Source organism: Triticum aestivum, chromosome 7A (assembly GCF_018294505.1).
Source record: "Triticum aestivum cultivar Chinese Spring chromosome 7A, IWGSC CS RefSeq v2.1, whole genome shotgun sequence".
Taxonomy (NCBI): domain Eukaryota; kingdom Viridiplantae; phylum Streptophyta; class Magnoliopsida; order Poales; family Poaceae; genus Triticum; species Triticum aestivum.
Genome location: NC_057812.1, coordinates 249,819,711 through 250,108,068, shown reverse-complemented (window position 1 = coordinate 250,108,068; position 288,358 = coordinate 249,819,711). Strand labels below are relative to the sequence as shown.

The following is a 288,358-nucleotide window of genomic DNA, read 5'->3' as shown; positions in this document are numbered from 1 at the left end:
CCAGCCTTAGAGGGGCGCCGGGAGCGCCTTCCTATGGGAGAAGGGAAGGCACCCCGTTAGTGGACACTGGTCATGAAGCATGGCCGTCGGAGGCCCCATCCTCCTGAGGTCCTGGCCTCCTAGGTGTAGCAGCTACTTCTTCTTCTTGGGTACGGCCTCAGGAGGGTAGACAGCGCCCTCGTCTTCTGGGTTCTCGACCGCCGCAGCCTGATAGGCACGCTCGAGGGAGCACACCGCGTCCTTTTCGTCGCAGGCGACCGTGATGGTGCCTCTGCTCCCCGGCATCTTGACGACATTGTAGCCATGATGTGTCACGACCATGAACTTGGCCAGGGCCGGATACCCAAGGATGGCGTTGTATGGGAGGCGAATGTGGGCAACGTCAAAGTCGATGAGCTCAGTGCGGTAGTTGTCGCGCTTGCCAAAGGTGAAAGGGAGGCGGACCTGCCCCATCGGGGTGTGGAGCCGTCAGTCACTCCTGAGAAAGGCTTGGTGGGAAGAAGCTGGTCGTACGGCACTTGGAGCCTGTCGAACGTCTCGACGGAGAGAACATTGAGCCCCGCGCCGCCATCGATGAGTGTCTTGGTGACAAGGATGTTGCTAATGGTAGGCGAGCAGCGCATCGGGAGGACTCCGGCAGTGGCCGCGCACTTGAGCTGGTCAGTAGAGTCGAAGGTGATTGCGTACTTGGACCATGTGAGAAGACGCGTCGCCTCAAGCTTGGGGAGGGCCGCGTTCACCCCGCGAGCGAACTGCTTGAAGATGTGATGGGAGGCAGGGGCCTGAGCGCCGCCCAGGATGCAAGCGATGACACGAGGCTCTTGAAAGTCCCCAGCCCCATCATCTTGGTGGTGGTCTTCATTCCTCCTCGGTGGCGGTGGCAGTAGAGGAAGGCCAGTGTTTCCCTGAGGTCGGTCCTCATGAGACTGCTCCCTCCAGGTGCCCTCGCGAGGCTGGCCCTGCCAGCGGTCCTCACGAGGCTGATCACGCCAGTCCTGGTGGGGGTCGCGGTTGTCCTAGCGTCCTCTGCATCGGCCTCCTCCATTGCCATAGCTTCTGTCATTGCGCTCGGGGCGACGACCAGGAGCCCGTCATGGATGGCCCTGAGCTATTGGCAGTCATTGGTGTTGTGGCTGTGCACGTTGTGGAAGACGCAGAATGGCTGCCTGCCCTTGGATGACTCGGGGTGGTCATAGCCGCGCTTCATCTCGGGTTCGGCCGTGAGCACAACTGGACCCTTGCACTTCACTTCCTTGGCCTTGGCCTTCTTGTCTTCTAGGTCGATCTCCGGGAGCTCGAGGAGGGAGAGGCGTCCTTCCTCAGCTCTTGCGCACTTGGTTGCCATGTTGAACATCTCCAGAGACGAGCACAGGTCTTCGTGTATGGCGAGCTCTTCCTTCATGTAGACATCCCGAATGCCATTAGTGAACACTAAAATGATGGCTTCATCCGACACCTTGGGAATCTTGAGGCGAACGTTGGTGAAGCGCTGGATGTATTTATGCAAGGTCTCCCCTGGCTGCTGCTTGATGCACCGCAGGTCACCGACGGCGGGTGTGCGGTCGCGAGTACTGATACGTCTCCAACGTATCTATAATTTTTTATTGTTCCATGCTATTATATTATCTGTTTTAGATGTTTTATATGCATTAATATAATATTTTATATGATTTTTGTGATTAACCTATTAACCTAGAGCCCAATGCCAGTTTTTGTTTTTTCCTAGTTTTAGAGTTTCGTAGAAAAGGAATACCAACGGAGTCCAAACGGAATAAAACTTTCACGATGATTTTTCTTGGACCAAAAGACACCCAGAAGACTTGGAGTGCAAGTCAGAAGAGCCATGAGGCGGCCACAAGGGTGGAGGGTGCGCCCCCCGACCTTGTGGGCCCCTCGGTGACCCCCTGACCTAGATCTTCCTCCTATATAATCTCAAATACCCCGAAAACTTCCAGGGGAGCCACAAAACCACTTTTTCACCGCCGCAACCTTCTGTACCCGTGAGATCCCATCTAGGGGCCTTTTCTGGCATCTTGACGGAGGGGGATTCGATCAAGGAGGGCTTCTACATCAACACCAATGCCTCTTCGATGAAGCATGAGTAGTTTACCACAGAGCTACGGGGCCATAGCTAGTAGCTAGATGGCTTCTTCTCTCTCTTTGATTCTCAATACCATGTAATCCTCAATGTTCTTGGAGATCTATTCAATGTAATATTCTTTTGCGGTGTGTTTGTCGAGATCCGATGAATTGTGGATTTATGATCAGCTTATCTATGAATATTATTTGAATCTCCTCTGAATTCTTATATGCATGATTTGATATCTTTGCAAGTCTCTTCGAACTATCGATTTGGTTTGGCCAACTAGATTGGTTTTTCTTGCAATGGGAGAAGTGCTTAGCTTTGGGTTCAATCTTATGGTGTTTGATCCTAGTGATAGTAGGGGAACCGACACATATTGTATTGTTGCCATCGAGGATAATAAGTTGGGGTTTTCATCATATTGCTTGAGTTAATTCCGCTACATAATGTCATCTTACTTAAGGAGTTACTCTGTTCTTATGAACTTAATACTCTAGAGGCATGCTGGATAGCGGTCGATGTGTGGAGTAATAGTAGTAGATGCAGAATCGTTTCGGTCTACTTGACACGGACATGATGCCTATATTCATGATCATTGCCTTAGATATCGTCATAACTTTGCGCTTTTCTATCAATTGCTCGGCAGTAATTTGTTCACCCACCGTAATAATTTCCATCTTGAGAGAAGCCTCTAGTGAAACCTGTGGCCCCAGGTCTATTTTCCATCATATAAGTTTCTGATCTATAATTTTAGTTTCCGATTTACTTTCTTTGCAATCTTTTACTTTCCGTTCCATAAATCAAAATTACGAAAAATATTACTTTACCCTTTATCCATCTCTATCAGATCTCACTTTGCAAATAACTATGAAGGGATTGACAACCCCTTTATCGCATTGGGTGCAACTTGGTGTTTGTTTGTGCAGGTATTCGGTGCCTTGTCGCGTTGTCTCCTACTGGATTGATACCTTGGTTCTCAAAACTGGGGAAAATACTTACTCTACTTTGCTGAATCACCCTTTCCTCTTCAAGGGAAAAACCAATGCAAGCTCAAGAGGTAGCAAGTACCCTAGAAGTTGGAGATGAAGTGCTCTCGCATTTTATCCCAGGAGGAGATTGATCCCGCGGGGAGGTTCAGGAGCCATGAGCACGCGCCATCCTTGAGGACCATGGGAAACCAGTTTGCCATGACCTTCTCGTCGCCGTTGGCCGCCTCGATGCTCAGCTCATAGAGCTACAGGAACTCGGCAGGTTCAGGGGTGCCGTCATAGCGTGGAGGCAGGTATGGCTTGAACTTCCCTGGCCAAACGACGCGGCGCAGCTCCGGGGTGAACGCGCGTCTGCCTGCCGCACTCACCGGAGCTGTTGTGGAGGCGGGACTTGATCTTGGCGCTCGCGCACCACCACCTCGGGCGGCGCGCGGTCTTGACGTGGTGGTGTTGGGAGTGCACACGCTTCTCCTTGGGGCCGCTGCACCACCTGATAGATTTCTTCGTCGCGCTCGCGCCCTGCGCGGCGGCTCACGCCAAGGAGCCTCATGCCTTGGCTTGAGGAAGGTGTCTTGCCTGGGAGGTAGAGGAGGCGAACCGTGGGACACGTCACACGCAAGAGGCGGCGGGGGAGGCAACGAGCGGGATGGCACAGGGGCCTCTCCCGCGGCGATGACGACCTCGGCGATGCGGTCCAGCCAGTCCTCGTAGAGGTCATTGGTCGGGCAATAGCGCAAGAGCTCGCGTGCCATGAGCAACGCAGCATGCGCGTTCGCTGGTCCGCGACGAGTATGAGAAGACGAAGCCATCTCCGGAGTCAGCGACGGAGTGGCGGTGCGTCCATCGCGCCCCACAGAAGGCTGCAGCGACGAGGCCTGCTGCTCGTGGGCCACGGGGCCGGTGGAGGCGTTGGCCGCAGGCGATGGGGAACAACAGGGAGCACCGTCGCCTGCAGGCGCTGTCTGGGCGACGTGGGCGTCGAGGGTGGCCCGACGCTCAGCACGAACTCGAAGAGCATCGGCCATGGGAATGGCCGAACGGTGGTGAATCGACGGGAGGAAGAGAAGCTCCGACGCACCCCTACCTGGCGCGCCAAATGTCGGATTCTGGGCTCCGCAGACCCTTGATTGATTCGAACTCTAGGGTGCGTGCAAAGAACTCAACCTCTCTAGTTTGCCAACTCGTCGATCTCATGGCCTAGCTCATTGAACTGGAAGGAAATGGGACACAACAATTTTCCCAGGTTCGGGCCACCTTGCGGTGTAAAACCTTACTCCTGCTTTGTGGTGGATTAGCCTCGAGGTGGGTTGGGGATGAACTAGTACAGTGGAAGAACAACCTCGGGAGGTGTGTTCTTGGGCTGGTGTGAGCCGGTGAGGGTGCGGATGGTCTGAATGATCCGTCCTCCGTCTAAGGTGGTGGCTAGACTATACTTATAGTCGCCCCAGTCCTCTTTCCCCAAAATGAAGGCTGGAAGGGATCCCACAAGGGAAAACTTTGTTTTTGCCACTCTAGTTTTTGCCAACTTTGCTTATGCCACTCTAGAATTTGACATTTCACTTTTGCCACTCTTAGCTTTTGACAATATATCACTCTTGCCATTCCGTGGCAAAAGCAAAATTTTTAGAGTGGCAATTGTTATACATGTCAAAAGCTAAGAGTGGCAAAAGTGAAATGAAAAATTATTGTTTTTGCCACGGAATGGCATTTGTGATGTATTGTCAAAAGCTAAGAGTGGCAAAAGTGAGATGTCAAATTCTAGAGTGGCATAAGCAAAGTTGGAAAGAACTAGAGTGGCAAAAACAAAGTTTTCCCATCCCACAATGGCCAAATTCGAAGGGAGACAACTAGTACATCTTATCCTGACAAAAGGTGGTATGTGCCTACAAAGCTTCTGGTCGTGACGCCGTGGTGAGCTCGGCAATGACCTCCATCCTGCCGTCCTGGAGGTCTTGGTCTTGTCACATGGAAATGTAAACCTTTGGTTGATTCCTCGGGACTCCACGCCTGTGTTTGCCTCTTTAGCGCCAGAGAGGAAACCGGCTGTATTGCGCCCGCTGGCGCCCGCCTAGCCTTGGTCGTCATTACTTGTGTCATCCGAACCTCACAAGGTGAAGGCTCGCATGGAAATCTCCGCTCCTCAGGAGCCAGCCTAAGGAGGCCGCTCCTTTTGGAGGTCTTGGCGTCATCCGCCTCACGAGGGTCTTGTGTTGTTGGTGCTAAAGGTGGGTTGTACCAGGCCGTCGTTAGAGCCATGTCGTGGGCCGCATGTAGGCAAGTCTGGGTACCCCGGTTCCCAAAACGCCGACAAATATGATTGTGTTAAAGCTTTTATGAATACCGATGCTTTTCAAAAGTTTAGCACTAAATATGGACTTGACTCTGAGATAGTAGCCTCCTTTTGTGAGTCATCATTTGCTACTCATGTTGATCTCACTAAAGAGAAGTGGTTTAAATATCACCCACCTATTAAAGAAGAAATTAAAGAACCGGTAATAGCTAAAGATGAAACTATTATTTATAATGTTGATCCAGTTGTTCCTACTGCTTATATTGAAAAACCACCTTTCCCTATTAAGATAAAGGAACATGTTAAGGTCTCAACCGTGGTCAATAAAAGTAATATTAGAGCACCTAAACCTGCTGAACAAATCAAAGTAGAACCTAGTGTTGCTATGGTTAAAGATCTCCTGGTTGAAAATTTAGACGGGCATGTTATTTACTTCTATGATGAAGCTGCTAGAATTGCTAAACCCGATGAAAACATAAACGTAGACCTGTTGTTGGCATGCCTATTGTCTCAGTTAAAATAGGATATCACCATTAGCATGGTTTATGTGACATAGGTGCTAGCGTGAGTGCTATTCTCTTTACCTTATATCAAGAAATTATGAACGACATAGCACCCGCTGAAATAAGACATAGATGTTCACTACTGCAGGATGCTACTAACGCGACACTACGATCAGAGACCCTTCAAGAAACTGTGTGCAATGCCATAATCGCAAACGGTGCTGTATGAAAACCATCAAAAAAGGTAAAAACGTTTGCGATGGAGGATGCATCAAACACGGTTCATATTTTAGTTGTGTGTGCGATCCAGGGCATACGGTTCAGTCCAATGAACTTTTTGCCATGAGGCGGAACAAAAGAAACGGGCAGCCTGATGAAGGCGTGGGCGATATAGAGCATACGGTTCACTCGGATGAACTGTTTGTGATTAGGCAACACAAAAGAAACTAGTAGCCAGATGAAGGTGTGTGCGATATACAACATATGGTTCACTCGGATGAACTGTTTGTGATTAGGCAACACAAAAGAAACGGTCAGCCAGATCAAGGTGTGTGTGTTTAGGGTATACGCTTCAGAAGGATTAACTGTTTGCGATTAGGCAACAGAACAGAAATGGGTAAGCCAGATCAAAGTGTCTGCGATTAATGGCATACACTTCACATGGATGAACTGTTTGCGATTAGCCACAACAAACTGAAACAGTTAGATAGATCAATGTGTGTGTGCTAGACAGGCACACCCATTCTAATTAAAAGAGTGTGCTGACATTGCCTATTGCGGTGCACCCTATGGTGCAAACGCCACATACGCGGCCGAGAAGGCGTACGTGCCCATGTTACGCCTTCCGGGAATAGTGCCGCACTTATAACCGTCAGTAAATTTTGAGCATGTGTCGCGTCACATTCCAAATTGCAAACCTATTCACACCGATCAAAACCTAAATGGTTTCCCACTTAGGAGTGTATTACTACGCGGTTATAAATACTACTACTCCAAGATGACTGCACATTCCTCCTCAACTCCTCATCCACAAAAAGTTAAAAACAAACAAGTCATTCATCATCGTTCCCTTGCGTCTGCCATGGCCAGCGTGAGTTCTGGGTTGAGAGATTGTGACTAGGGAGAGGTGAGCCTGGAAGCGGGAGCACGAGAGATGTCCCACCTCTCTGCGATAGCAGCCAACATGTCCCGCTGCACGGCCGTAGCAGCACAGAGGTCCCGCCGCACCGCCGAAGCAGCACGGAGGACCTGCCGCACCGTCGATGCAGCAGACTGGTCCGACCGCGCCATGGAAGCAGAAGAGATGTCCCACCGCGCTGCGAATGCAGCAGAGTTGTCCTCCCTTGCCGCGGCGACCTGGGAAAATGCCTCGCAGGCAGGAGAGGATTCTTACAGGCGCATGCGTGCCCTCGTCCATAGGCAGATGGATCAGATCTCCAGGTGGGCGAGGTTGAAGGATGACCTGCAAGCCTCGTTTGAATAGTCTACCGACGTAATCCGGCAACTAAATGAGAGCAATGTGAAGCTTCGGGCCGAGCGCGACCTGCTGAGGGCAAAGATTGTCGGAAGTGCAGAGCAGCAGGAGCAGACCACTTCCTTGTTGAAGAGGACCGGCATCATCGTCGAGAAACTTATGGACGAGAATAACAAGTTGCGCATCGAGCGCAGAAGGCTGGTGGAGGAATCCGTGGATGCTCTCAAGCAGGATCTTGAGGACAAGAAAGAGCTCATCGCCGCTCGCCGTGGAGACTAGTCCCCACGGCCTGCAGCAACGCATCAAGAAAGTAGAGATCAGCGAGCCAGATCGTTGTCTTCCTTCTTCTTTTGCCCTTCTGTATTTCGGGCGTTGCTGCATGTGGATTTTTTAATTATGTTTCTAAATATAGGTCATGCTTGCTATAAGTCACAGTCATCGTCCTTATATTCATAAGAAAAATATTATCCACTATCATCGTCCTTATATTCATCATGCTTGCTATAAGTCACAGTCGATGCTATATAGGTCCGTCGGATGTTACATCAAGATCCGTGCGAAACTTTCTTTCTAGATTTTCATTTTTCTCTCCTAAATCTCAGGCCAGTGAGACATATAGCCACGCCGTAGAACAGGTGCTCGGGCGCCATTAATGGAGACGTTGGGAGGGAGGTGTGCGGCGGGTAGCGGTCAAAGGGCTCTCCTCCCGATGAGCATGCGCAGGGGTCTGATCGCACTCCTCCCGTACTCAAATAGCTACCCCGTACGTCACCTCCTAGACAATAAAAAAAGGGGACGCGTGGCCGCACGTAATTGGTAAGTCGAACGCCCATGGTTTCAATAAAATTACCGCAGCATGTTGTGCCATGTCATGAGACCATGCCAAGTTTCATGATTTTCAGGCGTATTTTGGAATTAAAGGAATTAAAAAACCAAGTTTCTCAATCTTTCCGGCCGAGCCACGATGCCCAGATGTTTGAATTTCACTCCCATCTCTTGCATGGGACCTAGAAATTCACCCAAGGACACACATGTGATTTTTCAAACAACTATGGTGCACTGGAGCACGTGCTTGTAGTTCAAATTTGAATCATGCATTTTAAATGCCCATAAACTCAATTAATGTTTAAAAAGGCCAAATGAACACGGAGTAATTCCAAAATTTAGCACGATACTTCTATTTGGTCTAATCTGCCTATGTAAAAAAAAATTAAGGCTGTGTTTGACAACAAATTACTACAGAAACTATAGTATTGAAAACCGCAGTATTTTTGTCGACGGGAACTAAAAACCACAATTTTGACATATCAAAGTATTTTGTAGTATCGGGAATATTGTGATAGTGTTTGGTTGGTGCATGTTTACAACAACATAAATTAGCTAGCTAGCCCTTTCATAGCAGTTTGCTAACATGCACGATCTTAGCTGACCAGTGACTGCAAACTGAACGGCCATGCATAAACAGACCTGGCTGCATGCTATCCATCAGCTGCAGAGGAAGCACGTCGGTGCGGCACGGAAGTGCGCTGCATCGCTCTGGCTTGGCTGCGGCTTGACCGACAGTGACGAGCGCGGCGCGCTGAGGCATGGGGCGACGTTCTGGAGCAAGGCACGCGCAACAAGCAGCGGCGAGCGCGATGCGCTGAGACACGGGGCTTCTTTCTGGAGCGAGGTATGCACAACAAGCAGAGCAAGGCCGCGACATGGCAGCACGACACACATACGGTGTGGCTATGATCACACACAAAGGACTGCACAGACTCATCCAGCGTTGGGAGTTAGCGTTGCAGCCAACAGCATACACGACCATGGCATGAGCAATCTGGGCATGAGGTGGCCAGGTGCCGACATGATGCACAGTGTGTACGAGAAGAGGAGAAGTGCAAGTGGGACTAGGAAGGACGCCATTTTTGTTTCCATTGCCTTCTCTTGGCTTTGTCTCATGGCCGAAGATCTTCAGGGCGGCGGCGACAACTTGTGAGCGAGGAAAGCGATAAAGAACTGTCGTGTTTTCTTTGTATGCTCTGTTTAAAAAAAGAGGTCTGGTGTTCTTTTCTTAATGTAGAGAAAATACCACGGTTTTGACAATACCACAGTATGAATACTACAGTTTTTTGTGGTTACCAAACAGCTCATGGTAAATTAAACCACAGTATCTTTAAAAACTGCAGTATTTTTATAATACTAAGAAAAACCTGAGCTATCAAACGGGGCCTAAGGTGGGAGAAGGCAGTGTACGCATGTTGTTTCGCACACGGAGGTAACACGTTCCCTCTCGGAACCAGGAGCCTTCTTGAGGGAAGCTCCGGTTTGCAAGAAGCTTACACCAAAGCTTGTCCCAATTCGGCCAAAAAAATTACTGCAGCATGTTGGTGCCATGTCATGACACCATGCCAAGTTTCATGATTTTCAGTCATGTTTTGGATTTACAGGAATTAAAACACCAAGTTTCTCAATCATTACGGCTGAGCCACGACATTCAGATGTTTGAATTTTATTCCCATTTCTTGCATGGGATCTATAAATTCACCAAAAGACATACATGTGATTTTTCAGCAAGCTTTGGTGCATTGGAGCATGTACTTGTAGTTCAAATTTGAATTATGCACATTAAATGCCCAGAAACTCAATTAATGCATAAAAATGCCAAACGAACCCGGAATAATTCCAAATTTAAACACGACACTCATGTACTAGTTGCATGTTCACTGTACGTAAATGTTCTAGCAATTCAAACACCATCCTTACCCTCCGTAACACCATTTTGTCTTTCAAAACATAATGAAAAAATCAGGTGTACCACGAACAGATTACTAGAAAGAATCGCGTGGGATGCGATATAAAATATCTTGGTGCACCGTCTTGTGTGGCTTACGCAGGAAGCTTCGTCGTCTACAGTCCACCGCCCCCGCTTGAACCACACTTGCCCGCCAGTTTCTCGCGGCACCGAGCAAAAAAATTTGCCACCGCGGAAATATCTATCTCCCCGCCCCTCCCTCCTACCAAAAGCCACATTTCCATTGTTCCTCCTTGCTTTCCAAGTTCAAACCTTCACTGCTGCTTACTGGCAGCTCAGCCTCCTTGTCGGCGACCCTTCTTCTTGTAGCGCCTCCTCCTCGCTAGCTACCCTTCTTGTTGTAGCGCCGCCTCCTCGCCGGCGACCCTTATTCTTGCAGCGCCGCCTCCTCGCCGGTGACCCTTCTTCTTGCTGCGTCGCCTCCTCGTCGCCGACCCTTCTTCTTGTTGCGCGGCCTCGTCGATATGGTCAGGTAACCCACACCCCACCCACACCATCCTCCTCCTTTCCCGTCCCACATGCCCCGACTGACGGATCGACACCTTCCATCGAAATCACTGCCCCACTCCTCCAATTAAGCGTCACCCACAGCCATTTTACACGCAGTATAATGTGGAGCTGAGTAGCATGTGGCCGCATGCGCGAACAAGGTCGCTATGGCTGACATGCGTGTCGACCGCCAGATCTTGGAGGAGCACCTCGTCTTCGATGCCACCGCCGACACCGCCGCGCGGTTGTCTACTTTAAAATACAGTTCATGATGTTTTCTCAAGGCCACCGCCAGTGCCTTCTAGTGATTTGTTCTCTGTAATGTTAATATGCAATCTGATGTTCAGTTAACAGTTTAGCCCTCTGAAATGTAATGTTCAGTTAACACTTTGGTCCAACAATTGCTACATTTCGTAGTACTATTCTCAAGCATTCTTTGTTTTGTTAACTATCTTATCTTCTAGTACATGTTTCTATTATGCAATGTCGTGCTTAGTTAACTTTGGTTCATTTGGTCTGCTGTCCATTTAACTGTTTGGTTCAGTTCTGCAATTTGATTTTCATTTGCTGTGGGTACAATTTTGTATTGTAATGCATGTCACACCAATCAAATTTGGCTATACTCAATACATATTCTACTGATAGTATGGCAACTCTCAGTTAACCTGATCAAGATCTTCCTTATGTGTGTTGTAGGGAAACAATGGGAGACACTGCGGTTTACCATCGAGGTTTGTTCAAGCAGGGTCCTTTGGCTAATAGCACATTATTGTGCAGTTGCAGGAATCATTCTAATATTTAGGTTTCTTACAATTTTGTCTTGCACATGTAGGTCCTGCTGTCAGAGGCTTAGACCCATTGTTCGACCCATTTTGCATATGGGGAAATGAGATGTCCATGAATATCAGTCAAGTCAAGAAACTCAGAAAGATTATTAGGATGAAGAAACTTGCGAAGAATAACAACATGATCTTTGTTTGCACAATGAAGAAGACATCAGTCAACTATAGGATGGTACCAACTCTTTTACCTTCTTTTTACCCCTTGCGCCATTTCAAAATTTACAATAGCGATTTATGCATAGCTTTGTTTTCAGTACTTTTCAAAGCAGTTCACCGATGATTACCTCTCAAACCACCAGCATGTTCAAGAGGCGAGAAAGGTATTCATTCAACACCCACGGTACAATATTGAAGTCTTGTTGAAGAGGACAAAGGATGGGCGGGCAATTATCCATAGCCACTGGCCTAAAGTTGCAAGGACATTCAACATCACTGAAGGCTCAATATTTTCCTTCCGCTTCTGTAGTTTCCCAGATGAGATTCATCTGTCTATTTACCATGTATGATGCTACTTTACAAAGGTTTTTAATGCTGCATGTGAAACTTGGTGCTGTTATGTAATGGCTTAACTGAGTGCCAAAGCTATCTGATATAATTCGATTATGAAATCCTGGTTGCTTTTATACGGATATGAAATATCTTGCGTGTTTTATAAGAAATGTCAGTTTGATTAGTACATGGGTTATCAATAATATGCTAATTACCCTGCTTATTGGGGTTTTCTATTGCAAATGGTTACTCAGACAGCACCGTGGGCGATGAACTCGAACAACCCGCACGGTTTCTAGAAAGTAGGTGTGTTCGATCAACTAACAATCACACACGGCTTCTGGCAGCAAACTGTTTGTGTTAGGCCATCTTGCACACACGTTTCCACACAAAGAACTGTGTGGGATGTACATACCTACGAAAATGATTTTCTAGGATTCACCGTGTGGGATGTACATACCTACGGAAATGATTTCTGGGATTCACCGTTTGGGATGAACATACCTACGGAAATGATTTCTGGGATTCATCGTGTGGGATGTACATACCTACGGAAATGATTTCTGGGATTCACCGTGTGGGATGTACATACCTACGGAAATGATTTCTGGGATTCACCATCTGGGATGTACATACCTATGGAAATGATTGGGTTTCCATGCCTCGCCCGATCGCACATGGCCCCAGCCTAGGTTCCACGAGGGCCTATCCCCGACCATTTCTGGGTCGTGTGGGAAGGACCCCCCTATCGCCCACTGTGGGTGTCAAAACCGACGGATCTCGGGTAGGGGGTCCCGAACTGTGCGTCTAGGCCGGATGGTAACAGGAGGCAAGGGACGCGGAGTTTTACCCAGGTTCGGGCCCTCTTGTTGGAGGTAAAACCCTACGTCCTACTTGATTAATATTGATGGTATAGGTGTTACAAGAGTAGATCTACCACGAGATCAGAGAGGCTAAACCCAAGAATCTAGCCTATGGTATGATTGTACGTTGTGATTGTTGTCCAATGGACTAAAGCCCTCCGGTTTATATAGACACCGGAGAGGGTTAGGGTTACACAAGGTCGGTTACAAAGGAGGAGATATCCATATATGTATTGCCTAGCTTGCCTTCCACGCCAAGTAGAGTCCCATCCGGACACGAGACGAACTCTTCAATCTTGTATCTTCATAGTCTAATAGTCCGGCCAATGGAGATAGTCCGGCTGTCCGGAGACCCCCTAATACAGGACTCACTCAGTAGCCCCTGAACCAGGCTTCAATGACGATGAGTCCGGCACGCAGTTGTCTTCTGCATTGCAAGGCGGGTTCCTTCTCCGAATACATTACAGAAGAAGTTGAATACGAGGATAGTGTCCGACCCTGCAAAATAAGTTGCACATTTCACCGCAGAGAGAACAATTTTTCCGCAGATCTAATTTGCTGGCTTGTTTCGACAGCATGACGTCATGTCATGGCCCGGTGATTATTCGAACCGTTTCTTTTAACCAGCCCCGCACATAACGCGAGGCAATTTTTCGACACATCTTGTCAAAGCAGAGATCGTGTCCCCTTATTGCGGGATTATCATCAATACGGGCGTGGGTAACCCAACCACGCCATCAATTGCGGTGCTTGGGGGATAAGCGAGTTTTACCAGGCAAGTGGGGACGTTTAATTTTGTCCGCCCATATAAAGGGATAAGGATTCACCTTTCTATCCACGCTTTCTTCCTCCTCTGCTCATCCGCTCCCGCACACTCGAGCTCTAGCGCCCAAGTCCTCACTTCCATCTCAACCTTCTCCAACCATGTCCGGAGCGGGAGGCAAGTGGATGGTCTCCTCCGTGACGGAGGGAGACGTCAAGAAACTGAGGAGAGCCGGATACCTACCCGACGATATCGCGCACCGGCTCCCAGATGAGGGACAACTCATCCCCACCCCCGAGCCCCATGAGAGGGTGGTATTGCTCACCCATTTCCTCCGCGGACTGGGATTCCCCCTCCATCCCTTCGTCCGAGGGCTCATGTTTTATTACGTCCTAGATTTCCATGATCTGGCCCCGAATTTCATCCTCAACATCTCGGCGTTCATCATCGTGTGCGAGGCCTTCCTCCGCATCAAGCCCCACTTCGGCTTATGGCTGAAGACCTTCAATGTCAAGCCGAAGGTAGTGAGCGGCCGCCAGGCGAAGTGCGAAGGCTCCATGGTGGGCAAGATGCCCAACATCACATGGCTCGAGGGCACCTTTGGGGACACCATAAAGGGGTGGCAATCGGGGTGGTTCTATATCACCGAGCCGCGCGAACCCGCATGGGTAGTGCCCCCCAAGTTCTAATCTGGCATCCCCATGCGTCTCACCTCCTGGAAAGAGAAGGGCCTGTCCTGGGGTAATTCAAAAGAGCTGACCGGACTCCAGTCATGCATTCAGAACATGGTGGATAAGAAGCTCAAGCTTGTCAACATAGTCCAGGTTATGCTCGTCCGCCGGATACTCCCGTGCCAACAACGGAAGTTTACCTTGCGGGAGTTCAATCCGGCGCAACACCGAAACCTGAACAGGCTCTTCGACACGACTCATCAAGATGCCTGGAGGGTGCTGTTCAAGGGCGCCATGGTCCCTCCCCCCATTACTGAGGATCGCAGATTTAGCGCAAAGCGTCACACCAGTGTGGTAAGTTGTTTTACGTTTCACAGGATACTTGTTTTCTATATAGATTGATTCTATGCGGGATCTAAACTCCCGTGCCATTAACAGGACTTGCAGAAGATGGCTGGACAAATCGATTTTCCGGCTCCCTTGCCTGAAGACCCTGCAGACGCCCTCCTGGCGAAGATGTTGACTCCGGCCCCTTATAAGGTGCCGGAGAAGACCCAGAAGGCCAAGGGAGCTCGAAAGAGTTCCCGATGCCAGGCGTCGTCGGACTCACCGTCCGATGAGTCTGCGGCGCACTCTTCCCCCGAAGACGAGGAAGAGATAGAAGAGGCTCCCCCACCAACTGGGGGAGACAAGAAAAGGAAGGCCACCCCAACCGGAAAGGCTGGAGGGTCCAAGAAGGGAAGGACGCTCCTTCCGGACAGCTCTACCGCCGTCGACGAAAGTGAAGACGAGTGGTTGCCCAGGGCCAAGCCCCAGGGGAGATCGTAAGTATTCGGATACCAAAGTAACCCATAGGATTCCTTTGTTGCATTGCTTTCCCTAACGCCGAACTCAATTGTGCAGGCCGCCCCGAGCCAATATCGAGGTATCCTCGGACGGCTCCCTGGGCTCGTCGGACATGGATAGCGATCCAGTCCCGACCGCCACCTCCCCTCATCCAGCCGACGACGCCGAGGTGCTGTCTCAAGAGGCACCAGATCGAGGGGGGACAGTCCCGGAGGCACCTCAAGGCGACCTTCCGGACTTCGGGAGCCGAGGGGACGGGGTCCCCGAGAGCTCCGAGTTCGGCCCTCAGCCGAACACCGCGCCGGACCCTCCAACGGCTCCGAGCTCGGGCAGGCGGTCCCCTTCTAAGGGGGGTGAGACGCCTGTGCCGGTGACCTCTGTCCATCCAGAGGCGCCGGACACTATGTTGGAAGCGCTTCGCAGCACTTCCATCGAGGAGGAGCACCGCACTATCATGAGTGCGGTGATCCAGAAGGTTATTTCTGCCAAGAGCGGACTGACTGAAGCCTGTACTAGCCTTCTAACAGGCTTCGAGGTAAGTGTTTTAAAATGTAGTAGAAATATTACTACATAGATAGTAGCCCCTGATGCTTTGTTCGGTGTCCATAAAGAAAAGCCGAACAGAGGATCAAATAATATCACAGGGGTCTAATATAAGTATGTCAATATGCATATGCAGGCTTCGCTGCTGGCGTCCGCCGCACTAACTGCGGAGGTCGCCGTACTGAAGGAGGCCCTCGAGGGGTCCCAGAAAGAGCTCGGCCGTAAGTAATACCCCGTCTATATATGAGAAAAAAAGACGCGATTGCTAAATGACAGGATCATTGTGTGTTTGCCAGGAGCCACGACCGAGGTGGCAACCCTGAAGTAAGCGTTGTCCCAGGCCGAAGAGAAGGCGGCCCAGGAGCGCACCGAGCGAGAGAGGCACGAGGCTCGGGTGGGCGAGGTGCAGCAAGAGCTCCAGGCTCTCGTGACGAAGCATGAGGCGTTGGAGCTTGACTTGAAGACGCGAGAGTCTGAGCTTGCCGCGGCCCGTGAGAGCGCGAAGAGTGCCAAGGCCGAGGCCCAGAAGGCCCTTCAGGAGATCGACGCGATAAAGAAGATAGCGGCGAGTAAGGCTTTCTATATGCAAAGCAAGCATGTAAAAGTAAATTATCGATTACTTACCCGGATTCGGAGCTCTTCAGGAGCATTCGCGGATTTGCCCCGCAGTGTGTCCGATGCCGCACAATTTTACCAGGCCAAGGACGGTAGCTCGACGAAGAAGCTGTTCTGGTCTCAGTATGCTGAGGCCGAACATCCGGTGCCGATGAGTGACCAGCTGAAGCAGATGGCCGAGCTACATAAGGCGGCCGATCAGGCCATGAAGGGCTTCATAGTCCGGTTGTGGCCTGGCGATGCCCTTCCGAACAGCTTCTTTGGCTTGGTGAGGCGGCTTGTGGATGCCTGCCCATGGCTGGAGGTCGTCAAGCGATCCGTTTGCATTGAAGGTGCACACCGGGCCTTCGCCCGTGTAAAAACACAGTGGGTCAAGCTAGACGTCGTGAAGCTGATCAAGGAAGGGCTGCCGGAGGGCAAGGAGCACCGCCACCCCGAGATGTACTACGAGGGTGTTCTGCCAGGCGCCCGTCTTATCGCCGATGAGTGTTGGCAAAATGTAATATTTGAATGAGACTTGCTCGTTTTTTTATCCTGTGTGATGAAAACTTGTTTCATATGCGCTATGCAATGCTTGTGTGAATTTAAAATATTACCTTCTGTTTGGCTGTTTATCCAATCTGAGAGATGGCTAGTCCTCGGCTTCTGCCCCCATACCACGAGTGCTGGGGTGTTCAGGATAAACCTGAGCACTCTTGTTCCCATGTTTGGGTCCTTCGAGGGAGGTGCTCAGCACAATGAACAAGGCAACCGGACTAATAATGCTTTATCACTCTCACTTAGCCATAGAATTCTATAATTTTAAATTTCAGTGAAGCCCCTGGTATTCGGAAGGCCGAATTCGGGGCGCGATACATGCCTGTAAGCCGGACGGAGCCGTCCCCTCGCCCTAAGCGGCATAAGTCTTTAGGGACTCGAAAAACCTCGCCGAACAGCGACCAGTCTCTCGCCTTATCATGACAGTCAGTTTTAGCTTTCTCTACTGAGGTGCTCGGCCCGGCAGAACCAGGGGCACAATCGCAGTAGTTCTCCTAGCGCTACCTTAGCCGATAGAGCGGAACGTAAGGTACCAAAACATAGGAGCCAGGAAAACCCAACATTTGACCAAAGACATGATTCGGAGTTGATGCATATAATGCTATAAGTTTGGGGTGCCGCACTTGTGAAAGTGTTCGGACTTTTCACACCATATTGTGGGTACGTAAGCCCCTGGTGCATTGGCCGTACCAGAGTGTACGGTTGCTAGGCGTCATTAATGAACACATAGATATGTATACATATAACAAAAATGCGATAATAGTCGTAATGTCATGCATTGTATATTAAAAAATTGCATTAAAGCAGAGTGATACAGATAGTGTAATAGGCAAAAGAGTAGGACTATGTCCCTTCCAAGGGCGAGCTGAGGAATTATATGAAATCTGTAATCCACCTGGGAATTCCGTAGTTGTCGGCCTCCTTGGTTGCTGTATCATGTGTTTGGCAATAGAGCTACCGGACAGTGTTTCCAGAGATTGAAGTCCTGAAAGAAAAAGAAAAATAACCAAACAGGAAGCCCCTCGTGCGGTTTAGGCCGCGTTTTGGGGCGTGCCGTAGTTGTGCCCCCCTCCCCACCTGTGCCCATGGTATTTTTAATGCGTAATTATGTACGCGCGACACGAACAATGCCGTTGGACTGGGATTGGGGTGGCCGCCGTATTGCTACGAGAGCTCAGATCACGCCAGGCGGTTTGTTTGCCGATTCCCCGAGTGCGCTTGAAGGTGTTCGGGCTTTGAAACGCCGAACTGGTAGATTGCCTTGAGAGGCTGCTTTGCGCTTCTGCTGCGAGGGCCGCGGTGTGCTCCTCTGTTCGGAGAGAGCGCTCTGTGTTTCCGTTGACTATAATAACTCCGCGAGGTCCTGGCATCTTGAGCTTGAGGTATGCATAATGTGGCACCGCATTGAATCTAGCGAATGCAGTTCGTCCGATCAGCGCGTGATAACCATTGCGGAACGGGACTATATCAAAGATTAAATCTTCGCTTCGGAAGTTATTCGGGGATCTGAAGACCACTTCTAGTGTAATTGAGCCTGTGCAGTGGGCCTCTACGCCTGGAATGACGCCTTTAAAGGTCGTCTTTGTGGGTTTGATCCTTGAGGGGTCTATACCCATTTTACGCACTGTGTCCTGATAAACAGGTTCACGCTGCTGCCACCGTCCATAAGGACTCGAGTGAGGTGAAGTCCATCGATGGTTGGGTCTAGGACCAGTGCGGCGAATCCGCCGTGACGGATACTAGTGGGGTGGTCCCTGCGATCGAAGGTGATCGGACAGGAGGACCAAGGGTTGAACTTTGGGGCGACTGGCTCCAATGCATATACGTCTCTTAGGGATGTGGGTTGCGTATATCATGTTCACCGTCCGCACTTGCGGGGGAAACCTCTTCTGTCCTCCAGTGTGCGGCTGTCGGGGTTCTTCCTTGTCATCGCTATGCGGCCCCTTGTCCTTGTTTTCGGCGATTAACTTGCCGGCCTGCTTGAACACCCAACAATCCCTGTTGGTGTGATTGGCTGGCTTGTCTAGGGTGCCGTGTATTTGACACGAGCGATCGAGTATATGGTCCAAGCTGGACGGACCCGGCGTAGTTTGTTTAAATGGCTTCTTCCGCTGACCGGGTTTAGAGCCTTTGAATCCGGCATTGACTGCCGTATCCTCAGTACTTTCACCGTTAATGCGGCGCTTATGCTTGTTGCAATGTGACCTGCTGTTGCCATCCTTGGTATCTATGGTACCATGGTTCTTTGATATGTTGTTACTGCGAGCCAACCAGCTGTCTTCTCCCGCACAAAAGCTGGTCATGAGTGTCGTGAGGGCTGCCATAGATTTCGGCTTTTCCTGACCAATTTGCCGGGCTAGCCACTCATCTCGGATGTTGTGCTTGAAAGCCGCTAAGGCCTCCACATATGGACATTCGACGATTTGATTTTCCTTTGTAAGGAACCGAGTCCAGAATTGCCTGGCCGACTCTTCTAGCTGCTGAATTATGTGGCTCAAGTCATCGACGTCTGGTGGTCGGACATAAGTGCCCTGAAAGTTGTCGAGGAATGCAGCTTCTAGATCTTCCCAACAGCTAATGGAGTCCGCTGGCAAGCTATTAAGCCAATGCCGCGCTGGTCCTTTGAGTTTTAGTGGGAGGTATTTGATGGCATGTAAGTCATCACCGCGAGCCATGTGGATGTGGAGGAGGAAGTCCTCAATCCATACTGCGGGATCTGTTGTGCCGTCGTATGATTCAATGTTTACAGGTTTAACTTAATTCTGGGAATTGATGTTCCATTACTTCATCTGTGAAGCATAAGGGGTGTGCGACGCCTCTGTATTGGGCTATATCGCGACGCAGCTCGTATGGGTCTTGCCCGCTGTGTTCGGCCCGGTCGGATTTGCTTTTACTGTATCCGGCGTGACGTTTACCGTATCATAGAGTGGTGCGCCCTCGTGATCCGTAGATCGATCTTGAATGCTTTGCTTTGTCCTCCAATATATCTCGCAGGTCTGGTGTATCTCCCCGTGCCTTGTTATTTGGATGGCGTTGGGGTGGAGGCTGAGCTTTTGGCTGGAATGCCTCTCTATCGCGGCCACGAGGTGGCCGATCAGCCGTATCGTACGCTTCTTCCTCTAGTCGGGGTAATAACCTGCGCCTTGGGTAACTCTTGGAGGGACAATCGAGTTTATATTCCTCGGCCGCGAGGACTTCAGTCCATTTGTCAGCTAGCAGGTCTTGATCAGCTTGAAGTTGCTGCTGCTTTTTCTTTAGGCTATTTGCCATGGCCATAAGCCTGCGCTTGAAGCGCCCTTTCTTCGACGGGATCCTCTGGTATGGCGAATTCATCGTCGCCGAGGCTTGCCTCGTCTTCGGAGGGGGGCATGTAATTGTCATCCTCCTCCTCTCCGCCAGCCGCTCTCTCAGGAGAGCTGGCTCCTTCATCCTCCTGATCTAACTCTTGCTGGAGGGGATTTTTGTTGTCTTCGGCGCTATCCGGAGTGTTATTATCTCCTGTGCCGGTATCACCACTTTTGCTTTGGCGGGACTTAGAGCAGCGCCACTGACGTCGGCGCTTGGGTTGCTTCTTGGAGGGGTCATCCTCCGCTATCTCGTCGCCGTTGCCTTCATTGGGTGTATCCACCATGTATATGTCATATGACGAGGTGGCTTTCCAGTACCCTATAGGTGCTGGTTCATGTTCGTCTCCTACATCGTCGTCCATACCATCCATGTCTTCGGAGTCGAAGTCGAGCATGTCGGTTAAATCATCGACAGTGGCTACAAAGTGGGTGGTGGGTGGGCGTCGAATTTCTTCGTCGTCCGCATCCCAGTCCTGTTAGCCAGAATCCGGCCAGGGATCTCCCGACAAAGAGAGAGACCTTAGTGAATTCAGAATGTCGCCGAAGGGCGAGTGCTGAAAGATATCCGCAGCGGTGAATTCCATGATCGGTGCCCAATCGGATTCAATTGGCAGGGGTGCGGATGGTTCGGGGTCCGGAGGAGAGTCCGGCACCTTGGAGTCACGGGCTGCGCAGAGGATTATGCTGGTGTATGGCTTAATCGCCGTCGAAACTGCAGCCCCTGAGGCGGTGTCTAGCCACCCGTCCTCGATTGGTGCAGCTGGCTCCGAGCTAAGGGTCAGAGCTGATGCGGGCGCGGCCTCTGGGGTACCGTCCAATGGCAGAGCTAGGTCATACCCATCGCAACAGTGCGGCGTGCCCGGCTGTGGCTCGAATCCGTCAAATATCAAGTCCCCGCGGATGTTGGCCGTGTAATTCAGACTTCCAAATCTGACCTGATGGCCAGGGGCGTAGCTTTTAATCTGCTCCACATGGCCAAGCAAATTATCCCGCAGTGCAAAGCCGCCGAATACGAAGATCTGTCTGGGGAGAAAAGTCTCACTCTGGACCGCATCGCTATCGATGATAGTAGGAGCCATCAAGCCTAACGGCGACGACATAGAGGAACTCTCAATGAAAGCACCAATGTCGGTGTCATAACCGGCGGATCTCGGGTAGGGGGTCCCGAACTGTGCGTCTAGGCCGGATGGTAATAGGAGGCAAGGGACACGAAGTTTTACCCAGGTTCGGGCCCTCTTGATGGAGGTAAAACCCTACGTCCTGCTTGATTAATATTGATGGTATGGGTGTTACAAGAGTAGATCTAGCACGAGATCAGAGAGGCTAAACCCTAGAAGCTATCCTATGGTATGATTGTATGTTGTGATTGTTGTCCTACGGACTAAAGCCCTCCGGTTTATATAGACACCGGAGAGGGTTAGGGTTACACAAGGTCGGTTACAAAGGAGGAGATATCCATATACGTATTGCCTAGCTTGCCTTCCACGCCAAGTAGAGTCCCATCCGGACACGAGACGAAGTCTTTAATCTTGTATCTTCATAGTCTAACAGTCCGGCCAATGGAGATAGTCCGGCTGTTCGGAGACCCCCTAATCTAGGACTCCCTCACCCACACTCATTTGGCGATGGTTCCAAATGTCGTCGCGGAAAGGGGGTTTTAAAACATTTGTTTAGGACGTCATTGTACCAGTGGTTACTATTAAGCTTGCTAACAGAGACACCATCACACCACTTGGGATTGTAAGAGATGATGAAGTCTTGTGTGGGAAAATAAAATACCCTACTAATTGTTTAGTTCTTGGCTCTCCACAAGATGACCTTTGTCCCATTATCTTTGGAAGACATTTCTTGAACACCGTTAATGCTAAATAGATTGTGAGAAGCAAACTGTCAGTGTTAGTTTTGGTGATGAGTCTCACGAGTTTAATTTTTCTAACTTTAGTAGAAACTATCATAAGAAAGAATTTTCTAGTAAGGATGAAATGATTGGTCTTGCTTCTATTGTCGTGCCTCCTACTGATCCACTAGAACAATATTTGCTAGACCATGAAAATGATATGCATATGCGTGAAAGAAATGAGATAGATAAAATTTTCTTTGAATAAAGACCTCTGCTTAAACACAATTTGCCTATTGAAACTCTAGGAGGTCCTCCTCCACCTAAGGGTGATCCTATGTTTGAATTAAAACAATTGCCAAACACTTTGAAATATGCTTATCTTGATGAGAAAAATATATATCCTGTTATTATTAGTGCTAACCTTTCAGAACATGAAGAAGAAAGATTATTGAACGTTCTGAAGAAGCACTGAGCTGCTATTGGATATACTCTTGATGATTTAAAGGGCATTAGTCCCACTCTTTGTCGACACAAGATTAATATGGAACCTGATGCTAAACCCGTTGTTGATCACTAATGATGTTTGAATCATAAAATGAAAGGAGTGGTAAGAACTAAAATATTGAAGCTTCTGGAAGCAGGTATAATCTATCCTATAGCTGATAGTAGATGGGTAAGTCTCGTTCATTGTCTCCCTAAGGAAGGAGGTATTACTATTCTTCCTAATGATAAAAATGAACTCATTCCACAAAGAATTGTCACTGATTATAGAATGGTAATTGATTTTAGAAAATTAAATAAAGCTACTAGAAAAGATCATTACCCACTACCTTTTGTTGATCAAATGCTAGAAAGATTATCTAAGCGCACACACTTTTGTTTCCTTGATGGATATTCTGGTTTTTCTCAAATACCTGTTTCACAACCTGATCAAGAGAAAACCACCTTTACCTGTTCCTTTGGAACTTATGCTTATAGACGTATGCCTTTTGGTTTATGTAATGCACCTGCTACCTTTCAAAGATGTATGACTGCTACATTCTCTATTTTTTGTGAAAAGATTGTTGAGGTTCTCATTGATGATTTTTTCATTTATGGGATTTCTTTTAATGACTGCTTAAGCAACCTTGATCGAGTTTTGCAGAGATGCGAGCAAACTAATGTTCTCTTGAATTGGGAGAAGTGCCACTTTATGGTTAATGAAGGTATTGTTTTGAGGCATAAAATTTCTGAACAAGGTATTGAGGTGGATAAAGCTAAAGTTGATGCAATTGAGAAAATTCCATGTCCTAAAGATATCAAAGGTATTCGTAGCTTCCTCGGTCATGATGGTTTCTATAGGAGATTTATTAAAGACGTCTCTAAAATTTCTAGGCCTCTTACAAATCTTTCACAAAAGGATATTCCATTTGTCTTTGATGATGATTGTGTAGAAGATGAACGAACATTTCTGATATTTTGTATTTGATTCGGATCTCTATTCAATGTGTTTTCAATACCCTAACCTCCAAGGGATGAGACACCCACGATACCCAATAGTGCCAGCCAAACCAAGCTATTACACCATCCAACCAGAATCTTTGAAACACTTAAGAAAACCTTAATTGATGTGCCTATTGTTCAACCACCTGATTGAAACTTGCCTTTTGAAATTATGTGTGATGCTAGTGATTATGCTATTGGTGCTATTCTAGGATAAAGAATTGATAAGAAATTAAATGTTATTCATTATGCTAGTAAACCTCTAGACAGTGCCCAACGCAATTATGGTACTACTGAGAAAGAAGTTTTAGCATTGGTGTTTTCTTGTGATAAATTTAGATCCTACATTGTTGATTCTAAGGTGATTGCTCACACCAATCATGCTGCTATAAAATGTCTGATGGAAAAAGAAAGATGCTAAACCTAGACTCATTAGGTGGGTTCCTATGCTACAAGAATTTGAGTTACATATCACAGATAGAAAAGGAGTTGAGAACCCCGTTGCTGATAACATGTCTAGGTTAGAAAATATTCTTAATGACCCACAACCTATTAATGATAGTTTTCTGATGAAAACTAGCTGCAATAAATGATTCCCATAACAATCCTTGGTATGCTGACTATGCTAATTACATTGTTGCTAAATACATACCACCTAGTTTCACATACCAACAAAAGAAAAAAAATTCTTCTATGATTTAAGAAATTACTTTTGGGATGACCCACATCTTTATAAAGAAGAAGTAGATGCTATTATTAGACCTTGTGTACCTGAGCATAAACAGGGACAAATCCTACGGAAATGTCATTGCGAAGCTTATGGAGGGCATCATGCGGGAGATAGAGCTGCTCATAAGGTATTGCAATCTGGTTTTTATTGCCCTACTATATTCAAGGATGCCCGTAAGTTTGTTTTATCTTGTGACGAATGTCAAAGAATTGGAAATATTGGTAAGTGTCAAGAAATGCCAATGAATTATTCACTTGCTGTTGAACCATTTGATGTTTGGGGATTTGATTACATGGGGCCTTTTCCTTCCTCTAATGGGTGTACACACATTTTGGTTGCTGTTGATTATGTTACTAAGTGGGTAGAAGCTATTCCAACTAGTAGTGTTGATCACAACACCTCTATTAAAATTCTTAAGGAAGTTATTTTCCCAAGGTTTGGAGTCCCTAGATATTTAATGACTGATGGTGGTCCACACTTTATTCATGGTGATTTCCGTAAAATGCTTGCTAAGTATAATGTTAACCATAGAATAGCATCACCTTATCACCCTCAGTCTAGTGGTCAAGTTGAACTTAGCAATAGAGAAATAAAATTAATTTTACAGAAAATTGTCAATAGGTCCCGAAATAATAGGTCTAAGAAATTAGATGATGCACTTTGGGCTTATAGACCAACATATAAAAATCCTATGGTATGTCTCCTTATAAAATGGTTTATGGAAAAGCTTGTCATTTGCCTCTTGAGTTAGAACATAAAGCATATCGGGCAATTAAAGAACTCAACTACGATTTCAAACTTGCCGGTGAAAAGAGGTTATTTGATATTAGCTCACTAGATGAATGGAGAATCGAAGCTTATGAAAATGCCAAGTTATTTAAACAAAAAGTTAAAAGATGGCATGATAAAAAGAATCCAAAAGCGTGAGTTCAGGGTTGGAGAGTATGTTCTTTTGTACAACTCTCATTTCAGATTCTTTGCAAGAAAACTCCTCTCCAAATGGGAAGGACCTTATGTTATCGAAGAACTTTATCGATCTGGAGCAATAAAAATAAATAATGTCGAAAGAACTATGACACCGGAAGAACACATAAAAGAAACCTTCCGGAACACTCCAGAATCGTGAAAAAAGAGGAGGTACATGATATGGTAAGTAAACGGACTCCAAAAAATCCGCAAAAATATTTTTGTCAGTTTTGGAATATATTAAAAATTAGGAAAATAAGAAACTACCAGGAAGGCACCCCTGGTGGGCACAAGACACCGCGCCCAAGTGGGTTGTGCCCACCTCGGGTACTTTCTGGACTCCATTTTTCTTCTGTTTACTTATTTCCCAAGATATAAAATCTTTATATACCCCCCGAACCTATTGACCACTATATCGCGGAGAAATCTTCTGTTCCTCTTGCTTGTTGTTTTCTGGCAGATCCAAAAATATGTCATCCCAAGACTCGGAGGGTGAGAGCTATGTTGCTGACTTTATGACAAACCCCACGGCTTATGGGGATGTGGAGCACTATAGCTAGACCTCAAAGGAGGAAGAAGACTACGATCCTAAAGAGGAGGAGGAGACAAGCTCAGACGAGGATGAACTTCTGTTGCCTCAACCTGGGGACATGCACGTGGAATTCAAGAAGTCAAGCCTCCCCAACAAAGCAAAGAAACCTAATATACATTTTATCCCCTTTTGTCTTTTGCAGGAAAACAAGCAAGAGTTATGCAATTATATATTAGAGCACGAGCAGTAGGTCAATGTAACATCCCAAAATTCTAAATTTTGGAAATGTTATAATAAATAGATAGATTTGATTGACTGTTTGATTGATTGACTGAAAGTGAGTGAATTCGAATTTTTTTGAAAGTTAAATGAGAGGGAATAAAAGGACTTTCCCAAACTTTCATTTTGCATTCGTGATCTCCGTGAATTCAAATTATTTTCAGCACAAAACCCTAGAGAGAAGATGACATGACTTCTTCCATTTATTTAAATGACAAGGGGTGTTGAAAATATTTGAATTTCATTTGGAACTATTTTCAAATTCTGAAGCTTTATGCAACTCAATGATTTTCACGAGAGAAGATAAAATGACTTCTTCAAATTATATGAAATATGAGTTGGAAGTTTCAAAGAATTAAATTCAGAGTTCTTTTGAATTTATTTTCAATTTGGAGTTATTTGAGCTTTTATTCAAATTATTTTCTCCAAAAATAAAATATATGGAAAATAGGGTAATATGATTCCCTACATCAGAAAATTGGAGATAAATAAGTTTGAAATCATTTTGGTATTTTTAAAATGATTTTATTGGATTTTAATAGGGCGGTAGAACTGTTTGAATTATTTGTATTTGTGTGGATCTTATTTAATGCTAGGAAAATGTTCAGATTGTAGGAAATCTTTTTCTGAAAATTTTGATATATTATATGCCTATATAAATTTTTTATTTATTTTGTTTTATTTATTTCTATTGTCTAGAAAATCTTTTAAAAAAATCTCCGCCGACTAGGCCGGCCCAGCTCCTCAGCCAGGCCCAGCCCAGCGCACCGCCTCCCTCCCGTTCCCGACCGGGACTCCTCCCGAGTCCGCCGCCGCGCCGACATGGCCGTCATGCTGCCTCCGGCCTCTTCTGCCCCCTTCCCCACGCCACCGCCTCGCCCCTCCTCATAAAAAGGCGCCGCCCCGACTCCTCTCTCTCTCCTCGCCTCGCCTCGCCCAATCCACCACTGCCACCATCGGTTTCCGCCCTCACCGCGCTGCTCGCTGCTCCTCGCCGCCGCGCTGCCCTCACGCCTCACCGTCGCCTCAGCCGCCCCGCGTAGCCACCGCCCGCGCCGCTAGGTGCTGCTGCCGTCGCCGTCGAGCGCCGCCGCCACTGCCGCATCTCGTCGCTGGAGCCGCCGCCCCGATCCAAGCTGCCGCCACCGCCGTCGAACCGCTAGTTCATCCGGACCGGTAATAAACCGTCCCCGGTTCGTCGGTTCTCTCTTTAGGGTTTCGGTTTTTAGATTTAAACCCGATTTTTCTTTTAAATGCGGTTTTTTTAAACCCTAGACTATATTTGTTTTTTAGGTTTTATTAAACAGCAAACGTCCACTGTTTAGATCTTATAAACGAACGTTCATTATTTAGTCTTCTCTTTCTGTTAGTTTTAGTCAGGGACCTATCCGTAATTAGTTTCTTTACCATTTAGCCCCTGCTTTTCAAACCTTCGTAACTTTTCACTCGTTTGTCCAAATCCAACGAAACCAATGCCCCTCGTTACGATCTCCTCTATCCAGTAATCCAACTCAAACATGTTTTTGAAATTTTAAAATTTGAATTAGACTAGATTTGAATTCAAACTTCGTTTGTTCGTAACTTGAGTTCCGTAACTCCGTTTGAGTTGATTCTTTTTGCAAATTAAAGCTCTTGGCCTAAACTTTCTGATAAGGCCAAATACACATAATTTTGGTACTGTTAGAAATTGTTTTATGTTGCAAGAGTTATTCGCTTGGTTTTTATGTTTTCCGAATTGTTCTTCGTTCTTTCCGACCTTTTTAGTGATTGCTTATGTGTGGTTACTATTGCTTGCCTACGATGGATTGACCGGAGTGTGACGAATAGATCTATCAAGAGTTTTGAGTGTGAATCATCTTCATCAACATTGCAGGCAAGTTCACACTTTGATCATATTCCTTTCATACCCAGTTTTTATGCATTAGTTTCACCCTCAAACATTGCATGAGAAGGATTGATAACATGTGGGTATTGGGAAGTAGTTGATGAGGTAGGAACCTATTGCCCTGCATTCAAACCTTGGGAGTTACTATTACGTTATGCTTATATTCCCATGCTATGCTCGTAGACGTGGATTGGGTTTGAGAGTATTCATGACAGATGTGAGATTGTTAATTAATGGTTTACTTAAGGTGGCAACTTTAACACACATCTGGGTGGATTGAGGCACCTGGGTATTCCAGCGATTGCCTGTTTAGGCACCTGGGTATTCCAACAATTGCCTGTTTTTCTTTATGGACCGCCACCCAGGCTCAAAGGGATCATGAGATTATTCATACTAGAAACTTCTGTCTGCAACCACAAGCTACTATGGGCTCTAGCATATTTGACTAAGTCATGCGAACTCTTATAGTGGTAGACTAGCAGATGTAGGGGAAAGTAGGTGTAACGGTCTACCCGATCGTAAGGTGCTAGCGCTTCTGAAAGACTATGTCTCGGTCATCCGTTTCTCAAACACCATGTGGTGCGAGAATCCCAACAGAGGAGATAGAGTCTTGTGGGGAAAAGTGCGCAAACCTCTGCAGAGTGTATAAAGTAATCATGATTAGCCGTATCCCCGGTTATGGATGTTTTGAGTATCTAGTAATTGGATTATCATGTGAATCTCATCATGTGACTTTAATTAATTTTGTTGGGTTTTAATGATGATGCTTAATTGGGATTGAGAGGGTGTCTACACTCTCAATGTTTAACAACCACCATGATAGTTAAGTAAAAATTTATTCTTTGCAGTAGGGAAAAATTGGTTTTTCCCAAAAACCATATAACCATAGAGCTTTCCACCAGCCATATATGCATGTAGTGATAGCCATTATTCATCATTGCTCTACAGTCTGAATTTGCCAATACATTCAATGTACTGACCCTTTGTGGCTGCAACGTCTCATGTTGCAGGATTTCTTACGACGATTACGTGATACGTTAGGGTTACGATTTCTACACTCAACTTTGATGTTGGTGTTGATGGGAATCCACAACCATGTTACTTCCGCTATTTGGATTGAGGTAATAGTATTTACGTTACTTTATACATGTGATTTACCTCTGTTATAATCCTCGAGTACTTTGTGTGTCAGCATACCGATCCAGGGATGGCACTTAAGCACAGAGACTTGACTGTCTGAGGTCGGGTCACTACAAGATGGTATCAAAGCACATGTTGATTGTAGGACGTGACCCTAGAAACTGGCTAGCCCATAGTAAAGATTTTCCCTAAAACTTTCTTTTCAAAAGGATCTTTTACCTCCCTTCTGTTCTGAGCTTATTCAAATATTCCCTTTTAGTGAGACTATACCCCCTTTTCCCTTTTGACCACACAAAGATTTGACTAATGAGACCAATCCAAGAAGTACAAGATATCGGACAACCGAGACCATTCGGAATGAAGAGGATTTTACCATACATTATGATAATGGAAACTACAACTGTTGAAGACTCTGAAGACTAGGATAATTCGAGGCTCCGAAGAATTTCCAGATTTGTGTGACCTAGGAAGGCTACCCTTATGGAACTTGGCAGACTATGGAAGTTGTCAATACCCGAGATCAAGGTGTATCGGAGAAAGACCAAAGCATGGAGAGTTGAAAACTCAAAGTTCTGTCAAGGAAAACCCTAAGGCAGGAGAAATCAACTATGGAATGATAGCTCATGGGAATGACAAGAGCAAAACACGGTTATCCGTGATGTCATCGCCCGCTGATGCTATTGTCATGGTGCTGAGTTAAGGATGCATTTCTTCAGAATGGATTGGATGGAAGAAGGCTAATGGAGCACCTATCAGCAAGAGCGATGAAGTTTTAACCTTAGCTAGTGTATCACCAGGATCTGGAGTAGTACATCAAGAATTTTAAGATGGAGCTCCAGGAAGCCGTATTAGACAAGGAAGCATTTCATGAAGAACTCAGGAACCAGAAGCTGAAAGTAGCCAAGCTGGAGGAGCTACAACCTCGAGATACCGGAGATTTGTCAGGAACTGAAGGACAGTGGGACCATGGCTCATGCCAAGGATGTTGAAATCTAGAAGTTTGGAACGCAACTCCAGAATATTAAAGGACGTTACGAGAGACTTCACGGCAACAGAAATGATCTGGCAAAAGAACTTGAGAAGGACAAGCATGATCAGAAGAAGCCATCGGAGACATGAATAAGACTTGAGGAGTTTAATGACTTTGAAGATTTATTGACCTTTAGAAGACCAAACCCCCGTTATATGCCTACGTTAGATGCGACGTTTGTAAGGTGTCATTTGTTTGATGTTTTTCCGACAGCCACAAAAAATCTGTCTTTTCAAAACCATTGTTTGTATTGTGTGTATCCCTCTCTATCTCTATCTCACCCCAAACCCATGGACCCAATAGAGGATGAATGAAGATGAGCTTGTATTTTCTAGACCGATGAGTCAATTGGTGACGGACTGATGGATTCAGAACATGGAGAATCACATGAAGAATGACCCTATAGGTGAAAATGATATAACCCAGCATGCTCTTCAGTGCTTTGAAAGAGGTGCTGCTACTTGATGGAGGATGTACCAAACCATCAATGGATGGCAAGGAGTAACCACTTGGAAAGAATTTAAGTTGACTCTGCCAAAGTCTCGGCTTGTGTCCCAGAAGTTGAAGCCTTATGGAAAGGATATGAAGAAACCTTGTGCATGCAAGATTTATGGAGAAATAGGACACACCCATAAAGAACACAAGGATGAATGCCCTAATTGTGAAGGAAGTCACCCAGTTGAAGAATGCCCAACTAGGCAGATTACTTGTTTCTTGTGTGAAGGGACTACCCACTATCCTGCTCAATGTCACATTTACCCCATGGTACAACAAACCATCTAGCAGAAGAAAGAAGTAATGAAAGGAGACCTCATGGAAATTTTAGAAGAAGCTGTGATGAAGGAAGAGGTGGAGGACACACCTAAAGAAGACCCGAGTAAACCCTGCACTAAGTCATGCTATTCATGTGGAGAAGAAGGACACATCTCCCAGAATTGTATGAATGGGGATCTAGTAGACTTCCCGATGGAGGAAGTAGAATATGACCCACAAGAAATAGAAGCCATGATTGGCATGGAAAGGTCCAGGAAGAGAAGTAGATTGAATTCCAGGAAGGATCTGAGTCATATCACCTGTTATAGGTGCAAGGAGTCAGAGCACTACCTCAACAATTTCCCAAAAAGGAAACCTCGAGAATTGTCAGAAGTAATATGTTTCCGTTGTAATGAAGCAGGGCATTTTGCCAGAGAATGCCCCAAGGAGAAGGAGACTAGTGATAATTAGTGGTGTCTGTGAGAAGTATAGTAGTAGTAGTGAGAACATTTTCTTTTATATTGAGGTGTTGAGTTGAGACATGTAATGGAAAAGCGAGAGATTGTAATCAATTGAGAGTGAATAAAGTTAGCATCGTTAGTACTGATATGGATTTTATGAGTTGTTACTCTATGAAGAAGGATTTTGACCATTTTTGAGGATATGAGAAATATGGTCTATGGAAGATTTGTGCATTTTAAGGGTGGTAGTACCCTGTAAGAACCCTTGACCCCTGGAAAAGATAAGGATACTCCACTGAGCGGATTTCGGACAAAATGCATACGAGTTTTGTCTCGATATGTGTGATACCCCAAGAGTATGAGGGATGAAGTTGGAGACCGTCAGTTGTTTGGACCAAATATGATCAAGGAGTCATAAGAAGAATGTTAAGTTGATTCGAGATAGACTGAAGGAAGCTCAGTCTAGGTAGAAGGGTTATGCAGACTCAAAAAGAAAACGCAAGGAGGTAGTCTATGAAATTGGAGACAGAACATGTCTTCGTGTGTCCCCTTTGCGAGGAGTTAAATGAATTGGAGTTAAGGTAAAGTTAGCCCCGACATTTGTAGGACCATACCGAGTTTTGGAGCTTATGGGAGAAGTGGCCAACAAGTTGGAGTCACCGGAAGGACTGTCAGGAGTTCATGATGTGTTTCATGTTTCCCAGTGGAAGAAGTGCCATGCAGAGATGGCCAATATTACCCTGTGAGAACGCTTGACCCTAGAAAGGATAATGATGTTCCATGAAGTTGAATATGGACTTCATAATAATAAGTTTTTATCTCAGTATGTGGGATATCCCACAACGATGAAGGGATAAATTACTATTGGATATAAAGGAGGTATGATGTCGGAAATATGGATCAATGGAAATTCCATGATGAGTCTGAGTAATCATGTCCTAGTTTGGTGCCAATAGAAGGAAGGAAGACAGTACAATTGGATGGATTTAAGAATACTAGGAAGTTGGAAGTTGGAATAATGATCAGTTGCCCGATGATAAGTTCAAGGACTACAAGTGGTGGGCCATAACCCACAGGCCCCAGGACCTGCCAAGAAGCAAGCACATTCTTGCTGAAGGAAAAACCCTGGAAGAAGTTCCGGCTTTATCGACCGACGATTTTATAGGAGTTTACGCAAAACCTGAGGGTTGTGAAGGAACGATAGATGTTTGTTTGGCTTGCAGAATTAATGGATTTATCCGAACTTGGTTCGTCGACAAGAGAAATTCTGCAATGCTTGTGAGCATGACCAAGTGTTAGAATGCGAGATTCACTAAACCGTATACAGGGTAATGATTTGGGTGCGGGATGGATTGATCACCATACCGACTTACTCTTATTATTCGCCTTGCTATATGGGATGGTAAATCTGAGTGACTTGCCTATAGTAGAGCGACGATGATATTAAACCTTGTTTGAACCTTAGAATGGTCTAGCAATTTTCCCTTGTACAAGGCAGCGGTTGGCAATCGTAGGTTATACAGTGAGAATGAAGCCTAGACCCATTTCCTGCAGGAGAAACCATAAATCGTTGACCACCATGAGATATCGATAGCTGTTTAGTATTGGCGTCAGACCCGTCAGCTAAGAAGACCCAGTCTCGGAAAAACTATACCCAGATGAAAGGACATAAGTATTGTGGTAAAGGTTATGCCACTACCGGAAGAGCCCAGAGAAGGAATTATCCTGAAGATTTGAGAAGACCGGCACTGTCAAGAATGAGGATGGAGTATATGAGTTTTGATGGGACCGTAACCATGTTTTTAAGGGTGGTAGCACCCCAGACCCCCTGTGATGATCGATGGATTTTGAGAAGACCCAAAACCTAACCTATTTCTTTCTAGCCTCTCCGAATCTCGAGGAAGAGATTCATTTTAAGGGTGGTAGGTTTGTAACATCCCAAAATTCTAAATTTTGGAAATGTTATAATAAATAGATAGATTTGATTGACTGTTTGATTGATTGACTGAGAGTGAGTGAATTCGAATTTTTTTGAAAGTTAAATGAGAGGGAATAAAAGGACTTTTCCAAACTTTCATTTTGCATTCGTGATCTCCGTGAATTCAAATTCTTTTCACCACAAAACCCTGGAGAGAAGATGACATGACTTCTTCCATTTAATTAAATGACAAGGGGTGTTGAAAATATTTGAATTTCATTTGGAACTATTTTCAAATTCTGAAGCTTTATGCAACTCAATGATTTTCACGAGAGAAGATAAAATGACTTCTTCAAATTATATGAAATATGAGTTGGAAGTTTCAAAGAATTAAATTCAAAGTTCTTTTGAATTTATTTTCAATTTGGAGTTATTTGAGCTTTTATTCAAATTATTTTCTCCAAAAATAAAATATATGGAAAATAGGGTAACATGATTCCCCACATCATAAAATTGGAGATAAATAAGTTTGAAATCATTTTGGTATTTTTAAAATGATTTTATTGGATTTTAATAGGGCAGTAGCACTGTTTGAATTATTTGTATTTGTGTGGATTTTATTTAATGCTAGGAAAATGTTCAGATTGTAGGAAATCTTTTTCTAAAATTTTTGATATACTGTATGCCTATATAAATTATTTATTTATTTTGTTTTATTTATTTCTGTTATCTGGAAAATCTTTTAAAAAAATCTCCGCCGACTGGGCCGACCCAGCTCCTCATCCAAGCCGAGCCCAGCGCGCCGCCTCCCTCCCGTTCCCGACCGGGACACGTCCCGAGTCCGCCGCCGCGCCGACATGGCCGTCGTGCCGCCTCCGGCCTCTTCTGCCCCCTTCCCCACGCCTCCTCCTCGCCCCTCCTCATAAAAAGGCGCCGCCCCGACTCCCCTCTCTCTTTCCTCGCCTCGCTTTGCCCAATCCACCACCGCTGCCGTAGATTACCGCCCTCGCTGCTCCTCGCCGCCGCGCTGCCCTCGCGCCTCGCCGCCGCCTCCGCCGCCCCGCGTAGCCACCGCCCGCGCCGCTAGCTGCTGCTGCCGTCGCCGTCGAGCGCCACCGCCGCTGCCGCATCTCGTCGCCGGAGTCGCCGCCCCAATCCAAGCCGCCGCCGCCGCCGTCGAACCGCCAGTTCATCCGGACCGGTAATAAACCGTCCCCGGTTCGCCGGTTCTCTCTTTAGGGTTTCAGTTTTTAGATTCAAACCCGATTTTTCTTTTAAATGCGTTTTTTTAAACCCTAGACTAGATTTGTTTTTTAGGTTTTATTAAACAGCGAACGTCCACTGTTTACATCTTATAAACGAACGTTCATTATTTAGTCTTTTCTTTTTCTGTTAGTTTTAGTCAGGGACCTATCCATAATTAGTTTCTTTACTGTTTAGCCCCTGCTTTTCAAACCTTCGTAACTTTTCACTCGTTTGTCCAAATCCAACGAAACCAACACCCACTTCTTCGTTAGGATCTCCTCTATCCAGTAATCCAACTCAGACATATTTTTGAAATTTTAAAATTTGAATTAGACTAGATTTGAATTCAAACTTCGTTTGTTCGTAACTTGAGTTTCGTAACTCCGTTTGAGTTGATTCTTTTTGCAAATTAAAGCTCTTGACCTCAACTTTTTGATAAGGCCAAATACACATAATTTTTGTACCGTTAGAAATTGTTTTATGTTGCAAGAGTTATTCGCTTGGTTTTTATGTTTTCCGAATTGTTCTTCGTTCTTTCCGACCTTTTTAGTGATTGCTTATGTGTGGTTACTATTGCTTGCCTACGATAGATTGACCGGAGTGTGACGAGTAGATCTATCAAGAGTTTTGAGTGCGAATCATCTTCATCAACATTGCAGGCAAGTTCACACTTTGATCATATTCCTTTCATACCCAGTTTTTATGCATTAGTTTCACCCTCAAACATTGCATGAGTAGGATTGATAACATGTGGGTATTGGGAAGTAGTTGATGAGGTAGGAACCTATTGCCCTGCATTCAAACCCTTGGGAGTTACTATTATGTTATGATTATATTGCCATGCTATGCACGTAGACGTGGATTGGGTTTGAGAGTATTCATGACAGATGTGAGATTGTTAATTAATGGTTTACTTAAGGTGGCAACTTTAACACACATTTGGGTGGATTGAGGCACCTGGGTATTCCAGCGATTGTCTGTTTAGGCACCTGGGTATTCCAATGATTGCCTATTTTTCTTTATGGACCGCCAACCAGGCTCAAAGGGATCATGAGATTATTCATACTAGAAACTTCGGTGTGTAGCCACAAGCTACTATGGGCTCTAGCATAGTTGACTAAGTCGTGCGAACTCTTATAGTGGTAGACTAGCAGATGTAGGGGAAAGTAGGTGTAACGGTCTAACCGATCGTAAGGTGCTAGCGCTTCTGAAAGACTATGTCTCGGTCATCCGTTTCTCAAACACCATGTAGTGCGAGAATCCCAATAGAGGAGATAGAGTCTTCTGGGGAAAAGTGCGCAAACCTCTGCAGAGTGTATAAACTAATCATGATCAGTCGTGTCCCCGGTTATGGACGTCTTGAGTATCTAGTACTTGGATTATCATGTGAATCTCATCATGTGACTTTAATTAATTTTGTTGGGTTTTAATGATGAAGCTTAATTGGGATTGAGAGGGTGTCTACACTCTCAATGTTTAACAACCACCATGATAGTTAAGTAAAAATTTATTCTTTTGCAGTAGGGAAAAATTGGCTTTTCACAAAAACCATATAACCATAGAGCTTTCCACCAGCCATATATGCATGTAGTGATAGCCATTATTCATCATTGCTCTACAGTGTGAATTTGCCAGTACACTCAATGTACTGACCCTTTGTGGCTGCAATGTCTCATGTTGCAGGATTTCTTATGATGATTAAGTGATACGTTAGGGTTACGATTTCTACACTCAACTTTGCCATTGGTGTTGATGGGAATCCACAACCTTGTTACTTCCGCTATTTGGATTGAGGTAATAGTATTTACGTTACTTTATACATGTGATTTACCTTGTTATAAATCCTCGAGTACTGTGTGTGTCAGCATACCGATCCAGGGATGACACTTAAGCACAAAGACTTGACCATCTGAGGTCGGGTCGCTACAGTCAATGATTTAAAGGAGGAAAATTCTATCCTCAAGCGAAAGCCGAAAAAGAAGGACGAACCCACTACCTCCTTCTTCATCACCAAAGGAAAATTGAGTATTGGGTATGGGCACTCCCCTTGGCTTGTGCCAAGCTTGGGGGAGGTGCCCGGATATCGTATCATCTCCATTATCTTTTGCCTTTACTTATCTTAGTTCAATCCCTAGTTATCTTTTGCTTAGATGAACTAAAGTTTAGTTTGATCCTTTCTTTTCGAGTGTTTGCTTAGTGATCTATCCTTGTAATCGTGTGCGAGATATATAATAAAGTTTTGTTTGAAGTTTTGTTCTCTTTACTTTCATGTTCAATAAAAAGAAAGGAAATAGATAAAAAAAAGGATCATATGCTAATCTTATGGTAAGTAGTGACATCACATAAGGAAGAGTATAAATAGAAAAATTTATTGGAGATTTACAAACATACCATTGGTCAACGATGCAATTCATGAAAGAATTAATAAGGGAAGAGAAGATTCACATGCAAATACACTATCCTAGACATCTTTGTGATTGTGAGCCCCCATCAAAGTATTATATGCCAAAATTGTTGACATTGGTCAAGGAAGACAACGTAATGATTTATGCTTGTTCATATTCACATAGAAGTTATATTTTCATAGATCCTTAACATGTGGTGCTTGCCCCCCATCTTTGCTAGCCAAAAATTCCACACTAAGTAGAGATACTCCAAAAACCATTAAACCCAAATCTTATTTTGAGAGTCCACCATACCTACCAATGGATTGAGTAAGATCCTTCAAGTAAGTTGTCATCGATGCACTAAGGCAATAAAAATTGCTTCTAAAAGTGTTGGATCATTTAGTGTAAGAGAAAATTGAGTGTTGTACCAACTTGTGATGGCAAAGAATAAAAGCGAAAAACTCCATAATAAAAGTTGCTATGATAAGGGGCAATATAACGTGACGTTCTCCTGCACTAAGAGATTGAGCATACAAACAAAAGGCGCATGGCAACCTCTGCTTCCCTCTGCGAAGGGCCTATCTTTTACTTTTATGTATTTACTTTTATGCAAGAGTCAAAGTTTTCTCTCTATTCCTTTTTATTTTCTCTTTTGGCAAGCATCTTTTGGTGAGGAAAGACCTAGGCACATATATCTAGTTGGATATGGGTACCATGAATTATTATTGTTGACATCACCCTTGAGGTGAGTATGTTTGGTGGAGAAATCTATAAGCCCCTATCTTTCTATGTGTCTGGTTGAAACTTTTTGCTAATCTGTATGCGGTGAGTGTTAGCAATTGTAGAAGACTATATGATGGTTGAGTATGTGGACTTGCCAAGCTCCGATACCTGACCCTTCCTGAAAACATGATGAATTGTAGTGGCAAAGTTGGCTGAGAACATAGTTTGTTGGTTTCCAATAGAGTTTATGCTTTATACTTCAATATTGTGATGAATTGTTACTTATTCATGAGAAGCTTATGATAAAAGTTATGTGTGATAAAATTTCTATGATAAAGCTTGTTGCTGTTATAATAATATACATGATGCTTCCATGTCCGTATTTTGTTTTTATCGACACCTCTCTCTCTCTAAGCATGTGGACATGTTTTCGATTTTGGTTTTCACTTGAGGACAAGCGAGGTCTAAGCTTGGGGGAGTTGATACGTCCATTTTGCATCATGATTACTCCCTCCGTCCGGAAATACTTGTCATCAAAATGGATAAAAAGGGGTGTATCTAGAACTAAAATACATCTAGATACATCCCCTTTTATTCATCTTAATGACAAGTATTTCCGGATGGAGGGAGTACCTACTGTTATTTATAATGTTTTTATGCATAATAATGCTTTTTGGAGTAATTCTAATGCCTTTTATCTCATAATATGCAAGGTTCATACAAAGAGGGAGAATACCAGCAGCTGGAATTCTGGACCTGAAAAAGCTACTCAGGCTACCTATTCTGCACAACTCCAAATGAGATGAAACTTCACGGAGAATTTTCATGGAATATATAAGAATTATTGGAGAAAATAAGTACCAGAGGGGGCCCACCACGTGGGCACAACCCACCTGGGCACGCCAGGGAGCCCAGGCACGCCCTGGTGGGTTGTGCCCTCCTCGGCCCACCTCCTGTGCCCCTCTTCTGGTATATAAGTCATTTTGGACTAGAAAAAATAAGGAGAGGACTTTCAGGATGAAGGGCCACCGTCTCGAGGTGGAACTTGGGCATGAGCACATTTGCCCTCCGGTGGAGCGATTCCGCTGGGGGAACATCCCTCCCAAAGGGGGAAATCATCGTCATGGTCATCACCAACAACTCGCCCATCTTGGGGAGGGAAATCTCCATCAACATCTTCAACATCACCATCTCCTCTCAAACCCTAGTTCATCTCTTGTGTTCAATCTTTGTACCAGAACCTTAGATTAGTGCTTGTGGGTGACTAGTAGTGTTGATTACTGATACGTCTCCAACGTATCTATTATTTTTTATTGTTCCATGCTATTATATTATCATTCTTGGATGTTTTACAATCATTTTATAGCAACTTTATATCATTTTTTGGGACTAGCCTGTTGACATAGTGTCCAGTGCCTGTTGTTGTTTTTTGCTTGTTTTTTTACTTCGCATAAAATAAATACCAAACGGAGTCCAAACGCGTTGGGCTAGAAGACACGCGTTGGGCCAAAGAAGTAGCACAGGGGTGCCCCGAGGGGGCCACAACCCACCTGGGCGCACCTGGGGGTGAGTTGTGCCCACCTAGGTGGCCTCCCGCACCGCCTCTTTGCTCTATAAATACCCCAATATTCCAGAAACCCTAGGGGAGTCGACAAAAACCAATTCCAACCGCCGCAAGTTCCAAAAACCACAGATCCAATCTAGACACCATCATGGAGGGGTTCATGTGATGCCCTTGATTCAGTCGTACACTAATCATACACGCAAATGTGTACGATCAAGATCAGGGACTCACGGGAAGACATCACAACATAACTCTAGACACAAATAAAATAATACAAGCTTCATATTACAAGACAGGGGCCTCGAGGGCTCGAATACAAGCTCGATACGCAAGCGTTAGTGGAAGCAACAATATTTGAGTACAGACATAAGTTAAACAAGACTGCCTTAAGAAGGCTAGCACAAACATCAACGATTGAAGAGGCAAGGCCTCCTGCCTGGGACCTCCTGACTACTCCTGGTCGTGGGCGGTCTCCATGTAGTAGTATCCGTCGGCAGTGGCATCTGGCTCCAGGGATCCATCATCTAGTTGCAACAACCGGAAAGAAGAAAGAAGGGGGGAGGGGGTGCAAAGCAACCGTGAGTACTCATCCAAAGTACTCGCAAGCATCAGATCTATACTAAGTATGCATTGGTATCAAATGGAAGGGTTGTATCTGTGGACTGAACTGCAGAATGCCAGAATAGGGGGAAGGCCTAGCCTATCAAAGACTAGCATCTTCAAGCAGCTCCAAGCATCTTGCAGCATGTAGAAGAGTAAAGAATAGCATTTTAATTAACAAGCATGTTGTCGCCCAGAGATCCTTCCTCGACTCCCTGCGAGAAAGCAATCCCAGAGCCACATATACATCACATGTCTCAAGTAACCAGTTCTAGTTGTAATAGATCAGGATACAAGTCTGAATGTCCATTACCGTGGACACGGTATTCGAATATATATCTTCCCTGCAGGGGTGCACCAAGCTACTGTCACAGCCCTAGAATAATTGCCTGCAATAGTTGCATATGCATCCCTGCATCATGTTTAAATTTCATGGAATTTGAAATGGGGATTGTTTTAAACCGTAGCATCAAAGGAATTGAAATAGGTTCAACAAAAATATTTTCAGTGAACCCAAAATGACTTCCAAAAATGTTCATCATTTGTGGAAATGCTGGAAACAGCAACCAGAGGTGATGCACAATTTTCCTAGCCATGTTGGATTTTGAATCAATTCATATGCTATTTTGAATTGGAGCAAATAAATGCTATAAATATTTTTATTGCTTCAATAATTCTGATATTCTGTGAGGGGCTCTAGAATAGTCCAAATAGTCCCTACAAAAAATATCAGAAGAAAATAAAATTATTTAGTGCCTAAAACAAAATCAAAACAAATGTCAGAAATAGAAAACAAAAACAGAAAAGGCAGAAACCTTACCTAGCCACTTACCTGTAGCAGCAGCCCAGTAGCCAGGCCCAGCCCACTCGCTACTACCAGTCATCCCCAACCTCCCGCCGGGAGGACTGGGGCGCGTGCTCTCCGCGCGTGGCACATGCAGGGCCACGTCCTGCTTGCCGCCTTCTCCCCGACGCGCCCAGATGGTGCCACGCACCTCCCTGCCTCTCTCTCACTCTCCCTCGCTCTCACCCCCTTCCCTGGATCTCTCTCTCTCTCTTGCTCGCTCGACCGCTGCCGTCACCACTGCTCGCTGCCTATGCAGCCCAGCCGTCCCCTCGCCCCTCGGTCGTGCCCCCGAGCTCTGCATCCTCGTGCACCTTCTCCAAGATGAAGGAACCAAGCCTAGACGGCCGCCATCACCGTCGCCATCGCCATCTTCGACCTTGCCCCCCCCAGATAGCCGTCAACGCCCCGTCGCCGCCCGTCCTTCCTTGAGCCCACCGAGCATGCCCTCCGACCCGCCGTGAGCTATCCTCCATTTCCCCTTCTTCCTCGTGCTCATTTTCGCATCGCAGCACTGCCCGTGCTCACGACCGAGCTCCGGCCACCGCGGCCGAGCTACCCGCCGTTGCCTCCGGCCATCACACCCCGACCACCGACACAGTTTGACGCACGCTAGCGAGGGCTCTCAAATGAGCCCAAGCACGCCGCGAACCGAGCCCTGTGGGCGATTCCCGAGCAGCTCCGCCGCGTCTGTCGTCGCCGGCGTCAAGCCGCCGGCAAGTTGACCTCATTTGACCTGGGGTTTGACTCCCCTGGGTCAATAATAGGTGGGCCCAGAGCCTTGCTAATCTTAGCTTAGTGCTAACTAAAACTTAGTTAACTCACTAAGTCATTGACATGTGGGCCCAGGCCCTACTTAAATTAGGTTAGTATTTAACTTAGCACTAATTTACTCTGTTAATTAGTTGTGACACTGACATGCAGGCCCCACTAGTCAGTTTGACCTGGTCAGTGTCTGTTGACTTACTGACGTCAGGCTCACACAGTAAATCATTTTCTGGATTATAAGTTATTCAGGAAATTCCAAAAAATGACTTCAACTTCAAAAATTCATAGAAATTCAACCGTAACTCCAAATGAAATAACTTATATATGAAAAATTATCAAAAAATCCAATCTATCCATCTGTACCTTTCTCATGCATGTCTGAACAACCTAAGGTTGCTGTATATGACAATTTTCATATTTGGCATTTAAATAATCACATATGGAGTTTGAATTTGAACCTTTGGTTCAAACCATCTTCATTTAAACTGGTTGCTAGTTGCATTAGCTCAATCAACATCATATTGCCATGTCACATTCATGCAACATATTGTTGCATTGCATTGATTGTGTTCCCTCTTGTTTATCGGTGTTTGCCCCCTCTTAGTAGATGTTGTTCCGACGATGAGTTCGATGACACCGATGAAGAGTTATTACTATCTTCGAAAGTGCCAGGCAAGCAAACCCCCATTGAACATTCCGACACATACCCACTCTCTCGCTCTTGCTCTCTTTTACTGCATTAGGACAACAATGATTCAACTGTTACATGTTCCGGTAGCTGAACCCCTTTCCTCTGCATAACCTGTCTTTGCCACAGTAAATAGTTAAAACCCAGTAGCATGAGTAGGGTTTGTTTGAGCCATGTTGTGCCTACTCATTCATGCTTGTTTGCCATGCCTGCTATTGCTTAGAGTTGTGTCAGGTCTGATTCATCGGGGATGAATTGTAATATTGTGAACATGTCCTACTGTTGAGAGCTAAGTGTGTGAACATGATTTGGTAAAGGTAGCGGTGAGAGGCCATGTTGCATGGTGGGTTGTCTCATTGAAACCATCCTCGGGAACTGAGTTTTGTGTCTATGATCCAAGACAGTTGCTACCACACATTGGGTTCCGGTAACTCGACCCCTCTCGACTTATTAATCGCCTCGATCTCTGTCCATGAGTTGCAACTAGTTTCTGGTGTTTGTAGGTTGTGTTAGTAGTCTACCAAGTGGCACCCGGTACAGGTGGGCTTGGGATAGACTAGGCACCATGGCCGAGTGTACCAAACGTCGCACGTTTGGTGGGCTTGGGAACCCTGTACACATCGTTTGGGGTCATGAGCGACACCCCGGCTGGATTTCCTTGCGGATGGAACCCGAATAGGCGATAAACCTGGACTAGAGACTTGTGTGGTTAGTCAGGTCGTGGCCGACTCCCTCGCCAGGCTTCCGCTTCAAGGTTGCCGAGATACATGACGTGTACATGGTGGTAAGTGGCGAGAGCGTGTGTGAAGAAGTACACCCCTGCAGGGTTAACTTGATCTATTCGAATAGCCACATCTGCGGTAAAGGACTATAGGGTTGCTTATACAGTTCATAGACAAGTGAAAGTGGATACTCTAAAATGCGCAAGATAAGCGTGAGTGCTATGGATGGCCTTCTCGTGGGGAGACGGGAGCGGATCAACAGTGGTGTATTGATATGGTGAATATGTGGACTCGTGTGCGCCACCTCGAAAGAGTTACCAGCAGTCGTAGTTCAGGATAGCCACTGAGTCAAAGCTGGCTTGCTGCAGTTAAACTCCACCACCCCCTTTGTTGATACTGATGCATGTGTACCTAGTTCTAATGTAAGTCTTGCTGGTACATTTGTACTCACGTTTGCTTAATTTATGTTTTTGCAGAGAGATTTCAGTCTTGCTAGTAGTTCTGGTGGACTTCGATGTTTTGCTTGTTACCTCAGCTACGATCTTGAACCCTTGGGAGGGTCATGTAGATAATCAGGATCTAAAGCCTTCTTCTTTTTCAGATGTCTGTACCCAGACATGTTTATGTTTCCATTGCTTGTATGCTCTGTATGTTGGGTCATGCGACCCATGATTGTAATTCATACTATGTATGACTCTTTGGAGCCTTATGAATAAATACTTTGAGTCGTAGAGTTTTGTTGTGATGCCATGATGTATTTGCACATATCGAGCATATTGTGTGTATGATTTTGAAATGCTTGGTACGTGTGGGATCTGACAATCTTGTTGTTTATTCTTGGTAGCCTCTCTTATGGGGAAATGTCTCCTAGTGCTTCCACTAAGCCATGGTAGCTTGCTACTACTCCGGAACACTTAGGCTGGCCGGCATGTGTCCTTCTTCGTTCCTGTGTCTGTCCCTTCAGGGAAATGTCACGCGTTGTTCCTTTAAGTTCTTGTAGCTTGCTACGACTTGGGTTCATACATTGATGACTGACACGTTCGTTGCTGGGTCATGTATGCATGTCCCTGTAAATTAATGCCACTTTGGATTCACGACTAGTCATGTCGGCCTGGGTTCGCTGTCATATGGATGCTAGCGACACTATCATATATATATATACGTGAGCCAAAAGGCACAAACGGTCCCGGGCCAGGTAAGGTGGCACCCGTGGGAATACCGTGCGTGAGGCCGCAAAGTGATATGATGTGTTACATGCTAGATCGGTGTGACTTAGGATCGGGGTCCTGACAGCTTTGGTATTAGAGCCTAACTGACTGTAGGATTACCAAGCCAAACTGGTCGAAGTCGAGTCTAGAAATGCTTTAGTTATATAAGGGAATTGATTGTGGAAGGGAACGTAAGGCTCTTTTTACTCCTTTACCTTATGTCTTCTGATCCGAGTCAACCTCTTCTCTTCTACGGGGATTAAGAACTAGGCTTCTCATCTTTCTATCAGGTTCACGTGTTACTTACCTGTAGACTTATAGGATTGATGGATTCAAGCCAAAGTTCAGTCTCTAATACTTTCGTAGGTTCATAGCTGGCCTCAGAACCTTGATATTGTGATGTTGAGTGGTCATGCCACTATTTTGCAGGATGTCCCAAATATTTTTGAGCATTTACAACCGTTATGTTGTCCGAGTCATCCCAGGTTTCTAAATAGTCTTGATTCATTTGCAACTCCCTTCTTTCTGTTCACGATGTTCCTTTGGGTCAGATTAAGCACACTAATCGGTGTGTTGAGGTACTGCATTGCCTCGACATAAGTGTTGAAGCTATTATTATGACACTATGGTATCCCAGAGAACCACTTAGTATTCTAGCCATGCTTTGTATTGTCGGTGTGATAATTCTGGCCATCATCCTCGAAAGCATCTTGTGATGCCATTTAGTTAGTAGGTATCCCATCTTTGGGTTCTTGAATCCAAGATTCACCCTACTTACTTCATGTTGATAGTGTTTGCTCATTCCTTTAGGATATTAGTAACCTTTGCAATAGTCCTCGAGGTCCGTGGTATTTCCTTCTTCCAAATACCTTGAACTGCTTATGGCAGAAGTTCTTTTGAACAAAAATACCACAACCAGAGTGCTCTTGATGAGTTCTCCATTCCACATTGTGAATCTGCTAGTTCTACTTTTCTGCATGGGTTATTCGAAAGTAATATGTTGAACTCGTTCAACATGCTAATCTATGCATCCACAATTCAGAAAATCATATGTTCCTTTGAGTTGTCCCTCTTGATTGTTTTCTGACCTTCGTCTGTCAATTGATAGTAAAGAGTTTGTGTGCATTTGCGTTCATCGATGCCTATTATTCTTGTGATCCGTTAAGCCATTCCATGCAGGAATGACTAGGAGAAACAAACTCCACTGCCTCATCCATTTCTTGTACTGGTCAAAGTAGTTGTATTCCACAGATCAAAATGCCAATCGAGCTTCTGTTCTATTCTACCTTGCAGTATTACCCCTTTATGTCAGGATTGTCATGAGAATTGCACCACCTCTTATGAATTCTTGACACAGTGATACTTCTCACCATCATTATTCATTCCTCGCTCATGTGTTGTTGTAACCGGAAAGCCGACAAGTGAACTATGATGTGTGAAATCAATACTCCTAGCAACCTCGTTGCTTGGTAGTTAATGGACAATACTCTCACTCTTAGCGTGCTGGTTATTGAATCATCATCCTAAGATTGATCGTGCTACCTAGTCCTTATTTCCGGTGCACTCTTCGATCAATGAGTTAGGATTTTGTCAATCCCTCGCTCTTTTGATCATAGCGTCTTGCCCTGAGAAGCAAGATTGTTCCCGAGCTTAATAACATATTGATGGTTTGTGATTTTCTGAATATGCTCTCGGAATTATCACTAGGTTGTTCCCTGGCCATTATGTTGAGCTCGCGATCAAGTTGGTTTTTTATAAACCACCTCTTCTCCAAGAATCTGTCTTGAATACCCCTGAGCTAGTTGGATAAGCTAAACAACAAATTGGAGAGTTGGAAGATAAAGCTTTATCCAACTTAGTTCATCTCTAAAGGATATATTTTGTGTGCGTGTTGAACAAAGATGATATATTCATCGATTGGTCCTCTTGATCAGTTATTGGATCTATTGTCTTGTCCAAACTTTGATTTGAGTGTGGGCTATCCTCAAATCAAATCAGAACCAATGATGTTCGTAATGTTGTCTTACTCGTGGTTGATCCCTCGAGCATACACCATTACATCCTTTGGTCTGACCAATGCTATCACCGTGTTCACTTAATTGTGGAATTCCATCTATATGGAAGCCTAGATGGTTTGTTGTTGAGCCCATTGACAACATTTTCATCTTGTCCATGATTCATGTTGAACATCTAAGTTAGTGTTGGAAACTTTTGAAAGCATTTCCTTCGTGCTAGCTCATGAAGTTTATGTTTTGATGTAAGAAGTGACTTCCTCTAATTCACGTGCATAGGATGGAAGTTGCCGCCGTGAATTTGAGAAAGCTTGTTTCGCTTCCTCTAGAATCATCCCTAGTCAGTTATGCATATGTGCGAAGTATTCTGTGGTCTGGAGACTTGCAACCTTCATTCTATATGAATCCCCACCACACCAAGCCACTGATTGATTTGTTCCAGGAAAACAAGTTAACTGCTAATCCATGGTAATGCACAAGACTTTGATATCCTCAATGATGGTTTCTACCCGAACTTGGTAGTGCTTTCTATAAGACTACTATGTGGTCATGCTTGTCTTGGACAGCATGTTCACAGGCATGTAGCAGGACCAACTCATGTTTTGGAGCTTGCTATCGTAGTTCATTTTCTGAGAATCTCGCAACGTCATCTCGTAAATTTGTGTTGCTACCTATCTTTTCCAGACATGCTGTCTGAAATATCCTGTTACCAAGCAGATCTGAATCTCAGGCAGATATGATGGTTGGAACATACCCCAACATTTGCATTGTGTTCCCAGCTTGCACCCGCCATTGTGCCATATTACTATGGTGTGCCTTTTCAGTAATTGTTATTCAAGATCATCTTCAAAAGTGCACTTACCCTGGGCCCTATCTGTTCTCGATGATAAGCAGAAATCATCCATCGCATTGTCTTCAACAAGGTAGTCCACATCATTCATTCCAGCCCTAATATGTCGTTCCCTCGAACTCCCAAATGATCGTTTGGGAATTGCCTTAGGCTGGTATAGAGAATTTCAATGATCTCTGAATCAAAAGTAATTCTTTTGCCACTCAAGGGAATATCTCTACAAGTCACCATCCCTAAGGTGCCCCGCTTTGGTGTTAAGGTCAAGTTAACTCCTCGCTACTTTGAAATGATCCACCATTCCATTAAGCATGGAGTTGTTGCCTACCAAATTGAATCTTCGTCATGTGCCTTCCATCACCTCTGATATGTGTTTTATGTCTCAGTTTGAGAGATATTATCATGTCTCACTCCATGAGTTGATCTTGAGTGCTCGAACTTCGAGGAGATCGATTCCTGTAGAATTTCCTTTCCCTTTTGTCATCGTGTTGGATGAAGATCTCGAAAGAAAAGACGTCAAGATCAATTTGAAGCAATGAATCAACATCTTCGAGAAGTACAATTGGATCATGAAGTTCGTGTTAGCTTGTGTCCCCTTTGTCTTCTTACCTCACATCTTGAATCTCGGGACGAGATTCTTGTTTAGTGGGGGTGAGTTTTCACAACCCTAGACTAATTGCCTGCAATAGTTGCATATGCATCCCTGCATCATGTTTAAATTTCATGGAATTTGAAATGGGGATTGTTTCAAACCCTAGCATCAATGGAATTCAAATAGGTTCAACTAAAAAATATTCTGTGAACCCAAAATGGCTTTCAAAAATGTTCATCATTTGTGGAAATGCTGGAAACAATAACCGGAGATGATGCACAATTTTCCTAGCCATGTTGGATATTGAATCAATTCATATGTTATTCTGAATTGGAGCAAATAAATGCTAGAAATATTTTCATTGCTTCAATAATTCTAATATGAGGGGCTCTAAAATAATCTAAATAGTCCCTACAAAAAATATCAGAAGAAAATAAAATGATTTAGTGCCTAAAACTAAATCAAAACAAATGTCAGAAATAGAAAACAAAAACAGAAAAGACAGAAACCTTACCTAGCCACTTACCTGTAGCAGCAGCCCAGCAGCCAGACCCAGCACACTAGCTACTGTCAGTCATCCCCAACCTCCCGTTGGGAGGACTTGGGCGCATGCTCGTCGTGCGCTGGCACACGCAGGGCCATGTCGTGCTTGCCGCCTTCTCCCCGACGCGCCCAGATGGCGCCACGCACCTCCCGGCCTCTATCTCCCACTCTCCCTCTCCCTCGCTCTCACCCCCTTCCCTGGATCTCTCTCTCGCACACCAGACTGCTGTTGTCACCGCCGCTCGCTGCCCGCGCAGCCACAGCCGTCCCCTCGCCTCTCCGCCGTGCCCACGAGCTCTGCATCCTCGTGCAGCTTCTCTAAGCCGAAGGAACCAAGCCCGAACGACCGGCATTGCCGTCGCCATCGCCATCTTCGACCTTGGCCGCCCGAGATCGCCGTCAACGCCCCGTCTTCATTCGTCCTTCGGCGAGCCCGCCGAGCACGCCCGCCGACATGCCGTGAGCTATCCTCCATTTCCCCTCCTTCCTCGTGTTCATTTTCGCATCGTGGCACAGCCCATGCTCACGCCCAAGCTCCGGCCGCCGTGGTTGAGCTACCCACCGTCGCCTCCGGCCACCACATGCCCGACCATCGCCACCGTTCGATGCGCGCAAGCGAGGGCTCTCCAACGAGCCCAAGCACGCCTCGAACAGAACCCTGTGGGCGAGTCCCGAGCACCTCCGCCGCGTCTGTCGTCGCCACGTCGAGTCGCCGGCAAGTTGACCTCGTTTGACCTAGGGTTTGACTCCCCTGGGTCAATAATAGGTGGGCCCAGAGCCCTGCTAATCTTAGCTTAGTGCTAACTAAAACTTAGTAAACCCACTAAGTCATTGACATGTGGGCCCAGGCCCTAATTAACTTAGGTTAGTATTTAACTTAGCACTAATTAACTCTGTTAATTAGTTGTGACACTGTCATGCAGGCCCCACTAGTCAATTTGACTTGGTCAGCATCTGTTGACTTGCTAACGTCAGGCTGATGTAGTAAATCATTTTCTGGGTTAGAAGTAATTCAGGAAATTTGAGAAAATGACTTAAACTTCAAAAATTCATAGAAATTCAACCGTAACTCCAAATGAAATAATTTATATATGAAAAATTATCAGAAAAATCCAATCTATCCATTTGTACGTTTTTGATGCATGTTTGAACAACCTAAGGTTGTTGTATATGACAATTTGCATATTTGGCATTTAAATAATCACATATGGAGTGTGAATTTGAACCTTTGGTTCAAGCCATCTTCAATTAATATGGTTGCTAGTTGCATTAGCTCAATAAACATCATATTGCCATGTCACATTCATGCATCATATTGTTGCATTGCATTGATTGTGTTCCCTCTTGTTTGCCCGTGTTTGCCCCATCTCAGTAGACGTTGTTCCGACGATGAGTTTGATAACACCGATGAAGAGCTATTACTATCTTCAGAAGTGTTAAGCAAGCAAACCCTCATTGAACATTCTTGCTCTCTTTTACTGCATTAGGACAACAACGATTCAACTGTTACATGTTGCGGTAGATGAACCCCTTTCCTGTGCATGACCTGTCTTTGCCCACCGTAAATAGTTAAAACCCACTAGGATGAGTAGGAGTTGTTTGAGCCATGTTGTGCCTACTCATTCATGCTTGTTTGACATGTCTGCTATTTCTTAGAGTTCTGTCAGGTCTGATTCATCGGGGATGAATTGGAATGTTGTGAACATGTCCTACTATTGAGAGCTAAGTGTGTGAACACGATTTGGTAAAGGTAGTGGTGAGAGGCCATGTAGGAGTACACGGTGGGTTGTCTCATTGAAGTCGTCCTCAGGAACTAAATTCTGTGTCTGTGATCCTAGACAGTTGCTACCACACATTGGGTTCCGGTAACTCGACCCCTCTCGACTTATTAATCGCTTCGATCTCTGTCCAGGAGTTGCATCTAGTTTCTGGTGTTTGTAGGTTGTGTTAGTAGTCTACCAAGTGGCACCTGGTACAGGTGGGCTTGGGACACACTAGGCACCGTGGTCGGGTATACCAAACGTCGCCCGTTTGGTGGGCTCGGGAACCCTGTACACATCATTTAGGGTCGTGAGTGACACCCTGGCTGGATCTCCTTGCGGATTGTCACGGCCCTGGAATTTGCTTGTCATTAGTTGCATTAAGGCATTCATGTCATCATGTTTAAATTTCTCAGAAAGTTGAAATGGGGATGACAAACCCTAGCACCAAAAATTAAATCATATAGGGTCAGCCATAAGCCTTTTCAATAAACCCAAAATGCCTTTAAAAATGTTCATCATTTTTAGAAAAGGTTGAAAACCTCTGACAAAAATGATGCACATGTTTCAAGGTCATTCATGGATTTTTGAATTAAATCATATCGTATTTGAATTTGGGCATTTAAACACTATAAATAATTTAAATGCTCAAATCATGCTGAAATTAAATGTGTGCCACTGGAATAATCCATAGAGTGCCCACAAATTATTGCAGCATTTTACGAAATGCTTTAGCATTTTTGCTAATGCCAAAACAGCAACAGAAAAATAGAAAACAGAAACAAAATTAGAAAGGAGAGAGAGAGAGAGAAAACCCACCTGGGCTTACCTCCTGTACAGCCACCTGGCCCAGCACTGTAGCTGGCCCAGCCCAGCCGCCGCACCGTCTTCAACCTCCCGCCGGTAGGCAGGAGGGCGTGTGCTCGCCACGCGCGCGCGCCACCTCCACCCTGCCTGGCTTCCCCTCGTTGCCCTGGACGCCTCTCGCGACGCCACGCACACCCCTGACCCCTCTCACTCTCTCTCGTTCTTTCCCCCTCCTCTGTCTCGCTCTCTCTCCCGAAGCCGAGCGGAGCCGCCGATGCCGCTCGCTGCCGCCGCAGCCACCGACCACCCCTCGCCCTACCGATGAGTCCAGAAGCTCCACCGCGACGCCCTCGCCCTCCCCACCGAGCCACGCTTCGCCGGAGGCCCTGCATCGCCGCCATTGGGTCGTCTTCAACCTCGGTACCCGCCGGACGCCGTTCATCGATTCGCCTCGCTCCGGTCGCCCTCGAGCCCACTGATCTGCTCATCGACCTCCCTGTGAGCTCTGTCAATTTTCCCCTCTTCTTTCCCGCGTGTTTGCACCCTCTAGGCCATAGTTCCAACATGGCCGAAGCTCGCCTCTGCTCGAGCTTGTCGCCGGCGTCGCTCCGGCGACCATTTGGTCATCCCGTGCTATCCTACATGCTTGCCGCATCACGTAGTGCCTCGCTAGCGCCTTAGTTTCCGTGTTTTCACGCCGCAGCCCCAACCCCGCACATGGCCAAACTCCGGCCGCCGCCTTGGAACTCGTCATCATTGGCTCCGGCCACGATAGACCCGGCCTCCACCACCACTAGATGCGCGCCTGCAGGAGCTCTCCAACGAGCCCAAGAACAGCCTCGCCAGTGCCCTGTGGGCGTTTTCTGAGCCGCGCCACCGTCTCGAGCCTCGTCGGCGTCGAGTCGCCGGTGGGTTTGACCCCGCTGATCGTTGACCATGTGGGCCCAGTTTGACCCCCTGGGTCACTGACATGTGGGTCCCAGGCCACTAACTAAACTAGGATTAGTATTAGTTTAACACTAACTAACTTTAGTTAGTTAACTAACTACTGACCAGTGGGTCCCACTAGTCAGGTTTGACCTGGACCGCGTCTGTTCACCAGATGACGTCAGCATGATACAAGGCTAGCGCAGTAAATGCTTTTCTGTATTTTAAATAAATCTAAATGATTTATTTATTTTTAGAAAACCCCCTAAACTTCCAAAAATCATAGAAAATAATCTATAACTCAGAATGAAATAAATTATATATGAAAAATTATCAGAAAAATTCAAGGAATATGTTTATGGCATTTGCATGCATGTTTGAACAACCTAGGGTTGCTATACAGGGAAATTTGCATAATTGACATTTAAATAAGCACATATGGAGTTTGAATTTTAACCCTTGGTTCAAACCAACTTCATTTAATATGATTGCTAGTTGTGTTAGCTCAATCAATAGCATATTGCCATGACATTATCATGCATCATAATTGTTGCATTGCATTGATTGTGTTCCTCTTTGTTTGCCGGTATTTGTCCCCTCTCGATAGACGTGGTTCCAATGATGAGTTCAATGACACCGATGAAGAACTATACTATCTTCAGAAGTGCCAGGCAAGCAAAACCCCCTTGTTCATTCCGATACAATCCCACTCTCTCGCTCCTGCTCTCTTTTACTGCATTAGGACAACAATGATTCAACCGTTACATGCTGCGGTAGTTGAACCCCTTTCCTCTGCATGACCTGTCATTGCCACAGTAAATAGATGAAACCCACTAGCATGAGTAGGAGTTGTTTGAGCCCTGATGTGCCTACTCATTCATGCTTGTTTGTCATGCCTGCTATTGCATAGAGTTGTGTCGGGTCTGATTCATCCGGAATGAATTGGAATGGTGATGAACATGTCCTACTGTGTGTGAGCTAAGTGTGTGAACACGATTTGGTAAAGGTAGCGGTGAGAGGCCATGTAGGAGTACATAGTAGGTTGTCTCATTGAAACCGTTCTTCGGAACTGAGTTCTGTGTCTGTGATCCATGAACAGCTACTACCACTCATTGGGATCCTTAATTGACCCTCTCGTCTTCTTAATCACCCTAGTAATCTGTCCAGGAGTTGCAACTAGTTTTTGGTGTTTGTAGGTTATGTGTTGGCGGCCGTGCATAGCGCTGACCCTAGGGGTGGGCTATGATGCGGTAGATACACTGTGGCACGGTGTACCGGGCGCCCGTTTGGTGTCTCGGGAACCCTGTTCACATCGTTCGGGGCCGTATGTGGAAACCTCGGCCAGACTCCCTGCGGATGGAACCTGGATAGGCGATAAACCTAGACTAGAGACTTGAGTGTTTAGGTAGGCTATGGCCGACACCCTCGTTGGGCTTCCGCTGGAAGGTTGCCGAGTACATGTCATGTAAACGACGGTAAGTGATGGGAGTGTGTGTGAATAAGTACACCCCTGTGGGGTTTTCATTATCTATTCGAATAGCCGGATTCCTCGGATATGGAAACTTGGACCCCTTGCATAGTTCATACATAACTTGAAGTGGATACTCTAAAACTCGCAAGATAAGTGTGAGTGCTATGGATGGCCTTCTCGTAGGGAGACGGAAGGAGATCCATAGTGGTGTATTGAATGGTGAATATGTGGACTCGTGTGCGCCACCTCAAAAGAGTTGCTTGCAGTCGTAGTTCAGGTTAGCCACTGAGTCAAAGCTGGCTTACTGCAGTTAAACTCCACCACCCCCCTTGTTGATACCGATGCATATGTAGTTAGTTCTGATGTAAGTCTTGCTGAGTACATTTGTACTCACGTTTGCTTAATTTATGTTTTTGCAGAGAGACTTCAGTCTCGCTAGTAGATCCACGTGGACTTCGACGTTTAGCTTGTTACCTCAGCTACGACCTTGTGCCCTCGACAGGATCTAGTAGATAGTCAGGCTTCTTAGCCTTTTTCATTTATAGATGTCCATACTCAGACATGTTAAGCTTCCACATGTGCTTTGATTTGTATGCTATGATTGTTGGGTCATGAGTCCCATGTTTGTAATATCTTGCTCCTCGGAGCCTAATGAATAAATACTTGAGTCGTAGAGTTATGTTGTGATGCCATGTTGTATTTACACATATCGAGCATATTGTGTGTATGATTGAAATGCTTGGTATGTGTGGGATCCGACAATCTAGTTGTTTATCCTTGGCAGCCTCTCTTATGGGGAAATGTAGTCTAGTGCTTCCATGAGCCATAGTAGTCCTCTACAGCCCGGTTCACCGGAGTCCTGTTAGCCCAGCACTACTGCTCAGGACACCTGACTGGCCGGCATGTGTTTCACTTCGTTCCTGTGTCTGTCCCTTCGAGGAAATGTCACGTGGTGACATCCGGAGTCCTGCCTAGCCTGCTACAGCCCGGGTTCCCGGAGTCTTGTTAGCCTAGTGCTACAGCCCAAATTCACACGCTGCTGACCGACATGCTCGATGTGATTCATGTATGCCTGTCCCCATAGGTTAGTACCGCTTTGGGTTCATGACTAGGCATGTCGGCCCGGGTTCTCTGTCATATGGATGCTAGCGACACTATCATATACGTGAGCCAAAAGGCGCAAACGGTCCCGGCCATGGTAAGGCGTCACCCGTGGGAATACCGTGCGTGAGGCCGCAAAGTGATATGAGGTGTTACCAGCTAGATCGATGTGACTTGGAATCGGGGTCCTGACAGCTTTGGTATCAGAGTCTGACTGCCTGTAGGATTGCTAAGCCAAACTGGTCGAAGTTGTATCTAGAAATGCTTTAGTTATGTAGGGGAATTGATTGTGGAAGGGAACGTAAGGCTCTTTTTACTTCTTATACCCTATGCCCTTCTGATCTGAGTCACCCTCTTCTTTTCTGCGGGGATTAAGAACTAGGCCTTCTCATCTATCTATCAGGATGACGTGTTACTAATCCGTAGACTCGTAGGATTGTTGGTCTCAAGCCTCAGTTCAGTTTCTACTACTCCAGTGTGTTGTTAAATGACCTCAGAATGTCTCAAATATTTTTGCAGGATGTCTCAAATATTTTGGAGCATTTACAGCCGTTGTGTTGTCCGAGTCATCCCAGGTCTCTACATAGTCTGATGCATTTGCATATCCACTCTTTCCGTTCCCGATGTCCCTTTGGGCCAGTTGAACCACACTAATCGATGAGTTGAGGTACTCTATTGCCTCGACATATATGTTGGAGCTATTATTATGACCCTATGTGTTTTAGGGAGTCACCTAGTGATCTAGCCATGTTTTGTATCCCAAGTGTGTGATTATGGCCATTATTCTCGAAAGCATCCCGTGATGCCATTAGTTAGTAGGCATTCTATTCCTGGGTTTTTGAACCCGAGATTCACCCTACTTACTTCATGTTGATAGTGTTTGCTCGTTCCTTTAGGTTATTAGTAACCTTTGCATCAGTCCTCGAGGTCCTGGTATTTCTTTCTTCCAAATACTATGAACCACTTATGGCAGAAGTTTGTTGGATCAAAAGATCACAACCAGGGTTCTCTTGAGGAGTACTCCATTCATATTGTGACTCTGCTAATCCTACCTTTCTGCATGGGTTATCCGAAAGAAACATGTTGAGTTTATTCAACATGCTCACCGATGCATCTACAACTTAGAGAAAGTTATATGTTCCCTGAGTTGTTCTCTTTAGTTGTATTCTGACCCCCTTCTATCATTTGATAGTCAAGAGTATGCATGCATTCGCTGTTGATGCCTATTATTCTTATGGTCTGTCAAGCCATTCTACTCCGGAATGACTAGGAGAAACGAACTCTGGTACTTCATCCATTTCTTGGACTGGTCAAAGTATTTGTATTCCACAGATCAAAATGCCAATCCAGCTTTTGTTTTGTTCTACCTTGGAGTGTCACCCTCTTTCACATCAAGAATGACGTGAGAATTACACAATCTCTCATAAATTCTTCATGCAGTGATACTTCTTGCCATCATTTTTCATTCCTCGGCCCGTGTTGTCGCAGCCGGAATGCCGAGAAGTGAGTCGTGATGTGTGAAATCAATACACCTAGCAACTCTGTTGCTTGGTAGTTAATGGACAATATTCTCATTCTTAGCGTGTTGGTTATTAAATCATCATCCTAAGATGGATCGTGCTATCTAGTCCTTATTTCTAGTGCACTCCTCGATCAATGAGTTAGGATTATGTTAATCCCTCATGCTTTTGATCATATCGTCTTGCCCTGAAAAGCAAGATTGTTCTCGATCTTAGTAACATATGGTGGTCCATGATTTTCTGAAGATCTTCTCGGAAGTATTACCTGGTTGCCACCTGACCGATATGTTGAGTTCGTGATTAAATGGGTTTTCTTATAAATCACCCCTTCTCCAAGAATCCATGTTGGATATCCTCGAGCTAGTTGGTTGAGCTAAACAACAACTTGGATAGTTGGAAGATAAAGCTTGTCTGACTTAGTTCATGTTAAGGGATATATTGTGTGTGTGTGTGTGTGTGTTTGTGTGTTGAAGAAAGATGATATCTCCATCGATTGGTCCTCGTGATCAGTTGTTGGATCTATTGCCTTGTCAAAACCTTGACTTGAGTATGGGCTATCGTCAAGTCAAATCAGAACCAACGATGTTCGTAATGGTGTCTTACTCGTGGTTGATCCCTCGAGCATACACCATTACATCTTTCGGTCTGACCAATGCTATCACCGTGTTCACATGATGGTGGAAGTCCAGTGATATGGAAATTACGATGAGTTGTTGTTGAGTCCATCAGCAGCATTTTGTCTCCTCCATGATTCGTGTTGAACATCCAGCTAGCATTGGAATGTAAGCATTTTTCTTCATGCCCCGTTCATGAAGTATCTGTCTGGATGAAAGAAGTGACTTCCTCTGGTTCACGTGCATTCGATGCAAGTTGTCGTCGTGAATTCGAGAAAGTTTATTTTTGCCTCCTCTAGAATCATCCCAAGTTAGTCATGCACGTGCGAAGTGCCCTATGGTTTGATAGGTTGGCCGCCTCCATTCTATATGTGTTCCTAGCACACCAAGCCACTGATTGACTTGCTCAAGGATAAGAAGTTCATCGATAAGTGCACAAGGACTTCGATATCCTCGATGATGGTTCCCCACCTGCGCTCAGTAGTGTTTTATTATAAGACTACCACGTGGTCATGCTTGTCTTGGATAGCGTGTTCACAGGTTTGTAGTAGAACCAGCTCATGTTTTGGAGCTTGCTATCGTAGCTCATTTCCCGGGAATCTCGCAACGTCATCTCGTCGAATTGCGTTGCAGACTTCCATTTTTCTTTCTAGACTTGATGAGTCTGGAATATCCTGTCACCAACCAGATCTGAATCTCAGGCAGATATGATGGTTGGAACGTACTCCAAGAACTATAATGTTGGTCTCTCTGTAACCGGTAACATGGATGTTGTGGCCAACACACCTAGCCGGAAGGCCTATTATTGTAGTATCTTGTTTGAACAAGTTGGTCACCTCCCCATAAGGATCTCGCAGGATCTGCCTCCGTAGTTATTCCTTATGGATTCTTGAGCTTCCGAAGTCCGACCTTTTACTTGATGTTCTAGATATCAAACCATATCTATGAATGGATTACGCTAGCACATCGAGGAGAACATTAGAAGCGGAGTGCTAAATGTCTCTCGATCGATCGTCCAGATTCTGTTCCCTTAGCCTCGCTAAGGGAAGGTCTGAGAAGGTGTTATCTTCCTTTGTATCCGTATCATCCATCACTAGTAGTCATGGTAGTATGTCGTGTTACCAGGATCCTTGCCACGGATGTTGGTAGAACCTTGATGAATATGGAAATGCTCAAGTTCTTGAGAGCACACGCAAGCAAAATCATCCCTTGCATTGTCTTCAACAAGGTAGTCCACATCATCCATCCTAGTCCGAGTATGCCATTTCTTCGAGCTATTTCAAACGATCAATTGTAAATTGCCTTAAGCTGGTATGAAGAGTTTCAATCATTTATGGATCAAAAGCAATTCTTTTTGCCACTTAAGGGAACAGTTCAACGAGTCACCTTCTCCAAGGTGCCCCGTTACGGGATCATGGCAATTATTTCCTCGCCACCTTGACATCATCCACCATCTTTCTAAGCGTGGAATTATTGCCCACCAAATCAAACCCCGTCATTTGTTCTTTCATCCCTCTCGATGTGTTTTGTGTCTCAACTCGAGATGTTTCAACATCTCATTCCGCGAGTTGAGATTGTATAGTTCGATCTTTGAGAAGATCAATCCTAGTAGAGTTTCTTTCCGTCGTCATCGCGTGGATGAAGATCTCAAAAGCGAGGATGTCAAGATCAACGTATGCAACGGATCAACGTTCTTATGAGGTGCAACTTGGATCGTGAAGATTGAGTTAGCTTTGCGTCCCCTGATCCTCTTACCCTACGCTTGAATCTCGGGACGAGAATCTAGGATTAGTATTAGTTTAACACTAACTAACTTTAGTTAGTTAACTAACTACTGACTCCGTCGTTGGCTCCCACTGGTCAGGTTTGACCTGGACCGCGTCTGTTGACCAGATGACGTCAGCATGATACAAGGCTGGCGCAGAAAATGCTTTTCTGTATTTTAAATAAATCTAAATGATTTATTTATTTTCAGAAAACCCCCTAAACTTCCAAAAATCATACAAAATAATCTATAACTCAGAATGAAATAAATTATATATGAAAAATTATCAGAAAAATTCAAGGAATCTGTTTATGGCATTTGCATGCATGTTTGAACAACCTAGGGTTGCTATACAGGGAAATTTGCATAATTTACATTTAAATAAGCACATATGGAGTTTGAATTTTAACCCTTGGTTCAAACCAACTTCATTTAATATGATTGCTAGTTGCGTTAGCTCAATCAATAGCATATTGGCATGACATTATCATGCATCATAATTGTTGCATTGCATTGATTGTGTTCCTCTTTGTTTGCCGGTATTTGTCCCCTCTCGATAGACGTGGTTCCAATGATGAGTTCGATGACACCGATGAAGAACTATACTATCTTCAGAAGTGCCAGGCAAGCAAAACCCCCTTGTTCATTCCGATACAATCCCACTCTCTCGCTCCTGCTCTCTTTTACTGCATTAGGACAACAATGATTCAACCGTTACATGCTGCGGTAGTTGAACCCCTTTCCTCTGCATGACCTGTCATTGCCACAGTAAATAGATGAAACCCACTAGCATGAGTAGGAGTTGTTTGAGCCCTGATGTGCCTACTCATTCATGCTTGTTTGTCATGCCTGCTATTGCATAGAGTTGTGTCGGGTCTGATTCATCGGGAATGAATTGGAATGGTGATGAACATGTCCTACTGTGTGTGAGCTAAGTGTGTGAACACGATTTGGTAAAGGTAGCGGTGAGAGGCCATGTAGGAGTACATAGTGGGTTGTCTCATTGAAACCGTTCTTCGGAACTGAGTTCTGTGTCTGTGATCCATGAACAGCTACTACCACTCATTGGGATCCTTAATTGACCCTCTCGTCTTCTTAATCACCCTAGTAATCTGTCCAGGAGTTGCAACTAGTTTCTGGTGTTTGTAGGTTATGTGTTGGCGGCCGTGCATAGCGCTGACCCTAGGGGTGGGCTATGATGCGGTAGATACACTGTGGCACGGTGTACCGGGCGCCCGTTTGGTGTCTCGGGAACCCTGTTCACATCGTTCGGGGCCGTATGTGGAAACCTCGGCCGGACTCCCTGCGGATGGAACCTGGATAGGCGATAAACCTGGACTAGAGACTTGAGTGTTTAGGTAGGCTATGGCCGACACCCTCGTTGGGCTTCCGCTTGAAGGTTGCCGAGTACATGTCATGTAAACGACGGTAAGTGATGGGAGTGTGTGTGAATAAGTACACCCTTGTGGGGTTTTCATTATCTATTCGAATAGCCGGATTCCTCGGATATGGAAACTTGGACCCCTTGCACAGTTCATACATAACTTGAAGTGGATACTCTAAAACTCGCAAGATAAGTGTGAGTGCTATGGATGGCCTTCTCGTAGGGAGACGGAAGGAGATCCATAGTGGTGTATTGAATGGTGAATATGTGGACTCGTGTGCGCCACCTCAAAAGAGTTGCTTGCAGTCGTAGTTCAGGTTAGCCACTGAGTCAAAGCTGGCTTACTGCAGTTAAACTCCACCACCCCCCTTGTTGATACCGATGCATATGTAGTTAGTTCTGATGTAAGTCTTGCTGAGTACATTTGTACTCACGTTTGCTTAATTTATGTTTTTGCAGAGAGACTTCAGTCTCGCTAGTAGATCCACGTGGACTTCGACGTTTAGCTTGTTACCTCAGCTACGACCTTGTGCCCTCGACAGGATCTGGTAGATAGTCAGGCTTCTTAGCCTTTTTCATTTATAGATGTCCATACTCAGACATGTTAAGCTTCCACATGTGCTTTGATTTGTATGCTATGATTGTTGGGTCATGAGTCCCATGTTTGTAATATCTTGCTCCTCGGAGCCTAATGAATAAATACTTGAGTCGTAGAGTTATGCTGTGATGCCATGTTGTATTTACACATATCGAGCATATTGTGTGTATGATTGAAATGCTTGGTATGTGTGGGATCCGACAATCTAGTTGTTTATCCTTGGCAGCCTCTCTTATGGGGAAATGTAGTCTAGTGCTTCCATGAGCCATAGTAGTCCGCTACAGCCCAGTTCACCGGAGTCCTGTTAGCCCAGCACTACTGCTCAGGACACCTGACTGGCCGGCATGTGTTTCACTTCGTTCCTGTGCCTGTCCCTTCGGGGAAATGTCACGCGGTGACATCTGGAGTCCTGCCTAGCCTACTACAGCCCGGCTTCCCGGAGTCCTGTTAGCCCAGTGCTACAGCCCAGATTCACACGCTGCTGACCGACATGCTCGATGTGATTCATGTATGCCTGTCCCCATAGGTTAGTGCCGCTTTGGGTTCATGACTAGCCATGTCGGCCCGGGTTCTCTGTCATATGGATGCTAGCGACACTATCATATACGTGAGCCAAAAGGCGCAAACGGTCCCGGCCATGGTAAGGCGACACCCATGGGAATACCGTGCGTGAGGCCGCAAAATGATATGAGGTGTTACCGGCTAGATCGATGTGACTTGGAATTGGGGTCCTAACACGGATGGAACCGAAATAGGCGATAAACCTAGACTAGAGACTTGTGTGGTTAGTCAGGTCGTGGCCGACTCCCTCGCCAGGCTTCCGCTTGAAGGTTGCCGAGATACACGACATGTACATGGTGGTAAGTGGCGAGAGCGTGTGTGAAGAAGTACACCCCTGCAGGGTTAACACGATCTATTTGAATAGCCGCGTCCGCGGTAAAGGACTACTGGGTTGCTTATACAGTTCATAGAAAAGTGAAAGTGGATACTATAAAATGCGCAAGATAAGCGTGAGTGTTATGGATGGCCTTCTCGTGGGGAGACGGGAGCGGATCCATAGTGGTGTATTGATATGGTGAATATGTGTACTCGTGTGCGCCACCTCAAAAGAGTTACCAGCAGTCGTAGTTCAGGATAGCCATTGAGTCAAAGTTGGCTTTCTGTAGTTAAAATCCACCACCCCCTTTGTTGATACTGATGCATGTGTAGCTAGTTCTGATGTAAGTCTTGCTGGGTACATTTGTACTCACATTTGCTTAATTTATGTTTTTGTAGAGAGATTTCAATTTCGCTAGTAGTTCTGCGTGGACTTCGATGTTTAGCTTGTTACCTCGGCTACGATCTTGAACCCTTGGGAGGGTCATGTAGATAATCAGGCTCTAAAGCCTTCTTCTTTTTTAGATGTTTGTACCCAGACATGTTTATGTTTCCATTGCTTGTATGCTCTGTATGTTGGGTCATGTGACCCATGATTGTAATTCATACTATGTATGACTCTTTGGAGCCTTATGAATAAATACTTTGAGTCGTAGAGTTTTGTTGTGATACCATGTTGTATTTGCACATATCGAGCATATTGTGTGTATGATTTTGAAATGTTTGGTATGTGTGGGATCCGACAATCTAGTTGTTTATTCTTGGTAGCCTCTTTTATGGGGAAATGTCTCCTAGTGCTTCCACTGAGCCATGGTAGCTTGCTACTGCTCTAGAACACTTTGGCTGCCGGCATGTGTCATTCTTCGTTCCTATGTCTGTCCCTTCGGGGAAATGTCACGCGTTGTTCCTTTAAGTCCTTGTAGCTTGCTACGACTTGGGTTCATACATTTATGACCGACACGTTCGTTGTTGGGTCATGTATGCCCGTCCCTGTAAGTTAGTGCCACTTTGGATTCACGACTAGTCATGTCGGCCTGGGTTCTTTGTCATATGGATGCTAGCGACACTATCATATACGTGAGCCAAAAGGCACAAATGGTCCCGGGCCAGGTAAGGTGGCACCCGTGGGAATACCGTGCGTGAGGCCACAAAGTGATATGATGTGTTACATGCTAGATCAGTGTGACTTAGGATCGGGGTCCTGATAGTTACCCAACACGCTCAATCACTCTGGCCGGACACACCATTATGGGGTTAATGCCCATCCTTGGAAGATCAACACGTCGTAGCCCTACCTAGGCTCAGCACAAAGGTCCCCTCCGGTCTACATCCTAAGCGCTCCAAGGTCTTGGGCCCATCACCCGTTGCACTCCGGGTCGTTGCGCGCAGGGTGAATACCAGCACCGCCTCGGATGGCCAGCACGATCCGACAGTGCTGCCATGCTGAACTGGACGTCTGACAAAGCTTCGGCTAATACTGCGATGTCGAGGCCCATAACTATTCTCGCGTGGTGGTTAGTGCATAAAGGACAAAGGCCAACTCGGAATAAATACCCAAACCTGTTAGTGCATTGGGGATCGTGGAGACGAGCAGAGACTCACGATAATGTGACCTCGTCGCCCCGTCTCATGGACTTATGGCAAGGGCCCAGAATGCCCGGGCGTGCCATGTAGAAAACTCACGGGTGCCCTACAGGCTCGCCCGACTTTCACATCAACATGCGGGTACCCCTCAGGGCCGACCCGACTTCAACAATGGTCTCAAGTAAAGTCCTAGTAACTGTGTGTCCAAACATCAAGGAGAAAACTTGAGGAATCACCCTTCATGGATTCCACTCGATGTAATCATCAAGGTGAACATATGAGGAACCACCCTCGAGGTTCATACTTGAGGTGTTGCACGACAGAGCCATACCGGGAATGGTGAAGGAGGAACCACCCTCGTTGACCATGACCGAATAGCTACACTGCAGAATTATCATCAGGAGTGCGTTATGAGGTATCATCCTCGGCACTCGATAGTAGCTCTGCATAGTCGAGCAACAAAAAGGGGTGTGATTTGATGTGAAGTGTCGGGATCTTGTCGTCGATCATGTTGATTGAGTCGTCGATGATGAAGCAGGGGCAACAAGGACAAGATGGGGGTCACTGATGGATCCATAACCAACCTATACTAAGTAGTTTAGGATAAGCAGGTAGGTAACAATAAGCAAGTTACAAAAGTAGGATATGCATCAAAATAGGAGCAATCAATAACAATAGCAAAATCTAATGCAAGCATGAGAGAATGCAATGGACAATATCGGGATGATAAAAGGGGGGGGCTTGCCTGGAAGCTCCGTTGAAAGGGAAGAAGAGTCGTCGACGACGTAGTCGATCACAGCGGCATCGACAGCGGTCTCATGGTCTACCGGAGAGAAGAGGGGGAAGAAATAGTAAATACATAGCAAGCAAGCGCATAATAGGACAACAGGCAGAGCTAGACGTGTTCTAACGCGGTGCTACATGATACCGACGAAGGGGGATAACATCCGGGAAAGTTTTCCCGAAGTTTGCATTTTCGGACAAGTGAACCAGAGGGGGAAGGTTGCATGTTCGCGATGCTAGGGATGTGTGGTGGACGAACGGGTTGCGTATTCAGATTCGTCTCGTCGTTCTGATTAACTTTCATGTATAAAACTTTTTCATCCGAGCTACGATTTATTTTCTACGAATTTTCAAAGTTTTAGCAATTCTCTGAAATCATTATAAAATCGGAATAAAAGGTAAAATTGCTATGTGCACCCGGCAGAGTGTATACAGCAGGGCCACTAGACGCTGACAGTGGGTCCAGGGGGTCCCAGTTGACGAACCAAAGTTTGACCTGTCAATAGGGGGTGGGGCCCCCTTGTCATTTTTAGCTAACTTAACTAACAGTTTTAAATCAGACTAATCAACTGTGAATTAAGCTAATTAAGCAAACTAATTTGTTAATTAATCATTTTAATTATTTTTAAATGTTTTCACAGGGGACAGGCCCCATCTGTCATCTGCCGAGGGGGGCAATCGGGTGGTCGGTAAACGGGCGTCGGGTGGTGATCCAACTCGGCTTCGGCCCAAGCCAACTGCGGCTGAGCTCATCCAGAGCGACCGCCAGTGAGCGAGCAATGTCGCAGGGCATCAATGTGGAGGGTGGTGCAGGGGCCAGTAGTGGCCGGTGGGTGGAGCGGGAGGACGGGGCGGCGAGCGGCGGCGAGAGGTAAGCGGGCGCGAGGTGCGGGCTGCGGGGTTGGCAGCGGCCGAGCGCGGCCACAGCGGCTAGCGTGCAGCGGCCGGCGGCTGCGAGGCCGGGCGGCTGTCGGCAGCTGCCAACACAGCAGCAAGGCGGGCGAGCAGCAGCAGTTCAGCAGGGGTGGAGCGAGGTGAGCGCAGGACGGGCAGCGGGGAGCACGAGCGCACGAGGGGGGGCGCGGGTGACCGCGGCGAGCGGCGGTAGCCGGGTCCGCAGGCGCGCACGGCGGTGATAGGAGGAAGGGCACGAGGGCGCTCACTTGCGAGTAGGGAAGGGGGCGACGAGGCGTGTTGGCGTCGGTGATAGAGAGGCGGTGGAGCGGCGCCGACGAGGCGTCGGAGCACGGCGACAACGGGGGTTGTGCCGGCTTTGGAGAGGTGGGGCGGAGCGGTCCGGCGACGGGGTCTGGGAGACGACGGTTGTTGGCGGCAAGCGTCGGGGCATCGCGGCATGGGGGGCTCCGTGGAGGAGGGAGACGGGCGGCGTCGAGCGACAGGGGCGCCGGCTCGGGCGGGGCTGGAGGCAAGGGGGATCTCTCCAACCAGACCGAGAGCGCGAGAGGGAGAGGTGGATCGGGGGGAGTGGGGTGTAGCGGGCTAGGGTTACTGGAGTGGGAGGGGATAAGGAGGAAACGGGGTGGTTCAACCTGTGGGGGTGGCCGACTGGGCCGGCGGGGTTGAGGCCCGGTGGGGAAAGGGGGGTTCCTTTTTTTTAATTTTATTTCTTTTATTTTCTATTAAAAGGATAGCTACTGTTTTGGATAGAAACAAGGCATCAAATGATTTTTGTTGAATGTGAAACTTAGCAAATAGTTCAGGCACAACATTGTGGTGTTGCCTAAAAAGTTTCAGGGCCAAAGGAATTGTTCAAGCATTTTTAGAAATTGAAAAGGTCATTTAATATGATGTTGGACCACTTTATAAATTCCCTAGGAATTATTAGTAAGTCAGTTGAAGTTGGTTTCAACATGACAATGATCAAAGGAATTTGTAGGATTATTCGAACATTTTAGTTTCCATGTTTGACCAAATTTGGATTTTGACTTTAAACTTGGTTTTAAATTTCAGTTTGAACTAAGATTTGGATCAAGCGAGGATTAGTAACAGTAATCGTGGTGACGTGGCATCATTAGCTGAGGATTATTGTAGCTTAATTATCCGGGCGTCACAATTCTCCTCCACTACAAGAAATCTCGTCCCGAGATTTAAGAGGTGGAGTAAGAGGAAAAGACTCGGGAAGGATGGAGCTCAATCACAATATAGGTACCTAGGGGCTATCTCAGTGAACGTGGCATAGAGACTTCTCTCGAGTTGAAATTCAAGAAAGTCATCGAGAGCAAGGTAAGAAGGTGCAATAAGATGTTTCAAGTGAGTAGGGAACCATTCGTTGCCTGAAACAGGGGGGTTCGGAGCAATGGGAATAAGTATTGCGTCTGATACCAGAATAGATCACTAGGAAGGTGGCTCGTGATTTGCATACGAAGCCAGGTGCGAGGAACAGTTTTGGAGAACAGGGATGTACATGAGAGTCAGGTTTCGATCCTATGGAACTGTGGGTTATGGGCCCACCATGTGAGTTAAAAGTAGAAAGGCGCTAACATTTTGCACGGCCATGATGGCAGGGTAGGTCAGAGGATGGCCTGTCAATTATGTTGGCAACAACGTTGGTACCAAGGGCGAGGGACGAAGAGAACCATTTTCCTGCTCGTTAAACGAGGCGGACCAATAGGCAAAGTTCTCGCCCATCGATGGTTACCGGAATATCACCCACAATAGTAATAGAGTCTTACTGACCGAGTTGAACACCGAGGCATTTACATAAGCAGGGAATTGTCAATGCTCAGATATGTTAGGTTACAAGAAGGGTTAAACAAATCAATGGAAAGGAAAGTGTAGATTCAAATCATGTATCGGTGTTCTCGAGTGTCTAACAACTCAAAACCTGCGGAAAATTTGAGTCGGCGAGAAATAATAGTTGATGAAGAACTCATAAGAAGTTATGTAGTTCTGTGATATCCTCGCGATACCAGAGGGTAATACTCGAGGGTAGAAAAGGATAGGGGTTAGACAGGAGAAAAGATCTACGGAAAACAAGTATTTTAACTTGTCCGAGAAATGGAATCAAAGGAGAACAATCATGGTCAGAACCACAGTTGCAAAGGACCGAACATATATACAAGATGAACTTGTCACAAGGGGACTATTATCATTACAAGAAGCTTCCATGATAAGTTCCACATCGGGTCCATGGGCATGAACACAAAGGTTCAAGGTCGACTCCCACTTCATCAATGCATAACCTTCCATTTACTTCTCGTCTTTGACGATGTTGAAGAGGTCAAAATTTATCCGAAGAAACGCTAGTAGATATAACTCTCATAATCTTTGGCTTCACACAGATTAGGGAAGGCGTAGGTTCAACCCACTGGGGCATCTTATGAACATATACCACAAACTTCACGAGTAAATAACTCAAGCTCGAAAGTAGAGCATGGTGGAGGAAGCAGAGGATACAATTTACCAAAGGCATTATGTATCCGAGGAAAGGCTCACAAGGTTACTAAATATGAAGGACGTTGTCGGATAAAATCCAACTAAGGACCTTGTGGTCCACAAGGGACCTGATGTGAGTATCGGTACTCACCCAGAAGAAGAAAGAATGCAAGGAGATCAGAGAATAGAAACAACTGACTAATTCAAAACTCAAATGTAACAGAATTACGAATTCCAAATCAGGGGATCAGAAGTAGAGGCTCTAATTAAAGACAAGTAAGTTGAATAGACATAGATCGACAATCAATCAAGGTTTGATTTTTCACACACCGGCTCATGTCCGGGGTGATGTATGAGCCGAAGGGAAGAACTCTAATTGTAATTGATGATTGCGAGCATTCACAAACATATCGAATCAAATGCTCAAAATTTCGATGACAAAGGATGCTAATGAACTTTGGTAGACATATGGAAGTAACCATAATGTAAGAAGGTAAGGATTAACAAGAGTAATAGGCTACTGAGGATTTTCGGATGATCGAATAGCATTCCAAAGAATTTGGTGAAACACATGAACTATGGATGAACGGATACTTGGCAAGCACGAGTAATTATCCATAGGGGTATTCATGCGGCAAGGAACTGCAAGGAAGTAAGGCTCAACGGATTCTCGGAAATCAAAGAGTATTTCAGGACATCTTGTAATAACAAGAGCAACTGGGGATGAAGGTATGAACAACAATGTAGGTAGTTACTCATAGGGATTTATTGTGGTAGGGATCGCAATGGCGAAGGGTAGAAGGGTCTCGGTAAAACATGAGAGAGTATCTATAGAATCTTCTGGTGCACCAAGCAATCATCTGGAGTGAGGGCCTCTCCGGGAGAAAGTATTTACGAGATCCCAAAGTTAGAGTTAACAAAATCATTTAACCCAAATAGAGGAGAGATTGAAGGAAATATGCCCTAGAGGCAATAATAAAGTTGTTATTTATATTTCCTTATATCATGATAAATGTTTATTATTCATGCTAGAATTGTATTAACTGGAAACTTAGTACATGTTTGAATACATAGACAAACAGAGTGTCACTAGTTTGCCTCTACTTGATTAGCTCGTTGAATCAATGATGGTTATGTTTCCTAACCATAGACATGAGTTGTCATTTGATTAACGGGATCACATCATTAGAGAATGATGTGATTGACTTGACCCATCTGTTAGCTTAGCACGATGATCGTTTAGTTTGTTGATGTTGCTTTCTCCATAACTATACATGTTCCTATGACTATGAGATCATGCAACTCCCGAATACCGGAGGAACACTTTGTGTGCTACCAAACGTCACAACGTAATTGGGTGATTACAAAGGTGCTCTACAGGTGTCTCCGATGGTGTTTGTTGAGTTGGCATGGATCAAGATTAAGATTTGTCACTCCGATTGTCAGAGAGGTATCTCGGGGCCCTCTCGGTAATGTACATCATTATAAGCCTTGCAAGCAATGTAGCTAATGAGTTAGTTACAGGATGTAACATTACGGAACGATTAAAGAGACTTGCCGGTAACGAGATTGAACTAGGTATTGGGATACCAACGATTGAATCTCGGGCAAGTAACACACCAATGACAAAGGGAACAACGTATATCGTTATGTGGTTTGACCGATAAAGATCTTCATAGAATATGTAGGAACCAATATGAGCATCCAGGTTCCGCTATTGGTTATTGACCGGAGACATGTCTCGATCATGTCTGCATAGTTCTCGAACCCGTAGGGTCCGCACGCTTAACGTTCGGTGACGATCGGTATTACGAATTTAAATGTTTTGATGTATCGAAGGTAGTTCGGAGTCCCAGATTTGATCACGGACATGACAAGGAGTCTCGAAATGGTCGAGACGTAAAGATTGATATATTGGAAGCCTATGTTTGGACATCGAAATGGTTTCGGGTGAAATCGGGAGTATACCGGAGTACCCGGAGGTTGCCAGAACCCCCCGGGGGGTATATGGGCCTTATTGGGCCTTAGTGGAAGAGAGGGGAAAGAAGCAAAGGAGGGGTCCCCCCTAGCCCAATCTGAATTGGGCGGGGGCCGGGCCCCCCTTTCTTTCCTTCTTCCCTCTACTTCCTTCTCTCCTAGAACCAACAAAGGGAAGGGGGGAATCCTACTCCTAGTGGGAGTAGGACTCCTTGGGGCGCGCATAGAGAGGCCGCCCCCCTCCTCCACTCCTTTATATACGGGGGAGGAGGCACCACATAGACGCACAAGTTGATCATTGAACTTTAGCCGTGTGTGGTGCCCCCATCCACCATAATCCACCTCGGTAATATTGTAGCGGTGCTTAGGCGAAGCCCTATTCCGATAGCAACATCATCACTGTCATCACGCTGTTGTGCTGACGAAGCTCTACCTCGAAGCTCTACTGGACCGTGAGTTCGAGGGACGTCACCGAGCCGAACGTGTGTTGATCACGGAGGTGCCGTACCTTCGGTGCTAGATCGGTCGATCGTGAAGATGTACGACTACATCAACCGCGTTGTCATAACGCTTCTGCTTATGGTCTACGAGGGTACATAGATGATACTCTCCCATCTCGTTGCTATGCATCACCATGATCTTGTGTGTGCATAGGAAAATTTTGAAATTACTGCGTTCCCCAACAGTGGCATCCGAGCCAGGTTTATGCGTAGATGTTATATGCACGAGTAGAACACAAAGGAGTTATGGGCGTGGGTATATACATATTGCTTGCCTTCACTAGTTGATTCTTTATTCAACGGCATTGTTGGATGAAGCGGCCCAGACCGACATTATGCGTACGCTTAGGCGAGACTTGTTCTACCGACGTGCCTCGCACACAGGTGGCTAGTGGGTGTCTGTTTCTCCAGCTTTAGTTGAATCGGATTCAATGAACAGGGTTCTTTCTGAAGATCAAAAAGCAATCACTATACCGCATTGTCGTTGTTGATGCGTAGGTAAGAACGGTTCTTGCTCAGCCCGTAGCAACCATGTAAAACTTGCAACAACAAAGTAGAGGATGTCTAACTTGTTTTTGCAGGGCATGTTGTGATGTGATATGGTCAAGACATGATGCTGAATTTTATTGTATGAGATGATCATGTCTTGTAACACAGTTATCGGCAACTGGCAGGAGCCATATGGTTGTCGCTTTATTGTATGAAATGCAATCGCCATGTAATTGCTTTACTTTATCACTAAGTGGTAGCGATAGTCATAGAAGCAATAGTTGGCGAGACGACAATGATGCTTCGATGGAGATCAAGGTGTCAAGCCGGTGACGATGGTGATCATGACGGTGCTTTGGAGATGGAGATCAAAGGCACTAGATGATGATGGCCATATCATGTCACTTATATTGATTGCATGTGATGTTTATCCTCTATGCATCTTATTTTGCTTAGTTCGACGGTAGCATTATAAGATGATCTCTCACTAAATTTCAAGGTATAAGTGTTCTCCCTGAGTATGCACCATTGCTATAGTTCGTCGTGCCGAGACACCACGTGATGATCGGGTGTGATAAGCTCTACGTTCACATACAATGGGTGCAAGCCAGTTTTGCAAACGCAGAATACTCGGGTTAAACTTGACGAGCATAGCATATGCAGATATGGCCTCGAAGCACTGAGACCGAAAGTTCGAGCATGAATCGTATAGTAGATATGATCAACATAGTGATGTTCACCATTGAAAACTACTCCATCTCACGTGATGATCGGACATGGTTTAGTTGATATGGATCACGTGATCACTTAGATTATTAGAGAGATGTCTATCTAAATGGGAGTTCTTAAGTAATTTGATCAATTGAACTTTAATTTATCATGAACTTAGTACCTGATAGTATTTTGCATGTCTATGTTGTTGTAAATAGATGGCCCGTGCTGTTGTTCCGTTGAATTTTAATGCGTTCCTAGAGAAAGCTAAGTTGAAAGATGATGGTAGCAACTACACGGACTGGGTCTGTAACTTGAGGATTATCCTCATTGCTGCACAGAAGAATTACGTCCTAGAAGCACCTCTAGGTGACAAACCGGCTGCAGGAGCAACGCCAGATGTTATGAACACCTGGCAGAGCAAAGTTGATGACTACTCGATAGTTCAGTGTGCCATGCTTTACGGCTTAGAACCGGCACTTCAACAACCTTTTGTACGTCATGGAGCATATGAGATGTTCTAGGAGTTGAAGTTAATATTTCAAGCAAATGCCCGGATTGAGAGATATGAAGTCTCCAATAAGTTCTGCAGCTGCAAGATGGAGGAGAATAGTTCTGTCAGTGAACATATACTCAGAATGCCTGGGTACCACAACCACTTGACTCAACTGGGAGTTAATCTTCCTGATGATAGTGTCATTGACAGAGTTCTTCAATCACTGCCACCAAGCTACAAGAGCTTCGTGATGAACTATAATATGCAAGGGATGGATAAGACGACTCCTAAGCTCTTCGCAATGCTAAAGGCTGCGGAGGTAGAAATCAAGAAGGAGCATCAAGTGTTGATGGTCAACAAGACCACCAGTTTCAAGAAAAAGGGTAAAGGGAAGAAGGGGAACTTCAAGAAGAATAGCAAGCCAGTTGCTGCTCAAGTGAAGAAACCCAAGTCTGGACCTAAGCCTAAGACTGAGTGCTTCTACTGCAAAGGAACTAGTCACTGGAAGCGGAACTGCCCAAGTATTTGGCAGAGAAGAAGGATGGCAAAGTGAAAGGTATATTTGATATACATGTTATTGATGTGTACCTTACTATTGCTCGCAGTAGTGCCTGGGTATTTGATACTGGTTCAGTTGCTAACATTTGCAACTCAAAATAGGGGCTACGGATTAAGCGAAGATTGGCTAAGGACGAGGAGACGATGCGCGCGGGAAACGGTTCCGAAGTCGATGTGATCGCCGTCGGCATGCTACCTATACATCTACCTTCGGGGTTAGTTTTAGACCTAAATAATTGTTATTTGGTGCCAGCGTTGAGCATGAACATTATACCTAAATCTTGTTTGATGCGAGACGGTTATTCATTTAAATCAGAGAATAATGGTTGTTCTATTTATATGAGTAATATATTTTATGGTCATGCAACCCTCATGAGTGGTCTATTTTTACTAAATCTTGATAGTAGTGATACACATGTTCATAGTATTGAAGCCAAAAGATGCAGAGTTGATAATGATAGTGCAACTTATTTGTGGCACTGCCGTTTAGGTCATATTGGTGTAAAGCGCATGAAGAAACTCCATGCTGATGGGCTTTTGGAATCACTTGATGCTTGCGAACCATGCCTCATGGGCAAGATGACTAAGACTCCGTTCTCTAGAACAATGGAGCGAGCAACTGACTTGTTGGAAATAATACATATTGATGTATGCAGTCCGATGAGTGTTGAGGCTCGCGGCGGGTATCGTTATTTTCTAACCTTCACAAATGATTTGAGCAGATATGGGTATATCTACTTAATGAAACATAAGTCTGAAACATTTGAAAAGTTCAAATAATTTCAGAGTGAAGTAGAAAATCATCGTAACAAGAAAATAAAGTTTCTACGATCTTATCATGGACGAGAATATTTAAGTTACGAGTTTGGTCTTCATTTGAAACAATGTGGAATAGTTTTGCAACTCACGCCACCTGGAACATCACAGCATAATGGTGTGTCCGAACATCATAACCGTACTTTATTAGATATGGTGCGATCTATGATGTCTCTTACCGATTTACCGCTATCATTTTGGGGTTATGCTTTAGAGACGGCTGCATTCACGTCAAATAGGGCACCATCTAAATCCGTTGAGACGACACCATATGAACCGTGGTTTGGCAAGAAACCTAAGTTATCGTTTCTTAAAGTTTGGGGCTGTGATTCTTATGTGAAAAAGCTTCAACCTGATAAGCTCGAACCCAAATCGGAGAAATGCATCTTCATAGGATACCCAAAGGAAACTGTTGGGTACACCTTCTATCACAGATCCGAAGGCAAGATATTCGTTTCTAGGAATGGATCCTTTCTAGAGAAGGAGTTTCTCTCGAAAGAAGTGAGTGGGAGGAAACTAGAAATTGATGAGGTAATTGTACCTTCTCTCAAATTGGAAAGTAGTTCATCACAGAAATCAGTTCTAGTGATTCCTACACCAATTAGTGAGGAAGTTAATGATGATGATCATGAAACTTCAGATCAAGTTACTACCGAACCTCGTAGGTCAACCAGAGTACGATCCGCACCAGAGTGGTACGGTAATCCTATTCTGGAGGTCATGTTAACTTGACCATGACGAACCTACAAACTATGAGGAAGCGATAATGAGACCAGATTCCACGAAATGGCTTGAGGCCATGAAATCTGAGATGGTATCCATGTATGAGAACAAAGTGTGGACTTTGGTTGACTTGCCCGATGATCGGCAAGCCATAGAGAATAGATGAATCTTCAAGAAGAAGACTGACGCTGACGGTAATGTTACTATCTACAAAGCTCGACTTGTTGCGAAAGGTTTTGGACAAGTTCAAGGGTATTTACTATGATGAGACCTTCTCACCCGTAGCAATGCTTAAGTCTGTCCGAATCATGTTAGCAATTGCCACATTTTATGATTATGAAATTTGGCAAATGGATGTCAAAACGGCATTCCTTAATGGATTTCTTAAAGTAGAGTTGTATATGATGCAACTAGAAGGTATTGTCGATCCTAAAGGTGCTAACAAAGTGTGCAAGCTCCAGCAATCCATTTATGGACTGGTGCAAGCCTCTCGGAGTTGGAATATACGCTTTGATAGTGTGATCAAAGCATATGGTTTTATATAGACTTTTGGAGAAACATGTATTTACAAGAAAGTGAGTGGGAGCTTTGTAGCATTTCTAATATTATATGTGGATGACATATTGTTGATTGGAAATAATACAAATTTTTTGGATAGCATAAAAGGATACTTGAATAAGAATTTTTCAATGAAATACCTCGGTGAAGGTGCTTATATATTGGGCATAAAGATCTATACAGATAGATCAAGAAGCTTAATTGGACTTTCACAAAGCACATACCATTATAAAGTTTTGAAGAAGTTCAAAATGGATCAGTCAAAGAAAGGGTTCTTGCTTGTGTTACAAGGTGTGAAATTGAGTCATACGCAATGCCCGACCACTGCAGATGATAGAGAGAAAATGAAATTCATTGCCTATGCCTCAGCCATAGGTTCTATCATGTATACAATGATGTGTACCAGACCTGATGTGTGCCTTGCTATAAGTTTAGCAGGGAGGTACCAAAGTAATCCAGGAGTGGATCACTGGACAACGGTCAAGAACATCCTGAAATACCTAAAAAGGACTAAGGATATGTTTCTCATTTATGGGGGTGACAAAGAGCTTGTCATAAACGGTTACGTCAATGCAAGCTTTCACACTGATCTGGATGACTCTCTGTCACAAACCGGTCAAGATCATCCCGATATTCTAACTACCCTTAAGGCAGTCTTGTTTAACTTATGTCTGTACTCAGATATTGTTGCTTCCGCTGACGCTTGTGTATCGAGCTTGTATATTGGGTGTATTATTGGCTTTCATCCCTATGCTTAATAAAGATAAGGGATTGGATTTCATACCTTTTATTTAGAGCTCCGTCGTTCCAACTGGAAAATGTAACCTTCCACCATACGTAAACCAAACCTCTTTGCTTTCTGGCTTTTCCTTCCAATAAACATCAGGGTGTGATGACCCACAAGTATAGGGGATCTATCGTAGTCCTTTCGATAAGTAAGAGTGTCGAACCCAACGAGGAGCAGAAGGAAATGATAAGCAGTTTCCGGCAAGGTATTCTCTACAAGTACTGAAATAAGTGGTAACAGATAGTTTCGTGATAGGATAATTTGTAACGAGCAACAAGTAACAAAAGTAAATGAAGTGCAGCAAGGTGGCCCAATCCTTTTTGTAGCAAGGGACAAGCCTGGACAAACTCTTATATAGAGAAAAGCGCTCCCGAGGACACATGGGAATATCATCAAGCTAGTTTTCATCACGTTCATATGATTCGCGTTCGGTACTTTGATAATTTGGTATGTGGGTGGACCGGTGCTTGGGTACTGTCCTTACTTGGACAACCATCCCACTTATGATTAACCTCTATTGCAAGAATCCACAACTACAACAAAAGTATTAAGGTAAACATAACCATAGCATGAAACATATGGATCCAAATCAGCCCCTTACGAAGCAACACATAAACTAGGGTTTAAGCTTTTGTCACTCTAGCAACCCATCATCTACTTATTATTTCACAATGCCTTCCTCTAGGCCCAAATAATGGTGAAGTGTCATGTAGTCGACGTTCACATAACATCACTAGAGGAGAGACAACATACATCTCATCAAAATATCGAACGAATACCAAATTCACATGACTACTAATAGCAAGACTTCTCCCATGTCCTCAGGAACAAACGTAACTACTCACAAAGCATATTCATGTTCATAATCAGAGGGGTATTAATATGCATATAGGATCTGAACATATGATCTTCCACCAAATAAACCAACTAGCATCAACTACAAGGAGTAATTAACACTACTAGCAACCTACTAGTACCAATCCAGGACTTGAAGACAAGAATTGGATACAAGAGATGAACTAGGGTTTTGAGAGGAGATGGTGCTGATGAAGATGTTGATGGAGATTTCCCTCCCCCAATGATAGGAGCATTGGTGATGACGATGGTGATGATTTCCCCCTCCCGGAGGGAAGTTTCCCCGGCAGAACAACTCCGCCAGAGCCCTAGATTGGTTCCGCCAAGGTCCGCCTCATGGCGGCGGAGTTTCGTCCCAGGAGATGGCTTATGATTTTTTCCTCATCGAAAGACTCCATATAGCAGAAGATGGCCATCGCAGGGCCATCAGGGGGCCCACGAGGTAGGGGGCGTGCCCAGGGGGTAGGGCGCGCCCCTCACCCTCGTGGGCAGGGTGTGGCCCCCCTGGTGAACTTCTTGCGCTTAGTATTTTTTATATATTATGAAAACGTCTTCCGTGAAGTTTCAGGACTTTTGGAGCTGTGCAGAATAGGTCTCTAATATTTTCTCCTTTTCCAGCCCAGAATCCCAGCTGCCGGCATTCTCCCTCTTTATGTAAACCTTGTAAAATAAGAGAGAATAGGCATAAGTATTGTGACATAATGTGTAATAACAGCCCATAATGCAATAAATATCGATATAAAAGCATGATGCAAAATGGACGTATCAACTCCCCCAAGCTTAGACCTCGCTTGTCCTCAAGCGAAAGCCGAAATGGAAAAATATGTCCACATGTTTGGAGATAGAGGTGTCGATAAAAGTAAAATACGGACATGAGGGCATCATGATCATTCTTAGAACAGCAACTTACATAATTCTTGTCATATGATTTCTTATGCTAGAGTAATAATTCAATCACAATTTCGAGTATGAATCATAAACTTCATTGAAAACTAACAAACTATAATCTCAGTCATTGGAGCAATTGCAATTTATCATAACATAGGAAAGAGTCAATATATAAGAGCTTTTCAGCAAGTCCACATACTCAACTATCATATAGTCTTTCACAATTGCTGACACTCACGCAATACTTATGGGCATGGAGTTTTAATCGGACACGGAGAAAGATAGGGGCTTATAGTTTTGCCTCCCAACGTTTTACCTCAAGGGTAATGTCAACAATAATAGTTCATGAAAACTCACATCCAATTAGCCATATATACCAGGATCTTTCCAACATGCTGTGCTTGCCAAAGGATAAAATGTAAAAAGGAAAGGTGAAGATCACCATGACTCTTATGCAAGGTAGGAGATAAAAGTAAAAGATAGGCCCTTCGCAGAGGGAAGCAGAGGCTGTCATGCACTTTTATGGTTGGATGCACAAAATCTTAATGCGAAAGAACGTCACTTTATATTGCCACTTGTCATATGGACCTTTATTATGTAGTCTGTCGCTTTTATTTCTTCCAGATCGCACGATCGTATAAAGCTTATTTTCTCCCACACTAATAAGTCATACATATTTAGAGAGCAATTTTTATTGCTTTCACCGATGAGAACATACTTGGAGGATCTTACTCAATCCATAGGTAGGTATGGTGGACTCTCATGGCAAAACTGGTTTTAAGGGTATTTGGAAGCACAAGTAGTATCTCTACTTGGTGCGATGAATTTTGCTAGCATGAGGGGGAAAGGCAAGCTCAACCATGTTGGATGATCCATGTCAATGTAATTTATCTCAGAAGTAAGAAAACATAACCCATTATGTTGTCTTCCTTGTCCAACGTCAACTCTTTAGCATGTCATATTTTAATGAGTGCTCACAATCATAAAAGATGTCCAAGATAGTATATTTATATGTGAAGACCTCTCTTTCTTTATTACTTCCTATTAATTGCAACGATGACCAAAACTATGTTTATCAACTCTCAACAACTTTTATTCATCATACTTTTTCTATGTGAGCTCATTACTCTCCGTAAGATCCATATGATCTCTTTGTTTCCTTTTTATTCTTTCTCTTTTATTTTATTCACTTAGGATCATGGAAAAATAATCAAGCCCTTGACTCAACACTAATCTTTATTATATATAGCTCACAGACTCGATTACATAGAAGGATCATAAAGCAAAACTCACAACTAGATCATACTAAAACTTTATTCTACTAGATCAAGATATTGTCAAAAGGATCGAACTAAGAAAAACAGTAAAGATAAAAGTGATGGTGATACGATACCAGGGCACTCCCCCAAGCTTGGTAGTTGCCAAGGGGAGTGCCCATACCAGATACTCAATTCATCTTTGTTGGTGAAGAAGGTGATGGTTTTGTTGATGGCGTAGGCTTCTTCCTTAATTTGCGCTTGAGGACAGAATTTTGGTCCCTTAGGTCCTCGACCTCCTGTTTCAGGATCAGTATCTTTTTGCATAGTTGCTGCTTGTTTTCCTGCAAGAGGCAAAAAGGGATAAACTCAATCTTAGGTTTCTTTACTCTATCCGGGAGGCTTGACTTTTTGAACTCCACATGCATGTCCCCAGGTTGAGGTAGTGGGACTTCATCTTCATCTAAGCTCGTCTCCTCCTTTCCCTTGGGTTCATAGTCCTCTTCTTCTTCCGTAGTCCAACCACAATACTCCACATCCCCATAGACCTTAGGATCTACAAGGTAATCAGCCACACAGCTTTCTCCTTCCGAATCCTGGGATGACATGTTGCTTTGTCTGCGGCAGGACAGCTCAAAACAAAGACAAGAGATATTTGCGTGATACAGGAATCAAAACCTCCGGGAGATTATATAATGAATTTTTACCGACCAAAATACGTGTCGTGTACGAAAACGGAGTCCGGAGAGCGCACGAGGTGCCCACGAGGTAGGGGGCGCCCAGTAGGGTAGGGCACGCCCTCCACCCTCGTGGAGGCCTCGTGTCCTTCCCGGACTTCTTCTTATTTTTCTATTTTTCTAAATATTCCAAAATGGAGAAATATTTCCTTAAAACTGTTTTGGAGTCGGTTTACTTACCGTACCACATACCTATTCCTTTTCGGAGTCCGAAACATTCCGGAAAGTGTCCCTTATGTATTCCTCCGGGGTTACGGTTTCAATAACATTGGTTTCAACATTTATGGGATTACCTGAGATATGATGTTTGATTCTTTGACCGTTCACCACCTTCGGATTTGTGCCTTCGAAGTTGTTGATTTTTATGGCACCGGAACGATAGACCTCCTCGATAACGTAAGGACCTTCACATTTAGAGAGAAGTTTTCCTGCAAAAATCTTAAAGGGGAGTTGTATAGCAATACATAATCACCTACATTAAACTCATGCTTTTGTATCCTTTTATCATGCCATCTTTTAACTTTTTCTTTAAACAACTTGGCATTTTCGTAGGCTTGGGTTCTCCATTCATAGAGTGAGCTAATATCAAATAACCTCTTCTCACCGGCAAGTTTAAAATCATAATTGAGCTCTTTAATAGCCCAATATGCCTTGTGTTCTAGTTCGAGAGGTAAGTGACATGGTTTTCCATAAACCGTTTTATACGGAGACATACCCATAGGATTTTTATATGCAGACCTATAGGCCCATAATGCATCATCAAGTTTCTTGGACCAATTCTTTCTAAACCTATTGACAGCCTTTTGCAAAATTAATTTAAGCTCTCTATTACTCAATTCTACTTGACCACTAGACTGAGGGTGATAAGGGGATGCAATTCTATGATTAACATCATACTTAGCAAGCATTTTATGGAAAGCACCATGAATAAAATGTGAACCACCATCAGTCATTAAATATCTAGGGACTCCAAATCTTGGAAAAATAACTTCTTTAAGCATTTTAATAGAAGTGTTATGATCAGCACTACTAGTTGGAATAGCTTCTACCCACTTAGTAACGTAATCAACAGCAACTAAAATATGTGTATATCCATTAGAGGCAGGAAAAGATCCCATATAGTCAAAGCCCCAAACATCAAATGGTTCAATAACGAGTGAATAGTTCATAGGCATTTCTTGACGTCTACTAATATTACCTATTCTTTGACATTCATCACATGATAAGACAAACTTACGGGCATCCTTGAAGAGAGTAGGCCAATAAAAACCAGATTGCAATACTTTATGTGCAGTCCTATCTCCAGCATGGTGTCCTCCATAAGCTTCGGAGTGACACTTGCGTAGGATCTGTTGCTGTTCATGCTTAGGTACACAACGTCTAATAACACCATCTACTCCTTCTTTATAAAGATGTGGGTCATCCCAAAAGTAATGCCTCAAATCATAGAAGAACTTCTTTTGCTGATATGTGAAACTAGGTGGTATGAATTTGGCAGCAATGTAATTAGCACAATCAGCATACCATGGAGCAGTATGAGAAGCATTTATGACATTTAATTGCTCATCAGGAAAGCTATCATCAATAGGTAGTGGGTCATCAAGCACATTTTCTAACCTAGACAAGTTGTCTGCAACGGGATTCTCAGCTCCCTTTCTATCAACAATATGTAAGTCAAATTCTTGTAGCAAGAGAACCCATCTAATAAGTCTAGGTTTAGCATCTTTCTTTTCCATAAGATATTTAATAGCAGCATGATCAGTGTGAATAGTTACTTTAGAGTCAACAATATAAGGTCTGAACTTATCACAAGCAAATACAACTGCTAAGAATTCTTTTTCAGTGGTACCATAATTTCTTTGAGCATTGTCTAGGGTTTTACTAGCATATTGAATAACGTTTAGTTTCTTATCAACTCTTTGCCCTAGAACATCACCTACAGCATAATCACTAGCATCACACATAATTTCAAAGGGTAAATTCCAATCAGGTGGCTGAACAATAGGTGCAGAGATCAATGCTTTCTTAAGTATTTCAAATGCTTCTACACAATCATCATCAAAGACAAATGGTATATCTTTTTGTAAAAAATTATTTAGAGGCCGAGAAATTTTTGAGAAGTCCTTAATGAACCTCCTATAAAATCCGGCGTGACCAATGAAACTTCTTATACCTTTGGTGTCCTTGGGGCATGGCATCTTTTCAATAGCATCAACCTTGGCTTTATCAACTTCAATACCTCTTTCAGAAACTTTATGCCCCAAGACAATACCTTCACTAACCATAAAGTGGTACTTTTCCCAATTCAAGACAAGATTAGTTTCTTCACATCTCTACAAAACTCGATCAAGGTTGCTCAAGCAATCATCAAAATAAGATCCATAGACGGAGAAATCGTCCATGAAAACCTCACAAATCTTTTCAGAGAAGTCAGAGAATATAGCCATCATGCATCTTTGAAAGGTAGCAGGTGCATTACATAAACCAAAAGGCATATGTCTATAAGCAAAAGTACCAAAAGGGAAAGTAAAAGTAGTCTTTGATTGATCCTTGGCTGACACAGGTATTTGAGAGAAACCAGAATAACCATCTAGAAAGCAAAAATGTGTATGTTTGGATAATCTTTCTGGCATTTGATCGATAAAAGGTAAGGGGTAATGATCCTTTTTAGTGGCCTTATTTAATTTGCGGAAATCAATTACCATCCTATAACCTGTAATAATTCTTTGAGGAATCAATTCATCTTTATCATTAGGAACGACAGTAATACCTCCCTTCTTAGGGACACAATGGACAGGACTTACCCACTAACTATCAGCAACGGGATAGATTATTCCTGCCTCGATGAGCTTTAGTATTTCTGTTCTTACCACTTCTTTCATTTTAGGATTCAGTCGTCGTTGATGATCATGAACTGGTTTAGCATCTTCTTCCAAATTTATTTTATGTTGACATAGAGTGGGACTAATGCCCTTAAGATCATCAAGAGTATACCCAATAGTAGCATGGTGCTTCTTCAGAGTTTTCAATAATCTCCCTCCCTCATGCTCTGAAAGGTTAGCACTAATATAACAGGATATATCTTTTTCTCATCAAGATAAGCATATTTAAGAGTATCAGGCAACGGTTTAAGCTCAAACACGGGATCACCCTTGGATGGAGGAGGATCCCCTAGGATTTCAACAGGCAAATTGTGTTTCAGAATAGGTTCCTGTTTAAAGAATACTTCATCTATTTCCCTTCTTTCATTCATAAACATATCATTTTCATGGTCTAGCAGATATTATTCTAAAGGATCACTAGGAGGTACGGCAATAGAAGCAAGACCAATAATTTCATCCTTACTAGGTAATTCTTCTTCACGGTGTTGTCTACTAAATTTAGAGAAATTAAATTCATGAGACATATCATCTAAACCGATAGTAACAACATCCTTTTTGCAATCTATCTTAGCATTAACAGTGTTCAAGCAGGGTCTACCAAATATAATGGGACAAAAGCTATCTTATGGGGAACCAAGAACAACAAAATCACCAGGATATTTAGTTTTCCCACACAAGACTTCAACATCTCTAACAATTCCCATTGGTGAAATAGTATCTCTATTGTCAAGTTTAATTGTGACATCAATATCTTCTATCTCAGCAGGTGCATTATCATGCATAATTTCTTTGTATAAGTTGTAAGGTATTGAACTAGCACTAGCACCCATATCACATAAGCCATGATAACAATGATCTCCTATTTTAACAAAAATAACAGGCATGCCTACCACAGGTCTGTTTTTATCTTTTGCACACAAGGTTTAGCAATTCTAGCAGTCTCATCAAGGAAATGAATAACATTCCCATCAATAATATCAGACAAGAGATCTTTAACAATAGCAATATCAGGTTCAACTTTGATTTGCTCAGGAGGTGTATAAGTTTAAATATTGCTTCTACGAACCACAGTTGAAGCTTTAGCATGATCCTTTATCCTGACAGGGAAAGGTGGTTTCTCAACATAAGAAGTGGGAACAATAGGATCATTAGAAGTGATAGTCTTTTCTTCAACTTTAATAGGTGTATCTACTTTTACTTCTATGGGAGGATGATATTTAAACCACTTCTCCTTGGGGAGATCAACATAAGTAGCAAAATATTCACAGAAAGAAGCTACTATCTCAGAGTCAAGTCCATATTTAGTGCTAAATTTACGGAAAACATCGGTATCCATAAAAGATTTAACACAATCAAACTTAGGTGTCATACCTGACTCCTTACCTTTGTCGAGGTCCCAATCTTCAGAGTTGCGTTTAATTCTTTCCAATAAATCCCATTTGAATTCAATAGTCTTCATCATAAAGGAGCCAGCACAAGAAGTAATAAGCATGGTGCGATTGCTATCAGAAAGCCAAGCATATAGATTTTGAATAATTATTTCTCTTGAGAGCTCATGATTGGGGCATGAATATAACATTGATTTAAGCCTCCCCCAAGATTGAGCGATACTTTCTCCTTCGTGAGGCCAAAAATTATATATATTATTGCGATCACGATGAACAAGATGCATAGGATAAAACTTCTGATGAAATTCCAATTTCAATCGTTTGTAGTTCCATAACCCCGTATCATCACATAGCCTATACCATGTCAATGCATCTTCCTTCAAAGATAAAGGGAAGACCTTCTTCTTAACAACATCTCCGGGTACACCTGCAAGCTTAAATAATCCACAAACTTCATCCACATATATTAGGTGCTCATCAGGATGCTTTGTTCCATCTCCTGCAAAAGGATTAGCTAGCAGGTTTTCTATCATACCCGAAGGAATTTCAAAGCAGACATTTTCATTTTGAGTAGGTTCAATAGGTTGAGGAGCAACTCTTTGCTCTACTGGTCAGGGTGAAGATACCCCGAACAAGCCCCTCAGAGGATTACTTTCCATAGTAACAAGTGTCAGTAAATTTCAGCACACTATATAAATTTTTCCGTACCAAATTCCACCTACCAAAGGCGCTTCACTCCCCGGCAACGGCGCCAGAAAAGAGTCTTGATGACCCACAAGGGATCTATCGTAGTCCTTTCGATAAGTAAGAGTGTCGAACCCAACGAGGAGCAGAAGGAAATGATAAGCAGTTTCCAGCAAGGTATTCTCTGCAAGTACTGAAATAAGTGGTAACAGATAGTTTTGTGATAGGATAATTTGTAACGAGCAACAAGTAAAAAAAGTAAATAAAGTGCAGCAAGGTGGACCAATCCTTTTTGTAGCAAGGAACAAGCCTGGACAAACTCTTATATAGAGAAAAGCACTCCTGAGGACACATGGGAATATCGTCAAGTTAGTTTTCATCACGTTCATATGATTCGCGTTTGGTACTTTGATAATTTGGTATGTGGGTGGACCGGTGCTTGGGTACTGTCCTTACTTGGACAAGAATCCCACTTATGGTTAACCTTTGTTGCAAGCATCCACAACTACAACAAAAGTATTAAGGTAAACCTAACCATGGCATAAAACATATGGATCCAAATCAGCCCCTTACGAAGCAACGCATAAACTAGGGATTAAGCTTCTGTCACTCTAGCAACCCATCATCTAATTATTAATTCCCAATGCCTTCCTCTAGGCCCAAATAATGGTGAAGTGTCATGTAGTCGACATTCACATAACACCACTAGAGGAGAGACAACATACATCTCATCAAAATATCGAACGAATACCAAATTCACATGAATACTAATAGCAAGACTTCTCCCATGTCCTCAGGAACAAATGTAACTACTCACAAAGAATATTCATGTTCATAATCAGAGGGGTATTAATATGCATATAGGATCTGAACATATGATCTTCCACCAAATAAACCAACTAGCATCAACTACAAGGAGTAATTAACACTACTAGCAACCTACTAGTACCAATCCCGGACTTGAAGACAAGAATTGGATACAAGAGATGAACTAGGGTTTTGAGAGGAGATGGTGCTGGTGAAGATGTTGATGGAGATTGCCCTCTCCCGATGAGAGGAGCATTGGTGATGATTTTCCCCTCCCGGAGGGAAGTTTCCCCGGCAGAACAGCTCCGCCAGAGCCCTAGATTGGTTCCGCCAAGGTTCCGCCTCGTGGCGGCGGAGTTTCGTCTAAGGAGATGGCTTATGATTTTTTCCTCATCGAAAGACTCCATATAGCAGAAGATGGCCATCGGAGGGCCACCAGGGGGCCCACGAGGTAGGGGCGCGCCCAAGGGGGTAGGGCGCGCCCCCCACCCTCGTGGGCAGGGTGTGGCCCCCTGGTGAACTTCTTGCGCTCAGTATTTTTTATATATTATGAAAATGTCTTCCGTGAAGTTTCGGGACTTTTGGAGCTGTGCAGAATAGGTCTCTAATATTTGCACCTTTTACAGCCCAGAATCCCAGCTGCCGGCATTCTTCCTTTTTATGTAAACCTTGTAAAATAAGAGAGAATAGGCATAAGTATTGTGACATAATGTGTAATAACAGCCCATAATGCAATAAATATCGATATAAAAGCATGATGCAAAATGGACGTATCAGGGTGTGAATCTAAGTAGTTCCTTGCTCAAGACCACGAAGCAAGAGCGAAGCAGAACCGGTTTTCAATTCATCGAAACTCTTGAAAAGTTCCTTTGCTTTTACAACGAAAGCACCTGCCAACAAATTGGAACCATAATCCCATCCATCTGCCTCACTCTCTATCTGGTAGTATATGCTCTGATCGAGGCCCTATTCTTATTACAATGATTTGGATATTGAATTGCCTTTGACCGATTCATCTTACCATTTTACTAGAGTTTTTTTTCTAGTAAGTTTAACATGAGAGGAATTGGTGTACTTGACTAGTAGTGAACTCTCAGTTGTGTTCGATAGTCAGTTATGAGTTCCCATATCTTACGCAACCTTACCTTTTCTTAATATGGGCCAAATTGCGGAGGAAAGTAGAATCACTATTTTTTGTAGAACTCACTTTTGCTACTAGAGAGTACCTTCCACTAGGTCAGATCCATGGATCCAAAGCCTACTAGTTAGCTTTGAAGGTTTAGGCTTGAGAGAAATCTTGAACAGAACACCGCACTCCCTCCTATCAACTTATTCAGATTTGCTTATTTCTTTCTCTTTCGTTTTTGTAGATTCTCTCAAGGCTCGAGTGAAGTGACAAGCACATATTACAGGAAGCTAGTGATCCCGCACGGCCAGCTCAGCATGCTTTAGAGCTCCTTGATTGGTATGAGGTAGTGATAGCAATAGGCAACTCTCAATTGTTGTAATATAGAGACCTCTTTCAATGATTATAGATCCAAAGGATCGTTATTGATAGGAAACTGCCAGTAGCCCTTGACTTTGACTTGAAGAATTGAATCCGCCTTCTTCTTCTTATTCTTCTGAAAGCCTCCCAGGCATGGTATCATCGGATCCACAAGGTCAATTTGTATCCATTTGTTCGGAAACCGGAAATGCCAACTACTCACTTCTTGCTGAGGATGAAGGTGCCATGGGTGATAGCGCCAGCCATTCCCTCATTGAAAAGAAAGCACCAACCCTGCTACTAAAGCTAAGGCCAACCGCAGCCCAGTGAAATGAAATGCGTATGAAAAATAACATAGATTAATCTTGATGCGATCGATGCAGACACACTTCTTTTCTTACAGGCTACAGTCAGAAACAACAACTTCGCAAATCACCCTAAGAGTGACATATGAAAAAACAAAAGCAACTGTGGGTATAGACCAATTTCCTGCCCCAGAAGAGGCTCAGCCTACCAAACCCTGCTCTTTGCCTGCTTACCGAGCTCTCCTCATACCGAGTATCTAGGCATTTCTTCTCACAGACCGGTTGGGAGAAAGTTGGCATTCTTTAATATGTCACTGGGGACCCGTACTTACTTGATGGAATGGATGGGATGATGTGTTTCAGTTCAGCCAGTAGTGGAGGTTTCCTCGGCCTAGTCGCGTAAGAGCCCCCTTCTTTTTCTAGTTAGTTGAAAGAAAAGCAATGGGGAAGGTTGGCTTACCAGTTAATTGGTCTGTATCATATCTTGCTATGGTGGGACATCCTCTTCAGTTTAGGTATCCGGGCTGGCTGTTAGCTTTAGTCGTTCGGCACTCTTCCTTCATTCTCATTCAACAAGGAGAAGTGTCTAATCAAAATCATTGGTTGAGCCTCGCGTATATTATATGATGTCGTCCTAGAATTGAACTAGCGTTTAAGGTCGATCAAGTTCAAACAATTCGGCTCTGCAAGATCAATCAGATATCAAGTAAGAGATAGGCGCTTCCTATTAGTTATAGACTGCTTCTGTGACAAGTGGATCCCTTTAGGTTTAGTTGTTAATTGTACTATTCTCTTCAATAATTAGGTCTTCCGTATTCCTATTGGGGTCAGTGGTCTTCACCACTCACTGAGTCTGGATTCGTTTCATGGGTATTATTTGATGAGTGATCATCAATCTCTTCCATTGCTCCTATGTGCTGCTATACATACAAGGTACATGGGCCATGGGGCCTAACACACACTATACAGCCCAGCCCAATACTCAACACTCCCCCGGCTAAAGATATCTAACATGCCTATCTTGTTACAAATTGCTAAACCCTCACAAGGACCTACTCGTTTAGTAAAACAATCAGCTACCTGTTCACTATACTTAATGTTACCCCCTTCTTCGACCGAACAATCTCAATCCGAAGGAAGTATCGAAGAGGTCCAAGATCCTTTACCTCAAATGCTTCTCCCAGTCTTGCCTTCAAACATTTGATTTCTTCAACATCGTCTCCAGTAATCACCATATCATCCACATACACCGCCAAAATGGTGATATGGATTCGTCTATGCCGGTACTGTATGATCTCCATTACACTGAGAGTAGCCCATACCACAAACAACTCTCCTGAACCTGTCCACGCCCGTGGCGACTGTTTCAAGCCATACAAAGATTTCTTGAGCCTACACACCTTCCCATCAGTTCTGTTTGTTCCAGAACCTGGAGGAATGTCCATATGGATCTCTTCTTGTAAATAACCACCATGAAGAAAAGCATTCTTCACCTCTAGCTGATGTAAAGGCCACCCAAAGTAAGTTGACTGCGCATGAGATTAAGGTTCTCACCGTGTCCATCTTCGCCACTGGTGCTTTGGTCTCATCATAGTCTATCTCCCGTCTTCCTATAACCTTTTGCAATTAGCCTTGCCTTCTATCTATCCACCTTACCCTCTAGAGTCTGTTTTACGGTGAACACCCATTTGCATCCAACTGCTCTTTTTCCTGCTGGGAGTGGAAGAAGATCTCATGTCTTGTTCTTTTGGAGTGCACCAAGCTCCTCCTTCATTGTGTCTTTCTTTCCACCAAGGATCCAGCTTTGCAGCCTTCCAATTCTTTGGAATAGACATTGATTGTAGAGATGCAATGACTGCTTCATGTGGGGGTGAGACATAAGAGTCTGAAACTCAATTTGCAATGTCATGCTCATAGCCATATCGGACCGGAGCTTGTATTCGAGACACAAATAGAATAATACAAGCTTCATATTACAAACCAGGGGCCTCGAGGGCTCGAATACAAGCTCGATACACATGCGTCAACGGAAGTAACGATATCTGAGTACAGACCTAAGTTAAACAATACTGCCCTTAAGGGTAGTTAGAATATCGGGATGACCTTGACCGGTTTGTGACTTAGAGTCATCCGGATCAGTGTCAAAGCTTGCATCAACGTAACCATTTACGATGAGCTCTTTGTCACCTCCATATACGAGAAACATATCCTTAGTCCTTTTTAGGTATTTCAGGATGTTCTTGATCGTTGTCCAGTGATCCACTCCTGGATTACGTTGGTACCTCCCTACTAAACTTATAGCAAGGCACACATCAGGTCTGGTACATAGCATTGCATACATGATAGAGCCTATGGCTGAGGCATAGGAAACACCTTTCATTTTGTATCTATCTTCTGCAGTGGTCGGGCATTGAGTCTGACTAAACTTCGCACCTTGTAACACATGCAAGAACCCTTTCTTTGCCTGATCCATTTTGAACTTCTTCAAAACTTTATCAAGGTATGTGCTTTGTGAAAGTCCAATCAAGCGTCTTGATTTATCTATATAGATCTTGATCTATCTCTATAGATCTTGATGCCCAATATATAAGCAGCTTCACCGAGGTCTTTCGTTGAAAAATTCTTATTCAAGTATCCTTTTATGCTATTCAGAAATTCAGTATCATTTCCGATCAACAATATGTCATCCACATATAATATCAAAAATGCTATGGAGCTCCCACTCACTTTCTTGTAAATACAGGCTTCTCCAAAAGTCTGTATAAAACCATATGCTTTGATCACACTATCAAAGCGTATATTCCAACTCCGAGAGGCTTGCACCAGTCCATAAATGGATCGTTGGAGCTTGCACACTTTGTTAGCACCTGTTGGATCGACAAAACCTTCTGGTTGCATCATATACAACTCTTCTTTAAGGTATCCATTAAGGAATGCAGTTTTGACATCCATTTGCCAATTTTCATAATCATAAAATGTAGCAATTGCTAACATGATTCGGACGGACTTAAGCATCACTACGGATGAGAAGGTCTCATTGTAGTCAACTCCTTGAACTTGTCGAAAACCTTTCGCAACAAGTTGAGCTTTGTAGACGGTAATATTACCGTCAGCGTCAGTCTTCTTCTTGAAGATCCATTTATTCTCTATGGCCTGTCGATCATCGGGCAAGTCAACCAAAGTCCACACTTTGTTCTCATGCATGGATCCCATCTCAGATTTCATGGCTTCAAGCCATTTTGCGGAATCTGGGCTCATCATTGCTTCCTCATACGTAGGTTCGTCATGGTCAAGTAACATGACTTCTAGAATAGGATTACCGAACCATTCTGCTGCGGATTTTACTCTAGTTGACCTACGAGGTTCGGTAGTAACTTGATCAGAAGTTTCATGATCATCATCATTAGCTTCCTCACTTACTGGTGTAGGAATCACTGGAACTAATTTCAGTGATGAACTACTTTCCAATAAGGGAGAAGGTACAATTACCTCCTCAAGTTCTACTTTCCTCCCACTCACTTCTTTCGAGAGAAACTCCTTCTCTAGAAAGGATCCATTCTTAGCAACGAATATCTTGCCTTGGGTCTGTGATAGAAGGTGTACCCAACAATTTCCTTTGGGTATCCTATGAAGATGCATTTCTCCGATTTGGGTTCGAGCTTATCAGGTTGAAGCTTTTTCACATAAGCATCGCAACCCCAAACTTTGAGAAACGACAACTTAGGTTTCTTGCCAAACCACAGTTCATAAGGTGTCGTCTCGACGGATTTAGATGGTGCCCTATTTAACGTGAATGGAGCTGTCTCTAAAGCGTAACCCCGAAATGATAGCGGTAAATCGGTGAGAGACATCATAGATCGCACCATATCTAGTAAAGTACGATTATGACATTTGGACACACCATTACGCTGTGGTGTTCCAGGTGGCGTGAGTTGCGAAACTATTCCGCGTTGTTTCAAATGAAGTCCAAACCCATAACTCAAATATTAGCCTCCACGATCAGATCGTAGAAACTTGATTTTCTTGTTACCATGATTTTCCACTTCACTCTAAAATTCTTTGAACTTTTCAAATGTTTCAGACTTATGCTTCATCAAGTAGATATACCCATATCTCCTCAAATCATCTGTGAAGGTATGAAAATATCGATATCCGCCGCGAGCTTCAATGTTCATTGGACCACATACATCAGTATGTATGATCTCCAATAACTCTGTTGATTGCTCCATTGTTCCAGAGAATGGAGTTTTACTCATCTTATCCATGAGGCATGGTTCGCAAGTACCAAGTGATTCATAATCAAGTGATTCCAGAAGTCCATCAGAATGGAGTTTCTTCATGCGCTTTACACCAATATGACCTAAACGGCAGTGCCACAAATAAGTTGCACTATCATTATCAACTCTGCATCTTTTGGCTTCAATACTATGAACATGTGTGTCACTACTATCAAGATTTAGTAAAAATAGACCACTCATCAGGGGTGCATGACCATAAAATATATTACTCATATAAATAGAACAGCCATTATTCTCTAATTTAAATGAATAACCATCTCACATCAAACAAGATCCAGATATAATGTTCATGCTCAACGCTGGCACCAAATAACAATTATTTAGGTCTAAAACTAATCCCGAAGGTAGATGTAGAGGTAGCGTGCCGACGGCGATCACATCGACTTGGGAACCATTTCGCACGCACATCGTCTCCTCGTCCTTAGCCAATCTTTGCTTAATCCGTAGCCCCTGTTTCGAGTTGCAAATGTTAGCAACCGAACCAGTATCAAATACCCAGGCACTACTGCGAGCAATAGTAAGGTACACATCAATAACATGTATATCAAATATACCTTTCACTTTTCCATCCTTCTTCTCCGCCAAATACTTGGGGCAGTTCCGCTTCTAGTGACCAGTTCCTTTGCAATAGAAGCACCCAGTCTCAGGCTTAGGTCCAGACTTGAGTTTCTTCACTTGAGCAACAACTGGATTGTTGTTCTTCTTGAAGTTCCCCTTCTTCCCTTTACCCTTTTTCTTGAAACTGGTGGTCTTGTTGACCATCAACACTTGATGCTCCTTCCTGATTTCTACCTCCGCAGCCTTTAGCATTGCGAAGAGCTCAGGAATCGTCTTATCCATCCCTTACATATTATAGTTCATCACGAAGCTCTTGTAGCTTGGTGGCAGTGATTGAAAAACTCTGTCAATGACACTATCATCAGGAAGATTAACTCCCGGTTGAGTCAAGTGGTTGTGGTACCCAGACATTCTGAGTATATGTTCACTGACAAAACTATTCTCCTCCAACTTGCAGCTGTAGAACTTATTGGAGACTTCATATCTCTCAATCCGGGCATTTGCTTGAAATATTAACTTCAACTCTTGGAACATCTCATATGCTCCATGACGTTTCAAAACATCGTTGAAGTCCTGGTTCTAAGCCGTAAAGCATGGCACACTGAACTATCGAGTAGTCATCAGCCTTGCTCTGCCAAGTGTTCATAACATCTGGCGTTGCTCCTGTAGCGGGTTTGTCACCTAGCGGTGCTTCCAGGACGTAATTCTTCTGTGCAGCAATGAGGATAATCCTCAAGTTACAGACCCAGTCCGTGTAGTTGCTACCATCATCTTTCAACTTAGCTTTCTCTAGGAACGCATTAAAATTCAACGGAACAACAACACGGGCCATCAATCTACAACAACATAGACATTCATAATACTATCAGGTACTAAGTTCATGATAAATTAAAGTTCAATTAATCAAATTACTTAAGAACTCCCACTTAGATAGACATCTCTCTAATAATCTAAGTGATCACGTGATCCATATCAACTAAACCATGTCCGATCATCACGTGAGATGGAGTAGTTTTCAATGGTGAACATCACTATGTTGATTATATCTACTATATGATTCACGCTCGACCTTTCGGTCTCAGTGTTTCGAGGCCATATCTGCATATGATAGGCTCGTCAAGTTTAGCCCGAGTATTCTGCGTGTGCAAAACTGGCTTGCACCCGTTGTATGTGAACGTAGAGCTTATCACACCTGATCATCACGTGGTGTCTCAGCACGACGAACTGTAGCAACGGTGCATACTCAGGGAGAACACTTATACCTTGAAATTTAGTGAGAGATCGTCTTATAATGCTACCGCCGAACTAAGCAAAATAAGATGCATAAAGGATAAACATCACATGCTATCAATATAACTGATATGATATGGCCATCATCATCTTGTGCCTTTGATCTCCTTCTCGAAAGCACCGTCATGATCACCATCGTCACCGGCTTGACACCTTGATCTCCATCGAAGCATCGTTGTCGTCTCGCCAACTATTGCTTCTACGACTATCGCTACCGCTTAGTGATAAAGTAAAGCAATTACATGGCGATTGCATTTCATACAATAAAGCGACAACCATATGGCTCCCGCCAGTTGCCGATAACTGTTACAAAACATGATCATCTCATACAACAATTTATATCTCATCGCATCTTGACCATATCACATCACAACATGCCCTGCAAAAACAAGTTAGACATCCTCTACTTTGTTGTTGCAAGTTTTACGTGGCTGCTATAGGCTTCTAGCAAGAACCGTTCTTACCTACGCATCAAAACCACAATGATTTTACGTCAAGTGTGTTGTTTTAACCTTCAACAAGGACAGGCCATAGTCAAACTCGATTCAACTAAAGTTGGAAAAACAGACACCCGCCAGCCACCTGTGTGCAAAGCACGTCAGTAGAACCAGTCTCATGAACGTGATCATGTAATGTCAGTCCGGGACGCTTCATCCAACAATACCGCTAAATCAAAGTAAGACGTTAGTGGTAAGCAGTATGACTATTATCGCCCATAACTCTTTGTGTTCTACTCGTGCATATCATCTACGCATAGATCTGGCTCTGATACCACTGTTGGGGAACGTAGCATGCAATTTCAAAAAAAAATCCTACAATCACACAAGATCTATCTAGGAGATGCATAGCAACGAGACGAGGAGAGTGTGTCCACGTACCCTCGTAGACCGAAAGCGGAAACGTTAGGTTAACGCGGTTGATATAGTCGAACGTCTTCACGATCCAACCGATCCAAGTGCCGAACGTACGGCACCTCCGTGTTCAGCACACGCTCAGCTCGATGACATCCCTTGAGCTCTTGATCCATTAGAAGGTCAAGGGAGAGTTCTGATAGCACGACGGCGTGGTGACGGTGATGGTGGTGTGATCCACGCAGGGCTTCGCCTAAGCACTACGACGCTATGACCGGAGGAGTAAACTGTGGAGGGGGGCACCGTACACGGCAAATAAACAACTGATGTGCCTTTGGGGTGGCCCCCGCCCACGTATATAAAGGAGGAGGGAGGAGGAGGCCGGCCCAATGGGGGCACGCCAAGAGGGGGGAGTCCTACTAGGACTCCGTTCCTAGTAGGATCTCCCCCCTTCCTTCCAACGGAGAGGGGGGAAAGGGGAAAGGAGGGAGAAGGAGAAGGAAAGAGGGGGGGGCGCACCCCCTCCCCTTGTCCAATTCGGATTGGGCAAGGAGGGCGCGCGCCTCCTCCCGTGGCCTGCCTCCTCTCCACCACTATGGCCTATTAGGCCCATTAACTTTCCCGGGGGGTTCCGGTAGCCTCCCGGTACTCCAAAAAATCCCCGAACCTTATCGGAACCATTACGATGTCCGTATATGACCTTCCAATATATCAATCTTTACATCTCGATCATTTCGAGACTCCTCGTCATGTCTGTGATCTCATCCGGGACTCCAAACAAACTTTGCTCACCAAAACACATAACTCATAATACAAATAGTCATCGAACGTTAAGCGTGCGGACCCTACGGGTTCGAGAACTATGTAGACATGACCGAGACACATCTCCGGTCAATAACAAATAGTGGAACCTGGATGCTCATATTGGTTCCTACATATTCTACGAAGATATTTATCGGTCAAACCGCATAACAACATACGTCATTCCCTTTGTCATCGGTATGTTACTTGCCCGAGATTCGATCGTGGTATCCTTATACCTAGTTCAATCTTGTTACTGGCAAGTCTATTTACTCGTTCCGTAATGCATAATCCCGCAACTAACTCATTAGTCACATTGCTTGCAAGGCTTATAGTGACGTGCATTACCGAGAGGGCCCAGAGATACCTCCCCGATACACGGAGTGTAAATCCTAATCTTGATCTATGCCGACTCAACAAACACCTTTGGAGACACCTATAGAGCATCTTTATAATCACCCAGTTACGTTGTGACGTTTTATAGCACACAAGGTGTTCCTCCAATATTCGGGAGTTGCATAATCTCATAGTCAGAGGAATATGTATAAGTCATGAAGAAAGCAATATCAATAAAACTAAATGATCATTATGCTAAGCTAACAGATGGGTCTTGTCCATCACATCATTTTCTAATGATGTGATCCCGTTCATCAAATGACAACACATGTCTATGGTCAAGAAACATAACCATCTTTGATTAACGAGTTAGTCAAGTAGAGGCATAATAGGGACACTCTATTTGTCTATGTATTCACACGTGCACTAAGTTTCCGGTTAATACAATTCTAGCATGAATAATAAACATTTATCATGATATAAAGAAATAAATAACAAGTTTATTATTGCCTCTAGGGCATATTTCCTTTACTCTGTCTATCTCTGACACACACAAATACACTTACGAAATCACTCACCCAAAAAAACACTCAGGAACGCACACACCATCTCTCTATGGGTTTGTATCTATCTCACACCCACCCACGTAGTTGGGGTACATGCACGACTCGCGTACTCATGTCTCGTTCACAATCACACCCGCGCGGGTACTTGGTGAAGCTCATTTCTATTAGAAAAAGGCAGCCCACATGACAATTTGACGCGTGTAGCAGTTCTTCACTTGATGGAGGGTCGTGTACGATGCGTGAACGAAACAAAGTGCGACTTGATGTGTTGGCGCGTTATTTTTAAATAAAGTTTCACTCCTCATTGGCACGTACAGAATATAAAACAATTGTTACCGAGAAAAACAAACCGCTCCAGTATACTAGTATATAAAATATAGGCATGAGCCTCAATGCTTGCTTGTTGGGGTTGGTCTCTCTTCACACTCTATCACATAAGGCGGCGGTGGCCTCTCCCTCTCACCGCTGGTCACTGATCCGGCCAGATCCCGTCCGTCGGTGAAAAGGAAGGATGTGCAGTGTTGCTCCGTTCGACGGCGTCGAGGCAAGAAACCCACAGCCGGCTCGCCTCGATCTGTGGTACCCGCCGTTCTCTCTGACCAAGCTCTGACGCGGTAGGGCCTTCTCCCCTTGCTCATTGCCGCAATATGGGCAGATCCTGTCTGCTGGCGCCCTCCTAGTTACATCCTGACGGTCCTCAGGTACAGCTTCCTCCGGCCTTTCCCCACTGCCCATCTTCCCACATCGCTCCATGGGGATCTTCTCTAGTTCTTTTTCTAAAACGTAGCTCGGCTGATGTACATTCCATCCTGCAATCTCGTCCTCACAACGTTTTAAATAAACCACCGTGTTGCTATCTTTTCCTTAGGACAAGGAATATGCTTCTTTTTTGTCGGTGTATGTGTCATTAACTGTTATTGGCGAGTAGTTATTTCCTTTCTACCTCTTTTTACCTGTGTGATTACACCAGTTTCATCAGGAATGAGCACATCAGTGTCAGATTTTGCAGGTTCAATAACAGTTATCACAACATTTAGTTCATCATCACTCTGTTTCATGATTTCATCCTTAAAGTCACTCCCACTGCTACTGTCATTATTATCTTCCTCTCCATGGTACTCCACATACACATCAACAACTCCTCCAACACAAATATAATCAGTCGTCTTCACACACCCACTATCATCATTAATGAACACCAAGCCATTGATAAGCTCTTTCCCACGAAGCATAATAGAACTTCATCGATTTCTTCAATTGAATATGATCTTTCATATAACCTTTCACTTCATGTAGAGACAATATATCCCTCTCAATCTCTGACATTGCTCCCCCCCCCCCCCCCCCAACATAGTCCAAATTTGGACCAATGCGGACGAACTCCCCTCTGATATGAAATTAAACGTTCAAAATCTCATTAGGGTCCATGATTTCACTGAAATAAACATAAAATGTGATCAAAATAAAGCATATGAAGCTATTCCTCTTCACAAAAAAGTCTAGCTTTTTGTGTCACCGAAATCATCCCCAAAGTTGCCGCTCAAAACCCTAACCCTAATGCTGCAACTACTCTAAACTATAAATAATATGGGAGGAGGGAGTCCAGAACATTACCTTCTTCTTCGACGCGTCGTCACGTCGTCACGATCGTCTCAACCCCGCTGATCAACCACCGTTCGCCATTGTCGTCGCGAGAGAAAGTGGAAGGCATGGGGTGTGGAGAGAACGAAGGAAGATGATGGACCGAACTGGGCCAGGCCACTCTTATCAACGCAGGCGCGCCGCGCGGAATGACCCATCCCGGCCATACCTTTGCCACGTCAACAATCCTTGTTTGGGAGCGGAATCTGGATTGGTTTAAACCGGAATTTGTTAGTTCGGGATGCAAACGACAAAGAGATGAACTTCAATATTTGATTCGCCGAACGTCTACAAGTTCAAAGTTTAAAATGAACCTTTTCCACCGTGGGCAAACCGGTGAAACGATCGGCACGAGATGGATCGATTCAACCCGTGCGCGACGCGGGATCAAGAGTCACGTGCACGCGCGGCGCCGCGGCACGGGCACTAGGCGGAGTACGCACCACTGTGCACACAGGGAGACCACTGTTCACGAGGACGCTGCCCGGTGCCGGTGCCGGTACGTGCACCCGTGGTGGATCGTTGCCAAGGCCTCCTTGGCCTACACGGAATTACTATGCACGCCTTGTCGATGTTCGGAGAGAAACGAGAGGCGTCCGTCAGGGCTGACAACGCGCTCTGGCTGGCTGGTCTTGGATCGTGCTACTAGCAGGAAGATTTCCAGCACAGGCTACGCGGCTAAATAATTCCATGCGTTTAGGGGCGGACCTAGAGACAGCAAGTCAGATAAGATTCAGAGCCCGACGCGCACAAAGTAAAACCACACGGGATGTTTGTCGCCTCGCCAGTCTCCTCGCGGCCGGGTTAATTAATCGCATTCGTACGCTGCGCCACGCTAGGTCGAGTTTAGACTAAAGCAAGATTTGCCTAGGACTTCTCGGTAGCTCTGGCATATGCCAAGATTGGCCCGTCATAGATTTGCCTAGTAAATATTTTCTTCAGTGTCGTCGTACTATGATATGATAACGCGTCGCCGGACTCTTCGTTTTCCGGATCTGCGTCCAGGTCCTCCAGTTATTTCTCTCTCTCCTGTTAGAATATTCAGTTTAATCTTATTGTAATCTAAACATGACTTATCTCTATTCCCTCCCGTATCTATTTTAGACTCCTTCTGTATCTCGGTCTCCTGATCGATAGCTGCATCTAAGCGATCGGCTGAAACCTGTACGCCACGGCAGGGGCTTTTCATGTCGCTAATCAATATATACCCAACGCGGCTCTCCTCCAGGAGAGTAGGAACCCTTCCAAAGTTTACATGGTATACAGAGCCTTCCTCTTCCCGATCTAGCTAGTCACGAGAAATCTTTCTTCCATCGCTATGTCTTCCACCTCGGCTACGGTCGTCCTCAACCTCGGTCCTCCTCCGTCCGAGAAGTTGACAAAGGGGAACTTCCTCTTGTGGAAAGCTCAGGTGATGCCCGGCCTGCGAGGAGCGCAGGTTACAGGGCTTCTCGATGGAAGCGAAGCCGCGCCCCCAACAACGGTGGAGCAGCAGCAGTCGGACAAGACAACAGCTGTAGTACCAAATCCACTGTACGGGCCATGGTTGTCGAAGGATCAACAGGTCCTAAGCTATCTGTTGAATTCACTATCCAAGGAGATCCTTGCTCACGTCATTGGTAAGGAAAACATATATGATCTATGGACTGCAATTACTACTATCTTTGCATCGCAGTCACAATCCAGAATTACGAATCTACGGATCGCCATTGCCAACACGAAGAAGGGCACCATGTCCGGCAGCACCTACATCGCCAAGATGAAGAACCTCGGGGATGAGCTTGCAGCAGCAGGTCGCCCGGTTAGTGACCCTGAGATGGTGGACTACGTTCTTGCGGGCCTTGACCGAGACTATGATCCGGTTGTAGCAGCAATTGGCGCTGTCAAATCTGCCATCACCGTGGATGATCTCTTCGCCCAGATTTCTGCTTTTGATCAGCGGGTAGAGATGCTTGGCGATGGCCCAGATGGGGGCTTCAACTCCTCAGCCAATGCGGTGTACAGGGGGTGTGGCCAGTTCAAGAACCGAGGCCGTGGACGCGGCCACAGAGGGCGTGGCCGAGGAAGGCGCCCCCCTTCTCCCTCTACAGGCAACGGTGGTAGAAGCTATCAAGGCCGTCCACAACAACAGCAACAGCAACGTCAACAACCACCTCGAGATTATCCTGAATGTCAGATATGTTACAAGTTTCATGCAGGAGGTGCCCGTGCTTGTTGGGATCGCTATGAGGAAGATGACTATGAAGAGAAGGAGGTAAATGTTCTCACCAACGGCTATGGCATCGACACCAACTGGTACGCGGACACCGGAGCAACAAACCATATCACGGGAGAGCTGGACAAGCTAACCATCAGGGACAAATACCATGGACAGGACCAAGTTCACACCGTAAGCGGTTCTGGTATGAAAATTACTCATGTTGGTCGTTCAGTTGTCAAAACCCCATGAAAAATTTGCATCTAAATAGGATTCTATATGTTCCTGAAACTTCAAAAAATCTTGTCTCAGTTCATAGGTTTACTCTTGATAATCGTGTTCTCATTGAATTTTATCCTTACTTCTTTTTGGTTAAGGACTTGGACACGAGGAGAATACTTCTTAGGGGCAAGTGCGTGGGTGGTCTTTACCCACTTATATCATCATCGTCATCGTCGTCTTCAAATAAGCAAGCTTTTGTCGCCATCAAGCCGTCTTCTGCAAAGTGGCATAGTAGATTAGGTCATCCTTCATCAGTTATAGTTGAACTTGTTCTTAGCAGAAATAAGCTTCCCCATGTTTTTGAGTCTAGCATTGAGTCAGTTTGTGATCCATGTCAGCAAGCTAAAAGTCATCAGCTACCATATCCTATCTCTACCAGTATTTCCACTGCACCCTTACAACTTGTATTCTCGGATGTTTTGGGGGCCAGCTCCTGTTTTAGTTGGTAGACACCTATATTGTGTAAGCTTTATTGATGACTATAGCAAATTTACTTGGATCTATCTTCTTAAGAAACGATCTGAAGTGTTTCAAGTTTTCAAGAATTTTCAAAATCTTGTTGAAAGAAAACTAAACACTAAGATCATTGACATGCAAACTGACTAGGGTGGTGAATACAAGAAACTCAATTCTTTCTTTCAGCAACTTGGCATCTCGCATCATGTTTCATGTCCACATGCCCACCAACAGAATGGCTCTGCAGAAAGAAAGCATCATCATGTTGTTGAGGTAGGGCTAGCCCTACTAGCAAATGCATCCATGCCACTAAATTTCTGGGATGAAGCATTTTTGACTGCCACATATCTCATAAACTTGCTCCCTAGTAAAGTCATCAAGTTTGAAACTCCTATCACACGACTCTATGGTACTACTCCTGATTATAAATCTCTTCGTGTGTTTGGTTGTGCATGCTGGCCCAACCTTAGACCCTACAATACACGCAAACTTGCCTTCCGTTCAAAAATGTGCTTTTCTTGGGTATAGCCCAATTCACAAAGGAGTCAAATGCCTAGATATTTCTACTGGCATGGTTTACATATCTCGTGATGTTGTTTTTGACGAGTCTGTTTTTCCCTTTGCATCACTTCATCCTAATGTCGGAGCCCTTCTTAGAAAAGAAATCCTTCTTCTTCCACCCACTCTCCGAGATTTTGATCATGGGGGCGACAATTGTACTGACCAAAATGATAATTCTACTAGTGCCGGTATTGTGTCTTTGCCTGTGCAGGGTCATGGAGAAAACGCAGAGGAAAACGGTGCACATAATGATCAAATTTTGGCTGAAAATGATGATATATTTCATGCATTGGAGGAAGAAGACGCTGGCGCTGGACACGAGGAGAATCCAGTGTCACCTAGAACTCCTGTGCGTCAGGAGCTCTCGGATCGCGCGCGGGGATCTGCCTAGGAGCATGTGCTGGCCAGAAGCCGGTCCATCCAACGAATGGGCGCCACGTCACCCGATGCAGCGCTGGTTCCGCGCCCCACGCGCGGGCATGCAGAAACGACAGGGACGGGCGCGACAGTGGCTGGCTCGAGGCCGCTGCGCCTCACGCGCTACATGCAGGTGCAGACAGAGGAGAATCCAGGATCTTCTATGGCCACCAGTTTTGAAGAAGCAACATCTTCGGCCACACCACATGCTACTAGCTTTGGGCCTGGATCCGTTGTGCAAAGCGGGTCAAATGCTCTGTCGGGATCTTTTGTGCCCAGATCTTCCGCATCATCTCCTGTGCAACAACCTACACGTCATGTTCAACCTCAACCAACTGTTGTCTCACGTGTTACAATCCGACTACGGAAAGGTATAAAAAATCCAAAAATTAGAACTGATGGTACCGTACCGTATGGCATGTTGTGTATCACAGGAGAGCCAACAAATTTAGAGGTTGCACTTGGAGATCCAAAGTGGAAAAATGCAATGGATGAAGAGTACTCCGCGCTTATGAGAAACAAGACTTGGCATCTTGTACCAGAACAGAGAGGTAAAAATATCATTGATTGTAAGTGGGTTTACAGAATCAAAAAAGGGCGGATGGCTCAATTGATAGGTATAAGGCAAGTCTAGTTGCAAAAGGTTTTAAACAACGTTATGGTTTAGACTATGAAGATACTTTCAGACCTGTTGTTAAAGCTGCAACTATCAGACTTGTACTAGCTATTGTTGTGTCCAGAGGATGGAGTTTAAGGCAGCTAGATGTTCAGAATGCGTTTTTGCATGGTGTTCTGGAAGAGGAGGTTTACATGAGACAACCACCTGGGTATGAAAATAAGAAAACACCTCACTATGTGTGCAAGCTTGACAAAGCTCTTTATGACCTGAAACAAGCACTAAGAGCATGGTACTCAAGGTTAAGCTCTCAGTTAAGGCATCTTGGTTTTGTTGCATCCAAGGCTGATACATCACTTTTCTTTTATAATAAGGCAACCACAGTTATATTTGTGCTGATTTACATTGATGATATTATAGTTGCAAGTTCTTCACAAAATGCCACTAATGCTCTTCTGCGTGATCTAAGTTCAGAATTTGCTCTTAAGGATCTTGGTGATCTACACTTCTTCCTGGGTATTGAAGTTAAGAAGATTCGAGATGGCATAGTATTGAATCAAGAAAAATATGCTACTGAACTTGTAACTCGGATGGGAATGAAGGACTGTAAGCCGTCACCTACACTGTTATCTTCTTCAGAGAAACTTTCAGCTTTTGAAGGTGAACCTCTTAAAGAAGAAGAAAGCACAAGATACAGGAGTACTGTTAGAGCTTTGCAACATTTGACATTGACAAGGCCAGATATATCATTTGCTGTTAATAAGGTTTGTTAGTATTTGCATGCACCTACTACTGCACACTGGACAACTGTTAAAAGGATTGTAAGATACATAAAGCATACTGCAAGTCTGGGTCTTCCGTTTAGACGCTCTAATTCAACTCTTGTTAGTGCTTTTTCTGATGCTGATTGGGCCGGCTGCAGTGATGATAGAAAATCAACAGGAGGCTTTGCAGTATTTTTTGGATCTAATCTTATTTCTTGGAGTGCCAGAAAGCAGGCAACTGTATCAAGGTCGAGTACAGAGGCTGAATACAAATCGTTGGCAAACGCAACTGTAGAGATCATTTGGGTGGAATCCTTACTTACAGAATTAGGGATTAAGCAACATCGTGTGTCTTGTTTATGGTGTGATAATTTAGGAGCAACTTATTTGTCTGCCAATCCTATCTTTCATGCTAGAACCAAACACATTGAGATTGATTTTCATTTTGTACGAGAAAGAGTAGCAGACAAGAAGTTGGAGATACGTTTCATTCCATCCAAGGATCAGTTGGCAGACGGATTTACTAAGGCTCTTCCATCCAGGCCATTTGAGGAGTTCAAAAGAAATTTAAATCTAAGATAGTTTAGATTAAGGGAGGGTGTTAGAATATTCAGTTTAATCTTATTGTAATCTAAACATGACTTATCTCTATTCCCTCCCTTATCTATCTTAGACTCCTTCTGTATCTCGGTCTCCTCATCGATAGCTGCATCCAAGCGATCGGCTGAAACTTGTACGCCACGGCAGGGGCTTTTCCCGTCACTAATCAATATATACCCAACACCGCTCTCCTCCAGGAGAGTAGGAACGCTTCCAAAGTTTACATCTCCGAACAGAGTTAAAGAGCTTGTCTTCTTGCCCGTAAAAAAGAACACTTCGTGTCCTGAAATGCTGCCAACCATGAGCACTGAGCCATTACTATGGTCTAGACTCTAGAGCGCACAAAAGCGCAACAGCGAGAACACTGAAGCTTCTTCTTCTTTCAAAAATCGCTATAAGAAAATGACCCGTTCGACATTGTTGGGTGCTGCTGCGCCCCGTGTCCACGCCGACCATACTTCCGTCATCACGCCGAGAGCAAATGAAGGTAATCCACGCCATACTTTGGCGCGCGCCCGAGGAATCGACTGATCTCACGCACAAACCTGAAGCATTCGGTGACGAGTGATGACAGGGGCGGTACGTCGTCAACCGGCGGCAGGTGGCCCCCGGGCCAGGCTCACATGACCGAGGCCCACAATACAGTGGGTAGCCCGGCCCGGGGAGTGGGCCTGACCGCCTGCGTACATGATGCATGGAAGGTTCTTGAGTGAGGCGCCATGATTCCCATGAACGAACCTTGAGGTTTCAGGCTCATGCGGTCATGATGATCGAAATCTCGATCTGCTTCCATTCAACACATGGTGGGTGTCCAAATCAAGGCAGGTCCAATCGAAGCCCATTTCGGCATCTGCTCCGGGCACGGGGCGCTCTCCTGATTGAAGATCCTTTTTTGGGGTGAAAAAGAGGAATACTGTCATGTGCTGGAGTATATTATGCTATTCCCCGCCCTTCCCCCCGGATAGCGATACTGAAAGAAAAAGAAGACCTAAAGGATTAAGTAAGGAGGAATAATAAATAAAGTAAGAAACACAGGCTAGTGGAGCTTCTCTGAAAGATGTTTCGTCAAAAGAAGCAATCCTTGCTGGTGCGAGAGCGATGACATGTTCGTCAACAGTTCGGGCGAATCTGATCGGCCAATGAAGGGTAAGGGTTCAGCCATTTTCTAAGGGTCAGAACCTCCCATCACTTCAGAGAATTGGGTTAGCCGGCTGTTGCGACATCAACATAGGGACAAGTCCAAAATTCCTCTTCGTTTTTCAGGAGATCTACCGTTTGATCCGAAACTTGCATGCTGGCTGTTTATGTGCATGGAATGGAGAAAGGACACTGATGCGTCATTGTCACCCAAGAAAATTATGCCAGACACAGAAAATGCAAAACCTACTATTGCACCACACTTCAGAAGGACATATGCAAATCCAAGAACCATGATCTCAAGTCAAGATCATCAAGCAGTATCTCTTAGAAGAAAACTAAGGTAGCGCCCCAGGTGGTGCATCGACCGATGCACACAACCGACCAGAGCATCACTCTCTATCTATAGTCACCGACCTGTTCCAGAATACAAGTCACACGCTATGAAGTTCATGAAATACTTGCAAAAGGCAGCGGCTCTAACTTCTTGATTGCGCACCATCCTAAGCTGTTTGCCGCCAAGATAGTACTGTATGAAAAAAATGGAGGACTTTAAGCTCAGACTTGATCAGCAGTTGCAGGGAGGTAAACTCGACGGTAGCTCTTCGGCCCTAGCCTCTTCCTACAAGTAGGGCATTTCTTCTGGGCCTTGATGGCCGCCTTGATGCACTTCTCACAGAAGACATGGCCACAGCTCGTAGCGGACGGCAGCTCCATCTTGTTCAGGCACACCGGGCAAGTGAACGTCGGTTCCTTTGGAGAAGCATTGGCAGTTGGTCTACTGACTCGCACCGTGCTGTTTTGCTGTGAAGGTTAGAAAGGGTGAGCCTACGACATAGCCCATGTACAGCACAAAAGAATCACAATTCAACCAGAAATAAGGATGCGGTGTTTCAAAACAAAATTGAAGGTACAGGTTCAACTTATCAATTGAGAGCATGTAATATTAGTAGTGCAGTGTTCAGAAGATGTTGGATATGGATCAAAGTTTCATGTCACTGGTTCCATTTCTGCTCAACAAATACATGGAAATATATATGTACACTCTAGTGCATTGCACAGTGCCCACCTGAATATTCTGAAAAGAGAGAAAGAGAGAGCAAAGCACGGCACAGATGTAGCATAATTATAGATGTTCCACTCTACCGGTTTGCTTAAGTTTAGTGGACAAAGATAGATGCCATATACCTTGAGAAAATAATACATACGCTTATTGTGGTAATCTGTAAAGCATAAAAACTTTAATTCACAAAACAAAAGAAGAAAATTAAAACCTGATTGCTGGATCTTTCTTCCCTGTCCGGAGAAAGGCATATAACAGGTGGAACCTTCCGCCTTTTGTTCCCACTGAGACAGCTAAATGTTCTTGCATCACCACAACCTTTAGTCGCAAGGAAAACATAATCTTTAGTCGCAAGGAAAACATAATCTTTAGTCGCAAGGAAAACATGGGATCAGATGCTGCCCAAATAAACGTCTTTATCAGTCTAATATTTATGACATCTTATTTATGCCTCCATTAGACTGAAGTTTGCTGTAACAATAAACTACAGAGCATGTGGAATAAAACACAGAGCATGTGGAATAAAAATCTGAAGTTCAGTTTCACACTTATCCCAAAGAAGAAATATGCGCCAATCGGAACATGAACATAAAAGGTAGAAGTAAATTGAACCAAGTACTCAATTTCTGCGGTAACTACTAACCCATGATTTGCAATTTAGCACTGGCAGTATTAAACTACTTGAGATCAGCAGTAAACTCACCTTCCTGATCAGCATCCGCCTCCAGATCCACAACAACCGCACGGCGCTTTATCTTAGCTCTCGACCTCCCCTATTAAAACAAAACATCATCTCAATGTCAAAATAAAATCATGGTGATTGAAACAAGGGGGCAGAGAGCAAACGCACCTCGTCGCCTAGCGCTTCGACGTCAATGGGCGAGGCCCGCGTGCCCGCCGTGTCCGGGGCCTCGTGCTGGCCGCCGCCGCCGCCATCACCGGCGATGGGAGATCGATCCAGGTCCACGACGGCTTCACCGGTAATGACGGAACCATCCTGTGCTCGCCTCCAAGCGCCAACCGTGCCCATCCCCTTTCGAAGCTGCTCACCAAATACCAATCGTAGTAAACCCTAATCCGTAGATGCGGATCTTGGTTTGCGGCGAGGTGGTCAGATGAGGCGATGCGTGGAGGGATAGTTTCTATGGGCGGGGGGATCGGGCTGGTCCGTGATTCCTGCTTGAAATCGGAGTGCGGCGGGCGGCCTGCGTAGATGGGGTTGCCGCCGCGCCTTCGCGGAGCGCCGCGCGACCTTTGTCGACTAATTAAGTTTCGCGTCCGAATTCGAGTAGTCGGATCGAGCGGGGGGACGGTTGCCATCTTCGTTCGGAACCGCGCGTGGTTTTTTCCGTTTCGCGCTTCCTTGTTCTGCTCGGCGGAGATTTTGTCCTGGGACCGCACGGCGGTGGGCTGAGATGGCGCAGTCAATCGGTTAGGCCCTGTTTGGTTTTAAATAAGTCATCAATTTATAAGTCGAAAAATGTAAAAAGTGACTTATTTTGTCAAACCGACTCAACTTATAAGTCACCTCAATTTATAAGTCATAAGTTGCTCTACCCCAACTTAAAACTTATAAGTCATCCCTTTTGCATGGGTCTCATCACCTTTACATAAAAAAACAAGGTAGAAAGGTATGCTCATGTGACTTATAAATCAGGTGATAACCAAGCAGGCGTGACTTATAAGTCACTGATTTTAAGTCACCTGACTTATAAGTCAGGTGACTTATTCGAACCAAACAGACCCTTATTAAGGGCGTGTTTGGTTCCTGGTACGTTCAGGGGGGCAACTAGTTAACGAGCGCTTCTTCGGCAGCCTCGCAACGATCAGCGCCACTTGGCACGCTCTCAGTCATTCGCCACGTGTCGCGCTCTGGACGCTCCCTTTGAATTTTTTTTCGCACGCGTTTTCGGCTTTTTAAACGATTTTTTTCCGGGTTTTTTTGACGTTTTGGTTTTCTCCCGGTCTTTCTTAGCTTCTCGATAAAAAAATTGAAATTTTTTTCGCGAAAAAACGTGTTTTTTTTTCGTGAAAGTCACGGTTTTTCTTCCGCGAGAGGCACGGTTGTGCTTTAGCGAGAGTCACGGCCGTGCCTCTCGGAACGTTTTTTTCTGTTTTTTTTTCTTTCGCGAGAGTCACGGTTTTGCTTTCGCGAGAGTCACGGCCGTGCCTCTCAGAAAAGGAAAAACAAAACGTGTTTTCTGTTGTTTTTGTTCGTGAGAGTCACGGTTTTGCTTCCGCGAGAAGCACGGTTATGCTTACGCGAAAGTCACGGCCGTGCCTCTCGGAAAGGGAAAAAATACGTGTTTTCTGTTTTTTTTCTTTCGCGAGAGTCACGGTTTTGCTTTCGCGAGAGGCACGGTTGTGCTCTCGCGAGTCACGGCCGTGCCTCTCGGAAACGGAAAAAACATGTTTTCTGTTTTTTTTCTTACATGAGAGTCATGGTTTTGCTTCCACGAGAGGTACGGTTGTGATTTTGCGAGAGGCACGAGCGTGCCTCTTTCGGAAAGGGAAAAAACCGTGCTCCTGGTTCGGTTTTTTCACCCGGTTTTTTCATGAAAAAAAAGTTCGTCAAAACCTATCAACATGGGATCTAGTTTTGAAGATCTCGACGCGAGGAATCCAATGGAGAAAACGGTTCGAGATTTGGATGCACGGTTTAAGAGATAAAACGTTTTGAATAAACGGATCTACGAAAAAAAGGAAAACTCCCAGGTTGCTACAAGTGGCGTGCTACATGTGCGCCACTTGTCGCGACCTGGAAAAGTGGAGTGTTCTTTGCAAGAGTACTCCTTAATTAGTGATTTCGTACGTTCAGACTGCATTGCACGGGGGATGCGGGCTGAGTGTGGCCTGGTTGAGCCGATGCAAGAATGAACCAAGATTGGTGTTTGGTGAAACTGTACCATATAGTTGTACGAGGTGCAGATTCTTCTAAATGTTACTGAAATCAGAGAGAAACGGGGATCATTCGACGGCTCCAGACGATGGGATCTCGCTTGCGGCGGCGCGAGGCAGCCTGACCCAGCGTGCGGTGGCAAGACCTGGTGTGGGGCGGCGCAAGATGACTGGATCCGGCGTGGACGACGAACGAGGACGGTGGCGGCGGCGCTTGACCAGGACGGTGGCGGCGGCGCTTGACCATGGACGGCGGCGACGACGCTTGATGGAGGCAAACGAGGCAACGGGGCTTGACGACGACGACGGGCGATGTGGAAGCGGAGCTCACCTCACCACGCGGCGCTTGATGGGGGGCCGGGCCGTCGCTTGACGAGATGCTCTGGCGGACGGCGGCGGCGCTTGGTCTGGACGCGAGACGGAGGGCATAGGAAGAAAAGCCAACCACCGAGCCTGCACGCGAGAAACGCAAGAAATCTGCGTTTCCGCTTAGCCTGGTTGCGAGGCCGTTTTTGCATCCATCGGGCCAGGCCCAGTTAAGCATGCAGGGTGCCAAACATCCAGTATTTGCATGGCGGGTGCGAACCAGATGCAATACGAGAAACCAAACACACCCTAAGAGCATCTCCACTCGTTGGCGCCCCATGATGTCTTTTTTTTGCCGCTTGAAATCGGGTCGGCGGAATTTTAGGTTTGGGGAGGCAAAATTTCCCAACCGTCTCATCACCCAAGACGCATTTCGAGGACGTCTGGCAGCACCCCGCAGCTCGACACCGTCGAGGACGCCCGTTCACCGGCCCCTCCGCCATCTTGTCCTGTTGGTCGACGAGCGGGCGTCCCTAGACGCGCAGACGCAGCCCAATGCCGCGGTGCCCATGGCGGCCATCGGCGCCGGGAGCACGCCGCTGCACTACGCGGCGTCCGGTGCTGCCAGGTGCTCGTGTCCCGCGGCGCCGACCGGATGGCCGCCAAGTGCAACGGTTGGCTCGCCGTGGACGTGGCCCGGATGTGGAAGTGCAACTGGCTGGAGCACGTGCTGGCACTCAAGTCGCAGCTCCCCGTCCCCAAGTTCCCGCCCTCCGCCTACCTCTCCCTCTCGCTCCCCTCCCTCCTCGCCGTCGCTAGGGACTACGCTGTCGTCGGTGTCCCCGTTTCTTCGGGAAGGCCGTCGTCGCAGCCACCGCGCCCCCGAGTACGACCACCTGAGCATGAGCGGCATCAGCCTCCCATGCGCGTGCGCGCGCTGCCAGGACCGGCACGGCAGCCCGGAGGATGACGAGGAGGAGAGTAGCACATGCCAGTCTTTCGGTCACCGAAGCTATGGGGGAGGCGGCTTGGACGGCCCGGAGGCCGCCATAGCTCCCATGTACTACGCCCCGTTCACCGGCCCCTCCGCCACTGTCCGTCGCACGCTCCTTGGCGCGGGCCTTATGGCTGCGCACCACCAGCCCTCCGTCCTCGTGCCCTCCATCCAGTTCCCTCCTCCACGCGAGCAGCTCTACGACGCGCCCGACCACCCAGACCGCGCGAGCGTGAGCCCTGCCCCAGCCATGTGCGCTCTCTACTCCATGTCAGGCTCGCGAGCCCCTCCCCGGCCATGTGTGCTCCGCTCCGGCTGCGCGAGCTCCCAGGTGAGGGAGGCGTCGGGGCTGCATCCTATACGAGAGACATGGGCGCCACGCCATGGGGAGCTCCGGGACGAGAGCCATGGCAGCTGTGTGCGGTAGGTGGTGGAATGAAAAAGAGAGGAGAGAGGAGAGAGAAAAGAGAGAAATGAGAGGAGAGAGAGGGGCTGGCAAGTGGGCATGTGCATGTAAAAATCAAATGACGGCGTCCCAGCTGCCCCCAAGGGGGCTGGGGCTGGGATGGGTGTGCCGGCAGTAAATATCGCCAAATCCGGCACAAAACGGGTTTCTGGGGGGGCGAGTGGGGCGTTTTTTGCCCGCCGGCGCCCAAAAAGTGGCTTGGGGAACTTTTTGGGAGCGCGACTGGAGATGCTCTAACCTTTCAGGCCCTTGCCTTATTTTGCATAGTCTCTCAGATTCTGTAAAGAAATATTTGAGAGTACGCAAAAATGTGTATCATAGCTTTGGAGCAACTCTAACGCGCCTGACCTAAACGAACGATGATTTTATTCGCTTTTTGTCCATTTGGGTCGGTCTGACGGACACTCATGTCCGCTTTCGCGTTTGGGTCGGCGCTTGCGCCCTATGCTGGTCCGACCCATTTTTAAGGTCGCATGAAAAAAACATCGCAAACATTTTGAAAAATAAAAACGTTAATTAAACATTAATGCCGGCCACAAAGGTCGCCGAGAGTCCATGAGTCCACTTATACATTAATTAAAACATTAAATAAAACTAAAAACTACGAGGAGGCGCGCTGCCCTAGGCATCCTTGTCGTTGTCGCCGGGGTCGGTGAGGTCAATAAGCGTCGGCATCGGGCCAGCCCAGGGGAACGTTGTCGCCCAGGCTGTAGCGATGTCATACGCCGCTGTTTGTACCCCCACCGGCTGGGCTGGGCCACTGCAGGCAAGGTGCTCCTCCTCCGCGCTCCAGCTGCTTAAGGTACTCACCCTCGCAGCGCTACTCGGCCAGCCTTTACTGACGCCATTGCTCGAGGTAGAGCTGCTCATGCGTCGGCGTCGCCCCAAACCAGATGGGTGGCACGCTGACCCACTTGCGCACCACCCCGTTCCATGAGTAGCTCTCCGGCTTGATGGGGGTCGGCGCCGGCTCAGCCTTGACGGAGGCCGGAGGCCAGAATGGTGGCATGACGCAATCACCGGCAGCAGAGAGCGCCATGGCCTCTGTCATGCACGCTTGGTATGCCGCCGCCTCCTCCTTCGCCTTGCGCCGCTCGTCCTCCTCGCTTTCCTGGATGGCAGCCGCCAGCGCCGCCTGGAAGGCGGCCTCCTCCTCCTGGTCCTCGTCACGCACGACGAGGAACAATGGCGGGGAGCCATGCCGTGCGTCGCGGACGCCGCGCCTCATGGACTCTTCATGCTCGAACATGAACCAGACCTCCCAAGCGGGAGAGTCAGTTACATAGGCGGGCTCGCGGCGATGCTCTGGCGTCAGCAGCTATCGTCAGCGTCGCACCTCCTCCGTGTCTGCCCGTGCCAACAGCGGCGTGCCGCTGGCACTGGGATCCTCTCCGGATCCAAGTGCCAGTTGTGTGGCAGCGTCACGCCGGGATATGGGAGGGAGATGCAGTGCTCCCAGTGCCACTTCGCCTGGTGCACTGGGATGCTGATGCGCTACCGAGGCCGGCGGGAAGATGTCGGCGGAGGCGAGGTAGGCGTGTGGGAAGGGCCGGCTATGGCCTTCCCCTTGTTCTTGCCGGAGAAGAAGCCCATGGTGGTGGCTAGGTTTTGTCGCCGACGGGGGAGCACAGGGGTGGCTAGATGGGGACAGGCGTTTGGATGAGGATGAGGATGTTGGAAATATGCTCTAGAGGCAATAATAAATTGGTTATTATCATATTTCCTTGTTCACGATAATCATTTATTATCCATGCTAGAATTGTATTGATCGGAAACTCAAATACATGCGTGGATACATAGACAACAAGATGTCCCTAGTCAGCCTCTACCGGACTAGCTCGTTGATCAAAGATGGCTATGGTTTCCTAGCCATGGACATGAGTTGTCATTTGATAATGAGGTCACATCATTAGGAGAATGATGTGATGGACAAGACCCAAACTATAAACATGGCATATGATTGTATCAAGTTTATTGCTATCGTTTTCTGCATGTCAAGTATATGTTCCTATAACCATGAGATCATGCAACTCACTGACACCGGAGGAGTACCTTGTGTGTACCAAACATCGCAACGTAATTGGATGACTATAAAGGTGCTCTATAGGTATATCCGAGGGTGTCTGTTGGGTTGGCATGGATCAAGACTGGGATTTGTCACTTCGTATGACGGAGAGGTATCTCAGGGCCTACTTGGTAATACAACATCACAATAAGCTTGCAAGCAATGTGTCTAATGGGTTAGCCACGAGATCTTGTATTACGGAATGAGTAAAGAGACTTGCCGGTAATGAGATTGAACTAGGTATGGAGATACCGACGATCGAATCTCGGGCAAGTAACATACTGATGGACAAATGGAACTACATACGGGATTAACTGAATCCTTGATGAAAGGACATGCAGTGCCCCCATGTGTGGTTTTGGTAATTAATGACATTCTCTAAGGACTAATGGTTGCATTGATTTATACTTGAAGGATTTGTCCATAGGCATTTCTTGAAGTCCATGTGTTGGTTTCAAGGAGTTTATGTGTTGACCAAGGTGCTATTAAGGAATTATCCAAAGATTGGTCATGTGAGAATTGAGCTTATTGCAAGCATGTCTTGAAGAAGAAGATTGTGTGATCATTCATGCTAAGCTTCAAGGCATCATCCAAATGAAGAGAGTTGGAAAGGTTCAAGGTTGATCAAGACTAAGTCAAGAGTGACTCAAGTTGATAATCACACAAAGTGTAGAAGATATAGTGAGTGGGGGATCAAGTGATCTCATTGTTTGGTAAGCATTGTCCATTGCACTTTGTGTACTAACCCATGGTCTTTGTGAGAGTTCTATGTGGGGTTAGGTTTTCTTCCATGGGCTTGCGTCAAGAGGAAGATCACGTACAGCCCATGGAGGATGACATCAAATCAAGTTTGCGGTGTGCAAGTTCAAGTGGAGCATCACGAAGAGATCATACTTGAAGCTTCCCTCCCATTGTGGTGTCAATGGACTTGTGAAGGTGTGCCGAAGAGTGACTCATCCATAGTGGAGTATGGGGGAGCAATCAACTAGCCTTCATTGAGCCAACACAATCATGAAAGGTGGTCCAACTTGAGGGAGTCAAGATCATCATCATCTAGCACAAGTGGACTTCGTGCAAGGCAAAGGTTTTCCCTTGATAGGTTCTCTATTTTACCGGTCTCATGATGATAGTTTGGAGACCGGGTTATAGGATCGATTGCCGTACTATCAAGGGGGGCTCTCAAGTGAGTAGCTTGATCGTATCGTCTGTAGAGAGCTCAAACCATTGCATGCTTGCATCATCTTTCTTGGTTCTTGTTTGGTTTTCTCCTCGTGATATTTGGAGCTTATCGTCATCTTCTTGACAAGCTCAAGTTCATCGAAAGCGGAGTTCACATGCTTCTTCTATTGCGTTTTTGGTGTTGCAGGTTTTACCGGTATTATTCGAGGAAGGGTTCTCACCATTTTATTATGGGCATTTTCTAATTTGCTTGTTATTGTTATTTATGTCAAGATTGTTTTATCCCTTGTCGTTAGCTTTTCAACAAACTTGGTTTTGTTGAATTCTGAGTCCGTTTGCAGAAGCTGTGTCAGTTTTAGTATCCTTAAAAAGGCTGCAGCGGTACTCCCGCTCATGGGAGCGGTACTACCGCCTGGAGGGGATGTAATTTTTTACTACCGCTCTTGGGAGGGTACTATCGCTTGGAGCGGTACTACCACAGCTACTTCCGTGGCTACTTCTTCTCCGGACCAAAAACTCGTCTTAAGTCAAGTGGTGGTAGGCACGGATGTATTTTTTTAGTACCGCTCGCAAGCAGTAGTACCGCTACCCTTAGCGGTAGTACCGCTACCCCTAGCGGTGGTACCGTAAGGACAAGCGGTAGTACCGCTCCGATAGTTCTATCGGCCCTTTGCCTCCTCTATGTTGTTTTTCAAAGGGTTTCCACTGCCCTAGCGGTAGTACCGCTCCCATGAGCGGTAGTACCGCTCTGTGCGGGCTGTGAGCATAACAGTTGGATTTTTCCCCACCTATCAAAGGGGGTCTTCTTCCCCAATGAACCTTATCCTTGGATCTTGTGTTCTTCCCCCATTGTTGACCTTCTTCTAGGTTGCTATCTCTCAATCCCTCCATGGTTTCTTGCTAGTTTTTGGGGGGAAAGAGAGAGGAGATCTAGATCCACATTTCCACCAATCACTTTCTCCTCTATGTGAGGGGAACCCCTTGGATCTAGATCTTGGAGTTCTTGGTGTTCTCCTTCTTGTTCTTCCTCTCATTTCCCTCCCTAGCATTAGTTGCTTTGGTGGGATTTGAGAGAGAAGGACTTGGGCACTCTATGTGCCCTTGCCATTGCATTTGGTGCATCGGTTTGAGTTCTCCACGGTGATACGTGGAAGTTACAAGTTGAGAAGCTTATTACTCTTGTGTGCTCGGTACCCTTGAGCTTGTTTCTATTGGGTGCTTGGGCGCCCTAGACGGTTGGTGGTGTTCGGAGCTCGATCATTGTGGTGTAAAGCTCTGGGCAAGCATCGGGGTCTCCAATTAGGTTGTGGAGATCACCCCGAGCAATTTGACGGGTTCCGGTGACCGCCCCCAAGGGTTGCCAAAGTGTACGGGTTCGGTGACCGCCCCAACGGTTTCCATTTGTACGGGTTCGGTGGCCGCCCTCAAAGGTCCCTTAGTGGAATCACGACATCTTGCATTGTGCGAGGGCGTGAGGAGATTACGGTGGCCCTAGTGGCTTCTTGGGGAGCATTGTGCCTCCACACCGCTCCAAACGGAGATTAGCATCCGCAAGGGCGGGAACCTCGGGATACATCGTCGTCTCCGCGTGCCTCGTTTATCTCTTACCCGAGCCCTTTACTTATGCACTTTACTTTGTGATAGCCATATTGTTTCTTGTCATATATCTTGCTATCACTTAGTTGTTTATTTTGCTTAGCATAAGTTGTTGGTGCACATAGGTGAGCCTAGTTGTTGTAGGTTTTGTGCTTGACAAATTAACTGCTAGGTTTATTCCGCATTTTTTCAAGCCTAAACCGTAATTATTTTAAAGCGCCTATTCACCCCCCTATAGGGGACATCCATGATCTTTCACTTGACATCGAGGTTTGACCGATAAAGATCTTCATAGAATATGTTGTTGGGAAATGTTTCATGGAAAACAAAAAAAATTCTAGGCACACGCAATGATCTATCCATGGAGATGCATAGCAACGAGGGGGAGTGTGTCTACGTACCCTCGTAGACCGTAAGCGGAAGCGTTTCACAAGGCGGTTGATGTAGTCGAACTTTCTTCGCGCTCCACCGATCAAATACCGAACGTAGGACACATCCGAGTTGTGCACACGTTCAGCTCGGTGACGTCCCTCGCCTTCTTGATCCAGCAAGGTGTCGAAGTAGTAGATGAGTTCCGTCAGCACGACGGCATGGTGACGGTGATGGTGAAGTGATCCTCGCAGGGCTTCGCCTAAGCACCGCGAAAATATGACCGGGGGTGTAAACTGTGGAGGGGGGCACCGCACACGGCTAAGAATAGATGTTGTGTGTTCTAGGAGCCCCCTTCCCCACATATATATAGGTGGGAGGGGAGGAGAGGCAGCCAGGGGGTGCCCCAAGTAGGATCCGAATCCTACTGGGGTTTCCCCAAGTGGCGCCCCCTTTCCTTTTTCCACCGGAGAAGAAAGGAAGGGGGAAGAAGAGAAGGAAGGAGGGGCTGAACCCCCTCTTCTCCTTCTCCTATTCGGCCACCAGCCATAGGGGGGCGTGCCACCCCTTGTGGGCTGGGGTTCTCCCCTCTCATGGCCCATATATTCCCCCTGGGGGTTCCAGTAACCCCCCGGTACTCCGATAAATACCTGATACATTCCAGAACACTTCTGGTGTCCGAATACTATTGCATATATATATATCAATATTTACCTCTCGACCATTTCGAGACTCCTCGTCATGTGTTATCTCATCCGGGACTCCAAACAACATTCGGTCACCAAATCACATAACTCACATAATACAATATCGTCATCGAATGTTAAGCGTGCGGACCCCACGGGTTCAAGAACTATGTAGACATGACCGAGACACCTCTTCGATCAATAACCAATAGCAGAACCTGGATGCTCATATTGGCTCCTACATATTCTACGACGATGTTTATCGGTTGAACCGTTATGACAACATACGTTATTCCCTTTGTCTATCGGTATGTTACTTGGCCGAGATTTGATCGTCGGTATCTTCATACCTAATTTAGTATCATTACCGAAAAGTCTCTTTACTCGTTCCATAATACATCACCTCGTGACCAACTCCGTAGTCGTTTGCTTGCTAGCTTATGATGTGTATTACCGAGAGGGCCCAGGGATACCTCTCCGAAACTCGGAGTGACAAATCCTAATCTCGATATATGACAACTCAACAAACACCTTTGGAGATACCTGTAGAGCATCTTTATAATCACCCAGTTACGTTGTGATGTTTGATAGCACACAAGGTATTCCTCCGGTATCCGGGAGTTGCATAATCTCATAGTCGAAGGAATATGTATTTGACATGGAGAAAGCAATAGCAATAAACTGAACGGTCATTATGCTAAGCTAACGGATGGGTCTTGTCCATCACATCATTCTCCTAATGATATGATCCCGTTATCAAATGACAACACATGTCCATGGTTAGGAAACCTTAGCCATCTTTGATCAACGAGCTAGTCTAGTAGAGGCTTACTAGGGACACATTATTTGTTTATGTATTCACACATGTATTTAGGTTTATGATCAATACAACTCTAGCATGAATAATAAACCTTTATCATGAATAAGTAAATATAAAATAACAACTTTATTATTTCCTCTAGGGCATATTTCCTTAAGTCTCCCACTTGCACTAGAGTCAATAATCTAGTTCACATCACCATGTGATTTAACACCCATAGTTCAAATCGCCATGTGACCAAAAACCAAAGAGTTTACAGGAGTCAATAATCTAGTTCACATCGCCATGTGATTAACACCCATAGAGTACTAAGGTGTGATCATGTTTTGCTTGTTAGAGAAGTTTAGTCAATGGGTCTGTCACATTCAGATCCGTATGTATATTTGCAAATTTCTATGTCAACAATACTCTGCATGGAGCTACTCTAGCTAATTGCTCCCACTTTCATTACTTATCCAGGTTGAGACTCAAAGTCATCTGAATTAATGTTAAAGCTTGCATCGACGTAACTCTTTATGACGAACTCTTTCCATAACCGAGAAATATTTCCTTGGTCCTTTTTAAGGTACCTAAGGATAATTTTGACCGTTGTCCAGTGGTCTACTCCTGGATCACCTTTGTACCCCCTTGCCAAACTCATGGCAAGGCACACGGTAGGTCTGGTACACAACATGGCATACTTTATAAAATCTATGCCTGAGGCAAAGGGAATTGTTGGGGAACGCAGTATTTCAAATTTTTTACCTACGATCACGCAAGATCTATCTAGGAGATGCATAGCAACGAGCGGGGAGAGTGTGTCCACGTACCATGGTAGACCGAAAGCGGAAGCGTTTAGTAACTGAATTGATGTAGTTGAACATCTTAGCGATCCAACCGATCCAAGCATCGAGCATACGACACCTCCGCGTTCAGCACGCGTTCAGCTCGATGACGTCCCTCGAACTGTTGATCCAGTTGAGGCCGAGGGAGAGTTCTGTCCGCACGACGGCGTGGTGATGGTGATGATGAAGTTACCGGAGCAGGGCTTCGCCTAAGCACTACGACGATATGACCGAGGTGTGTAACTGCGGAGGGGGGGCACCGCACACGACTAAGAGAAGACTTGGTGTACCTTTGGGGTGCCCCCTCCCACGTATATAAAGGGAGGAGGAGAGATGGCCAGCCCAAGGGGGCGCCATGGGGGAAGTCCTACTTGGACTCCCGGTCCAAGTAGGATTCGGCTCCCCCCTTTCCTATTCCCACTAGGAGAAGGAGGGAAGGAGGAGGAGGAGGAGAGAAGGAAAAGGGGGCCGCCCCCCAACCCTAGTCCAATTCGGTTTTGGCTTGGGGGGTGCACGCCACCACCTGGACACCGCCTCCTCTCTCCACTAGGGCCCATGAAGGCCCATTAACTCCCCCGGGGGGAGGGTCCGGTAACCCCCGGTACTCCAGAAAATGCCTGAACCTTTTCGAAACCATTCCGTTGTCCAAACATAACCTTCCAATATATCAATCTTTATGTCTCGACCATTTCGAGACTCCATGTCATGTCCATGATCTCATCCGGGACTCCGAACAAACTTCGGTTCATCAAATCACATAACTCATAATACAAATCGTCATCGAACGTTAAGCGTGCGGACCCTACGGGTTCGAGAACTATGTAGACATGACCGAGACACATCTCCGGTCAATAACCAATAGCGGAACTTGGATGCTCATATTTGGCTCCTACATATTCTACTAAGATCTTTATCGGTCAAACCGCATAACAACATACGTTGTTCCCTTTGTCATCGGTATGTTACTTGCCCGAGATTCGATCGTCGGTATCATCATACCTAGTTCAATCTCATTACCGGCAAGTCTCTTTACTCGTTCCGTAATGCATCATCCCGTGGCAAACTCATTAGACACATTGCTTGCAAGGCTCATATTGATGTGCATTATCGAGAAGGCCCAGAGATACCTCTCCGATACACGGAGTGACAAATCCTAATCTCGATCTATGCCAACTCAACAAACACCATCGTAGACACCTGTAGAGCATCTTTATAATCACCCAGTTATGTTGTGATGTTCGATAGCACACAAGGTGTTCCTACGGTATTCGGGAGTTGCATAATCTCATAGTCAGAGGAACATGTATAAGTCATGAAGAAAGCAATATCAATAAAACTAAACGATCATAATGCTATGCTAACAGATGGGTCTTGTCCATCACATCATTCTCTAATGATGTGATCCAATTTCATCAAATGACAACACATGTCTATGGCTAGGAAACATAACCATCTTTGATTAACGAGCTAGTCAAGTAGAGGCATACTAGGGACACTCTATTTGTCTATGTATTCACACATGCATTAAGTTTCCGGTTAATATAATTCTAGCATGAATAATAAACATTTATCATGATATAAGGAAATATAAAATAAAAACTTTATTATTGCCTCTAGGGCATATTTCCTTCGGTTTCCCACTTGCACTAGAGTCAATAATCTAGTTCACATCGTCATGTGATTTAAAACCAATAGTTCACATCTTTATGTGATTAGTTCACATCTCCATGTGACTAATACTCAAAGTGTTTACTAGAGTCAATAATCTAGTTCACATCGCTATGTGATTAACACCCAAAGAGTGATCATGTTTTGCTTTGTGAGAGAAGTTTAGTCAATGGGTCTGACATATTCAGAGCCGTATGTATTTTGCAAATTGTCTATGTCTACAATGCTCTGCATGGAGCTACTCTAGCTAATTGCTCCCACTTTTAATATGTATCCAGATTGGGACTTAGAGTCATCTGGATCAGTGTCAAAGCTTGCATCGACGTAACCCTTTACGACAAACTCTTTGTCACCTCCATAACCGAGAAACATATCCTTATTCCACTAAGGATAATTTTGACCGTTATCCAGTGATCCACTCCTGGATCACTATTGTACCCTCTTGCCAAACTCATGGTGAGGTACACAATAGGTCTGGTATACAACATAACATACTTTATAGAACCTATGACTGAGGCATAGGGAATGACTTTCATTCTCTTTTTTTCTATCGTGGTCGGGTTTTGAGTCTTACTCAACTTCACACCTTGCAATACAGTCAAGAAATCCTTCTTTGACTGTTCCATTCTGAACTACATCAAAATCTTGTCAAGGTATGTACTCATTGAAAAATCTTATCAAGCATCTTCATCTATCTCTATAGATCTTGATGCCCAATATGTAAGCAGCTTCACCGAGGTCTTTCATTGAAAAAATTCTTATTCAAGTACCCTTTTATGCTATCTAGAAAATTCTACATCATTTTTGATCAACAATATGCCATGAAGGGCTTTATAGTCCGGCTGTGGCCTGGCGACGCCCTTCCGAACAGTTTCTTCGGCCTGGTGAGGCGGCTTGTGGATGCCTGCCCGCGGCTGGAGGTCGTCAAGTGATCTGTCTGCATTGAAGGTGCACGCCGGTCTTTCGCTCGTGTGAAATTGTAGTGGGTCAAGCTAGACACCGTGAAGCTGATCAAGGAGGGGCCGCCGGAGGGCAAGGAGCACCGCCACGCCGAGATGTACTACGAGGGTGTTCTGCCTGGTGCCTGTCTCATAGCAGACGAGTGTTCAAAAGATGCAATATTTGAGTGAGACTTGCTCATTTTATCTTGTATTTATGAAAACTTGTTTCATATGCGCTATGCAACACTTGTTTGAATTTAAAATATTACCTTCTGTTTGGCTGTTTATCCAATCTGAGAGATGGCTAGTCCTCGGCTTCTGCTCCCATGCCACGAGTGCTGGGGTGTTCGGGATAAACCTAAGCACTCTTGTTCCCATGTTTGGGTCCTTCGAGGGAGGTGCTCAGCACAGCGAACAAGGCAACCGGACTAATAATGCTTTATCACTCTCACTTAGCCATAGAATTCTATAATTTTAAATTTCGGCGAAGCCCCTGGTATTCAGAAGGCCGAATTTGGGGCGCGATATACGCCTTTAAGCCGGACAGGGCCGGCCCCTCGCTCTAAGCGGCATAAGTCTTTAGGGACTCGAAAACCTCGCCGAACAGCGACCAGTCTCTCGCCTTATCATGACAGTCAGTTTTAGCTTTCTCTACTGAGGTGCTGAACCCAACAGAACTGGGGCACAATCAAAGTAGTTCTCCTAGAGCTACCTTAGCCGATAGAGCGGAACGTAAGGTACCAAAACATAGGAGTCGGGCAAACCCAACATTTGACCAAAGACATGATTCGGAGCTGATGCATATAATGCTATAAGTTCGGGGTGCCGCACTTGTGAAAGTGTTCGAACTTTTCACACCGTATTGTGGGGTACGTAAGCCCCTGGTGTATTGGCCGTACCAAAGTGTATGGTTGCAAGGCGTCATTAATGAACACACACATATATATATGTAGGGCTGGACTATTCTGTTACCGGTAATAGAATATTATTCTGTTACCCTCGCCCCCTATAAGGCGCGACGCGTCCACGACCGACCCAGCCCCAATCCGACTCGCTTCCTACCGCTGGAGGCAGCCGTCGCGGGTGAGCGAGCGACGGCGGCAGCCGGAGCGAGGGAGCCCGCGGCGCCGTGATTGGCTGGCAACGGATCCGCCGCCGCCTCCTCGTTCCTTCTGTCGCCGGATCCATCGTCGGGGTCGTCATCCCCGCCTCCTGCCTCCCTCCGTCGCCGGATCCATCGTTGGGGTCGTGATCCCCGCCTCCTGTCTCGCTTCGGTCCGCCGCAGGATCCATCGACAGGGCCGTGATCCCCGCCTCCTGCCTCCCTCCGTCGCCGGATCCATCGTTGGAGCCGTCATCCCCGCCTCCTGCCTCCCTCCGTCGCCGGGTCTCCTTCTCCGGGGTAGTTATCCCCGCAAGGTGCTTCCTCTACGAACCTCTTCGCCAAACGTCCACCACAAGCAGGTGCTGCGTCAATGGTGCCGCCTCGCAAGAACAAGCCAGTAAGACGCCCTCGAGAGGTAGAAGAAGAAGACAGTACACTGGAGGTAATGTCTGCTCCCCACATTTGTGTCACTCCATCAGTTTGTCAGTCCTGCTATGAAGAATAACCCGATGGTACATTGCAAATGCTAGCATTAGTTCATTGACACCCCTGCCACTTGATGCATGATTAGGATGTCGAGGTTACTGTCAGTGCATCTAATATGCTATCTTCAGTTCAAGTTAAAAAAAATAACACATATGCGTCAGTCCAGGTATAGTGACAAGGTTTAGCTACCGCTGAGAGTTGTATGTTGTTATTCCTAAGAGTACAAGTCATGTAATTGCGTCAGTTCGAACGAGTAACAAAACTGTTACCAAAAAAATATAAAATTGCTACACAATAAGTTCAGTGATACATAAGCTAGCAGTACTTGTAATGTATATGCATTGATGCACGATTAGGATGTCGAGGTTACTGTCAGTGCATCTAATATGCTATCTTTAGTTCAAGTTTAAAAAAATAGCACATATGCGTCAGTCCAGGTAGACAGTGACGAGAGAGTGCCACAGTTACACAGTAAGTTCAATGATACATAAACTAGGAGTACTTCTAGTGTAGTTGCATAAGTTACAGAAGAACAAAGGAGAAGTCATGCATGAGTTCAATGTCCAGTTTACAAAACAGTGCTAAAAAACAATACATCAGTACATCCTTGTTTGAACATGAACGTTCATCAGTTCGACTGAAAACGAAACCAGATTAATCCCAAAAATTTTTGAATGTTGTTTGCAGAAGCATGCAAGGCGGCGCACGCAGCAAGCATTTCATGAGCAAAACAGATATGGGGCACCACCTGGTTGGGTAACACCAGAAATACCGCCTGGATATTTCAACAGTACAGGCAGATTTGAAGATACACCGCAATCATCAGAAGCACGGACAGGTTCTTCTATACAACAAACAACAATGTCTGGGAATGCAAGCTTTGCCGCTGCTGGGTTGCAACTAGGCCAACAATATCACCAACAACAAATGTTTTCCTTCCCCAGCGCATGCAAAAAGCCAAGGACAAGAAGGCTTCCACCAGTCGCTCCGTCAACATCAATCATCCGTGCTGCAAAAGCAGTTGCGACGGGAAGACCACGGCAAAAAGACAGAAATTTTGGCCACTCTAGCAGGTTCAAAAGTACAAGATATGAGCCATATAGACAGGAGCAACATCACAATGAATCTGAGGAGAGACGTCCGTACAACGAGAGACGGAGATCTTCGTCATCGTTGCTCCCTCCAAGAGATGCATTGCTGCATGTGCCAAGGGTGACACCACCGGCTCCCATAAACTAGGGAGAACAACAAACACCAGAGGCAGCGCAGAGCTATACACATGTAAGTATCCATATAGAAAAAAATACAAGCACAGTCCATACCATGGTGCTGTGACCACCCCATCTAACATTTTTGTTTTGTCACTGTTGTGTGCAGCCACCTGACATTGAAGCTTATGTTCTGCCAAGGCTAGAGATGAGGTTTGAAACTTTCGAAGAAACTAAGAACTTCTACAACGTATATGCAAAGCACGCTGGTTTTGCTGTCAGGGAAGGCCCCAAGTTTAAGACCAGAGCCTACCTTTATTGCACGTGCCATGGAGTTTATGAATCAAAGGTGTCTGAAGCAAATAGACAGCGTAACAAGATGACAACCAGAACTAACTGCGGGGCTAAAATGAGGCTGAAGAAGGAAAAGGATGGAACATTTGTCGTAAAAGAGATAGTCTGGGAACACAACCACAGGCTACAGCTCACCGCAGAAATGCTTGTCTTCTTGCACTCCCACAAAAACTTTGACAAAACAATCTTGGAGTACGTCAAGTACCTGCAGTTCAAAGGCATTGAACACGCGCAAATCATGAGCATTCTGGGCGGTGATGACCCTGGTAGCTACTTCCTCGAAATGAATGCCAAAGACCTGATTAACCTGTAAGTACAAACTTGTTCTCCTCCCATAAACCGCCTACGTCTTTTTTCCTCTGTCAGTACAAACATATCAAGCAACGCATGACCTGACGCCAGTTCAACATGCATTTTTCAATGAACTTTTTATATGCAGGAAAGCAAAGAATTCAGGGATTGATGATGTGAATGATGTCCTAAAGAATGTCAACTTCTTTAGGGAGATGAAAGCTATAAACAGGGAATTCTTCTGTGACATGCAACTCGATGAGTCCGACAGAGTTAAGAACATATTCTGGGCGAACGCAAGCTGCCGAGGAGCATATCAGGACTTCGGGGACTGCGTAACGTTTGACACAACATACAAGACCAACAAGTACCATATGCCACTTGGGGTGTTTGTCGGAACTAACAACCACTTACAGACTACATTCTTTGGTTTTGCCCTGATAAGAGATGAGGATGCAGATTCATTCAAGTGGCTGTTCAGGACATTTTTAAGGTGCATGAGAAGGAAGGCTCCTACATGCATTCTCACAGGTACACCCGCTAAAACCACCCCCAACCACCACCCCCTACCAAAAAAGAAAAGGAAAATAACACAGTAAAAATGTTGTGTCAGTTGTATTGGTATATATGCACAACCATCTACTGACCACTCCGAGTCTATTTTCTCATTACCAGACCAGTGCCAGGCAATGGCTTTGGCGATCATAGATGTTTTCAAGAACACAGTACATAAGCTATGCCGCTGGCACATTATGAAGAAGTACAGGGAACACCTCGCGTACCTGTATTTCCTGCACGAGGACCTTAAGGATGAATTCACATCAATTCTCAACTGGCCCCTCATGCCAACTGAGTTTGAGGATGCCTGGAAAAGACTCATGGATAAGTACAACCTCCACGATGATGCCACAATGGTGGGCATGTGGAACGAGCATGAGAAATGGATATCAGCCTACTTCAAAGAAATTTTCTGTGCCAAAATGACATCCACACAGCAAAGTGAGAGCATGAACTATGTGCTCAAGAAGAACTACGTAAATGAGAGACATAACCTACACCGGTTTGTCAGCCAGGTAAACTCCTGCGTCAAAACCAGGAGGCAGACAGAGAACCAGGAGACAATGGGTAACCGGGTATAGCTCTATCACTTGTCGTAAGACAAAAAATTACATGCTTACTAAAGTAAAAACTTTATTAGAAGTTTTTCCTGCGAGAAAACTAACAATTTGGTCATCATTCTTGCATCTGCAGAAGGAACAAAACACGCTGACCTTCTATGGGTTTGACACCCAGATGGCAAAGCTGTACACGCGAGCTGTGTACAGCGAGATCAGAGATAGGCTAAAACTGAGCACTCTCTTCACGGCGACAGAGACGGAAGAGCCCACAAAGTACCTAGTGCGCTACAACCACCCGCAAAAACTGTCTGTGTGGGCTCAGCACGCGTTCCAGGTGGTTGCAGACCCCGTGGGAGAAACATATGAGTGCGAGTGCAGGCTATGGGACCACACAGGTGAGGACTACAAAAAAGATGTTACATACTATACTACTTTTTTTGCAAAGTTTTTGTTCGAATGAAATGACAAAAAACATGCACCTCTTCCAAAAACAAATACAGGTCTTTTCTGCGTGCATGTCCTGTGCATGATGTAGACAATTAAGGCTGAAAGCGTTCCAGAGAAATACATACTCAGGAGATACACCAAACGCCCAAACATCCAGCCAACATTTGACAGAAATGACTTGAGGACAGTAGCGTCAAACAAGGCATCCCAATACTGCATTGAAAGCTCACTACTGACGCTGAACATGAGGGTGCACAGAAAAAGCTTGAGAAGCCAAGAGCAAATGGCAAGGACGCGGGTCGTCATGGACAAACTTGAACAAGAACTCGACGCCATGCATTCTGCTGAAAATGGAGGTGTCGCGGACAATGAAGCCATTGAGCAGGATATTCCTACAATGTTGTCCGAGATGAACCATATGGGAGCTATTGACCCATTTGAGAATGAGGAAGAGGAGCAGCAGCAACCGGAGCTTGCCCGTGTGCACACTCAAGAGCACCGACAAACTCACATGCGAGATCATGAGCTTGATGGTGCTATAGGCGAACGACATGACAATAGCACATCCTACCAGCAGCAGCAGGAAAGGGTGATTAAACCCCCAATATTCTCAAACACAAAGGGGAGGAAGAGCAAGACGCAAGCAGCAGCCAAAAAGCCACCACGCCCCATCAAGCGCGTGGAATTTGGCCCGGACGGCAAACCCCTCGGGGTAAGGGCATGCGGATTCTGCAACGTCGTGAGCAACCATAACTACCGCACATGCCCACTCCGCACAGATGCCACTGTCAACAAGAACAAGCAGATTGGAGCCACCCAGCTTTCTACCAATGGAGACAACACACATAACAGCTACACTCGCCGCAAGTGTGGCGGAACTGACGGACATAATGCCCGCACGTGCAAAGTGGGCAAGGAGGTCAGTGGAGCTGAACATAAACAGGGCAAGGTACAGAGTTCCAAGCAATCAAATGAAGATGATGAAGAAGAAGAGTTTGATGAGAATGACGGCCAATCAGACGAAGACAATGAAGATGACAGTGTCGGGGGCGAGGAAACTGAAACTGACGATGAAGTTGCCAAGGCTCAACCTGGAAAGAGCGCCGGCAAGGCACAACATTCGGGGAAAGTTAGGAGAAGCTCAAGACTGAACAATACATAGTGGTTATCCTGCTGCGTCAACTAAAAAATAACCTTGTAGTCTCAGTTGAATCAGCACACAATGAGGAAGCATTTCACAAAACACTATCGTTTACCAAAACTTATTTAGCTTTATCGTCAATTTCTCGATCATAACTAAAGTTATTTTTAGTTTCTGATTTGTGCCCGCTGGAGCAGTGACATTATTATGTAAACCATTTGATAATCATTTTGAATGCAGTCACAAAATACGTTTGAAAAAACTTATCTGGATATATCCGACGCAAAAGGCTACTGTGAACCAGTAACTCAGGAAAAAAATATGTCAAGGAAAATTTTAAACTCTTGTAGCATATCAGTACTGATAACTCTCAGTCGTCAGTACAAGGCAGAGTACACATCAGTACTGATATAATTTCTGATTTGTGCCCGCTGAAGCAGTGACATTATTATTTAAACCATTTGATAATCCTTTTGAATGCAGTCAAAAATAAAATTGAAAAAACTTATCTTGATATATCTGACGCAAAACGCTACTGTCAACCAGTAACTCAGCAAAAAAAATGTCAAGGAAAAATTTAAACTCTTGTATTACATCAGTACTGATAACTCTCAGTCGGCAGTACAAAAGGCATAGTAATAACAAACACACCAGTGAACGACTGAAAAAAAATCGTTTTGAAAAAACAAAGCTATGCCTGCTCCTACCAGTCCCAATTCAGAAAGACCATCAGTACATAAAAATAATTACCTCAAGCAAAATGCGAATATAATACATCCTGTACTGGTGAAAATCTAATTTATCTGTAAAAAATACTCACAGGTTATCTTGATATAAACAATCCTTTAAAAAATACAAAAATTGTTTTAAAAAACATTAGCACCACACATAGTATCGCTGGTATTTGGTACGTTCAATTACACTTCAATCACCAGTCCGAGTACGACAGTAGAGGAGTTCAGACCTCCACCAACACCGACGCTGACACGTGCAAGTGGGATAAGCAGCTGATAAGTACAACTTGACTATATGATTCGGTGCCACAGTAAAATGCCATCATCACCACCGCAAAGACGTGCAAGTGGGGTTTTGCAGGTCATAAGTACAGCTTGAGAAGACTAGTCAGTTCAACAGTAAAAACCATTTAACTTGGATGGTTAGTTCTTCCACGCCACCACCCACGCCACCCACTGGGCGGTTGCCACGACGAAGTGCAAACGGCGACCCCCACGACCACTACACACACGCCCCCGACGAACCGCCTCCCACACACCACCGTCGGCGCACTGAAAAAATACCCCATTGTCTTCCATCTCTCCCTCGTTCCCACAAACCACCATTGCCGCTTTCATTTCCACTACACACAAACCTCTAGCGTCTCTCTCCAAAGCACACAGTCGTCGGAGGAAGGCCATGGCGGAGGAACCGTCCGCCAAGCGTCATCATGCCGAGACATCGGACAAGAGGAGCAACCTCGTCGACATTAACGTCCCCGGCGAGAAGCGCGACTACACCAGAACGCTCAAAGGGGTTGAGCTCCACGGCAAGGAGACGCTGGAGATCGTCTGCACCAGCAAACCAGACAAGGCCGACGAGGTGATCTCTAGGATCTGGAGGAAGCTTGGCGGCAGGATTCATAGGATCATCGGCGTTGGTGTGCACTACACCAACAAAGATGAACCTCCCCAGATGGCGGCAGTCCTGCAGTTGTGCGTCGACGAACTCTGCTTGGTGTACCACATCGCAGCGGCCACAAAATGGTGAGCAATCCTACTCATTTGCCCTGCATATGGTTTATCTATTTTATTAATATTGTATCCTGAAAATTTAATCACACTTGTTTCCCAACTAGATGTACTAGTGTGGTCTGTGAAAAGTGGATGCACTACTGCATTTTCTCAAGTAGATATACTATAAATGTATTTTTGAACCTGATACACTGGATTACTATTTGGAAAATCTTGCGGAAGATTAAATTCTGAAGTTGATCGACTAGTGTAGTTTCTGGAGTTGATACAATAGAGTAGTCTATGTACTCGATGTATTAAAAAAGATATTTCTGAACTTGATGTAGTGAAGTATTTTCTGAATTTGATGTAATGTTATTTTCGTAAGAAAATAAACTAAGGACTTGATGAAGCATTGGTTCAGTGTTATCCTATTTCAACAAAAGTAGACTAAACTAGTACCAATGCGGAACATACAACATTGACTGAAACTATGTATAATCCAAGAAGAAGAATAACATGATGTACTTAATTTAATTTCAGAACTTTCTTTACTAGTTTTTGAAGTACATTCATCCATTGTTTATCCTACATAAACAACTACTTCATGGATTCATCACTTGTAAAACAAAACAAAAATGGACAATTCAAACATCAAAGTAATGCTAATATTCAAAATGTCTCTGCCCTTGCAGGCCCAAGCGCCTGACCGACATGCTGCAGCATGACAAGTTGTTCACATTTGCCAGTTTCAGCATTGAAAGCGACAAAGAGAAGCTGAAGTTGTCCGGTATGGAGATCAACCCCAACAAGTTCATCGACATTCAGCGCAAGTGGAGAGTTCCATACACCGGAAAAGAGTACGACTCCTTGACTGATGTTGCAGCCAGCATCATCCACCCATTCTACAAAGGCATGAAGAACAAGATCAACACGCAGAAAGACTACAAACTGTGGGGGACAAGCGAGCTGCCAGACAACCTCATAGAGTACGCAGGAGTAGATGCGTACGCCGCGTATAAGTCATGGTTCATGATCGAATACATCACAGATGGTTCGGAATTTGCGAAAGAGCGGGAGGCTAACAACTTCTACGACCACCCCTATTGCCCGTTTACGGGATGAAGATACATCAGAGCCTGCCTTCGTTTTACTTCCGCTTGTGCTTGCCTTTTATCTTGTTGTTTCAAATTAGTAGTTTGCTCTTGTTGGGTTGAACCAGTATGATTATGTCGTGCTTGTCATGTTTGAACAAATTTAGTTATGTCATCAAGTACAATGTTTTGCTTATCTCATTATATAAGTATGTTGTTAATCCATCATTTCAAAATTGAAAAAGTAGCTTCTGAATGGAACGTTGTCGTTGCTCTAAAGTACTAGTTACGATGCAACTAATCACACAACGTTGTTCCACGTCAGTACAACTCAGTACACTTGATCGGACATTACATACTTACTACAATAAAAAGTACAAAGAAGCATCAGTCCGTAAGCGCTACTATGAATGCACTATCAGTACAACTCAGTCTACACGCAAGTACCATAGTTCTGAAAATGACACCAGAAGACACTTGAGAATAATCACAAAAACAAACACAAAAAAGAAGGCCAAAAACTCAAATGAAAAAGATTACACTCACACAAAACTGACAAGAACTAGAACAAAAAGTATGAGTCCAAGTTACTGGAGGAGTCAAGTACTAAATTCAAACAAAACAAAAAAATTGACCGCCCAAGGTCAGGAGCAGGCCCTGACAATGCTAGATACTTGAACTCGAGCCCGTGGGCGAATCCCTAGTAATCCGCACAACGCAGGACCCGTCGACCAGGGCCCACGGGTCAAGAGAGAGAGCGAGCGCCGTGTATAAGCACTCAGGTAAGTGTTTAGAGGAGTTCGACTGATGAGCGTCGGCTGCGCTTATAAACAGGTTCGGAGCCCCCTCGACTAGCGAGGTGGGACTAAACCCAGAGCGCACGCGCACGACGCACTGCACAGGCGCGCGGACGAGCTATCTAGGCCGGAAAACGGCCCAATAGCCTCTACATCATCAACAAAACACCCCACCAAATAAGCCCAGCTATACAAACCAGAGGGCGGGACAAAGAAATATAAACCACAAGAAAAATGTTTGTCAATTAACTGTCGTGGTTCTAAGCCTGACAGTAGAGTGGGGGGTAGGTATGGAGAGGCAAGGTCCTAGCTATGGAGAGGTTGTAAACACAAGGGATGTACGAGTTCAGGCCCTTCTCGGAGGAAGTAAAAGCCCTACGTCTCGGAGCCCAGAGGCGGTCGAGTGGATTATCTGTATATGAGTTACAAGGTGCCGAACCCCTCTACCTGTGGAGGGGGGTGGCTTATATAGAGTGCGCCAGGACCCCAGCCAGCCCATGTAGGAGAGGGTTTAAGGTGAGTTAAGTCCGGGGCGTTACTGGTAACGCCCCACATAAAGTGACTTTACTATAATAAAGTCTACTTAATTACAGGCCGTTGCAGTGCAGAGTGCCTCTTGACCTTCTGGTGGTCGAGTGAGTCTTCGTGGTCGAGTCCTTCAAGTCAGTCGAGTGTGTCCCTCGTTGGTCGACTGGAAGGTGACCTCTTCTAAGGGTATCCTTGGGCAAGGTACTTAGATCAGGTCCGTGACCCTACCCTAGGTACATGACCCCATCATTGGCCCCCGAATGGATTGAGGCTTCGAGTGAGGAAGGAGTTGATGTTGTTTCCGATTAACCTTTGCACACTGGTCGTGCGTTGTTCTGGACCAAAGAATCTCTTTGTCGATAGTGAGCAACTTGTCTTCAGTTGACTCGATCCATTCTCTTCTTTCGTCGAGTGATCTTTCGGGCTTCGACGATCTCCGAGCGACGGATCACGGGAAACCCCGCGTCTGACAGACCGATCTGCCGTTCGCGGATTCCGCGGGATGCAAAATTTGGGGACGCGCGCGAAGCGGAGCGGACCGCGGCGTTCGGATGGGACGGGACATAGACGCCTCGATCTCCGCGCCGCTTTCTTCGCCACGTATCCCGTCTGTATAACTGTTCCTGGATATGATTAGATTGACCGGGCCCACCTGTCATCCACTCGGAAGGGACCTTATAAATGCGCTCGGCGAGGATTTTTGTACTGTGCTTCAGCATTCTCTCTCTCTCTGCTCCCTTCGTCCCCGTCCAGCGCGCTCGCTCTCGCCCCCGCACAACTTCCCCTCGCGCGTCTCGCCGGCAACCATGGCCAAGGACAAGACGGCGGCGCTGGAACGTGCGAAGAAGGCGTCGACGTCGGAGAAGGCGAAGGGGAGATCTACCAGCCGTGGCGGGTCTTCGTCCAGACCCCGCCTGCCGAAGGGCTGGGTCGAAGGAGACTGGATCCAGTCGACCATCACAGAGAAAGATCTCCTCGACATGGCCAACGAGGGCTTGATCCCCCATGGAGCTGCGAGGCTTCCGGGGAAGGAGTGGCAGCCCCAGCCAGAAGAGGGTGAGTGCGTGCTCTTGGCCACCCATGTTGATCGTGGATTTTCTTTGCCGCCGAGTATTTTCTTCCGTGGCTTCTTGAACTTCTTTGGAGCGCAGCTCCACCACTTTACCCCAAATTCTATCGCCTATCTTGCCGCGTTCGTGTCCATGTGTGAGGGTTTCCTGGGCTGTCGACCGCACTGGGGCTTGTTCAAGCATATATTCACGTGTCGCTCTCAGACCGTGAAGAAGGCGAGCCCAGGCGACGAAAGAACCCGAGTCGTCCAAATGTGTGGGGGTCTGGGGATCCAGGTGAGGAATAAGAGCACCTTCCCGCCCATGACCTTTCCCGAGTCAGTCAGAGGCTGGCAGTCGACCTGGTTCTACTGCCAGGACCAGTCGACGCCGGGGCAGTCGAGTGGACTCCCTCAGTTTACCATGGACCGAGTGAACAAGCCCTCCTCTCTGAAGTTGATTCCGGAGGAGAAAGCTGACGTGAAGATGTTGATGGAGCGCGTGGTGCAGTTGGTTCGGGAGGGAGTGACGGGCATGGATCTCCTGGAGGTCTTCCTTAGGCGTCGTATCCAGCCCCTTCAGTTCCGGAGCCACTGCATGTGGTTGTACTGTGGGACTGAAGACGAGACTCGAGTCCATCCAGAAGCAGTCGACGATGTCACTCTGGAAAGATGGATGGCCGCCGTTACCGGAAACAAGGATAACCCACGCGGAGCCAGAAGGATTCCTCCACTCGACCACAACAGCGATCCAAACAAGGTATGTCTGCTCTGCTCTCCACTGTGTTCTTGTCACATTCGTTTCTGTTTATCCTGCCGACTGGTCGATTGATCCTTGTCTTGATATCTACCAGGCCCTCACCGAGCTGTACTCGATGCCCAATGGGGCACAAGCTCCGACTGAGGAGGGTGAGGCGAGTGGGGGCGAGAGCCAGGAGGAGGAGGAATGGGACTCGGACGTTGCTGAGGATGATGATGACGATGATGATGATGACGGTGATGAAGATGACGTTGAAGACGAGGAAGAAGAGGAGGAGGAGGTCGTACCACCGCGCTCAGAAAGGCGGTCGAAGCTTGTCCACGACCCTTCGACTGAACGTGGCAAGGGGGTTGCGACCGTTGCTCAGTCGACCAAGCGCCCTCGGACCACCTCTCCGGTGCCGACTGAAAAGGCGCCGAAGCAGCCCAGGGCGGCCCCGTCGAAGCCGATCAAGCTCCTGCCGAAGATGAAGGTGTCCATCCCCACCATATCAGGGTAATCGTGCTGCTTAAGTCTTCTTATTTTGTGTGAACTTTGTCTCTGGTTGACGCTGAAGTTAGTCGACTGATTCTTTGGAGTTGCAGTGCTGCTACTTCTGAGACCTCAGCCCGGGCTGATGACCATGAGATGGAGGACGCAGCAACTTCAAAACCAGGTACTATATTCTTAACGCCGTTTTTAGTCGACTGACTCGCGATCTCTGATCCTGATTCTTCTCCGTAGCTCCACCCAATGCTGTTATCAATCTCCCTGATGATGATGAGGATGAGGAACCGCTGAAGCGCAGAAGGAGTAGGAAAGCGTCCGCCAGCAAGGTGCCCCAGGATGTGACGGCGCCTGAGATTCTGATTGCGGAGGAAGAGAACACCACTCGACACACGGTGTCCTTCGCAGATCCACTGACGAGTGCTCAGCAGCCCTCCCTCTTCACGACGCACCACGTCCCAGAGGACCAAGCTGGCGCGGCGAAGGAGGCGATACGCCAGGCAGGAATCATGATGGAGCAGTTGAAGACCATCCGGGATGCGAGCCAGGCAGCTTATGACGCCAGTTCTGCCCTCCAAAGCAATGTTCAGGTCAGTCGACCACCGTTTGTTCTGTTAGGATATGCTACCAAAAACTTTTCCTTTCCAGAATTTATAGTAGTCACCCAGTGGGTGTGTCGATTAAACTCCGTGTTAGCGGGGGCACGCTGAGTGCACCCGCTGGGTGTAGTCCCCAAGGCTAAGGTCGACTGCTGGCAGTCGGCCTTAGGCTTTATAATTTCAGTCTTTCTGTCATTGGACCAAGTCGACTGGATTTCGCAAACCGGTCGACTGGTCGACTCTGTCTTTAATAGGATTAGTGGGGGCATGCTGAGTGCACCCACTGGGTGTAGTCTCCAAGGCTAGGGTCGACTGCTGGCAGTCGGCCTTAGGCTTTATGATGTCAATCTTTCTGTCAGTCGACTATGTCGACTGGATTTCACAAACCGGTGGGGGCACGCTGAGTGCACCCACTGGGTGTAGTCCCCGAGACTGTGGTCGACTGCTTGCAGTTGATTACAGTCTTAAAGAATACATCTCTTTTTTTTTGAGGTCGACTGTCGACTCTATCTTCAACAGGATTAGTGGGGGCACGCTGAGTGCACCCACTGGGTGTAGTCCCCGAGACTACGGTCGAATGCTTGTATTCGGCTGTAGTCTTAGAAACGTGTGATTTTTCCTTTTTCACTCGGAAGTGAATTATATTTGACATTTAGTCGATTGGTTCTTCGCAGAACTCCTGTGATCTTGTGGCTCGCTACTCTGAGCTGGAAAACAAGCACACTCAACTCGAGCTGAGCTTGAAGCTGGTTCAGGAGAAGCTGACGAAGGCAAAGGAGGAGACCGAAGGTATGTTTGGTGAGACCCTGACGACTGCTTTTCCCCTTGCTTGTTTCAAAATCTGATCTTGCTGTAACTTGCAGGTAAGGTAAGGGAGGCCCAACAGAAGAAAGACCTCGAACTAGCTGAGAAGATCAAGCTTGCTGACGAGAAGTTAGCTTCAGTCACCAAGCTTGAACAAGACAATACCAATCTGAAAGCTGCTCTTGGGATCGCCAACAAGGAGGTCAGTCGACTGAAAACTGATAAAGCTGCCCTGACCGACCAAGTCAGTAAGTTGACTGGGAAGAAAAATGATCTGGAGGCCTTCCTGAGTGGTCTTGCCAAGAAGCTGTTTCTTATGCTTGAAGGTAAACCTCTATGCTCGGCAAACATTTCCAATCGTGGTTTTTCCATTCGACCATCCCCTTGACTCAGTGATCATCCTTGCAGAATTTTGCCAAAACTTTGAAGAAGAAACTAGCCGGCTGGAGCCAAACCTCGACCCCGTCAATTCTCCGGTGAACGACGAAGTTGCCATGGATGTTTTCCGACTGGAGTCTCGTGTTGCAGCTGTCGTGGACTATCTCGCAAGGCTGAAGGCCGCCACATCTCGCATCGACTCGACGCTCTGGCCTGGGGAGACACTTCAGAATGACCTTGAGTCGCTGATGGCTCGCTTGAACACGATCCCTGGTCGAGTGCAGGAATGGAAGAAGTCCTCGGCTCGGTGCGGTGCAGATGTTGCTCTGTGTCTGGCCCGAGTCCACTGCAAAGATGCGCGAGAAGAGAAGTTGGCGGCCCTCCGGGTGGCCAACACCAAGAAACATGACTTCAGGTCCTTTATGGAAACTTTCCTTGCGGCTGCCACTCGGATCGCCGACGGAATTGACCTTGATAAGTTTGTTGCACCTTCCAGCCCTCCACAGGAGGGGTAAAAAACTTCTTCTAGCTCGACGCTTTAAATTTGCCTCGGTATGCCGAGTGGAATTGTAACCGATAAACCTTAACGGGCTTAACGCCTGAGCACTTTTGGTTCCTTTAGATATCAATTCAAACTTGAATTTGGTGCTTGAATACGATTGCTTTTGGCTCGAAATGTCTTTTGCAGGTTCAAAGCAAGGCGCCTTTACTGCAATCGACTTATTCTTTAGTCCACTTAGGCGAGCACAGGGCTGCAGCTAAGCCCCCGAGTGAGAGGTTTGCCCCTCACTCGGTAGGATTTTTTATAACTTAGGCGAGTGCTTGGACTGCAGCTAAGCCTCCGAGTGAGAGGTTTGCTCTTCACTCGGTAGGATTTTTTATAACTTAGGCGAGCACAGGGCTGCAGCTAAGCCCCCGAGTGAGAGGTTTGCTCTTCACTCGGTAGGATTTTTTATAACTTAAGCGAGTGCTTGGACTGCAGCTAAGCCTCCGAGTGAGAGGTTTGCTCTTCACTCGGCAGGATTTTTTATAACTTAGGCGAGCACAGGGCTGCAGCTAAGCCCCCGAGTGAGAGGTTTGCTCTTCACTCGGTAGGATTTTTTATAACTTAGGCGAGCACAGGGCTGCAGCTAAGCCCCCGAGTGAGAGGTTTTCTCTTCACTCGGTAGGATTTTTATATCTTAGGCGAGCACAGGGCTGCAGCTAAGCCCCCGAGTGAGAGGTTTGCTCTTCACTCGGTAGGATTTTTTATAACTTAGGCGAGTGCTTGGACTGCAGCTAAGCCTCCGAGTGAGAGGTTTGCTCTTCACTCGGTAGGATTTTTTGTAACTTAGGCGAGCACAGGGCTGCAGCTAAGCCCCCGAGTGAGAGGTTTGCTCTTCACTCGGTAGGATTTTTTACAAACTTAGGCGAGTGCTTGGACTGCAGCTAAGCCTCCGAGTGAGAGGTTTGCTCTTCACTCGGTAGGATTTTTTATAACTTAGGCGAGCACAGGGCTGCAGCTAAGCCCCCGAGTGAGAGGTTTGCTCTTCACTCGGTAGGATTTTTATATCTTAGGCGAGCACAGGGCTGCAGCTAAGCCCCCGAGTGAGAGGTTTGCTCTTCACTCGGTAGGATTTTTTATAACTTAGGCGAGTGCTTGGACTGCAGCTAAGCCTCCGAGTGAGAGGTTTGCTCTTCACTCGGTAGGATTTTTTATAACTTAGGCGAGCACAGGGCTGCAGCTAAGCCCCCGAGTGAGAGGTTTGCTCTTCACTCGGTAGGATTTTTATATCTTAGGCGAGCCCAGGGCTGCAGCTAAGCCCCCGAGTGAGAGGTTTGCTCTTCACTCGGTAGGATTTTTTATAACTTAGGCGAGTGCTTGGACTGCAGCTAAGCCTCCGAGTGAGAGGTTTGCTCTTCACTCGGTAGGATTTTTTATAACTTAGGCGAGCACAGGGCTGCAGCTAAGCCCCCGAGTGAGAGGTTTGCTCTTCACTCGGTAGGATTTTTTACAAACTTAGGCGAGTGCTTGGACTGCAGCTAAGCCTCCGAGTGAGAGGTTTGCTCTTCACTCGGTAGGATTTTTTATAACTTAGGCGAGCACAGGGCTGCAGCTAAGCCCCCGAGTGAGAGGTTTGCTCTTCACTCGGTAGGATTTTTTACAAACTTAGGCGAGCACAGGGCTGCAGCTAAGCCTCCAAGTGGAAGTCTGGCTTACCACTCGGTAGGATTTCGATAACTTAGGCGAAACGGATTCGTAGCTAAGCCTCCGAGTGGGAGTCTGGCTCACCACTCGGTAGGATTTTTACAAACTTAGGCGAAACGGATTCGCGGCTAAGTCACCCACTGAGGGGGAATTTTATTGGACAAAAATAAAAAGTGACAAAAATTATGGAGGAACTTATGACACTATTATTTTGAGGTCCATGAACTACAGAAGTACTTTATTGCAACTCATCCGAGTGATAAAACTTAAGTGTAAAATGGGCGGAGTAGTTCCGCGTTCCAAGCTCGGGGCTCGTCGATATTATGCTCGACGTTGTAAAGACGGTACGCCCCGTTGTGGAGGACCTTGGTGACGATGAAGGGACCTTCCCAAGAAGGAGCAAGCTAGTGTGGTTTGTGCTGATCCACTCGGAGAACCAAATCTCCTTCCTCGAAGGCTCGACCTCTCACATTTCTGGCGTGGAAACGACGCAAATCTTGTTGGTAGATGGTCGACCGGATCAGAGCCATCTCCCTTTCTTCCTCTAAAAGGTCGACTGCGTCCTGCCGCGCTTGTTCAGCTTCTGCTTCGTTGTAGATTTCAACTCGAGGAGCATTGTGGAGAAGATCACTCGGCAAGACTGCTTCAGCTCTGTAGACCAAGAAGAATGGAGTTCTTCCGGTCGACCGATTAGGTGTGGTCCGCAGCCCCCAAAGCACTGAGGGAAGTTCGTCGACCCAAGCTCCAGCTGCATGCTTGAGATCACGCATCAGTCGGGGTTTCAATCCCTTGAGAATCAGGCCATTAGCTCGCTCTGCTTGTCCATTCGACTGCGGATGGGCGACTGAAGCATAGTCGACCCGTGTTCCTTGAGAGTTACAGAAATCCCTGAATTCCTCCGAGTCAAAGTTCGACCCATTATCTGTAATGATGCTGTGCGGGACTCCATATCTGAATATTAGTTCCCTGATGAAGCTAACAACAGTACCGGCGTCAAGGTTCTTGATTGGTTTAGCCTCAATCCACTTGGTGAACTTGTCGACTGCCACCAGTACATGCGTGAAGCCACTTCGCCCTGTTCTCAAAGGACCGACCATGTCCAACCCCCATACCGCGAAAGGCCAGATGAGTGGGATGGTCTTCAGAGCTGATGCAGGCTTGTGCGACATATTCGAGTAGAACTGACATCCCTCGCACTTATCCACTATCTCCTTTGCCACCTCATTCGCCCTTGGCCAGTAAAATCCGGCTCGGTATGCTTTGGCCACGATGGTCCGAGAGGACGCGTGATGACCACAGGTCCCCGAGTGAATTTCATTAAGGATGATTCGACCTTCTTCCGGCGTTATGCACTTCTGACCGACTCCAGTCGCGCTTTCTCTGTATAACTGTCCTTTGATTACGGTAAAGACCTTAGATCGGCGGACGATCTGTCGAGCCTCTTCCTCATCCTCCGGGAGCTCTTTTCTCAGGATATACGCGATATATGGAACTGTCCAATTGGGAATGACCACCAAGACCTCCATGATCAAGTCGACCACTGCTGGGACTTCAACCTCAGTCGGATCTGTGGTACTCTTGGGTTGTGGAGCTTCTTCGGTGAAAGGATCTTCTTTGACTGACGGAGTGTGTATATGCTCCAAGAACACACCACTCGGAATGGCTTCTCTCTTGGATCCTATCTTTGCTAGATCATCAGCTGCTTGATTTTTCAGTCGGGGTATATGATGGAGCTCCAACCCCTCGAACTTCTTTTCCAGCTTCCTCACTGCACTGCAGTATCCAGTCATGGCTGGGCTTCTCACGTCCCACTCCTTCATCACTTGGTTGACCACTAAATCTGAATCGCCATAGACCATCAGGCGACGGACGCCGAGTGAGATGGCCATGCGCAATCCGTATAAGAGGGCCTCATACTCTGCCTCATTGTTGGAGGAATCAAAGTGAATCTGGAGCACATATCTGAGCTTATCTCCTCTGGGGGAAACCAGGACAACCCCAGCACCGGAACCATTCAACATCTTACAGCCATCAAAAAACATGGTCCAATGCTCCGAGTGAACTTCAGTCGGCTGCTGCTGTTCAATCCACTCGGCGAGGAAATCAGCTATTGCCTGGGACTTAATGGCTTTCTTTGCCTCAAACTTGATATCAAGGGGAAGAAGTTCAATCGCCCATTTAGCCACTCGACCAGTTGCATCTCTATTGTGCAAAATCTCTGATAGTGGAGCGTCGCTGACGATTGTGATGGAATGATCAGAGAAGTAATGAGCAACCTTCTTTGTGGTCATGTACATTCCATACACAAGCTTCTGATAATGAGGATGTCTCTGCTTGGATGGAGTCAAGACTTCAGACAAATAATACACTGGGCGCTGAACTTTGAGAGCTTTTCTTTCTTCTTCCCGCTCGACCGTAAGCACAATACCGACGACTTGTCCTGTGGCTGCGATATAGAGCAACAGAGGCTCTTTGCTGATTGGAGCAGCAAGCACCGGCTGGGTGGAGAGCAGAGCTTTTAGCTCGGCAAACGCTGCATCAGCTTCTGGAGTCCACTCGAACTTGTCTGCCTTCTTCATCAGTCGGTAAAGAGGCAATGCCTTTTCACCGAGTCGTGAGATGAATCGACTTAATGCGGCCAAGCATCCAGTAAGCTTCTGGACATCGTGCACTCGCACAGGGCGTTTCATTCGGAGAATAGTGCCGATCTTCTCTGGATTAGCGTCGATTCCCCGTTCGGAAACGAGAAAACCGAGTAACTTGCCACCAGGAACTCCAAATGTGCACTTTGATGGATTGAGCTTGATATCATACCTTCTGAGGTTGGCAAATGTTTCGGCGAGATCAGCGAGTAGGTCGGAACCTTTTCGTGACTTGACAACGATATCATCCATATATGCTTCCACATTCCGACTGATTTGAGTGAGTAGACACTTCTGAATCATTCGCATAAATGTGGCTCCGGCATTCTTGAGGCCGAACGGCATGGTGTATAGCAGAAGCACCCGAATGGAGTGATGAAAGCTGTTTTTACCTCGTCGGGTCCGTACAGACGGATCTGGTGGTACCCGGAATAGGCATCTAGAAAAGATAACCTCTCGCATCCCGCGGTCGAGTCAACAATTTGATCTATGCGAGGGAGAGGAAAATGATCTTTCGGGCAGGCCCGATTGATGTGCTTGAAATCAATGCACATTCGGAGCGACTTATCCTTCTTAGGAACCATGACGACATTAGCGAGCCACTCGGAGTGGTATATCTCTCAGATAAATCCTGCCGCCAACAGTCGAGCCACTTCCTCACCAATGGCTTTTCTCTTCTGGACGGCGGACCGCCGAAGATGCTCTTTGACTAGTTTTGCAGATGAGTCGACTCTTAGGCGATGCTCAGCCAGTCCCCTGGGAACACCTGGCATGTCAGCGGGCTTCCATGCAAAAATGCCCCAGTTCTCACGGAGGAACTGGATGAGCGCTTCTTCCTATTTTGGGTCGAGTGTTGTGGAGATGCGGGTCGGAGCTGCATCGGGGTCGGTCGGGTGAATGTGAACAGGCTTCGTCTCACCGGACGACTGAAATGCTAACTCTGTGGCGGGTTTCTTGGATCGCAGCAAATCACTCAGATCTGCATTTTGCTTGTATTCTTCGAATTCGACCGCTGTCACCTGGGAATCGGCAATCTTTGAGCCCTTCTGAAAGCACTCTTCTGCCTTTTTCGGATCACCGGTGACAGTGATCACTCCTTTGGGGCCGGGCATCTTCAATTTGAGGTACACGTAACATGGTCGAGCCATGAACCGTGTGTAAGCTGGTCTCCCCAAAATGGCATGATATGCACTCTGAAAATCCACGACCTCAAACATCAACTTTTCTTTGCGAAAATGTTTAGAATCACCAAACACCACGTCCAGAGCTATTTGGCCGAGTGACTCGGCTTTCTTCCCTAGTATAACTCCATGAAAGCTCATGTTACTGGTGCTCAGTCGGGACATCGGAATGCCCATTCCTTTCAATGTGTCGGCATACAACAAATTCAGCCCGCTTCCACCGTCCATCAGCACTTTTGTCAGTCGAGTGCCTTCGACAACTGGATCGACCACCAAAGCTTGCCTCCCAGGGGTGGCAATATGAGTCGGGTGATCAGATTGGTCGAATGTGATGGGTATTTGGGACCATTTCAGATAATTTGCTTTTGCTGGGGCAACCATGTTCACTTCTCGATTGATGACTTTCAATCGACTCTTGCTTTCCACATCTGCAAAGATCATCAGAGTGGAATTGATATGCGGATATCCTCCCTCACTGTCCTCCTTGTCTTCGGCCTTGTCCGACTCCTTCTCCTTGTCCTTAGACTGTTTTCCCTGAAACTGCTGGATCAGGAGTCGACATTGGCGAGTGGTGTGCTTCGGGTAGATGATATTCCCCTCTTCATATTTCTTCATGTGGATGTGACACGGCATATCCATCACGTCGTTCCCTTCTTTATCCTTCACCTTCTTAGGGTTCCAGGATCCTTTTGGTTTCCCTTTAAACTTTCCTTGAGTCACGGCCAGAGCCTCTCCAGGAGCTGCCGGTTCAGCCTTCCGCTTCTGTTTCCGACTGGTGTTTCCCTTTTCCGACTGGCTCGGCTTGTGCTTGCCGCTTCGGAGTCGGTCTTCTTCTTCGCCGTTGGCATACTTGGTAGCAATCTCCATCATCCGACTCAAGGTCATGTCACCGGTTCGACCAAATTTCAAACTTAATTCTCTGTTCTTGATACCATCCTTGAAGGCGCAGACTGCCTGATGATCAGACACATTCTCCACAGTATGGTGCAAAGTGATCCATCTCTGAATATACTCTGTGAGAGTTTCATTGGTCTTCTGCACGCAGACTTGCAACTCTGTCAGTCCAGCTGGTCGCTTGCAAGTTCCTTCAAACGTTCTGATGAACACTCGGGACAGATCTTCCCAAGTGTAAATGCTGCTAGGAGGTAATTGAGTCAACCATGCCCTGGCAGAACCTTCCAGCATGAGGGGCAAATGCTTCATGGCCACCTTGTCGTTCCCACCACCAATCTGAACTGCCACTCGGTAGTCCTCAAGCCAAGTTTCAGGCTTAGACTCACCAGTGAACTTGCTGACTCCTGTTGCCAACCTGAAATTGGGAGGGATAACTGCGGCTCTAATAGCTCTGCTGAAACATTCAGGACCAGAAACATGCACTCGACTGCTTGTGGGCGCATCTCTGTCGAGTCCACCTCGATGGGCTCTGTTCCGGTCGACCAAACCTTGCACGATAATGGATCGCGCATCGAAGCCTGGTTCTCTGGGGTCGACTGGAATCCTTCGCCCTGTACTGAACTGACGCCTGTCATCTTGCTGCCGAGGAGCGTAAGACCCACCCCTCGGAGGGGAATTGGGCACTCGACGCCTATCATCTCGGTCGAGTCGATCACCATATTGGTCTCGCCGATCCTCGCGCCCTTCGCGCTGCGGAGGCGATCTGGGGCTGTGAGCCGACTGAACCGTATTCGCAGCGACGGATCGACTGTGAATTCTGTTGCGCGACTGCGACACGGCTGAATTCTGATCTCCTGCTGCCCGGAGCAGATCCCTGATCTGCATCAAGCCTCTGCCAGCTTCCGACTGAGAAGGCTGGATAGACTCTGCTATACGGGTCGCAGCTGCTAAATTCTGGATTGGGGTTCGATATACCTGAGTCGGCGGGAAGAGTTGACGTCGATTGGTGTCGGGAACTCGTTGCCGCGCACGCTCGTCGAGTGCTCGCTGAAGATTCTCTAGTCGAGTGCGTTCGGCCAAGTTGGCCAAACGTGCCTCCTCCAAGGCGCGAGCCTCAGGGGTTTCTCCTGCGATGGGAGTACGCAGGGCATCCATGTTCCTGCGGCGAAGTTCCTCTCTTTGCAGAGAGTCGGGTGGCTCGGGCTGGTACTCTTCATGGTCTCGTGCGGGGTCGCCTCCGTCGCCTGCTCCACCATCACGGGCGAAGCCAGGGGGACTGCGGGGCCCGTCGACCATCAGGATTTCCGCCACAGGATCACTGCTACCACACTCGGATGCAGTCTCCACGGAGCCAGTCGACAGATCGAACAGGCCGTAGAGAGATTCGTCGGGCTCGATTGCCGCAACATGAGAGGTGGCCGTCTGGCGAGCCACCGCGTGCCTCATCCACCGCTGAAGCCTCGACCGGCCCGAGCGCTTGCGCTGGCGGGAGACCGGGAGGGTGAACGATGGAGGAGTCGACCGATACGGGGTCGACGGTTGCCGCAGCAGAACGCCGCGGACACATGCGCGAAAATGCGTCGCACCGCGGACGGGGAGCGCATCAACGTCGAGTGGAGCCTCCTGGAGCCAGGCGGAGTCGTCGGCGATGAAGGTGAGAGCACCGAGACGGATCTCTCGACCCTTGACCAAAACTCCAGCAGCCACCATCATGAAAGTACTCGGAAGAATCGCAACTTCTCCACAAAATTGCTAAAACACCTGCCCCATGGTGGGCGCCAACTGTCGTGGTTCTAAGCCTAACAGTAGAGTGGGGGGTAGGTATGGAGAGGCAAGGTCCTAGCTATGGAGAGGTTGTAAACACAAGGGATGTACGAGTTCAGGCCCTTCTCGGAGGAAGTAAAAGCCCTACGTCTCGGAGCCCAGAGGCGGTCGAGTGGATTATCTGTATATGAGTTACAAGGTGCCGAACCCCTCTACCTGTGGAGGGGGGTGGCTTATATAGAGTGCGCCAGGACCCCAGCCAGCCCACGTAGGAGAGGGTTTAAGGTGAGTTAAGTCCGGGGCGTTACTGGTAACGCCCCACATAAAGTGACTTTACTATAATAAAGTCTACTTAATTACAGGCCGTTGCAGTGCAGAGTGCCTCTTGACCTTCTGGTGGTCGAGTGAGTCTTCGTGGTCGAGTCCTTCAAGTCAGTCGAGTGTGTCCCTCGTTGGTCGACTGGAAGGCGACCTCTTCTAAGGGTGTCCTTGGGCAAGGTACTTAGATCAGGTCCGTGACCCTACCCTAGGTACATGACCCCATCATTAACCTCTACAAGAAAAAAGGAAAAAATATGATACAAAAACAATGAACCTCTAAAAAGAACAAAACTTAATAGCCTTTCTGTTAAATGTACATAATTTAAAAAACAGAATTAAATATTACTTTCAAGTTCAACTACTAAAACTAAAAAAGTTCAAAACATATAATGTTTGTCAATTATGCTAAAATTCTTATTTATATAAAAACTGACAAGTTCAACTACTAAAACTAAAAAAGTTCAAAACATATAATGTTTGTCAATTATGCTAAATTTCTTATTTATATAAAAACTGACAAGTTCAACTACTAAAATTCGAAAAGTTCAAATAGAATTTATTTGTCAATTCTGCTAAATTTATTATTTATATATAATTTGTCCACACCACAACGAACGATCTGCTCGTAAAATAATCTCAAACCCCCACCCCCAACCTAACTTATAAAAAAATCAGTTCAAATATACATACAACATCAATACTAAAACAGCAGGATCAGCCAGGCCACTCGCACCACTGTGACATCAAATTTCAAACCCATGCACTGTTTGAAATTACAATTCAGTTCACACAGTACTAAAACATAAGTGCAGTAAAAATGAGAATACAAAAACTATAAAGGCCTAACTTAGGTTTGTACAGATGAAAATAAAATAAGTACAAGTTTTGAGCAACAACTCCCAGGGCACTGAAAAAATGTTTTGACATACACTAGTGTATAAAGGCTTCAATAGAAAAACAATACTTAAACATCCACACGGAAAAACATCACAGATCCATACGTCACCTAAACAGTGCAAAATGCCATCATCACAACCATAGAGACGTGCAAGTGGGATTTAGCAGATCGTAAGTACAGCTTGACAAGACTAATCAGTGCACCAGTAAAAAACATTTGTCTTGGACGGTTAGTTCTTCCAGGCCACAACCCGCGCCACCCACTGGGCAGTTGCCACGATGAAGTGCAAACGACGACCCCCACAACCACTACACACACGCCCTCGACGAACCGCCTCCCACACACCACCGTCGGCGCACTGCAAAAAAACCCCATTGTCTTCCATCTCTCCCTCGTTCCCACATAGCACCATTGCCGCTTCCATTTCCACTGCACACAAACCTCCAGCGGCTCTCTCCAAAACCCACAGTCGCCAGAGGAAGGCCATGGTGGAGGAACCGTCCGCCAAGCGTCATCATGCCGAGACGTCGGACAAGAGGAGCAACCTCGTCGACATTAACGTCCCCAGTGAGAAGCGCGAGTACACCAGAACGCTCAAAGGGGTTGAGCTCCACGGCAAGGAGACGCTGGAGATAGTCTGCACCAGCGAACCAGACAAGGCCGACGAGATGATGAGCAGGCTCAGGATGAAGGGCGGCGACTTGTATCCGAGCTTCATCGGAGTTGATGTGGAGTACACCGACGAGGAAAAACCTCCACAGATGGCGGCAGTCCTGCAATTGTGCGTCAAGGAACTCTGCTTGGTATACCACATCGCAGCAGCCACAAAATGGTAACCCATACTACTGTTCATTCATCTGTTGTACCAGTACTAGTCACTAAAAACTTAATTAAAAATTGTTTCCTAACTAGATGAACTACTATAGTCTATGAAGTGGATACACGATTACATGTTTATCAAGTTAAATGCATTTCTGAAACTGTGAAGTGGATTGTTTCACCAGATTAGCATCTGAAAAAAAGTTTATAGCATTCTGAACTTTATGCACCAAATTAATTTCTGAACTTGATGAACTAGCATAGATTCTGATCTTGATGCACTAGTATAGTTTATAGAATTGATGTATTAAAAGATCTTTGGTGAAGTGGTATAGGTCCATATCTTGATGCACATGTTTCTCAAATTAATTTTTGAACTTGATATAGAATTAATGCACAAAGATGTATCAAGCACTGGTATAGGTCTTTTATTCAACAAAAAAGAAAACTAAACTTGAATCGAGCAGCGCATCTATCATTGACTCTGGTAAAATGATTCTCTAATTTGGTGAAGCATTTGGTCAAGCAAAGAAGATAGCAAAAAAGAAAAAATAACACGGTGTAGTTGAATTTAATTTCAGGACTTTGTGTACTAGTTTCTGAACTACATTCATGCATGACTCATAATATATAAGCATCTACCTCATGGATTATCACTTGTAAAACAAAAAAAAGCAGAAGAATTAAATCCTCAAAAAAGAAGACTAATCTATAAATGTGTGTCTCCCCCTTGCAGGCCCAAGCGCCTCAAAGACTTCCCGCGGGAGGAGAAATTGTACACATTTGTTGGTTTCAGCATTGGAGGTGACAAGCGAATGCTGCAGGAGTCTGGTTTGGAAATCAACCCCAACAACTTCATCGACATGTAGCGCAAGTAGAAAGATCCAAAGACCAGAAAATACTACGACTCCTTGGCCGATGTTGCAGGCGGCGTCATCCACCCATTCTATGAAGGCATGAAGAAGAAGATGAACAGGGCAGACCACAAACTGTGGGGGAACAGCCCGCTGCCAGACAACCTCATCACGTATGCAGGAATAGATGCATACGCAATGTACAAGTCATGGAAGACAATCGACAACATCGTGACAGGTTGGGATATTTCAAAAGAGCAGGAGGCTGACCCCTACTACCACTGCAACTTCGCGGATGAAGATGCATGAAAGTCTGCATTTGTTATGTTGAACCAGCTACCTTATGCTGTGTGTGTCCTTAGTATTGTTGTTTCAGATTTGTAGTTTGCTTTCGTTATGTTGAACCAGCTACCTTATGCTATGTGTGTTAGGGTTTGAACAAGTTTGCCTATGTCTATCAAGTACATTGTTGCTTATGTCGTCCAACAAGTTTGCTAGCTTCCTATTTTGTTCATCCATCATTTGAAGTTGACGTAGGTTGAAGTTGAAACTTGATGGCTGCCACGCAGCACTAGTCATGGAGAAAAAAATAACACATGAATATTTTCGCAAAAACAAAAAAAAATGGCAGACTAACTAAGGACAAAAGCAAATAGTAGCCTTCGACACTCAGTACAGCTTAGACATGAATGGTAGTACTATCACGCTAAAAAATCAGTTTTTAGTTTCAAACGAACACTAAAAGACTAAGTTTCAGCCGAGGACAACATTCAGTACTAAAAAGCATCATGGTAAAAAGTAGTTAGAAATTCACTAAGTACTGCATCAGGAAAAGCAAAGAAACACCAATATGTATTTCCTAGTCACTAGCATCCTAGGACTGAAAAGTTCTGGTACAGTTGAACACACGGTACGTTCATTGTACAAATATATAAAAAGGAACGAGAAGCTTCAGTTCGCATTCCTTAAAACAGTGGCATACTAAGAATTAACAGTGGCAATACAACTAAAATCTCAGTACAACTTAGTCTATACAGCAAGTGCTAGGATTATACCAAACATTGCCTGGAGAAGAACCACAGCCTAGAAAAAAAGAAGGCCAAAAACTAAATCAAAAAAATATAAGTTCGACAAAAGAGAAAAATCACAAGAAACACAACAAGAAGACATACTAGCATCAAACAACACAAACAATAAATAATTAATCAAAAGTACTAGCACAATTGGAATCTCAGTACAACTAAGTTTATTTGGTAAGTGCTATGATGATACCAATTAATGCATTGAGAAAGAAATAGTTTTGAACTTAATAGGAATATCTCTTAAACGTAGCTAATTTAAACCAGTACTTTAACTCTTACTATGAAGTTCAACTACTAAAGTTCAAGAAGTTCAAAAAGAAATTTGGCACTAAAATTTTGAAAGCTTTACACTGAATGAGACTTCAAATCAGTACTAACAGAACTATATCATAAGTACAAGAAAACGAGAGTACAGAAACTATAAAGGTCCAAGTTAGGATGGAATCACATAAAAATAAAATAAATCTCACTTTCTGAGCAACAACTCGAAAATACACTTGGAAAAAAATTGTTTTTAGTTCAACTACTATATAAGTCTTTAGTACAAAAAAAAAACTTAACCAAAACGAATTCCCGATGAAACATTGTGCCACACTTAAAACACAACACAAAATATACTAGTTATTACATAGTACTCGACAAGATATCAAACACTACAAAATAGAGCCTACAATGTTTTCAAGAGATATATCACACAACTATCCAATTCACTATGCAAATGATGACCATTTATCCTATGCATCAGGAGCCAAAGCCTGAACCTCCTTGGGAAGCTCCGTCACCATAAGATGGTTATTACGGTTGAACACAACTCTATACAGATCCTCAGCGTTCCAATCAACAATGCGTGGCTGCAAAACAATAAAACAAATTATCAAAAATCATGACACATAAAAAAAGGATGCACAATAAGCCAAAAACAGAAAGTGAAAAGCTCAACAAGAAACCCACGTCATTATCTCGAATGTTCTCAAGGATCTTTTCACCATCATAGCATCCCGCATATTTCAGAGTATAATGGCCACATTCATTCGGCCCTTGAAGTGGAACCTTGACAAACATTGGTTTCTTTGCAAACAGCTCCCAATTGGGCTGCTTGCTCGCATTGTACTGAGCATCACCATACACAACCTTCATTACTTTGACCAATCTAGAAATCTGTAAAAAAACAAAACAACCCACACAGTTTTAGGTCTCAGAAACAAAGATGCAGAAATATTAATCCAGTACAGATAATAAATGTCACTCACAATCTTCTCGCAGTCTTTGTGATAGGTGTTCTTCGAAGGACGGTGGTTCTTCGGATAAGGCAAAGAGTCAAGGATGTCAACGCTACTTCGGTACCGATTCATGACATATAAGGAATAGTGGCTCACTTTCCTATCCTTTGATAAAACCATAGGCTTGCATAGAGGCATCATGATCTAAAAACAAATGACCAAAAAAGAGATGTTAAATATTCAAAGTAAAAACCAGCATCACAACAAACAAATAAAAACCAAAAATCAGCTAGTAGATCTCACAAGGTCGGCACTGAGCAAGTCTTCATTAGCTTTAACATAGCTCTTGAAATCTCTCGCTGCACTCTCCACATTAAACACTTTATTTTCATCCTCGTAAAACGAACAGTCAAGCACAACCTGCAAAAAAGCCAAAATAGAAAATAGACAGCGGAACAAGAATCAACAAGCAAAGTATTATTAAAAATCGTAAAAACAATAGGCAGTCTTGTTCAACATAAAGAAACCAATCTGATTGATTACCGTGATGAAATATGGACTCAGCAATATCCTTTTCCCAGATGCGAAATCAGCATTTCTATCGGGATCTTGCTTCCAATCATCAACGAGGAAGTCAATTACATCACCCTCCATCATTTGCCCAGGTGAAAAAACTTCCTAGATGCGATTCCCAGTGAAGTTAGTTACGTTTCCATCAGGCTGAGGTATCATTGAGAATGTATTCCTGCAGCACACACAAGAACAAAAAGAAGGAGAAGTAAGATAAGGCATTCATAGCAGATCGAGTTGTATAAAAAGGAACAGTTCAGGCCATATTTATCTAGCAGTTACAAACAACAGAAGAAAAGGAAGAGGAAAAAATAATGAGAGATACTCACTCGCCATACTTCTTACGCCATTCATTACTAAGCAACAGATTATACAACCTGCGAGCCTTGTCCAGGTGAGGGAATTTATAAGGGTGAAGCTGCTGCACAGGGGAGCAAAACTTTATAGGAGCTCTAGGCGCACGCTTCGTGCTTACAACATTGCCAGAATCCAAAGCGGGATCTTTCCTAGCACCACCAGCTCTACGAGCCACTATTCCAGCAAGGGGAGATAAACCTTTGGCAGCAGCGCTCCTCGTGACTCTTCCAACGCCAGCAATCTTGTCAAACACATCATCATCACTGTCTATCAATTCCACAATGGGATTCTTGGGTGTAGTAGGGCTATCTACACAAGCAGCCGTAAAACCTCTCAGAGCTCCCAACCGCCCCTTCATAACACCAGATCTTCTCTTGTCGGGAGAACGCCCCTGGCTAAGATCAATAGCTACACGCTCGAGCTCCAAGAACTGGCTACCAAAGAACCTGTAGTTAGGCTCACCAAGATCCAGCCACTCACCTGAAAGAGAAGTACAAGCTGCAAAAAAATTACAAAAGTCCATGCACACGTACAGGGTTCGATGCCAAACAAACCCCGGAAGTCAACATCAAACACATCGCTAGTTGCGCAGGTATATCAAAGTCTTCCTAATGTCCAAAATGTCTTCATGGCTGTAATCGGCCATTTCAATTACACAATCCTCCTGGCAATAATAGGTCTTGCAGTTTTGTAGCATAAAGAATCCACAATCATGCCTGTAAACAAAGGAAAAATAAAAAAAATGGTACAACACAAAATCCAAAAAATACAGGAACAACATCCTCCAGCAACAAAAACAACCAGCAAAAATCATTAAAAACGGATACTCACGTGTTTTCCTGCTGAGGCACCCGCACAAACTCGCAAGAGAAACCATCAATATGCGCCAGTGAGAACGGTTTGGCCCTGTCTACACTAGACTCCCTCCAAAGCTTCTTTATATTATCTGTCATATTCCTTAAGAATCTAACTGCATCACCCCAGGTTTCATCACGGAGTGAATCAAGACACTCGAAACGACGGAACTTCAAATTCAGAACAACCAAGCACCAATGCCCAGATACTTCACTAGGCTTCATGGTAGCCACAAATGACGGCGGATCAAATGTAGGGAAAAGAAGCTGGAAAAAAAATCGCAGAGGAAAAATGAATTTACCAAGCAATAAAATAAAAGAGGGAAATTGAAATTCATAAGTACAAACAAAAAATCAAATAATCATAAAGAAATTATATCCACCGCCCAAAATTGAGGAACAATCATATCAGTTCAATTCCCTTGCAACAATAAGTACAGCTTTAATAAAAGAAGCACATATCAAGTTCATTCCCCACACCTCCCAAAACTGCAAAGAAAACATGACAGTTATAGTTAATGAGTACAAAAAGTCCAAGTTCACCTACTTGGTCAAAACCATCAGCACCTGATCTTGTGAACCAATTTAGCACATTGGAATCAATATTTCCATCACGGATCTTGGTCTGTTGTACAAAAAGAACAACAATAGTTAGAAAATTGGCAAAACAAGTTATCATCCTATTTACAAAAAAAGAAAAATATTGACCGTCACCCATGTGGGAACTATCAACTTGTCAGTGTCTCGGTACTTCTGACGTAGAGAATATAAAACAACATCAGCACTGTCTGAGTTGAGCATGCCAGTGGGGACAAACACTTTAGCAATAGAACCAACACTGGCATCACATTCTTTATTTTGAAACATCGGCTTGTGACTAGAAAAACACAAAAGATTATATGAATTAAAACTACTGCAACAACAACAATAATCAAACTAGAGAAAGAAAAAGAGACAAAAAATGGTACGGGCAAAATCCCAAACTAACCATTTCGTACGGTTCGTGCGCAACCTCATAACAGCGAAGAAAAACGTATCAACCTTAACAACATTACCACTTTCTGCTTGCAGAAAATGATGAAAATTAATAAGTTTAACAACTACAAGAGAACATGTCCAAAATGCCAAAATTGAGAAGTACACCCCATTTACAAGTCCTTACCTGGACTATCAGGGTTTGACGACGACGATAGTTCCTGTGATGAGATCATTATGCCTCCAGCTTCAGGGTTTGACGATGGGACATCTTGAGAGGACACCAATATTGATGCGCTTTCAGGGTCTGTAGAAAGAAAATCCTGGGACGACAAGAGCGCCTCCTGCGTCAAGGGGCCAGAAGAAATTGACAGAAGCAAATCATCATCCTCGGATGGCACCTCCTCCACGCTAGAAGCATATTGCAATGCATCACCGTAATCAAGACCTCCAGGCGGGAAATTCTCCGGCGGCAAATCTTCACAACCAGAAACATTTTCATTCCCAGCAATACCAACACCAGGCGATTTGGTATCAAGTGTGCTGGCAGCACCAGCATCCTCATCAGCAACTTTGGTACCAACATTGCACCCACTACTCAATGGAACATCATGAGCATCATCTCCACCACTAAGGACAACCTCACGCTCAACAATAGTAATCTGATGAAAATAAAATTCAGAAAAAAGTAAATAATATGAACAAAACTAACAATAAAAAATAAGCTACCAATAGGTGCACAAAAAAATAAACCTTGGAAGCATTCACAGCAACATCATCGAACTTGTTGCTGCTAACATTCAAAGCGACATCACCAACAGGCAAACAAGGCTCATCGCCAACAATAGGACCCTGATTCAAATGTAATGAGACAAAAAACAATGCTATTATGAGCAACAATAAACGGTGTGGGATAGAAAAATGAACAAGCAAGACACATCGGTGCGAATGAAATTTTAAGAAAATATTAATAAACACAATGAAAATAAAAATAACCTTGCACTTATCAGTGGATAGATCATTAACTCCACCGTCAACAGTAGCCTCAACATTATGACTGGTCTCCTGCATGAAAAGAAAAATTAATAAATAGATGTAGATCAGGAAGTTCAACTACAATATTGACAGCAGAACAACATAGTAAAAACATACAAACAATGAGGACTGACTCACATCAACAACAGGGTGCTGCGAGCCAACATCGTTCGCACGCTGATCAGAAACATTAGCCTCAGTACCATCATCAACCCTGCTGTCGGTGCCAGCAGCCTCATCGTGATCAATCTGCATGAAAGAAAATTATTAATAAATAGATGAACATGAGGAAGTTCAACTACAACACTGACATCAGGACAACAACATAAAAATTGCAAAACACCAAGGACTGACTCACATCAACATCAGGACGCTCAAAGCCAACATCATTCGTTTCGTGGTCAAAAACATTAGCCTCAGTACCATCACCAACCCTGCTGTCGGTAGCAGCAGCCTCATCCTGCTCAAACTGCTTGATAACAACATTTGCACTTTCTTCATATGGCTTGCAGCGAGAGTTTTGCATAGTTCTGAAACGCTTCATGCTGTTCAACAGGCAAACCGAGCTCTGAACTAGATTAGCGGCACCGTCGCGCATATCACCGATTAAAATTCTCTCCATCTCAATGTAGTCAACAGATTCCTCAGCGTTAAATTGATGACCTTCAGGAAGGATACCATTGATACAGCTCAAACGCTCAACTGTCGTTGGGACCTTTTGCAACTCAGAACACACATTACTTAAGATATGCTCAGCGCGCTCCAATGCTGAAACAGCAACATCAATACCAAAACCCTGCCTCTGTGAAGCACTAGCATTACTAGGGCCAGGGGGCATAACCAGCACCCTCAACACCACGGCCATCCCTCAACTCATCGGGTAGAGATGAAAACTTCGGAACCTGAGATGATGGCATCTCCAGGACTGGCCGTTTATACACTCGGAAAAAAACAACCTCCTCTTGAGTTTTCCACTACAAACAAAAGGGAAAAATAGTTAATCAATCAACGCAACACATAGGGAAAAATAAATCATGATATTAACAGATTTAAAATCAACACCACTAATAAAACTTTAACTGTCATTGCCAATTTGTTAGTATTTACCAACAGGCCAGTTGAACAAAGTTATTCAGTTCAACCATACACGAAACAACAGTACTAAAAATCCATACCTAAACCATACAAAATATAAACAGACAACTCTACAGTACACTTGTCCACTACAGCAAAAAATAGCTATACCTAAAAATAAAAAAAGGTCTGCAAGAGACAAAACAAACAAAACTCACCGGAAGCTTCCCAAACACCCAAGTCTTTGGATCTGCATTGCCTTTTTTTTTTATCAAATCTGCATCAACCAGATCAGAAAGCTTGGCAGGATCCATGTAACATATGCAGGGGACTCGCACGTCAGGCTCCGCAGTTTTGCCACGGATAAGGCAGTCAAGGTACATTAGTACAGGCCCTATGGCACAGCCTGTGATTGCCTTCCCCATGGTATGACCACTTTGGTACTTGGCAACAGCCCTTCTAAGCTCATCAACCATCATCTGGCAATAATCCATATTAGCCATGTCCTCAAAGACGAGACCGTCAAACATGGCTGCCTCTCTGGAAACACGCGGGGCAGATCCAGGCAACACAACCTTCATAAACACAATAATGAAGAACACTTTCAGAGCAAGGTCATCTTTGCTAGGATCCTTGACGAGCACCTTGAGCTTATTCCTCAAATCCTTTGTCTTGATATCTTTGTCCCTGCTAATGTCAAGCTCCGATCTTAACTTCATCAGAGCGTCATCATATCCGTCCTCTGACGGCCTTGGCGCAGAACGACCACCACAAGGGAAACCAAATAATTGTTGTATACCATTGCTAGTGATGTGAAGCTTCTTATTAGCCTCACCCATGTCAAGAGTCATTGTATCACAATCTATCCTCAGGTACAAAACTCCCATCAGAGGGCGGGAAATGTTAGACTTCACCCTCCACCTGAAGATAGAACCAAAACCAGATGCATGAACCCTAGCCACATGCCGACTCTCGAGCAATTTAGCACAATCTTCAACCTCTCTCAACGAACATCGCACAGTTAAGTTCAATTTCCGTTGGTCACCTTCATCCAAGGCAACTTTTCCGGCATTGCCTCCCACCGGCTTGACCGAACTCATGACGCTAACAGGCTGTAAATGAAAACAAAAAAGCCACACCTTAAAAAAATGAATATAGAAAACAACAAAAGCATATGAATGCAAGTAAAAAGAAAAAGAAAAGATTGCACAAGTTCAACTATTAAAACATCAGTACCACCCCTCAATTGATGCAAACAATGATCAGCCTAACCTGGCCGCAATACCGGCCGAAACACAATTAAATCATTGCAAGTACAACTAGTCAGTCACATGCAGTACAAAACACAAACCACTGCAAACAATGAATATAGAAAACAAAACAAGCATACGAATGTAAGTAAAAAAAAGATTGCACAAGTTCAACTATTAAAACAACATCAGTACCACCCTCAATTAATCAATACAATGACAAGCCTCACCTAGCCAGCATACCACCCCAAACACAAATTAAATCATTACAATTACAATTAGTAAGTCACATGCACAACAAAACACATACCACTGCAAACAATGAATATAGGAAACAAAACAAGCATATGAAGGCAAGTAAAACAAAGAAAAGTTTGCACAAGTTCAACTATTAAAACAACATAAGTACCACAATCAAAATAGATGCAAAACAATGACCAGCCTCACCTGGCCAACATACCAGCCCGAACACAATTAAATCATTGCAAGTACAACTAGCAAGACACATGCAGTACAAAACACATACCACTGCAAATTCATCTTCTGAATCAACTTCAATATCATCTTCTTCAGATGCAGAATCTTCAGCTTCAACACGAGCACGCTTCTTCACACCTTTGTTCACTTTTGTAGGATGAACTTTACGCTTCTTATTTTCTTTCAACAAAGTCCGCTCTTGAAGAGGAGACGAAGAAGGCTTCTTATTTGTCAAACCTCGTGGACTCCGATGAACAGAGGAGCCACCAAGTTTGCTTGGACCAATTTTCACAGCAAAACTATCCGCATCAGCTTTGCTATTACCAGGTTGGGAAACAGCTTTCACACGTGGACTACGCCTCTGTGTGCCATTAGGATTTCGATCTGACATCTTCCTCTTCAATACAGCTTTCTTCTCCTTAACTCCATCACGATCAAACACTTGCGTTAAACGAGTTTGCATCAAGTTTGTCTTCACAGGCATGTCACTTCCATGAGATCTGACATGAACAGTTGAAAAACCCGCGTCACCACCTTCATCGCCTACACATTTAGGAGCTTGAGCAACATCAACATCACTTTCTGGCACACATGCAGCCTTTTGATGCTGTTCCAATTCCTTTCTCGTTTGGAATTCATACTTCTTCTTTCTTATCCTTTCATCCTCGAGCTGTAACTGCATAGGAACATCCTCAACTTGGGTAACAGGCTCAGTGCCATCAACACTTTGAGACTGAGTAACAGACAACTGCAAGCTGCCATCACCATCATCAATGTTAAGTGAATACATTCCATCATTAATATCTTTAACAACATTAGCAATGTCCTCTGGAACACCATGGCTGTCATTAACTGCATAAACCAATAACATAACCACACACATAAAAAATTAAAACACAATTAACATTGCAGACACAAAAGATAAATAAAGCGCATTGCATCAGACACAAAACAAAACGGAACAACTGATGTAACTAAGCGTATATATGTATTAAAGGCTGATAAAAATAGAGCAAATATAAGGGAAACACCAGCAAAATTCGCAAGTTCTTCTAGAGGATTTGGATTCTCAAAAATAACATTCACAAGATCATCAAAGCATTCTGATTTGTCAGAATCAGGAGGCACCGACACTCCAACATCTGCAACAACATCATAATTAGCAAAAAAAGTATAAGAACAATCAATCAGTTCAACTATGTGAACACTACAAGTTCACCGAATAAAACAAATATGAACCCACCACTTGCAGAACAAACTTCAGAAAACACAACTCTTTCAACACCATACTAGTTCTTCATTGACTACTACAACCTATTCAAATGCCAGGACAGCAGTTCAAAATACACATGGTGATAAGTACTACATCCTGTCTGCACGTTGCATCAACTGCCAAAACCATACACGCCATACAATCCAGGACAAAATTAACACATATCAAAATACATACAACTTATAAAGTCGATAAGACAACAACTGTACAACATAAAAACCAGATCTATTAAAACATCATCCAAAATACAGGGAAAATCACCTGCATTCAATTTGTCCGGACTGGATGATGTACCCATTGAGATCTACAGTCCTAAAATCGACCGAACCAGATCTGCAAGACACATGAACAAAAATTATGGATTTGAACTATTTCAGAAACGAAGCACGCCATACAAAAGCAAAACTCTTACCAGCAAACACAAAATCCGCCACGCAATCCAGTATCACTGCCGCCAAGCGCTCGTTCAACAACAAAGGAACCCTAGCGAGTGCAGCCTGGGACAGCAAAGAGAGCAAGAGATTACAAATAGAGAGAAAATCTGAACATAAGAGGACGCAAGCAAAGTCAATGGCAGAGCAAAAAGAACAAAAAAGAGCACCCGGACCTCCACCCCTTGGGTTGAGCCCTCCGGCCGACGCTCCCGCGGCGAAACAGGAGTAACAACTCCCGCTCCGAGAAGAGAAGAAGAGGGGAACGAAGACGAAATCGATTTGGGGACGGGAGAGGAGCGGAACGGGGAAGATAGGAGGTTAAAAGGTGAGTGGGAGGGTTAAAAGATGACTGGGAGAAAACGGACGCCTAAAGCCCACAATCGTGGCGAAGCCCACTATCTCTAGCCAGTTACAAAAGATAATACCAAAAATCAAATACAAATAAAAAAAATCAATATAGATGGTGAAAAAAAACGGCTAAAGTACACATAATAACTCACAAAAGTACAAATTTTTTTATCAAAAAAGTACAAAAGAAAAAACAATTCATAATGGCGATGTTTTCCCCCTAAAAAATAAAGATAAGATAATGGGGCAAGTCATGTTACGGACTCGCCTCCGCGTGCTACGCCGCGGCACGCCGCGTCGTCGCCTGCTACGGCTCGTTCCTGGCTCGGCCTCGCCGGGATGGGGGAGGGGGGTTCCCGACCCCCTCCCCCCTGGCTCGGCCTCGCGCTAACGCGGCAGTGCGCTCGTTTGACAGGCGCAGTGCGGTTATTCTGTTTCCCCCACCCCACCCCACGCACCCACACCCCTAAGATAGATAATGGGGTAAAGTCCATACAAGGAAGATGTGTCAGTACAACTATGCCCCTCAGTACGATTCGGTGCGGGGGCAAGTCATGTTTCCCCCATGCACCCACACCCCTAAAGATAGAAAACGCGGTTATTCTGTCTTCCCACGCACCCACACCCCTAAGATAAGATAATGGGGCAAGTCATGTTACGAACTCGCCTCCGCATGCAACGCCGCGGCACGCTGCGTCGTCGCCTGCTATGGCTCGTTCCTGGCTCGGCCTCGCCGGGATGGGGGAGGGGGGGTCCCGACCCCCCCCCCCGGCTCGGCCTCGCGCTAATGCGGCAGTGCGCTCATTTCACAGGCGCAGTGCGGTTATTCTGTTTCCCCCCACCCCACGCCACGCACCCACACCCCTAAGATAGATAATGGGGCAAAGTCCATACAAGGAAGATGTGTCAGTACAACTATGCCCCTCGGTACGGTTCGGTGCGGGGGCAAGTCATGTTTCCCCCATGCACCCACACCCCTAAAGATAGAAAACGCGGTTATTCTGTTTCCCCACGCACCCACACCCCTAAGATAAGATAATGGGGCAAGTCATGTTACGGACTCGCCTCCGCATGCGACGCCGCGGCACGCCGCGTCGTCGCCTGCTACGGCTCGTTCCTGGCTCGGCCTCGCCGGGATGGGGGAGGGGGGTCCCGACCCCCCTCCCCCCGGCTCGGCCTCGCGCTAACGCGGCAGTGCGCTCGTTTGACAGGCGCAGTGCGGTTATTCTGTTTCCCCCCACCCCACCCCACGCACCCACACCCCTAAGATAGATAATGGGGCAAAGTCCATACAAGGAAGATGTGTCAGTACAACTATGCCCCTCGGTACGGTTCGGTGCGGGGGCAAGTCATGTTTCCCCCACGCACCCACACCCCTAAAGATAGAAAACGCGGTTATTCTGTTTCCCCACGCACCCACACCCCTAAGATAAGATAATGGGGCAAGTCATGTTACGGACTCGCCTCCGCATGCGACGCCGCGGCACGCCGCGTCATCTCCTGCTATGGCTCGTTCCTGGCTCGGCCTCGACGGGATGGGGGAGGGGGGTCCCGACCCCCTCCCCCCCGGCTCAGCCTCGCGCTAACGCGGTAGTGCGCTCGTTTGACAGGCGCAGTGCGGTTATTCTGTTTCCCCCACCCCACCCCACGCACCCACACCCCTAAGATAGATAATGGGGCAAAGTCCATACAAGGAAGATGTGTCAGTACAACTATGCCCCTCGGTGCGGGGGCAAGTCATGCCACAGTACTATATTCAAACAAACAAAAAAAAGAAAAAGAAAAAATTGACAGAACAAGGACAAAAAAGTACCAGTCCAAGTTACTGGTGTAGTCAAGTACTAGATCCAAAAAATAAAAAAAAATTGACCGCCCAAGGACAGGCGCAGGCCCTGACAATGCTAGATACTTGAACTCGAGCCCATGGGAGAATCCCTAGTAATCCGCATACCCGCAGGGCCTGCCGTCCAGGGCCCACAGGTCAAACGAGAGAGAGAGAGCGAGCATCGTGTATAAGCGCTCAGGTAAGTGTTCAGAGGAGTTTGACTGGTGAGCGTCGGCTGCGCTTATAAACAAGTCTAGAGCCCCCTCGACTAGCGAGGTGGGACTAAACACATAGATCACGCGCATGCCGTGCTGCACAGCCGCGCGAGAGAAGCTATCCGGGCCGAATACAACGACCTAGGCCGACGGCCCAACAAAGTACTTCGCCCCATTACAAAAATCCAGTAGATCACGCACGACAAAAAATAAAAAATGAAAATAATATAAAAAACTCACAAGAAAAATCAGTTAATAAAGAAAAATATTATGAAAAAGTTCAAACACATCTTAATGGTAAGAAGTAAAAAATATATATATATATAAGACTGTAAATAAAAATTTCAGAAACGAATTTACAAAAAAGTTCAACTACTACAATTCATAAGGTTCAAGTACAAAAATAAAAAGAAAGTACTGTGCAGCGAAGATTAATTTTTTTAAAAAATAGCAAAACTATCATTATTCATCTATAAAAAAGAAAAAAACATGCTCCAAAATTCATGTAAAAAAGTAAGAAAAAAATATTATACAACAAACAAATTTGATTGGTAATTGACACCCTAAAATAGAGCAGTACTATCATTAACAGAATGTAAGTTCAGCAAACTCAATAACAAAAAAGGGTTCTAAAAAAATCATCAGCGTATAGCACCGTCTCCGAGTTATGAACATGAAAAATATACCAGCCAAAACAAAGGATGCCCATCAGTTCAACTATAGAAAATGTTCCAGTACTAATATAAAGAATGTATAAATAAAACACTTATAATTGAGCAGAACAATAGGAAAAACATTACATAACTAGTTCCATACCATTCTGATAAAACCATACAATTCAACCATCTCACATGCAAATGTTTTAAAAGAAAAAATACTGCAACATAATCAACCATACACAAATCTCAAAGCCGGCGTCATTTGCCACATTTAAACCTACATCACATAAATTCTGAACGTCAGAGAGTCGTCTTCTCTCAAGAACATAACCATAACCACATCACCATCCTCAAATCCAGACTCAGCCGCAAACTCCTTCCACCCAGTACTTAGGTTGATGCAACCATCAAAGTCGATGTGGTAGGCAACATCCATCAACTGATACCCATTCTTGTCTGAAGTCTCCATCTTCAGAACACCGGAACTAGGAGCAACAATCCTGATCCTGGGTGACATTTTCTGCAAATGGACATGGGAGTACAAAACAAAATGAACACCTGACATAACTGAATTTTTACACAGATATAGGAACGATTTGCATAACAAACTAAAATGGAAAAAATCTGAACCAAAACAATAACACAAAACTAACTAGACATGTGAACTGACTAAACTGAAAAATATACATATCAATACACCTACAGTAAAAACATCTATTCATAAACAGATCAGGGATTATACAAAAAATGGTTTAAATACTGTTAAGTAATGAACAAATACACACAGAAATCCCTACTGTTAAAATCCAACAAAACCAAATTAAAAAAATATAGACAAGCTATTCATAAGACAAAACTGCAGATCCAGTCCATGGGTTTCGAACAGAAACCAACAAGAAAGTAGAAAACAAAACGAATAGAAACACATACCCATGATTCCTTCAAGTCACCATCCGTCAGGCGACAAACATAGGGTGTACGAAACCCATGGTTGCCGTACAGCAAACAAGAAAGTTGCCCACGCCGCTGAGTCTGAGTGAGCTCCAAACCAGACTCGTACACACAGCCGTCAGCTATGCGCGCCATCTTTACCAGGCATCCGCATGAACAATCCTCCATCGAACACACAGGAACAGAGAAAAAGGCAACGAAGAGAAGAGAGAGGAACCTAGATCTGATTCTGGAAGAATGAATAAAAGGGAGGGGGAAGACTTGGCCACACACCACACATAGATGGATAACGTTTATAGTCAGGGACACTCGCAGATTATAAAAATAATAAATAGGCAGATGGGCAGCCAGCTGGTAGGAAATAGTTATTACACAAGCCATCCAACATTTGACCGCAAATCAGTTCAACTTCAGAAAACCAAGCAGTTCAAAGGTGCACATGTCGAACATATGCAAACAAAACAACACATTCAGAGACAAAAAGAAAGTTGAATTCATTTAGTCATTCGAACATCTGCTCCCTCACAACAAAAATCTTAAAAACATAATATTCACTACTTCAGTCATAACAATCAAAGAAACGACGCCATTTTACCCTGGTGGATAGATGTGGAGCCGTGGCTGCTCTCGCCCTAGCCCAACTAATGATCTGAATATGGTTCCTTCCCCCGCCCTCTGGGAAAGGAAGCTCCAATTCATTGGAGTTGCAAGTATCCATCACCTCATGCGCAAGTTGTCTGTTGAACTCTGCCTCCAGTTCCTCCTCGGCAGCACGTCGCGCCATCTGCCTGCGCCTGCGCCTCCTCCTCCTCTGCTCCGCTACTACAGCCCTAACATCTATGGCGTCCCCCTCCTCCTCTGTAACCTCTCCCAGCTCAGGATCCATCTCCCTTTTCTTTGGTTGGAGCTCGTAGAATGAAACTGACAGAGGGCTCGGGCTTTATAATCAAAGTGCAGAGCCATCGGTGCGGCTCCCATGTCAACACACAGTAACAAAACTTTGACACGGCAGCAGTCCAACTACACATACGGGCATCAATTCAAAACAACACTGAAAAACACGCAACTTAATTACACAGTTTGACCAGATTACCCGAAATCGCAGCTTACAGTCAGCCGCCATACACAACCTCCGCCAACAACAAAACAACATGGGAATCCGGGGTAGAAACAACTCAAAAAAGCAAAATTGACAACACAAATCTTTTCATACAGTCCTTATATCTCTCCCTGCAACACCAATTCGAAAGTAAAATAACAGAAAAAGAAGAACAGATTTCCATGGCGGGCGTGGAAAACGACCAAGAACACAAAAACTTGTAATCATAAATTACAGATGAAAAAAATCTCAAAAAACTATAACATACCGATAATTCTCACATCAAAAACGACAAACACGACGTAAATTGAGGCTCACGAACACCACAGTGAACACTGACGCCCAAAATCACGTCCGCCGCCAAAATGCCCACGCCGTCACCTTCGGTGACTACAGATCGCAAAACTCATCCAGCTGAGCGCGCGGACGTGCGGAACCCCTTACATGTCTCCTCTAGCAACGAATGGCCCGCAGCATCGCGCCGGGGAACGACCGGAAGCTCCACGTTGCATCCCCTGTTTCCGTCCGTCGTGCACGCAGGAAGATCAGTTCTTGTTGAAAAACACGTCAGTCCAAACTGTGAACCATGTCAGTTCAAAAAGGGTAACAGAATAATATTCTGTTATGCGTAACAGAATAGCCCAGATGTATATATGTATATATATAACAAGAATGCAATAATAGTCGTAATGTCATGCATTGTTTATTCAAAAAATTGTGTTAAAGCAGAGTGATACAGATAGTGTGATAAGCAAAGAGTAGGACTATGTCCCTTCCAAGGGAAAGTTGAGGAATGATATTAAATCGAATATTTCGCTCGTTACTGTAATCCACCTGGGCATTCCGTGGTATGACGTAGCTGTCTGCCTCCTTGGTTGCTGCATCATGTGTTTGGCAATAGTGCTGCCGGACAGTGTTTCCAGAGATTAATGTCCTGAAAAAAGAAAAATAACCAAACGGGAAGCCCCTAGTGCGGTTTAAGCCGCGTCTTGGGGCGTGCCGCAGTTTTGCCCCCCTCCCCAGCTGTGCCCATGGTATTTTTAATGCGTAATTATGTACGCATGGCACGAGTTTCGCTGTTGGGCTGGGATTGGGGTGGCCGCCGTATTGCTACGCGAGCTTAGATCGCGCCAAGCGGTCTATTTGTCAATTGCTCCGAGTGCGCTTGAAGGTGTCCGGGCTTTGAAGCACCGAACTAGTTGATTGCCTTGAGAGGCTGCTTTGCGCTTCTGCTGAGAGGGCCGCGGTGTGCTCCTCTGTTCGGAGAGAGCGCTCTGTGTTTCCATTGACTGTAATAACTCCGCGAGGTCCTGGCATCTTGAGCTTGAGGTATGCATAGTGCGGTACCGCATTGAATCTAGCAAATGCGGTTCGCACGAGCAGCGCGTGATAACCACTGCGGAATAGGACTATATCAAAGATTAACTCTTTTCTTCGGAAGTTATCCGGGGATCCGAAGACCACTTCCAGTGTAATTGAGCCTGTGCAATGGGCCTCTACACCTGGAATGACGCCTTTAAAGGTCGTTTTTGTGGGTTTAATCCTTGAGGGGTCTATACCCATTTTGCGCACTGTGTCCTGATAAAGCAGGTTCAGGCTGCTGCCGCCATCCATAAGGACTCGAGTGAGGTGAAATCCGTTAATGATTGGGTCTAGGACAAGTGCGGAGAATCCGCCATGACGGATACTAGTGGGGTGGTCCCTACGATCGAAGGTGATCGGACAGGAGGACCAAGGGTTGAACTTTGGGGCGACTGGCTCCAACGCATATACGTCCCTGAGCGCACGCTTCCGCTCCCTCTTGGGGATGTGGGTTGCTTATATCATGTTCACCGTCCGCACTTGCGGGGGAAACCTCTTCTGTCCTCAGGTGTGCGGCTGCCGGGGTTCCTCCTTGTTATCACTATGCGGCCCCTTGTCCTTGTTTTCGACAATTAACTTGCCGGCCTGCTTGAACACCCAACAATCCCTGTTGGTGTGATTGGCTGGCTTGCATGGGGTGCCGTGTATTTGACACGAGCAATCGAGTATACGGTCCAATCTAGACGGACCCGGCGTACTTTGTTTGAATGCCTTTTTCCGCTGACCGGGTTTAGAGCCTTTGAATCCGGCATTGACTGCCGTATCCTCGGTATTTTCGCTGTTAATGCGGCGCTTATGTTTGTTGCGACGTGACCTACTATTGCCATCCTTGGTATCAGAGGTACCATGGTTCTTTGATATGTTATTACTGCGAGCCAGCCAGCTGTCTTCTCCCACACAAAAGCGGGTCATAAGCGTCGTGAGAGCTGCCATAGATTTCGGCTTTTGCTGAACAAGGTGCCGGGCTAGCCACTCGTCTAGGATGTTGTGTTTGAAAGCCGCTAAGGCCTCTGCATCCGGACAGTCGACGATTTGATTTTTCTTTGTAAGGAACCAAGTCCAGAATTGCCTGGACGACTCTTCTAGCTGCTGAATTATGTGGCTCAAGTCATCGGCGTCTGCTGGTCGCACATAAGTGCCCTGAAAGTTGTCAAGGAATGCGGCTTCCAGATCTTCCCAACAGCTAATGGAGTCCGCTAGCAAGCTGTTAAGCCAATGCCGCGCTGGTCCTTTGAGCTTTAGTGGGAGGTATTTGATGGCGTGTAAGTCATCACCGCGGGCCATGTGGATGTGGAGGAGGAAATCCTCGATCCATATTGCGGGATCTGTTGTGCTGTCGTATGATTCAATATTTACAGGTTTGAAACCTTCTAGGAATTGATGATCCATTACTTCGTCTGTGAAGCATAAGGGGTGTGCGGCGCCTCTGTATTGGGCTATATGGCGATGCAGCTCGAATGGGTCTTGCCCGCTGTGTTTGGCCCGGCCGGATTTGCTTTTACTATATCCGGCATGACGTTTATCGTCTCGCAGAGTTGTGCGCCCTCGTGATCCGTAGATCGATCTTGCATGCTTTGCTTTGTCCTCCAATATGTCTCGCAGGTCTGGCGTATCTCCCCATGCCTTTTTATTTGAATGGCGTTGGGGTGGAGGTTGATTTTTTGGCTGGAATGCCTCTCTATCGCGGCCACGAGGTGGCCGGTCAGCCATATCATACGCTTCTTCCTCCAGTCGGGGTAGTAACCTGCACTTTGGGTAATTCTTGGAGGGGCGCTCGAGTTTATATTCCTCGACCGCGAGGACTTCAGTCCATCTGTCAGCTAGCAGATCTTGATCAGCTTGAAGCTGCTGCTGCTTTTTCTTTAGGCTATTTGCCGTAGCCATAAGCCGGCGCTTGAAGCGCTCTTGTTCGACGGGATCCTCTGGTACGGCGAATTCATTGTCGCCGAGGCTTGCCTCGTCTTCGGAGGGGTGCATGTAATTGTCATCCTCCTCCTCTCTGTCTGTCGCTCTCTCAGGAGGGCTGGCTCCTCCATCCTCCTGCTCTAAATCTAGCTGGAGGGGATTGTTGTTGTCTTCGACACTATCCAGAGTGTTATTATCTCATGTGCCGGTATCACCACTTTTGCTTTGGCGGGACTTAGAGCGGCGCCGCTGACGTCAGCGCTTGGGTTGCTTCTTGGAGGGGCCATCCTCCGTTATCTCCTCGCCATTGCCTTCTTTGGGTGTATCCACCATGTATATGTCATATGACGAGGTGGCTTTCCAGTGCCCTATAGGCGTCGGTTCATGTTCGTCTCCTACATCGTCGTCCATACCGTCGATGTGTTCAGAGTCAAAGTCAAGCATGTCGGTTAAATCATCGAAAGTGGCTACGAAGTGGGTGGTGGGTGGGCGTCGAATTTCTTCGTCATCCGCATCCCAATCCTGTTGGCCATAGTTCGGCCAGGGCTCTCCTGACAAAGAGAGAGACTTTAGTGAATTCAGAATGTCGCCGAAGGGAGAGTGCTGAAAGATATCCGCGGTGGTGAATTCCATGATCGACGCCCAATCAGATTCGATTGGCAGGGGCGCGGACGGTTCGGAGTCCGGAAAAGAGTCCGACACCTTGGAGTCACGGGCTTCGCAGAGGATTAGGCTGGTGTTCGGCTCGATCGCCGTTGAGACTGCAGCCCCTGAGGCGGTGTCTAGCCACCCATCCTTGATTGGCGCAGTTGGCTCCGAGCTAAGGGTCGGAGCTGATGCGGGCGCGGCCTCTGGGGTACTGTTCGGGGGCAGAGCTAGGTCATACCCATCGTGACAGTGCAGCCCGCCCGCCTGTGGCTCGAATTCGTCGAAGATCAAGTCTCTACGGATGTCAGCCGTGTAGTTCAAACTTCCAAATCTGACCTGATGGCCAGGGGCGTAGCTTTCAATCTGCTCCAGATGGCCAAGCGAATTAGCCCGCAGTGCAAAGCTGCCGAACACGAAGATCTGTCCGAGGAGAAAGGTCTCACCCTGGACCGCATCGTTGTTGATGATCGGAGGAGCCATCGGGCCTAAAGGTGACGACACAGAGGAACTCTCAATGAAAGCACCAATGTCGATGTCAGAACCGGCAGATCTCGGGTAGGGGGTCCCGAACTGTGCGTCTGGGCCAGATGGTAATAGGAGGCAGGGGACACAATGTTTTACCCAGGTTCGGGCCCTCTTGATGGAGGTAAAACCCTACGTCCTGCTTGATTAATATTGATGATATGGGTAGTACAAGAGTAGATCTACCACGAGATCAGAGAGGCTAAACCCTAGAAGCTAGCCTATGGTATGATCGTATGTTGTCCTACAGACTAAAACCCTCTGGTTTATATAGACACCGGAGAGGGTTAGGGTTACACAAGGTCGGTTACAAAGGAGGAGATATCCATATCCGTATTGCCTAGCTTGCCTTCCACGCCAAGTAGAGTCCTATCCGGACACCGGAGAGGGTTAGGGTTACACAAGGTCAGTTACAAAGGAGGAGATATCCATATCCGTATTGCCTAGCTTTCCTTCCACGCCAAGTAGAGTCCTATTCGGACACGAGATGAAGTCTTCAATCTTGTATCTTCATAGTCTAACAGTCCGGCCAAAGGATATAATCCGGCTGTCCTGTCAGGACCCCGACTCAATGTCACATCGATCTAGCCGGTAACACCTCATATCACTTTGCGGCCTCACGCACGGTATCCCCACGGGTGTCGTCTTACCTTTTCCCGGGACCGTTTGCGCCTTTTGGCTCACGTATATGATAGTGTCGCTAGCATCCATATGATAAGGAGCCCGGGCTGACATGACTAGTCGTAAACCCAAAGTGGCACAGACTTACAGGGACAGGCATCCATGACCCAGCCTCGAACGTGTCGGTCATCAGCAAGTGGGTCCGGGCTGTAGCACTGGGCTAGCAGGACTCCGGTAAACCGGGCTCTAGCGGGCTAACAGGACTCCGGTACTCAAAGCGTGACATTTCCCCGAAGGGACGGACACAGGAACGAAGAAGGACACATGCCGGCCAGCCTAAGTGTTCCAGAGCAGTAGCAAGCTACCATGGCTCAGCGGTAACACTAGGAGACATTTCCCGGTAAGAGAGGCTACTAAAGATAAACAACTAGGTAGTCAGATCCCACACATACCAAGCATTTCAATCATACACACAATATGCTCGATATGTGCAATACAACGAAACATCACAACATGACTCTACGACACAAGTACTTTATTTAAGGCTCAGGGAGCCATACATAACATACACCAAGGTACGGGTCTCACGACCCAACATACAAGTCATACAGTCATACAAACCAGCAGCGGAAGTAACTTGTCTGAGTACAGACAACTAGTAAAATAAAAGAGACTTGGAAAGCCTAGCTATACTACGTGGTCCTTCACAAGCTCAGGGTCACCACCTGGGTCTTTAGCCTACTCGTTGATGTCAACGTCTACATAGAACCCATCAGAAGGGGTTGCAGCGTCTTCTGTAAAAATGTAGATTATAGCAACATGAGTACAAAGGTACTCAGCAAGACTTACATCAGATCCTACATACATGCATAGTATCAAGAAGGGTTGGTGGAGTTATTGCAGCAAGCCAGCTCTGACTCTTGGCTAGGCTATCCTACGATACTCCAACTTGAAATGGTTTTGCGCACACGAGTCCACTACTCACCACTTCAATACACTACCGAGGATCCACCTCCGTCTTCCTACGGAAGAGCCATCCTCGGCACTCACACTTATCTTGAGGCTTTTAGTGGTTTCCATTTACTTGTCTATGAACTGTATAGGCAACCAAGTAGTCCTTTACCGCGGACGCGGCTATTCGAATAGATCATGTTAACCCTGCAGGGGTGTACTTCTTCATACATGTTTCCACCACTTAGCGTCTGCACACGACATGTGCTCGGCAGACTTCAAGCGAAAGCCGACGTGGGTGTAGACCACGACCTACCTATACACTTAAGCCTCTAGTCCAGGTTTATCGCCTATTCAGGTTCCATCCGCAGGGAGTCCGGCCGAGGTTTCCCATACGGCCCCGAACGATGTGAACAGGGTTCCCGAGATACCTAACGGGTATTCGGTACACCGTGCCATGTACCTACCGCATCACAGCCCACCCCTACGGTCAGCGCTGTCCACGGCCTCCAGTAGGCTACAAACACCAGAAACTACTTGCAACTCCTGGACAGAGAGCTAGGGTGAATAAGAAGTCGAGCGGGGTCATATTTCAGGGCCCAATGCATGGTAGTAGCTATATCTTAAATCACATATACATATCTCAGTGCTTAAGGTCGGCTTCAATGAAACAACCCACCATGTACTCCTACATGGCCTCTCATCGATACCTTTACCAAATCGTGTTCACCACACCACTCCCATTACCGACATAATCATTTCACTCTAGCCCATCACCCAGATGAACCAGACCTGACACGACTCTAAGCATAGCAGGCATAGCAAGGTAGGAACAACACATACATATGGCTCAATCAACTCCTACACATGCTAGTGGGTTTCATCTAGTTACTGTGGCAATGACAGGTCATGCAGAGGAAATGGGTTCAACTACCGTAGCACACAGCAGTTTGAATCGCGTTGTCTTAGTGCAGTAAAAGAGAGCAGGAGCGAGAACATGGGATTGTATCGATATGATCAAATGGTTGGTTGCTTGCCTGATGGTTCGATGCACTGATACGGTTCTTCGTTAGGGTAATCACGGTACTCCTCGGAGGCAGAACCTGTCGCAAAGGACACCGATACACAACCATCACCAAACAATGTGCAACAATATGATGCATGCATGAAACATAGCAATATGAGTGTGTTGGGCTAATGCAACTAAAACCAGAGGGGTTTGAACAAATTTGAATCAAAGATTCAAATTTCAAACTCAAACATGGTCTCTTTAAGTGCTTTTCCTTGTTCTGCTTGAAACATCAATTTAACTTGTTTGATCATGCATGAAAATAGTACAGATGGATAGATTGGATTTTTCTGATCATTTTTCATATATAATTTGTCCAATTTGGAGTTACAGAATAAAAGTTATGAATTTTTGAAGTTTAAATAATATTCTGGAATTTCCTGATTTAAATTAAATCCAGAAATTATAATTATTGCGCCAGCATGACGTCAGCATGACGTCAGTGGTCAACTGCGGCTGGCTGAAGTCAAACCTGACGTGTGGGGCCCACACGTCAGTGACAGGGGGGTTAAACAGGGTTAATTTAATCCTAATTACTAATTAGTGGCGCTGGGGCCCACTAGTCAGTGTCAGGGGGTTAACTAACAGTGGTTAGCGCTAATCCTAATTAGCTACAGGGCTGGGCCCACCTGTCAGGGACTCAGGGGGTGTCCTGCCGTGGTCAAGGTGGGTCAAACCCACCGGCGACGTGACGCCGGCGAGGCCCGAGACGGCGGCGCGACGCGGAATCGCGCTATAGGGCACGGGAGAGGCCGTGCTTGGGCTCGTTGGAAAGCTCTTGCTCCCGCGCGTCGAACGGTGGCCGTGGCTGGGCCTGGGGTGGCCGGAGTCGACGGCGGCGAGCTCGGCTGCGGCCGCCGGAGTTCGGGTGCGGTCGGGATCGGTGTTGCAGGGGGTTTGGGGAGGCGTTAGTGCGTGCTGCGTACTCCTAGTGAGGTGTGGAGCACGATAGTGTGCTCGGTTGGGTGCTACGGTGACCGTGGCCACGACGGCGACATCGCCGGCGGCGTGGAGCTCTCGGCCAAGGTGGGGCTAGGGCCTAGAGGTCGGGAGAGACCAGGGGAGAAGGGGGAAACGATCCGGGGGCTCACCGCGGAGCTGCAGGGATGGTTAGCGGGCTCGGGGACGCGCTGGAGACGACGAATTCGACGGCGACGATGGTCGGAGCCCGAAGAGGGGAACGGCGACGTGGCGGCGATGCAGGGCTTCCGGGGAGCTGTGGAGCGGTGGGGAGGAAGAGGGGGTCGTGGCGGAGCTTCTGAGCTAGTCGGGGGAGCGAGGGGTGGCCGGAGATGGCTGCTATGGCGAACGGCGGCGACGGTGGTGTTCGGCCGTGTGAGAGAGAGAGCGAGGGAGAGGAAGGAAGAGCCGGGGGAGAGTGAGAGAGAGCAGGGGGGAGGCGTGGCGTCGTCCAGGGCATCGAGGCGAGGAGGGGAGGGCAGGCAGGCAGGGAGAGAGGTGGCGTGGCGCGGTGGCGCGCGCGCGCGCCGGCCACACTCCCCTCCCTCTGTCGGGACGAAGACGACAGAGGAGGGAGGTGGGCTGGGCCGGCTGCTGGCTGGGCCGGCCAGCTGGCTGGGCCGCACAGTGGAGGAGCCCAGGTAAGCTCCTCCTGTTATTTATTTCTGTTTTTCTAATTTCTGACATTTGTTTTGATTTAAATAATATATTAAATCATTTATTTAACTTATGCCAATTTTTGCAGGAGCTATATATATTATTCCAGAGCTCCTTTATAAATGGCATAATATTTGGACATATATTAATATATATAATAATATATTTCCAATGCAAATAATTATGCATTAATTCCAAATGCCCAAAATAAATACCTGTGAACTCTTAAAAATATTGGTTTGATTTTTATCTCTGTCCAATATTTTCAGAGAGCAACATGAGCATTTTCTTGGACCTTTTTGGAGAAATTTTTATTTGGATCATTTTCAAAAAGATTCTGAGGGTTTCACAGATCCCCATTTCAAGTTTCTGATGAAAGAGTAAACATGATGCAACACTCTAATGCATGGCTAACTAGGATGTGACAACTCACCCCCACTCAAAAGAATCTCGTCCCGAGATTTGGGTTCCTCCGGGAAGAAGGCGGGATACTCGAGTCGAAGACGATCCTCCCTTTCCCAAGTTGCTTCATCCTCAGAATGGTGCGACCATTGAACCTTGAGAAACTTGATATTATGACGTCGCGTGGTACGTTCGGCCTGATCGAGGATACGAATGGGGTACTCTCGATATGTAAGATTATCTTGGAGATCAAGCGTTTCGTGGTCCACTTCACGGATAGGGTCCGAGAAGCAACGCCTGAGTTGAGAAACGTGGAAGACATCGTGAACTCTGGAGAGGTGCGGAGGTAGTTCCAACTGGTAGGCAACTTCTCCTCGTTTGGCAAGAATGCGAAAAGGTCCAATGTAACGAGGAGCCAATTTGCCTTTGATACCGAAACGATGGGTTCCCTTCAGAGGGGTGACCCGAAGATAAGCCTTCTCGTCAACCTCGAAAGTCATAGCCTTATGTTTTCGGTCATATTGACTCTTTTGACGAGATTGGGCTGTTTTCAACTTTTCACGAACGATACGAACTTGTTCTTCTGCTTCCTGAATCATATCCGGGCCAAAGAATTGTCTTTCCCCGGTCTCTGACCAGTTAAGGGGTGTTCGACATCGTCGTCCATAGAGAACTTCAAAAGGGGCTTTACCCAAGCTAGATTGATAGCTGTTGTTGTAAGCGAATTCGGCAAATGGAAGGCACTTCTCCCAGTCCATTCCGAATGAGATAACAGAGGCTCGAAGCATGTCTTCTAGAATCTGATTGACGCGTTCCACTTGACCACTCGACTGAGGGTGGAAAGCGGTGCTAAAAGAGAGACGGGTTCCCATAGCATTTTGGAAACTTTCCCAAAATCGAGAGGTGAAAAGACTTCCTCGATCCGAGTTAATTTCCAAAGGAACACCATGGAGAGACACTATTCGGGAGATGTACAAATCTGCCAGCTGACTAGCGGTTATACTCTCACGAACAGGTAAGAAATGGGCTACTTTGGAAAGACGATCGACCACGACGAAAATAGCATTATTCCCTCTCTTGGTCCTGGGAAAACCGGTAATGAAATCCATACCAATTTTATCCCATTTCCATTCAGGAATAGCTAAGGGTTGAAGGGTGCCAGCAGGCCGTTGATGCTCTGCTTTTACACGACGACAGACGTCGCAATTTGCAATATACTGAGCAATTTCTCTCTTCATCCTAGTCCACCAGAACCTCTGGCGTAGGTCCTGATACATCTTAGTACTACCGGGATGAATGGTGAGAGGAGATTCATGAGCCTCCTTAAGGATCAACTGCCGTAGATGCTGGTTCTTGGGAACCACTAGACGGTTCTCAAAGTACACAACACCATGGTCATTTGTGGAGAAACAACTAGCACCTCCGCTAGCAATGTTCTCTTTGATTTTAGATATTCCCTTATCTCGCTTTTGGGCAGCGATGATTTGATCCGTAAGAGTAGGTTTTGCCACCAAGGTGGAAAGAAAACCTTGAGGAACAATGTGAAGGTTAAGCTTCCGAAATTCCTCATGGAGAAGCGGTTGACTTTGTTGTAACATCAGGTTGTTACAATAAGATTTACGACTTAGCGCATCAGCCATGACGTTGGCTTTCCCTGGGGTGTAGGTTATTCCTAAGTCGAAGTCTGTGATCAATTCAACCCAACGTCTCTGCCTGAGATTCAAATCCGGTTGGGTGAAAATGTACTTCAGACTTTGGTGATCAGTGAATATTTCGCAACGGTTACCGAGGAGGTAATGTCGCCAGGTCTTAAGTGCATAGACTACGGCTGCAAGCTCTAGATCATGAGTAGGATAATTCTCCTCATGTGGGTGCAATTGCCGTGAAGCGTAAGCAATTACGTGTCGATCTTGCATAAGAATGCAACCTAGTCCTTGTCGCGAGGCGTCGCAGTAGATAACAAAGTCCTTGGAGAAGTCTGGCGGTACCAGCACGGGAGCAGAGGTCAGGCGTCTTTTCAGTTCCTGAAAGCTGTGCTCACATTGTGGAGTCCATTCGAACTTTTTATCTTTCTTGAGGAGTTCGGTTAGAGGTTTAGCAACCTTGGAGAAGTTCTCGACAAAGCGACGGCAATAGCTCGCTAAGCCAGAAAACTCCGAACTTGCTTGACCGATTCAGGTGGAGTCCAATTAAGGACGGCTTGAACTCGCTCAGGGTTAACAGCAATACCTTTACCAGATATTACATGACCCAGATAGGTCACTTCTGACAACCAGAATTCACATTTAGAAAATTTGGCATAAAGGCGATGCTCTCGAAGTTTCTTCAACACTAGCCTTAAATGTTCGGCATGTTCTTCCTCGTTCTTGGAGTAGATGAGTATATCATCGAGATAAACTACGACGAATTTATCCAAATACTCCATGAAGATTGAGTTCATTAACCGAGAAAAGGTGGCTGGAGCGTTGGTTAAACCGAAGGACATGACGGTGTACTCGTATTGGCCATAACGAGTAACAAAGGCCGTTTTAGGAATGTCCCCGTTTCTGATTTTGATTTGATGGTAGCCCAACCTCAAATCCATCTTGGAGAAGACTGAGGATCCAGCGAGCTGATCGTACAGGTCGTTGATCCTGGGAAGTGGATATTTGTTCTTGATTGTGACCAAATTGACAGGTCGGTAATCTACAACCATCCGGTCCGTACCATCCTTCTTCTTAACGAATAGGACGGGGCAAGCCCACGGAGATGAGCTAGGTCGGATGAAACCCTTTTTCAAGGACTCATCGAGTTGTTTCTTAAGCTCGGCTAGTTCTAGGGGTGCCATCTTATAGGGTCTTCTAGCAATCGGAACGGTTCCTGGAATGAGATCTATTACGAACTCAACATCCCTGTCAGGTGGAACACCTGGCAATTCCTCTGGGAAGACATCCGGAAAGTCACAGACTACCGGCACGTCCTCAAGATCTGGCAAAGGGGCTGGCGTTAAGAGAATATAATTGTCGCTTGGCTATTCGGGTCAAGACATTGACTATCTTCCCCGAAGGATGGGTGAGTTGAACAGTCCTAGAGAAGCAATCAATTTTGGCTTGATGAGCTGACATCCAGTCCATACCCAAAATGATATTAATATCTGAAGATTTAAGGGCTATCAAAGATGCGAGAAAAACAAGTCTGTCGACTTGGATTTCATTTCCATGGCTTACTCTAGAGGTTTGCCATTTGGATCCCGGAGTTTGAATTACCATAGAGGTTGGCATATCACCGAATGCGACGTTATGCAAGCGAGCATAGTTTTCAGATATAAAAGAATGAGAGGCTCCTGTATCGAAAAGAACAGATGCCGGGTGGCAATTAACAAGAAGCGTACCGAGAACGACGTTGGGATCCTCTTGAGCTTCTTCGGCAGAGATACAGTTAACATGGCCACGTGAAGCGGTGACCGGCTTGGCGTGGAACACTTTCCCTGTCGGCTTGCCACGGCCAACAGCTTTAGCAGATTGATTGGGGTTAGTCTGGGGACACTCACGCATATAGTGGCCAGATTCCCCACACTTGAAACAAGTCACGGAACTGGTACGTGGAGGAGCATTGTTGGTTGGACCCCCATAGGGCTTGGTCGGTGCAGACTGTTGAACGGGGCGAGGCGCCTGGAAAGATGGCCTCGGTGTGAACCTGGGTGGCAGGGCGGTGTTGGGCACCCACACGCGGCGCTTCTGAGGACCAGCACCGGATGAGGAACCCATGTCACGGCCATGCTTGCGTGTTGCGTCATAGTCAGTCTGACCAGTTTCAGCACTGATGGCTTTGTTGACAAGTTTCTGAAAAGATGTGCACTCATGCAGACGGAGGTCGCGGCGAAGCTCAGGACTAAGGCCCTTACGGAACCTTGCTTGCTTCTTGGCGTCAGTAGACACTTCCTCAGTTGCATATCGGGCGAGATTACCAAACTCCCTGCTATAGGCATCCACAGAAAGTCGGCCTTGGGTGAAACTGCAAAATTCTTCACGTTTACGGTCCATGAGACCCTCCGGAATGTGATGTTCACGGAAAGCCTCGCTGAACTCAGCCCAAGTAGTGACATGGCCCGCTGGGCGCATAGCTCCATAATTCTCCCACCATAGACTGGCGGGGCCTTCAAGATGATATGCAGCAAAGGTGACCTTGTCAGCCTCCGCTACCAGCGCGGAACGCAGTTTGTGAGAGATACTGCGAAGCCAGTCATCAGCGTCGAGAGGCTCGACGGAGTGGTGGAACGTGGGTGGATGCAATTTGATAAAATCACTGAGTGACACCACGTTAGTCCTCTGATGGTGTGCTGTATTCTGTTCAATACGCTCCAACAAACGGTTGGTCTCCCGCTTGTTTCTCTCAGCTTCCATCATAACCTCGGCTAGTGAAGGAGGATGAGGCAGATTTGCATCCCTGACTTCACTGCCTTCGGCCTGCTCTTGAGAAGCAGGGTTAGCGCGCGTGTTGACCATCCTAGGTAAACAAGACAATGATTTAGTCAGGATGATAAAATTCCAACATAGGATACAAAATGTAAGGAATAACTCGGAATGCAAGATGATCATCCGTATGACATGGTAGATACAGAAACTGCTTCTTTTATTCCATCGTCATACACACCATACAGGGTTTAGTACAAGACCAAACAAAGTACTATTACGGTGAAAAGAGGATTACATCTCATCGGAGGCATTCCAAGCTCCTATACATTATTTTTCTACACCTCCGGAAAGAGTACAAACTAGGTCATATCCCACGAGTCACGCGGGACGATAGAAGACACAGCTAGTGCGAACTAGTGATACTACCACTAACTCAGACCGATCCGTAGTAGTCCTCGTAGAAGTCACCTCCATAGCCTGGAAGCTCAACATGATCATCCGGAAACAGACGGTCTCGCGGAGCTTGTGGACCATAGGGGCTAGGATGAGGCCTTGGACCAACAAACGGTGGCCTGCGGGGACCGCGAGGTGGGGTGATGCCTCCTACATCACGCCAAACCATCACGTCCGGCAGAGCAGATCTCACAGGATAGAGATCGCGCATATCCGAATATCCAGCTTGCACCGCCGGTGCGAACCGAGTCAAAGTGGCCCAGTGGTCAGCACGGGTATTGAAGAGCTCTAACCTCAAGGCCCGATTTTCACGGTCCTTATCCTCGAGCATCTCAGCAGTGGTGCGAGTCCGTGAATCCTCCTGAGTGGGGTCAGCATAGATAGCCTGGAGATACCCTTGTGCTCCCGGAAGTGATCCTGGCATATACCGGAAATCAGAGTCCCGAAATAAACCAGATCTGACTCGCATAATGGTCATCATAGAGTAGGCGGCGTCCTGCACAGCCATCTCAATAGTAACCCCGAGTCCATAGGAGCAGTGAAGAGGCTCGGTGGATCCAGGATAAGATGGAAATATCCTGACAGTGCAGAGATACTGGCTTTGATTGAAGTCCCGGAATTGCTCTTCGACCGTGTACTCGGGATACCAGCGGTATCCAGCCTCAGTCATTACCCTGACCAACTTAGCAGTATGGCCGGGTACATCTAGGCATCGAGTCAGGCGAACCACTTGATTGAGGTCGCGAGTGGCCATCTGAAAGCACAATCATAATGCAAAGGCATTAGAACTTCTAGCAAAATTTCGGCAGCATAACAGCTGTAAATGCTCAAGAAGGATTTGAGACATTTGACAAAGGATTTCGTACATACTCAACATCATCATATCAAAGTTCTGAAACCATTCTAACAACATAAGGTGGTAGTAGAACTGAACTAGGCTTGTAACCATCAAACTTATAAGGTACTACTGATTAGTAACTCGTGATCCTGATAGAGAGAACAGATCCTAATTCCTTAACCCCCGGTGGAAGAATGGACTGACTCAGATCAGAATGTCATAAGATAAAGGAGTAAAAAGAGCCTTACGTTCCAACCCACAAACAATTCCCCTACATATAACTAAAGAATTTCTAGACTCAACATCGACCAGTTTGGCTTGGAGAACCTACAGGCAGTCCGGCTCTGATGCCAACGCTGTCAGGACCCCGACTCGATGTCACATCGATCTAGCCGGTAACACCTCATATCACTTTGCGGCCTCACGCACGGTATCCCCACGGGTGTCGTCTTACCTTTTCCCGGGACCGTTTGCGCCTTTTGGCTCACGTATATGATAGTGTCGCTAGCATCCATATGATAAGGAGCCCGGGCTGACATGACTAGTCGTAAACCCAAAGTGGCACAGACTTACAGGGACAGGCATCCATGACCCAGCTTCGAACGTGTCGGTCATCAGCAAGTGGGTCCGGGCTGTAGCACTGGGCTAGCAGGACTCCGGTAAACCGGGCTGTAGCGGGCTAACAGGACTCCGGTACTCAAAGCGTGACATTTCCCCGAAGGGACAGACACAGGAACGAAGAAGGACACATGCCGGCCAGCCTAAGTGTTCCAGAGCAGTAGCAAGCTACCATGGCTCAGCGGTAACACTAGGAGACATTTCCCGGTAAGAGAGGCTACTAAAGATAAACAACTAGATAGTCAGATCCCACACATACCAAGCATTTCAATCATACACACAATATGCTCGATATGTGCAAATACAACGAAGCATCACAACATGACTCTATGACACAAGTACTTTATTTAAGGCTCAGGGAGCCATACATAACATACACCAAGGTACGGGTCTCACGACCCAACATACAAGTCATACAGTCATACAAACCAGCAGCGGAAGTAACTTGTCTGAGTACAGACAACTAGTAAAATAAAAGAGGCTTGGAAAGCCTAGCTATACTACGTGGTCCTTCACAAGCTCAGGGTCACCACCTGGGTCTTTAGCCTACTCGTTGATGTCAACGTCTACATAGAACCCATCAGAAGGGGTTGCAGCGTCTTCTGTAAAAATGTAGATTATAGCAACATGAGTACAAAGGTACTCAGCAAGACTTACATCAGATCCTACATACATGCATAGTATCAAGAAGGGTTGGTGGAGTTATTGCAGCAAGCCAGCTTTGACTCTTGGCTAGGCTATCCTACGATACTCCAACTTGAAATGGTTTTGCGCACACGAGTCCACTACTCACCACTTCAATACACTACCGAGGATCCACCTCCGTCTTCCTACGGAAGAGCCATCCTCGGCACTCACACTTATCTTGAGGCTTTTAGTAGTTTCCATTTACTTGTCTATGAACTGTATAGGCAACCAAGTAGTCCTTTACCGCGGACGCGGCTATTCGAATAGATCATGTTAACCCTGCAGGGGTGTACTTCTTCATACATGTTTCCACCACTTAGCGTCTGCACACGACATGTGCTCGGCAGACTTCAAGCGAAAGCCGACGTGGGTGTAGACCACGACCTACCTAAACACTTAAGCCTCTAGTCCAGGTTTATCGCCTATTCAGGTTCCATCCGCAGGGAGTCCGGCCGAGGTTTCCCATACGGCCCCGAACGATGTGAACAGGGTTCCCGAGATACCTAACGGGTATTCGGTACACCCGGCCACGTACCTACCGCATCACAGCCCACCCCTACGGTCAGCGCTGTCCACGGCCTCCAGTAGGCTACAAACACCAGAAACTACTTGCAACTCCTGGACAGAGAGCTAGGGTGAATAAGAAGTCGAGCGGGGTCATATTTCAGGGCCCAATGCATGGTAGTAGCTGTATCTTAAATCACATATACAGATCTCAGTGCTTAAGGTCGGCTTCAATGAAACAACCCACCATGTACTCCTACATGGCCTCTCATCGATACCTTTACCAAATCGTGTTCACCACACCACTCTCATTACCGACATAATCATTTCACTCTAGCCCATCACCCAGATGAACCAGACCTGACACGACTCTAAGCATAGCAGGCATAGCAAGGTAGGAACAACACATACATATGGCTCAATCAACTCCTACACATGCTAGTGGGTTTCATCTAGTTACTGTGGCAATGACAGGTCATGCAGAGGAAATGGGTTCAACTACCGTAGCACACAGCAGTTTGAAACGCGTTGTCTTAATGCAGTAAAAGAGAGCAGGAGCGAGAACATGGGATTGTATCGATATGATCAAATGGTTGGTTGCTTGCCTGATGGTTCGATGCACTGATACGGTTCTTCGTTAGGGTAATCACGGTACTCCTCGGAGGCAGAACCTGTCGCAAAGGACACCGATACACAACCATCACCAAACAATGTGCAACAATATGATGCATGCATGAAACATGGCAATATGAGTGTGTTGGGCTAATGCAACTAAAACCAGAAGGGTTTGAACAAATTTGAATCAAAGATTCAAATTTCAAACTCAAACATGGCCTTTTAAAGTGCTTTTCCTTGTTCTGCTTAAAACATCAATTTAACTTGTTTGATCATGCATGAAAATAGTACAGATGGATAGATTGGATTTTTCTGATCATTTTTCATATATAATTTGTCCAATTTGGAGTTACAGAATAAAAGTTATGAATTTTTGAAGTTTAAATAATATTCTGGAATTTCCTGATTTAAATTAAATCCAGAAATTATAATTATTGCGCCAGCATGACGTCAGCATGACGTCAGTGGTCAACTGCGGCTGGCTGAAGTCAAACCTGACGTGTGGGGCCCACACGTCAGTGACAGGGGGGTTAAACAGGGTTAATTTAATCCTAATTACTAATTAGTGGCGCTGGGGCCCACTAGTCAGTGTCAGGGGGTTAACTAACAGTGGTTAGCGCTAATCCTAATTAGCTACAGGGCTGGGCCCACCTGTCAGGGACTCAGGGGGTGTCCTGCCGTGGTCAAAGTGGGTCAAACCCACCGGCGACGTGACGCCGGCGAGGCCCGAGACGGCGGCGCGACGCGGAATCGCGCTATAGGGCACGGGAGAGGCCGTGCTTGGGCTCGTTGGAAAGCTCTTGCTCCCGCGCGTCGAACGGTGGCCGTGGCTGGGCCTGGGGTGGCCGGAGTCGACGGCGGCGAGCTCGGCTGCGGCCGCCGGAGTTCGGGTGCGGTCGGGATCGGTGTTGCAGGGGGTTTGGGGAGGCGTTAGTGCGTGCTGCGTACTCCTAGTGAGGTGTGGAGCACGATAGTGTGCTCGGTTGGGTGCTACGGTGACCGTGGCCACGACGGCGACATCGCCGGCGGCGTGGAGCTCTCGGCCAAGGTGGGGCTAGGGCCTAGAGGTCGGGAGAGACCAGGGGAGAAGGGGGAAACGATCCGGGGGCTCACCGCGGAGCTGCAGGGATGGTTAGCGGGCTCGGGGACGCGCTGGAGACGACGAATTCGACGGCGACGATGGTCGGAGCCCGAAGAGGGGAACGGCGACGTGGCGGCGATGCAGGGCTTCCGGGGAGCTGTGGAGCGGTGGGGAGGAAGAGGGGGTCGTGGCGGAGCTTCTGAGCTAGTCGGGGGAGCGAGGGGTGGCCGGAGATGGCTGCTATGGCGAACGGCGGCGACGGTGGTGTTCGGCCGTGTGAGAGAGAGAGCGAGGGAGAGGAAGGAAGAGCCGGGGGAGAGTGAGAGAGAGCAGGGGGGAGGCGTGGCGTCGTCCAGGGCATCGAGGCGAGGAGGGGAGGGCAGGCAGGCAGGGAGAGAGGTGGCGTGGCGCGGTGGCGCGCGCGCGCGCCGGCCACACTCCCCTCCCTCTGTCGGGACGAAGACGACAGAGGAGGGAGGTGGGCTGGGCCGGCTGCTGGCTGGGCCGGCCAGCTGGCTGGGCCGCACAGTGGAGGAGCCCAGGTAAGCTCCTCCTGTTATTTATTTCTGTTTTTCTAATTTCTGACATTTGTTTTGATTTAAATAATATATTAAATCATTTATTTAACTTATGCCAATTTTTGCAGGAGCTATATATATTATTCCAGAGCTCCTTTATAAATGGCATAATATTTGGACATATATTAATATATATAATAATATATTTCCAATGCAAATAATTATGCATTAATTCCAAATGCCCAAAATAAATACCTGTGAGCTCTTAAAAATATTGGTTTGATTTTCATCTCTGTCCAATATTTTCAGAGAGCAACATGAGCATTTTCTTGGACCTTTTTGGAGAAATTTTTATTTGGATCATTTTCAAAAAGATTCTGAGGGTTTCACAGATCCCCATTTCAAGTTTCTGATGAAAGAGTAAACATGATGCAACACTCTAATGCATGGCTAACTAGGATGTGACATGTCCGGAGACCCCCTAATCCAGGACTTCCTCACTCACTAATTGGTGTAGGCATCACTGGAACTGATTTCTGTGATGAACCATTTTCCAATTCGGGAGAAGGTACAATTACCTCATCAAGTTCTACTTTCCTCCTCATTTCTTTCGAGAGAAACTCCTTCTCTAGAAAGTATCCATTCTTAGCAATAAATATCTTGCCTTCAGATCTATGATAGAAGGTGTACCCAACAGTTTCCTTTGGGTATTCTATGAAGACGCACTTCTCCGATTTGGGTTTGAGCTTATTAGGCTGAAACCTTTTCACATAAGCATTGGAACCCCAAACTTTAAGAAACGACAGCTTTGGTTTCTTGCCAAACCATAGTTCATACAATGTCGTCTCAACGGATTTAGATGGTGCCCTATTTAACGTGAATGCAGCTGTCTCTAATGCATAACCCCAAAACGATAGTGGTAAATCGGTTTAGAGACATCATATATCGCACCATATCTAATAAAGTACGATTATGATGTTTGGACACACCATTACGATGTGGTGTTCCAGGTGGCGTCAGTTGTGAAACTATTTCCACATTGTTTTAAATGAACGCCAAACTTGTAACTCAAATATTCACCTCCATGATTAGATAGCATAAACTTTATTTTCTTGTTATGATGATTTTCCACTTCACTCTGAAATTCTTTGAACTTTTCTAATGTTTCAGACTTATGTTTCATTAAGTAGATATACCCATATCTGCTCAAATCATCTGTGAAGGCCAGAAAATAACGATACCTGCCGCAAGCCTCAACTCTCATCGGACCGCATACATCAGTATGTATGATTCCAACAAGTATGTTGCTCGCTCCATTGTTCCGGAGAATGGAGTCTTAGTCATCTTGCCCATGAGGCATGGCTCGCAAGTATCAAGTGATTCAAAAAGTCCATTGGCATGGAGTTTCTTCATGCGCTTTACACCAATATGATCTAAACGACAGTGCCACAAGTATGTTGCAGTATCATTATCAACTTTGCATCTTTTGGCATAAATATTATGAATATGTGTATCACTACGATCGAGATTCAACAAACCATTTATATTAAGTGTATGACCATAGAAGGTTTTATTCATGTAAACAGAACAACAATTATTCTTTGACTTAAATGAATAACCGTATTGCAATAAACATGATCCAATCACATTCATGCTCAACGCAAACACCAAATAATATTTATTTTAGGTTCAATACTAATTACGAAGGTAAAACGAGTGTGCGATGGTGATCTTATCAACCTTGGAATCAGTTCCAACACACATCGTCACCTTGCCCTTAGCTAGTCTCTGTTCATTTTGCAACTCCTATTTCGAGTTACTAATCATAGCAACTGAACCAGTATCAAATACCTAGGGGTTAATATGAACACTAGTAAAGTACACATTAATAATCTGTATATCAAATATACCTTTGTTCACTTTGACATCCTTCTTATCCGCCACCCGCCAAATATTTGGGGTAGTTCTGCTTCCAGTGACCATTTCCTTTGCAGTAGAAACACTCAGTTTCAGGCTTAGGTCCAGACTTGGGCTTCTTCCCGGAGCAGCAACTTGCTTGCTATTCTACTTGAAGTTCCCCTTCTTCCCTTCGCCCTTTTTCTTGAAACTAGTGGTCTTGTTAACCATCAACACTTGATGCTCTTTCTTGATTTCTACCTCCGTAGCCTTTAGCATTGCGAAAAGCTCGAGAATTGTCTTGTTCATCCCTTGCATATTATAGTTCATCACGAAGTTCTAGTAACTTGGTGATAGTGACTAGAGAATTCTGCCAATCACTATCTTATCTGGAAGAATAACTCCCACTAGATTCAAGCGATTGTAGTACCCAGACATTCTGAGCACATGCTCACTAGCTGAGCTATTCTCCTCCATCTTGTAGGCAAAATACTTGTCAGAGGTCTCATACCTCTCTACTCGGGCATGAGTCTGAAATACAAATTTTAGCTCTTGGAACATCTTATATGCTCCGTGGTGTTCAAAATGTTTTTCAAGTCTCCGTTCTGAGCTGTAAAGCATGGCGCACTAAACTATCAAGTAGTCATCATACCGAGCTTGCCAAACATTCATAACATCTGCATCTGCTCCTGCAATAGGTCTGTCACCTAGCGGTGTATCAAGGACATAATTCTTTTGTGTAGCAATGAGGATAATCCTCAGATCACTGATCCAGTCCGCATCATTGCTACTATCATCTTTCAACTTATTTTTCTCTAGGTACATGTAACGCCCACGCATACAGGATTGCCAAGAGTCAACCTAAGTACAAGTGCTATCGCCTTGATGACAAGGATACTCTATTCTTCGAGGATCGCATTGTTGTGCCTAAAGGTGACCTTCGTAACATCATTATGAACGAGGCTCACAATTCACTCCTCTCTATCCACCCTGGAAGTACAAAGATGTACCATGACCTCAAGCAGTCGTATTAGTGGACTCGAATGAAGCGCGAGATTGCTCAGTTTGTGAATGAATGTGATGTCTGCAGAAGAGTGAAGGCAGAACACCAACGACCAGCTGGTCTCCTCCAACCTCTTGCCATTCCAGAATGGAAGTTTGACCACATTGAGATGGACTTCGTGACTGGGTTTCCAAAGTCCAAGCATGGCAATGATGCTATCTTCGTTGTCATCGACAAACTCACTAAAGTGGCTCATTTCCTTCCTATCAAAGAATCCATCACAGCAGCTCAATTGGGAGAGCTATATACCTCTCGTATTGTCTCTCTGCATGGCATTCCATAGTTGATATCTTCAGATCGTGGCAGCATCTTCACCTCCAAGTTTTTGGATTCTTTTCAGAAGGCCATGGGCACCAACATCCGTTTCAGCACAACTTTTCATCCTCAAACTAGTGGCCAAGTCGAGCGAGTAAATCAAATTCTTGAAGATATGCTCAGGGCTTGCATTATCTCTTTCGGCATGAAGTGGGAATATTCTCTTCCATATGCCGAGTTCTCCTACAACAACAGCTTCCAAGCGAGTTCGGGCAAGGCCCCTTTTGAAATTCTCTATGGCAGGAAGTGCCGTACTCCTCTTAACTGGTCAGAGACTGGTGAACGTCAACTTCTTGGCAATGACTTGATCACAGAGGCAGAAGAGATGTGCAAAGTCATTCATGATAATCTCAAAGTCGCGCAATCGCGCCAGAAGAGTTACTATGATAGCAAACATCGTGATTTGGCTTTCGAGATCGGAGACCATGTCTACCTCCGCGTCTCTCCAATGAAAGGTACTCGTCGCTTCGGTATCAAAGGGAAGCTTGCCCCTAGATACGTGGGTCCTTTCAAGATCTTAAGCAAAAGAGGCGATCTCGCCTATCAACTTGAGCTTCCCTCCAACTTTGCAAACGTGCACGACGTGTTTCATGTCTCTCAGCTCCGCAAGTGCTTCAAGACCCCTGACCGCACCGTCAACTTCGAAGACATTGATCTCCAAGAAGACCTGTCTTATCGTGAGCACCCAGTTGCTATACTTGAAGAAACTGAGTGCAAGACTCGCAACAAGTCAATCAAATTCCTCAAAGTCAAGTGGTCACACCATTCCGACCGTGAAGCCACCTGGGAACGTGAGGATCACCTCTGTTCTGAGTACCCGGAGTTTTTCCAGTCCTAGATCTCAGGATGAGATCCTCTCGTAGTGGTGGAGTGTTGTAACACCCGAGATGTAAAACTTCCATAATTGGAGATGTACCCAGCATTGTCATGTTCAATACTAAGTGTTTTTCCTCCTTGTGGGTTTCATTTTGGGTTTGCCTTGTTTCCTTTCTTGCCTTGTCTTGTCTTTACTTGCCATCATGTTGCATCATTGGCCTCATCTTAGTGTTGCATTTGTGCTTCTTGTCATGTTGCATTTCATCATCCCCTTCATGTGCATTGTGTGTTTCATGCATGTTATATTGTTGCTTGACCCATGTGTGATCCGTACATGACCACCTCTATGCATCATCACCTCTCCTCCTTTTTCTTCCTTCTTTCTTTTTGGAAGTGCCGTCTTTCCCTCCTCTATAAATGTTCATCTTCTCCATATAAATCTTGCTACATGTCTAGAAACCCCCTGCCAAATTTCACCTCTTTTAGAATTGTTTTGGTTGGGTTCAAAAATGCATCAAGTTTGAATTTTATTCAAACTTGCTTTATTTTTCTACCTCTAAAATTGTCCATACCAATTTATTTAAATAGGGCATATTTCCAGGAGCTCGGGGATATTTTTTGTTTCTGCCAAATACATCTCCTACCTCCCTGACCTTTTCCTTTCTTCAATTGTGATTTTAAATGTTTAGGATATTAGAGGAAAAGGAGAGGACCTTCCCAGCACAGCCACTTGGGCCTTTTCTCACACCCGGCCCAGCCATCCACCCTCACCGCAGCCCAGACAGCCCACGCGTACAGGAGCTTCGTCCTCCTGTACGGCAGGCCATCCAGAGCAGCCACGTCGGCACGCCAGATGATTTGACGGCCGGAGCTCGTCCCTAGACCCTATAGAAGACGTCCCCGGTGCCCTAGGGTCTCCCCTCGACCGACCCCCCTCCTCTTCTTTCCTCTCTGCCACCTAGGTTAGCGCCACGCGCCTCGCCGTCGCCCTGCCTACCATGACCCGAGCGAGCTCGAGCTCGAGCTCGGGGTAGCCGTCCATGTCACGCCTCCGACCTGCCTGTTGCCGTCGAGAGGACCGTCAAGTACCTCTCCGCCCTCTTCTTCACGCATGCACCTCTACGGCCCCTGGATCGACTACCACGACATCTTCTCCCTCTGCTTCGCGGACAGTAGCCCCACCAAGTTCAGCGCTCCCTCGCGTCATCTCCGGCTCGTCTCCGCCGACCCCATTGTGTCCTAGGGTGAGCTGGGTAATGCACCAACCTCTCCCTTTTCTTTCCATGGCATATAGGACCCCGTGAGGCTCAATCGATCCGTGTCTTTGCTGTGCTCACGGTGCTCCGGCGAAGTCTGCAGTTTTGTTGTGTGTACTTGCTGCAGCGCGCCCGCGTGCCCCTGTGCTCCGGTTCCCACCTAGCTGCGTTCTCCTCGCCATGCTTGCCCGTGTGCACGCTCGCAGCCCGCTCGCCTCGCCAGCTTCAGAGGTCGCTCGCTTGGACTCTGCACCGACGGTACCAAGCCAAGCTCGCCATGAGCTCGTGCTCGAGTTGAACCCAACGCGCGCACTCTCACAGCAGCTCCGCATGCACGCGCTACACCCCCCTCTGTGTCCACACCCCCTCCGGCACACCACCTCACCGGATACGGCCACCTCGCTCGCCAGCATCGTCGTCGTTTTCTTTTCTGTATGCGTAGAGGAGACTAGCCAGACCTCGTGCTAGTACATAAGGTGTCCGGTCTTCTTTATGCCAACTATGAGCGCCTAGCCCAGTGGCAAAGGCCACTCCATGGAGACCTGGGTTCGATCCTCCCTTGGTGCGGTTTAAACCCCCCCTTTTTTGCATTATGCGTGAGTATGACAGCAAGGCCCCACCTGCCATACTAACACTCCAAAGGACACCACATGTCATCCTCACCCCCTTCTCTCATTTCTTTTATTTTTTTCTTTATTCCAGTGCTTTCCATTTCGGGAAAGATACCTTATTCCAGTTCAGGCAAGTCCATTTCTGGATGTTTCCAAATAAGGAAAATGCCATTTCTGTCAGCTACCTTTTTAGGCAGTGTTTAACTTATTGCATTTGTGGGGATTTTTCTACAGTAACCCCCACATATTATATATGTTTTTGGGGTAGAAAAATCCCACCAATCCAGTGATGGCATTAGTTTCTGCATTTGAGCAAGTTCATGAACATGTCATTTTACCTCATGATGCTGTTTTGTCATTTTTGTGTGATTTATTTTAAGCATGCTATGAGGTTGTTTGGCACATGGCTAGCTTCATTTTCTTTCCTTCTACATGCTAGTATTTATGCCATGTCCCTTTGTGCACTGTGATGAGTGGAACAAGCATGCCAAGTTGCTATCATGATCTGTGTTTGCCACGCTCTGTTTTTCTGCTAAGTCTGAATCTGTTTATGTTTTTGCTATGTTCACATGCTTGCAATTGTATTTTCTGACCCCTTTTGGCTCATGGTCACTAAGGGACTTTTGTTAACCCCCCCTTTTTGCATTATGCGTGAGTATGACAGCAAGGCCCCACCTGCCATACTAACACTCCAAAGGACACCACATGTCATCCTCACCCCCTCCTCTCATTTCTTTTATTTTTTTCTTTATTCCAGCGCTTTCCATTTCGGGAAAGATACCTTATTCCAGTTCAGGCAAGTCCATTTCTGGATGTTTCCAAATAAGGAAAATGCCATTTCTGTCAGCTACCTTTTTAGGCAGTGTTTAACTTATTGCATTTGTGGGGATTTTTCTACAGTAACCCCCACATATTATATATGTTTTTGGGGGTAGAAAAATCCCACCAATCCAGTGATGGCATTAGTTTCTGCATTTGAGCAAGTTCATGAACATGTCATTTTACCTCATGATGCTGTTTTGTCATTTTTGTGTGATTTATTTTAAGCATGCTATGAGGTTGTTTGGCACATGGCTAACTTCATTTTCTTTCCTTCTACATGCTAGTATTTATGCCATGTCCCTTTGTGCACTGTGATGAGTGGAACAAGCATGCCAAGTTGCTATCATGATCTGTGTTTGCCACGCTCTGTTTTTCTGCTAAGCCTGAATCTGTTTATGTTTTTGCTATGTTCACATGCTTGCAATTGTATTTTCTGACCCCTTTTGGCTCATGGTCACTAAGGGACTTTTGTTATATTCTTTGAATAGTTTCATGCCATGATATGTTCCCGTAGCATGTAGTTTTCATGCTCTAAAGGTTGCTTCCTGATGATAAATTTCTGATTTGTTGTTATTTCACCAAGTCTGTAACCTGTTATCTTTTGCACTTTTGCCATGCTTGTTTGAACCTGCTAATGGATGAATTAGCCGTAGCTCAGTGTTCATCTTTTGTCAAGCATTATGAGTGGATCCCTGCCATGTATTTTGTTGTCATGTTGGAGTGCTGTAGCATGTTGTTATTGATGCATTTAGATGACTACTTGCTGATTATCGCAGACCGGTGTCATATTTGTTTTGCTTGCCATTTTCAAACCGTGTATCCGATTCCGGTGATCTTTATATCGATTTCAACCGAAATCAACTCACCTTTCCAGTGAAACTCTTGGTTTTCCAAGTTGAGGCCAGGTTCAATCATTCCTTTGCAAATCATGCATATGCATCACATATCGCATCCCACATATCATACCATGTTTGCATCATGTTGCTTGAGCATTGCACGTGGTTGATTGTGCTCCTTTTGCTTGTTGTTCTTGTTTGGGTAGAGCCGGGAGACGAGTTCATGAACGAGGAGCCCGTTGAGTTCACTTACGAGGATCAAGGCAACTCTGAAAACTTTGCAGGCAAGATGACCATACCCTCGAAATCACTTCTATCTTTGCTTGCTAGATGCTCGCTCTTTTGCTATGCCTATGCTACGATACCTACCACTTTCTTATCATGCCTCCCAAATTGCCATGTCAAACCTCTAACCCACCATGTCCTAGCAAACCGTTGTTTGGCTATGTTACCGCTTTGCTCAGCCCCTCTTATAGCGTTGCTAGTTGCAGGTGAAGATTGGAGATCGTTCCTTGTTGGAACATGTTTATTGTTGGGATATCACAATATTATCTTGTTTATATTAATGCACCTATATACTTGGTAAAGGGTGGAAGGCTCGGCCTTATGCCTGGTGTTTTGTTCCACTCTTGCCACCCTAGTTTCCGTCATATCGGTGTTATGTTCCCGGATTTTGCGTTCCTTACACGGTTGGGTTATAATGGGAACCCCTTGACAGTTCGCCTTGAATAAAACTCCTCCAGCAATGCCCAACCTTGGTTTTACCATTTGCCACCTAGCCTCTTTTTCCCTTGGGTTTTCGGAGCCCGAGGGTCATCTTTATTAAACTCCCCTGGGCCAGTGCTCCTCTGAGTGTTGGTCCAACCGAGTAGACTGTGGGGCCACCTCGGGGCAACTTGAGGGTTGGTTTTACTCGTAGGATGTCTCATCTGAGTGTGCCCTGAGAACGAGATATGTGCAGCTCCTATCGGGATTTGTCGGCACATTCGAGTGGTGTTGCTGGACTTGTTTTACCATTGTCGAGGATGTCTTGTAACCGGGATGCCGAGTCTGATCGGATTGTCTTGGGAGAAGGAATATCCTTCATTGACCGTGAGAGCTTGTGATGGGCTTAGTTGGGACTCCCCTACAGGGATTTGAACTTTCGAAAGCCGTGCCCGCGGTTATGGGAAGATGGGAATTTGTTAATGTCCAGTTGTAGAAAACCTGGAACTTAACTTAATTAAAATGCATCAACCACGTGTGTACCGTGATGGTCTCTTCTCGGCGGAGTCCGGGAGGTGAACACGGTGTTGGAGTAATGTTTGACATCGGTTGTTCTAGGATCACTTCTTGATCACAGTTGTTCGACCGTGCGTTTGCCTTCTCTTCTCGCTCTCTTTTGCGAATATGTTAGCCACCATATATGCTAGCCGCTTGCTGCAGCTCCACATCATACCTTTACCTTACCTATAAGCTTAAATAGTCTTGATCGCGAGGGTGCGAGATTACTGAGTCCCCGTGACTCACAGATTACTTCCAAACCAGATGTAGAGACAGATGATACCGTTCCAGATGATATGACCGAGCTCAAGTGGGAGTTTGATGAAGACTCTCGCTGTTACTACATGTCCTTGCCAGATGATCAGTAGTGGTGCCAAGTTGGGGCGATCGGGGACTTTGTCGCATTTGGGGGTTGATCTTTATTTTGGTACTGTAGTCGGACCCTGAGTGTATTGGATGAATGTAATGACTTATTTATGTATTTGTGTGACGTGGCGAGTGTAAGCCAACTATGTAACTTTCCCCTTTATTTACGTACATGGGTTGTTTGCGAAGATTACCTCACTTGCGACATTGCTTTCAATGCGGTTATGCCTCTAAGTCGTGCTTCGACACGTAGGAGATATAGCCGCATCGAGGGCGTTACAAGTTGGTATCAGAGCCGACCCTCGCGGTTACACGGATGGTTGCGGACAGGTGCGTGGTCATGTTGTTCATGACGTTTGTGACCCGTCGTGGCACCCGGCATGGCACATGTACTGAACTGGATGCACAGACGTATGTGCCAAGAGGGAACGTTCCTGTGGCCCGACGAAGACGTCGGTTCCTCTGAGTGGGGGTGTATGTGATAGCCTGGCTTATTAGGGATGATAGACTACTCATATCAATAAGGAATTCCTTCTTTTCCGGGAGCCCATTCGGACAGAACTCCAAAGTTAAGCGTGCTTAGCTTGGAGTAGTTTCAGGATGGGTGACCAACCGGGAAGTTGCTCCCGGATGCGCACGAGTGAGGACAAAGTGCGCAGAAAAGACTAGTATTGATCTGTGGGGCCAGTCTAGATCTCGCCAGGAGTAACGACCACCGGCGGGTGTGTCTGGGGCGTTACATTACATATCAAAAATAAATAAATGAGGAGCTATAACGTGAGCTATTGATCTACAACATAATTTGCAAATACTATCAGGACTAAGTTCATGATAAATTAAAGTTCAATTAATCATATTACTTAAGAACTCCCACTTAGATAGACATCCCTCTAGTCATCTAAATGATCACGTGATCCATATCAACTAAGCCATGTCCTATCATCACGTGAGATGGAGTAGTTTTCAATGGTGAACATCACTATGTTGATCATATCTACTATATGATTCACGTTCGACCTTTCGCTCTCAGTGTTCCAGGCCATATCTACATATGCTAGGCTCGTCAAGTTTAACCTAAGTATTCCGCATGTGCAAAACTGGCTTGCACCCGTTGTATGTGAGCGTGGAGCTTATCACACCCGATCATCACGTGGTATGTCAGCACGATGAACTGTCGCAACGGTGCATACTCAGGGAGAACACTTATACCTTGAAATTTAGTGAGGGATCATCTTATAATGCTACCGCCGTACTAAGCAAAATAAGATGCATAAAAGATAAACATCACATGCAATCAAAATATGTGACATGATATGGCCATCATCATCTTGTGCCTTGATCTCCATCTTTAAAGTATTGTCATGATCTCCATCGTCACTGGCATGACACCATGATCTCCATCATCTTGATCTATATCAACGTGTCATCACATGGTCGTCTCGCCAACTATTGCTATCGCATAGTGATAAAGTAAAGCAATTATATAGCGCTTGCATCTTATGCAAATAAAGAGACAACCATAAGTCTCATGCAAGTTGCCGATAACTTTAACAAAACATGATCATCTCATACAACAATTTATATCTCATCACGTCTTGACCATATCACATCACAACATGCCCTGCAGAAACAAGTTAGATGTCCTCTACTTTGTTGTTGCAAGTTTTACGTGGCTACTACGGGCTTCTAGCAAGAACCGTTCTTACCTACCCATCAAAACCACAATGATTTTTCATCAAGTGTGCTGTTTTAACCTTCAACAAGGACCGGCCATACTCAAACTTGATTGTAAAGTTGGAGAAATAGACACCCGCCAGCCACCTGTGTGCGAAGCACGTCGGTAGAAGCAGTCTCATGAACGCGGTCATGTAATGTCGGTCCGGGCCGCTCCATCCAACAATACTGCTGAATCAAAGTAATACATTGGTGGTAAGCAGTATGACTATTATCGCCCACAACTCATTGTGTTCTACTCATGCATATATCGTCTACGCATAGACCTAGCTCTGATGCCATTGTTGGGGAACGCATTATTTCAATTTTTTTACCTACGACCATGCAAGATCTATCTAGGAGATACCTATCAACGAGCAGGGAGAGTGTGTCCACGTACCCTCGTAAACTGAAAGCGGAAGCGTTTAGTAACGCGGTTGATGTAGTCGAACATCTTTGCGATCCAACCGATCCAAGCACCGAACGAACAACACCTCCATGTACAACATACATTTAGCTCGATGACGTCACTCGAACTCTTGATCCTGTTGAGGCCGGGGGAGAGTTCCCTCAGCACGATGGCGTGGCGACGGTGATGATGAAGTTACCGGCACAGGGCTTCGCCTAAGCACTACGATGATATGACCGAGTTGTATAACTGTGGAGGGGGGCACCACACATGGCTAAGAGAAGACTTGGTGTACCTTTGGGGTGCCCCCTCCCACGTATACAAAGGGGGAGGAGAGATGGCCGGCCCAAGGGTGGGCGTGCCATGGGGGGAGTCCTACTTGGACTCCCGGTACAAGGAGGATTCGGCCCCCCCTTTCCTATTCCCACTAGGAGAAGGAAGGAAGGGGAAGGAGGAGAGAAGGAAAGGGGGGCCGCCCCCCAACCCTAGTCCAATTCGGTTTGGGCTTGGGGGGGGGGCGCCACCACCTGGCCGCCGCCTCCTCTCTCCACTAGGGCCCATGAAGGCCCATTAACTCCCCGGGGGTGGGGGGGGGTGGGGTGGGTCCGGTAACCCCCGATACTCCAGAAAATGCCTGAACCTTTCCGAAACCATTCCGGTGTCCAAACATAATCTTCCAATATATCAATCTTTATGTCTTGAACATTTCGAGACTCCTCGTCATGTTCATGATCTCATCCGGGACTCCAAACAAACTTCGGTTCATCAAATCACATAACTCATAATACAAATCATCATCGAACGTTAAGTGTGTGGACCCTACGGGTTCGAGAACTATGTGGACATGACCGAGACACATCTCCGGTCAAGAAACAATAGCGAAACCTGGATGCTCATATTGGCTCCTACATATTCTACGCAGATCTTTATCGGTCAAACCGCATAAAAACATACGTTGTTCCCTTTGTCATCGGTATGTTACTTGCCCGAGATTCGATCATCGGTATCATCATACCTAGTTCAATATCGTTACCGGCAAGTCTCTTTACTCGTCCCATGGCTAACTCATTAGACACATTGCTTGCAAGCATCATATTGATGTGCATTACTGAGAGGGCCCTGAGATACCTCACCGATACACGGAGTGACAAATCCTAATCTCGATCTATGCCAACTCAACAAACACCATCGGAGACACCTGTAGAGCATCTTTATAATCACCCAGTTACGTTGTGACGTTTGATAGCACACAAGGTGTTCCTCCGGTATTCAGGAGTTGCATAATCTCATAGTCAAAGGAACATGTATAAGTCATGAAGAAAGCAATAGCAATAAAACCAAAAGATCATAATGCTAAGCTAACGAATGGGTTTTGTCCATCACATTATTCTCTAATGACGTGATCCGTTCATCAAATGACAACACATGTCTATGGCTAGGAAACATAACCATCTTTGATTAATGAGCTAGTCAAGTAGAGGCATACTAGGGACACACTGTTTGTCTATGTATTCACACATGCATTAAGTTTCTGGTTAATACAATTCTAGCATGAATAATAAACATTTATCATGATATAAGGAAATATAAAATAACAACTTTATTATTGCCTCTAGGGCATATTTCCTTCAGGAATGACTTTCATTCTTTCTTTATCTTCTGCCGTGGTCAGGCTTTGAGTCTTACTCAACTTCACGCCTTGTTACACAGGCAAGAACCCTTTCTTTGACTGACCCATTTTGAACTCCTTCAGAATCTTGTCAAGGTATGTACTCATTGAAAATCTTATCAAGCATCTTGATCTATCTCTATAGATCTTAATGCCCAATATATAAGTAGCTTCACCGAGGTCTTTCATTGAAAAACTCTTATTCAAGTATCCTTTTATGCTATCCAGAAATTCTATATCATTTCCAATCAATAATATGTCATCTAAATATAATATCATAAATGCTACAAAGCTCCCACTCACATTCTTGTAAATACAGACTTCACCGAACGTTTGTATAAAACCATATGCTTTGAGCACCTCATCAAAGCGTATATTCCAACTCCGAGATGCTTGCGCCAGTCCATAGATGGATTGCTGGAGCTTGCACACTTTGTTAGCTCCTTTAGGATCGACAAAACCTTCTGGTTGCATCATATACAACTCTTCTTTAAGAAATCCATTAAGGAATTCAGTTTTGACGTCCATTTGCCTAATTTCATAATAAAAAATGCGGCAATTGCTAACATGATTCAGACTTACTTAAGCATTGCTACAGGTGAGCAGGTCTCATCGTAGTCCACCCCTTGAACTTGTCGAAAACCTTTCATGAAAGTCGAGCTTTATAGACGGTGACATTACCATCAGCGTCAGTCTTCGTCTTAGAGATCCATTTATTCTCAATGGCTTGCCGATCATCGGGCAAGTCCACCAAAGTCCACACTTTGTTCTCATACATGGATTCTATCTCAGATTTAATGGCCTCAAGCCATTTATCGGAATCTGGGCTCATCATAGCTTCTTCATAGTTCGTAGGTTCACCATGGTCTAGTAACATGACTTCCAGGACAAGATTACCATACTACTCTGGTGCGGAACATGCTCTGTTCGACCTACGTGGTCCAGTAGTAACTTGATATGAAGTTTCATGATCATCATCATTAGCTTCCTCTCTAGTTGGTGTAGGCATCACGGGAACGGATTTCTCGGATGTGTTACTTTCCAAATTGAGAGAAGGTACAATTACCTCATCAAGTTCTACTTTCCTCCCACTCACTTCTTTCAAGAGAAACTCCTTCGCTAAAAATGTTCCATTCTTGGCAACGAAGATCTTGCCTTCAAATATGTGGTAGAAGGTGTACCCAATTGTTTTCTTAGGGTATCCTATGAAGACACACTTCTCCAATTTGGGTTCGAGCTTATCAGGCTGAAGACTTTTGACATAAGTGTCGCAACCCCAAACTTTAAAAAACAACAGCTTAGGTTTCTTGCCAAACCACAGTTCATACGGAGTCGTCTCAACGGATTTAGACGGTGCCCTATTTAACGTGAATGCAGGTGTCTCTAATTCATAACCCCAAAATGATAGTGGTAAATCGGTAAGAGACATCATAGATCGCACCATATCTAATAAAGTACGGCTACGACGTTTAGAAAGACCATTACGCTATGGTGTTCCAGGCGGCGTGAGTTGTGAAACTATTCCACATTGTTTTAAATGAAGGCCAAACTCATAACTCAAATATTTGCCTCCACGATCAGATCGTAGAAACTTTATTTTGTTATTACGATGATTCTCCACTTCACTCTGAAATTCTTTGAACTTTTCAAATGTTTCAGACTTGTGTTTCTTTAAGTAGATATACCCATATCTGTTCAAATCATCTGTGAAGGTCAAAAAATAACGATACCCGCCGCGTGCCTCAACACTCATCGGACCGCATACATCGGTATGTATTATTTTCCAGTAAGTCATTGGCTCGCTCCATTGTTCCACATAATGGAGTTTTAGTCATCTTGCCCATGAGGCATGGTTTGCAATTATCAAATGATTCATAATCAAGTGATTCCAAAAGGTCCATCCGCATGGAGTTTCTTCATGCGCTTTACACCAATATGACCTAAACGGCAGTGCCACAAATATGTTGCACTATCATTATCAACTTTGCAACTTTGGGCATCAATATTATGAATATGTGTATCACTACTATTGAGATTCAATAAACCATTTACATTGGGTGTATGAGCATGGAAGGTTTTATTCATGTAAACAGAACAACAATTAATCTCTGACTTAAATGAATAACTGTATCGCAATAAACATGATCCAATCATATTCATGCTCAACGCAAACACCAAATAACATTTATTTAGGTCCAACACTAATTAATCCCGAAGGTAGAGGGAGTGTGCGATGGTGTCTTATCAACCTTGGAATCACTTCCAACACACATCGTTACCTCGCCCTTAACTAGTCTCTGTTCATTTTGCAACTCCTGTTTCGAGTTACTAATCTTAGCAACTGAACCGATATCAAATACGCAGGGGCTACTAGGAACAATAGTAAAGTAAACATCAATAACATGTATATCAAATATACCTTTGTTCACTTTGCCATCCTTCTTATCCGCCAAGTATTTGGGGCAGTTCCGTTTCCAGTGACCATTTCGTTTGCAGTAGAGGCACTTAGTTTCAGGCTTGGGTCCAACTTTGGGCTTCTTCATGGGAGCGGCAACTTGCTTGCCATTCTTCTGGAAGTTCCCTCTCTTTCCCTTGCCCTTTTTCTTGAAACTAGTGGTCTTGTTAATCATCAACACTTGATGCTCTTTCTTTATTTCTACCATCGCCGATTTCAGCATCGCGAAGAACTCGGGAATCTTTTTCATCATCCCTTGCATATTATAGTTCATCAAGAAGTTCTAGTAGCTTCACTACAAAAAAATACACTTCCGTGATGATACGTGTTTGTCACAGTAGGTCACGTTTTCTATCATGCATGTACATCCATGACAATTTTGTGACAGAATCAAGATAGTCATACCTGTGCTGTCGTAGAAGTGTTCCATGACATTACCAAAATTATCATCACGGAAGTGTCCACTTCCATGATGATAAATCGCGCGTCACAGAAGTGCTTTCGTCAAGGGTGACCGACACATGGCATCCACCATAACAGAACGCTGTTAAGCTATCGGGTCTGGTTTTGGATCCGATAACCCGTTAACAGCCCCGACCAATAGGGATTTTCCATGTGTAAAATCATCATTGGCTGGAGGAAACACGTGTCGGCTCACCGTTGGGACATATGTCATCCACTCATTGGACCCAAAGCGCCTATGATACGTCGACACGTGGCATGGCCCAACAGAGGCCCATTCCTGTGAAAAGGTCGACCCGTTTGACTTGGTCAAAAGGTGGCAGGCCGGCCCACGACAAGCCTGTTAACGGCCTGTTCGCATATAGCCCATTTACAGCCCGCTAACCCAGGGCCCATTTACGGCCTATCCGAATTAGGCCCAATAGCGTCATCTGGGCCGTCCAATATAATTCCAGCCCATTTTAACTTCCGGCCCATGTATGGCCCATGACGTCTTTTGGCCCATATGAGGCCCTTAGTAACCCTCGACCCATTAACAGCCCGTGGTAAAACTGGCCCGTAATGAACGGTGTATCACTTTATACCCATTAACGACCCATTATTCCGTTGGGCCGTTTCCAGCCCATGTTATCTTTCGGCCTTCTCAGGGCCCATTTATTCTTGGGCCCAACATTCGGTTACTTACGGCCCGTTACTATCATTTTCTACTTGTGGGCCAAATTCAGCCCGTGCTTACAGTCGGCCCGTTTGTGGCCTGTTAATACATTGAGCCGTTTTCATAGCGTCATCAAATACGGACGATTAACAACGACCCGATTAACGACGGCCCATTATGGTCAGCTCATGAACGGATGATTCTAACTCTAGCCCGTTTACGACCATAAAGTGGTATGTTATTGGCCCATGTTTGGGCTATCGATCATACGACTTGTATAAGGCCCATTGATGATATAGCCCGTAGAAGGCCCATTGATGATACAGCCCATAGAAGGCCCATTGTTTCTACGCCCCGTAGAAGGCCCATTGTTTCTACGCCCCGTAGAAGGCCCAGTGTCACTACAGTAAATATGTAGCCCATGGTTATTGTGGCCTAGTTTAAAAAAATAGGTTATTGCAGCCATAAGCAAACTGCGGAAAAAGAACAGCACTAACTACAAGCAAACAAATAAACATGACAACAAGGAAATAAATAAGCAAGCAACTTACGCTAGGCTATCACGGCTATTACACATATTACATCCACTGGGCATCAAAGTTCGCCACCAGTGCAAATATAGGGAACAATGCAACATATCATATACACTGGTTGTCAAAGTTGGCGACCAGTGCAAATAAACGCCGCAGCAAAACAAGTCCAGAACTGAAACCACTTCAGAAGATCTCAAGAAACAATATCCTGGGTACCCATAATGCTGGCAAGATGCTTAGCAAGCTTATTAACTTTCTCTTATTTGGCGCTTAAATCCTCCAGCGCTTGCTGTTGCACTAGAAAGTATGCATCTGAATTCTGCAAGGACTTCCTCAGTCCTTCAGCTTCCTGTCGCAACACATCTGATCGATGTCTTTCAACTTGAAGCTGAGACTCAAGAAGACGAACTGATTCAGGCAGCGATTTCGAAGAGCTTGTGCCAACAGTAGTGGCCAGTAACTCGAACACTACATCAAGACAAGACTTCTGGGTTCTCTCACCGCCGTCAAGGTAGTTTTTATCAGCTTTGTTGGAGACTAACAGGGATGTCTCACTATATTGAACCTTATCTACATTACTTCCTTCACCATTGCATAATAGGGGTATTGTTCTCCAGTATTTTGTCCGCATTCTAAAAGAGAAACTAGCAGACACGTCACATGCTTACCATGTTGTATATGAAACTCATTTGGTAAATCAGTTCAGTAGTAAAGTGCACAGGATAACAACATGAAACAAACATATATCTATGTACCATGGTCACTTTATTTTCTATATCATTCTAGTTTTTGTTGCCAAATCAAGATAGAGACACAGTTCAAATAATATTTGTTCAAGACAAAGCAGAATAGACAGAATATAAGTGTGGGAAACTATAGAGACACTTGTAATGTGCATGACCTGAGAACATAACTATTTGTTCAATTGAAACTGAAATCAATATAGAGCAAGTTACAACAGCAAACCAGTTAAAGAAACAAGTTTGAAACATACTTGTTGCCCCATTGGAGTTTCAATTCCATCCTTCAAATTTGAAAATAGTTCGTCAGAGTCAATATAGTGATGCAAGTGCAAAGGAGTATGAACCATAGCTACAGAACCTGACCTAAGAACAATTCTTCTTCTCCTTTAAGCGTTGAGTTGGGATTCAGAGTGGTGGTCCTCGTGCTTTGGGCACTGCAGTTCCCTTACTAACTGCTCATGTTTGGTTGCTCTGTGGTGGAGATGGTGTTGTGTCAACTGGAACTGGGTTACTATCTGCTGGGGTTGGGGTTAGAAGGGGTGTAGCTGGTTCTCTGTCCAACTGGGTAGGGGTACAATCTGCGAGAGTCTGGGTTATGTGTGGTGGGGCTGGTTCTTGGGCAAGTACAACCGTGGTTCTATCTGCATTAACTGGTAGCACTATCTTTTCTGAAGACCATGTTGTTACTCCCTTAGATACTGCCATCACCCTCTCCAATTCAAATGGCTGATAAACAAGAAAAGTAATTGAATGTACAGACATTATATGATAGACATGTGCAATGGATAGTGGGGAATAAAAGAGGGCATGAAATAATTCACATTTATGTTTTCTAACCAAACAAGATAGCATGACACAATTTCACATATATGATGGCTAACTAAACATGATAACATGATACAATTTCACATTATGATGGCTAACTAAAAAAGATGGAAAGACATAGTTCAAAATATGATGACTATGTAAATAGGATGACATGATATAACTATATAATGTGTTTATTAAATAGGTTGGCATGCCATAATTCACATACATGCCGCCTATGGAAACATGATAGCATGATATAATTCCCGGATAGAATGACATAATTCAAAATATGATGACTGTAAACACTAAACAGGATGAGATGATATAACTATATGATGTCTTTATTAAATGGGTTGCCATGCCATAATTTAGATAGATGTTGTGTATGTAAACATGATGGCATGATATAATTCAAATATATGATTTATATAGTAAGCAAGTAAGCAGATGGCAATCCATATATGATGTAAAAACTAAGCAATGCAAGACAACATGCATGACATGGGTAATATAACCTGGCCAAGTTTGAGCATAGACCTCAGGGGGGAAATAGGACTAGTCTTCAGTCTCTGAATCCTCCTCTGAGGAGCTCTCTGTATCCAGCAAGATGTCTGCTTCAGCAGGTAGCATCATCTGCTCTGAATACCTTGTTTTCACTCCAGATACTTCCATCACCGCTTCAAATGGCTGATGCACATGAAGAGTAGTTGAATATACAAACATTGTCAACAAATGGAACACGTAATACAAAAAATGATAGCATGATATAATTCACATACATGATGATTGGCTCAACAGCATGGCATTGCATAATTCACATATATAATGCCTTTGCAACAAGATAGCATTGCATAATTCACATATATAATGTCTTGCAACAAGATGGCAATGCACAATTCACATCTATGGTAATTAGGCACTAAACAGGTGGCATTCACACAAAGCATGTCTAAACTAATCAAATGACATCGCAATGCAAGACACCATACGCATGATATGAGCAACATAACCCTACCAAGTTAATTAGAGCATACACCTCGGGGGGGGGATAGGACTGGTCATCTGTCTCTGAATCCTCCTCCGAGGAATTATCCGTAACCAGCGAGATATGCACTTTGTCAGGTAGCATAGTCTGCTCTGAAGACCTTGTTTTCACTCCATAGTTTTCCATCACCATGTCAAATGGCTGATGCACATGAAGAGTAGTTGAATGTACTAGCATTGTTGACAAATGTAATACATAACAAAAAAAAGATGGTCTGATATAATTCACATATAAGATGACTGGCTAAGTAGGATGGCATTGCAAAATTCACATATATGATGCCTGGCTAAACAAGATGGCATTGCATAATTCACATAAACGATGAATAAACTAAACAGATGGCATTCACACAAAGCATGTCTAAACTAAGCAGTTGACATATTTGATGTATAATGTAAGCAATGCAAGGCACCATATGCATGATATAACCAACATCAGCATGCCAAGTTAGAGCAAAGACCTCATGGGGTAAATAGGAGTGGTCTTCTGCTTCTGAATCCCCCTTAGAACAGTTATCTTCCTCTTGATTACGATCCGAAATGGGTGGATGGGGGCTGCCTTTGCACCCACCATGGAGCAACGTCTGCATGAAATTTTATTGCCACGCAAGGCTCGTCTCTTTTGCTCTACATGTTCAGTTCCATTGTGTACAATAACTGACATGCATAGGAATAAAACATAGTGATATTATGTAAGGAGTGCATGCACAAATCCAGAGTGATGGTAGCAAACTGTGGATAGACCCAAAACCAATGATAGCAGGCAGATAATAGCTTTAGTTAAAAAATACAGATAATGGCTCCTTTAATGTTTGTTTGCACCCAACATGAAACTCATAGTAGACACCCGAGATTAACCAGATAGTAGATAGATAGTACCGATTACTGCCCCAATATGTACCCCACAACCATTTAAAAACTCAAGTTTCAGCATAAGTTTGGACCTGACTCGAAGTATAATAGGTGAACACGACGATGAAGTAGCATGTCATCATATTAAGCGATGCATAACGTAAGCAGACATGGAAGAGTGCGACCTCTCTTGCGGACCCGTGTAGTCCTCAAGGTCATCTGCTCAGTTGATGATGGTAATGCAGTTGTCGTGGCTGCCGGCGGCGGGGAAGAAGATCTGAGGCGGCGAAAGACACTCTGGAGAGCGGATCCCTGCTATGGTGAACCCTTCCGTCGTTGGAGCAGCTGAGCTAGGGTGGAACACAACACCGCGGGAGCAGGACAAACCACACAAGGTTTTCTTTGACACATATCTGTAATGGAAGTAATGGTGTAAGGGCTTGTTTGAATTTGAGGATTCTAACAATGCAGGGATAGGAAATAGACAGGAATAGGATAGGAATGCACGTGCAAAACAGAGAATTTAAAAACAGAGGATTTCTGCCAATCTGGGTGTTTGGTTCACAAGAATTGGAAGATCACAGGATGCAAAGAAGGATGGTGAGATTAAGTCAAACCACAAGAAAATGTACCGTTATAATGCTATTATGCTACTATCTCTTAGTCTTGTGCTTCATGAATAGGAATTTGAAAAGGAGGACAAGTGGAAATTAAAATTCCTACGGTTTTCTTTCAAGGAGACACTAAAGGAACAAATCCTACAATTTTCCTTTGCTCCATTCCTTTGCACCAAATTCATGAAAAGTAGTACCATACGAAACTTTCCAATTCCTATGTTTTTCATTCACTTTTCCTTTCAAGAACTGGTGATTCCAGTAGGCAGGCTTGAGCAAGGAAAAGCCTACACTAAAAAAATGTTTTTGTGCTACTTCTATTACTTTGGACCCAGGCCACTGCCCTACTAGCTCAACTCCCAGGGCCATCGACAAATGCACAGCTCAAACACGCAGATATAAATAATGATGGCGTTCAAGAGAGTCCATCACGGATAGCTAAGTTGCCTGGTACCTCACTGCTTGTCATATAGTAGGATAAAATGATCGTATTTCCCATTACTCTGTGTGCTCAGTGGACAATATATATAACATGTAGAGTAAAAAAGAGATGCAACAAGTGTACAACCTCTTTGGCGAAGCCATGTCGATCTCAGCGTGATTGGGTTGGCCGGTGAGGATGCTCCGGCTGACTTGGCTGATGGAGGAGGGGAAGAAGATCTTAGGTGTCTGGAGATGGAGCCCGAGGTACTGCTCCGCTGTGATGGAGGGTTTCGTCATTGGAGCAGCTCCGGTGAGTTGTACAACGCCGAGGCTGAAGCAGGACAAGAGAGACAACGTTAACCTGAGTGGAACTCTAATAGCATCTCCAATAGATGACGTAAAATACATAACCACAAAGTGCTAGGTGTATACATCAGCCGCTCATCTCTGAACTTAACTGTTGAAACTGAATTTAACTGTCGAAACTGAACTTAACTATCGAAACTGAATTTTGCTGTCGAAACTGAATTTTACTGTCGAAATTGAATGCAATAGAGGTGAGGCTACACGTCAGTCGACTGACTTTTTCATCTCTGGCCAGTCGATTTTGCAGCCGCTGGATATGAAATCAAGGGCCTGCAGTTCATCTTCAACCTGCACCCCCCTGAGCCGCCAGCCACCACCGGCCAAACAGCCGCCCCCGCCGCTCGCGGCCGGCGGTGCGCCGCCCCGCCTACCCTAAAAACACTCCCCACTGCCGGTCCGCCGCCTCCCCCGCCATCCCTGTAGGCCCCCCCCCGTGCCGAGCTTTTTCTCCGGCGATCCCCACGCCACCGCCCCACCACCGCCGGTGACCACCGCCCCACCCTGAACCCTAAGATAGATAGTGGGGTACCTCTCCGGCGAGCCCCCTCCCTGCTACAGCTGGTTCTTCCTTTACTCTGGCGAGCCCCCCACCCCCTGAAAATTGACTGACCCAAAAGTCGATTCAGTCGACTGAAGTGTAGCTAAATCGGAGCAGCATCGCAAGCAAGAGCGAGAGCAGCAGCGCGAGCAAGAGCAGACCAGGCAGGGGACCGAGAGCAAGAGCAGGGCAGCAGCGCGAGCGAGAGCTAAAGCAGCAGCAGCTCCTAATTATGTGGACGCCGCCATCGAGGGAGCGACGCCATGGAGGAAGTGGCCGGTGACGTCGCCGTGGATGGAGCCGCGCTGTGTCGGCTCAGGACCGAGCGTCGGCAGCACCGTGAGATCGAATCAAGAAAAAATGCGGCGATTAGTCTACAACCTCTTTGGTGGCGCCGATTAGGCCGTAGCTTCATCCGAGGAAACGGTGATGATGATGCTCTTCCGGTGGTCCAGGTGAAGACGACGGTGTGGGAATGGAGGTGACGCAAAAGACGAGGGAACATCGGGGCAGCTCCTTGGAGGTGGAGGACGGGGTGGCTGAACCGGCGGGACGACTAGATCGACGATAGATCCTCATCCGGTATGGTGGATGAGGGACGTCGAGGTGTTACTGTGGACGACGTTGTCGGGGAAGAGGCTCCGGTTAGGTGGCGGACGGAGGAGGGTGTGGGACTTCGCGGGTTTTCCCCGGCCTCGGTGTACGAATGGGTGGGCGGATGGGATGGGAGTGGGGAACCATGTCTTATGGACGCGCTTGTCCGAAATGTGGGGTAAGTTACGAAAGTACCCCCACCGATTTGAGGCGGTTCTTTCGGTTCAGGGGTATCACGGGCATTTCGCGTGTCGGGATTTCACAGAAGGTGGGAATTTTTGCGCGCGTTGTAATTTTGGAATAGCAAAGCGCGGGTTGAGATGGAGGGAGTTGTTGGAGCACAACGAGACAAAGATATATCTTAAATATTTCGGGCTAACAAGGCGCGGGTTGAAATTTCCGGACAAGCCTAATGTGTGCTGTACCAAATCAATTCGCACTACAAATGTCATTCAAAACTTTGAATTCATGTTATGTTCAATTAAAATATTTCGCTACGTGTATAATGCATGCAACCTAGTACCCACTCTTATTGATAATATTGCAGTTCCACCCCCAGTTTGTCTAGTAGGCCTCTCCCACCATCTTCGAGAAGCAACTCCATCACCTATCCAGCACTCTACTCCTCTCCCTCCCTCGCTCTCTCTCCTCTCTCTCTCTCTCTGTCCCATCCTATTTCCCGTCCTTCAGTTATGTATGGACGTCGACCGATCTCGCTCAAGACATAGCTGGGTCTCTCCTTCTCAACACATATACGAGTCGTTCTACCTCTATAGTTAGGCCTCTGCCTACCCCTCCCCCCACTCCCTCGCACACACACACACACACACACACACACACACACCGATACATCGAGCGCTCTAGTCATGTCTCCCTGCCACACACAAACTTGACCTGTGCCCTCCGACGTTCCGGTAGCTAGGTCAGTCGCCCTATATCTTTGACTTGCACACACACAAAATTTCGGTGGCTCTCTTCATCGATCTCGCACCCACCCACTTGATCCTCTCTTCGACTCTATCAATATTTATGACCCCTCCCTCTCTTCTCGTGGATCGCCCGACCCTCTATATATGATATGGATAGGCCTCCATTTCACACACATTGCATGCAAAAATTTGTTTGAGATTTCATTGACACATATTCCCACAAATACATTCACGAACGCACAAGCCATTTGTCTAGGTTTGTATCTCTCACACACACCCACGTAGGTGGGGGACGTGCACGAAGAGAAGAGGTGCACGCACGGCGCATGTACTCCCGTCTCTTTCCCAACCACACCTGCGCGGGTACACGGTGGAGCTCATTTCTGTATGAAAAGGCAGCCCACGTGGTAACTTGACATGTGTACTGGTTGTCCACTAGATGGACGGAGGATCGTCTACCACAGGTGAACAAACAAATTGCGACTTGACGCATTATGTTAAAAAAGAGGCAAACCATGTGGGGCCTACCTTAGAGGCAAGGCTCTATACATTGGAGTACTTTTGATGTGTCCGGTCAACCCATAGAACGAGGAGAAGCTTGCTTAGTACGCCCGCTCCCTCGTCCACGCGTGCGGTGGCTCACAGGACGAGGAGAAATTTTTACTAGTACTCCATCCATTTACTCCTCGTCCCTACCTTGGTTAGAGAGATTATCATATTGTTTGGAATATATTTGCTTTAGTAGATTTCAATATGAACTACTAGTACATACTCCAAACACTGATGTATATAGACGTATTTTAGAGTGTAGATTCACTCATTTTGCTCCGTATGTAGTCCATATTGAAACATACGTAATAGTACACACTCACCCTCGCCCCTCGACCCTCGCCACGTGGTGGACGTGCATCAATTCATTCGGTCTCATATAGCCAGAACGATATATACTGCAGTACCATTATTGCTCGACTTCCCGAAGAGGCGAAGAGCCAATCGCAAGGTTAATAGTTTGGAGAAGCCAAGCGCAAGGTTTATAGGAGAACGAGTAGTAGGTGCCGCGTCATTTATAAATAAAGTTTTTCTTCTTTAGTGGCACGTACACAATATAAATAGGTTCATATGGAGAGAAAAGGAAACCGCTCCAGTATATACATAGGCAGGACGAGCCTACACGGTTGCTTGCTGGGGTTGCTCTCTTCAGTTTTCACACTCTCTCGCACAAAACCACTATGGCCACATCTCTAACATCCCGGCGGATCACGTCCGCTGGGGGAAGGGGTGGATGCTTAGTGTAGATGCGGTCGCCCTCGCCGACGGCGAAAACCCACTGTCGGCACGTCCCGATCAGGGGTCCCCTCCATTCTCTCTCACAAAGCCGGTGAGGTTGCCTTCGTCCATTGCTCACTGCCGCGACGTGGGTAGTTGCCTCCTCCTGCCGCCCTCCTCTAGGTTGAGCTACGTCCTGACATCCCTCAGGTACAACGCCCTTTACAGCTGGCTTGCACCACTGCTCCAACTGCCCACATCACTCCATGTGGATATTTCTCTACTTCTTTGCCCCGCACATACCTCTACTGGCTTCTACGTACTGTATTTGTGATGAGTTTAGGTCTCATCAACTAGTCCCAGTAATCTTGAATCACACATACCGCATTGTACCATCTCGCTGATAAATTACAGTACGTACTATACAAGTACTTCCTCCGTTCCTAAATATAAGTCTTTGTAGAGATTTAACCATGAACCACATACAAATGTATATAGATGCATTTTAAGTGCAGATTCATTGATTTTGTTCCGTATGTAGTCCACCTAGTGGAATCTCCACAAAGACTTATATTTAGGAACGGAGGGAGTACTATGTAAAGAGTTAGGTATCGCACGGTGTCCAGAAAATATGGTGATAGTGTGAGGTGGGCCATGTAATCACTTAGCCTGTGTGTTTTCACTGCTCTTGCACTCCTCCGCCGTAAGAATGGAGAAAATTGTAATCTAGTAGTACCTCCTTTCACCAAAAGCATGGGACATCTAGCAGTCCTACCACCTCAGTAATAATGACAATGAGCCATCAAATCATATAGACCCAGCAGTAAGTTGGACGGGCGAAGCAACCATCACTCTTGAATCCGCTTCTCCCTTCAACACAGGCGCCAATGAGAGGTCACGTCCGCTCTGTCCGGGCATGAATGCGGCACTGACTGTTTTGGGAGGGAAGCGCGCGCGGGCGATGGAGGGTGTCGGTGTCAAAACCGGCGGATCTCGGGTAGGGGGTCCCGAACTGTGCGTCTAAGGGGGATGGTAACAGGAGGCAGGGGACACGATGTTTACCCTGGTTCGGGCCCTCTTGATGGAGGTAATACCCTACGTCCTGCTTGATTGTTCTTGATGATATGAGTATTACAAGAGTTGATCTACCACGAGATCGTAGAGGCTAAACCCTAGAAGCTAGCCTATGGTATGATTGTATGTTGTCCTACAGACCAAATCCCTCCGATTTATATAGACACCGGAGGGGGCTAGGGTTACACAGAGTCGGTTAAAAGGGAGGAGATCTTCATGTCCGTATTGCCTAGCTTGCCTTCCACGCCAAGGAGAGTCCCATCCAGACACGGGACGAGGTCTTCAATCTTGTATCTTCATAGTCCAACAGTTCGGCCAAAGGATATAGTCCGAGTGTCCGGAGACCCCCTAATCCAGGACTCCCTCAGTAGCCCCTGAACCAGGCTTCAATGACGATGAGTTCGGCGTGCAGTATTGTCTTCGGCATTGCAAGGCGGGTTCCTCCTCCGAATACTCCATAGAAGATTTTGAACACAAGGATAGTGTTCGGCTCTACAGAACAAGTTCCGCATACCACCGTAGAGAGAATACCATTTCCACAAATCCAATCTGCTGACATGTTTTGACAACATGATATCATGTCATGGCCCGGTCTTTATTCGAACCGTTTTTCTCAACCAACACCACACATATTGCGGGGCGGTTTTCTCGACACGTCTTGTCAAAGCAGAGATCGTGTCCCCCTTATCACGGGATTCTCAAAAATACGGACGCGGGTAACCCAACCGCGCTATTACTTACGGCGCTTAGGGAATAAGAGGTTTTACCAAGCAAGGGGGGAGGCGCATCGCCTCTTCCGCCCTTATAAAGGGGCAAGAATTCACCCTCTTCACCCATACCTTTTTCCCAACTCATTCCATTCTGCTCAGGCTCCAACGCACAAGCGTTCACCTCCTCTACCCACAAGAGGTCTTCCAAAGATGTCTGGATCCAGAGCAGGAGGCAAATGGATGGCCTCTAGCGTCCGAGAGAAGGATATCAAAAAGCTTTGGGAGGCCAGGTATCTGGACAAGAAGATCGGCCACCATCTCCCAACGGCGGGACAGATCGTCCCCACTCCGGAACCCCAGGAGAGGGTTGTATTCCTCCCTCACTTTGTCCGTGGGCTAGGATTTCCCCTCCACCCATTTGTTCACGGCATCATGTACTATTATGGGATCGATCTTCACGATCTGTACCCTAATTCCTTCCTCAACATCTCGACATTCATTGTCGTGTGCGAGGCTTTTCTCCGTGTTTCGCCACACTTCGGTTTATGGCTGAAGGTCTTTAATGTGAAACCCAAGGTGGTGGGCGGCGAGCATGCCAAGTGCGGGGGCGCTATGGTGAGCAAGATGCCCAACGTCATATGGCCAACAAGAACCTTTAATGATTCTATCAAGGAGTGGCAACAACAGTGGTTTTACATCACTGAGCCGAGCGGCAAGGAGCGGGCTGCTTCTCCCGAGTTTCGATCTGGCACCCCTCTGCGGCTTACGTCCTGGGTCAAGAAAGGACTGGATTGGTCCTCGTCCGATGAACTGTCGGTGCTCCAGACGCGCGTTAAAGATATGGGAGATAAGAACATTGAACTTGTCGATGTAGCCCAGGTGATGTTAGTCCGGCGGATACTGCCTTGTCAACACCGGACTCGCAATCTATGTGAGTTTGATCTGGCCATGCACCAAACCTTGCGAAGGCTCTTTGGCTCGTCGCACGAGGACATTTGGAAGGTGCTTTTTAAGTCCAGCAAATCGTGGCCGGACTCCGCCGAAGACCGCAGGTACCAACTGTCCCGTCCTGCAAGTTCGGTGAGTTTATCAAACTTTTCCATCCGCATGACCCAATGGGCGCGCTTGACGCATGTTTATTCAACTTTCTCAGAGCTGGACGAAGAAGGTGGAGCGGATCCATTGTCCGGCCCCGCTGCCTGAAGACCCAGCCATCCCACTTCTGATGAAGATGCTGGTCCCGACGCCTTACAAGGTGCCGAAGAAGACGGCCGGGAAGGGGGCTAAAAAGACCCGGGGCGGCCTTCGTCGTCGCGGCACTTCGGGCACAATACCCGAAGGCTCTGATGCCCATTCCGCCTTCGAAGAGGACGAAAAGGAGGAGGGAGATGAATCCCCTGCGGAGGGAAGAAGGAAGAGGACGACCTCCGCATCCTTGGAGGCCGAACTACCCAAAATAGGAAGGATTCCTCGTCAAGTGGAGTCTCCTGCCACCGCCGACAGCGGCCCGGCATGGGATCCCAGGGCCCAGCCCCTGGTGAACTCGTGAGTATCCAAATATGTTTAACCGTCCGGACTCATCGTGGCTTAGTATTTTAACCTAAGCCGTATATTTCTTGTAGTCCGGCAAGGTCCCGTACCGAACAATCCTCATCGGAGGACCTGCTGAGCTCAAACGCTGTGGAGAGCGGGATTCCCCCGAAGGACCCTTCCTCCAAACAGGTGCCAAACACCGAGGCCTCGTCCCGAAAGGACCCCATCCAAGGAGAAAAGGAAGAAACCGTGAAGGCGGCGCCTGGAGGTCGAACCGCAGGGGCCAGAGATGTGGGGAAAAAGATTCCGCCGGCAACCTCTGCCCATCCAGAAGTGTCGGATGCTTTGTTGGTGGCGCTACGAGATGCCTCCATCGTTGATGAACACCGTGCCCTGATGGGCGCGGTGATTGAGAAAATTCAGTCGTCCGAGAGTGGACTGAACGAAGCCTGTATCAGTCTTATAAAAGGCTTTGAGGTATGTTATATGAGTTATTGAAGAGTGTCATAGTATGGATAGTAGCCCCCGATACACTGTTCGGTGAACGGAAGAACCGGACAGGGGATCGAATTCATGATCTCAGGAAGACTTACTAAATGACATTGATTTCTCTCCCGCTTCAAGCAGATACCTGTAGCGGCTGCTGCGTCTCACACTGCGGAGATTGCCGGACTGAACCAAAGTCTGGAGCTGGCCTGAGAAGAAATTGGCCGATTGCAAACGCAGTTGAGGGATAAACAAGGTATGCATCAGTATTATGTGCATTTATTGTGAGATAAATGTTTAGTATGAAATAAGCCGCATAATTTGTGCTAGGAGTTATGACCGAAGTCGGGGCCCTCAAAAGGGCCGTTGCCGAGGCCGAGAAAAAGGCGGCCACAGAGCGGGCTCTTCGTGAGAAACACGAAGCCAGAGTTATTAAAGCTGAGCAGGGGCTGCAAGAGGCCGTAAGTAAATGCAAGGCCTTGGAGCAGAGTTTAACGGAGAAAGAGTCCGAACTCACCAAGGCGCGCCAAGCCACGAGCGACGCCCAGGGGGAAACCCAAAGCGTGCTGCAGGGGATCCAAGAGGCGAGGAAGATCGCGACAGGTAAGCTTTTCCCATGTAAAGAAAATATTGGAAGGAAAAAACTATGTTTCTGATTGTGAATCTGGACTTATCAGGTGTATTTGCCGAGCTGCCGCATAGTATATCAGATGCCGCTCACTTCTACCGAGCCGAAGGAAGGAACACCGCCGATAAGCTTTTTTGGTCTCAGTATTTGGTGCCGAATTATCCGGTGCCTTTTGCTGATCAACTAAAATAGCTGATCGAACTGCATAAGGCAGCAGAACTAGCCATGAAAGATGTGGTTATCCGGCTATGGCCTGCCGAACCGATTCCAAGCAGCTACTTCGTGCTCGTAAGGCGGTTTATAAGCGCTTGCCCTCGACTTGACGTCATCAAGCGGTCGGTATGTATAGAAGTAGCACGAATGGCCTTCGCCCTTGCAAAGGTGCACTTGGGGGAAGATGGATGCCGAAAAGCTGGTGACCGAAGGACCGCCAGAGGGGAAGGAACACCGCAAGCCCAAATCGTATTATAAGAGTGTCCTGAAAGGATCCTACCTTGCGGCGGAGCTATGTACCAAGGACATTATATTTCCCTGAATGCGAATCATATTGTCCGTTGTAATGTTTAAACAAGGTCGTTGATATGCCAACTGTTATATAAAAGTTTACCCTCCTGTGCGGCCGTTTGTATATTAAGGCTGAGAGTTGGCCAGTCGTCGGCTTCTGCCCCCACGTAAGGAGTACGGGGGTGTTCGGGATGAACCCGGGCACTCTTTATCCTAGTTTTGGGTCCTCCAAGGGAGGTGCTCAGCACAACAAACCAGGCAATCGGACTATAGGGCTTTATCACTCTCACTTAGCCATAGGAGCTTTAATATGGTCGGTGCAACCCTTGTGTTTGGAAGACCGTACTAGGGGATCTATAAGCGCCTGATCAAAGAAAAAGCCAATCCTTCACACACTGCATTGGTTATGGCATTGTGCGGGAGAAATCCTTAAAGATTTTGTGACCGCTCGAACAGCTGACCAACTCTCGCCGTATCATGACAGTCAGTTTTCGGCTTTCTCTACTGAGGTGCTCGTCCGGAAGAACCGGGACACAATCGCAGTAGTTCTCCCAGTGCTACCTTAGCCGATATAGCGGAATGTAAGGTACCAAAACATAGGAGCCGGGCAAACCCAACTATTGACCCAAGACATGATTCGGAGCTGATGCATATAATGCTATAAGTTCAGGGTGCCGAACTTCCGTGAAGGTGTTCGGACTTTTATTGCTGTGTAACGGGGAAGACGAAGCCCCTGGCATATTTAGGTCATACCGCTGTGTTCGGATGCCATTTGACGAAATGATTTCGATAAGAAATAACCAGCAGGTAAACATCATATGAATCCACATGTTGTATAAATAATACGTCTATGCGTATGGTACAAGTAATGTGATAAAAAAAGGAGTTGTGATAGCGGAACCTGCTGTGACCAGGGGAAGAGGTTGAGTGCGGGTCCGTATTGTAGCCGGACGGTCGCTGCGGGGGATGTCTAAGGACCCCAGACGCGGTCGAGCTGCATCTGTGGAGTCCGTCTTGGTCGGTGCAAAGGTGAACCTGCAAAGGAAATATAAGAAATGTTTACGTGCCGGAGGGCGGTTGAGCCGCTGAGTTCGGCCTGTCGTGCCCTTTCCCGGAGTGTTTAATTGAACCCTGGACGAGCTGGAGTATCCTTCCGCAAAGTAGTTCGCAGCCCCTCGACGGTGTCCGGGAGCCTAGGTGTCGACTCGAGGTTCGGCTGCAAGGTGCTGCTCGGTGTTCCTGCTGCTAAGGCAGTGATGTATTTGTTGGCGTCGAAAGAAAATTCGGCCTTGCCATGAACCGTGATGACACCACGTGGACCGAGCATTTTGAGCTTATGGTAGGCATAACGTGGCACCGCGTTGAATCGAGCGAACGCGGTTCGCCCGAGCAGTGCTTGATAGTCACTGCGGAAAGGGGCGATTTCGAAGATTAACTCTTCAATATGGTAATTGTCTGATGATCCGAAGATTACCTCGAGGGAAATGGCGCCTGTACAGCTGACCTCCATACCTGGTATGATGCATCTGAAAGTGGCCTTAGTGGGCTTGATCACTGACTGATCGATGCCCATCTTGCGCACTGTATCCTGGTAAAGCAGATTTAAACTTCTACCTCCATCCATAAGGACCCGAGTGAGGTGGAACCCGTTTACTATTGGGTTGAGGATTAGTGCGGCTGGATTGCCCCGGTTGGCGTTGATCGGATGATCCGTGTAGTTGAAGGTGACTGGCCCTAGCTTATATTATGGGACAGCGAGTTCCGTTGGGCCGCCATCCTTAAGGGTGTATATCTGGTCCAAGTGGGCCGTTTGGGTGGTATTTACCATAGTCACTGATTGAGTTGGGGGGATTTCTTTTGCCCTCCTTTGTTCGGAAATCTGGGCTCGTCGTTGCTATCGCCGCTTTGAGACCCCTCTTCGTGTTTGGCGCCTGCCTTGCCGGCTCGTTTGAAGACCCAACATTCTCTGTTGGTATGGGTGGCTGGCGTTTCTGGGTGCCATGAATTTGGCATTGGCGAGCGAGTATGCGGTCCAGACTGGATGGACTCGAATTTGTATTTTTGGGCGGCCCTTTCCGCTGACCGGGCTTTGGGACCCTGAACCCGGCATTAACTGCCGTATTATTGGTTTTATCACCATATTTGCGGCGCTTGTGTTTGTTGCGTCGTGGTTTGCCGTTGGCATCTTTGGTATCTGAAGTGCCCGGATTCCTCAGTGTGTTATTGCTACGAGCCAGCCAGCTATCCTCGCCCGTGCAAAAGCGGGTCATGAGTGTCGTGAGGGCTGCCATAGACTTCGGCTTCTCCTGGCCAAGGTGGCGGGCAAGCCACTCGTCACAGATGTTGTGCTTGAATGCCACTAGTGCCTCTGCGTCCGGACAGTCGACAATTTGGTTTTTCTTAGTCAGGAATCGAGTCCAGAATTGTCTGGACGATTCCCCTGGCTGCTGAGTTATATGGCTCAAGTCATCAGCATTCGGTGGTCGCACATAAGTGCCGTGGAAGTTGTCAAGGAATGCGTCTTCCAGATCCTCCCAACTGCCAACGGAGTCTGCTGGCAAGCTATTCAGCCAATGCCGAGCTGGTCCTTTGAGTTTTAGTGGGAGGTACTTGATGGCATGTAGATCATCACCGCGAGCCATGTGGATGTGAAGGCGGAAATCCTCAATCCATACAGCGGGATCTGCTGTACCATCATATGATTCGATATTTACAGGTTTGAAACCCTCCGGGAATTCGTGATCCATAACTTCATCAGTGAAGCATAGGGGGTGTGCGGCGCCTCTGTGCCGGGCTATATCACGATGCAGTTCATATGAGTCTTGTCTGCTGTATTCGGCCCGACCGGATTTGCTCTTGGTGTATCCGGTGCGACAATCATCGTCCCGTGTTGGCGCGCGTGTCCGTGACCCGTATATTGACCTTGTAAGTTTTGCCTTACTCTCCAATACGTCTCGCAGGTCCCATGTGTTGCCCTGGGCCTTGGTATTTTTGATTGAGTGGCAGCGGGGTGCAGGCTGAACTTTAGGCTGAAACGCCTCCATGGCTCGGCCACGCGGTGGCCGGTCAGTCGCATCGTGCAATGGTGAATGAGGTTTCAATGCTTCCTCCTCGAGGTGAGGTAGCAACCTGCGTTTTGGTAACTCTTGGAGGGGCGCTCAAGTTCGTATTCCTCGGCCGCAAGGACTTCGGTCCATTTGTCTGCTAGCAAGTCTTGATCAGCTTGAAGCTGTTGTTGCTTCTTCTTCAGGCTATTTGCTGTGGCCATAAGCCGGCGCTTGAAGTGCTCATGCTCGACGGGGTCCTCAGGCACAATAAATTCTTCGTCGCCGAGGCTCGCCTCGTCTTCGGAGAGAGGCATGTAATTGTCCTCCTCCGGTTCTCCATCTGCTGCCCGCTCTGGAGGGCTAGCTTGTTCATCCTCCGGATCTACATCATGCTGGAGGGGATTGTGGTTGTCTTCGGCACTATCCGGAGTGTTATTATCTCCTGTGCCGGTATCACTACTTTTGCTGTTGCGGGACTTAGAGCGGCGCCGCTAACATCGACGCTTGGGTGGCTTCTTCAAGGGGTCATCCTCCGCTGTCTCGTTGCCATTGCCTTTTTAGGGGTGTCCACCATGTATATGTCGTATGATGAGGTAGCGTTTCGGTGCCCTGTGGGTGGTGGTTCCTGCTCGTCTCCTGCATCTTCGTCCATACCATCGATGTCTTCGGAGTCAAAGTCGAGCATGTCGATTAAATCGTCGACAGTGGCTACTAAGTGGGTGGTGGGTGGGCAGCGAATTTCTTCGTCGTCCGCATCCCATTCTAGCCGAACATAGTTCATCCAAGGTTCTCCTGACAGGGAGAGAGACCTTAATGAATTTAGCACATCGCCGAAGGGCGAGTGTTGAAAGATATCCGTGGAGGTGAACTCCATGATCGGCGCCCAGTCGGATTCGACGGGCACGACTGTGAGTGGCTCGGAGTCCGTGGCCGAAGGTGAATCCAATGGTTCGGTGACACGGCTCTCGTAAGGGGTGAAGTCAGTATCCGGCTCTATTGCTACTGAGAGTGCGGCCTCCATGGCGGGGTCTATCCCTCCCCTCTCGGATGGCGCAATTGGCTCCGGATTGAAGGCCGGAGTAGTTGCAGATGCGATCTCCGGAACACTGTCCGGTGACAAAGTTACGTCGTGCTTGTTGTGACTGTGCGGCGCACCTAACACGGGCTCGAATCCGTCGAAGATCAAGTCTCCGCGGATGTCGGCAGTGTAGTTTAAGTTTCCGAACCTGACCTGATGGCCAAACGAATTGCCCTGCAGTGCGAAGCCGCCGAATACGAAGATCTGTCCGGGGAGGAAAACCTCACATTGGACCGCATCGTTACTGATGATCGAAGGAGCCATCGGGCCTTACGGTGACGACACAGTGGAACTCTCAATGAAAGCACCAATGTTGGTGTCAAAACCGGCGGATCTCGGGTAGGGGGTCCCGAACTGTGTGTCTAAGGCAGATGGTAACAGGACACAGGGGACATGATGTTTGCCCAGGTTCGGGCCCTCTTGATGGAGGTAATACCCTACGTCCTGCTCGATTGTTCTTGATGATATGAGTATTACAAGAGTTGATCTACCACGAGATCGTAGAGGCTAAACCCTAGAAGCTAGCCTATGGTATGATTGTATGTTGTCCTACGGACCAAATCCCTCCGGTTTATATAGACACCGGAGGGGGCTAGGGTTACACAGAGTCGGTTACAAGGGAGGAGATCTTCATATCCGTATTGCCTAGCTTGCCTTCGATGCCAAGGAGAGTCCCATCCGGACACGGGACGAGGTCTTCAATCTTGTATCTTCATAGTCCAACAGTCCGACCAAAGGATATAGTCCGGCTGTCTGGAGACCCCCTAATCCAGGACTCCCTCAGAGGGACTTTGGGTGGGCCAGGCTGGTCAGGAGTGGGCATGGCAGCTGTCCGCCTGTCCCTACCGGACGTCCGGAAATGAGAGGATTCACCGACTCTGGCGGCTAAAATCGTACACTACACACCATCTCTCTGTAGGAGTAGGTCGATTTGTCGCTCTCTCTAACACACCCATGATGTTAAATAGACACACGCACACGCACACACAGGTTCATAGAATAGGAAAATCGTGCGAGTGCGAAGCCACATGAAGTGAGATACAAATGGAGTACGTACAAGGAGAGAAGAGGTGACGAATATTCCATCAAACCTGGGCTGAGGAGTAGTACTCCCTCCGTCTAGGTGTTAATTCATCCTACGGAAATCAGATATTCCCAAAATGTTTAGGCGTCGTCCATTAACTGCGCATCTCAATCCCCTCCTGGCCTCGTTGCTAGCGAGCGTTGTTACTTAGGGAGCATTTGGATCCTTAGCATGGACAACTTATAGCATAGCCGGGCAAGGTTAGGCGTTTGTAACTGTTAAAATATGTTTGCTTTTGTGGGCCAACTAGCTTGGGTGGGCTAGAAAAACCTTGCTAGCTCAGGAGAGCCAGATCGGCTCACTTCTGACGGCAAACTTCGTGTAGTAGTAACATAGACTAGTAGGCTTCCAAAAAAACATAGACTAGTAACATATGCATATTGTACTAGTCCAAGTTGCTCACCACTATGACCAGCCAAAGCAATGTAACAAAACGCTCCTTACTCTGCCGTGTTATCTCCCCCGGAAACCCAATGCATGGAGCGCAACTACGCATTGATCAGTCAAGAAATCAAAGTTAGTTTGCATGCGAGTTAATACGTGGCCCTGCATGTTAGTTAAAACGGCATCTCTTAGTTGTTTGGATTAATTGTTGCGTTTAGAGACAGAAATCAGGGCTTTGATTGGAGGAATGACCGGTCAAGTTCCTCCTTCTCCTCCAATCTGCTTGCACCTTGGTCCCGCTGCACCTTCTAACGTGACTTATTACACCTAGATGGAGGGAGTCATACGAGATACGGTGGCACACTGACTTAGGTCGAATACAAGTGCCCAAAATGTGTGCATGCTATAATAAGGATTAACTTAAAATAGTACGTGAGGGAACAAAGGCATCAATTGGATAGTGTTCCCGAGCAGTAGCGAGATGTGTGAGGTAAGATACACCGCCGACGCTTTTAATTTTTCTTATTAATTTGTTTGTTTCACCCTCTGACTAGCGGGACCCAACATACTACATGGAGAGAGGTAACGTACTATTGGTCAAAATGGATGGATACGGAGCTATACGATCTCGTAGTGACCGTATAATCACCTCATCACGCATAAGCTGCAGCCTCAGTGCTTGTTTTCTAGGGTTTGCACTCTTCACACTCTCTCCGGTATATATATACATGTCGGAGCCTCAGCGCTTGTAGTTGCTCTCTTCACACTCTCTCACCCTCTCTAGATCTAAACAAGACTTTGTTGGCCTCTCTCTCTCTCCCCTTACTACCGGTCTCCTTGTAGTTGCTCTCTTCACACTCTCTCACCCTCTCCATATCTAAACAAGACTTTGTTGGCCTCTCTCTCTCCCCTCATTGCTGGTCAAAGAGCCGGCCGGATCCGTCCACCGGGAAGGGAAGGAGGCTTAACGCTGTCGCCGTCGGTGAGGGAGGAGGGAATCCACTACCGGCGCAGCTGTTCACTTTCACCCAGCGGCGGGGCAGGAGGGCCTCCGACCCCTTCTTCTTCGCCGTCGTACATAGTGTGGGTCGAACGGCCTCTGGTCGCCCACCGAACCACACCCTAAGAACCTTAAGGTATAATTTACTTATTCCACATGCATTGCTCTAGCTGCATGTGGGCCTTTTCCACTTCTGTACTCGAATCTAGGTGTTGGATCAAACAGGAAAGTAGTGGGGAAAGTTGTATACCATGAATCTAGGACGTGGTTCAAAGAGGAAAGGAATGGGGGAAAGTAGTGGGAAAAGTTGTATAGCATGAATCTAGGACGTGGTTCAAAAAGGAAAGGGAGGGGGAAAGTTGTGGGGAAAGTTGTATCGCATGAATCTAAGACGTGGTTCAAAGAGGACAAGAATGGGGGAAAGTAGTGGGGAAAGTTGTATAGCATAAATCTAGGACGTGGTTCATAGAGGAAAGGAAGTGGGGAAAGTACTAGTACAGACTGGCTATCCAGCACCTACGTTGGTCGAAAAGGGAAAACAATGACAAATGCAGTATGCACATCTATAACGAACTGATCTTTTGTTTTGGGGGACAAGGATGTAGAGTTTCAGCAGGACTAGATTTGCTGTGCTCACATAGGGAAAGGTGTTTAAAGATAACAAAACTGGGACCAACACAAATATGCTCCTTGGTTGTTTGTTCTTTGTTGCAACAGACTGTGCATCACCCCAGTACATCGGTAGATGCACATGGTGTTGGTGCATCCACTGTCTCGTGCAACTCTTTAGCTGTTGTTAATCTAAGGCCCTGTTTGGTTAAAAACTCCCTAGTCCCCACCTGCTTGGTTCCAGGGACTAAACATGGAATAGAGGTTATTAAATGACATGCTAAAAGACCATGTTACCCCTAGTAATGAACTAATAGAGACAAGGTGCGATGCGTGGCAGGGGCAACTGTTGGAAAAAGTCCCAAAAAGACTCTCCCTCAGGGTCTTCTTTCTTTAGTCCCAAATGCCCACTTTTAGTCCCTAAAAGTCCCTCCTGTTTGGTTTAGATGGGACTGACACGGAGTCTTTTTAGTCCCTCCACCAAAATGTCCCTGTAAACAAGCACCCACTAATAATGCTGCTGGAAAATTGATGCAATGCCACAGTTAAAAGCAAATTACATGTTTAACAAATTTTATTGTTAATATAATATCTCTGTTAATATTAATCAATGCCACCGTTTGAGAAATGCTACAGTCTTTCTTTCTTTCCCATTTAGGTAAGGTAGATGCTTCTTTTTGTTGGCTTCTATGTCATCCACCGTTATTGACCACTAGTTGTTTCCTTTGCACCTCTGTGTAAACAGGGTTATCTACTTCACCTCATTGCCATTGTGACATTTTGTTGCACTGCACAAAACACTATTGTTTTAAGAGTGTTTTGTGCGGTTCAACCAAAATGTCACACCGACAATGTTGGTTTATTGCTTGATCTTAGTGGAACTGCACAAGAGGAGATCTTACTTCCTATCCGTGTTGGCAAATTTGGTTCAGATCTTCTTCTTGTGAGTTGTTTGAATTTCGCGTCATCAGAGGTCCGTACTAGCCTTCTTTCACATGATTCTGCAGTGTGCTTTCATATGTTGTGCTAATTGTATGGTAATGTTGCTTGATTTTACTAAACTGCACAAATGGAGACAAGACTTCCAATCTGTATGTGCACCGCAATATCCCATTGAGGTAAGATAAGGATATTTCACAACTGCTGGCCTGTATTTTGCCACTTTCATCAGAAAATTAATGTCATTGTTTAGTGCTATACTTGTGCAACCTAATTGACATGCCAAATCTTACATTGAAGGCAAAGCTTGTCTGTTATTGAACCAAGTGATGAAGGGGAAGAACAAGCGGAAGAAAAACAAAAATCAACTCCTGGTGCTATAATTAAGCACTGGAACTGTGATGACACAGGTAATGATATAGTTTTGCATCTTAATTTATTGCTATGGCTGGAACGATCAATTGTTTTGCCACTGATTTGATGCCACTCTTAATGTAATACGTAATTATCTCTACTTGTGCAAGCAGGGATCTTCTTTGAAGATACCATATATTTTAGTGGAACTGCACAATAATATGTTGGAAACATTAATCTAATCGAGGAGTATATAGTAAGCATGGCCACCATAGTAGATAGCAACAGATGGTTCTGGAGAAGTGCTTCATCTGTGTACTCTACACAATAAGCCTCTTGACAAAGGTTGGTACTCGCCCACTGATTTCATCCATATGATTGAGCTTTGTTATCTCTATTGGTGTTGTGCTACTGTTTAGATACTATCAACAAAAAGTGGTATTGTCCTTGAGAAGTGCTTCATCTGTGCTATTTTAAATATTTCCTTTCCTTTTTTTCAAGCAAACAGGGATGCTAGCATTTAGTTATCCTCTTGTCTTTGCACAACAGGATCATCCTCCACTGAAGAAGAATATGGAGTACGTGAAGTGACTAGTTCCGATTATGCCAGGATGAAGAAGCCTTGTCTATCTTCTCATCAGAAGGAGCAGTTGAAGGATGGTTACATTACCCCCACAAGACCAAACTAACTTCAACTCGGAAGGACTGACAAATCTCCATTTTCTTGCTGTGATGCGCGAGCACAATGTTGTTCTAGGATTCTTTCCGGTGAGTTCCATTTTTTGAAAAGTGTGCTCTACATGGACCATGTCGGTGCCTGTTTAAACTGTCAATTCATAGTACATTTTGCTTTATACTAATCACTTTTTTTGTATTTGCACAAACAGGGTGCTCAGCATGATTTCAATCGGAACTGCACAAAATGTTCATGAATACATCGAATCATTCATTTCCACCACAAGAAAGGAGCTGCCGATAAGTTCAAGGTGTTGCAACATATAAGGGCGAAATCATACAAGCTACGCGCGAATTTGGTTGATTTTGGTGGAACTGCACAAAAAGAATAGCTGGTTTATTTAGCATGAGGTGCCATGTCAATGTCCGAACTGATGGCAAACCCTGCCCATTCCACAGTCGTAGGCATTTGATATTTTGGAATGGGAAAACCTTGTCAAATTTGCTCATTGATTTTAGCAAGAAGACATGCGTTTGATATTTTCAAATGGGATGCCCTTTGCCGTCAGCAGCGTCGATCCATTTTTTCTTTATTCTTTAGTTGTGAAGTAAATATTGGCTCTGACGTGTGAATCGCTGAGATGCATAATCATAGATTGTTTTGAATGTTCTCTATGAATTACCAGGCCTGTGTGTTTGATTGCAATGTACAGGAACACTAAAAAGCTGCTCAAACTCTTTGTATTCCTTCTGTTCCTTTTTACTTTGCACATTGTGAAAGTGCATACTTTTTTATATAAGATTGGTCAAAGTAGATATACTTTGACTATAGACAAAACTTGTATGCAGACTAGAAACACTACTAGGGAAAAGCCTAGCAGCAGCGCGGGTTTTCGGCCTTTTACTAGCGCGGGGGCCGGCGCTACTAATAAGGCGCTACAACTAACGTATAGCAGTAGCACTGGTCCACCCGCGCTACTGCTACACAAGTGTTGCAGCAGCGCGCTTAAAGGAACCTCGCTGCTGCTAATAGCTATAACGCGCTTCCCCTGTGCGCGCTACTGCTACAATCATGCTGCTGCTAACTTTTCTCCACTCGCTACTGCTAATTTTAGTTGTTTTTTGTTTTTTTCGGCATATTTGTTTTGTATTTGAACAGGCTTTATAGAAGAATCTTTAGCACATACAAATGTCATCATGATACACATACAAATGCCTGCGAGACCACAAATGTAATCATAGCATATACATACAAATAGTCTCGTCATAATCATCATCCAACACAAAGTGGTATCTTGTCATCATCTCAAAAATAGCGATACAGGCAAGTATCGAATACTTGCAACTACAACATCATCCATCTAAACAAAGGTATACGCGAGAAGAGCTATCACTATGAGTGAGAGCGGAACTATGCAGTACATGAGATGGCGGTTACGAGTCCTCTCTCGTGCTAGCGTGAACCTCAAGTAACTAGCTTCTCGAAGGGGTCTGGGAGACCCGCGGCTTCACGTTCCGCGTCCTCCTTATCCCTTATGGGCCTTTTACCGAGGTAGCCACGGCTTCCGAGGCGATGCTTCCTCGTGTTCCTTTGCTGAAGGCTCTTGAATTCCGCAACCTTAGCCTTGGCGTCCTCAGTAGCGCAAGTGTCCTTGAACTTTTCGAACTCCTCTTCCGTAAGTGTCGGATTTTCCTCCAGAATCTTGGACAGGGGTTCCTCAGCCTCAATAGCTTGTTTCACCCTCGATTTCCAGGAGGCCAAATCATTGCTGAATGTGCCCATGGCGTGATTGTTAATCTTTTTCATCTTCGGATCATCCCACGGTTGTTCTATGTTATCATCCCGATCGGGGAACTTGAATCTCTTGTGCAACTTCGTTAGGAGCAACTGTGTCAAATGTTCTTTACTCCTTAAGTCATCGTCATTGATGCTCGCGCATTCCCGTAGGATGCATCCTACTTGGTTCCCATAGCACTTGCGAGGTTCTTCCGGCTCTAACGGCTCAAACTTGCCAGGTGCCATCTTTGTGATCACAAGTTGTCCAATCCCTAGTTTGTTAGGTTTTCGTATCCTCGGCTTCTTATGCCTCCGTTCGGTACCGACATCGGCGCCGGTATCTTCCCCGGCGGTACCTTCCCCACCGGTCTCGGCACCGCCATCGGTGCCGGCGCTGTCGGTGTCGGTGTCGGCGTCAGTACCATCATCGAGGCGGACCTGCAAACCTTGCTTAGCAGTCAAAAAGTCGAGGTAGTCTTGTTCACCCTCATAATCCATCTCGTCTGCATCTTGGTCAGAAGGCCCAGTTTCTTTGTTGTTCGACATGTTTCCTATGATTAAGTGTCCTCATTTATTTCTAAAAGTATGAATAAATGAGAAATGAGATAAAAAAGAAATCTATGTGCCAGCACTCGATATGCCAACTATGTAGCACAAATCATGCCTTTATTCACGGGAAAATTCAGCATGACCTTTGCTAGAAAATGGACATATCGAGCGCCTGAAATTCACCGGAACGGAAATGAATCAACATTCCGGCGTAACATAGGCAACTCGGATCATTTACCAAAACATGACATGTCCAAAACATGACATATCCACATATCACATGTCCAGTTCAAATTTGCATATAAATTCAGCAAATTTTGAAATCTATCTAAATTCATAACTAAATAGATAACCTAATTAACATAACTAAAACCTAAGTAAATTAACCCTATCTAGCAGAGAGAGAGGGGGTGGTTTACAGAGGGTGCAGGGCGAGGAGGCAGGCCCGACGACGGCCGAGGTTGGGAGGGGAGGAAGCAGAGGAGGGAGGCGAGGGCCGACGGGTCGGGGGCGAGAGCCGGCACCGGGGGCGAGCGCGCCTGGGTCGGGGGCGGCGGGGTCGGGGGCGAGCGCGGCGGGGTCGGGCGCGGCGGGGTCGGGGGCGGCGGGGTCGAGGGCGAGCGCGCCGGGGTCGGGGGCGAGCACGCCGAGGTCGGGGGCGGGCGCGGCGGTGCGACGGGGCCGGGGAAGAGAGAGTGGGGATTTGGGGGAAAAGAGGCGGGATGAAGAAGGGAGAGGGAGAATTTTGGGTTAAGTGGACGTAGCAGTAGCGCGTTTACACGAAACGCGCTACTACTATTACGAGCAGCTATAGCGATTTTCTGCAGAAACCGCTACTGCTACCTTGACTAGCTGTAGCTCTTTTTCACTAAAGCGCTACTGCTATAACCAGTTTCCCTTTTTTCTTTTCCTCAGCATAATAGGAACATATATATTACATCATTGGACCCTTGCATAATAATGGCTAAGTGTGTATACAAAATAGGAACTAATCGAAATAAATTCATTCATACACAGTCGAATTTCATATAAACATACCGGATTTCATTACATTTCATACATTCTTCAACTAAAAAGGGGTGCGCTGGAGGTATAATTAATTAACCGAAGCTACCCACCTGTGTCCTGCTGAGCCAAACAGAAGCTCCAGTGACTTAACTGCAGGTGCAGTTGCGTAACTGACATGTGGCCCAGATGCCTGTTGGCCCACAGGTCAGTCAGCCAACTGCACCAGCAGTTAAGTAGAAGCAGCGTCCTTCTCCAACATAGCTCTCCGACTCCACGTCACCGCCAAGAAGCTAACCGTCCGTCAGTGGTCAACCCGCCTAGCTTGGCTTCAACCGAGGGTAGCAGCGGTGGCCTTACTTGGACCCGAGCGGCGGTGACCTACCGTGTTCTAGTCTTCCTTGTTTTCTGTGTGGCGCGGCCTCGCTGGCAGCGGGGCGGGGCCTCGGCGGAGCCGGCGATGTCCTCTATCTCCTTGCCGGCGAGCGGTGCCTCGGCGGAGCGGGGGAAATCCTCCCCCTCGTTGCAGGCAGGGTGGGGCCTCGGCGGAGCCGGCGGTGTCCTCTTCCTCGTTGTTGGCGTCGCGGGGCCTCGTCGACGCCAGCGGAGCGGGGATTCGTCGGAGCCGGCATTGTCCTCTGCCTCGTCCTCGGTCTCGCCAAACAACGCCTTGCCCGCTTCATCGCCCTCTTTGTAGGCGGCCGCAGCCTCCGCCACCCGCATGCGGTACCGCCAGCGCTCGAGGCGGCCCTCGCGGGCGGAGCAGTACGAGTCGAGCAGCGCCTCCTGATCCGCCCGCTCTGCGGCGATCTGCTCCTGGAGGAGATGGTGGTTGTAGGCGGCGTCGTCCTGCGCCTCTCGGAACAGCTCCTCACGCTTCTGCCTCACCGTGTCCATATATTGGGCACGGGCCTCGCCAATGGTCATGGTGCAATGCACCGGCGAGGATGGCGTGGAGGAGGGGGTTGGTGCCGAATCGTCGACTACCATGTTCTCCATTGGGACGTCGTCGTCCTCCGGCTGCCTGCCGGCTAGCCATTCGACAACAATGGCTGCCATCTCCTTGTGGTCCGTCGTCCGCTCGTCCCGAAGAGCGCTGGAGCGCGAGGAAGCCATGGTGGGCAGTAGTGGTGTGGACATGAGAATAGGAACGGATGCGTATGACTGCGGCTATGGCCGATGCAGCAGTTTATATAGCAATGGTGGGCGGCGGAGGGATGGACGTGTGGCACCGGAGTAGCCGCCTCGGCAACCGCATATCATTAATGTGGGCGGCAGAAGGACGGACGGACGACGCTTGTGTCATTTGAAGGCGGAGCAATCGCATGCACCAGGAAGTGGGGCGGGCGGCGATGACCGTTTCGGGTGGAAAGCGCGCACGGGCGAGGGAGGTGGTCTGGATGGGCCAGGGCAGTGAGACTCGGTCTAGCAGCCGGACATGCTGGCTCGCCAGCTACCTCGCCGAGCTGCGCAACGACAATCAGACGATGGACGTAGCTTCCGACTAGGAGCCGGCGCCACTGTCCAAGCCGGTTCATGCCGTGTTCACCATAGAGCAGGTGCGGCCGCACTTCGACGCCCTAATGGTGGAAGAGCTACCAGCGCAGGAGGACCTGTGCTGCAACCTCCATCTCCTCATCGAGCACTGGTAAACAAGGGAACGACATTGCCGTCGCGGACATGTGGCCCTATGATCCTGGCTTCCCGAATGAGCAGTGGGCGCTATATCAGACCATACGTAGGGCCCGCGAGGCCCTCTCCGCCGTCCTTCGAGTTGTTGCGCTCGCCGTGGCGCCTCCGTCTCGCGTTGTCAACATGGTCAACGGACATGAGGATGAGGAGATGACTTTACTTGGAGAGGATGACAGTGGGGACCCACCAGGGCCATAGCCGAACGTACGCAAGTGCCTCCTTATTAGTATATAAAATAATATTTTTTTGCTTCCTCCTGGTTTCTTGACATGAGGGTCCCACAGCATTGTCAACCTATATAGTCAATAAACGAGAGAATTGCACAAGAAGCGGCCGACAGCTGGGACCAAGCAGCTCGAGCAGTATTTGTGTTTTTGAGGTGTGAGCACTGCAGAGTTTTTCTTGAGCAATGTTTAGCCCAGATATTAATTTTTCTCCTCTGAACAACAACGAAAACATCGCTGCAGCTATTAACTGGGCGGGCTGTGGCCCGTCTAGTCCAGGCCAGATATCCAGCTTAGATATTAATTTTTTCAAGCTAAAAATGGCTAGGCCAGCTATACTTTTTTTAGGAATACCCAGGAAAGGTCAAGTTGTTATTCTCCGCCCCGCTGGGCTGCAAATCTTTCTTAGGAGGGATGCGTTAGGCTTAACAAGAAAATGGGCTTTAAGAAATAATAAATGGGATGTAATTATAAAAACTGGGCAGTAACTATAAAAAATGCACCAAACACGTAATTACTTTATAAAATATTATTTTTGGATATTGAAAAATTTAATTTCATTAATTGTTGCAAGCGCAATGTTTCGTTGGATTTTTACGTAATATAAATTTATATTGAAATTGTATTTAATTTTACTAGAAATTTTGGGATCAAAATATTTCGGATCCCATCAAAATGTGGGAAATTTTATTGAATTCTGTTTTGAACGGTTGGTTGAAATGGGGTGTACTTTTAACAAACTATAAATGGGCTGTAGTAAATTCCATTAGAATTCAAAAATTGGCTGCACATTCTTACAAATCTCAAACGGGCTATAAGTTCTCCGCCACACACTTGTGGCCTTACTAAGTTGACGTGTCCCCTAAAAAAAGAAGAGTTGACGCGTATGCAAGGCTTTGTCAACTTATAGTCAACACACGCTTCTAGCAGCAGTGGCCGTTGGATGTCCATCCAACGGATGCTGTGCTTCTTCTTCAATCTCGGATATTCTAGCTTCACCCGCCCCAAAAATGATTCCTCCCCCTGACATCTGGGGTGCACCATTTAGGAAGCTGACCTGTGGGCCTACTAAGTTGACGCATCCCAAGGGCTTTGTCAACTTAGTCAATATAAACGATTCTAGCTGCAGTGACCGTACGATGTCCATCCAACGGTCGTCGTGCTTCTTCTACATCTGGTCTTCTTGCTCCAGCCGCCCAAAGCAGCACCGGTTGTGCCGCCTGCTCCTGCCTCCCGTGGCCGGCTGTGCTGCCGCGCAGGCCTCACCGCCCCTACTACTCCTATCGCTGGCCAGGGCATCCCTCCACTCACCCACACCCCCTGTTATTCTGCGGCGACGGCAGCCTCACACCGCAGCCGAACCAGTGAACCCTCATACTCCTCTCTGTGTGGGAATCCACTGCCGCATCTTCCCCGGCTCCGCATCGTCCCCTTCCTAGGCCTCGCCGTCGTCCACCGGCCTGGCAGTGGCGGAGCTACAAAGAACTCGTTGGGCGGGCCATGCTGAGGAAGAGTTTGCCCTCACGTATAGATCCTAGACTGGGCTAATAAGCTGAGCATACTGCTCATGTATAGAATTCGTTTTTGCTCCAAACATGGGCGGGCCAGGGCACATGTTTGCCCTCTTGTAGCTCCGCCAGTGTGCCCTAGTGCTCTTGGCGCGGCATGGTCAACGTGGTCAAGGAACGACTTCCATCGGAAGAGTACTGTACGTGGAGAGGTTGACAGCTGGGTGCACGGCAGCTGCAAGGAAGTGCCTCCTTATTACGCGGAAAATAATTATTCCTCCACCTGACAGCGGGGACCCACCGGATGGGCCACCATATTTGGCGAAAAAAACGTTTCCCCCCTGACTACTGGGACCCACCGGACGGGCCAACGTATTTCGTGAAAAAACGTTCCCCCCGCTATCAGCTCGGGCCCACCGGAGGTGCCTCCTTATTACGCACAAAAAATTAATACCCCCTGCTATTTGGGACCCACCTTGGTGGGAGGCTGACTTGTGAGCCTACTAAGTTGACGGGGACGGAGTGCTTTGTCAACTTAGTCAATATGAAAGATTCTAGCAACAGTGACAGTACGATGTCCATCCAATGGCCGTAGTGCTTCTTTAACCTCTGGTCTTCTTGCTCCAGCCGTCCAAAGCAGCGCCGGTCGTGTCACATGCTCCTGCCTCCCATGGCCGGCTGTGCTACCATGGAGGCCTCACCGCCCCCTACTATTCCCATCACTGGCCAGGCCCTGCGGCGACGGCAGCCTCACACCACAGCCGAACCAGTGAACCCTAGTACTCCTCTCCACGCGGGCTTCCACTGCCGCGTCGTCCCCTTCCTAGGCCTCGTCGTCGTCCACTGCCCTGGTGCTCTCGGCGCGGCGTGGTCAACGTGTCAAGGAACGGCTTCCATCGGACGTGGACTGTACGTGGAGAGGCTGACAGCTGGGTCCACGGCCGCAGGAAGGAAGTGCCTCTTTATAACACACAAAATAATTATTCCTCCACCTGACAGCAGGGACCCACCAGACGGGCCACCATATTTCACGAAAAAAATGTTTCCCCCTGACTGCTGGGACCCACCAGCTACATCTTCGCACGCAAGGAAGTGCGTCCGTGCAAAAAAAATGATTCACCCCCCTGACTGCTGGGACCCACCAGCTACATCTTCGCATGCAAGGAAGTGCCTGACAGTCGGGACCCACCTGGTCGAAGCTTACATAGTGTTGTCATTCTGGTCGCGAACATGTACGTACATACTGGTCGATGTAGATGCGTGCACGTGTCGTAGTAGAGGCTTGCACGTAGCATGTACATGTACGTACGGCGGCCAATGTGCAAGAAAGAAAATATGGCCATGTACGTACATACGGGCAGGGTCTCGAACGCCTACTCGCGCATATGTACGGCCAGGGCTCATGTACATGGCTGGGTCAGAATAGAGAAACAACATCGTCGCCGTGTTCATGGGGAGCCAACCGGCTAGGTCGGAACGGAATGCGTCATCGTGTTCATCGGGAGGGCTTGGACGGGACAACCGATGGAAACGAGGCCTGGCGTACCGCAGAACATAGGAAATGGCCTTGTGTTCGACCGGCCACATTCGAAACGGGATCATGTTCATCAGGAGGGGTCTGGCATACCACAAAACAGAGGAAACGGACCTCCTATAGTCGAAACAGGGGTCCTGTTGATCGGGAGGTGTGTGGAGTACCGCAAAACGGAGGAAACAGACTTGTGTTGGAGCGCTACGGTCGAAACGGGGGTCCTGTTCATCTCCACCGTCGACCCCCTCCAGCCTCCACGGGCTATTGTTCATCCACCGTCGACCTCCTCCAGCCTCCACCTGCAACCGTTCATCCACGGGCTCCTGTTCATCCAGTCTCCACCGCGCGCTACTCCACCGGCTATTGTTCAGCCAACCCTCTCCACGGGCTCCTATTCAACCACCCCTCCACGGGCTACTATATATTCATCCAGCCCTCCACCGTCTACTGTTCATCCTGCCCTCCACGGGGTGGTCCTATTCATCCTGCCCTCCATAGGGTCCTGTTCATCCAGCCCCAACCGGCTCGATCGATCAGGGTACTATTCATCCAGAGGCAACACCATAGGGTCCTGTTCATCCACCCCCACCAGGAACTATTCATTCAAACCCCCCTGCAATGCTCACTATTCATCTAGAGGCTGCATCGATCGGCTTCAGTTAGCAGCAGTAGCGAAGGAATCCGTCGATCGGGTTCAGTTAACAACCATCGATCGATCGCTCGGGTTCAGTAACGCGTAGCCTGCAGTGCAATCGCTCGGGTTCAGTTAGAGCCCAACGCCTCACTCGGGTTCAGTTAGAGCCCAACGCCTAGCACCCACGCGCGTGTGTGTACAAGAGAAACGTGCATCGCTCGGCCCCGACCACCCACCGTAACCGGGAACACCCCGATATTTTCCTCGCCCTCGCTTCTACCACGGTTTTTCCATCATGGACGGCCCAAAGAATGTCATGCAACTGCGTCTCTGGCCCGCCCAGGACGAAATGGCCATTTTCTATCATGATTTTTTGTCATAGAAGTAGGACCCCACCACATCTATGATGATACCGGGTTTTTTCACAATTATCGTCATAGAAGTGTCATAAGGATGACAGAAAAAAATTTCGTTCGGCCCAAAATGTCACGGATGTGTCTTTTTTGTAGTGCTTGGTGATAGTGACTAGAGAACTTTGTTAATCACTATCTTATCTGTAAGATTAACTCCCACTTGATCCAAGCGATTGTAGTACCCAGACATTCTGAGCACATGCTCACTGGTTGAGCTATTCTCCTCCATCTTGTAGGCAAAGTACTTGTCAGAGGTCACATACCTCTCGACACGGGCATGAGTCTGAAATACTAATTTCAACTCTTGGAACATCTCATATGCTCTGTTGCGTTCAAAACGGTTTTGAAGTCCCGGTTCTAAGCCATAAAGCATGGCACACTAAACTATCAAGTAGTCATCATACCGAGGTTGTCAAACATTCATAACGTCTGCATCTGCTCCTGCAATAGGCCTGTCACCTAGCGGTGCATCAAGGACATACTTTTTCTGTGCAGCAATGAGGACAATCCTTAGATCATGGACCCAGACCGCATCATTGCTACTATGACATTTCAAATTATTTTTCTCTAGGAACATATCAAAAATAGGGGAGCTATATCGTGAGCTATTGATCTACAACATAGATATGCAAAACTATAAGACTAAGTTCATGATAAATTAAGTTCAGTTAATCAAATTACCAACGAACTCCCACTTAAATAGACATCCCTCAAGTAATCTAAATGATACATGATCCAAATCAACTAACCCATGTCCGATCATCATGTGAGATGGGGTAGTCATCAATGGTGAACATCTCTATGTTGATCATATCTACTATATGATTCACGTTCGACCTTTCGATCTCCAGTGTTTCGAGGCCATGTCTGTACATGCTAGGCTCATCAAGTTTGACCCAAGTATTCCGCATGTGCAAAATTGTCTTGCACCTGTTGTATGTGAACGTAGAGTCTAGCACACCCGATCATCACGTGGTGTCTCAACACGATGAACTATAGCAATGGTGCATACTCAGGGAGAACACTTTTACCTTGAAAATAGTGAAGGATCATCCTATAATGTTACCATCGTACCAAGAAAAATAAGATGCATAAAAGATAAACATTACATGCAATCAAAATATGTGATATGATATGGACGTCATCATCTTGTGCTTTTTATCTCCAACCCCAAAGCATCGTCATGATCTCCATCGTCACCGGCTTGACACCTTGATCTCCATCATAGCATTGTGGTTGTCTCCCCAACTATTGCTTCTACAACTATCGCTAACGCATAGTGATAAAGTAAAGCAATTACATGGCGTATGCATTTCATACAATAAAGAGACAACCATAAGGCTCCTGCCGGTTGCTGATAACTTCTACAAAACATGATCATCTCATACAATAATGTATATCAGATCATGTCTTGACCATATCATATCACAACATGCCCTGCAAAAACAAGTTAGACGTCCTCTACTTTGTTGTTGCAAGTTTTACATGGCTGCTATGGGTTTCTAGCAAGAACCGTTCTTACCTACGGCAAAAAACACAACAGTGTTTCATCAAGTTTGTTGTTTGAACCTTCTTCAAGGACCAACCACAGTCAAATTCGATTAAACTAAAGTAGGAGAAACAGACACTCGCCAACTACCTTTATGCAAAACTAGTTGCATGTCTGCCGGTGGAACTAGTCTCATGTGCGTGGACATGTAAGGTTGGTTCGGGCGGCTTCATCCCACAATACCGCCGAATAAAAATAAAACGTTGGTGGTAAGCAGTATGACTATCACTGCCCACAACTCTTTGTGTTCTACTCGTGCATATCATCTATGCATAGACCTGGCTCATGATGCCACTGTTGGGAAATGTTGCATGGAAAACAAAAAAATTTATACGCACACGCAATGATCTATCCATGGAGATGCATAGCAATAAGGGGGAGAGTGTGTCTACATACCTTCGTAGACCGTAAGCGGAAGCGTTTCAGAACGCGGTTGATGTAGTCGAACTTTCTTCGTGCTCCACCGATCGACTACCGAACGTACGACACCTCCAGGTTCTGCACACATTCAACTCGGTGAAGTCCCTCACCTTCTTGATCCAGTAAGGTGTCAAGGTAGTAGATGAGTTTGGTTAGCACGACGGCGTGGTGACGGTGATGGTGAAGTGATCCTCGCAGGGCTTCGCCTAAGCACCGCGAAAATATGATCGGTGGTGTAAACTGTGGAGGGGGGCACCACACATGGCTAACAATAGATGTTGTGTGTTCTAGGCGCCCCTTCCCTACATATATATAGGTGGGTGTTGGGGAATGTAGTATTTCAAAATTTTCCTACGATAACGCAAGATCTATCTAGGAGATGCATAGCAATGAGACAGGGAGAGTGTGTCCACGTACCCTCCTAGACAGAAAGCGGAAGCGTTTTGTAACGCGGTTGATGTAGTAGAACGTCTTCACAATCCAACCGATCCTAGCACCAAACGTACGACACCTCCGTGTTCAGCACATGTTCAACACAATGACGTCCCTCGAGCTCTTGATCCAGTTGAGGCCGAGGGAGAGTTCCATCAGCATGACGACATGGCGACGGTGATGATGAAGTTACCGGCGCAGGGCTTCACCTAAGCACTATGACGATATGACCGAGGTGTTGAACTATGGAGGGTGGGGGGGGGGGCACCACACACGGCTAAGAGATTCTCTATTGTGCTTTGGGGTGCCCATGCCCCCTTATATAAAGGAGGGAGGAGGAGGAGGCCGGCCCTGAAGGAAATATGCCCTAGAGGCAATAATAAAGTTGTTATTTATATTTCCTTATATCATGATAAATGTTTATTATTCATGCTAGAATTGTATTAACCGGAAACTTAGTACATGTGTGAATACATAGACAAACAGAATGTCACTAGTATGCCTCTACATAACTAGCTCGTTGAATCAATGATGGCTATGTTTCCTAACCATATACATGAGTTGTCATTTGATTAACGGGATCACATCATTAGAGAATGATGTGATTGACTTGACCCATCCGTTAGCTTAGCACGATGATCGTTCAGTTTGTTGCTATTGCTTTCTCCATAACTTATACATGTTCCTATGACTATGAGATCATGCAAATCCCGAATACCAGAGGAACACTTTTTGTGCTACCAAACGTCACAACGTAACTAGGTGATTATAAAGGTGATCTACAGGTGTCTCCGATGGTGTTTGTTGAGTTGGCATAGATCTAGATTAGGATTTGTCACTCCGATTGTCGGAGAGGTATCTCGGGGCCCTCTTGGTAATGTACATCACTATAAGCCTTGCAAGCAATGTAGCTAATGAGTTAATTACGGGATGTATCATTATAGAATGAGTAAATAGACTTGCCAATAATGATATTTTACTAGGTATTGAGATAGCGATGATCGAATCTCGGGCAAGTAACATCCGATGATAAAGGGATCAACATACATCGTTATGCGGTTTGACCGATAAAGATCTTCGTAGAATATGTGGGAGACAATATGAACATCCAGGTTCCACTATTGGTTATTGACCGGAGATGTGTCTCGGTCATGTCTACATAGTTCTTGAACCCGTAAGGTCCGCACGCTTAACGTTCAGTGCCGATCGATATTATGAGTATATGTGTTTTGATGTACCGAAGGTAGTTTGGAGTTCCGGATTTGATCATGGACATGACAAGGAGTCTCGAAATGGTCGAGATGTGAAGATCGATATATTGGAAGCCTATGTTTGGACATTGGAATGGTTCCGGATGAGTTCGGGCAGTTTCTAGAGTACTGGGAGGTTACCGGAACCCCTCGGGGAGTATATGGGCCTTATTGGGCTTTAGGGAAAAGAGAGAGGGGCTGCCTAGGGCAGGCCGCGCCCCCCCAAGGCCTAGTCTGAATTAGACTAGGGGGAGGGGCGGTGCCCCCTCCTTCTTTCTCTTCTCTCTTTCCCTTCCTTCTCTCCTACTCCTAGTTGGAAAGGGGGGAATCCTACTCCCAGTGGGAGTAGGACTCCCTAGGGCGCCCCGTAGTAGAGAGCCGTCCCTCCACCTCCTCCACTCCTTTATATACGGGGGAGGGGGGCACCCCATAGACACACAAGTTGATCATTGATCTCTTAGCCGTGTGCGGTGCCCCCTCCACCATAATCCACCTCGGTCATATCGTAGCCGTGCTTAGGCGAAGCCCTATTCCGGTAGCATCATCATCATCATCGTGAAAACGCCATCGTGCTGACGAAGCTCTCCCTCGACACTCTGCTGGACCGTGAGTTCGTGGGACGTCACCGAGCCGAACATGTGCAGATCGCGGAGGTGCCGTACTTTCGGTACTAGGATCGGTTGATCGTGAAGATGTACGACTACATCAACCTCGTTGTCATAACGCTTCCACTTACGGTCTACGAGGGTACATGGACAACAGTCTTCCCGTCTCATTGCTATGCATCACCATGATCTTGCGCGTGCGTAAGATTTTTTTTGAAATTACTGCCTTCCCCAACACTGGCATACGAGCTAGGTTTATGCGTAGATGTTATATGCACGAGTAGAACACAAAGGAGTTGCAGGCATGGGTATATACATATTGCTTGCCGTCACTAGTTGATTCTTGATTCAGCGGCATTGTTGGATGAAGCGCCCTAGACTGACATTACGCGTACGCTTACGTGAGACTGGTTCTACCGACGTGCTTTGCACACAGGTGGCTAGTGGGTGTCCGTTTCTCCAGCTTTAGTTGAATCGGATTCAATGAACAGGGTTCTTTCTGAAGATCAAAAAGCAATCACTATACCGCGTTGTGGTTTTTGATGCGTAGGTAAGAACGGTTCTTGCTCAGCCCGTAGCAGCCACGTAAAACTTGCAACAAAAAAGTAGAGGACGTCTAACTTGTTTTTGCAGGGCATGTTGTGATGTGATATGGTCAAGACATGATGCTAAATTTTATTGTATGAGATGATCATGTTTTGTAACACAGTTATAGGCAACTTTAAGGAGCCATATGGTTGTTGCTTTATTGTATGAAATGCAATCGCCATGTAATTGTTTTACTTTATCACTACGCGGTAGCGATAGTCGTAGAAGCAATAGTTGGCGAGACGACAATGATGCTTCGATGGAGATCAAGGTGTCAAGCCGGTGACAATGGTGACCATGACGGTGCTTTGGAGATGGAGATCAAAGGCACAAGATGATGATGGCCATATCATATCACTTATATTGATTGCATGTGATGTTTATCCTTTATGCATCTTATTTTGCTTAGTTCAACGGTAGCCTTATAAGATGGTCTCTCACTAAATTTCAAGGTATAAGTGTTCTCCCTGAGTATGCACCGTTGCTACAGTTCGTCGTGCCGAGACACCATGTGATGATCAGGTGTGATAAGCTCTACGTTCACATACAACGGGTGCAAGCCAGTTTTGCACACGCAGAATACTCGTGTTAAACTTGACGAGCCTAGCATATGCAGATATGGCCTCGGAACACCGAGACCGAAAGGTTGAGCGTGAATCATATAGTAGATATGATCAACATAGTGATGTTCACCATTGAAAACTACTCCATCTCACGTGATGACTGGACATGGTTTAGTTGATATGGATCACGTGATCACTTAGATGATTAGAGAGATGTCTATCTAAGTGGGAGTTCTTAAGTATTTTGATTAATTGAACTTTAATTTATCATGAACTTAGTACCTGATAGTATTTTGCATATCTATGTTGTTGTAGATAGATGGCCCGTGCTGTTGTTCCGTTGAATTTTAATGCGTTCCTAGAGAAAGCTAAGTTGAAAGATGATGGTAGCAACTACACAGACTGGGTCCATAACTTGAGGATTATCCTCATTGCTGCATAGAAGAATTACGTCCTGGAAGCACCGCTAGGTGACAAACCCGCTGCAGGAGCAACGCCAGATGTTGTGAACACCTAGAAGAGCAAAGCTGATGACTACTCGATAGTTCAGTGTGCCATGTTTACGGCTTAGAACCAGTACTTCAATGATGTTTTGAACGTCATGGAGCATATGGGATGTTCCAGGAGTTGAACTTAATATTTCAAGCAAATGCCCGGACTGAGAGATATGAAGTCTCCAATAAGTTCTACAACTGCAAAATGGAGGAGAATTGTTCTCTCAGTGAACATATGCTCAGAATGTCTGGGTACCACAACCACTTGACTCAACTGGGAGTTAATCTTCCTGATGATAGTGTCATTGACAGAGCTCTTCAATCACTGCCACCAAGCTACAAGAGCTTCATGATGAACTATAATATGCAAGGGATGGAGAAGACGATTCCTGAGCTCTTCGCAATGCTAAAGGCTCCGGAGGTAGAAATCAAGAAGGAGCATCAAGTGTTGATGGTCAACAAGACCACCCGTTCCAAGAAAAAGGGTAAAGGGAAAGGGGAACTTCAAGAAGAATAGCAAGCCAGTTACTGCTCAAGTGAAGAAACCCAAGTCTGGACCTAAGCATGAGACTGAGTGCTTCTACTGCAAAGGGACTGGTCACTGGAAGCGGAACTGGCCCAAGTATTTGGCGGAGAAGAAGAATGGCAAAGTGAAAGGTATATTTGATATACATGTTATTGATGTGTACCTTACTAATGCTCGCAGTAGTGCATGGGTATTTGATACTGGTTCAGTTGCTAACATTTGCAACTCGAAACAGTGGCTACGGATTAAGCGAAGATTGGCTAAGGACGAGGTGACGATGCACGTGGGAAATGGTTCCAATGTCGATGTGATCGCCGTTGGCACGCTACCTCTACATCTACCTTCAGGATTAGTTTTAGACCTAAATAATTTTTATTTGCTGCAAGCGTTGAGCATGAACATTATATCTGGATCTTGTTTGATGCGAGGCAGTTATTCATTTAAATCAGAGAATAATGGTTGTTCTATTTATATAAGTAATATCTTTTATGGTCATGCACCCTTGATGAGTGGTCTTTTTTTACTAAATCTTGATAGTGGTGATACACATGTTCATAGTATTGAAGCCAAAAGATGCAGAGTTGATAATGATAGTGCAATTTATTTATGGCACTACCGTTTGGGTCATATTGGTGTAAAACGCATGAAGAAACTCCATTATGATGGACTTCTAGAATCACTTAATTATGAATCACTTGGTACTTGCGAACAACGCCTCATGGGCAAGATGACTAAAACTCTGTTCTCCAGAACAATGGAGCGAGCAATAGAATTATTGGAAATCATACATACTGATGTATGTGGTCCAATGAACATTGAAGCTCGCGCCGGATATCGTTATTTTCTCACCTTCACAGATGATTTTAGCAGATATGGGTATATCTACTTAATGAAACATAAGTTTAAAACATTTGAAAAGTTCAAAGAATTTTAGAGTGAAGTGGAAAATCATCGTAACAAGAAAATCAAGTTTTTGCAATCTGATCGTAGAGGAGAATATTTGACTGATGAGTTTGGACTTCATTTGAAACAATGCGGAATAGTTTCGCAACTCACGCCACCTGGAACACCACAACGTAATGGTGTGTCCAAATGTCATAACCGCACTTTATTAGATATGGTGCGATCTATGATGACTCTCACTGATTTACCGCTATCATTTTGGGGTTATGCTTTAGAGACGGCTGCATTCACATTAAATAGGGCACCAACTAAATCCATTGAGATAACACCTTTTGAACTATGGTTTGGCAAGAAACCCAAGTTGTCATTTCTTAAAGTGTGGGGATGCGATGGTTATGTGAAAAATCTTCAACCTGATAAGCTCGAACCCAAATCGGAGAAATGTGTCTTCATAGGATACCCAAAGGAGACTGTTGGGTACACCTTCTATCACAGATCCAAAGGCAAGATATTCGTTTCTAAGAATGGATCCTTTCTAGAGAAGGAGTTTCTCTTGAAAGAAGTGAGTGGGAGGAAAGTAGAACTTGATGAGGTAATTGTATCTTCTCCCTTATTGGAAAGTAGTTCATCACTTAAATCAGTTCCAGTGATCCCTACACCAGTAAGTGAGGAAGCTAATGATGATGATCATGAAACTTCCGATCAAGTTACTACCGAACCTCGTAGGTCAACCAGAGTAAGATCGGCACCAGGGTGGTACGGTAATCCTGTTCTGGAAGTCATGCTACTTGACCATGATGAACCTACGAACTATGAGGAAGCGATGATGAGCCCAGATTCCGCAAAATGGCTTGAGGCCATGAAATCTGAGATGAGATCTATGTATGAGAACAAATTGTGGACTTTGGTTGACTTGCCCGATGATCGGCAGGCCATAGAGAATAAATGGATCTTCAAGAAGAAGACTAACGCTGACGGTAATATTACTGTCTACAAAGCTCGACTTGTTGCAAAAGGTTTTCGACAAGTTCAAGGAGTTGACAACGATGAGACCTTCTCACCCGTAGCGATGCTTAAGTCCGTCCGAATCAAGTTAGCAGTTGCCGTATTTTATGATTATGAAATTTGGCAAATGGATGTCAAAACTGCATTCCTTGATGGATATCTTAAAGAAGAGTTGTATATGATGCAACCAGAAGGTTTTGTCAATCCAAAAGGTGCTAACAAAGTGTGCAAGCTCCAGTGATCCATTTATGGACTGGTGCAAGCCTCTTGGAGTTGGAATATACGCTTTGATAGTGTGATCAAAGCATATGGTCTTATACAGACTTTTGGAGAAGCCTGTATTTACAAGAAAGTGAGTGGGAGCTCCGTAGCATTTTTGATATTATATGTAGATGACATATTGTTGATCGGAAATGCTACTGAATTTCTGAATAGCATAAAAGGATACTTGAATAAGAATTTTTCAATGAAAGACCTCGGTGAAGCTGCTTATATATTGGGCATCAAGATCTATAGAGATAGATCAAGACACTTAATTGGACTTTCACAAAGCACATACCTTGATAAAGTTTTGAAGAAGTTCAAAATGGATCAGGCAAAGAAAGGGTTCTTGTCTGTATTACAAGGTGTGAAGTTGAGTCAGACTCAATGTCCGAGCACTGTAGAAGATACAAAGAAAATGAAAGGTGTTCCCTATGCTTCATCCATAGGTTCTATCATGTATGCAATGCTGTGTACCGGACCTGATGTATGCCTTGCTATCAGTTTAGCAGGGAGGTACCAAAGTAATCCAGGAGTGGATCACTGGACAGCGGTCAAGAACATCCTGAAATACTTGAAAAGGACTAAGGATATGTTTCTCGTATATGGAGGTGACAAAGAGCTCGTTGTAAACGGTTACGTCGATGCAAGCTTTGACACTGATCTGGATGACTCTAAGTCACAAACTGGATACATGTTTTTATTAAATGGTGGAGCTGTCAGTTGGTGCAATTCCAAGCAGAGCGTCGTGGCGGGATCTACATGTGAAGCAGAGTACATAGCTACTTCGGAAGCAGCGAATGAAGGAGTTCATATCCGATGTAGGTGTCATACCTAGTGCATCGGGTCCAATGAAAATCTTTTGTGACAATACTGGTGCAATTGCCTTGGCAAAGGAATCCAGATTTCACAAAAGAACCAAGCACATCAAGAGACACTTCAATTCCATCCGCGATCAAGTCAAGGAGGGAGACATAGAGATTTGCAAGATACATACGGATTTGAATGGGTGTTAGAATCATTACAATGTAATCTAGATTATTGACTCTAGTGCAAGTGGGAGACTGAAAGAAATATGACCTAGAGGCAATAATAAAGTTGTTATTTATATTTCCTTATATCATGATAAATGTTTATTATTCATGCTAGAATTGTATTAACCGGAAACTTAGTACATGTGTGAATACATAGACAAACAAAATGTCACTAGTACGCCTCTACTTAACTTGCTCATTGAATCAATGATGGTTATGTTTCCTAACCATAGACATGAGTTGTCATTTGATTAACGGGATCACATCATTAGAGAATGATGTGATTTACTTGACCCTTCCGTTAGCTTAGCACGATAATCATTTAGTTTGTTGCTATTGCTTTCTCCATAACTTATACGTGTTCCTGACTATGAGATCATGCAATTCCCAAATGCCAGAGGAATACTTTGTGTGCTACCAAATGTCACAACATAACTGGGTGATTATAAAGGTGCTCTATAGGTGTCTCCGATGGTGTTTGTTGAGTTGGCATAGATCGAGATTAGCATTTGTCACTTCGATTGTCGGAGAGGTATCTCTGGGCCCTCTCGGTAATGTACATCACCATAAGCCTTGCAAGCAATGTAGCTAATGAGTTAGTTACGGGATGTAGCTTTACGGAACAAGTAAAGAGACTTGCTGGTAACGAGATTGAACTAGGTATTGAGATACCGACGATCGAATCTCGGGCAAGTAACATACCGATGACAAAGGGAACAACATATATTGTTATGCGGTTTGACCAATAAAGATCTTCGTAGAATATGTGGGAGCTAATATGAACATCCAGGTTCCGCTATTGGTTATTGACCGGAGACGTGTCTCGTTCATGTCTACATAGTTCTTGAACCCGTAGGGTCCGCACGCTTAACGTTCGGTGACGATCAATATTATGAGTTTATGTGTTCTGATGTACCGAAGGTAGTTCAAAGTCCCAGATTTGATCACGGACATGACGAGAAGTCTCGAAATGGTCGACACGTAAAGATCTGTATATTGGAAGCCTATGTTTGTACATCGGAATGGTTTTGGATGAGTTCGGGCATTTTCCGGAGTACCGGGTGGTTACCGGAACCCACCGGGGAGTATATGGACCTTATTGGGCTTTAGGGAAAAGAGAGGGGCTTCCTAGGGCAGGACACGCGCCCCCCAAGGCCTAGTCCGAATTGGACTAGGGGGGAGGGGCGGCGCCCCCTCCTTCCTTCTCTTCTCTCTTTCCCTTGCTTCTCTCCTACTCCTACTTGGAAAGGGGGGAATCCTACTCCTGGTGGGAGTAGGACTCCCTAGGGCGCGCCATAGTACAGAGCCGTCCCTCTCCCTCCTCCACTCCTTTATATACGGGGGAGGGGGAACCCCATAGACACACAAGTTGATCATTGATCTCTTAGCCGTGTGCGGTGCCCCCTCCACCATAATCCACATCGGTCATGTCGTAGCGGTGCTTAGGCAAAGCCCTGTTCCGGTAGCATCATCATCACTGTCATCACGCCGTAGTGCTGACGAAGCTCTCCCTCGACACTTTGCTGGATCGTGAGTTCGTGGGACGTCACCGAGCCGAATGTGTGCAGATCGCGGAGGTGCCGTACTTTCGGTACTAGGATCGGTCGATCGTGAAGACATACGACTACATCAACAGCGTTGTCATAACGCTTCTGCTTACAGTCTACGAGGGTACGTGGACAACACTCTTCCCTTCTTGTTGCTATGCATCACCATGATCTTGCGTGTGCATAGGATTTTTTTTGAAATTACTGCGTTCCCCAACAGGCCCCCTAGGGGCGTGCCAAATGTGGGGAGTCCTACTAGGACTCTCAAGTGCTAGTAGGAATCCCTTTTCTTTTTCATTTTCCGAAGTAGCAAAGGGGGAAAATAGAAGGAGTAGGAGAGGGAAAGGGGGGCTGAGGGAGTCCAGGATTATGGGGTCCTCGAGCGTCCGGGCTATGTGATATGGGCCGGACTAATGGGCCGTGGAGATACATGACAGAAGACTTTCTCCCGTGTTCGGATGGGACTCTCCTTTGCGTGGAAGGCAAGCTTGGCGTTCGGATATGAAGATTCCTTCCTCAATAAATCGACTCTGTACAACCCTTGGTCCCTCCGGTGTCTATATAAACCGGAGGGTTTAGTCCATAGAGGCAATCATAATCATATATGCTAGACATCTAGGGTTTAGACATTACGATCTCGTGGTAGATCAACTCTTGTAACCCCTATACCCATCAAAGTCAATCAAGCAGGACGTAGGGTATTACCTCCATTAAGAGGGCCCAAACCTGGGTAAACATCGTGTCCCCTGTCTCCTGTTACCTTGATCCTTAGACGCACAGTTCGGGACCCCTACCCGAGATCTTCCGGTTTTGACACCGACATTGGTGCTTTCATTGAGAGTTCCACTGTGCCATCGTCGAAAGGCTCGATGTCTCCATCAATCATCTACAACAACGCTGCCACAAAGGAGATTTTTTCTCCCCGGCCAGATCTTTGTATTCAGGGGCTTCGCACTACGGGCCAACTCGGTTGACCATCTAGAGCAGATCGACAGCTATGCCCCTGGTCATCAGATCAGTTTTGGAAATCTAAATTATGTCGCTGATACCCTGGGAGACTTGATCTTCCAAGGGTTTGCAGCCCCAACCACCGCTCCAGCCTTAGATCCGGAGCATGCCGTCAGGTCCAAAGACGAGAGTCTAGAGCCTGTCGGACTCTCTATGGCCTGAGAGCTCAACGCCAGAAAACTAGAGAGAATAGCGTCTCCGGCAATCATTACAAAGCCGGACTCTTCTCCGGACACCAATTCCGAACCTTGTAGGCCCGCGTCATGCGAGCTCGGCCCAAAAACTTCCCACCCCGTCCAAACCCCGCTCTTGAACGAGGCTCCGGACTTAATGCATCCCACATCATCACAGAGGAACCACTTTTGAATCACGCCCAGCCCAGGATAGGGCCTGGAAATAGGGAATTTTACTTCCCACCCACCACCCACTTCATAGCCACTGTCGAGGACCTAACCGACATGCTTGATTACGCCTCCGAAGTCATCGACGGTATGGACGACGATGCCAGAGAGGAGCAGGCCCAAAACCCGTCGGTCACTGGATGTTGGACGACCACCTCCTCGTATGACGTATGCATGGTGGATACACCTAAAAATGGCGACGGCGATGACGAGAAAAACCCAGTCGAGGACGAACCTCCTGAGATACCGCCGAAACATCGACGTCAGTAGCGCCGCTCTAAATCGCGTCGCAGTAAGAACAACAATACCGACAACGAAGACAATGATACTCCGGAGAATGCTGAAGACCAAGAACACCCCATCGAACCAACATCCGAACAGGATGATCGGGAGGATGGGCAAGTCGACCCTGTCAAACAAACATAGAACAACGACTCGGAGGACTGCAACTATCTGCCACTCTCCGAAGATGACGTAAGCCTCGGCGACAAAGATTTTATCGTGCCAGAGGAACCCCTCGAACAAGAGTGCTTCAAGCGCCGGCTAATAGCCACGGGTAGAAGCCTAAAAAAACAACAACAACTGCAAGCTGACCAAGATCTTCTCAACGACAGATGCACTAATGTCTTGGCAGCCGAAGAGTACGACCTCGAACGCCCAACAAAGAGTAACCCGAAGTGTAAACTGCTACCCCAATTCGACGACGAGGCGCTGGAGCCCATACCGCCAGCACATAATGCGGCTGACGGACCCAATCGACCACCACGTGGCCAGGGCAGAACAACAACTCAGGCCGAACACCAGCCTGCTCCACCTTGCCGTAAAAGCAGAGAAACAACAACTCGGGGGCATAGATATGACCTGCGACAAGACCTGGAAAATAGAGCAGGTCAAACCAGATCAATCTCAGGATCGCGGGGGCACGCCCCGGCGTGAGAGGACGGTTACCAATCCCGGCGTGGCAAGTATAACCATGCCCCGGCCGAAAACCGCATATGGACTTCATCCGAACTGTGCTGTGACACGACCCGATATAGGGGCGCCGCACACCCCCTATGCTTCACCGGTGAGGTAATGGAGCACCAGTTCCCAAAAGGGTTCAAACCCACAAACATCGAATCATACAACGGCACAACAAACCACGCAGTATGGATTGCAGACTTTCTTCTCCACATTCACATGGCTCGCGGTGACGATCTACATGCCATCAAATACCTTCCCTTCAAACTTAAGGGACCAACACGGCACTGGCTAAACAGTCTAATAGAAAATTCTATTGGTAGTTGGGAGGACCTGGATGATGCATTCAGAGACAACTTCCAAGGTACCTATGTTCGGCCCCCAGATGTCGATGACCTTAGCCACATAATCTAGCAACCCAGAAAATCGGCCCGACAGCTTTGGACAAGGTTCCTAATCAAAAAGAACCAGATTGCGGACTGTCTGGACACAGAAGCCCTCGCGGCCTTCAAACATAGCGTCCGAGACGATTGGCTCGCCCGACACCTCGGCCAAGAAAAGCCGAAGTCCATGGCAGCCATCACCGCACTTATGACCCGTTTTTGTGCAGGAGAAGACAGCTAGCTTGCTCACAGAAGCAATAGCACCAGCGACCCTGGTACCTCCGAAACCAGGGACGACAATGGCAAGCCATGACGCGACAAGCATAAGTGTCAAAAAACAATGAAGGAACACAAGACACGGCGGTTATCGCCGGATTCAACGGCTCCAAACCTGGTCAATGGAAAAAGCGATTCAAGGCAAACGGAGATGGCTGTTACCTCTTGAGCACTGCATTGGTTTTCCCTTGAAGAGGAAAGGGTGATACAACAAAGTAACATAAGTATTTCCCTTGGTTTTTGAGAACCAAGGTATCAATCCAGTAGGAGGCCACACGCAAGTCCCTCGTACCTACACAAAAAATAAGAACCTCGCAACCAACGTGATAAAGGGGTTGTCAATCCCTTCACGGTCACTTACGAGAGTGAGATCAGATAGAGATGATAAGATAATATTTTTGGTATTTTTATGATAAAGAGTAAAAGTAAAGATTGCAAAAGAAAAGGTAATAGAAATAACTTGTTGATGGAAGATTAAATAATGGAGAATAGACCCAGGGGCCATAGGTTTCACTAGTGGCTTCTCTCAAGATAGCATAAGTATTACGGTGGGTGAACAAATTACTGTCGAGCAATTGATAGAAAAGTGAATAATTATGAGAATATCTAGGCATGATCATGTATATAGGCATCACGTCCGTGACAAATAGACCGACTCCTGCCTGGATCTACTACTATTACTCCACACATCGACCGCTATCTAGCATGCATCTAGAGTATTAAGTTCATAAGAACAGAGTAATGCATTAGGCAAGATGACATGATGTAGAGGGATAAACTCAAGCAATATGATATAGACCCCATCTTTTTATCCTCGATGGAAACAATACAATACGTGTCGTTTCCCTTTCTGTCACAGGGATCGAGCACCGCAAGATTGAACCCAAAGCTTAGCACTTCTCCCATTGCAAGAAAAATCAATCTAGTAGGCCAAACCGAACTGATAATTCGAAGAGACATGCAAAGATAAACCAATCATACATAAAAGATTTCAGAGAAGAATCAAATATTGTTCATAGATAGACTTGATTGTAAACCCACAATTCATCGGATCTCGACAAACACACCACAAAAAGAGTTACATCGAATAGATCTCCAAGAATATCGAGGAGAACTTTGTTTTGAGATCCATAGAGAGATAAGAAGCCATCTAGCTAATAACTATGGACCCGAAGGTCTGAAGTAAACACTCACACATCACCGAAGAGGCCATGGGGTTGATGTAGAGGCCCTCCGTGATCGATGCCCCCTCCGGCGGAGCTCCGGAAAAGGCCCCAAGATGGGATCTCTTGGGTACAGAATGTTGCGGCGGTGGAAATAGGGTTTCGTGGTACTCCTTGATGTTTTGGGGTATATGAATATATATAGGAGGAAGAAGTAGGTCGGTTGAGCCACGAGGGGCTCACAAGGGGGGAGGGCGCGCCCAGGGGGTAGGCGCGCCCCCTACCTCGTGGACTCCTCGTTTATTTCTTGACGTCCTCTCCAAGTCCTCTGGATCACATTTGTTCCAAAAAATAACTCTCCCGAAGGTTTCATTCCGTTTGGATTCCATTCGATATTCCTTTTCTGCGAAACACTAAAATAGGCAAAAAAACAGCAATTTGCACTGGGCCTTGGTTTAGTAGGTTAGTCCCAAAAATAATACAAGTGTAAAATAAAGCCCATTAACATCCAAAACAGATAATATAATAGCATGGAACAATCAAAAATTATAGATACGTTGGAGACGTATCAAGCATCCCCAAGCTTAATTCCCGCTCGTCCTCGAGTAGGTAAATGATAAAAACAGAATTTTTGATGTGGTATGATACCTAACATAATTCTCAATGTAATTCTCTTTATTGTGGCATGAATATTCAGATCCGAGAGATTCAAGACAAAAGTATAATATTGACATAGAAATAATAATACTTCAAGCATACTAACTAAGTAATTATGTCTTCTCAAAATAACATGACCAAAGAAAGTTATCCCTACAAAATCATATAGTCTAGCTATGCTCTACCTTCACCACATAAAGTATTTAAATCATGCACAACCCTGATGACAAGCCAAGCAATTGTTTCATATTTTTAATGTTCTCAAACTTTTTAAATCTTCACGCAATACATGAGCGTGAGCCATGGACATAGCACTATATGTGGAATAGAATGGTGGTTGTGGAGAAGACAAAAAGGAGAAGATAGTCTCACATCAACTAGGCGTATCAATGGGCTATGGAGATGCCCATCAATAGATATCAATGTGAGTGAGTAGGGATTGCCATGCAATGGATGCACTAGAGCTATAAGTGTATGAAAGCTCAAAAAGAAACTAAGTGGGTGTGCATCCAACTTGCTCGCTCACGAAGACCTAGGGCATTTTGAGGAAGCCTATCATTGGAATATACAAGCCAAGTTCTATAATGTAAAATTCCCACTAGTATATGAAAGTGATAACATAAGAGACTCTCTATCATGAAGATCATGGTGCTACTTTGAAGCACAAGTGTGGAAAAAGGATAGTAACATTGTCCCTTCTCTCTTTTTCTCTCATTTTTTGGGCCTTCTTTCCCTTTTTTTATATGGTCTATTTTTTTTTCATCCGGAGTCCCATCCCGACTTGTGGGGGAATCATAGTCTCCATCATCCTTTCCTCACTTGGGACAATGCTCTAATAATGATGATCATCACACTTTATGTACTTACAACTCAAGAATTACAACTCGATACTTAGAAGAAAATTTGACTCTATGTGAATGCCTCTGGCGGTGTATCGGGATATGCAATGACTCATGAGTGACATGTATTAAAGAATTATGAACGGTGTCTTTGCCACAAATACGATGTCAACTACATGATCATGCAAAGCAATATGACAAAGATTGAAGCGTGTCATAACAAACAGAACGGTGGAAAGTTGCATGGCAATATATCTCGAAATGGCTATGGAAATGCCATAATAGGTAGGTATTGTGGCTGTTTTGAGGAAGGTATATGGTGGGTTTATGGTACCGGTGAAAGTTGAGCGGTACTAGAGAGGCTAGCAATGGTGGAAGGGTGAGAGTGCGTATAATCCATGGACTCAACATTAGTCATAAAGAACTCACATACTTATTGCAAAAATCTATTAGTTATCGAAACAAAGTACTACGCGCATAATCCTAGGGGGATAGATTGGTAGGAAAAGACGATCGCTCGTCTCTGACCACCACTCATAAGGAATACAATATATAAATAAATCATGCTCCGACTTCATCACATAACGGTTCACCATACGTGCATGATACGGGAATCACAAACTTTAGAACAACTATTTCTCAAATTCACAACTACTCAACTAGCATGACTCTAATATCACCATCTCCATATCTCAAGGCAATCATCAAGTATCAAACTTCTCATAGTATTCAATGCACTTTTTATGATAGATTTTATTATACCGATCTTGGATGCCTATCATATTAGGACTAAATTCATAACCAAAGAAAATTACCATACTGTTCTAAAGGACTGTCAAAATAATATAAGTGAAGCATGAGAGATCAATAATTTCTATAAAATAAAACCACCGTCGTGCTCTAAAAGATATAAGCGAAGCACTAGAGCAAAATTATCTAGCTCAAAAGATATAAGTGAAGCACATAGAGTATTCTAATAAATTCCAATTCATGTGTGTCTCTCCCAAAAGGTGTGTACATCAAGGATGATTGTGGTAAACTAAAAAGTAGAGACTCAAATCATACAAGATGTTCCAAGCAAAACACATATCATGTGGTGAATAAAAATATAGCTCCATGTAAAGTTACCGATGGACGAAGACGAAAGTGGGGATGCCTTCTGGGGCATCCCCAAGCTGAGGCTTTTGGTTGTCCTTTGATTTTACCTTGGGGTGCCTTGGGAATCCCCAAGCTTAGGATCTTGCCATTCCTTGTTCTATAATCCATCAAATCTTTACCCAAAACTTGAAAACTTCACAACACAAAACTTAAAAGAAAATCTCGTGAGCTCTGTTAGTAAAAGAAAACAAACCACCACTTCAAGGTACTGTAATGAACTCATTATTTATTTATATTGGTGTTAAACCTAATGTATTCCAACTTCTCTATGGCTCATACACTCAAATACTAGCCATAGATTCATCAAAATAAGCAAATAACACACAAAAAACAGAATCTGTCAAAAAACAGAACATTCTGTAATAATCTGTAGGTTTCGAATACTTACGGAACCCCAAAAATTCTAAAATAAATTTCCAGACGTGAGGAATTTATCTATTAACCATCTGCAAAAATAATTAACTAAATATCACTCTCCAGTAAAAAATGGCAGCAAATCTCGTGAGCGTTAAAGTTTCTGTTTTTTAAAGCAAGATCTCAAAGACTTTCCCCAAGTCTTCCCAAAGGTTCTACTTGGCACAAACACTAATTAAAAGCATAAAACCACATCTAAACATAGGCTAGATGAATTATTTATTGAATAACAACAAGAAAAAAATATATTTGGTTGTCTCCCAACAAGCGCTTTTCTTTAAAGCCTTATAGCTAGGCATAAGATTTCAACGATGCTCACATGAAAGACAAGAATTGAAGCACAAAGAGAGCATCATAAAACACGTGACAAACACATCTAAGTATAACATACTTCCTATTCATAGGCATCTTATAGGCAAACAAATTATCAAGGCAAGCAAAAACTAGCATATGCAAGGAAGCGGAGAGAAACAATAGCAATCTCAACATAACGAGAAGTAATTTAGTAACATGAAAATTTATACAACTATATTTTCTTCTCTCATAATAATTACATGTAGGATCATAAGAAAATTCAACAATATAGCCATCACAAAACATATTCTTAACATGATCCACATGTATGCAAAGTTGACACTCTTCCAAAATAGTGGGATTAACATTAACTAAAGTCATGACCTCTCCAAACCCAGTTTTATCAAAATCTTCATAAGATTGAACATTTTCCAAATATGTGGGATCTAAAGTTGACACTCTTCCAAACCCAGTTTCAATATTATTGCAAACATTATTATCAATCTCATATTCAACATGGGGCTTAAATAAATTTTCAAGATCAAAAGAAGAATCACACCAATCCTTATCATTACAACAAATAGTAGTCATAGCAAAACTAGCATCCCCAAGCTTGAGGTTTTGCATATCATTAACACAATCGTCATTATGAGAATTTATGATAACATCATTGCAATCATGCTTTTCATCGAAGGAACTATCAAGTATGGGTGCAATAGCAATGATCTCATGTTTAACATAAGGAACTATAGCAAATTCATCTTCATAAATATTGGCAACATGGCCACAAGAATAGCAAGCATCATGTTCATCAAGCAATATTTCAATCAAATCATCGGAATAATAATTATATATAGATTCATGCATATCATTATTTTCTTCCGAAGCAACGGTCATTCTTTCAACAAATTGTTTGACATAGACATTATGAGCATAGTTTTCATGGCAATATTTAAGTATGTCAAGATTTTCAGATTCGTAGAGAGTAATATCATACTTTTCAATCAAAGAAGCAACTTCATAAGCACCCTTAAAAGCAACAAATTCTTCAGTTTGTTCAATATCGTAGTAACTATAAACACCCTTTGCATAAGAAGATAAGATTTCATTATTATTAAACTCACATAGGTAGGGGGTGTTTTTAGGGTTCTTAGAGCAACAAGTCAAATCACAAATTTCACAAAGATTCCAAGCATAACATAGCAATCTGTTTATTTGATCCCGTAAGAGTATCCCTTTTTCAGACAAACAGTGATGCACGAAATGAGCATGCTCATCTAAAGATTTCCCATCAATTAGGCTAGTTGGGGTTTCAGCACGAGCGCATAAGGATCAAAGATGATCCAAGTAGAACACTTTAAGTGGATCCATAACAATAGATTTTTAGCAAGCAAAGATGCAAGCAAATGGAAGGCACATGGAAACACAAACAAAGATACACACGGGAAGAAAGCAAACGGAAAAAGAGGGCGAATAAAACGACAAGGGTGAAGTGGGGGGGGGAGGAAAACAAGAGGCAAACGGAAAATAATGCAATGCGAGGGATAAGAGTTTGTGATTGGTACTTGGTATGCCTTGACTTGTGCGTAGACTCCCCGGCAACGGCGCCAGAAATCCTTCTTGCTACCTCTCGAGCACTGCGTTGGTTTTCCCTGGAAGAGGAAAGGGTGATGCAGCAAAGTAACGTAAGTATTTCCCTTAGTTTTCGAGAACCAAGGTATCAATCCAGTAGGAGGCCACACGCAAGTCCATTGTACCTACACAAACAAATAAGAACCTCGCAAGCAACACGATAAAGGGGTTGTCAATCCCTTCACGGTCACTTACGAGAGTGAGATCTGATAGTTTTTATTATACCCATCTTTGGATGCCTATCATATTAGGACTAGTTTCATAACCAAAGAAAATTATCATGCTATTCTAAAGGACTCTCAAAATAATATAAGTGAAGCATGAGAGATCAATAATTTCTACAAAATAAAACCACCATCGTGCTCTAAAAGATATAAGTGAAGCACTAGAGCAAAATTATCTAGCTCAAAATATATAAGTGAAGCACATAGAGTATTCTAATAAATTTTAATTCATGTGTGTCTCTCCCAAAAGGTGTGTACAGAAAGGATGATTGTGGTAAACTAAAAATAAAAGACTAAAATCATACAAGACGCTCCAAGAAAAACACATATCATGTGGTGAATAAAAATATAGCCTCAAGTAAAGTTACCGATAAAAGAAGCCGAAAGAGGGGATGCCTTCCGGGGCATCTCCAAGCTTAGTATTTTGGTTGTCCTTGAATTTTACCTTGGGGTGCCTTGGGAATACACAAGCTTACGCTGTTGCCACTCCTTGTTCCATAATCCATCAAATCTTTACCCAAAACTTGAAAACTTCACAACACAAAACTTAAACAGAAAATCTCATGAGTTTTGTTAGTAAAGAAAACAAACCACCATCATAAGGTACTATAATTAACTCATTCTTTATTTATATTGGTGTTAAACCTACTGTACTACAACTTCTATATGGTTCATAACCTCCTAAACTAGCCATAGATTCATCAAAATAAGCAAACAACACACGAAAAACAGAATCTGTCAAAAACAGAACAGTCTGTAGTAATATGTAGGTTTATAATACTTCTCTAACCCCAAAATTTTTAAAATAAATTTATGTACGTGAGGAATTTATCTATTAATCATCTTCAAAAAGAATCAACTTAATCTCACTCTCCAGTAAAAAAGGGCAGCAAATCTCTTGAGCGCTAAAGTTTCTGTTTTTATAGCAAGATCGCAAAGATTTTCCCCAAGTCTTCTCAAAGGTTCTACTTGGCACGAACACTAATTAAAAGCACAAAAACACATATAAAAAGAGGCTATATGAATTATTTGTTACTAAACAGAACAAAAAAGCAAGGAACAAAAATAAAATTGGGTTGCCTCCCAACAAGCGCTATCGTTTAACGCCCCTAGCTAGGCATAAAAGCAAGAATAAATCTAGGTATTATCATCTTTGGTATGCAATCCATCAGTGGATCTCATAATAGATTCATAATGTAATTTAATTTTCTTTCTAGGAAAGTGTTCCATGCCTTTCCTTAACGGAAATTGGAATCTAATATTCCCTTCCTTCATATGAATAATTGCACCAATCGTTCTAAGGAAAGGCCTACCAAGAATAATAGGACATATAGGATTGCAATCAATATCAAGAACAACGAAATCTTTGGGCACATAATTACTATTTGCAACAGTAATAACATCATTAATCCTTCCTATAGGTTTCTTAATAGTGGAATCTGCAAGGTGCAAATTTAAAGAACAATCATCAAATTCACGGTAACCCAACACATCACACAAAGTTTTTGGAATCATGGAAACACTAGCACCCAAATCACATAAAGCATAGCAGTCATGATCTTTAATTTTAATTTTAATAGTAGGTTCCCACTCATCATAAACTTTTCTAGGGATAGAAACTTCCAGTTCAAGCTTTTCTTCATAAGATTGCATTAAAGCATCAACAATATGTTTAGTTAGAGCTTTATTTTGACTATAAGCATGCGGAGAATTTAGCACGGATTGCAACAAGGAAATACAATCTATTAAAGAACAATTATCATAATTAAATTCCTTGAAATCCAAAATAGTGGTTTCATTGATATGTAAAGTTTTGACCTCATCAATCCCACTTTTACCAATTTTTGCATCAAGATCTAAAAAATCTGAATCATTGGGAAGCCTTTTAACTAAAGTTGACTCATATCCAGTCCCATCATTATCAATATTCATATTGAAAAACAAAGATTTAATAGGGGACACATCAATAACTTTTAGATCTTCATCCTTATTATCATCAAGTTCTTCCAGTTTGTGTAGCGACCAGACCTCAAATGGTCTGATCTCTGTGCTCCGGTGTCATCCCTGGATCAGTAATGCTGACACCACACAGTACTCGGAGGATTTATAACAGAGTAGCAATCACACACTTATTACATCGAGTGTCTCAAAAGAGAACTTATTACAATAAGTATGGCTTAAGGCCATCTAATAACGATAACAGCAGAAGGCTTGGAAGATAAGTGAGTCCATCAACTCCAACGGCATCACTGAGTATAGAACCACGACCTAAGACTCCTTAATCATCGTCTGAAAAGTCTGCAACATTAATGTTGCAGCCCAAAAATGGGTCAGCACATGGAATATGCTGGCAATGTAACACATAGAGAGTAATGGAATGAAACGGCTATACTATATGCATATTTGGCTGGTGGAAAGCTCTATGGTTACAGTTTTGCGTAAAAGCCAATTTTCCCCTACTTTAAAGGAATAAATTTAATTACTATCATGGTGGTTGTTAAACATTGAGAATGGTTGACAGCATTCTCAATCCCAATTAAGCATCAACATTAAAACCCAACAATATTAATTAGAGTAACATGTTGAGATTCACATGAAAATCCAAGTACTAGATACTCAAGATGTCCATACCTGGGGACACGACTAACCATGATTAGTTTATTACACTCTGCAGAGGTTTGCGCACTTTTCCCCACAAGACTCGATCGCCTCCGTTTGGTTTCTCGCACTACATGGTGTTTGAGAAGACGGATGACTGAGACATAGTCTTTCAGAAGCGCTAGCACCTTACGATGGGTAGACTGTACCACCTACATCCCCTACATCTGCTAGTCTACCACTGTAAGAGTTCGCACGACTTAGTCAACTATGCTAGAGCCCATAATAGCTTGTGGCTGCACACGGAAGTTTCTAGTATGAATAGTCTCATGATCCCTTTGAGCCTGGGTGGCGGTCCAAAAGAAAATAGGCAAGTCCTGGAATACCCAGGTGCCTCAATCCACCCAGATGTGTGTTTAAGTTGCCACCTTAGATAAACCATTAATTAACAATCTCACATCTGTCATGGATTTCACTCACCCAATCCACGTCTACAAGCATAGCATGGCATAATAAGCAAACGTAGAAGTAACTCCTAAAGGTTTGATAATAAAAAGGTAATAGGTACTACCTCATCTACTTCCCATCCCACAATTTAATTAGATCCTAATCATGCAATGTGTGAGGATTGATCTAATGCAATAAAACTGGGTAGTAGAAAAGGTGTGATCAAAGTGTTACTTGCCTTGCTGATGATCCGCGAAACCTAACGATTCGAAGTAACAGGCGGCGCACTCTGGGTATTCTATCGCAGACAAACAAACAAGCATACAATAAGTACTCATCTAATGCACAGGTAAAACTCAAATAAGAGATCTAACCAAAAGGTTCAACTTAAGAACTCCGGTTGGCAAAAAGAATCAAATCGAACGAAGCAATGAAAGACAAACGGCGAAAGAAAACAACTTCGTTCTACTAATCTGGATCTAGGGCAAATTTTACAGTAACAAAAACTTTTTTAAGTTGGTTAAACGGATAGAGGGTTTCGAGACGAATCCCTAGGCGCTTGAATCGCCTGATTCCGATAAACGAGCGAAAAATTAAACTAAAACAAAAATTGGATCAGGAATCGCGATTAGAAAAATCGCGGATTTAATCTGAGTAAAAGAAAAACGAAGAACGCCGATATTTTTTTCGGCACGGAAAACAAGGCGTGACGAACCTCGGGCGGCGGGATCGTCGGCGGCGGCGGCTCCGGCGGCGCGCGCGGATCGAGGCGGGGCTGATGGGCTGGGGCGGCACGGGGCGGCGCTATTTAAAGGCTGCCCCGGGGCGGTGTCCCGCTCGGGTACGGCCCGAAGTCGGTTCGTTTTTTTAATTATTCCGCTCGGAAGAAAAATAAAAATATATAATAAACGGACTCCAAAAATTCTAAAATAAATTTTCACGGGCTTCTAAAATCAAGCCGCACAAGGTGAACATTTATTTGGGCCCTAAATGCAATTCTGAAAAAGGCACTTTTTTCCTAAATTCAAATAAAACACCAAAAAACTCTGAAATAAAATCTTATTTGATTTTATTATTAAATCCTCAATATTTCTTTATTTTGGGAAAGTCATTTTATTCCCTCTCTCATATTTTTGTAATATAAATAATTGATGATAAAATAAATAAAATCAAATGATCCTATTCTCAAAATTTGAGAGAACTCAAATATGAAAATAACAAAATCCCCAACTCTCTCCGTGGGTCATTGAGTTGCGTAGAATTTCTAGGATCAACCAAAATGCAAAATAAAATATGATATGCAATGATGATCTAATGTATAACATTCCAAATTGAAAATTTGGGATGTTACAGTTTGGCGGCCATCTTATTAACTAAGGTGGCCTGCTGATCCGAAATTTGGGCTATTAAGTTTTCAAGATGAGCGAACTGAGATTTCAGACCATAAAATTCTTTAGACATATCATCGAGATCTTTATTCATGTGCCCTATAAAACTTTTTTGTTCTTTAAGCTCGTTTCTGAAAAAATTATTATGCTCAAACTGCAAGGACATAAAACTTCTAACGTTGTTTTTAATTTCTTCCAACCTTCTAAGGTGAGGATCAAAACTTTTTGGTAAGGCCATCACGGAAAACAATCCAACACACAAGCATACAAGAAGCAAGCGAAAAGAGGCGAATGGAAGAGAGAAGGGGAACAAAAAAGGAGGGCGAATAAAACGACAAGGGTAATCCTCAAAAAAGATATTGCTTGCATATAGGTTTATACACAAACATGCATGTTGTAGGTCTGTTAATTTTAATTTTGGAATACTGAGATCTGTTCAGATGCTTCCCTTACGATGATGGCTAAAAAATCCAGCAGATAGTGACTGAAGTTTGTTGGTTTTACTCAACCTGGTGCTGCTTGATCGGTACTAAACCAAATGAGGGTGACCATGATAGCTGGTGTTGAGTATAGGTATATGAACTGAATTTCCCATTGTGCCAAAACTAACACATTGGATTCTTTCTATTTGTTGCTACCATTTTTCAAAGTAAGATCACGATGATGCAAATGAATCTCATTATGTAGACATATGTAATCTCAGTTTTTTTACTATGTAGAGATAAATGTGTATCCATTTTTGCTTTGTATTGTTCTACGACAAAGCGGATGTGTTGGACTGAGTGGCCGTTCTATTAAAACAAAGGGGTGGAACTTGCAATATTTGAATCAATAGAGGTTATCTTTCATATGGATTTTATTATTAGATACTTGCAGATGTGTATCACTTCCTTAGATCATGTTTGATTCTTAAAATTGTAGATGTTTCATATATAACCATCAATTATATTTATGCAACTGGCAGTCCCTGTACATTCGTTTTTATCTGCTCTAAAACACATTTTAGTTTATAAGAATCATACATGTCAGTCTATGAGTAAGATTATGAGTTGATCCAGTGCCGAAAACAAATCAGTTGAACATGTTTGTTCTAGCAGTTTTAGGCAACATTTCATGTGTGTATTAAGTTCCATTCCATGTGAAGTCATTGATTGTTTTTTATAGAATTCTTCACGTTTGATTGGTGAAGCTGCATAGAGCAAAGAAGATATGTTTATTTGTGAGGAATTTTTGCCGGTAATATCCGTCCAGCCATACATAAAAGTGATATTCTCATTATTTAACAATATATACTTGGCCTCTACTCTCCTGTGTGTTGAGCAATGGTTGGGACATCTATTGTTGTTTGTATAATCTTACATTGAAAAATAATTTGTGGTACACCAACCTCGGTAACCAGGGTGCAAGTTTTGTTTATGCATAATTTCAGAAGTACTACTAATTTTTTGGCTGATTTCCCGAACTGAATAATGGCTAATTTTTTAACCAATTATTTGTGAGCTACGGAGGAGAACAACTATGATTCACGGTATATTGTATTTAATAAAAAATAGTGATTTAATGGTAAATTTTTTACATGATAAGTATTCCACCACTACAATATCTATGTCACTAAGATTGATTCTTGCACCTTGCATTCTCCTGTTGCAATGCGCGTGCATTTTTGCTAGTAATAATAAAGCACGGATTGACTCCGTGGGTTCACCGTCACAATACGCTTTCTTCTTGTGAATTTACGCTTTCAGTTTGAATTTAAAACATATACACGAGGTGGTACTAACGCGTAAGAAAAAATGAACCGTTTTTCCGTCGTTAGAGGCAGGGTGTATTAGTTTCGGCTGGAATTTAAAAAATTGCGCGGTACGTGGGTTTTTCCGTCGTTCGAGGCAGGCTGTATTATTTTCAGCTCGAATTAAAAAATTTGTGCAGTACATGGGGATCGAACTCACGTCCTCCCACTAAGCCGGGAAGACCAAGACCTAGACCAATTGAGCTAGCAATTGTTAGTCTCATGAAGGAGGGTTCAAACCATGATGAAATAGTCCCACCTCAACTATTTACATCCAGCCACACTGGTTAATATACGTGCAAAATTTGCACCTACCCAGAAGCTGGTGTGCTTGCTGATTAAGCTAACCTGATGACTTGCGCGGGATCGTGGCCCCGCCGATCTGGCCGGCGTTGGGCTTTTGAGACGTTCAAGTTGCCAAGTCTGAACATGTACGTGGTTGTGATATCCCTCAAAAAACTGGCTGTGTATACATGCATGACTTCACTGTCTGTCCATAACCTAGAATCGCCACCTTTCCGCACCGAGGACACATACATAAAGTATCTCACCCCAAGCAATGTCTAGGTTGATCCAGATCCTGCTGCCGCTAGCTTCGTCCTTGATTATTTTCACCGATGTGCATCTTACTCGACAGGCTATCGTCTCCTCTTTTTCCCCATCCATCCCTATGATTGTTGGTACAGACCTCACATGCATGTTTGTTTGATCCATCGTCAGTTTATCACATAGTCAGGTTGTGCCACCGTCATCCCGAACTTGGATGTTTTCTCTGACAATCAGTCATGAAAAGTACTACTACCAATGACTGCTCAACTGCTATGGCTAGGCACTGCTAGCTTTAGTCATCATGGTGACAATTCGCTCGACCAAAAAACATGCTGACAATAGCAGTGAGTTATTTTCTTGTTGTGTTCAGACCTTCATAAATATTTGGTGCATTAGTTGGTGCATATACCATGCTAATTGCTGCATCAGCATGTTACGTGTTATTTTACCACTATCTTTGCAAATTCATCACTAATTAATTCATGTATGTATGATTATTTGAGATCATTTATTATGTCATTGTATTTGTATTTGGGGATTAATGTATCATAATAACCATACACAATTCCATCATTAATCCAGTTAATACTGATCATGTTTTCAAATCTTGGATTGCTTACAAATCTGAAAAATAATTTACCACTGAAACAACTATAAAAGTATCAAAAGAATAGTAGAAGTACTCAAAATTATGGATGGCCATTCTTGAAAAAACATACATTTTCACATCGAAAATCATGCTATTAAGTATTAATCTCCCTTCAAAGACCTAGGTCATAGCAGCACTTCTCCTCCAAATCTGATTTGCATAAACATGATCACTTGATTCGCTACTTCACCTTACACTAAGCTATATATTCATTTATTTTGTGCCTGTTGCAACGCACGGGCTCTTTTGCTAGTATAACAAAAGGAAGGTTGGCATAATACTTAATAGTCTAGCGGATAAATGCACCACCAGAAGTTCACAAGCTCAGTTCATTTGACCTGACTGTTACGTTTTAATGCTGTATTGTCTGATGGAGCACCATAACCCTCGCCTTCATTTCCCCTAGGCTCCTGAACAACATAGCAAATGTCTGATAGTTTGGTTTCAAAACCATGCATATCTTGACGACATTGAGCAATGTTTCTCCTTGTTTCACAAAGGGTCTCTATTAGGGAATGGACTTGTTTCTGGAGCGCAGATACAACATTGCTTTGAGCTTGCATATGTTGATCATGAGGCAATTTGGACGATATTGCCTTAACAACCAACCCAGTATTACGCAGGAACATGCTTTTGGCACTGTTAGTGGACAGGTACTGACCCACTGCAGCAAGAGCTGACATTGCAGTTATCATTGCCTCGCCACCTTCAGAAGGTGGCGGTTCCACCATTTTTTCCATAGCTCGCTGAAAAGTTGAGGTTTTACATTAGTAGTACCAGAACAGAAGATATTAAAGAGGCAGCAAAACCAAACAAAATAGCTTTGGTCTATATACAGAACTTATTCTGGTGAACCCATGTAAAATATTAGTTGTATTTTATTGCAAAGTACATAATAAAACCAGTTTCCAAACATATGACCATGTACCATCGCTAATGTATTGTCTATTTCTTCACATTGTATTGAGGGCTAAGGATAAAGAGACGAAGTTTATAATATGGTAAGCATAGTATGACGTCATTCATATCACAAAACAACTGAGAACAGACAAACAGGCAATTGTAACATTGTGTGGGCAAGTCCAGCACATAACTAGATTGCGGGTCAAGATCAAAGGAACATCACTCCTCTCTTTTAAACCTTGTAAGGCGCAATGATACGCTAAGACAATTGTGTATAAAATTGAAAAGAGTAATAATAAACATTGGCTGCAAACCATGCAGTTCAAGGCACAAGTCAGAGTAAGTAGTAGTTAAAAGGCATGAGGATTAAGGACTTACAACAACGGCTTTGACTGGTGTAGTCATGCCCTTCTTGTTGCTGGTGTGACAGTCCTTGAAGATTTCCACAACATTTGGTTCAGGTACTTTTTGGTCCTTGCGGGCTTTCCTCTGCATTTGGAACAAGTCAATATAGATCTGATAATATGGTACAGTGAAAAGAGTGAAACAGCAGCTAATTAAAAGAGCCTCGCAGTGTGCAATATAGCTACGAGATCCCGTCGTCTGTTGGAATTTCACTTTCGTACGGTTGGCCTTGTTCTTTGAATAGTTCACCTACAAGAAGATAGATTTGTGTGGCACATGCGTAAATAGGACTTCAACATGTGATCTGATGACATATATATAATGTACCTGATACTTCGGATCGGACCAGTGTTTAACGAGGCCTCTCCAGTCTTCATCAGATATATTTTCCACTGGAGATGTTTGGGCAAGTTCGCTATTAGCCTTGCCTTCAAAGTGAGTTTTCCTCAAGTTATACCGATACTGTCGCAGAGCAGACTTGAAAACATGGGTGCAAGCTTGTCTGGTTGCATCATCTTGGCTATCCAACTTGAACCTCATCTGTTGAAAATTATGGGAGTCTCATTATCAGCAACCTAGAAAGTATTGGACAGAGCAAGACGATATTACTAGTTTCCATACATAACCATACTTACACATAAATGGTCGAGGAAGATGTTGAACTGGGTTTCGTCTTTGTCATTCCTGTACTGAATCCATGTTGGGAGGATACGTACATGACACCTAACAGCAACCGCTGCCTCTGATACTAACTTGGCTGACTTTGTAGCATCACGTGGCCTTTTTAAACCTGCCTCAAAACGGATCTCCATTCTTCCTCCTCTAGATTTAGTTAACCTATCGAGCATTATCCCTGATGTTTGTTTCCTCTTGCGCCTAGGTGCTAGTCCAACAACAAACATAGGAAGTGTTAGTGTACATCAAACTATGATACTACATATAAAGAAGCATGCAACTGTAACTTGACTCCAGCAACTACCTTCTTGCTGTTGAAGCTCACAAGGTTCATCTGATATTGCCAAATCGTCTTGTGTCAAGAGTGCATGGGAAGTAGTGTCAGGTGGCAAGGGAGCTTGGGAACGTGCTGCTAGCTCAGTTGATGCACGAGTACATCGTGCAGCTGGTAGTACTGTGGTAGGTGTTGCAAGAACTAGGGCTGTCTCTGCTTGTTTGGTGGCAGCTGTTTATTTCTATTTGTCTTTTTTTGCAACTCGTGTAGCATGGGATGCCGTGTTTGTAGAATTTTCTGCTGGACTTTGACCTTCTATTGCACCATCAGTACCAGCAGAATCTGCAGGATTCATCCGCTTCTCATTCCCTGCCATTCTGTGTTTCTTCCTCTTTCTCTGTGCCATGTTAAGTCAAGCCGACAAGAAAAACGAATAACAATTTAGCTCTTCAGAACAAATTGATGCGTGATGTAGACGAACTGAACTTTGATGCTAGACAACCACATGATAGGAGGATGTAATATGTATGGAAAACAGGACGGAAGAGATAACCAGAACTATGTTGTGTAAACAAAGAAGAAGACATTTCACCAAATTAGAAGCAATGCAATGGAAGGTAGACACCATATGAAAGATGCTACAAATATTGCTCTGCGAAGTTAACAGTGTCTCATCATAAATGGCGTTTAAACAAATGTGAAGCAGTACAAGAAATAAATCATATGCAAGATGCAAACAACATCACACTACCATGGGAGAGGTCTTGTGTCATTAGTGCCATTGCATATTCACAGCATTGCATATTCACAGCTTATGATGTGTAAACTAAGGAGAAGACATTTCAACAAATTAGAAGCAATGAAAGCTAGACACCATATGAAAGATGCAACAAATATCACTCTACCAAGTTAAAGCTATCTCGTCATAAGTGCCATTTCAACAAATTAGTAATACAAGCTAGAAAAGAATGTGAGAGGTAACCTATATCACACTCCAAAGTCAAACATGTGTTATGATAAGTGATTGTTGCAGGTTACACAACAGTAGTAATTTGATGTAAGAACATGGTGTGATAGACATATATTCTATATTCTAGAAACATGAACACGTGTCTTATTCAAGTATAATGTGTAAAGTAAGCAGATGGAATTCAACAAAATTAGAATCAATACAAGCTAGACATCACACATAACATGCAACCACATATAACAGTGCCAAGTTAGAGGGAGCACCGGTGATGCTGCACTAGGGGAGACGTGCTCATCATAAACACAGCTTTGTTGAGTGTCTATGCATGTGTTGTCTTGGAAATCATCTTGGGGGTGTGGAGGAGTAGAAACTATAGAGGCCCTCCATTCGGAAGGAGCACCTTTATCCACTGCCTTGCTAACTTCCTTCTGCTTTATTGATTTTGAATTGTCAAGTAAAACCGACAAGAAAAAGCAATAAAATTCTCTCTTCAGAACTCATTCATGCATGATACTGACAATCACTACTTTGATGTAAGGAAAACACATGATACCAGGATGGAATATGTACGAAAAACAGGACGACATGGCATGTTCACAACTGTTTGTGTAAACTAAGCAGAAACCATTCCAGCAAATAAGAAGCAATGCAAGCTAGACACCACATGAAAGATGCAACCAATATGACTCTGCCAAGTTAAAAGCGTCCCATCATAAATGGAATTTCAACAAATTAGAAGCAGCGCATGTTATAAATCATATGAATGATGCAACTAATATCGACTGCATATACTAAAGGTGTCTCGTCATGTTGATTGATGCGGGATACAAAAAAAACAATAGTTTTATGTAAGGACATGCTTAATAGACAGATGTACTATGTACTAAATACAGGAAGGCATGTCACATTAACATGTATAATGTATAAGCTAAGCAGACTAGCACATGCAGTTTAACCAGATTGGAAGAATTACAATCTAGACACCATATGCAACATGCAACCACATATCACGCTGCCAAGTTAGAGCAAGCACTTGTGATGCTAGTGTAGGGGAAATGCTGTAATCAACTACAGAGCTATGTTCACTATCTTCATCTAGCATTTCTGTTTCTTGAGAATCACGTCGGGAGGTTGACGCGGCATTCTTTAAATGAGGAGTAGTCCCCTTGCCTGCCTGCCTCGTCATAAGTGATTTGTGAGGGATACACAAGAACATTAGTTTGATGTAAGAACATGGTTAATACACAAATGTACTAGTATGTACCAAAAACAGAAAGGCATGTCATATTCAAAGGTATAATGTGTAAGCTAAGCAGATGCAATTTAACCAAATTGGAAGCAATACAAGCTAGACATCCGGCTGGAGTGGTGAGCATGATCATCTAGGACCTGAGAGCCTGGTGGGAGGCGGGCTGCTTCGCCACCATCACATCTTTTTAGTTGGCTTCCAGGTGATGCATATCTTTGTTGGGCTTGTCACTGGCTCGGCCAGTGCCCTGACTAGCTATTTGTGTTCTGGTGCTCACGGGATGGTGGTTCATGTAAAAAATATCTTTCCTATCTTACCGACTTCGGCCTTTCGTATACAGCTAGACACCATATGGAACATGCAACCACATATGACACCACAAAGTTAAAGCAAGCACCTGGGATGGTGGTTCATTGTGAGCAAGGTCATCAACTCCAGAGCTACGTTCCCCGTCTCCATCTGCTGACACTACACCCTTTAAAGCGTTGAAACGTGTCTTGCCTAGCCGCACACCAAACTGGAGCCACTTCTCTCTTTTCTTTTTGGCTTCTCTCATGGCAGCAGAGTCTGAAATACCCTTGCATAAAAACAAAACAGTGAGAGTAAGGGTGAAGTGTGTGTAGAACTAGTGCACTGTAAAAGTAGCAGATAGCAGGTGGCTGAAAAATAAATGACAGGAGACATATGATAGCTCTACAACATTGCATGGCAAACAAAATTACATTCTACTATGTATGATTTACTAATATATGAGCACAGGAAATGCAGGTACTCCTCCAGCACACCACCACATGTGGTCATATCTAAGATAACAGTCGACTGAAAATAAATAGGTCAGTCGATTTTTTTAATGAACCGTCCGATCTATAAGGAACGGGCAAATGGCCTTCGTCTACCTCCCGCCAGTCACTGTTGACGATCTTTCTCGAACCGCCAGCGACCACCGGCCCAGACCCCTGCCTTCGTCGCCCCGCCCTCCCATCGACCTCACACCACCGCCGTGCTTGGCAGCGCCCCCAGGCCATCCCTTTAATCCCGGCCGACCTCCAGATCGGGCGCCAGTAGCTCTAGGCCGCACACGCCCCTAAGATAAACACCAAGGCGCTGCTTACCCGATGTAATCGGCGTACTAGCGCCTGTTACACCGGGGAATGCTTCCGTTAATTGGGAATCAAGTGGCCAGAAATTGAAATTTAGGGGGGCGACGGACCTCTAGCTGAGGTGAAATAGTATATGAGGAGAAACCTTGTGCATCGCGAGTTACTAGGAACATCTAGTATCAAGAAGAAGCGGTCAACTAGTGTCTTCTGTGGGATGAATACCGTGCAAGCAGAGACGTAAGATTTGCACGAATAAGGGAAGAGGAGTACCTTTTTCGGTTGCCGGTGTGGTCACCTCCACAAGTCACGCCGATTTTCTTCTTTTTACCAGGGAAACCGATGTTCTGGAGGGTGCAGGCTTGGACGAACCCATGGCCAAATTGTTGACTATGTTTCCGTGGTCGTATGTCGGCGGAGGAGAAGCAGATCCGAGGCGGCGAAGGACGGTGTAGCAGGAACAGCTCCGGTGCGGTGGAGGGTGGCGAAGTTGGAGCAGCAGCGGTGAGGCGCAGGACGGCGTAGTTGAACTGGCTCGGGTATGGATGGCTCAGCCTCGGCTTCAACTACTAGCCGTGGAGGGCGTTGCGGTTGAGGTTGCAGTGGACGACGACGTCAGGGTATCGGCTCCGGCGTGATGGAGGAGGGCGGCGGTTGATGGGTGGGATGGGGTGGCGGACGGAGGACGCCGGGGTTTCGCGGCTGGTGGAGAGGTAGTTTTGGCGCCCACGGAGAATGAATGGGGAATCAGACGGGTGGGGGGAACCATGTTTCGGTCTAGGACGCGCTTGTTTTTGGCTTTTTTGAACAGAAATGGGACACGCTTGTTTGAAATTTGGGGAAAGAACAAACTTTGTCCCCCTCTTAAATTTCGGACCTACTACGGGTCGGGGGTAGGATGGTAATCCCAGGTGTCCCAAATAGTGGGCGGGAGTGATTTCGGCCGCACGCATGTGTGCTTAGGCGGCCATTGTGTATGAATGTTTTTCGGATGCGGTGGCGTGGCGTCTAGATGAAGCTACAAACCTACCCCGGTTTAGACCTTTGGACGTCGGGCCGGTAGGTTTCATGGGTCGGAGTTATTAGAAAAGTAATTTCCTTGTACTACCAAACATTGGTCTCACGCGGTTTCGGGCGAGTAGAGGCTCTTTTGGCGCTTCGTTCAAAATTTTGAAACACAAGCATTCACGTTTAGAGTACTCTTGAACTATGAGGATTGACCTAAATATACAACGTTATTTATGACCTTGTATGTTTGAAAACCTCATTGAATTATCTGCTTCTTTTTGAAATTTTGACACTTGAAAATCCTATAACTACGATTATTTTGGAATGGAGGAGCTAAATTTGAATCTATTTTGTACACGACTACATATGCTATTATGTACAAAATCAGAGCAAAGATTGGTGCCCCCATAATTTAGGTATGGTTTACAAATGCCATGATATCGAATTCAAATAATTGAATGGACTTCATGTTGAATTCGATTTTTTTAAACCACCATAAGTTGAATTCAAATGTATGCTAGTTCATAGGTAGTAGCTATTTATAATGTCCATTGTGTAACTTTCGTATGTATAATGTGCTTTACACACACAACATGAACTATACTCACGTTTATATTCGATTGCTGAAGCGATGCATTGTCTGGAGTTCAAAATACTAACTATGTGGATCAATTGTGTCGAATAATAATATAGACATGCTCAAATTCGATAGAATCTAGATGTCTGATGGATCAATGACTGCTCCTTACGCGAATTGCAAATATCATGATCCCATCCTAATATTTGGATACAATTTATATCTTTAATCAATGTGTAGAGCAGTCTTTTACGTGTAGTTTCACTCTCCATCGGTGGTCTCTCACACATGCTCACACACTCTCTCCCGAGGTGTCTTTCTCGCACACATGCTCTAGATATAACCCTCCCTCCCTCTCGTAACCATTTACAACTGTTTTCACTAACCTTTATCACAAGCACTCTTCCTCTCGCAAACATACACACGCACAATCCTCATCGACCCTTTCTATATACATGGACCTGCCTACGTGTCTCATGTACGCACATTATCTTTACGCCTATCTCTCACGCATTGTCTCACACCTCTCTTCCTAATCGACGAGTATGATTCTAGCATAGCATTCTGTAGGATGCCCCTTAAAGTTAGGTTGGATTAATAGTAATATCAGAGATAAATGGGTTACCTTAGTCCGAGAACCTAGGGTTACAAATCCTAGCCGGCTTTGTCAGTGGACACAGAGTCCTTCACAATTCTGCTATCTTTATCTTGTACGACTAGTCACCCAAGGGTCTTCCTAAATGCGTCACGGGCCGAACAATGTGCCGCAGGACGGAACAGAACGAAGGGCCTCACCTCGACCCTCCGGACCTCATGCGGTGACACACCCTCTGCCCCCACGTCTCATTATCTTCTCACACCCACACATACCAACACAAACACCACACACACAGAAAATTTCTCCTGGTGCCTCTATTCCCTCCCCCCTTGCATATACACACTCAAGGGAATGGAATCTCTTGTCGTGACGTCATATTCGTCTCTCTCTCTAGACCACTCTCATTTCTCGTGCTATCTCTCCCATGCCCCCCCGTCGGCCCCTCTATCCATGCCTCTCTCGAATACGTAATACACACACATACCTCTCTAGGCCCCGCCAAATGCATCAACTACACATTCACACATGTTACATCACGTACCCCATTGATCTAAAAAGCCCTCTCTTCACGTTTATTTCGCATACAACATTCCTTTTGAATAAAGTGTGGCCAAAAAATTATTTTAGAGTTTCTACATATATACAACATTACAAAGTTATATGGAGGAGTACGAACGCTAATTTGCATTGCATGGTGCCCACAATGATATTTATTCCGCACTGTGAATTTCTATATTTTTATACTATATACAAAGTTAGTCATAATAAAGAGAAACGAAGAGCATCTCTCTCTCCATCACATAGCCCCTGTACGCCCCTTTCACGTATGCACACAAAACTATCTCCAGATCCTCTAAAAGTAAGCCCCCAGAAAATTCACGCATGTTTCATCTTTCTCTCGCGATATATGCAATGACGATCATTGTATTTGAAGCGAAAGCACGATACGTACATTGGACTTCAGAATCCACTCATTACGGTCACCATTTACGTTTAGTGGTTATTATGCAGTCACGGGCTCACCGTACAACTCTGTATTTCCTCATGACATGACTAGTTGACCAGTTAAACGCTCCACGTGGCACCTCTAGTGTTGCATCACATTATCTCACTACCATCGTGCCCACCTGTGGACTTGTATCTACTCTACATCTACACTCTTATAGAATACATAAAATACACTCTTATAAAAAACAGAGTTGGTGATGATGGTGTGCCTGCATCCTGCAATATAGGCCGTCCGATTTATAAGAGTGTATTTTATGTATTTTATAAGAGTGTATTTTATGTATTTTATAAGTGTATTTTATGTATTTTATAAGAGTGAGCCTGCCATCCTGCAAAATACATAAAAAATACTCTTATAAAAACACTCTTATAAAGAAACTATGGCAATTTTGCAAAACGGTACCCACACACCTCTCCACATTTGCAAATAAGGCCTTCCCTCGTTCACCTTTTCTATCACAAGATAAACAAGTCATGCAAATGCATCTTGATGTTACATGCAACGCACGGGCATCTTGCTAGTAAGAATGAAAACAAACGACAAAAAAATATTTGGACGGTGGTTCGAAGTCATGACCGCGGGCATAGCGGACAAGGTGGCCTTGTATTGGTATGCCGAGCCGTCTGTTTTAACACACAGGAGCTGGTGTGGTGATTATACACACATGCACGCATGCACATGAACTGCATCCACGCAACACTCACACAAACACATGCACCCACGCACGCACACAACACTCACACGTACACACACAACCACGCACACATGAAACACTCACACGCATGCAAGCAACACTCACACGCACACACGCACGCATGCATGCACACACCAGTACACCACACGACCAACACACACTCTCACGGTCAAGTGCTCAACTTACATGTGCATGCGCACACATCAGGCCCTGACAGACACATACACAACCAAGTGATTCCCGCGCACGGGTTGGAGCCTTGTCATGCCTACGTAAATTTGTGTTTATCTAACCTTTTGCCTATGCAAGCTGACAGGTGGGACACACAAAGAACATGGTCAATTTAACTAGTCAACATGGCGCCACGAAGACTATTTGGCCGGTCAACAGAGTGCAATCCGATGCTGATCTGTGAGCAAGTGACCGTATAATCACCGCAAAACGTATATAGTGACCGTAATTAGCTTATTCTGAAGTTCGGTGACCGTATTACGCTTTTCTCTCTGTAGGCCCTCCAAAACTACATCTCTACACGTTCTCGCATGTTACATCTAACAACTATATAATACAACACTACTACTACACTCTAACACAATAAATCATATGTGTTTTTAGTTTTACTAGATATCATATTGTACTTATAATTATTCAGTTTGCATACATTAAAATTGCCTTTGAAATGTATGGCCAGTACCATCTACTGCGCGGGAAAAATCCCGCCCTTTCCTGTTTAATCAGGTTTGTATCGATGGATCGTGCGAAACAACAAAACTATAGTACTATATAGTACAAGTGATAGTTCACTGGGCCATCGTGTTGTCTACTCCTCCGTCGTAAGAGCGGAGCGCTCACTTTCATAAATCTTCTAGTCCCTTTCGCCGACATGTGGGACATCAAGCTACCGGGTCCACGTGCCATGCCGGAATACAGTGTAGAGCAGCCGGGGTGAAGCACCCCAGTCATGGCGCCGGCGTAGTAATGAGCAATGAGGCGTTAAATCACAAAGCTGCACCTTTCCCGCAGTTAAGTTGGAGGGACGAAGCAACCATCATTTCACTCGTTGCTGTATCCGCTTCTCCCTCATCTTCTTCAACTTAACCACGTGTTGCTTCTGTTGTTGTTCTGCCTCATGTGGGACGCGGATCGGCTTGGTAAAGCACTAACACGTGGGACCGCATGTTAGCAAACCGCCAGGATAACGTCCTCGGAAAATAGGAAGCCTAATCCTAGACTTACAAAGGGCTACGTAGCTGCTACCTATAATTTCCATCTAATCTATATATGCCCCCCTGATTTTCAGGTGGGGTGGGCCTAATCCTCTCCTTTAATCCAATCAAATAGTCCCACATCACATCAGTTCGTAACTTTACGTAAACCATTACGTGGATGTAGCATTGCTCAAATAAGAAACTTCCCTCGCCATCCGCGCGGCAAAATCACCTCCTTTTTACTAATCTTGATTCTATAATTTTTTAGATCAATATAATTGAGATTTGTATAGATAGCACGCAGGAGAAAAATCAAGTGGTACGGTTAAGGGCATCCACAATGTGTAGCCAAATGTGAAAATAGCTTTTGGCATCGTGGGAACCATTGTGGACGGTGTTGCCAAAGCCAAAAAGATGGAACCGAAGCTCCCTGGTTGATTGATTGAAGGAATAGAAAAATGCAACGTCTCTCCTCTTTCTCCCATGCTTGGACGCATGTAGTATAGTATAGAGCACAGAGTCTACTCCCCTGTGCCTTCTATCACCAATCACAAAGCAGTGAGGCATCAAATCACAAAAGCACGGTCGAAGCAACCATCATTTCACTCTTCGTTGACTCCGCTTCTCCAACGTCTTCTTCGAGAAGCCATCTCACCGCATTAGTTACTCCTAGTAGTACTAGTAAAGGACTTCCTGGATGAAAATAAGGCGTTTGTCTCGGCTTGCAGGCGGCACTTGCGAACGACTTACCGTGGTCTCCCTCAATGGTGTTCTCCGTCGAACGCACTTCGCCAAACCACCAAAAAAAATCGTCGACGTCACCGCAATGGGGAAGGAAGTCAAATATAGTTACTACCTCCATTTTTTTGTACACAAAGTCCAGTATATCAAAATTACAATTTGCAAAGGGCCACTAACACTAATCGAGGCAAAATTGATGGGGTTAGCAACCAAGGACATCAATATCCCCTGCATGCATGCGGAAGTGAGAAGGTTGGTTTGCATGGCGCTGCATTAATCAAGCGATGAGGAGTGAGATGGTTAGATCTTTGGTCTATGGAGAAAAAATACGCATTAATTGACACGTGAAACGAGGATTTGTATCGATTAAATTCCGTGAACGAAAACCCAGCCTTTATTTTTTAACACTAGTACTCCTAGTACGTACGTACTTATCCTGTTTGGGTCTAGGCCTTGCATTGCCAAACTTCGCCAAACATTTTTGCCAAGCTTGCCTAAAGTTTTCAAAATGAGAAGGAGGTACACTTGCGCACGGCTATCGCGGTCGCACCGCACCATCATACGGTCGCTCCTGCATGCCGCGGTCGCACCGCACCCTCACAGAGTCGCTCTTGCACGCCGCAAACCCAACCAAGGGAACGCACCCTCACTGACACGTGCTGTCGCATGTGAACACACCAAACTCAGCCATCCTCTCGCTGACACATAATTTTCATTCATAGAGTATGTTTATCCAACCGCATGTTGGGGAGTAACCGTACGGCCCGTGCGGTGGTCTGTTGGGGAAGAAGAAGAGGTGAGGAAGAAGGAAAGAAGGGTTAGGAGACGTAGGATATTCATCCAACCGCCTGAAATGGTAGACTGACCCAAGTTAGGCGACTTGCATAACAAATATATGTTTTTACACAACAAAAGATCCATAAAAACAACAACATAAAGAACAACTATCACTGCTCGCGGAAAGAGACGACCTTGTCGTCTTTGGCTGCCGGCGCGAACCAGCCGTCGCTTCCGACGTGTGTCGCCGCACCGTGGTTGTCTTCGGCCTCCAGCTACTCCTTCAAGCAGAGCGTGTGGGCGCTCTGCACGGACGAGAGCACAGCCCGGTTCAAGTCGAGGACGTCCGGTTCCGCCTGCAGGAGGGCCTCAATGGCAGCGGCATCCGTGCGCTCCGCGTTGAGTCGAGCCTCCGCTGCTCGGTTCAAGTCCAGGACGTCCGGTTCCGCCTGTAGGAGGGCGTTGATGAGAGCGGCATCCACGCGCTTTGCGTCGAGTCGAGCCTCTGCCGCCCGGTTCAAGTCCAGGACGTCCGGTTCCGCCTGCAGGAGGGCCTTGATGGCAGCGGCATCCGCGCGCTCCGCCTCAAGTTGAGCCTCCGCCGCCCGGTTCACATCCATGACATCCGGTTCTGCCTGCAGGAGAGCCTCGATGGCAGCGACATGCGCGCGCTCCGCGTCGAGTTGAGCCTCTGCCTTCGGGTCCTCCCTTAGTATCGCCATGTTGAACCGCTGGTCCGCCTGCACCACGGGGGACTCAGACGCCGGCACGAAGTCGACGTCCATCGTCTCATACCCATCGAGGGCCTTCTGCGCCACGACCTCCACCATGAACATTGGATCGGCTTCCTCCTCCTCGTAGCTTGGCTCCAGAGAACTCGGGGATTGGCCTGCCGCAAAGCGAGCTTGGGAACGGAGGTCTGTGGCGCCGATCGCCGCCGCGATTTCTACGCGGCGCTCCGGCATCAGCATCTTGTAGGAAGTGATCTTGCGGCGCACCATGGCTTTCCGGTGAACTAGGGGACGCTTGATGCGGGCTAGGGGATCGAAAGGTGGGGGAATGGGCTGGAGATTTGGTGTGGTTGTAGGGCAGTGGCTGGCGTAGGCCGAGCAACGAAGGTTCTGGTGTGAATAGTGGTTCCGATGACGACCGGTCAATCTGTTTTGACTGCACATCGCTCTTGTCACATTCGCATTGCAGCCCGACATGCTGGACCCTCCATGTCGCTCATGGAACGGAACACGCTTCGTCTTGCGTTTTCGCTCTCTTGTGGGACCACAGTTGAGAGCAAACCGACGTCCCTCCCCCTCCCCCGCCCGCGTCATTTATTATACCACCACTCCCTCCGTTTTATGCGGATTAAATAAAAACAGAGGGAGTATACTACGGATGAGGATCCCCTGACGTGGCCGAACCCATTGAGTAACTGACATGCGGGGCCTAGCAAGCATGGGGTCCGCTAGTAAGTGATCGAACGGGAGGTAAGGCAGGGATACCTACGTCAGAGGATCCACTTCCACTACTACTTTGACCAAATGTTAGAGTAATAATATATGACTTGCAACTTACACAAATGTTAGACTAATAATATATGACATGCAACTTACACAAAGCATACAGGGTCTAACGTGTTTTTCGAGGCTAGCTTTGACCAAATGTTAGAGTAATAATATATGACATGCAACTTACACAAAGCATACGGTCAAATTCGTATGTGAAAGGAGTTTCCAATGATATAATTTTCACATTATACATCTCATGTACTATTAATCTTGTCAATAGTCAAATTGGAAACCATCTCGAGTACAAATCTAGGAGTACGTACGAATCTAACAATATTGATTGGGCGTTGTTGAATGTTGATACCTTTTTGATCAAACTAGATATACTTTGACTACACATAAAACTTATATGTAAACTAGAAAGGATAGGAGGGAGTATATTGTACGTTCAAAAATGAAACAAACATTGAATACCCTTTATATATGATATGCGGATGCTATGATCACAGGTTCAAAATTTTGAATCGGCCTTAGGTATCATGTGCCCCCACTCATTCCCTCTTGATTTTATCTCAGGGTCCGGAGATGTATTGAAAGAGGACTAGGGTGGGTACATGCGAATGATACTCGATGGAATGTTCAAATGAGGCATGCGGGAGGATGGACTCGACTAGAGGGCGACATGATCGATGGAGAAGAGGGTTGGAGAGGAATGAGAAATAAGCAAACGCCACATGATTATACTTGAACAACTCAAATAAACAATAAGTTGTCTCGCTGGGCCTACATAGTGAAAGGCCTAATGCGCAACGCGGAGCACTGACGCTCGAATATGGCCGGGAAAACAGGGAAACAAACATGTGGGGCACACCCGTCGGGACGACATAGCGCAGACTAGTACAATGGAGGAGCTGGCCCACGACCTCCTCGCCACCGACAACCGTTCATGTGGGTCGTTGGGGCCAACAACGGGGCGCAGCTCCAGCACCACCTCTAGACACGATGACCATGGTGAGCGACACGCTCATATCATTGCTAGACACGGTCGGTTTCAGTTTGCCGAGGGTGGCGTTAGTGCTGTGGAACGACCAACGGTATGTTTGGTTTGTGCCCAAGGTTGCCCCATCAAAGCATTGGGTAGCCAAAATTTTGGTTGAGGTATTGGTTGCCCATGATTTGGCCGACATTGGCAAGAAAAATGAACTTGAGTTGGCTAGAGTTCATTGGCATGCCAAAGAAATGGCAACCATCCAAACAAAGACCAATCTTTGGGTCATGACCAAAATTTTGGTTGAGGTATTGGTTGCCCATGATTTGGCCAACATTGGCAAGAAAAATGAACTAGAGTTGGCTAGAGTTCATTGGCATGCCAAAAAATGGCAACCATTCAAACAAAGACCAATCTTTTGGTCATGACCAAAATTTTGGCAAGGTGCACTTTGGCCACAATCCAAACACACCCCAACACCCGGCTCGTCGAGGATGCACGGGGCGCCGCGACGCGTCCGTGGAGTGGTGTAGCGCAGCCAACTGCATCCTCTGGACCTGAGACCATGCCGGGTCGTCTTGCTTTTTCAATGACATGCGGGGATCGCATGTGAGCAAAGGGCATCTCCAATGTTGCCACGACCGCAGGTGACTACCCTGGCACACCAAAACCCTTGTCCCTCACACCGACGCGCGGTGCGTTCCCAGCCGGCGCCAGCTGCCCGCATTCATGTCGTCCGTTCGTATGTCGTCATTAAGAGGCTCGGTGGCCGTGGAACCAACTCTAGCGAGTTAATGACGCACTCGGACACTTAGCCTCACCAGAATGCGCTACTTAAAGCGGCAACGCCCAGCTAACTTCCACACCATAGCGCATCGTCCTCCTACCTGGAACCACATCCGCCATGACCGCAAGCGCGAACGCTCTACGGGAGAGCTTGTCTTCGGGGATGGAGCTCGAGGTCGCCGCCCTCGCTCAAGTCGCCGCACAAGCAGTGGCCACGCTGGCGGCCGACGACGGGAGCACCGTCAGCCACGCGTCCTACTTGCCGCCGTCCAACGTCCGGCACCGCCGAGGTCGGGGACTCTCCGAGGATGAGTAGGGCATGGGAGGCGACAGGGCATGGTGTGCCAACTGGCCGGTCCGTCTCCCGCGTTCTACTTTTCCTCGTCGGAGACCGCACCTTCACTTCACGGGTCTTGAACCCCGCCCCCGTACATGGAGATCACAGATGGAGGACGTCGGTCGCCGCCGTAGAATAGGTTTAGGGTCGGGTTTATTTTATTTTTTTGTCCTATAAAAGTTCAAAATGTAATGAAAATCTGCCGTGTTTGCATTAATCTCGGCCGGTGTATATGAACTTTCACAATAATATACATATTGTAGGAGTACTAGCAAGATGCCCGTGCGTTGCATGGAAGATCAAGATCTTGTGGGAGAAATGGATGAACGAGGGAAAGCCTTATTTGCAAATATGGAGAGGAGTGCGGGTAAATTGTCATAGTTTCCTTCCTATCCGTTAGATATAGATCGGACGGCCTATATTACAGGATCGGACACATCTTTCTACATCTACGGGAACCTATGAAAGGGTTAACGTAAATTGCCTCTCTCTCTCTCCTCCCCTGATTTTCATGGTGGTGGGCCCCTCCCTCCCCAATCTACAATCAACAGCTCACACGTTTCACATTACGTTAATTACGTAACTGGGATTACGTAGGTGTAGCATTACTAATCCTAAAAAACCCAACTAAGCCAACCTCCCAGCATATCACGCGAGAAAAGACCCGGCCGCGCCGTTTTAGTCGGGATTACCGGATTACTAGTAGTAGTATCGATGGATCGCGCGAAGCAACATATTTTTTGAGGGGGCGAAGCACCTAGTTTAAAATGAAAAAAGGGGAACACTCACAACACTCCTGTCGCGGTCGCATTGCACCCCACACACGTCCGGTCCTGCACACGGCTCACGCAAACGGAACGCACTTCGGCTTGCCTCTTCACTGACACGTGGGACTGCACTTGGAGAAACCGACCATGCGCCAAACTCCCCCCGCCCACCGCACGAAAATCCTCCCCCACCACACCCAAAAATTCCCCCCAAATCCGGTTCAACCGCCCTTCGGCCAACTAGCCAATAATATTCCCCAAACTCCCCTCCCCCATGTCCCCCTCCACTCCATTCGCTCCGCTAAAGCCGCCCTCCCTGCCGCGCCGATACGTCGGCGCCGCGGTTCGGCGATCCTCTCGCTCCCACAGTACGCTCTCGTAGACTGCCATCCTCTAGCCGCGCCGCCACCTCGGGCTATGTTCTTGTGGAGGCGCACGGCGGTCAGCGCCGCCACCGCTGGCGACGTGCGTGTGGAGACACACGACGATCAACTTCTCCCACGGTACGCGCATGCTAGACTGAGGCCCCGTTCATGTCGGTGTAGCACTGAATGTTAGCTGATAGACACTGTTAATCTCACTGTTTGCCGAAGTAGTTTACTGTCAATATGCTCTGCTTAAAAAGCTTCCTTGCCCTGTTCTGCACTCAATCTGCTTAGCTGAGATGGCATGCCAAGGCCGATTAGTTGCTAAATTATCCTGCCATATATTTATTGTGACATAGATTGCCATGGTCCAGTAGCCAATATTTTAGCTGAAATAGCTCTACACCGTTTTATACTCGATCTTTGTTGCTGCGATGGCCTTCGATAGTTTGATGGTTGTGTGCTCGGCCTCATTGACTGCTGAAACAGCCTGCTATAATTTGGCACTCAAATCTGTTTGGCGAATTAGCTTTACATATATTTTGTTACTTAGATCTGCTCGTCCAAATATCTTGCCATAGCTTTAGACATCGACCTAGATATTTTTTTCTGGACTTCGTAAAAAAGCATATATGTTTTTCCTGTAATATCTAGTAGAAGAACTAATTTGTATGTCTAACAGATGGACAGGACTTGGATAACTTCTGCTCGAAGATTCTCCGCTGCATATGTCAAGGGGGTTGAAAACTTCATGAACTTTACCAGAGCTGAGTACGATGGTCCGAAATCAGATGTGCTCTGCCTGTGTAGCAGTTATATGAATTCAGTTACAAGACCCCAGTCAACTGTGCAAAATCATCTACACTTGTATGGATGTTGGTCACATATACTAGGTGGGCTCATCATGGTGAAGCTGTGAACGTCAATGTTATTGACTACGTGGAAGCAGCAGATCACCATCTTGATCTGCCTGATGCTCAGGTGGAAGAGGAGGAGGAGGTGGTGGTGGCGGAGCCAGTGAGTTTGACCAACACTGAAACAATGCTACGAAATGCTTGTGCATTCCGTGAACTTTCACCTGCAGAAGAAAAACGATGGGCCCGCATGTTGGAACAATGCAACGTTGCTGTCACCCCAGGAAATAAGCTGTCAGTATTCTCAGCTATGGTCACCTTTCTTTAGGTGAAGACATCTGAGCAGATGACCAACAAATCATTCGATGCGATGTTGGCTGCTTTCCACGAATCTTTCCCAGATGCGTCTGAGCTGCCACACACCTACAGTAAAATGAAGAATTTCCTTCGTGCAGTTGGAATTGGATATGATATGATCCATGTTTGTAAGAATAATTGTGTTCTGTTCCGGAAGGATTATGCCAACTTAAGTGAATGCCCGAAATGCAAATCATCAAGATGGAAAGATGGCGATGCTGTGAAGAGGATTCCTCATAATGTTCTGAGACATTTTCCAATTACACCAAGATTGCAGAGGTTGTTTCATGATGCTGAAAGAAGAGAGGATATACTGTGGCATTCTAGGAACCAGGAGTACAGAGATCAGAATGTAATGAGCCATCCATCTCATGGTAGTGAGTGGAAAAGCTTCAATGATAAACACAAAGAGTTTGCTGCTGACCTGAGAAACATTAGACTTGGCTTAGCTTCAGATGGATTTAACCCATTTGGCCACCAGAGCGCCACATATAGCATGTGGCCAGTGCTTGTTATTCCTTACAACATGGCTCCAAATGTCTGCACCAAAGAATCAAACTACATGATGGCCTTGCTCATCCCAGGTCAAAAAAGTCCTGGAAAGGATTTTGATTTGTTCATGGAGCCTCTTGTGGAGGAACTTCAACAGCTATGGAAGGGTGTTCTCACTCAAGACCTATATAGCAGCCCACCAGCTAATTTCTTTCTGCGTGCTGTTATAATTTGGTGCATCCATGATTATCCGGCTTTGGGCACTATGTCAGGGCGAACGACACATGGTTATAATGCATGTATTTGTTGTGACAGGAATCCGCTGTCATACGCAATACTTAGCAAGATCTGTTACATTGGACACCGCCGTTTCCTTGCCAAGGACAAGCCGCATCCTAGAAAATACCGAAGACATGTGTTCAATGCAAAGCATGAAAACCATGATGCGCCAAAGAGGCACACCACCGATGATTTGCAAGTGGAACTAGAGAAGGTCAGGCATATTACACCAGGAAACCATCCTGGTAATGGTAGCGGGAAAAGGAAGCGTGGCAGGGTAGAAGAGAGATTATTGTTTACCCGTAGGTCCACTTTGTGGGACTTGGAGTATTGGAAAGATTTGGATCTGCGGCATAATCTTGATATGATGCACATCGAGAAAATATATGTGACAACATTATCGGCACACTTCTTAATATTGAAGGCAAGACGAAAGATACCTTAAAATCTAGGATTGATTTGACACACCTGTGTATCAAAAAGGATTTGCAGGTGCAAGATGAAGGTAAACCATGGGATATGGCACCAGCTGTGTACGTCTTGGACAAGGTAAAAAGAAAAGAATTCTGCTAGGTCCTGTCATGTGTGAGATTCCCACATGGATTTGCTTCCAAACCTAAAAGGAGAGTCAGTGCAGATGGAAACAAGGTACAAGGGTTGAAAACTCATGACTGCCACGTCCTACTTCAAAGGGTTTTACCTGTCATCCTTAGAGGATTGGGCCACCCTGACTTATACAGAGCAGTTGCAGAGTTGGGACAATTCTTCAGGGAATCTGCAGTAGGAATATCAGGATAGATGCTTTGGAGCGTCTTAGAGACAAGATACCAACTATCCTATGCGACCTTGAGAAGATATATCCTCCAGCCTTCTTTGATGTGATGGTGCATTTGGTTGTTCGTCTACTTGATGAGGCACTACTTAGAGGTCCAGTACAGTATGGCTGGATGTACCCTATTGAAAGGCGGCTAGGCACTTTCAAGGGCTATGTTAGGAACGGAGCTAGACCCGAGGGTTCCATTGCAGAGGCCTACATTGCTACAGAAGCGTTGACATTCTGCTCAAAATACATTGAAACAGCTGATCAGCTTAGCAAAGAGGTGGGTGAAGACAATCCCGGGCTCAATGTTTTTGATTATTCTGTTCGAGTTACAGGGAAGAGTCGACAAGAGGACAAACCTAAATATTTGGACAAAATGGTTTGGTATGTGTTGAATAACTGTCCTGAGATACTACCTTATATCAAGTAAGTGCAGTACTGCAGCTTATACATCGTAATCTACTAAACTTGCATCACATTCTTATATATTTAGATGTTTGACGCGATCACTATGTTGTGCAACATCTACAAAGAGGAGTTACTTTTGCAAAATCCAAGAAACATTGACAAACTGGTTATGGCACGATTTGCGAAATGGTTCAAGAACCATGTAAGCTTTTGAAGTGCACTGTCAGTTTTTTTAATATATTGAGTACATAAGATGATCAGCTTGTCTATTTTCTAACCATAGGTTAAGAAGATGCGGGAGGATGGGTAGGCAGTTGATGATGCCCTTTAATCACTAGCAATGGGTCCTGATACTCGGGTAAGACATTATGAATCTTGCGTTGTTGGAGATGTGCGCTACAACACCCTTGCACGAGACGAAGGCAGGAAGACACAAAACAGTGCCATGATGAGCATGGATACGTATGACAAAGAGACAACTGAAATGTATGCTAACATAACAGACATTATTCAGTTGCAGTATATCTCCAATTTCGAGGATCATCGGTGTGTGGTTCTGTTGTGCTGTCGTTGGTATAACCTGTTTTAAAGGATCGCAAAACCCAGAGCTGATGATTATTTCAAATCCATCAATGTCAAGGCGGCGTACCAGACCAACGAGCCTTTTATTTTGGCAAATCAAGCAACACAGATATTTTTCTTGGAAGACACATTTGCATGTAGCGATGACTGGAGAGTATTGCAAAGATTTGAGCAGAGGAATTCGTTTAATGAAGTTGCACAACAAGATGATGCTTACACTGCTCCTGATGTACAAGATAACACAGATGTTCCTAATATCTTTGAGAACCATCACGTCAATGACACCGGCGAAAAGATTGCCTGTCGTGTTGTGGACATACAAGAGTTGATCAAGAAGAAGCCAACATTCAAGGATGTTGAGGACGAAGAAGAAGATGACACCGTGGGGAATTACGATTCAGACTGATACACATGGCGAAGATGTTGACGCTGCTGCTGCGGATGATGATTACTTTTCTTTTGTCGTATTTTCCTGTCAGAAGACGTTTTTTATCTACTATGTGAAATTGTGTCTGCTATGACAACTGAAACCTGATGAACATGTTGTTTAGTATTTTGCTGTGAGAACATCACTTGTTATCTATGCTGATTTGTGTTTGGTGATTGTATGGCAACTAAAACATGATGACATTGTTGTTTAGTTGTACTCATATTTGGCTGTGAAACTTGAATTTGATGACATAGTTTGCTATTGGAATGCAATTTGCTTGACGTCTTCGAATGAGAACAAAGCTGACCCGGCAGGGCCTCTGCTATTTATTTATTTATATGAGCAAAAGGGGATACCCCCTGATTTCCATTAATAGAAATCATTAGATGTTCACAACACTACGCCCAACCTGCTACACAGGTTTCATTCATTACTAGTTTCAGCAAAGTGTTCATGTCGTAGCCACTGAAAACATCATGAGTGCTACATACACTACAAATAAAGAGACAATCATCCTACAGAGCACATCGATTTTGCCCATTATCTTCACAAGCTCTTTCATCTCCTCATTGCTGTCAAGGCCATTCAACAGTTGTTGCTTGGCCATGATCAGAGGAACTGCATCTTCAACCTTCTGCTCTGCATCTTCCTCTTCTGCTGTTCCTTCAGTTACTTGTCCAACACCCCAACCTGCTGGTATTGGGATTCCTCGGCTAACCAAATAATCAGCGTAGTTGCATTCCCCCACATCAGCAACTTCCCAGAAATAAAATCACACGAATCTTCCCTTTTCTGCACGAATCAAATTGGTAGATCATCAACCAAACTATTAAAAAATCAGCAACTGAAACCAGCAGAACAACACTTAAACATATTATTACCCCATGATTCGGGCATTTGTAGAAGACTCGCCCAGGGTTGCGGATTGTGGTTGAGACGCGACGGATGACTCAGCGTGATTTGCAGCAGTGGCACCACACCAACGGCAGCGGGTTCCGATGAGCAATCGGCTGCGGTGCGCGTGCCGGCGAGGGTGTGATGAGACCCACAGGTGATGGTACGGGTTGTGACTTGGCACATATCTAGTTGTTGCCTGCTGAAGAGCAGGTGGACGAGCAGCCAGCGGACATGGTTGCTGCGGCCAGAGCTTCTGATGCTAGGCAGAGTAAGTAGAGAAGAGGAGAAGCGAATGTTGGATATGTCAGTTTCATTACTTGTAGAGTAGCATAGCACCATATATAGTCATAGTCTAGGTTTGGATTCGAACCAGCTACAGGAGCACGTCTTTCTTTTTTCTAAAACTCGGCAACGTCTCTTTACTGGTACACTAGCTTGTTCTGTACGCCTTCCCAAGTCTTTGATTTTCTTTCCCTTTTTTTGCGAGGAAGGAAGGAGGACAAAATTGAGAGTTCTTGGGACTCGAACCCAAGACCTCTCGGTTGAAAACCAAGGGTGCTAGTCACTTATGTGGCGAATGTTCCGTGTGAGGAGGACGGCAAACAAACGCATTTTCCTCGTAGTTTTCTTCCTATATATAAAAAAGTATGCTACTTGGTGTCCGCTTAGTCAACAAACGATTGTGCCAACCTTGACCGTTGGATTGACATTCAACGTCTGTCGCGTTTCTTCAGTCTCTTCTTCCTCGAGCCGCCAAAGCCAAACCAGCGCCGCGGGACCGCCTGCTCCCGCCTCCCACGGCTGGTTGTGATCTGCCCCGGCTCCTGTTCGTTCCCGTCCGAGGCCTCACCATCGTCCTCCGCCTTGGTTCGCTCGCCACAGCGCTGCCCTCTGGTGTTGTCAACATGGTCAACAACCGAGAGGAATAAGGAGACGAATGTACATGGTGAGGATGACAGTAGGGACCCAGCAGCGCGCACAGTAATTTTGTTTTTTTGGGACGGACAAGGGTATCAACTGGGTTGTGCGGGACCCGTGGCCCGTCTAGCCCAGGCTTTTATTTCATATGTTTAGCACATGACCAGCCCAGTTTGTTTTTTCCTTTTTGAAAATTGCTAGCCAGCTATTTTGTTTTTTGCAGGATAACCAACGTAGGCCTACTTGCTTTTCTATGCCCTGCTGGGCTGGAAATCTTTCAAGACTAGGAGGGATGCATTTTGCCCAGAAAATGGGCTATAAGTAATAAGAAATGGGCTATAAGTAATAATAAATGGGCTGTAAAATGGAAAAATACGGCAAACAGACAATTAGTTCCAACATATTGTTTTCTTTCGAATTTTGATATTTTAAATTTCATTGTTTTTGTGCGGGTAAAATTTCATTGAATGTAAATTAAGGTATATTTAGATTTAAAATTAATTTGAATCTGGCTAGAAATTTCGGGTTGTATGCTGTTTGGGACAGATTTGGAGGCTGACTTGTGGGTCTACTAGGTTGACGCGTACTTTGGCTTTGTCAACTTAGTCACAAACGATTCTAGCAACAGTGACCGTTGGATTTTAATCCAACGGCCGTGCTGCTTCTTCAATATCTGATCTTCTTGCTCCAGCCGCCCAAACCAGCTCCGGTGGGACTGCCTGCTCCCGCCTCCCATGGCCGGCTGTGCTGCCGCACAGGCCGCACCGCCCCACCCTACTTCATTGCTGGCCAGGCCATTCCTCTACTCACTCAGACCTCCTGTTATTTTCCGGCGATGGCAGCCGGACCAGTAAACCCTCGTACTCCCCACCGCGTGGGCAACCATTGCCTAGTCTTCCCCGGCTCCGTGTCGTTCCCTTCCTAGGTGTCGCCGTCGTCCACCGCCATGGTGCTATCGGCACGGCCTGGTCAACTTGGTCAACAAACGACATCCATCGGCCGTGGACTCTACGCGCAAAATAATGATTCCTCCACCTGACAGCTGGGACCCACCGGAAGGGCCTCTGTATTTCGCGAAAAAACGTTCCCCTGCTGACATGTCGGACCCACCAGCTATATCTTCGCAAGCAAGGAAGTGCCTCCTTATTACGCACAAAAAAATGAATACCCCCTGCTAGCTGGGACCCACCATAGTGGGAGGATGACTTGTGGGCCAACAAAGTTGACGGGGACGCAGGGCTTTGTCAACTTAGTCAATATGAACGATTCTAGCTCCAGTGACCGTACGATGTCCATCCAACGGCCGTAGTGCTTCTTCAACCTCTGGTCTTCTTGCTCCAGCCGCCCAAAGCAGCGCCGGTCGTGCCGCATGCTCCTGCCTCCCGTGGCCGGCTGTGCTGCCGCGGAGGCCTCACTGCCCCCTACTATTCCCACCGCTGGCCAGGCCCTGCGGCGACGGCAGCCTCACACCGCAGCCGAACCAGTGAACCCTCGTACTCCTCTCCGCGCGGGCTTCCACTGCCACGTCTTCCCCGGGTCCGCGTCGTCCCCTTCCTAGGCCTCGCCGTCGTCCACCGCGGTGGTCCTCTCCGTGCGGCGTGGTCAACGTGGTCAAGGAACGACTTCCATCGGAAGAGTACTATACGTGGAGAGGCTGATAGCTGGGTCCACGACCACAACCCAGTTTTTTTGTAATTTGCCAAGTAAGTCGCTTTGTCAGGCCTGTTGGGCTGCAAATCTTTCAAGACGAGGGGAGCTTTCATTCAGCTGGCCGAGAAAATGGCCCATCAGTAATGAGAAATGGGCTGTACATTTTTAAAACACATCAAACCGACAATTAGTTTCAAATATCTTTTTTTCATTTCAAGATTTTAAATTACATTAATTTTTATGCGTGGAGAATTTGTTGGATTTTATATTAATATACATTTATTTTTAAAATCAGTTTGAACGTGAGTCAAAATTTCAGGATTAAAAACAGTTCGGACCGCACCGAAATATGCAAAATTTCGTATAATTTTTTAACCATGGCCACAATTTGGGCTGTAATGCTAACAAAAAGAATATGGGCTCCAATAAAAACCTTAAGGATTAGCAAATGGGCTGAAAATTATTAGAAATAATGGCAGATGGGTTGTATGCTGTTTTCCACAGATTTGAGGCTTTCCTAAAAAAGGTTGACGCACAAGCAGTGACTGTTGGATGTCCATCCAACGGTCGTCGTGCTTCTTCAATCTCTGCTCTTTCTGCTCCAGCCATCAAACAAGCGCCGGCGGGACTGCCTGCTCCCTCCTCCCCGCGGCCGGCTGTGCTGCCGCGCAGGCCTCACCGCCCCACCATACTCTCATCGCTGGCCTAGCCATCCCTCTACTCACCCACACCTGCTGTTATTCTCTGGCGACGGCAGACGAACCAGTAAACCCTCATACAGTCGTACTCCCCTCCGCGTGGGAAACAACTGCCGAGTCTTCCCTGCCTCCGTCTCGTTCCCTTCCTAGGCCTCGCCGTCGTCCACCGCCCTGGTGCTCTCGGCGCGGCCTGGTCAATGTGGTCAAGGACCGACATGCATCTGAAGTGGACTGTACATGGAGAGGCCGACAGCTGGGTCCACGGCTGCACACAAGGAAATGCCTCCTTATTACGCGCAAAATAATGATTCCTCCACCTGACATCAGGGACCCACCGAATGGGCCTCTATATTTCGCGAAAAAACGTTACCGCCGCTGACAGCTCGGACCCACCAGCTATATCTTCGCACGCAAGGAAGTGCCTCCTTATTACGCACAAAAAAATGAATACTCCCCTTGTTAGCTGGGACCCAGGATAGTGGCAGGCTGACTTGTGGGCCTACTAAGTTGATGGGGACAGAGGGCTTTGTCTGTCGGCGTTCTGGGAATGGGGGTCCCCAGACTTGCCTGCCTGCGGCCTGCGGCGTGGCTCAAAAGGGGCCCCAGCACGACCCATCTTCACCAACACAAACCCAAGACCCTCGCGAGGGGCCAAGCCTCGCAGGGCGGACGACGGGGAGCTTCCTCAGGCACGACCTCGTCAGGCTGGCTCATGAGGAGGCGGAGAGATCAAGGCGGGGTACCTCACGAGGTGCCCGTGACGCAAGCCATGACGACCGAGGGCGCCAGGCGGGTGCCAGCCCGCGCAGTGTCCTCCTTCCCTCTTTGGTGCAAAGGGGGCAAGCGCAGCCGCGGAGTACCGAGGCATCAGGCAAATGTTGCCATTTCGGTGCAACGAGACCAAGACCAGGAGGAATACGAGACGGAGGTCACCGTGGAGCCCAAGACGGCGTCATCACTAGAGCTTTGCGCAGGCGAAGACTACTTTTGTCAGGGTAGCTTGTACTAGCTGTCCCCCTTCAAATTAGCCCGCCATTGTTGGCTCCCTTCCCGCTCGATATTTGGGAAGAGGACCAGGGCCTCTATAAATAGGACCAGCCACCCACAGAGCAAGGGGCCCCCGGGTGTTTGGAAGGATAGAGAAGATCAGGAAGAGAGAGAGAGAGAGAGAAAGGTGACTGAGCTCCTCCCAGCAGTTCATCGCCCCATCCAAGAACAGACCCTCGCGAGGCTATTCTTCCTTGTATTGTTCATCATCATCATCCCAAGAGGCAATCCACCACACCACACACTGGAGTAGGGTATTACACCACAACGGTGGCCCGAACCAGTATAAACCCTACGTCTCTTGTGTTGTTCTTGCCATAGTTTAGATCCTAGCCAGGCGGAGGGGTGCAGGTAGGTAGGAGGCGAAATCTCCGCGCGCACCCCAGTGTTCGAACTTCAAGGGTCTGCCGGAACCCGAAATCCGACATTTGGCGCGCCAGGTAGGGGTGCGCCGGGATTCGTCTTCCACCACCCCGTTCTCCTCCGACCATCACGCCCATGTCTGACGCTCGTCGGGCCCGCGCCGAGCGCCGGGCCGCGCTCGCTTCCCGCGTCGCCCAGACGGCCCCTGCCGGCAGGCGTCCTCGCCGTTCCCCATCACCTGCCGTCAACGCCGCCACCGGCCCGGTGGGGGACGAGCGGCAAGCAGCGTCCCAGCATCCGTCCGTGTGGCAAGATGGCCGCACCGCAACTCCCTTGCTCACCCCAGCTGGTTCTTCGTCCTGCGCGCTCCGCGCGCCCATGGAGGCTCGAGCTGCACTCATCGCGGCGAACGAGCTCCTGCGCTACCACTCCGTCGACAACGTCTATGAAGAATGGCTCGACCGCGTCGCCGAGCTCGTCTGCGCCGCAGGGGGCTCTCCTGCGCCGTCCGTTCCGCTGCACTGCACCCTGCCCCGCGCGGGCAATGAAGCTCCGGCGGCGTCCCGACCGCCTCCTCCTCAGGAAGGCGCCAAGGGTCCAAGGCGCATGGCCCCTGGGCGGAACCCGCTCCGTCAGGCGCCAGCACAGCAAGAACAGAGCTGCCAAGAAGTCCCTCGCCCGCAAGAAGCTGCCCGGGCGCTCCCTGCTCCAGCACGTCGCGACCATGCTCCTGCTCCCGCGCGTCAAGACCCCGCGCTGCTCCCAGCTGCAGCGCGTGGGGATATCCAAGACCAAGCTCCCCGGCATCCAAGACCTCCCGTGGCCACAGCAGGCTGCCGTGCCTTCACCGCCGAGCTACGCAGCGTCGCGTGGCCCGGCAAGTTCAAGCCGGACTTGCCTCCTCGCTACGACGGCACGGCTGACCCTGCGGAGTTCCTCCAGCTCTATGAGATAGGCATCGAAGCTGCCAACGGAGACGAGAAGGTCATGGCGAACTGGTTCCCCATGGCACTCAAGGACGGGGCCCGCACCTGGCTCTTGAACCTGGCTCCAGGCACAATCTCCTCCTGGGATGAGATGCGCACCCGCTTCATCGCCGACTTCCAAGGCACTCGCGACCGGCCACCCGCCGTAAGCGACATGCGCCGCATCAAGCAATAGCCCGGGGAGACCCTGCAGAAGTACATCCAGCGCTCCAACAACGCGCGCCTCAAGATTCCCAAGGTGACCGAGGAGGCCATCATCTCGGCCTTCTCCGACGGCGTGCGCGACGTCAAGATGAAGGAGGAGCTGGCGATGCATGAAGACCTGTGCACCTCCTTGGAGCAGTTCAACCTGTCAACCAAGTGCGCCAGGGACGAGGAAGGGCGTCTCTCCCTCCTCGAGCTGCCTGCTGTAGACCCAGAAGATAAGAAGCCCAAGGCCAAGGATGTGAAGCACAAGGGGGCTGCCGTGCTCGCGGCAGAACCAGACACCAAGCGAGGCAGAGATCAGCCAGAACCTTCCAAGGGTGGCCGGTACTGTGTGTACCACGACCTCCACACCCACAACACCAACGAATTTCAAGAGCTCCGAGCCGTGCGAGAAGGAAGGATCGGTCGTTGCCCTGACCGCAGTGATCGGGGCTACGGCCGAGGAGGAGGAAGGAACGCAAGACGCTGGGAAGATCGTGGCCCGCGCCAAGGGTGGCGCGACCAACCTCACGAGGATCGCTGGCAAGACCCGCCTCGTGAGGGAGGCTGGAGGGATCAGCCTCGCGAGGGGAACTGGAGGGATCAGCCTCGCGAGGATCGCCCGCAAGGCAACGCAGGCCTCCCACCGCAGCCGCCGCAGCGAAGGAGAAACGAGGACCGCCACGAGGACGAGGGGGCGGGGGGCTTCCAGGAGCCGCGCGCGGTCGCCTGCATCCTGGGCGGGGCACAAGCCCCAGCCTCTCAGCGCATCTTCAAGCAGTTCGCCTGCGACATGAATGCGGTCCTCCCCAGGCTCGAAGCCACGCGCCCTCTCAGGTGGTCGGCGTGCGCCTTCATGTTCAGCTCAGCAGATCAGCTCAAGTGTGCGGTACCCAAGGATGCTTTGTTCCCCAATCATCAGCAATGTGGTGGTCACCAAGACCCTCATCAATGGCGGGGCAAGGCTCAACGTCCTGTCCGTGGAAACATTCAACAACCTCCAAGTGCCTTACAGCCAGCTTCAGCCAACCAAGCCTTTCACCGGTATCACCGGCGGCTCCACTGTCCCGATTGGGCAGGTCCGCCTCCCTTTCACCTTCGGGGCACGTGACAACTACCGCACCGAGCTCATCGACTTCGACGTCGCTCACATTCGCCTGCCGTACAACGCCATCCTTGGGTACCCAGCGCTGGCCAAGTTCATGGTCGTAACTCACCACGGCTACAACGTCCTCAAGATGCCAGGAAGTGGCGGAGTCATCACGGCGCCCTGTGAAGAGAAGGACGCGGTGTGTTCCCTGGAACGAGCCTTTCAGGCCGCGTCACTGGAAGACCCGGATCGTGGAAGCAGGCCCCTAAGAAGAAGAAGACATCGTTCGGCCCGACCACTCAGGAGGCAGGCCCCTCTGGGCCCGCGCCTGCCCAGGGGGAACCTCCTTCCATCGCATAGGAAAGCGCGCCCAGCGCCCTCCTCAGGCAGGGCTCGGGGGCTCTCCCCTCGAGGGCCACCGACCTAGCTAGGGTTACGAGGGAGGCGCTTGGGCGCCACGTGGAGGCGTGTTTCGAAGCACGTTTCCCTCAGGAAGGAGCAAGGCAAGGATATCCAGACCCTTAGGAGTTCGTCAGCAAGGCCATTCAGGAGCTACAGGAGTCAAGAGTCATGAAAGGCGGCCGCCGCCTACTAGCAGTGGCTCCCCATCCAGGCGAGGATGGTGGGCTGCGCGTCTGCATCGACATACCAGGCCTCAACCGAGTCGCCTCTCTGGAGCGCCTCTGGCCCTCGCAAGTGGGGAGCTGCGGAGGCCCACCCCACAGCTACGTTCGCATGCCTTACGGCTTGCCGAGCGCGGCTGACGCGTACCAGCGCCTCATGAGGGGCATCACGGAGGCATGAGAGGCCAGGCGTTCTGCTACCCTGGCAGGGATGGAGATGGCCCGCGAGGAGCCGCCAGCGCCTCCGGAGCCTCCCGAGGCCCCTGGGCCTGGGGGCTCGTGAGGAACGGCTCCCGCAGCCCACCGAGCCTGCTACATCAACGCTCCTTCATCCTCAACATCATCAGGTGACACCTTTCCAGTTTTACTTCCAGCTGGGAGCGCCCCCCAGGGCTGCATTATTCCCAGGCCACGTGGGTCCGTCCCTGCGGCGTGTATCCCTTTTTATTCCATGTTGTTAGCTTACCTTGTTGGGGGCTCCCCTCAGGCTGCATGATCCCCAAGCCGCTCGGGCTAGGCCCAGTGGCATGTACCCCATTTGCGTTTATTTCCGATTATGCGTTAGACCCACCATGCTTGATCATTTGATGCCGGTCCACGGCACCTCTTCTTCTCCATGCCGACCACTTGCACGTTAAAAGGGGGGTACTTGAGCATCGTGACTCAGGGCTCTTACTGGCTCTCCAGCCCTCACCCTCTGGCCTTGTCCATGGCATCGCGACCTGGCATACTAGCAACGGCTGAGACCAGCTCGAGGGCCGGGACCCGAGGATGTAGAGTGCCGACATCTAACCAAATTTGCAGGAATGCATCACAAGATAAGGCCCAGTGCCAGGCGCAACCCGCCTAGAGGTAGGGCCCCGTGAGTCCCGCGCTGGCTCACGGGTGCCCAAATACACCTCGCCAGGCCCTACCATGCCAGCCACGTGTCAGGGCGGGGCTTTACACGCCCCGGGGGCTCCTCCCGGAGGGGCCCCCCCTCCCACGTACCAGTGGAAGCACCATGCTCCGCGCTGGCTGACGACACTGCCGAGGAGTGGCTATGCCCGTACAGATACGGTAGCACTATGCTCCGCGCTGGTGATAAACAACTGAGGGTGGCCCCCGGGCCGCATCAACCTCAGGGAGCCCAGAGCTCAGTGTCTAGCCTCAATGCAACGCCTCCCCACGGGAGTGCCGCGCGAGGGGGCTGGGCACGGGGGCTGCGCCTGGGTCACACCCAGGCGCACAACGCCCAGCCAGGTCCTCACGGGCCTGGTTCGTCGCGCGTCTCTCCCCGAGCGTAGCCAAGGTACGAAGGCCGTTTGAGCGTCAAGGGGGACTCCTGAGCATCGCGACTCAGGAGCCTAACTGGTCACATAGCCCCTCACTCCGTGGCCCCGTCCTGGTTTCCGGTCGGGACCAGCGCTGGGTGAGGCACGCGCGCGGCCGGGCTCTGCAGACTTAGAACGGTAGATCCACCCGCATCACACCTCCCTACTTGTTGTTCGTGCGCCAAGGGGGACTCCTAAGCATCGCGACTCAGGAGCCTAACTTGTCACGTGGCCCTCACTCCTTGGCCCGTCCTGGTTCCCAGTCGGGACCAACGCTAGGTGAGGCATGCGCGGGGCCGGGCTCTACCAGCGTAGAACATAAGCAAGTAGGAAGGAAAGGCGCAAACTTCAAGGAATTCAAAAGCAAATATTACAGTCCACACTGTTATCTCAATGCCAAACGCAAGTTTAAACGACTCCCCGAGGCATGATACATGTGCAGGAATTAAAAGCAGGACAGGAGGCGCGACGGAGTCACTTGTCGGCGGTGGAGCAACGCGGATCGGGCACGCCTCACGGGGCGGTGGAGTCGGCAGCGCCTTGCCTCGGCTTGGTGCCGAAGGCCCGAAACTTCCCCAGCAGGGCCTCCGCGCGACCCTTCATGGCCTCGGCAGCGGCACGCTCGCCGCTCACTGGCTCCAGCAGGCTGTCAAGGTCGACACTGGGATCGTGAAGGTAGATGTGGGTGAGGACCCGCGTCAGTGCTGCAGAAGATAGGACACGCGCCTCGGCCTCGGCCGTGGGGCCAAGGCCAAGGGCGACATCTTCAAGAGCGTGAACCAGGAAGGGAAGCAGCTTGGCGGGGCCGTCCTCGGCGCCACCCAGTGGGCTCTCCAGGCCCCTGTCGTAAAGCGTCCTCAGTGAGGAGCGAGCCTTCGCCTCCATCTCCGTGAAGGCCACGCGGTCCTCGGCAAGAACCAGGGCCTCGTCGTCCAGCTTGGCCTTCCTCGCCCCCAACTCCTGCTCCAGCGCGCCTAGGCGGTCGCGGTGTTTCTTGAGCTTGACCTCCCTCTCCTCGAGAGCCGCCTCACGAGCCTCCACGCCTTCTTCCTGCTCTTGGTGAAGGCGGACCTTGTTCGCGAGCTGGTCCCGCAAATCTTGCAGCTCGCCCTCCAGCGCCTTGCAACGCCCACGGACGTCGACCACCTCCCCCAGGGCTGCGTCACAGGCAGCCTTCGCCTCAAGGATAGCTTGCTTCTCCTCGTCGCATGCCGTTGAGGCCTGGACCAGCGCCGCCCGAATCGAAGCGTCGGAGCGAACCCATCCTGAAGCCAGCTCCAAGCGCCCGACCACCAAGCGGGGGTCGGTGCCAAGAAGATCCTGCCGCAGTCGGTCCAGCTCAGCAACAGCACGATCCAGAACGGCAAAAGGAGTCGGAGAGACAGCAGCCGGTGGAGTAGGAGGAGAAGGCGATAGCGCGGCCGCAGCATCCTGAGGCGGAGTCTGCCGTGCCCCGACAGCTGTGGTGGCGGCGGCAGGCGAGAGCACCTTGGGAGCCACTTGGGCCGTGGGGGCTGAGCTTGCCCCAGCCGGCTCAGCCAGGCCTCGCAAGGACGACCGGGCAAGAGAAGCCTGTGCGTCGCGGTCACCCTCCTTCGCAGG

The 288,358-nt window shown here is 46.1% G+C and overlaps 1 protein-coding gene across 2 annotated transcripts; it reads right to left on the bottom strand.

The window, feature by feature from the left end:
* Nucleotides 1-102,987: 102,987 nt before the first annotated feature.
* On the bottom strand, nt 102,988-105,191 carry LOC123151737 (E3 ubiquitin-protein ligase RNF4). Of its 2 annotated transcripts, XM_044571399.1 has the most exons (5): nt 104,963-105,191; nt 104,674-104,919; nt 104,527-104,596; nt 104,035-104,141; nt 102,988-103,564 (listed from the first exon to the last, which is right to left on the bottom strand). In XM_044571399.1, the coding sequence occupies exons 2-5, from the start codon at nt 104,851-104,853 to the stop codon at nt 103,319-103,321; spliced, it is 603 nt and encodes a 200-aa protein (XP_044427334.1). In that variant the 5' UTR covers nt 104,854-104,919; nt 104,963-105,191; the 3' UTR covers nt 102,988-103,318. The 2 variants fall into 2 exon arrangements, with proteins under 2 accessions (XP_044427334.1, XP_044427333.1); XM_044571398.1 differs by having other exon boundaries at nt 104,674-105,189.
* Between the last annotated feature and the right edge of the window lie 183,167 nt (nt 105,192-288,358).

Excerpts from the sequence above, each read along its gene's own strand:
- LOC123151737 (XM_044571399.1), bottom strand. The coding sequence starts at position 104,853 with ATGGGCACGGTTGGCGCTTGGAGGCGAGCACAGGATGGTTCCGTCATT. Across the intron at positions 104,597-104,673 it reads TCGAAGCGCTAGGCGACGAG|GGGAGGTCGAGAGCTAAGAT; the intron begins GTGCGTTTGCTC and ends TTGTTTTAATAG. Across the intron at positions 103,565-104,034 it reads AAGAAAGATCCAGCAATCAG|CAAAACAGCACGGTGCGAGT; the intron begins GTTTTAATTTTC and ends TAACCTTCACAG.